At 43.1% G+C, this 288,358-nt stretch overlaps 3 protein-coding genes across 12 annotated transcripts in view; 2 read left to right on the top strand and 1 right to left on the bottom strand.

Annotated features, from left to right (window-relative positions):
• The window catches only part of Rnf7 (ring finger protein 7), a 6,738-nt gene extending 4,951 nt beyond the window's left edge, over positions 1 to 1,787 (top strand). The window contains exon 3 of one of the 2 annotated variants that reach the window (XM_057768177.1): positions 1,084 to 1,787. In XM_057768177.1, the coding sequence (XP_057624160.1) occupies positions 1,084 to 1,202 (119 nt within the window). In that variant the 3' untranslated portion in view covers positions 1,203 to 1,787. The remainder of the gene's footprint in view (positions 1 to 1,083) is intronic. The other variant, XM_057768178.1, reaches the window with a different exon arrangement.
• A 112,608-nt stretch (positions 1,788 to 114,395) lies between these two features.
• On the top strand, positions 114,396 to 146,222 carry Atp1b3 (ATPase Na+/K+ transporting subunit beta 3). Its single transcript, XM_057767369.1, has 7 exons — positions 114,396 to 114,645; positions 131,424 to 131,552; positions 134,225 to 134,332; positions 138,304 to 138,488; positions 140,015 to 140,065; positions 143,496 to 143,582; positions 145,183 to 146,222. Exons 1-7 carry the CDS (start codon positions 114,537 to 114,539, stop codon positions 145,351 to 145,353), a joined length of 840 nt encoding a protein of 279 aa, XP_057623352.1. The 5' UTR covers positions 114,396 to 114,536; the 3' UTR covers positions 145,354 to 146,222.
• Positions 146,223 to 156,285: 10,063 nt separating this feature from the next.
• Tfdp2 (transcription factor Dp-2) lies at positions 156,286 to 275,827 on the bottom strand. Of its 9 annotated transcripts, none has more exons than XM_057766721.1 (13): positions 275,551 to 275,584; positions 247,879 to 247,945; positions 237,397 to 237,431; positions 209,768 to 209,871; positions 197,362 to 197,483; positions 194,649 to 194,696; positions 190,213 to 190,375; positions 187,587 to 187,733; positions 185,543 to 185,611; positions 174,418 to 174,569; positions 170,630 to 170,796; positions 162,067 to 162,172; positions 156,286 to 161,878 (listed from the first exon to the last, which is right to left on the bottom strand). In XM_057766721.1, exons 3-13 carry the CDS (start codon positions 237,425 to 237,427, stop codon positions 161,695 to 161,697), a joined length of 1,293 nt encoding a protein of 430 aa, XP_057622704.1. In that variant the 5' UTR covers positions 237,428 to 237,431; positions 247,879 to 247,945; positions 275,551 to 275,584; the 3' UTR covers positions 156,286 to 161,694. The 9 variants fall into 9 exon arrangements, with proteins under 9 accessions (XP_057622704.1, XP_057622707.1, XP_057622712.1 ...); XM_057766724.1 differs by having other exon boundaries at positions 187,587 to 187,730; positions 275,551 to 275,582; XM_057766729.1 differs by lacking the exon at positions 237,397 to 237,431 and having other exon boundaries at positions 275,551 to 275,796.
• Positions 275,828 to 288,358: the final 12,531 nt, after the last annotated feature.

Here is a 288,358-nt window from a genome sequence, read left to right as displayed (position 1 = left end):
TTTAAGAATAAAGGAAGAAAGGAAAAAATCTCAGCAGTGTGATACAGTGGGCCGTGCAGTAAACCCTTTATCCATACATTTTACATGCAGGCGTTCATCCCAAAGAATAACTGGTCTGGTGTGAGGCCCCAGGTCTCTCTGCTGTCAGTGCTGGGCTCTCACGGGACTCTTCTTGGACATCCCGTTGCTGCCCTGGGTCCACAGGACCAGCACACAGCACACACAAATGCACACACACCCGTGCTCCAGCAGCTCATGGGTGGGATGGATGCTGGGGTGCAACACGTAATCCTGCTTCTGGCCCTGGTAGTTGGAGGATTGGTCAGACCACCAGTCTCTCCGCCACCAGGCTGAGCTCTGCATTCAGTGCATATTTCTTAAGGTAACTTATATTTGTAAATTTTTTTGTAGATAGAAAAAAACAATTTGATCATTTACCCAGCTTTTTTCAGGATTATGAGCCATTACTATTTTCTTGACCTTTTTAAAACTAATTTTGAACTTAGTAATTTAATTTTTTAATATATATTTATTTATTTATTTATTTATTTATTTATTTATTTATTGTGTATACAATATTCTGTCTGTGTGTATGTCTGCAGGCCAGAAGAGGGCACCAGACCTCATTACAGATGGTTGTGAGCCATCATGTGGTTGCTGGGAATTGAACTCAGAACCTTTGGAAGAGCAGGCAATGCTCTTAACCACTGAGCCATCTCTCCAGCCCCCAGTAATTTAATTTTTTAAGAATATTTAAAAATTATGCTTTGATTATTTCGTACAGTCATACAATGTGTGTTGATTATGTCCACCACTGGTCGTCCCTCCTGCTCCCCTGAACTCTTCCTCCATGTGGTCCCCTACTACGGTCATGTCCTCCTGGGATTAGCTATTTTAATTGAACTATGTCATGTCAGTTTTTGGGGGGTTGATTGTTTAATTGATTGGTTGTTTCTGAGGCAGGGTCTTGCTTTGTAACCATATTGGCCTAGAACTGGCGGCAGTCCTCCTGCCTCAGTACTCAGATGACAGGCATGTACTGCATACCCACCTGCTCAGCTGTTCTTTTTTTTTTTCTTCCAGTGGTCTGGGGAGAATGTAATCATTCCTTCCACAACTGCTGCATGTCCCTGTGGGTGAAACAGAACAATCGCTGCCCTCTCTGCCAGCAGGACTGGGTGGTCCAAAGAATCGGCAAGTGAGAGGTGGTAGGAGACTCTGGTGAGGTTGGCCACCCTGGATGATCTTGCTGTCAAGTTTCTGGACAAAGACTAGACACTCCAGTGGATTAGGTCTTCAGATAGAAAGAGTGGTGTGCAGCCTTGAGATTCATCCAGGGCATGGTTTAGCATGTTTAATTTTGAGAAATTCTGTACAATTAAGATAATTTATTAAAGTGGCCTTTCCTACCTCTGGTGTGTGTCATACATACTGCTTAGGAGAGCTAATAGAGAGGCTGGAGAGACAGCTCAGAGGGTAAGAGCACAGGCTGCTCTTCCAGAGGTCCTGACTTCAATTCCCAGTACCCACATAGTGGCTCACAACCATCTGTAATGAGATCTGGTGCCCTCCATGCCAGAACACTATGTATAATAAATAAATCTTTAAAAAAGAAGAAGAGCTATAAGAAAGAATGCCAAAAACAGAACAATCCTTACCATTTCTCGGTTGGTACGTGAGGCTGTGAGAACATTTCATTCACAGAAGAACATTTTTGTGTTTATGCCGGATTGTTTTTTTATTTAAAGAATGTTATAGTAACAAATAAAATTCATTTTGAAAACCCAGCTCCTACCCTCTGCTCCCAGTTTTTTTGTTATTGGGAGAGGGTAACCCACTGTATATTTGCTATAAGTGAGGATTTTGACTTTAGATCAGTGAAGAGGGTAAGTAAAATGAAACTTTCAGTCAATGGGACTTCGGCCAAGTTCTCCATCTTTGCTCATCAAGGAAGCCTGGATCTGTTCACCTCACTTTTCAATCACTTAGGGTTTTGTTTTGGTTTTTTCCCTTTGAAGCAGAGTTTCTCTTTGTTACAACTCTGACTGTCCTGGAACCCTCTCTGTAAAGCAGACTGGCATCAAGCTCAGAGAGCCATCTGCTGGGATTAAAGGCGTGCACCACCACTACCCAACTCAATCAGTTTTAAAGAGGTATTTTCTGTAAGGTTGTATTGTATATTTTAGTCAAAATATTAGCGGGAAATGCTTACCAGTATAACACTGGAGTTCATTATACAATATTTAATAAGTAAAATATTATTTTGAATTAATTTTATCTATACCTTAATTTTATTACACTAATTTGTTAAATAGAAAAAAATATACTCTTTATTTTGTAGTAAAACTTAATTACTTGGAAACACACAAACATGTAATGGAGGGTTTACTCAGTGGGTGACAGTTTGAGGTAGGGTCTCACTGTAGCCCAGGCTGGACTGGAAGCGAGTAGAGACAATTTGAGGTAGGGTCTCACTGTAGCCCAGGCTAGACTGGAAATGAGTGGAGGTTGACCTTGGGCTGTAGCCAGCCCCCCTCCTCTGCCTCCTGAGTACTGGGATTATAAGCATTCACCTCTATGCCTGGCTGAGTTATGTTTTCTTTCATACTGGCTCTGGTTTCTCTGAAATTTTTGCGTACGTCAGCAGGGCCCTAAAAGCATAGGTAAAAAATTTCTAAGATTTCTAGGTACTAAAAGCATACACATTTTTGGTCATTAGTAGCTTTTTTGATACTTTTAAAGTGAAGTGTGGAGCAGCTGTGGAGAAGGGAGTAGCCTGTCGTCGCTTTGACAGTTTGTAAGAAATCAGAAGGGCAGTGGTAACGACTTGGTGTTCACCCAGCGAAACTAACAAAGCCCTATTTATGCTGCAGTTCAGCATCTGAGGGCAGCGAGGAGGAGGGATCGGAACAAAGCTTCGCTCTGACTCTGCACCCTGCTGCCCTGTGACCACTCAGCATCCGTACATACTGTTTCATCACAAAAACATGCGGAGGCATTTTAGTTATGAGATCCAAAACCATGAAGCAGGATTTTCTCTCCAAATGATTAAATGGTATTAACTGCATATTAGTAAACATTTTAAAACCACAAAAAAAAAAAATTTATAGGTAACAGGTTCTTCAGCTCAAGTTATTTTGAACAATTTCAGACCGTAGGGTGGTGTATGAAGTCTGCGGTATTGGCCCCTATGTACCATCTCAACATCATAAGCCACCCACTGTGTTCAACCTCAAAAACGTCAGTTTCTAAAACTTCTCTTTGGAGGCAGAACTGCCTTTCTTGGAACAACATCTTGGGTGCTCGGCAGATGGGGCTGTTTGGATTTTGCTGCCACAGCCTCTCAGGCACCCTAACGGTACAGAATGAAAATTTCTTTAAAAGGTAAGGTTCACTGTGTACTGGGGATTGAATCCAAGGCCTTGCATTTTCTACCTTTTCCCAAGTGCCTGTCATCCTCTAAGAGCCAAGGGCTGCTTGCTCTCTGTGAAGTCCAGACAGCAGCTTCTGCCACTGCTCAAGCCCAATGTGGCCCCGCGCTGGTAAACCCCACAGGCTTAGGCCTGAGTAATGAAGTTGCTCTTGTTTTTTTTTTTATCTGAAAAAGGGATAGAGATGCTTTGTCAAGACAAGATTTCTCTGTGCAGCCCTGGCTGTCCGGGTACTAGTTCTGTAGACCAGGCTGACCTCAAACTTGCAGAGATCTGCCTGCCTCTGCCTCCAAGTGCTGGGATTAAAGGGGTATTTTCTTTAAAGTTATTTTCAAAAAAGAAGTAATCCTGTGCTTCTTAAATGAAATGACAAGTCTCTAGTGTTTAGTAAGACCAGGTATAAATAATGTTTAAGGAAATTGTGTGTGATGGCACATAACCTGTATCCTCCAAAACTGGGAGGCTGAAGAGAAGGATCACAAGCATGGCCTCTAGAGACTTTTTTTTTTTTTTTTTTTTTTTTTTGGTTTTTCGAGACAGGGTTTCTCTGTGCTTTGGAGCCTGTCCTAGAACTTGCTCTGTAGACCAGGCTGGCCTCGAACTCAGATCCTCCTGCCTCTGCCTCTCAAATGCTGTGATTAAAGGCGTGTGCCACCATCACCCGGTTTATAGAAAGACTCTTAAACCAAGAAAATAGGTTACAGATTTGAATACAAAAAAAATAGCACTGGACCAGGCAGTGGTAGCTCAGAACCTTTAATCCCAGCACTTGGGAGGCAGAGGATCTCTGTGAGTTAGAGGACAGTCAGTGCTACACACACACACACACACACACACACACACACGGAAAAAAAAACCATCTTAGGAGAAAAAGAAAAGAAAAAAAGTATAAATGTTTGTATTCTAAACTACTCTGTATTGAACAATTTTTTTAAACATTTATTATGTGTAGTGTTCTGCCTGTATGTATGCCTGCAGGCCAGAAGAGGGCACCAGATCCCATTATAAATGATCGTGAGCCACCATGTGGTTGCTGGGAATTGAACTCAGGACCTCTGGAAGAGCAGCTCGTGCTCTTAGTCTCTGAGCCACCTCTCCAGTCCCCTGTAGTGAACATTTTAATGGCATACCAAAATACCGAATGTTCAATGTTTGCATGAAGTTACTCTTAGCACTTTACTTGTTCTGTAGCTCAGACTAAGCCCTAAGTCTTAACACCCCCGCCCCCCCCCCACACACACACACCCGTGATACTGTAACCTTCATCTCATCCTGTTCTATTGTGGGCAGGTTTTGTTCAGCAGAGTATGTCCTCCAAAGGAAAGATTTTTTTGTATTTTGATATTCACAATTGTTGTGGATATTATTTTAACTATGTAAAGATGTGTTACATTTGTTTATGCTGCGTTTGTTTAATTATGCATTTGTTTTCGCCTTGCCTGCCTAAAGCACCTGATTGGTCTAATAAACTGAGCAACTAATAGCTAGGCAAGAGAAAAGATAGGCCGGGTTGGCAGGCAGAAAAAATAAATAGGAGAAATATAGGCACAATAGGAAGAGGAGAGAACGGGGAACTGCTCAGGGCCACAAGCCAGGCAGCCACCAGCCACCCAGACACAAGAAGCAGTTAGAGTAAGATACAGAGAAAGAAAGAAGGTAATAAGCTCCGAGGCAAAAGGTAGATAAAGAGAAACAGGTTGGTTTAAGTTGAAAGCTAGCCAAAAATGAACCTAAGCTAGGCCAAGCATTCAAAACTGGTAAGTCTCCAGCCTTGCGGGGTGGGGGCTGACTTTAGCTAGTTAGTTCTGCCAACTCCCTATACCTCAGTTCCCGTGTGTATTGTAATCACAGCCTCACTGGGTTATTCGGGGACCCAGGACTGTTCCTTTTCTCCTGGGTGTGATTAAATACTCGGCAGAGCAGGAATGAAGGAAGGGTTTGCTTTGGCTCACAGTCTGAGGAGGTAGTTCATTGTGGCAGGCAGGGGAGGCAGCCCGAAGCCAGGAGCGAAGCTGGATGCCGCTGCCCAGATTGCTTAGTGCTCCGTGTACAGTCCAGAGCCCAAGCCGGGTAATCCCAGCACTCGGGAGGCAGAGTCAGGCGGATCTCTGTGAGTTGGAGACCAGCCTGGTCTACAAGAGCTAGTTCCAGGACAGGCTCCAAAGCCACAGAGAAACCCTGTCTCGAAAAACCAAAAAAAAAAAAAAAAAAAAAAAACCAAAAACCAGAGCCCAAGCACATGAGTGGTACCTGCTACAGTTAGGGTGGGTCCTTCCTCCTCAGCTTACCCCATCTAGAAACTCCTTCTCAAGCAAGCCCCACAGCAGGGCTCTTAGGGGATTCTAGAACCTGTCAGGTGGACAGTATAAACATCACAGGGATTAAACAGGTAAATGATGGAGTGTCTGGTGCCGATAAGGGCTGCCGATCCTTGGCATCTGTGAGAGCTTTAGTAGAAGCGTGTTCCGTTATGGGGTAAAGCCCTCCTAACTCCTCAATTAAAAAGAGGCAGAAGGCAGAGGAGGAAGTAAACAGTGTGGATGCAACAAGGAGCTGGGCCTTCACTGATCTCCGAATAGTTAGCATGATTTTCAGATTTATAGAAAGAAAGGGTTCTGTAAATACTGAAATTTAGTCTTAGCTGGGTGCACGCCTTTAGTCGCAGCCCTATCTCAAAAACCAAAAGTTTAGTTTTAGATTTTCCATCTCAGTAGAGCTTTAAGTCTTTTTTGTTTGTTTTGATTGAGATGGGGTCTTGTGTACACCGGCCCGGCCTTGAACTCGCTGTCTTCCTGTCCCCACTCCCCAAGGGCTGCATTGTCATCCGGTCATCTTGGTGATAGAGCTACCTGTCTGCTGGCTGCGGTGCTCTTGCTGGATGGAAACCATGGTGGCCAAGGACTTTCAATGCTGGTCCTCGCAGCGTTTGTCACTCAGTGTTGGACAGCAGCAGCAGGGGGTGCCCTCTCCTGTCCCAGCTCAAGCGAGCCCTTCCTATTGGAACCCTTAGCTTTACAAGTGATTGCAGCTTTACTGTAGGCCTAGCAAGTCGGGATTCCTTACCCAAGGCAGCTGCCAGCACTGCCGCTTCCAGGCAGGCCTAAGTCCCGAGACAGCTCCAGCCCTGAACCCTCTGCCAGCAGCCAGCCTTACGGTTCCTAGGTGTCAGGCGACCCTTTGCCCTGTAGGCCTGAAGCTCTCAGGACCTCACCCAGCAACTGGAGCTCGCAGTTTCCTTCCTTGGCTCTTTATGGCCTCCATCCTTCAGCCTGGGGTGCCTCCTCTCTACTTCCACCTTCCCTCTCTGGCTGCACAGGCTCCAGCTGGGGCTGCCATTGTCACCTCTGTTGCTGCTGCTTTGTGTTACCAGCGTGGCCCGTATTGCAGGAGTAGGCAAGGAAAGGCCAGCTGAGAAAAACAGCCTTTTATTAATAGAACTAGTGACAGTGCCCAAGGGACAGCACAGGGACATGCCTTCCAGCCAACTCACTGAGCTGGACAAGCGGCTTCCACGGCTAGAGAAAGGGGGTTCCCACCGGTCACACACATCACAGGTGGACATGGAGGTTTGTGTTTGCACCGATCACATCTGTCTGCTAGGCCCCCCCTGTGGCGTAGTAGAAATGGTTGTAGGATCAGCTATGTTTCACTGAGATACATGACAGCAAAAACATCTGGAATTGACTTTTTTGTTGTTTTTTGTTTTAATATATTTTTATTAATTTTTATTGAGCTCTACATTTTTTTCTGCTCTCCCCCCCCCCCGCCTCTCCCCTCCCCTTCAACCCTCTCCCAAGGTCCCCATGCTCCCATTTTACTCAGGAGATCTTGTCTTTTTCTACTTCTCATGTAGATTAGATCCATGTACGTCTCTCTTAGGGTCCTCATTGTTGTCTAGGTTCTCTGGGATTGTGATTTGTAGGCTGGTTGTCTTTACTTTATGTTTAAAAACCACTTATGAGTGAGTACATATGATAATTGTCTTTCTGGAGACTGGGTTACCTCACTCAAAATGATGTTTTCTAGCTCCATCCATTTTCTTGCAGATTTCAAGATGTCATTATTTTTTTCTGCTGTGTAGTACTCCATTGTGTAAATGTACCACATTTTCCTTATCCATTCTTTGGTCAAGGGGCATTTAGGTTGTTTCCAGGTTCTGGCTATGAAAAATAATGCTACTATGAACATAGTTGAGCACATGTCCTGTGGTACTACTGAGCATCCTTTGGGTATATACCCAAAAGTGGTATTACTGAGTCTTGAGGAAGGTTGTTTCCTAATTTTCTGAGGAATTGCCACTCTGATATCCAAAGGGGTTGTACCAGCTTGCACTCCCACCAGCAATGCAGAAGTGTTCCCTTTTCCCCACAACCTCTCCAGCATAAGTTGTCATCAATGTTTTTAATCTTGGCCATTCTTACAGGTATTAGATAAAATCTCAGAGTTGTTTTGATTTGAATTTCTCTGATGACTAAGGATGTTGAACGTTTCCTAAGTGTCTTTCAGCCATTTTAGATTCCTCTGTTTAGGTCTGTGCTCCATTTCTTTTATTGGATTATTTCTTCTTTTGATGACCAATTTCTTGAGTTCTTTGAATATTTTGGAAATCAGACCTCTGTCTAATGTGGAGTTGGTGAAGATCTTTTCCCATTCTGTAGGCTGTTGTCTTGTCTTGTTGACTGTGTCCTTTGCTTTACAGAAGCTTTTCAGTTTCAGGAGGTCCCATTTATTGTTTCTCTCAGTGTCTGTGCTACTGGGGTTCTATTTAGGAAATGGTCTCCTCTGTCAATGCATTCAAGTGTACTTCCCACTTTCTCTGCTATGAGGTGTGTGACTGGCTTTATGTTGAGGTCTTTGATTCATTTAGACTTAAGTTTTGTACATGGTGATAGATATGGCTCTATTCTCATTTTCTACATGTTGATATCCAGTTATGCCACCACTATTTGTTAAATATGCTTTCATTTGATATTTTTTGCTTCTTTGTCAAAAATTAGGTGTTCAAAGATGTGTGGATTAATATCCAGGTCTTCTATTCGGTTCTATTGGTCCTCCTGTCTGTTCTTACATCAATACCAGGCTGTTTTCAGTACTGTAACTCTGTAGTAGAGTTTGAAGTCAGAGATTATGATGCCTCCAGAAATTCTTTTATTGTACAGGATTGTTTAGGCTATCCTGGGTTTTTTGCTTTTCCAAATGAAGTTGAGTACCATTCTTTCGAGGTCTGTGAAGAATTTTGCTGGGATTTTGATGGGCATTGCATTGAATCTGTAGATTGCTTTTAGTAAGATTGCCATTTTTACCGGGTGGTGGTGGCCCACGCCTATCCCAGCACTTGGGAGGCAGAGGCAGGCGGATCTCTGGGAGTTCGAGGCCAGCCTGGTCTACAAGAGCTAGTTCCAGGACAGGAACCACAGCTACAGAGAAACCCTGTCTCGAAAAACTAAAAAAAAAAAAAAAAAAAAAACCTAAAAAAAAAAAAAAAAAGATTGCCATTTTTACTATGTTAATTCTACCTAGCTAAGAGCGTGGGAGATCTTTCCATTTTCTAGTGTCTTCTATTTCTTTCTTCAAAGATTTAAAGTTTTTCTCATGCAAGTCTTCCATTTGTTTGGTTAGAGTTACTCTGAGATATTTTATGTTATTTGTGGCTATTGTGAAGGGTAATGCTTCTCTGATTTCTTTCTCAGCCCATTTATCATCTGTGTACAGGAGGGCTACCGATTTTTTTTTAGTCTTGTATCCTGCTACATTACTGAAAGTGTTTATGAATTGTAGAAGTTCCTTGGTAGAATTTTTGGGATTGCTTATGTAAACTATCATATTATCAGCAAACAGTGAGAGTTTGGCTTCTTCTTTTCCAATTTGTATCCTCTTGATCCCCTTTTGTTGTCTTATTGCTCTAGCTAGGACCTCAAGAACTATATTGAATAGATATGGAGAGAGTGAACAACCTTGTCTTGTTCCTGATTTCAGTGGGATCGCTGTGAGTTTCTCTCCATTTAGTTTGATGTTGGCTGTTGGCTTGCTGTATATTGCCTTTATTATGTTTAGGTATGTTCCTTGTACCCCTGCTCTCTCCAAGACCTTTATTATGAAGATGTTGTATTTTGTCAAAAGTTTTTTCAGCATATAATGAGATGATCATGTGGTTTTTATTTTTCAGTTTGTTTATATGGTGGATTACATTGACAGATTTTTGTATGTTGAACCATCCCTACATCTCTGGGATGAAGCCAACTTGATCATGGTGGATGATGGTTCTAATATATTCTTGGATTCAATTTGCCAGTATTTTAGTTAGTATTTTTGCATCAATGTTAATGAGTGAGATTAGTCTGTAATTCTCTTTCTTAGTAATGTCTTTATGTGGTTTGGGTATCAGGGTAATTGTAGCCTCATAAAAAGAGTTTGGCAATGTTCCCTCTGTTTCTATTGTGTGGAACAATTTGAAGAGTATTGGTATTAGTTCTTCTTTGAAAATCTTGTAGAATTCTGAGCTGAAACTATCTGGTCCTGGGATTTTTTTGGTTGGGAGACTTTTGATGACTGTTTCTATTTCTTCACCAGTTATAGGTCTGTTTAATTTGCTTATCTGGTCTTGACTTAATTTTGGTAAGTGATATTTATCCAGAAAGTTGTCTATTTCTTTTAAGTTTTCCAATTTTGTGGCATACAGGTTTTCAAAATATGACCTGATGATTCTCTGGATTTCTTCCATGTCTGTTGTTATGTCCCCCTTTTCATTTCTGATTTTGTTAATTTGAATATTCTCTCTCTGCCTTTTGGTTAGTTTGGATAAAGGTTTGTCTATTTTGTTGATTTTCTCAAAGAACCAACTCTTTGTCTCATTGATTCTTTGTATTGTTTTCTTTGTTTCTATTTTGTTGATTTCAGCTCTCAATTTGATTACTTCCTGCCGTCTAGTTCTCTTGGGTGAGTTTACTTTTTTTTGTTTTAAAGTTTTCAAATGTTTCATTAATTCACTAGTGTGGGATTTTTCCAGCTTCTTTATGTAGGCATTTAGTGCTATGAACTCTTAACACTGCTTTCATTTTGTCCCATAAATTTGGGTATGTTGTGTGGTCATTTTCATTGAATTTTAGGAAGTTTTTAATTTCTCCCTTTATTTCTTCCTTGACCCATTGATGATTCAGGTGAGCATTGTTTAATTTCCATGTGTTTGTGGGCTTTCTGGAATTAGTATTGCTGTTGAATTCTAGTTTTAAGCCATGGTAATCTGATAAGATATATGGGTTATTCCATTTTTTTTTTTTTTGTATCTGTTGAGTTTTGTTTTGAAGCCATGGTAATCTGATAAGATACATGGGTTATTCCATTTTTTTGTATCTGTTGAGTTTTGTTTTGTTACCGAGTATGTGGTCAATTTTTGAGAAGGTTCCATGAGGTGCTGAGAAAAAGGTATATTCTTTTATGTTTGGATGAAATATTCTATAGAATAGTTAAGTCCATTTGAGTCATAACATCTGATAGTTCCCTTATTTCTTTGTTAATTTTTTGTCTGACTGACCTGTTCAGTGGTGAGAGTGGAGTGTTGAAGTCTCCCACTATTAGTGTGTGGGGTTTAATGCATGATTTAAGCTTTAGAAGTGTTTCTTTTACATGTGAGGGTGCCCTTGTATTTGGGGCATAGATGTTAAGTATTGAGATTTCCTCTTGATGAATTTTCTGGAATTGACTTTTCAAAGGCCCTGGTTGAGGCTAAGCCTTGAGCTAGAACAATCAACAACAATTCTCGAGTTCCTCACGGTGTCTGCAGGGTGCAAACAGTGGATGCTGGCAGGAGGGTAGACCAGCTGGCTGTTGACTACCAATCCTTGGCTCAAGGCAGCCAGGGCAACAACAGAGTCCAGCCACTGCCAATTACAGAGTCAAACTGCTCACCATACAAGTCTGCTTACATGAAAGTGAGCATCGGGTGTTTACAATAAGACCTTAAGGAACTCACATCAATAGTGAGAGTTTGTCTAACAAACTTTAACCTGGTTTAGTGCCTGCTGGGAGCCATAAGAAGTGTGTGTTCTGCTTCTCTGTTTCATAGAGCTGTCTACAGCTGTACAAATGTATTGAGACTTAAATTCTCATGTTAATGATGTGCATTCATGTGTGTCTATGAGTGAATATGTTCACCTGAGCTCAGGTGCCTGAAAAGGCCAGAAGGTGTCAGATCCCAAGGGTATGGGTGCTAGAATCAAACTCAGGTCCTCTGGGAGAGTGGCTGGCGCCTAACCACTGAGCCACCTCAGCTCCTGAACTTATTGTGCTTCTCCTCCAGTAACTCTAACTCTGCCCTTCCTACTATTATAGACACTCATAGTGTGTATCTGTTGCATGCCTAATACATACTAGGCTCTGCCATTCTAATAGAATGTTAATAAGAAGTCTTATCTTCAGCGAGCACAGGTATGTTAGGGAGTGCTGCCTTCCCGACACGGTTATAAAGTGCGGTATGCTGAGAGTCAAACTGGAAACTGAGATAGCACATCTGCTTAAAGTGTGTACAGTATTAACAACCACTTACTTGTGTGTGAGCCTGTGTGTCTGTTATGAAAACCTGTTCCTAAATCTGGTGTGGTGGTGGATACCTGTAAGCCCATCACTTGGAAGACTGAGGCAGGAGAGTTGCTACCAGTTCAAGGCCAACCTGGACTGAAGAATAGTTCCAGACTAGCTTGAGCTCCAGAGTGAAACTCTGTGAAAAAAAAAAAAGAAGAAAAACAAAACCAGCTGGGTGGTGGTGGTGATCTCTGTGAGTTCAAAGCCAGCCTGGTCTACAGAGTGAGTTCCAGAACAGCCAGAGCTACACAGATGAATACTGTTTTGGAAATGAATGAATGAATGAATGAATGAATGAATGAATGAATGAATGAATAAATAAATAAATAAATAAATGAAGGAGACAAAGGAAGAAGGGGTGGAGTTGGAGATGGGGGGGAGGGGGAGGTCGAAGGAGGAGGAAACTCGCTAAAATACCATCAGTAATTTATCAAGTCTCTGCAGAGTCTTTTGGGTCAGGTTCTCTCCTGAGAGCTTGGCATAGTAACTCACTTGATTTTTATAAAACCGTTTTAGGACCAGGGCTTGGCCCAGTCGGTAAAGGATTTGCCTTGCAAGCATAAGTACCTCAGTTTGATCCCCAGAACCCACATAACTAACTATATGGTTGTCTGTGCTCATCTTAGAGCTGTGGAGACAGAGACAAGGTGCCCAAGCTGACCTCTGCCTACGCATGGACGCATTTGTACATACCACTCTTCCGTAAACAACTATTCTTCCAGCTTAAAAATGTAGGCACTGAAACCAAGTATGGTGGCTCACGCCTCTGATGCCAGCACTCAGGAGGCTGAAGCAAGAAGACTGACACAAGTTTAGGAACTGGCTGGGCTGGATATTGAACGAATGAATGAATGAATGAATGAATGAATGAATGAATGAAATTTATGCCCTGGCAATGCTGACACATGCATGGCAGTTCTGTTGAACTTGTCCATATTGGATTTCATGGTCTAAATTGATGAGGTCAACTGGGGTCTCTTCCTCAAGAGGGCACCAGATCTTATTATAGATGGTTGTGAGCCACCATGTGGTTGCTGGGAATTGAACTCAGGACCTTTGGAAGAGCAAGCAGTGCTCTTAATTGCTGAGCCATCTGAGAAGCAGCCTGCTGGGACCCATGAAGCAGATCCTCACCAGAGACCCACCCGCCTGCACACTCACCTTAGACTTGGTCTCCAGAATGGTGAGAGGGTAAACAGGCTGTTAAAGCACCCAGCCCATGGGCATTTGCTCTACCCGGCCAAGGCAGGCAGCCCCGGCCTGGGACTCATACAACCAGGACTAGAGGGCGAGTGTGGGTGTAGGCTGTCTGGCTTAGGACGCGTGCTCCTTTCCACTGGCCGGCACCCCCCCCCCCAAGGCTTCTCTAGCCGGGTGATGGTGGCGCACGCCTTTAATCCCAGCATTTGGGAGGCAGAGGCAGGCGGATCTCTGTGAGTTCGAGACCAGCCTGGTCTACAGAGCTAGTTCCAGGACAGGCTCCAAAGCCACAGAGAAACCCTGTCTCGAAAAACCAAAAAAAAAAAAAAAAGGCTTCTCTAAAGTCTAAAGGCCTTCCTCCGGAATAGCCTGTGTGACGTTTGTAAGTGGAGGCAGAGCTTTTTTTTTTTTTTTTTGGTTTTTCGAGACAGGGTTTCTCTGGGGTTTTGGAGCCTGTCCTGGAACTAGCTCTTGTAGACCAGGCTGGTCTCGAACTCACAGAGATCCGCCTGAGGCAGAGCTTTTTTGTTCTGACCGTCCAGTCCCAAATAATCACACAAAAGCTTATATTAATTACGGAATGTTTGGCTTATAGCTCAGTCTTATTATTAACTAGCTCTTACAACTTAAACTAACCCATACACACACACACACACACACACACACACACACACACACACACACATATATATATATAAATGTTTTTCGAGACAGGGTTTCTCTGTAGCTTTGGTGCCCGTCCCGGAACTAGCTCTTGTAGACCAGGCTGGCCTCAAACTCCCTCGAACTCCCAGAGATCCGCCTGCCTCTGCCTCCCGAGTGCTGGGATTAAAGGTGTGCGCCACCACTGCCCGGCTCTATTCATCTATATTTTGCCACGTGGCTTTGTGACTTGTCCTCTAACACAACTTGTTCCTCTGGCGGCTGACTCGCGTGTCCCTCTAACTCTGCCCTTCCCTCTGTATTTCCAGCTCGGTTTTCCTGATTGACCTCATTCTGCTTTGCTATAGGCCAAAGCGGCCTCTTTATTAGCCAATGAGAGCAACACATATTCACAGCATACAGAAGGATTATCCCACGGCAGACGTTTATTCGCTATATTTCAACATGTTGGGGACTGCGGACCACCAGACCCTGAATTTCTTGTAAAAAACTTGTTTTCCTCTGCTCTGAGCAGCCTGCAGCTGCTCTGAGCACAAGACCCTGATGGCAGGGAGTGGGTTCTGATGAGCCTGCAGCTGAAAGATCCCGAGAGCTGGGGCGTGGCCAGAGCCCTGTATAAGCTGCCTCTGAACACAATAAAGTGGGCGTTCTTGGCATTCTTGTCTCAAGGATGACCCGTGTCCCCGTGTCTCTGTCTGTCTGTGTACTCATGTTTTTAAGTCTCCAGCTTAGATCCCATCCCATAGTGCAGGCCCTACACACCTGAGTCTATAAAGCCAGCACATGGGAAGCTGAGGCAACAACAGGAACGTGGAGTCAACGCCATCCTCGGGGACACAGGATACAGAAACAGCAGATCTCTTCATTCAAAGGTCTGCTTGAGAGCTACTAGCTGAGGCTTCCTTGTGTTCTGTGCCTCCTGTACCCATTAGCTTTGTGTTACCATAAAGGTTAGGAGATAGTTAGCCTAAAAGGAGAAGAATACAGGCCAGCAGGATGGCTCGGTGGGTAAAGGCACCTGCGGGCAAGCCTGATGACCTGAGTTCAAACCCCTTATCCTGCCCACCTCCCCACTCAGTACAAAAGAGTGGAAAGAGAGTCAATGGCAGGAGGATTGTCAGAAATTCAAGGCCAGCCTGGTCTGTATATTGATATACAGCCAGGGCTACATGCAAAAGCCCTGCCTCACAATTAATTAAAATATCTAGTTCATTTTTTCATAACTGCTAAAACAGTATTAAAGCAGGCAATCTTAGGATCGATATTTTTAATTTGGTTCCTAAGATAATTCACTGAAAGGCTAACGTGTGACTGACTGTCTTAGGAGTTCCTTTAAGCCCAGCGTGTCCCTGATGAAGCAGGCTGGGTAGAGAGGATGGTGGCATGTGATAGAAGCGGCTGACTTCATGGCATCATTCAGACACGAGTCAATCAGCTGACACAAGCTTGGCAGCAAAGCTCAGAACCAACTCCGCTGCCACAGATACGGCTTTATTGTCCCACACAATGAGGAGTGGGGTGGGAAGTCCAGGGCTGGTCCGGCAGGTCAGCAGTGCCATCCGGCTCCTGCTCTGGACATGGTCAGCATCCTTACTCTTGGGTCCTCTTTCCCGGTCCCAGGTGACACCATTCCTGAACAGGCCTTGTGTTCTCCTTCTCGGGGAAACGGAGGACTGGCCCAGACTCTGACTTGAATGGGTGCCTCCTTATTGTCTTGAGTCTACCTGATTGCCCAGATCTGTCACAATGCTGCTTTGGAACATAAAGGAAAACCAGAAATGGAGATTTTGTTTCATTAAAATCAATTTTTAGCCAGGCATGGTGGCACATACCTTTAATCCCAGCACTTGGGAGGAGAAGCAGGAGGATCTCCATGAGTTCAGGGCCAGACTGGTCTATATAGAGAGTTCCAGGTCAGCCAGGACTACATAGGCCCTTGTCTCAAAATTAATAATAATAATAGTTGTTGGTGATGTTTTATTGGTTTGAGAGATTGTTCAGGGGTTAAGAGCATTTATTGCTCTTCCAGAGGACCTGAGTTCAGTTCCCAACTCCCACATCAAGCAGCTCACAACCACATGTAACCCCAGTTCCAGGGAGAACTTAATTCCTCTGGCCACTGCAGGCACATGTACTCATACATACACACACACATACACTCTCTCATCTATAGTTATTTGTTTTAGGGGAGTGAGATTGGGCATGACTGTGCCACAGCACATGGAGGTCCTAGGACATTTTTCTGGAGCTGCTTTTCACCATCCATCTTATTATTAAGGCAGGGTCTCTTTTTGCCATGCTGGCTGCTCCAGGCTAGCTTCTTGACTCTGCCTGCCATCTTGCCCTAGGAGGGCTAGGATCACAGACACATCCCAGGTTCTGGGATGGAACTCAGATCAACAGGCTTGCAACAGGCTTACCTACGGTGCCCTTAGCCCTGTGCTTTTAGGGGTTTTGGTTTTTTGTTGCTTGGTGGTTTTGTTTGTTAAGACAATGTTTCTTGAAGTCCAGGATGGCCTGGAACTTACTATGTCCTCAAGGATGACCTTGAACTCCTGATTCTCCTGCTTTTACACCCCAAGTGTTAGGAGTACAGATTGCACAACTATACCCGGCTCCAGAGATGGAAGTTTGTTTGTCTATTTTGGTTTAATAACTAGGGAAAAACACAGAGCATGGGTAAGTAGGGGATAAAGAAGGAAAGCAATCGGAAATGGATGTCTGATGAACCAACTGGCTTAACCGCTGTAATCAGCATTAACAATTAATTTATGGGCTGCACGCGTGGTTTAAGGGTAGAGCACTTCCGTAGCATATTGAAGGCCTGAGTAAGATTCCTGGTACCACAGACGACAATCTAAACACAAAACCAATTAATAACCACTAATACTTTGTCAATGTTGCCATGTGTACTTTGTTTTCACTGACAGAGAATCCAGAAGATCTATAGAGATCATTTTTTTTCTCTCACAAACAGTGTCTTTATGTTTTGAATGTACTAGTTTATAAAGGAAAAATAAATGTAGCAGACCCTCAGAACATGCCTGTTATAGAAGCTTGGATAACCCTTGAATAAAATGTCATGCCTGAAAACATAACTCCATAGTAGAGAAATTTGTGGTGTGGTGAGGTGTGGTGGTGCAGACCTTTAATCCCAGCACTTGGGAGGCAGAGGCAGGCGGATCTGTTTGAGTTCGAAGACAGCCTATTCTACAGAACAGCTAAGGCTACACAGAGAAACCATGTTTCAGAAAAAAAGAAAAAGAAACATGCCATGTAGACTGTGAAAACTGCCTTTAGATATTTTCCCAGACCTTGGTTTTATAGTTTCAAAACTACAGCTTTTTAAATTCTTGCCTTTGTTTTTATGTACTTTGCCTGTGTGTACTATCTAAGCACCTTGGGCATGCTTGGTTCCTTGAGGTCCAAAGAGGGTATCGGATCCCTGAGATTGGAGTTACAGATGGTTATGAAATGTCATATGGGTGCTGGGGATTGAACCCAGGTCCTCTGGAAGAGCATCCCATGCTCTTACCCCCTAAGACATCTCTCTAATCCTAAAAGTACAGTCATTTTTGAAACTTCAAACTGAGCTAATACATGGGTGCTCAGTTGGAACCTCCAGCTCACTCCTGCTCAATCCAGAAAACCCCATTCCCATCTCTCTCTCCAAACTCTGCCCTCTCAGAGAATCTCCAACAAAGAAAAGGCCCCAAAAACCCAGTCCACATTCTTGGCACTTGCCATCAAAACTGGCAAGCTGAGTTTGGTTCCTAAGACCTACAATGGGAGTCAACTCCCATTTTCTGTCTAACCTCATGTGTGCTGTGGCAGGAATCGCCATACATGCAATAGTGCAAGACAAAATAGGTCAGTCCAAACATACGCTATGACCCAGCAATTCTTTTCACAGGTGTGTGCCAAAAAACAAAGAAGACTTGTGACCACAAAAGACTTTTTAAAACTTTATTTCTCTTTTATATGCATTGATGTTTTACCTGCATGTATGTCTGTGTGAGGGTATTGGGTCCCTTGGAACTGGAGTTACAGACCATTGTGAGCTGCCATGTAGGTGCTGGGAATTGAACCTGGGTCCTTTGGAAGAACAGTCAGTGTTCTTATCCACTGAGCTATCTCTCCAGCCCCCACAAAAAGACTTTTAAGGGATTATTCAAAGCTGTAGTTTCATGCTTATATTAGTAATAATAACCCTGTCCTGGTTTGTAGTGGGAGCTGCGGGCTGTGTTCCTGCTGCCCCAGCTCCTGAATGCTTGGCTAGCTCAGTCAGTAGAGCATGAGACTCTTAATCTCAGGGTCGTGGGTTCGAGCCCCACGTTGGGCGCCATTTTGTAGTGGGAGCTGCGGGCTGTGTTCCTGCCGCCCCAGCTCCTGATTGCCTGGCTAGCTTATGCCCCAAAATAATTACACGGAAACTGTATTCTTTTAAACACTGCTTGGCCCATTAGCTCTAGCCCTTACTGGCTAATTCTCATATCCCGATCAACCCATCTCTAATAATCTGTGTAGCACTAGTCTTACCGGGAAAGATTCAGCATGTCTGACCTGGCGGCTGGCTGCATCATGTCTAGCTCTGAGAGGAGCTGCCCTGCATCTGCCCCAGAGAGGAGAGGAAATGGCATCTGAGCTCACTTCCTCTTCCTCCCCGCATTCTGTTCTGTTTACTCCACCCACCTATGTTCTAACCTATGAGGGCCAAGCAGTTTCTTTATTATTTAACCAATGACCTTCCTCCATCACTGGTTAGCTTCAGCTCTCAACTAGACCAAGTTCCAAATCAGAAACAGCATACATGTCAAACAATAGAATGGTATAAGATAGAGATGAGTCTGGAGAAGGGAAGAACAATCAACAGCTAAAAGCAAAAGACAGCAGCAGATGGCAGGGAAGTGTTAGGGTGCAATAGAAACATCTTCATTCGGGCAACAGTGTCATCGCCCTGCGTTTAAGGTTTTTGTATTTCTCTCTACAGGAAATAGACTTGAGCTGGGCGTGTAGCTCAGTACAGAGCAGTTGGTCTAGCAAGCACGTAGGTTCAATGCCTCGCACCAGGGGGGAAAAGAAGTAGTAAGCCAGAATGCTTTTAAACTTAGAAGTGCTTACTTAAGAGAGTCACCAGCAAGCACTCTTTTAAGTTTGCTAAGTGCAAGTGTGGGAACCTGTTAATGGTGTTCCATTTGTCTTAATACTCAACTCTTCAAGGAAGCACTTGAATCAAAATAATTGCATTGCTCTCCTTGTTCTGGTCCCCTGTGGAGGCAATCTGAGAGAGCTCCATGGAGTTCATTAGAAGCTCTGCACTTTCCGACGCTTATCAAAATGGACAAGAAATAAGAGATGGAAGAGGTACTTCTTGGGGGAAAATATTTTATTCATGCCATGTGACTTTGGGAATGTGTCTCAGGGACTTAAGTGAGACTAACATTGGTGTGGCCTGAAGTTTTCCCCTGGCCTCTCTAACAAGAGACTTTGAGTGCCTTCGACTTTTTGAGTTTTAAGTCTTTATTTTGGGGACAGAGTCTCACTTGACCACCCAGGCTGTCCTCTTTGTCAGCCTCCCAAGTGCTGGGATTACAGGTGTGAGCCAATCTCTCTCTCTCTCTCTCTCTCTCTCTCTCTCTCTCTCTCTCTCTCTCTCTCTCTCTCTCTCTCTCTCTCTCTTTCTGGTAAAGTTCTAGGGGTCTTGCCAGAGCCTCGCGGATGTTGTTAAAGCTCTGTCCCACTCAGCTATAGCCTCCACCCTTAGGTTTTCTTTGTGTCTGTTGTTTGGTTTTAAGAAAGGAAGAGTTGGTCTGGGCTCATATCTTGAAGGGACAGTCTGTCACGGCAGCAGGACACATGTATAAGGCAGCTCATCATATCCCTTCCCACTTCTGAGTGTAGGACGCAGAGCAATGTCTGCTGTTGCTGTTCAGCTCTTCTCTCTCTCTCTCTCTCTCTCTCTCTCTCTCTCTCTCTCTCTCTCTCTCTCTCTCTCTGTCTCTCTCTCTCTTCCTTTTTATTCAGTCTGGAGCCCTAATCTGTGGAACGGAGCCATTCACAGTCAGTGTAAAATTTCCCTCATTGGTTAAACCTTTTTATTTTTATTTTTTTTGTTGTTGTTGTTTTTTTGAGACAGGGTTTCTCTGTGGCTTTGGAGCCTGTCCTGGAACTAGCTCTTGTAGACTAGGCTGGTCTCGAACTCACAGAGATCCGCCTGCCTCTGCCTCCCAAGTGCTGGGATTAAAGGCGTGTGCCACCACCGCCTGGCAGTTAAACCCTTTTAAAACATACCTTCAGGGGCTGGAGAGATGGCTCAGAGGTTAAGAGCATTGCCTGCTCTTCCAAAGGTTCTGAGTTCAATTCCCAGCAACCACATGGTGGCTCACAACCATCTGTAACGGGGTCTGATGCCCTCCACTGGCATGCAGGTATACACACAGACAGAATATTGTATACATAATAAATAAATAAATAAATATTAAAAAAAACCCTAGTGTTTAAATAAATAAATAAATAAATAAATAAATAAATAAATAAATAAATAAATAGAACATACCTTCACAGACGTTTCCGAAGGTGTGTGTATCCTAGGTGATGCTAAATCTCGTCAGGCTGACAATGAAGATTGCCCATAACACTGCTTACCCACATTTCCCATATTTTCTACTTAAAATGGTTTTCCTGGCTCTCCTGAGGCTGTAGTGCTAGATTTCTGTGAATCCATATTTAAGGTCGTGTGAGTGCATACAGTCATCCCAGTGATGTCATCCCAGGACTGCTGGGGTCCTCCCAAATCCTCCGTACCCTATTATTAGGTCACACAGTGAGACACTGTCTCAAATAAATAAGTAAATAAATATATTCATGCCCCAGAACGTTCCTGCCCTGCTTTCTCTCCCCTCTCAGCACTTACTGTCTATAGTGGGGCTACAATGTTGCATAGCGACTCTTAGCACTCCAACTAAGATGGCTTTGTCCTGACCAAGGGAACGTGGCAGAAGTGATGCCCTGGCGCCCAAACCTCAGGACACTCAGTCTCTGCCTTAGTCCTTTTGGAAAGCAGCCCTGAAGCCATTATGCTTTTAGGATGCCTGGGAAGAGAGACCACAAGAGTCAGCTAGCTGAGCTACCCACCCACACCCTCGTGCTGCATGCAGCCATGACTGAGCCTTACACAGAACCAGAAACGGCTTCACTGAAAGCAAACCGTTGCCAAGCCAAAGTGAATATATATGTGCAGCCATGTACAGTTTTGTGAGATGAACGCAGATATTGAACAGATAAATGAAAAGCAAGCATGGGGTAAAGGGATGTTGTCTGGTATGGACCTGACATGACTACACCATCACTAACAATGGATCAGAGATAACGTTGGCCCAAGAGCAGTAACAAGGAAATAAGCAGAACACAGTGATAGCTGGGTCTGTGGTGAGGTGATGAATGTTCACACTCCCTAGTTGTGAGGAGAAGGGCAGGGGGACTGGGGGAACAGATCCCACTCTCTGCTCTCTCTTGCTTCCAAGCTGCAGGAGCACCTAGAGTACAGCATAGAAGACGCGGAAAGTTAGCGGAGGGACTCCGTGATGAAGGCGCCGTGAGGAATCACCCATGATGGGGTAGGACTTTCGGTGATTCATCTGTCTGGGGTATCACCCACAGTCTTGTAAGCAGCCCTTCACCCACTCACACTCTTAGAAAGCCCAGTAATCACACTGGCTTCTCAAGCTGGGCTTGGATGGCATCCTCTGTCTGTCACGGTACACTGTGTAGTTTGTTCACATGCCCCAGGAAAAGTACCGCAACACGTGGGCTCTAGTTGCCCTGCCATAGTGATACCCACACAACCCATCTCTTCTTCCGTATCACCGGCATCCCCGGAAATGCAATGTGCTGCTGAGTTGGTGTGCTGCATGCCAGGAGTCCAGTTTGCTGGACTCTACGGTTACTTTGTTTACGATGCTTGGGTTTGACATATATTTTTTTTTAAATGTAACTTCTCCCCCAGCCTTGTGGTCCAAATGCTCAAAATTTTCACCCTTTTCTTATAATATCTTCATTCTTGCAATTCTCAAGTATTTTAATTTTCCACTGGCTGGAGGAGGGAGACCTTTACAGAGCTGACCCTTCCCATCTCTCGATTCCAGAATACAAAGTGTTTTATATTCTGCTAAAAATAAACTGAACTTCGGTGCCCTTGTTCCATTCTTATAACCACAAAGCTTTTTCCTCCACAGTTCCCATGGATTTCCCCACAGAGAAATAAATGTCCTGTGGAATTGGTTTTGCTGTGCTTGCTTACATGGCGGTGTTCAGTTTCTTCTCATCTCTTCCTTCCAGAAGGTCACAGAACTCCGAAATCTCACTGTGTGAATCTTCACCATTCGTCTGAGATTTCGCAATTATCATAACTCACCCCTCAGCTGCCTCTCTGTCAGGATGATGTGTCATTTCCTTCCAGTATACGGCTTTTAGTTTTACTTCAGTTCTCTAGACAGGGCCTCCTGATGTAGCTGTAACTGACCTCAGATGCACAGAAGTCTGCCTGCCTCTGGCACCCAAGTGCTGCCCACCCCCCCAGTTTCTTTCTGCTTCTGTGGCTCTTTGTGTTAGGAAACACACTCCTAATTGGGTGTTGTAGCCTGTGCCTTTAATCCCAGCACTAGGGAGTCAAAGGCGGGTGCATCTCTATGAGTTCAAGACCAGCCTGGTCTACATAGTGAGGACAGCCAGGACTATGTAGAGAGACCTTGTCTTTAAAGAAAAAAAAAACTTTTTTTTTTTAAAGGACACTCTTTGTTATGGGTGTGTGACCATTGTTTAAATAATTAGAGTCTCATTCATAAAGAAGAATGTTTAGGTTCTGCCAGACCGTAGAACCTAAAGGTCAACGTTTATGCTATCGATGTAGCTTGTGCTAGAAATAAACTTTGAGCAGGGCTACAGCTTCATTCTTTCTCTTAGAGCTTGTGAGGCTTCTATGTGAAGCAGCTTCAAGAGCACAGTCTCTCACTCCCTGTTCTCGGTATGAATTGTGCAGCCGGTCAGTCCTCCTGTGGAAAGGGGTTTTTTCGTTAGACGCACAGAACTGGGGAAGTCAGGGACTCAGCTGTTAGCCTGATACCATACTATTACCCTGAGGCCATGAGTGAACATTCTGCCATTTTCATGGGAGCCAGCACCCATTCCATTTGTAAATACAACCCCAGCTTGCTTCTTGCCATCAGACTGTGTTTATCTCAAGCTGCTCTCTACCAGGGAGGGTGCACCATGAAATGAGCCCAGATTGGAAAGTGACACCCCGAGTTTCCAGTTCCTAGTCCAAGTCTAAGGCTAATTTTTTTTTCTGGTATCAATTTTTGTCACATGTGGTAAGACCTCAGACCAGGTCCATGCTAGAGCTACCAGCATTTGACAGACCAGTGTGTAGTCAGCAGACAATGATTTCAGTTAGGAAAACACTTGGGACTTTTTGTTTGGTTGTTTGGTTTGTTTGTTTTTTAGACAGGGTTTCTCTGAGTAGCCCTGACTGTCCTGGTACTCACTCTATAGACCAGGCTGGCCTAGATTATCTGCCTGAGATTAAAGGCACACGCCACCAGCACCAGGCTGAAAACACTTGGTTTTAAACTGACATTCCCTTCAGACTGGAGCATTAATTGCTCTCTCCCTTATTACACTTGGTGCCTGCCTGCATAATAGCTTTTAAGCACACTGTATTGTGGTTTTTACGTAATTGAGTTCCCAGTCATCAAGCCTTTACAGCCAGACTCCCTCCTCTTCTCTCCAAGTGGCTGCACAGGAGCCTCCTGGGCTTCCAAAGCTCCCTGCCAACTTCCCAGGAAACTTGAGCAATTTTCCTTATATTTCAACCTTGTTCCGCTTATCAGTTACCAGCGTTCGGCTGTAGTAGGAAGCGCCATGTGTTTTTCTCCTCTCCGCCACATCTCTCTGCCTTCCGTCTTCACCTTCAAGGGTCTGCTGCAGCTGCAGCTTGGCTCCCCTCCACCTGCAAGGGTCTGCTGCAGCTGCAGCTTGGCTCCCCTCCACGTGCCACTTCAGCTTACAGCCCTACTGAGCCACTGAAAGCATCTCATTGAAAACCAGGCATTATAGTGCACGCTTTTGATCCCAGCACTCCGGAGGCAGAAGCAGGGGGATCTCTATGAGTTTGAGGCTGGTCTGGTCTATATAGTGAGTTCTAGGACAGCCAGGGCTACACAGTGAGACCCGACCCTGTCTCAAAGAAGGGAAAAAAGGGGGCGGGGTTGTATTCCAGGATCCCACACTGTTGCTGACATTACTATATGCTTTCTGACCTCCGAGCAGTATTCCAGGAGTCGGCCTTCACGCCTTAGCTTTTGTGATAGTGTAATTTCCTGGCCATTCCTTCAACCTGATCAGTCCTTTCTCTGACTTTTAAATGTTGATGATCCCCAAGGCTCAACTCCTGTTGGTAGCTGAGGTCTCTCTCTTCCACTGTTTCTGCTCCTGCCACAGCCTCTGTGTTTCTGTAGCTGCCGGAATGGGTGAGCACAGGCCCAGTGAGGCAGAATCCCCCCAGACTGATCCCTGCATAGTTTGGCCTCAGCACTTTAGAATCCAGCTGCTGGGCTGGCTCCTTCTGAGGAACCTGAGAGAGACTTCCATGGCCCTGGCCCAGTTGCTGGTGGCTGCCAGCCACCCCGGAGTTCTCTGGTTTGTCAAAACATCACCCTCAACCCTGCCTCTCATTCAGGCTGCTTTTTTTCTGTTTCCTTCCTGTCTGTTTCTGTTCTTCCCCTTGTCTTATGAATGCACCGTCCCTTGAATTTAGGGTCCACACTACTCCAGAATGATGTCAGTTAAATTTTTATTACATCTACAGAGTCCAGAGTCCCTATTGCTAAGCAAGGTCACATTCACTGGTACCTGGCAGGAAGGTTTTTTTTTTTTTTTTTTAAATCTGGTTTGGACGGCATAGGGGTAGGGACACACACATACTCATGAAGACACATACACACATTGTTTTAATATTAAAAACAAATACTGCAGGGCAGGTGAGATGTCTAGGTGGGTAAAGACACTTGCCATGGATCCCCCGGAACTGGGAATCCACCAGGTTCTGAGCCACCAGAAGAGTGCTCTTACTAGTTGAGCCACCTCTCCAGCCCTTGTCAGGTAATTTTTAATTAATAAATGTAAGATTTTTTTTGTTGTTGTTGCTGGTGGTTTATTTTTGAGACTGTCTCATGCAGTCCAGGGTTGCTTCAAACTTGCTATGTGATTGGGGATGATCTTGAACTTCAGATCCTGCCCCCACCTGCTTAGTACTAGGGTTACAGGCATGTGCCATCATGCTTGGGTCTATGCCTGTAACTCCAGTTTCGAGGGACCCAGTGACCTCTCCTGTCCTCCTTAGGCACTGCATGTATAAGGTGCACATACAGTCATACACACACACACACACACGTAAATAAATCTTTTTTTTTTTTTAAAGTCTAGCCTGCTGAGAGGTGGTGGCACACACCTTTAATCCCAGGACTCTGGAGGCAGAAGCAGAGTTTGAATCAATCTGGTCTACAGAGTGAATTCCAGGATACCCAGAGCTATGCAAAGAGACCCTGTCCTGAAAAACTCAAAAGAAAAAGAATAGTCCATGGGTTGGAGAGATAGTTCAGTGATTAAGAGCACTGGCTACTCTTCTAGAGGTCCTGAGTTCAATTCCCAGCACCCACATGGTGGCTCACAACAATCTGTAATGAGATCTTGAGCCCTCTTCTGGCCTGCAGGCTTACATGCAGACAGAACCCTGTATACATAAAATAAATAAATAAATCTTTAAAAAAGAAAGAAAGAAAAATCCAGCCTGTGCTGTACAAGATGTAGCAATTGAGCATCACTATGTGGCTACTTTGAATTGATAAGTGTTATAAACATAAAATATAAACTGGAATATAGGCAGACTTTTCTGTCTGCCCACTCCCAAATAACCAGAGACTTATTATTAAGTATAAATGCTCAAACAATAGTGTAGGCTTGTTACTCACTAGCTGTTACAACTAAAGTTAACCCACGTTTCTTACTCTCTACCACATGGCGGTACCTTTTGCCAGCACAGAATATTCATCTCCTGCTTCCTCTGCATTTGGCTGGCGACTCTGCCCTCCTTTCTGGCTCTCCCACCTAAACTCTTTCTGTCTAGCTATTGGCCAGTCGATTCTTTATTAAACCAATGAGAGCAAAACATCTTCACAGTATACAAAACGATTATTTCACAGCATTTTCCCCTTTGTGTCTAATGAAAAAGAAAAGTTTTAACTTTAACATAGTAAAGTTATATATTAAAAAAAATTATCAAGTAAAAATTACAGTTACAATATCCAGTCCATTAGTATTTGGCAAATTTCGAGAAAATACTCTATTATCTATCTTTATGAATGTAAAGTTTTATACCAAATTTACTTTTTATCATAACTAAGGAAAACTGTAAGTCTAACTATTTAGCATTTAACTCCATCGAAGACCAAGAAGGATATAATAATATTATCTCACAACAAGGACATCTGGCTGCCTGGACCATCATCCAAAGTTCTTCTGTAACATTAGGGCATCCATCTTTGGCCGACAGGCCTAGAATATATAACAGACTTTTCTGAGAAAGAGGAAACATTGAAGGACCGTCCGACCTTGTCTTGGCAAAGTTTGGCAGTGACTTTCTTTTGTGTCCTACTGGTCCAGTTGGACAGTATAGTGTGAGCAATTGAGGCAAGGGCAGTTTTTTTTCTGCAGTGTCTATACTTTTAGGGAGGGAGGGGCCTAGTGAATCTGGTCAGACTCAGGGACTTCCTGAAGCAATTTTGAGTCACTTACTTCCTGAGCTTCCTCCCTGCAGGCTGGGAGTGTTTTACCTCTTCTTAGAACATCCTTGTAAACATCTTGCCCTAAAATACCCTGTTGTTTTACTTCCCTTTAGCATCCTAGGTCTTAAGTTTCCCTCCGAAATGGAAGGTTTTAATCAGAGGAAATAGCTGTGCAATAAGTGACAACCTCAGTATCAAAGAGCAGGGTTAGGTTAAATGACTCGCCCACTTAAAAAGGATCCCCAGAAGCCCACAGCACATACCATCCTCAGTGAGGTACTTTTCCACTGATGATCTCATCAGATGTCCATGTGGTGGTAAAGCTACGTTTTTCTCAAGTTTTTGTCTTGTGAGTTGCTATTGCATTCTTTTTTTTCCTTTTTTCCCTTTTTTTTTAATTGATATTTATTTATTTATTTTTGAAATTTTTCGAGACAGGGTTTCTCCGTAGCTTTTTGGTTCCTGACCTGGAACTAGCTCTTGTAGACCAGGCTGGCCTCGAACTTACAGAGATCCGCCTGCCTCTGCCTCCTGAGTGCTGGGATTAAAGGTGTGTATTGATATTTATTGAGCTCTACTTTTTTCTCTGCTACCCTCCCTGCCTCTCCCCTCTTTCCTTCCATGTTCCCAATTTACTCAGGAGATCTTGTCTTTTTATACTTTCTACCTCACATGTAGATTATATCTATATAAGTTTTTCTTAATATTCATATTGTTGTCTAAGTTCTCTGGGATTGTGGTTTGTAGGCTGGCTTTCTTTGCTTTATGTTTAAAAACCACCTATGAGTAAATACATGTGATAATTGTCTTTTTGTATCTGGGTTACCTCACTCAATAATGTTTTCTAGTTCTATCCATTTTTCTGCAAAATTCAAGCTGTCATTATTTTTTTCTGCTGTGTAGTACTCCATTGTGTAAATGTACCACATTTTTTTTAATCCATTCTTTAGTCAAGGGGCATTTAGATTGGGATATCAATCCACACATCTTCGAACACCTGATATTTGACAAGGAAGCAAAAAATATCAAATGGAAGAAAGAAAGACCTCAACATAAAGCCAGTCACACTGAACCTTATACAAGAGAAAGTGGGAAGTACACTTGAACACATTGGCACAGGGAACCACTTCCTAAATATAACCCCAGCAGCACAGACATTGAGAGAAACAATTAATAAATGGGACCTCCTGAAACTGAAAAGCTTCTGTAAAGCAAAGGACACAGTCAACAAGACAAAACAACAGCCTACAGAATGGGAAAAGATATTCACTAACCCCACATCAGACAGAGGTCTGATCTCCAACATATACAAAGAACTCAAGAAATTGGACACCAAAAGATCACATAATCCAATAAAAAATGGAGTACAGATCTAAACAGAGAACTCTCACCAGAGGAATCTAAAATGACCGAAAGACACTTAAGGAAATGTTCAACATCCTTAGCCATAGAGAAATGCAAATCAAAACAACACTGAGATTCCTCTTACACCTGTAAGAATGGCCAAGATCAAAAACACTGATGACAACTTATGCTGGAGAGGTTGTGGGGAAAAGGGAACACTTCTGCATTGCTAGTGGGAATGCAAGCTGGTACAACCCCTTTGGATGTCAATGTGGTGATTTCTCAGAAAATTAGGAAACAACCTTCCTCAAGATCCAATAATACCACTTTTGGGAATATATCCAAAGGATGCTCAATCGTGCCACAAGGACATGTGCTCAACTATGTTCATAGCAGCTGTGTTTGTCATAGCTAGAACCTGGAAACAACCTAAATGTCCCTCGACCCAAGAATGACTGTTGCATTCCTAAGAATCATGGGAAAGGGTCATTTCCTCATTGGAAGACATTCTCATGCTGATTTTCACTACTTAGAAATATGGATCTGGGATAATGGATGGAGAACCACAAAGGGGGAGCTGGAGGGATGCTCAGTGGTTAAGAGCACATTTGCTGTTCATCCAGAGGACCAAGTTCAGTTCCCAGCACCCTGTAAATTCAGCTCCAGGGGATTCAGTACCCTGGACTCTGTAGGTACCTGTGCACCCATGCACACACGAGTACACACACATACACTTTTTAAAGTCCCTATAATAAAAAGAAAACAAAGTTTGGTCCCTCCTGCGGTTATGGGAACCAATGGGTGATGCTGAGCAATAGCCCCTGGTGCCCAACCCCCAGCTCTGTGACACAGGTGATTGTAGCTCAGCATGCAAAGCCGAAGGGCTGCCTCAAGTTCATTACATAATTCTCTGAGCTGCCTCTGCTCTGGGAAATAGTCAGGGGCTGATGGGCAGTCACAACAATGTTTTGACAGTATGAGAGAGGTTGTTTGTTTGGGGAAAAAAATCTGTCTCTGTCTCTCTCGCTCCCTTTCTCCCTCCCTCCACTGTGCCTTCATACTGAATGACTTTGTTTTTAAGCTGCTCTATCCTTGATGTGTAAAGGCCTGGCTATTCTTCCCCTCAGGACACGGTTGTTATTTTTGGAGCAGAGTTCCACAGCCTGATTTTCTAAAGCAATTTTTTGCCCTTTGTGAGGCCTCAAGCCCTGTATGCTTGGGTCTGAGAGACTTCCCTGTCCTCCAGCTTCTGGACGCAGGGATGTGGACCAGCCCCCCAGAACGTCACCACTCCAGTGCCCCACAGACTCCTTGGCACCCACAGTCCATTTGTTAGAGTGTGTCCTTGGAACAGCCAGGCCACGTGCTGTAGGGTGCTGTTTCCTGTCTCTGGAGTCATGGAAAATTCCTGCCTCACTCAGAGCCCACACTCCAAGCTTTGTCTTTGTTTTAGGAATTTGGCTTTGTCTGCTGCTGTCACTTAACGTTTAGGGTCAGGACGACCCTTTCTGTTTGTTTTAAAGGAGGGTGTGCCAGGGTTGGGCATCCTCAAGCCCAATCCAACTTTAGACAACTTGGATGCATCCTGAATGGTAGAGTCGCCGTACTGCCCCATGTCCAAAGTAACCAAGAGTGGTGGTTTGAAAGAAAATGGCTCCCAAAGGGAGTGGCACTATTAGGAGGTGTGGCTTTGTTGAAGTAGGTGTGGCCTTGTTGGCATAGATGTGGCCTTGTTAGAGGAAGTGTGTCACTATGGAGGCAGGCTTTGAGATCTCATATATGTTCAAGATATTGCTCAGTGTCTCAGACCACTTCCTGTTACCTGAAAAATGTGGGATGCTTGGCTGCTTCTTTAGCACCATGTCTACCTGTAAACCACCATGTTGCACCATGATGATAATAGACTGAACCTCTGAACTGTAAGCAACCACAATTAAATGTTTTCCTATTTATTTATTTATTTATTTATTTATTTATTTATTTATTTATTGAGACAGGATTTCTCTGTGTAACAGCCCTAGCTGTCCTGGAACTAGGTCTTGTAGACCAGGCTAGCCTCAAACTCACAGAGATCCACCTGCCTCTGCTTCCCAAGTGCTGAGATTAAAGGCGTGTACCACCATTGCCCGGCTTAAATGTTTTCCTTTATAAGAGTTGCCACAGTCATGGTGTCTCTTCGTAGCAACAGAAACCCTGAGACACCAGGCTTCTTACTGGAAACCTCTTCTGACCTTGGTGGGTCCCAGATGCAGACCAGCTGCCCCATGATCATTCCCTGCATGTCAGTTGAACTCAGGAGCACACAGGTCAGTTGTTACACAGCCATAGTGGACATGGGAACCTGGACATGCTGCTCCCTACACCAGTGATCTGCAGGGCCTTCAGCTGCCCTGCATGGCTGTGTGATGTGGGATTCCCCTCTTTATGCTGTGAATACCATTGGTGAATAAAGAAACTGGCTTGTCCTAATAGGGTAGAACAGAGATAGGCAGGGAAAACTAAACTGTATGCTGGGAGAAAGAAGGAGGAGTTAGAGAGAAGCCATGGAGCTGCCACGGGAGACAGACACACTGAAACTTTGCTGGTAAGTCATGACCTTGTGGTGATACACAGATTAATGGAGATGGGTTAAATTAAGATGTAAGAGTTAGCCTATAAGAAGCTAGAGCTAATGGGCCAAGCAGTGATTTAAATAATACAGTTTCTGTGTGATTATTTTAGGGATGAGCTGCTGGGTGGCCAGGAAACAAACAAGTGGCCCTCTTACAACAGCTGTGGAACCTGTAGGAAGAAGGACAGGCCCTGGTGGCCTGGCCAGGGTCCACGCCATGGTTCTGGGATTTGCATCCCTTCTATGACAATGTCTGCAGTGAAAACTCTTAGAGAGGTGATCTGAGTTACACCTAACCTCACCCAGTTTTGTGTGCTGGGGAAAGGTGGCTGGAGACAGATAAATGTCCCGGATAGCAGGCAGGAGGCAGGCTCCAAAGCCTCTTATCTATATATTGGTCTCAAAGATGGCACAAGAGACAAATAAAATGTGGATTTTTTTTTTTAAAAAAAAACAAAAACTCCTGCTGGGTGGTGGTGGTGCACGCCTTTAATCCCAGCACTCGGGAGGCAGAGGCAGGCGGATCTCTGTGAGTTCGAGACCAGCCTGGTCTACAAGAGCTAGTTCCAGGACAGGCTCCAAAAACCACAGAGAAACCCTGTCTCAAAAAAAACCAAAAAAAAAAAAAAAAAAAAAAAACAACTCCCGCCACACGTCCTTGACACCTAGGGAAATGACAGCATGGGATGGAACCCCTTCTGGTTAGCTGGCACAGTGGTGGTGTGAGAAGGATGTCTCACTAGGAAAACCCACATCTTAAAGAGTGCTGTGGCCAGATCATCAGTGTAGGAAGCCGTTCTGAAAGGAAGTTCACAAGATGTAAAATTAATTCCCCCCACCTGGCAGTTCTAAGGTGCCCAGGCCGATGGAACTTAGCATTCACAAGGCTGTGAACTGTTCTTTCTAATCCCAAGACATTTTCGTCACTTCTGTACTCACTAAAAACTGTCCCCCACTCTCCCCTTTCAGCCCCTGGCCATCACTAGTCTGCTTTCTGTCACCATACACTTGCCTCTTTGGGACTGTGACAAAGAGCTTGACATAAGCACCTTCAAGGAGGACAAGCTTCTTTTGGCTTACAGTTTCAAAGGCTTCAGTTAGGCTAGGTTAGCTCAGTTGTTACTGGGCCTATAGAAGGCAAGAGCATCCTGGAGAGGATTTACTAAAACAGTACTGCTTAAGGAAGGCAGGAAGTGGGGGAGTGGGCAGGGGCGTTGGAAGGAGGAGGGGAGGAAAGGGGAGGGGAGAAGATGAAGGGGAAGATAGAAGGGGAGGAGGAAGAAGAGGAGGAGAAGGAAGAGGACAAAATGAGGAGGAAGAAGAGAAGGGAAAAGGAAGGTGGAGGAAAAGGCGGGGCAGCAGCTGGATACCAACAGCAGCCCTTAATGGCCTGCTTCTCTGGGCTGGCCTAATTCCTAGTCCTACTGCTTCCTATATAAAGCCATTAAATTATAAACCCATCAAGGGACTAATCTCTGATTAGATCAGAGCCCCTATGATCCAATTACTTCCCGAAAGTCCACCAGCTGGCAGCCACACTTTTACCGCCTGAGCCATCAGGAGACAATTCAGAGCTAAACCAGAAGGTGGGTTTTCCTCCAAGGTGTGGGTCTTAGCAACCTTTTGTCTGAATATGCCTGTGTCCATTCTCCTGCTGGAGGGCCCTGGGCTTGCTTCTACCCTTGGGCTGTTGTGTGTATTGACATGGAACATTCATGGGCAGGTGTGTCTGAAGTGTTACTGTCATTCTAAGCACATGCTTAGTGAGTGTGTGTGGGAGTTTTGAGTCATCTGGTGACTCTTGACCTATGAGGAGCCCCTGAACTCTCTTCCACGTTTCTGTTCCCACCAGCATCTCCTCATGTCTTTGCCAACACTTGACATTTTCAGTTTCGAGTTTTTTTGTGTGTGGGCTGGGATGCCAGCCCTCTAACCGATCAAGGCAAGTCTTCCTTCCCAGCTCTTTCCTTTTCTTTTCCAGTTATGGCCAAGCAAGCAGTTGTTCTCCTGGACGGGTTCCACACATCTTTTTCTCCCTCGCTGCTGGGCCGTCTGTTTTTATTTCCTCCTCTCTGTTACTTTCTCTCCTTTTAAAGTCTTTAGGGTCCAAGTGAGAATACTGTAAGATGGATGCCCATAAGAAACTGGACAAGGAGCCGGGCGGTGGTAGCACTCACCTCTACTCCCAGCGTGCAGGAGGCAGAGGCAGGTAGATCTCTGTGAGTTTGAGGCCAACCTGGTCTACAGAGCAAGTTCCAGGACAGCCAGGGCTACACAGAGGAAACCTTATCTCAAAAGACCAAAAGAAAAGAAAAGAAAAAGAAAGGGGGGGGAGGGGAGGGAAGGAGGGAAGGAGAAGAAAAGGAAAGGAGAGAAGGAAAGGAAAGGAGGGAAACTGGATAAGAAATGGATGAAAAAAGGGGAGAATATGGCTGTCTTAGAAAAGAAAATCTTAGCTGGGCAATGGTAGCACACACAAGCTTTTATTAGAGCGTCTTGAGACTGTAGTCCTATCAGTCAAACAAGGCTGTCTTCTGACAGAAAAACCAAGAATCCCATAGCTGTTCAGTTCACCACAAGGTCTGGCGTCTCGGCAATCCCAATCAGGTGCTGGAGTCCTGGTGGGTTCCTGAGAGCTGCTGGCTATCAGTCTATGTTGGAATCCCAAAGAAGAGTTCTAATACCTCAGCAACAGGATAGATGAACTTGCCGTCAATAATGAGGACAAGGCCAGGTCTAGTGGTACGTGCCTTTAATCCTAGCACTCTGGAGGCAGAGGTGAGGAGTTCAAGGCCAGTCTAAACTACATAGAGAGTTTCAGGACAGCCAGGGCTGCATAGAGAGACTCTGTCTCCACGTCTCAAAAAAAAAAAAAAAAAGGCAGAAGTTTCCTTTTATGTGGTCCACCACCAGAAGGTGTGGCCCAGATTTAGGGTAGTCCTTCCCACTTCCAGTGATCCAATCAAGGAAACCCCTCACATGTACCCAAAAGGTTGGGTTTTAGTTGATTCCAGATATAGTCAAGTTAACAGCCAAGATTAGCTATCACATATGTTAAAAATAAATCACCTGTCTCTTGAATATAAAATAAGGGAAGTGAAATTTTATTTATTTTTTATTTATTAAGACAGGATCTCAGTCAGGCTGTTGTGGTATATGTCTTTAATCCCAGCATTTGGGTGGCAGAGGCGGGTAGATCTCTGAGTTTGAGACCAGCCTGGTTTACAGAATGAGTTCTAGGACAGTTAGGGCTACACAGAGAAACCCTGCCCCATAAAACCAAACCAAAAGAAAAGGACAGGGTCTCACTATGTAGCCCTGGCTGACCTCAGACTCTCAGAAATCTATCTGCCTGCCTCTACCTTCCAAGTGCTGAGACTGAAGGTGTGTGTCCCCTTGGCTGGCTGGAAAGTGTAATTTTAAATGAAACCATATAAGCTGGAACAAAAGCAGTCAAACATGGTGTTTTTATCAGTTGAGAACATACCTCCACAGCTTGGCCTGTGGTGGATTTTCTTGATTAATGATTGATGTGGAAGAGCCCAGCTCAGTGTGGGTGGGACCACCTGTGGGGTGGTGGTCTTGGTTGCTAAAAGAAAGCAGGCTGAGCAAACCTAATGGGAGCAAGCAAGTAAGCAGTACCCCTGTACTGCTTCTGCTCCAGGTACTGCCCCAGGAAGACAAAACCTCAGATGGGGTCTGAATACAAAGAACAACCGGGTAAGGAAATGAGGGGAATCCCAGCAAGTATGGAAAGTTGTGGTGGTTTTATGTACAGTAAAGGGCACTGAAAAGATATGGAGGATTCAGTCATTTGATGGAATTATAATGCTCCTTTGGTGGCAAAAAGAAGCCAGTAAAGCATTTTTTTTCTTGAGACAGGATTTCTCTTTGTAACATTCCTGGCTGCTGTGGAATAATCCTTCTGTCCACTCTGTGAATATATGTCGCTATGACTGATTTGATAAACAAGCTGTGTAAAACTCTAGGATAACTCTAAAGCCATTTCTGGCAACTCTGAGGCCATTTCTGAGGTAGTACTCCCCCCTCCCCTGGGAACGAAGGACCTAATGACTACACATGCACGTACTGAAATGTTGGGAACTTTCCATCTCCCTGAGTCCTTGTGAGTATTCTCCAGATAGAACTCAGTTATTGAATAGGGGCAAGAAAAACCTTAGGTGTTGACTCAGTTCCTGGTGTTTTGACTCAGTCCCTGGGAAAGGGGCAAAGTAACCCTCAAATGTTCCCTCTTACCTCATCTGATCTGGCAACCTCTCCCCAGCCAATTATTGGTAATAGCCCTTTAAATAAACCAATCATAATAGTTAAAGCACAACCCCCAAACTCCCCCCCACCCCCTTGTTTCTGTGTCTTTTTACTTTAAAAGTAGCCTGTACCAGCCATTCGGGGTCTTTCTGGCTTCTCAAATGCTGAAAGACCCTGTCATGAGAGAATTAATAAAATCCTCATGCTTTTACATCCACTGTGGTGTGAGAGATGGTCTCTTGGGGTGGCTCCTCCTGGTAGTTGGACTTCAGGGTCCAACAGCTGAACAGGATAAAGTGAGAAAGCCCAACTGAGAGAGATGGGATGAGGAGGGGCAGAGTCAGAGGAGTCACCAGTCAGACGGAGAATGAATTAGACACACAAAATGGGGTAGCAGTAAAAGCCACGAGACTCAGGGTACTACATAGATTACTAGAAGTAGGTTAAGTTGTAAGAGCTAGTTAGTAAGAAGCCTGAGCTATTTGTTAAGCATTTATAATTTATATTAAGTCTCTGAGTCAGTTATTTGGGAAGCAGTTACAGTTATTTGGGAGCAGGTGATTGGGACAGGAAAATTCTACCTATGCTTGGTTGTCCTGGAACTAACCCTGTAGAGAAGGCTGGCCTTGAACTCACAGAGATTCACCTGCCCCTGCTTCCTGAGTGCTGGGATTAAAGGTGTGCGCCACCACCGCCTGGCACCAATAGGGCAATTTAAGGAAAATTACATTTTATATATTTGTAATTATTTACATATATAATTCTATATTATATTCGCCTTTAAGACGCTAGCTCAGCCAGGCAGTGGTGGCACATGCCTTTAATCCCAGCACTCAGGAGGCTGAGGCAGGCAAATCTCTGAGTTTGAGGCCTACAGAGCAAGGTCCAGCACAGCCAGGGCAGAGTTGCAGGAAAGCGGCCTGTGCAACCCGTTGTTCTGTCCCTGGGCTCTTAGGAGGTGGGTGGGGCAGCTCTCTGAGCATCTACACCTGTAGTGCTGACTGTCAAGAGGCACCAGGACAAGACAGAGATCTGGAGTCATCGTGGGAAGCTTCGAACTGTACTAAATCACTGAGGAAACAGTGAGGGAAGGAAGGGAAGCAAGACAGAAGCCAAGGAACACTGAGAGCTGGGTCAGGGCTGTGTGGCATAGGGTCAATGAACAAGATAGGATTCAGAGTCCTGTGGAGCAAGGTGAGGGACGGGACGTTGTTCCATTAGTTCATCGGTTAAAGGGTGGTAAGATTGACTTCCGTATAGTTTTGGCCTTTTTTGTGTGTTATAAGATGCTGTTGTGGCTCCAAATATCAGGATCATGTTCCCGGCAGAAGAAATAAGAAGCAAAAGGGTATATGCCAAGAGGGAAGCCATGTTCCTGTTATCCCAGTCCTTGAGAGGGTGGAGAGAGAGACCTGTGAGTTTTAGGCTACCCTGGGCTACATGACCTTGCGATAAAAAGAGGAGGAGGAAATGGGCACAGCTGCAACTACCGAGAACAGCACACTTAGGAGCTTCTTCCAAGCCCACCTATCTGCCTACAAGAGCTCTCATTGGCTGGACCTGCTTCCAGATTGATCCTGCCTGCAGGAGACCTATCACGGCATGGTTTTCAGCTTTGCTGTTTTGCTTTGGGGAGCAGAGGAAGCTCTGGTTAGTGTGGGAGAAGCAAGGCTGGCACTGAGCAGTAACTAGCGACCTGTCTTGGTCAGGTTTTCTACTGCTGCGACAAAAATCCCTGACTAAAAAGCAAACTGGAGAGGAAAGGGTTTATTCTGTTTACCCTTCCATGTTGCTGTTCATCATTTCATCATCAAAAGAAGTCAGGACAGGAACCTGGAGGCAGGAGCTGATGCAGAGGCCATAGAGGGGTGCTGCTTACTGACTTGCTTCCCATGGCTTGCTCAGCCTGCTTTTTTTATAGAATCCAGGACCACCAGGCCAGGATGGCCCCACCCACAATGGGACTAATTAAGAAAATACCCTATAGGCTTGCCTACAACCTGATCTTATGAAGGCATTTTCTTTCTTTTTGGGGGGGAGGGGAGAGCAGCGGTTCGGAACAGCTTTCTCTGTGTAGCAGCCCTAACTGTCTTGGAACTCGCTCTGTAGACCATGCTGGTCTTGAACTCAAAGATCTGAAAGAAAGCTGGCTGAGCAAGCCAGTGAGTAGCACTCTTCCATGGCCTCTGCATTAGTTCCTGCCTCCAGGTTCCTGCCCTGCTTGAGTTCCTTGCCCTCAAATGCTTTTCATAATGCACTGTGGTACGGAACCGTGAGTGAAATAAACCCTCTCCTACCCGAGTTGATGTGGTCATGGTGTTTCATCACAGCAATAGAAACCTAACCAGTACACTAACCGTGATGCCTCTTTTATTCTTTTTGACTTTTTGAGACAGGGTCCCTCTATGGAGTTCTGGTTGTCCTCGAACTCTCTACATAGACCAGGCTGACCTCGAATTTATAGAGCTCTGTCTACTCTGGCTTTCAGGTGCTAGTATTAAAGGTGTGTGCCACTAAACCCAGCTACAGTGCCTCCATCTTTAATGGCTTAAAGGGCTCAGTAAAACTCAGAAGGTTGGGCCGGTGACATGGCCCAGCTGATAAAGGCACTTGCCACCAGGTCTGACATCCCGAGTTCCAAGAACCCACACGATCAGAGGAATGGCTCCTACAAGTGTACTCTGATGGGCACGTGTACACCACCCTCAACACACACACACAGTAAAAACAAGCTCAAACGCTCCCTCTGCCCGGAAGAAAGCCAAGTGGGTGGGGGACGCAGGACCATGTGGGCTGAAGCCCAAGAGAGGAGGCAGAGGTCAGTCCCTTGCTTGTGTGCACACCACAGCACGAAAGGGCTGAAACAGGAATTCAGGAGGTGGGAACAAGAGTTAAACTGCTTGCTACTGGTCTACTGTTGGCCTCTTGCTTGACCTTAACTGAGGAGAGCACCTCCCAGAGACCCGCCATGCCCTCACCCAAACACTCCCAGCTACTCAGATGTCTCTACAGACAGATGTTCTTGGTTGGCTGAGTATGTAGTGCTCTCCTCTCCCTCTCTCCCTCCCTCCTTCCCTCCCTTCCTCTTTTTCCCCTCCTTTTCCATAAGACTTAACTATAAGATTTAACAGGATGATTTTGAATTTGGGACCCTTCTACCTTAGCTACTTCTACAGCCTTTTAAAAAAAAAAAGTCAAACTTCAAATAAGAAGGCTAGACGTGGTACAAGCTCAGCACTTAGGAAGTTGGTCAAGAATTCAAGGCCAGCCTCAGCTAAGGGAAACTCTTGTCTTTAATCCCAGGCAGAGGCAGACAGGTAAATAGAGTTCAAGGCCAGCCTGGTCTACAGCGTGAGTTCCAGGACAACCAGGGCTACACAGAGAAACCCTGTCTTGTAAAAACCAAAACAAAACTCAGGTTAAGCATGTGACAATATTAGAATATTGTGCCAGTTTGGTCTGATGTAAACACTAACCAAAAGCTTAACTGAACCTGCAAGCAGAAGAGGCCCTTAGAAAAGAATACCCTGACCACACAGGGAATGATGGTGACCCGTGTCTCAGAGCCACCTTCCCACACACAGGCATGACAAAATAAAATGTGGCCCTGGCCATTGTCTTTGTTTTGTTTGAGATGTTGTCTTAGCCCAGGCTGGAAAATGATTCTCCTATCTCAGTCTCCAAAGTGCTGTAATAACAGGCTGGAGCCGCCATGCCCAGCTGGCATTCATTCTTAATATCTCTGAGCTATCACGGCCTGGGCCTGGCTGGCACTGACATGAGCACAGTGAAACTGACACATATGAGTTTTCAGTGACTCTGGAGAAATGTAACTGGAAAATGGACGGGGCGGAGGGGAGCAACCATGGTGAGTTTTCAAACTCAGCGTTCTATTTAGGGAACAATGACCTTCAGATTTTATACAATGTGAGTCATTAAAATTTGATATTTTGTCGGGAATGGGAGTGAAGTTGGAGCGGGAATTTAGCAGCTTGTTCCTGTGAGCTCCCTCTTCCTGGCCTGAAGCAGGGAACTGACCTCATATACTGAAGGACCATGGGAGGCAGAGGAGGGCCTTTCTGTTGTTTCTGAAGCCTCCTTTACCCAGCACATTGCCAAAGATGTTAGAGAATAAGTGCTTTGTAAAGGGTTGGAATTTCCTTTGAAATGTTTACTCACGTCTCAGGCCCTGGGAGGTAAAGAGTAAAGGATTGGGAGTTCAAGGTCATCCTTAGCCAAGTGGAAAGTTGAAGGCCAGCCTGGGCTACCTGAGAATCTGGTTCAAGAAAAACCAAACAAAAGTTTACCTCTATGGCCAGGTTCAGTGTTGCTAGTTACTGAGGCTCAAACACAGGGTCTCACACGTGCTAAACAAGCATGCTACCATCAAGCTATACTCCAGTCTCAGGATTGGTCTTAATGCTCTTTCATTCAAGAGGCCTCCATTGGTTCATTCCCTCACACATTCAGGATGTGGCATCTCCTGCCAGACAAGAGCATGCTAGGTGCTAATCAGGATGCTGGAACGAAACACCCACCCTCTGATGTCCACAAGTGCTTTCAACTGATGAAAGAGACAGAGCTTACTTAATAAGGCATCTAGTAGGCTGGGCATGGTGTCCGAGGCAGAAGGATTGTAACAATTTTGAGGCAGAGGCTAGCCTTGGTTACAAATTAAGAGCCAGTCTCAAAATAAAAAGAAAACACACAACAACAAAGTGTATGGGAGAACAATAAATATCAAATGAGCATGGTTTCAGTTATAACAAATGAGAGGGAGTTGTATGTTGTGGAATAATTTTCTTGTACACTGTGAAGATGTCACTCTGATTGGTTTAGCAAAAAGCTGAACAGCCAATAGCTAGGCAGAATTTCCAGGCCCAGAGGAGACTGGGAAGAAGAAGGGAGGAGATGCCAGAGATGCAGAGCAAGCAACATGGGCATTACAGAGTAAAGGTAAGGGAACCACATAAAAGAACATAGATTAAAAGATATGGATTAATTTAAGTTATAAGAGCTAGTTAGAAACAAGCCTAAGCTATCTTTCATAATTAATAATAAGTCTCCATGTCATTATCGGGGAGCTGATGGTCCCGAGCAAAAAGTCCTTTCCTTTTCCATCTCCCTCTCAAAGAGGCAGCTTCTGTCTCTCTCTCTCCCCACTTCTCCCCTTCCCTCTCTCTCTGCCTGTCTCTGTCTCTCTCTCTCTGTTTCTCTCTGCTCTTCCCCATTCTCCCCTTACCTCTTCTCCCCTTTCCCCTCCATAACCCACTAAATAAATATCCAACCTCACTGTGCATGGCATGTCTATCCATGTCTCTGTCTCTCATCCGTGTGGCTGCCTGCCCAGAACCAGCCACCTTTGGAGACCTGTGGCGTGGTCTCATGGTGCATGCCCATCTCTGTCTCTCCTTGTGGGACTGGCTGCCCCATTAAGGTCTCCCTGCCTGGGACCGCTGCCCACTGCTGTCACTTAGGGACCTGCAATGTTTGTGTCGCTGCAGTCTCTCAGGGATCCACAGCATTTTACTTAATCCATTACAGTGGCACTATTAGGAGTATTTAATGTTATACCCCCTCAGACTCTGGAATTCCCAACCAAATGAGTGGAAGAAAGTCTCACAGGCACCCAGGTCTTGTGTACCTGGCCGTAACTCCCACTGTATATGATTTTAGGGCCAAACCTAGTAAAAATCATTGGGATAGGGAACTAGACAACCAAGAGCTCATCCCTGGAGGCCAAGGGTGTGGTCGCAGGTGTTACCGTGTGGCTGAGGCTTTTAAGTCCTGGACCTCTGTTTCACGTCTCACTGTTACAAAGCATAAATTCAGGTAGTGGTGGCATCCCAGCACTGGGGAAACAGAGGCAGGCAAATCTCTGAGTTCAAGGCCAGTTTGGTCTCCAGGACAGCCAAAGCTACACAGAAAAACCCTGTCTAAAACTAAACAAGACAAACTAAAAAAGAAACATAAATTCGAAGAAAAATTATTATAGATGCCAACAATTACTACGCAGCATGAAGCTTGAGTCTGGGGATGTGGCTAAATGCAGGGACCAAAAGCCGTTCCGGGATCAATCGCTGGGTGGAAGAGACTGCGGACCCAGAGTGACGGTGTGGGTCCAGTATCCACTACAGTGGGGATCTTGAGTGATGGGAACAGCCAGAGAAGCTGTCTCCACTCTGGGAAAATGAGGAAAAGCATGTAGCAAAAAGCATCAGGGACAAAACCTGTGAGGGGCGGAGCAGGGCGGGGTGCGGGGGGTGGGGGGGGGCGGGGGAGGAGCCATGCTGAGTCTGGCAGTGCAGGCCACGGAAAGGATTTCCGTTGTTATTGCCTGGGAGCCCTGTAAAGCCTTTAAAAAGATTTGGGCAGGGGGCTGGAGAGATGGCTCAGTGGTTAAGAGCATTGACTGTTCTTCCAGAGGACCTGAGTTCAATCCCAGCAACCACATGGTGGCTCACAACCATCTATAATGAGATCTGGCACCCTCTTCTGGTGTGCAGGCATACATGGAGGCAGAATGTTGTATACAAAATAAATAAATAAACATTTAAAAAAAAAAAAAGATTTGGGCAGGGGAGCAATCTGCTTAGCATTTTGCTTCGAAAAGGTTCTCCCCGGCTGACGTGAAACTAATTAGAGGGACTTAGGGAATGTGGTCCTTTGAAATCCACAGAGAGATGGCGCGGATCAAGAGGTAATGGTGTAGGCAGAGCACAGTGGGTAGGTGCATTTGGGGATTAACTGGATGGCTGTGGGGTTAAGGGACAGGGGGCTGCCGAGGATGGTCTATCACGTGTGTCTGGCTACCTCACAGGCTTGAGTTTAGGCCCCAGGTATACAACAGAGAACCAGGGAACAGTCTGGGTTTTCTTGAAACCTCGGGACAGGGAAGAACCCAGCTGGCAAGCCAGTGGGCAGTGACCAGTGGCTTCTGCTTACTGACAGAAATGTCTGAGTTGAGAACATAGGAAAGTCTCCTAACCGGCCACAGGGACATGGAATCACAGGAGCTGGAAGGGCTTCACAGGACGAAATGACAACTAAATAGAAATTCAAAAAGCACAAGTTAGACCGAAAGGCAAGAGTGAGCAGGGCCAAGGAGGGTACAGGTGCCACGGCAAGACCGAACCTTCAGAAGGTGTGTGGCGATGTCTGAAGACAGCTTTGGTTGTCGCTACTCGGAAAGTGCTATCAGCACCTTTGAATTGGGGGCAGAACAGCCCAGCCCAGCCCAGCCCTAATAACAAAAATGAGCCAGCCCACAGAGGCTGGGGGCAACTGAAATACCCACGTGTGAGGCCTGCTGCCCCGCCACAGGACAAAGAGCAATGCACCTGCCTAGAGCATGGAGTTATAGGCACAAGGGGGTGACAAAGATTCAGTCAGAGAGCCTAGTGGATGCTGGGCCTTAAAGGACTGAAGGCAATAGACAGGGGCATCTTCACAGTGGGCCTCAGCTGGGTCCCCCAATTTAGCTTGGTTCTTTTCAGTTTATTTATTTACATTCATTTTGAGACAGGGTCTCATATATCTTAGTCTGGTCTTTAATTCCACGCGTAACTGAGAATGACCTTGAACTCTGATTCTCCACCTCCAGAGTGTTGGTATCATAGGCATGCGTGGCCCTTATTTAACTCTGTGCCCAGAGACAGCATCAGATCCCACAGACTGAGGGCCAAGTCCCCAGGACAGCACCCCTCCCTACTCCCATGTCAGATGTCAATTACAAGCCTCAGTTTGTTTCTTTGTTTCTTTGGTGTGTTCTGAGTGTGTGTGTGTGTGCGCGCGCGCGTGCACCTAAACCTTTACGTACCCTAGATGGAGGCTAGAAAGGGATACCAGGTGTCCTACTCTATTGCTGACCTTTGCCCTTAAGACAAGTAAGCCTGGAGCTAGGCTGGCATCAAGCCCTGGGAGTCTCCCATTCCCGCCCTTCATGGCACTGATGCTACACGTGTGCATGACCACGCCTAGCTTATTACATTGCCAGGATCTGAACTCAGATCCTCCTGCTTACACGCTGAGCCATTTCCCCATCCCATCAACTTGTCTTATCTGTAGTCCTGGCCTGTCTACTGAGGGTTCAGTTTCCATCACCCCTCTTTGGTGTTGATTAGTGTGTTCAAGTAGCTCATAGAAGTGGGCAAGCACACTTGCTGGTTTGTTAGTACATATATTATAAAAGATATGGACCGAGGGCTTCCTGGGGCCAGGAATGAGGGATAAGGGCATTGGGATACTTCCATGCCCTGCCCTGTCCTGCCACCTTCCTGAGCCTTCATGTATTCGACTAGCCGAAAGCTCTGAACTCTGCCCTTGGGGCTTCACTGAAGTGTGGGTGGAAATACAGTTGGACAAAGTTTTAATCGAATGCTGACGGATGAGGTGGGGAAGCCAGTGAGGCCCGTCTATGTAAATTGTTTCCTCAGTGTTCCTTCCTCTGTGAATGGGACCCAACTCTATCACCTACTATCAGATAAGGTAGATCTGAGAGATGGGGTGGTGGTGGTGATTGTGTGTGTGTGTGTGCATGCACATGCGTGTGCATTGCTGGGGATTGACCCTAGGGCTTCACTCACCCTAAGCAAATGCTGGACCACTGACCTATACTCTGAGCATCACTGAGGTTGTGTGTGTGTGTGTGTATGTGTGTGTGTGCATGTGTGCGTCCACTTTGCCAGGGCCTCACATTAAGCAAATGCTGGACCACTGACCTATACTCTGAGCATCACTGAGGTTGTGTGTGTGTGTGTGTGTGCGCGTGCGCGCATCCACTTTGCTAGGCCTCACCCTAAGCAAATGCTGAACCACAGACCTATATTCCCAGTCTGAGCAGCACTGAGGGTGGGTGTGTGTGGGGGGGTGGATGTGGGTGTGGCTTCTTTCACTTTCTTTGCAGGAAGAGGTTTCGAACCCGGAAGTACAGAGGAAAGGGAAAACAGAGAGGTAACAAAATCATCCTCATAGGAAAATCAGAGGGAGCTGGGATGAAATTTAAAAGGAGGGAGTGAGCCAGGCGATGGTGGCGCACGCCTTTAATCCCAGCACTCGGGAGGCAGAGGGAGGCGAATCTCTGTGAGTTCGAGACCAGCCTGGTCTACAGAGCTAGTTCCAGGACAGGAACCAAAGTCACAGAGAAACCCTGTCTCGAAAAACCAAAAAAAAAAAAAAAAAGGAGGGAGTGAGGCAGAGGGTGGGAGGGAGGTCCTGGATGTGCAAGGATTTCCCTGGAAGCTGTAGGAGTCTAAATGGACAGGCTTGTAGGGAATGACGATTCAGGGCTGTCATGTGACGTAAGGGTCTAGGAGGTAGCATCTAATTTGATAAAGACACAGGTGGGAAGCCCAGAGCTTCCGCTCTACTCACACACGGAGCGCCCAGAGCATCCGCCGAAGCGAGCTGGAGGAGTAGAATCACCTTGAGTGGTAGAATCCTGCACACAGACGGGCAGGCTGACTCCTCATGAGGGGTGCCAGGCTATGGGACAGCGAAGGGGTTGGCATCCAGCCAGTGGCCCACACACTAGACCCATCAGAGTGTCTTCCTATGGCATAGATAGCCACACACTATGATCACAGCCCTGCCTGTGGCCCCAGGCCGTTCAGACATCCTCTCTAAGCCTCATCTATAGAGCCCATCGGTCTAGTCAGGCTGACAGGATAGCTAAAAAACGAGGGAGGGGCCCATGGGAGATGGTATAATCCTATAACCCCAGCATTTGGGAGGCTGAGGCAGGAGAATTACACAGTCCAGGCCAGCCAGAGCTACTTAAGTGAGGCTCCTGTTTCAAAAGGGAGGAGACGTACAAAGCTTTGGGTCTGATCTCGAGAACTTCATGATCTTGGTATGGCGAGCACCACCTGTGATCCCACCACTTAGGAAACAGAGACAGGAAATTCCTTGGGACATTTTGGATTTGCAGCAAGTCTGAGCTACCTAAAACACTTCTCTAAACACACTAAAACAAAGAAGTCAATGCCAGCCCCTTGGCCACAGTCCCCACTGATGCAGGTCTTCCTGTCAGTGGTCACTGACATGATCCTCCAGGTTCTCAATGCCTCTGCTGGGTGAATGCAGTTAGCCTAGCCCTTGTCTTTTGGCCGAACCCCTGCACCTGCAGTGGTCTCCTCTCAGCCAGAAAATGCAACCACGTGGGGTACCACTTGCAGTTTTATTCAGCCGAATTAGAGGCACTGTCGGAAATCTGCCACATCCTAGGAGAGGGAGTGTGTGTAGAGAGGAGGGAGGGGTTGGGGAGGGGATTGAGCCACTGATCATGAAAACACTAAAGAACGCCCCAGCGAAAGCCCAGCTGCTGAGCTCTGACTGTGCCACGCCCCTCCTTCAAAATGAAGGCGTCTTAAAGGGTTCTGTTTGGTTTTCTTGCGTCGCTGAAGAAACCCAAACCCAGGCATAGAGACAATTGGCTAACACCTGTTGAGCCTCCCTCCCTCCCCACAGTCAAGTCTGGGAAGACATCCAAAATCTCTGTTAGTGCTTTAGTCTTCCCTAGGTGGCTACTGAGGCTCAAGAGAGTGTGAGCAGCTGGCTGGGGGTGTGACCGGTTTAGAAACTGCTAGAGTTAGGATCTGAACTGTGGCAAACGGATGCCAGGACCAACAGATTGCAGCCCAGACAATCGCGGCCCGAAGCATTACTACGGACACCCCTCTATGGACTTCTTGTGGGACTCTTTGAAAACGTGTCCTCCCAGGGTTGTCAAAGAAAACAGGAAGCCCCCCTGGGGAGGCTCACTCCCCTTTTCCCCCACAAGCCAGGAAGTGGCTGGCAGAAAGATCGTCACCTAGCAAGGCCAGAAGCACCCGGGTTGGGGGCCTGGGGCCGTCATCGGGCGGGCGGAGCCCGGAGCCAAGTCCCCTGGGGTCCGAGGGCTGCATTCCTCCAAGGTCTGCAGAGGCCACCGCTTAAAGGCGCAGAGGAGCAGCTGGGAACGAGAACAAAGCGGCCAGGCCCCCCTCGGAGGAAGGAAGGAGCGAGCCCCAGGAAGCAGCTGATAGCGCTAAGCTCAGCTTGTTTTTTCCTCTGCTCAACAGTTCTCCTGCCACGGCAAACAAAAGATGTACGTTCTGATTCCCTCCCGTGTTTGGATTGCGCTGCGGACTGGGTCTGCTTTGCGATGAGCTGGGAGAGAGGTCCCAGGGGGCTTCTGGCTCGCCTTTCCCGATGATGGCCGAGCGGTCTGCCGTGCCTGTCCCCAGCCTAGACACCTAGCCGCACCAGGCGGGCATTGCTCTTGATGCTGAAATGTGATTACTGCAGGTTGACTCGGGGACCTTGGCTTTGAAGGAACCGCAGCTCAGAACAAGTAAAACCTTTAGATGGAAACCCAGGCTGGCCTCTCTCAGCTCCGTCGAGAGGCCCCGCCCCGCTGTCGTCTCAGCTAAAGTCACAGCCCATGGTTGTTCCAGGGCCGCGCTGGGAATACACAAGTTGCAGTCTCCCCTGCCCAGACCGTGCCATCTTTCTCCCATGGGTCAGGGCAATAGTAATAGAGGGCAGGCACACGATTCGGGTCTGAATCCGGGTCTGTCCACCTTCAAGGTCACCCGGGAGTGACAGGTGGGTCTAAGCACTTCGCTGAGTTTGCTGAACTAGAGTGAATTCCTACTGGGGACGTTGAGGGAGGGAAGAGACCTTGCCAACGTCCTAAATCCTGGTCCCAGGCAGGCTGAGGTGTGATGGCCATGCTGGGTACGCTCTGTTTTGCCTGAGCAGGTGTGGAACGTGTGCCTATGCCCAACAGCGAATGCACACAAGGCTTCCACGGAGGTCTGTGGGGGCTGCTGACTCTGGCGAGATCCCTACAGCTTGAGACAATGACAGTTCTGGTCACTTGGACCAAGGGACTGTTTTGATGTCAGAGACTAATGTGCAGGACCATCCTGTCACCACAGGAATTAAGAGATCAGCAAGAGACCAGCGTGGTTGGACCGTGCTTCCAGCTGCCTGGCGTTCTCTCTGCCTACCCCACTCTGAGGAGGTAGTTCACATGCAGAAGACAAATGGCATAAAGGGCAGGCAACTAATTTTTTCAGCTGGAGGCTGCAATGGAATGTGGGTGTCTGGCATGCGCCTTTGCCACTGCCTCCATCCTCAGGGAAACAGCTCCCGGAGGGCCCTTCAGATTCCACAGCTTCTCTTTAGCACCAATAGGCAATTTAGTCCTGAAAATCATTTGGAATGAACCTAAGGCTACCCAGGAGGTGATTTTGTGCTCTTTTGGCTACACCAGCTGCCCAAGGACTGCACAGATGACAGGTCAATTCTTTTGTTTGTGGTTTTTGTTTTCCGACACGAGGTTTCACGTAGCTCAGGCTGGCTCCAAACTTATTATGTAGACAAGGCTAACCTTGAAATTCTGGTCCTCACAGGTACTGGGAAAATGGATGAGTGTCACCATGCCTAGCTTGAGGGCCTGGGTTCCAAGTCCAGTGCTGCTGCTGCTGATGGTGGTGGTGATGATGATGATAACACGCGTCTGTTAGAAAGGGGTGTAGCTCAGTGTTAGAACACATGCACATGTACTCAGCCTTGAATTTGATTCCTAGAACCATATTAACAAAACAGACAGGTGGGGTGGCACACATAGGTATTTGGGAAGAAGAGGCAGGAGGATCAGGAATTCAAGATCAGCTTGGGCTACATGAGACCCTTTTTAACAAGAAAAAGAAAGAAAGAAAGAAAGAAAGAAAGAAAGAAAGAAAGAAAGAAAGAAAGAGAAAGATCCAGCCAAATAAACAAAATACAGGCTTATGTTGGAAATTTAGGAGGGTGACTTTAGGCAATATTTAATATATCTTTTTGTTTGTTTGTTTTGGTTTTTCAAGATAGGGTCTCTATATATAGTGTCTGTCCTGGAACTCACTCGGTAGACCAGGCTAGCCTGGAACTCACAGAAATCTGTCTGCCTGTGCCTCCTGAGTTCTGGGATTAAAGGTGAGCACCACCACAGCCCAGCTAATAGATTTTGATTCTGCTTTTTGAGCTGCAAAATGCGGAGAAATGGTTGTCTCATTGGGTCATTATGAAAGATAAATAAGAAATAAGCTTCATATAAGCACTAAAACCATTTAACATGTAATAAGCACTTAATTGTGACCGGTTTTCGCTTTCCCACTTAGCCTGCTTCAATTCTTTACACATAGTAATCCAATGCTGGGCTGCATCCCAGCAAGTGACGTCATCTTTGAGAGACTGACCGAGAAGCACCAATGGTATGAGGACCAGTGCCAGGGTAGGGAGAATAAGGCCTAGAAGGAACAGGAGCAACCGTGCTTGGTAGTCGCAAAGCCAGGTAAAGGGTATGGTCTGTTTCAGACAGGCTCCTTTGGAATGTTTGAAATTCCCCATAATAAAATGCCTTGTTTGTTTGTTTGTTTAAGTAGAAGAGTTGTATAAAAAGTAGAGGAAGGAGGGCTGGAGAGATGGCTCAGTAGTTAAGAAAACTGACTGTTCTTGCAGAGGACTCAGGTTCAATTCTCAGCACCCACCCGGCAGCTCACAACTGTCTGCAACTCCAGTTGTAGGGGATGTGACACCCTAATACAGCTATACAGGCAAAGCACCAATGCACATAAACAATTAAATAAATTATCGAAAATGAATAAGTAAAAATAAAAAAGCTCAAGATGGAGTTATGGTTCCTGAGTATGAAACTCAAGACTCACCATTATTTAAAAAATAATAACCATCAGAGGGAATTCCCCTCCCACTTTAAAGAGCAAAAGGACAGAAAGCAGAAGATTCAAGTAATAGCACGATAAAGACTTGAGTTTGGGACTCTTTTTTTTTTTTTTAAACTAGGATCTTTCTTTAGATAGGATCTGACTGTTAGTCCAGGCTGGCCTCAGACTCACAGAGACTTGTCTGCCCTGCCTCTGCATCCCGAGTGCTGTCATTAATCACTAAGTGTGGGATCATCAAAAAGATGAGACGATAAATCAAGATTCACTCTGCTAAATAAAAAAATAATAAAAGGTTTGAAAGCTTAAGAAGCAGGAAAACATGGAAGAGAGAAAATAGCCAAATTATGTAAGGAAAGTGGTTTCTGGTTTGAGGAGTTCACTCAAAACCAGCGCTGGGGATGCCAAGAGCAACGGCAGAGTCCACGACTGGAGAAACTTCATGATGTCGGGTTCTGTCCCGCTGGCCTCTGAGGCCTCCACGCAGCCCTCTCCTGTGGGCCAGCCCTGTCCCAAGGCATCCAGGCCTTCCCTTTCTCCACAGGATGGAATATCATACTGTTCAGTGGTTGAATCGTAAGTCTGAAAACACAGACAGGTTGGTTATCTTCGGGGATAAATGCTTGACTAACTGTTTGGGCAGTGGGAGGGACCTGGAGTGTCTCTCTGATCTCTCTTGTGGTCGGTCCCTCCTCGTGTCCCTTTCAGAAGAGTTCAAGCCTGATGAATCAGCAGTCAGCCTAGCATTTTTCACCTCTATATTCTATTATAAAATGTTTTCAGATACGCTAGAAAGTCGAGATATTTTCACATCCAGGATGTGGGAAATACCCACTGTTTAGAGTTTTATCATTGACTCCTTTGGTCACTTTATTGAGTTGTAATTTTAAATTAAAAAAAAAATCTGCCTTTGGAAAGTCGTTTTTGTTGTTATTGTTAATTAAAGTTACTGTATGTGAATGATGTTTTACCTCCATACATGTCTGTGCACCATATGCATGCTCGGTACCCAGGGAGGCAGGAAGAAGACATTTCCCGGGACTGGAGTTATAGAGGGTTGTGAGCAGCCTTGTGGGCCCTGAGAATTGAACCTGAGTCTTCTGGAAGAATAGCCAGTGTTCTTAGCCACTGAACCATCTCTCCAGCTCCAAGCTGACAGCTTTAAACACTCCTGGAGATATGAAAATGCTCCCAGAATCAATCTTAGGGCATTTCTTTGCCCTACCCCCAAGAAACCACCTACCTTTAGAAGTCACTCCTGTTCCTTCCCCCTCCCAAGCAACCAAGAGTCTACTTCTTGTTTCTGTGGGATTGTCTGTTTTGGACATTTAGTATGAATATGCTTGTATAAAATACAGTCATTTGTGACTGGCTTCCTTTGTTAAACATAAGGTTTTCAAGGTCCATCTGTGATATAGTAATTACTGATACTTTGTATAACCATTCAACACTCCATTTTTTGCCATTAATAGATAACTTGCTTTATTTATCCGTGTAGCCATCCTCCATCCATTTAATCCATCATATATCAGTTCTATTTCCAAGCAAGTCCCTTCCCCTTTCCCGTCTTCCACTTGCGCACCTCTCAAAGCTCACACCACACCCCTATTCAAAAGTATAAAAAATGTGGGAAACAGGTTAGACATCTGGCTTCTATGGTAGCTGGAGTCAAGGAAAAGGGAATGGATTTTGCTACATCAGCACAGAATTTCTCGATCTCATCCACATCTATAACTGTAACAGCACTCACCCCCTGACCTTAGTAGGTCCCCAGACCTTAGCACAACTGACTCCATGATGGGAGTATCATTTACACCATAAGAATCAGCATATAGACAGTACCACCTGTCAAAACTAAAACAAAGATCTAATCCATCAAAGTCCATAGTTCTGAGACAGTCTCTAAATGTTAAAGCTGCTTTTTAGCTTCTGTAGTAGCACTTCTGACTAACTGTTCTTGCTAACTGAAGTACGTCAACCCAGGATATGGTTTTGTGCTCAAAGGCTTATTCTAAGAAAGACTCGGGGCTACACTGGGATTCTGAACACTCAGCGTAGCCACCAGCTGGCTAATAAAGACTTCCTATTGGCTGAAACCCACATCGGAATAGTCTTCTCCGGTAACTACCCTTCAACATAACTCCAGACCCCACATCCATCACAGCATGACACAGACTCACAGACTTTACAGCTCAGAATTCAGATTCCTCAACAGTCCCTGGACATTTCCCAAGTTTCCCCTGATTCCATGTCTTGCAAAGTTAACCTTGAAGGTGTGACAGAGCCATTCTCCACCATGATACATCTCTGTGAAGTACCCACAACACACACACATACACACAAATGCACACATACACACATACATACACAACATATATACACACACCACACATGCACACACATATGCACACACACACATACACATACACACACAAATACACACATACATACGCATGCACACAAGTGCACACACAATACACATATCACACACATATACACATGCACACACATATACACACATACACACAAATTCACACACACACATACACACACAAATACACACACACATACACACACACACACACACACACACACCACTTTATCCTTGCTCCACATTCCATTTTACCATTTACTCTATTGAATTGACTTTTTGACCCATCTGGCTCCACCAGTCTAAATTATCAAAGGCAGAACGAACTTTCTGTGTCTTGATATCCTGGGAACACATTGCAGAGTATGGCTTAATAAATGCTTGCTGCACACTGACCTGGAAAATGTCTACTTGCTGTTGTTTACTTAACAATCATTGTGTTGGATGTGTACCAAGGAAAACTCTGTGCTAAGTGTCCGGGTTTGGACATGAAGATGAATAAGGTCATTCTGGGCTCAGAGGCGCCCACAGGATCCTCTTGTCTGGACAAATGCGAACTCAGACGAGATGCCAGGGTGGCACACACAGACTGGGACTGTCCCAGGCAAACTGTACCATATGGTCACCCAAATTACATACTAGCTGTGGACAACAGCAGCGCCATGCTGATTCATGCCTGCTTTTAGACCCAGTAATTGCCAGATTTTTTTTTTTCCAGATAAGGCAGGGTCTCACTACGTAGCCCTGGCTGGCCCGGAACTCTGTGTACGCCAGGATGGCCCCAAACTACAGAGGTCTGCAGCTTATCTCTGCCTCTTGAGTGCTCAGAGTAAAGATGTGTACCCAGTCAGAACTGTTTTTAAAGACAGGGTTTCATGCAACTCAGACCAGCCTTGAGCCCACTGTGTGGATAAGGATTTCCTTAGACTCCTGACCCTCTTACCTCTGCCTCCCAGTGCTGTGTGTACATCACTGTATCTGGTTCATGTGGGGCTAGGAACCACATGTGGACTTAATACGTGCTAGGCAAGCTACAGACCCAGCTTTCAGAGTTGTTTAGCATATTTTTATTAATTCGTTGAGACTTTCATGCAATCTATTGTGGTCATATTCACCTCTTACTGTTCTCTGATGTGGGATGCCCCTCTGTATGCTGTAAATATGTATTATTACCATTGGTTAATAAAGAAGTTTCTTTGGTCTATGGCAGGACAGAATATAGCTAGGCAGGAAAGCCAAACTGAATACAAGGAAAAAGAAGGCAGAGTCTGGGAGATGCCAGCAGCCACCGGAGGAGTTAGATGACACAGCATTAACAATAAGTCACGGGGCACGTGACAGTACACAGATTATTAGAAATGGGTTCATTTATATGAAGAGCTAGCTAGTAAGAAGCCTGAGCTAATAGGCCAAACAGTATGTAATCAATATTAAGCCTCTGAGTGGTTCTTTTAAAAATGGCTACAGAACCAGGTAGGATGAAAACCCTCCAGTTACGGTTCTCCTCAACACCTTCTGGATATACCATACCTCCTTGTCCCCTCCTTTATTGTGCTTGTTTTTATTTCTGGTAGCCTGGAACTCGATATGTAGACCAGGCTGGCCTCAAACTCATAGAGATCTGCTTGCCTCTGCCTCCTGGGTTCTGGGATTAAAGGTATGAACGGCCATACCTGGCTTTCTTTTTTTTCCATCTTCCTTCCTTCCTTCCTTCCTTCCTTCCTTCCTTCCTTCCTTCCTTCCTTCCTTCCTTCCTTTCATAACCCACTGTCTTAGTTGCTGGGGGGGTTTTGTTGTTGTTGTTGTTGTTTTGGGGTTTTTCTTGCTGTGAGGAGACACCATGACCAAGACAACTCTCAGGAAGCATTTAACTGGGGATGCGCTCACAACTTCCGAGGGTTAGTCTATCATCGTCATGGTGGGGATCATGGTGGCCGGCAGGCGCGATGCTAGAGATGTAGCTGAGAGATACATCCTGATCCACAGACGGCAAGCAGAGAGACACTGGGTCTGGCATGGGCTTTGGACACCTCAAGGCCCACCCCCAGGGACACACTTTCTCTAACAAGACCACACCTCCTACTCATTCTATCCTCCTATGGTTTCACTCCCTGGTGTCCCTGGTGATTAAGCATACAAATACACGAGCCTATGGGGCCGTTTCTCATTCAGACCACCACACCCACCAAGTTTAAAGTGTTGTCCCTACGCCCCGCTCCGCTTGTGTGTCAGGCTATTCACTGGGACGTGGTCCGCTTTCCAGGAGCCACACCTTTAAAGAAAACTGACTCTGCACCCGAGAAATCCACAGCTGTGCATAGCTCCTCAGTTAGGAGTGGAGGGTTAGAACCCCTTCTCCTTCCCTGCGAGCTTGCGGACTGGCTCCATCCTGCGCAGGCGACCTCGGCTGTCGTGAGCTCACGAGCGCAGCAGCCTTGTCAAAGTCCACAAGACACTGTTTGCTTCGGTCCTCCCTGACCTCTGATTCTTAGCTGTAAGGCTAAGATGAAAAGAAGCAGAGAGAAAGGAATGAAGGCATCTCAGAAGTCTGAGGATGCGGGAGGCGGTGGGGCGCGGCTCAGCTCTGGGTAACGCTGTCCAGGCATCTGCCTTGGCTCAGGAGGACACCACTACATACAGCAGACATCGGCTCATTCAGATGGATTTTCACAAAACACAGCGTTGGAATGAAAGTGTTGGCAGGCTTTCTCTTTCACAGAGCAGCTGTTCCCTGTAAGCTCTTCCTGCAATGTCACAGTTTTATTCAAAACAGTCACAACAACAGATGCCTTCTGAGAGGGCTTCACTGGGTGAAGCGTTGGCTGGCGATGGCCCAAGATAGCACCCCCAACCACCAGGAAGTTTGTCAATATTTCATCTTGTAGGACCAAAATGTACTGCTTTCTCTTTTCTTTCTTCCTTCCTTCTCTGATTGGGCTAAACTGGCTGTATCCTGGTATGTATCTGTAGGCTCAGAGTTGTTACTGTTATTAGCTACTATTGTTGTTTGTTTGTGTCTTTCAGACAGAGTTTCTCTGTGTAGCTCTGGATGTCCTGGAACTCACTATATAGACCCGGCTGGCCTCGAACTCACAGATCTGCTTGCTTCTGTCTCCCAAAGACTGGTATTAAAGGTGTGCGCCACCACCTGGTTGAGTTATTTTTGTATTGCTTCATTGTTTTTGAGAAAGGTCTCGCACTACCCAGTGTATTGATTACCTTTCTTTGGTTGTGATAAAATACGATGACCAAAAGCAACTGAAGTAAGAAAAAGTTGGTTTTTGAAAAGTTTCTGCACCCCGATAAACCTCTCTGCCAACACAATAATCCAAATCAGACCAAATCAAACCGAATTAGAAGAAGCCCAGGATTAATGGATACCAATGCTCCTGGGTGGCCTTCCAGCTCCCCAGAGTGGAGATGGGGAAGGAAGACGGGAAAACCATGTGTTTATTCTCTGGAGTATAATTTAAATACCCCGTGGGAGTGGTCTCGAGCATCTCTGTGCAGGGGTCATCGTTTGGCGGGCTTTCTCAGAGGTGGAGCCTGGACCGAGGCAACTCCCATGAGAGGGGGCTTAGGATGGAACTTCCACCCGAACATTCCAGACTCTTTGGATATATGGATGCAAGGGGCTGTGGTGTAGCCTGAACCCAAACAGCCCAGACTCTTTGGGTATAGGGATGGATGCCAGGGGCTGAGGTGAGGCTTCCAACCAAACAGTTTTGTCTTATGGTTCCAGGGAGACAGAGTCCATCATGGCCAAGATGACAGAGCAAGAAACCGGAAGATCAACCGGGTGGTGGTGGCGCGTGCCTTTAATCCCAGCACTCGGGAGGCAGAGGCAGGTGGATCTCTGTGAGTTTAAGGCCAGCCTGGTCTACAAGAGCTAGTTCCAGGAAAGGCTCCAAAGCTACAGAGAAACCTTGTCTTGAAAAACAAACAAACAAACAAAGAAGGAGGAGGAGGAGGAGGAGGAGGAGGAGGAGGAGGAGGAGGAAGAAGAAGAAGAAGAAGAAGAAGAAGAAGAAGAAGAAGAAGAAGAAGAAGAAGAAGAAGAAGAAGAAGAAGAAGAAGAAGAAGAAGAAGAAGAAAGATCACATTTTATCTGCAGGAAGTGGCAAAGTTATAGATCTTTAAATCGGACCTCACTAACATATTTCCTTCAACCAGGCTGTATCCCCTACAGGTTTCATAACTGCTCCCAAACAGCACCACCAACTGGAGAGAAATGGTAACTACACAAGCCTATGGGGGAGCCTTTCTCATTCAAACCGTCATACCTAGGCTGGTCTGAAACTCCATGTAGCCAAGGATGACTTTGATCCTTCTGCTCCTGCCAGTGCTGGGATTACAGTGTGCCTCAATTGTCCATTTTTAGGCTCTGGAGATTGGACACAGCCCCTCATGCATACTAGGTAAAAGTACTCACTGAGCAATCCCCAATTTCTCCAAGGAAGCCTACTTTTTTAAAAGATTAATTAGCCGGGCATAGTGGTATGCTCCTTTAATCCTAGTACTTGGGAGGCTGAGAGGGGGGGCAGTCTTGGTGAGTTTGAGGCCTAGTTTACATGATGAGTTCTAGGCCACCCGGGGCTTTATAGTGATAACTTGTCTTAACAACAACGAATTTTAAGTTATATATATGTGTGTGTATCTGTATAGGTGAGTTCAGATACATGCAGAGATCAGAAGAGGAAGCCATATCCTTGGGAGCTGAAGACACTGGTAGTTGGGGATTCACCCAATGTGGGTGCTAATAACCAAATTTAGGTGCCCTGGAAGTTTATATGTGCTCTTAAGACTCGGCCATCTCAGCCAGGCAGTGGTGGCCCATGCCTTTAATCCTGGCACTCAGGAGGCAGAGGCAGGCAGATCTCTGTGAGTTTGAGGCCAGCCTGGTCTACAGAGCAAGTTCCAGGACAGCCAGGGCTACACAGAAAAACCCTGTCTCAAAAAAAAAAAAAAAAAAAAAAAAGACTCAGCCTCAGCCATCTCTGCAGCCCTCAAAGCAATTCTTTATATCACTAAATTGTCTTTGCAACTGAAGGGGTATGTGAGAAAGGTTGCCATATACTTCATATCGTTAGGATGCTTCTTGCTAAAACTTCCCGCCGACTCTACCATCATCTCCTTCCTCACAGAGAAAAGTCTAGGGACCCAGCAAACACTTACTCAAATCTGTCCGTCTCTCTGGCCTGGAAACCTGTGATTTACGTTAGGCATAAATGATTCCAACGCCGTTGAGAGTTCCTCTTGGGTCTGAGTGAGGGGATTCCATACCAAGCTAAGTCCTTCCAAAGATTTGCTGTGGGTGCTTCCCGCATTGAGTGGCAGGGAAGAAATGGTAGGAATGGGTCTCTCTGCGGAATCGAATGATTCCAACAGACCAGCAGGATTGTGGGAAGAGGAACCACTGAGCCTGGAGCCTGTTTGCTATTGTAGATTGTCCTCTGCCACGTGGCAGCAGGCAGTGTTTGCAGGGAGTCTCCGCTGGCACAGCTCTTCGTGGTGCCCGGCTTGTTTCTGGTGGAGGGCCCCAACGACAGCCTTTCGAATGAGAACTGATCATCAGAAGGGACCTTTCTATCACAGAGCAGTTTGAAAGGCAGGTGAGCTTACAGCCTGGACACATTTTCTTTTCTTCTTTCTCCCACCGGCAATGGGTGAGGTCACGGTTTTCACAGAGGCAGGGCGAAGGAGCGCTGGTTTGTTTTGATAGCGGAAGACAGGAGTCTGTCATCACTGTCTCTGTGAGTTACGCAAAACCCCCGTGAGCAGAGAGTGGGAATTTGTGGCATGCCTGGAAGATGAGCATTTCAAATTCTTAGTCAATACTCCTTTTACCGTCCCCTTCCCCTTGTCTTCCATCAGCGTCTGTTTCTTTGGGGTGGGGGCAGGATTTGAAGCTGGAAATAGATATTCTCCCCTAAAAAGGGTTCCAGAGGTTGACAGTCTCAGTGGGGAGGTTTTTTGAAGATGAGCTCCCCTCGTGATATACTTTGGACCCCACCTCCTGTTTCCTTGGTAACGCCAGGCAAGTAAGTATCAGATTCGACATTCCCTGAATTCAAATTGCCAAATAAAAACAGAAGAGATGGCTAGGCTCTGTTGGCACCTGCCTTTGGTCCCAGCACTTGGGAGGCAGAGGTGGGAGAATCTCTGTAAATTAAAGGCCAGCCTGGTCTACAGAGGGAGTTCCAGGACAGCCAAGGATACACAGAGAATCCCTGGGGGGGGGGGAGAGATGGGGGGCTGGTGCTAAATTCTCAGGAGATAGCGTTAGGTTAGTCTTTGTGATTCTGAGGTTACATCAGGCAATCCTAACTCAATAAATAAAGCAGCATTCCTCCATGACTTCTGCTTCAGTTTTTGCCTCCAGGTTCTTGCCTTGAGTTCCTGCCTTGGCTTCTGGTGATGAGGCCCAGGGTATTAGTTAGGGTTCTATTATGGAAAGAGACACCATGACCATGACAACTGTTATAAAGGAAAGCATTTAATCGAGGTGGTGGATTACAGTTTCAGAGGTTTAGCTCATTATCATGATGATGGGACATGGAGGCTGGAGTGTGGCAGTGTGCAGGAAAACACTGTGCTGGAGAAGGAGTTGAGGGTTCTACATCCCAATCCAAAGGCAACAGAAAGTTAACTGAGACACTGGGCATAACTTGATCATATATGAGACCTCAAAGCCCACCTCCTCAGTGACACACTTCCTCTAACAACGCCATACCTACTCCAACAAAGCCACATCTCCTAAAAGTGCCACTCCCTATGAGCTTATGGGAACCAAGACATTCAAACTACCACATCCTGTAATATGTCAATCAAATAAATGTTTTCCTCCCCAAGATACTTCTGGTCATGGTGTTTATCAGAGCAAAAGGGGCAGAGTGGTGCCCACCTGTAATCCTAGTACTTAGGAGGTGGATTAGGAGGTAGAATCTACATGGTGAATTCAAGGATAGCCTGGGCTATGTGAGACCTTGTCCCAGTAAATAGTGAGGAGGCTAGGATACATCTCAGCGGCAGGAGCAAAGAAAACAAAAAAAGAAAAAAAAAAAAAAAAAAACTTAAAAGAAACACAAGATGATTTAAATATCTTGACACATTGATTCTTTAGTATAAATTCTTATTGTTTTTTATTGTCAAATCAAATGTTTCATTTCTTAGAACTCAAAAAATAGCTGACTAAGTAATACATGACTAAGTAATAAATAAGAATCACCAGGTTTGTATTGAGGCCTGCCTGATACATCGACCCTCTGTGGATGGTTGGGAAACATCAGAGAGAAATCAGAGCAACATGAGGGAGGCCTGAACGGGAGACAAGATTGTTGGGAATGAAGAGCAATGAGCAATATGAAGAAAGAAGTTCAGGTTCTGGGTGAGAGTCAGGTAAAGGCATAAATAAGATACAAGCAGTTGGGTGTGGTGGCGTTTGCTTTTTATCCCAGACTCAGGAGACAGAGACAGGTGGATCTCTGAGTTTGAGGCCATCGTGGTTTACAGAGTGAGTTCTAGGACAGCCAGGGCTACACAGAGAAACTCTGTGTCTTAGGATTTCTATTGCTATGAAGAGACACCATGACCATGGTGACTCTTAGAAAGGAAAACATTTAAATGGGTGGTTCACAGTTCAGAGTTTCAGTCCATTATCATCATACTGGGACATGGCACATAGGAGGTCATGGTGTTGGAAGGGTAGCTAAGAGTTTTACATCTTGATCTGCAGGCAACAGGAAGTGAACTGAGACACTGGGGTATCTTGAGCATAGGAGACCTAAAAGCCCGCCCCTACAACGACACAGTTCCTTCAACAAGGCCACGCCTCCTAATTAATAATGCCATTCCCTATGAGTTTATGGGGGCAATGACATTCAAATTACCACACCCTTTCTCAAAAAGAAAAAGTAGGTGGATGTCTCATCAAAGAATTTTTAGAAAGGGAGGAGGAGAGAGGAGTTTGGGAGGAGATGGAAGGAGGAGATGGAATGGAAGAAATGAAGTAATTATACTTTAAAACATAAATTAAATTTTATAAGAAAAAACATTTTAAAAACTGGGGGTTGGGAGGCAGGGGGATGAGGGTGGCTCATATCTTTAATCCCAGCACTCAGGAGGCAGAGACCACTAAAAGAGACCACTAAATCTCTGAGTTTGAGATTAGCCTGGTCTAGGAAAGCCAGGACTACACAAAGAAACCCTGTCTTGATAAGAGAGAGAGAGAAGGAGGAGGAGGAGGAGGAGGAGGAGGAGGAGGAGGAGGAGGAGGAGGAGGAGAAGAAGAAGAAGAAGAAGAAGAAGAAGAAGAAGAAGAAGAAGAAGAAGAAGAAGAAGAAGAAGAAGAAGAAGAGGAAATATATTTTCTATTGACATTAATGGAAGTTTTAGGTTATCAGCAGGATAAAGAGTCACATAATGAATATGTATTACTTTAAAAATGGTGCTTCTTTATTATAAAAATTTTTGTTTCTTTGTTTGAAACAGGGTCTCATTATATAGTTTTGACTTTTCTGAAATTAGCTCTGGCCTCAAACTCAGAGATCCACCTGCCTCTGCCTCCTGAGTGCTGAGATTAAAGGTGTGCACCACCATTGCCTGACTGACATTGTTTTTATAGAGTAAAAAACAAATCAGCAACATGATCGAGGAGGTGAAGGCACTTGCTGCCTGACTTCCTGATGTCAGTTCACGGGACTCACATGGTTAAGGAGTTGAAGGCACTTGCTGGCAAGCCTGACCTCCTGATTTCAGTTCACGGGGCTCACAGAGTAGAAAGGGAGAACCAATTCCTGCAAGTCACCCTTTGATCTTCACACATGGTAATACTCACTCACACCTGCTCACACACACATGCTCACTCACACCTGCTCACACACATATGCTCACTCACACCTGCTCACACATACATGCTCACTCACACCTGCTCACTCACACCTGCTCACACACACATGCTCACACACACACACAAAATAAAATAATTGAAATGCAATAAAAGTTAAATCATTTCCATTTTAGATTTGCATATTTTATGTGTATAAGTATTTTGCCTACACGTAAGTGCACACATGTGTGTAGTGTTCATGGAGGTCAGCAGAATACATCAGATCCTCTGAGACTGGAGTTACAGATGGTTGTGAGCCATTGTGTGGGTACTGGGAATTGAACCTGGGACCTCTGCAAGAACAAGTATTGGCAACTGCTGAGCCGCCTCTCTAGCCCTAAATCCAGGGTCTTGCACTTGCTAGGCAAGTTCTCTACCACTGAGCTAAATCCCCAATTCCAAAATAAGGTTTCTTTATTGTTTTGTTTTGGAGACAGGGTTTCTTTGTACAGCCCAAGTTGTCCTAGAACCAGCTCTGTGGACCAGGCTGACCTCGAACTTCGGGATCCTCCTACAAGAACTTTTAAATTTACTCTTTGACCATTTCATTCTTGTGTACGATGTATGACATCCACCCACATACCTTCAAACTCCTCCAACACGTCTCCCTTCAGACTTCTTATCTTCTTTTCCTCCTCCTTTTCTGTCTTCTTCTTTTAATAACCCATCAAGTCTAGTTAGTGTTGCCTGTGTGCTCGTGGACACGGGGCCATCCACCAGAGCTTGTCAGTGGTCATCCCCCTTTCCCTTTCCCGAAAAAAATAAATAAATAAATAAGTTCTCTTCTCCCAACGCCATCAACTGCCAACAGCTCCTCGTGACCCCTTCCCTCCCCAGCCTGGAATGTAGACTGACTTGATTTCCTGTAGGCAACCATAGTTGCTGTTGGGTTCATGAGTGCAAGAGCCCTTCACGGCCAGGTTAGCTTCACAGCACCCCTCCCCATCCTACAGGGTCTACATTCCTCCTACCCGCTTAGGAAATGTTCTCTGAGCCTTTTGGATGGAGATGCGGCTGTCCCATTAGGGTTGGGCAGTCAGTAGTCATTCATTGCCAACACTTTTGAATAGTTCATGGGTCTGTGCATTAACCTCTGTCCACAGGTTCTCTGCTCAAGTTTAAGAACAGCCCAGGTGCATGGGTGTAGACATATTGAGAAGACAGATAGCATGTCCATTTAGCAAAGCCACAGAGGTAAGTTCTCTCCTAGGGTCTCCAACCTCCACAGCCACAGGTTTTTGATCAAGTTTACGGTGCTAGACCTGAACCCTTCCTGCGGAGAATGGCTCAGACACAGTCAGAAGTGGTTGGTTGCCCTAATAGTCACGTCACTAGTGCCCTAGAAGACACAAGTTGCCTAGCAGGTCAGTAGTGTGCCACGCAGGGTTTGCCAGTCTCCCAACAGCCTACCTAGCACTTCCTGGCACTATGAACGCCAGCAGGGAGGACGTTTCTAGATCAACTCCAGTTTGGTTTCTCAATGTCCTGCAATTAAAGTGTGTGATGCCTTCAGCATAAGACCTCACCGTCTGGTTATGGTGGCCAATCAAAAGCCATGACAATAGCAGGGAATAGTGGTGCACGCCTTTTATCCCAGCACTCCAGAGGCAGAGACAGGCGGATCTCTGTGCACTGAGTCCAGCCTGGTCTACAGAGTGAGTTCCAGGACAACCAGAGCTATATAGTGAGACCCTGTCTCAAAAAAAAACAAAAAACAAGCAAACAAAAACAAGAGCAATGACAATAACTTGTTTTGTTTTCAGGGTCTCTGGAGCCTATCTGGCATTTAGAGTTCTCATTTAGTAATGCCTGTCTTCTGAGAGAAGCATTGTACCTCCATTTAGGATACTTCTATTCAAACTCCTTCAATTTTTTTTTAAAAATGGACACATAACGTAGTAGATTTCCGTAAGCCTTTTCATATAGTCTTAGTTTGCTTAAATCACTACCGCCCCTTCCATGTCCTATCTATTACCCCCATGATCTTCCATCTTTGCATATGTATGTGTGTATGTGTGTGTGTGTGTGTGCACTTACACCTGTTGTTAGAGACTGAACCTAAGGCCACATGCGTGCTAAGTAGACTCCCTACCTTCAAGTTACTTATCAGCAAAGAAGTAAATTTTATTCTTCCATTTTTCTCAGTATCATTTTGAGTATTTGTTTCTTAAAAAGAGAAGATAGGGGGCTGGAGAGATGGCTCAGAGGTTAAAAGCATTGGCTGGTCTTCCAGAGGTCCTGAGTTCAATTCCCAGCGCCCACATGGTGGCTCACAACCATCTAAAATGAGACCTGGTGCCCTCTTCTGTTGTGCAGGCACACATGTAGGCAGAACACTGTATATTTAATAAGTAAAATCTTTTAAAAGAGAGAGAAAGGGAAGATGGGTTTTGTTTTGATAACTCTGGGAATCAAACCCAGGGCCTTAAGCATGCTAAACAGTCTACACCACTGATTCATATGCCTGTCCACAAGAAGACAGTCTGAAGGGTCTTAGGATGTCTTTGTAGATCAGAAGACATGGGCGATATTTTCATAGAAAAGTGATGGGCCCTTCATTTTATATGTTGTAAGCCATGGAAGGTTAGATTTTGTCTCAATTAAAAAATGCAATTTATTTATTTACTCGAGGTAGGGTCTCATGTAACTTAGGCTTGTCTCAGAGTCAATATGTGATGTAGGCTGGCCCTGAACTCCTGATTTTCCTGCCTCTGCCACCCAAGCACTGAGATTGCAAAGGATGCACCATGATGCCCAGTTCCTCAGTCGCTGTGTAAGGATCACTGAACTGTATGCACCACGGGGTGAGCTGAACAGTAAGACTTCATTCCTGTTGCATTGTGGGCAGTAAAATATGATGAGAGCTGATTCGTAAAAGCAAACAGCCCTTGTTTCTGCAATAGTTGTTCTTAGCAACGCGAACCTTATAGGAGGGGTAATGCCAGGAATTTCAGGGAAATGCACGTAAAAGAAGATTTACTGCGATGGTTTCCAATATCTTAAAATACAGACACTTGGTTGAGTGATTGGATTATCTCGGGACATAATTGGAGAGATTTCTATTTAGTCATCCTTTCAATAAATCTGGGTTTCTGCCATGTGTTGGCCTCCGTTTGGTTTGGGGAGGTATGCTGGGTTATGATTCTCTGGGAGCCGTAGATTAGATAATCCTTTAATGTCCCCCTGTGGAGCCACAAGTCTTTCTAGCTCTGTCAATGGACACGGATTCTATAATTTGCACATTTCAGCAAATTTCTACATGGAACATTCATTATATATAAACATGTGACTTAAAGCAAGAAGGGGCCCATCATAACTAGAGTGGGGTGAGGTACATGCCTGGACTGACTGTGGCCGTAGCCAATCCCACTCCCAGACACCCTCCTTCCCCTAGAGGGTATGGGTCTGGGTTCTGGGCATAAGACCAAGACTTGGAATCCAAGCCGTCAGTCTCCCTGGACCCAGGCAGTAGCTGGCACCCCAAGTTGGGCCAAGCAGTGATTGCACAATCTGGACCATGACTATCTGGTCAGAGGTCAAGGTTTTTTTTTCCTACAACTCAGAGAAATAAAAGATAGGACAATGTGGGCAGCCTTCCACATGCTTTAGAATATTTTATTTTATGGATAATTAAAATGTTCCTTTTAATGAGCCAGTTGCTATTTGACACAAGTGGACATTGAAGACTGTATGGCCAGCCCTCAAAAAGTTTATTTTGAAAATGTACTAACTCCTGTAATTTCACAATGGAATCCTTAGGCTGAATGACCTTGAACTACATCACAATGGTAGGGAAACATCTGTGCTTCAACAGAAAACAATGTACAATCTTATAGGACCTTCTACACTTTTCTATAAAAGGCCAGATTGTAGGGCTGGAGAGATGGCTTATTTGGTAGCGTAAGTGTTGGTATGAGGATCTGATTTTTTTTTTTTTTTTTTGTAGTTGTTTTTTGAGATAGGGTTTCTCTGTGTAACCCTGGCTGTCCTGGAATCCTCTCTGTAAACCAGACTGGCCTCAAACTCACAGAGATCCCCTGCCTCTGCCACTGAGTGCTGGGATTAAAGGCGTGCGCCACCACTGTCTGGCAGGACCTGAGTTTTTTACTGAGCCCCCATATAAAAAGACAGCTATAACAGATGCATATAATCCCAGCCTTGGGGAAGACAGGATGATCCAAGACAGGGAAACTCATTTGCCAGTGAGCTCCATGTTCAGTCAGAGACCATGACTCAAAAAAACTAAGGTGGAGAGTGACTGAGCAAGAGAAGAGTTGTCAACCTCTGGTCTCCAACTGTGTGAGTGCACACACACACACACACAATAAATATTTGAGATTTTATAGATAAGTACTTACCTTTGTAGTGTAGTCTTTGTAGTGTGAAAATGACCACAAACAATGTGTGAAAGACTGAGGGTAGCTGTGTTCCAATAAAACTTTATTTATAAAACCAGGCAGTGTACCTGGATTTGGCCATTTACTAATTCTAGTTAGAAATTAACTTGTATTGGGCTGATGCTTTAGTTTCATGATAGATTGCCAGGCATATGTGAGGCTCTGGGTTCTGGTGTAGGAGGTCCTTCTGTCTATGTATTGCTTTCATTTGTTAATGAATAAAGAAACTGCCTTGGCCTTTTGATGGGGCAGAACTTAGGTAGGTGGAGAAGACAGAACTGAATTCTGGGAGGAAGAAAGCAGAGTCCGAGAGAGACACCATGGAGCCGCCAGAATCAGACATGCCGAATCTTTCCTGGTAAGCCCTTGCCACATAGATTAATAGAAATGCATTAAATCAAGGTGTAAGAGTTAGCCAATAAGACATTAGAGCTAATAGGCCAAGCAGTGTTTTAATTAATGCAATTTCTGTGTGGTTATTTTGGGGCTAAGCTAGCCGGGTGGCCAGAATGAACAAGTGGCTCCTTCCCCTGCAACAGGGTTCAGTTCTCAGCATGAAGAAAGAAATAAGAGGGAGAAAGGAAGACAGGGAGGGAGACAAGGAGGGAGGGAGAGACTAAGTCATTTTTTTTTTCTTTTTCAAGACAGGGTTTCTCTGTGGTTTTGGAGCCTGTCCTGGAACTAGCTCTTGTAGACCAGGCTGGTCTCAAACTCACAGAGATCCGCCTGCCTCTGCCTCCCAAGTGCTGGGATTAAAGGTGTGCGCCACCACCGCCCGGCTGAGACTAAGTCATTATTAAGCTGACTGGGGTATCTGATTCTTTGGGAGACATTCTACAGCTCTGTATGCTGCAGACAGCTCACGGACACATGGATGATTCTCATCATGAGCTCTGTACGCTGCAGACAGCTCACAGATAATGGATGATTCTCATCACCAGCTCTGCACGCTGCAGACAGCTCACGGGCACACGGATGATTCTCATCACAAGCATGCCTCTGTGTTGGTCAGCCTGGGCTTTCATCACAGACTACCCAGACTGCATTGCTTAAACAACAGAAATGAGGAGACAGGCATGGTGGTGCGTGCCTGTGTCCTAGTTCTACTCTGTTGCTGTGATTAAAAAAAAAAAAAAAAAGTCTGACAAAAAGCAGCTTAAGAGAGGAAAGGGTTTTCATCTCCCGTTGTAGGTCACAATCTGTCCCGGAGGCAAGTCGGAGCAGGAGCGCTGGACAGGAACCTGGGGTAGAACCATGGAGGGTGCTCCTGCTGACTTCCTCAGGCTCGCATTCAGCTAGCTTTCTCACACAGCCAAGAGCAGCCATCCAGGAGAGAGTACTGCTCACAATGAGCTGGGTTCTCCCACATCAGTTAACAGTCAAGACAATCCCTCACAGACAAACTGATAAAGATAGTTCCTCCATCCTGGCTTTCCTCTCAGACAACGTTAGGCTAGTTAACTCAGATCATGTTGACAGTTAAACCCCAGCTCCATATTTCTGTCTTTCCTGAAGACAGAAAGAGCAGGAGTTCCAGGCCATTCTCAACTACATAGGGAGTCTGAGGCCAGCCTGAGCTGCATGAGACCCTGTCTCAAAAATAAAACACGGCTCGATTGTTCAGCCCTTAGAAGTGCTTACTGCTCCTTCAGAGGGTCAGAGTTCAGATCCCAGCACCCAGATCAGGAGTTTTAAAAATATCTATAACTCCAGCTCCAAGGGATTTGACCCCCGCTCCTCACACTTCTGGCTGCAGTGGGCACTTGCACACACTCAAATACACACACACAAAGTGAGAGAGAGAGAGAGAGAGAGAGAGAGAGAGAGAGAGAGAGAGAGAGAGAGAAGAGGAGAGGAGAGGAGAGGAGAGGAGAGGAGAGGAGAGAAGAGAAGAGAAGAGAAGAGAAGAGAAGAGAAGAGAAGAGAAGAGAAGAGAAGAGAAGAGAAGAGAAGAGAAGAGAAGAGGGGGGAGGGAGAGAGAGAAACAGACAGACAGGCACAAATGAAATAAATCTTAAAACAAAGCAAACTCCAGAAATTCAGGAGGTTGGGTGTGGCTCAGTGGCAGAGTACAAGCCTGTGCAAGGCCCCAGGGATGAGCCCGGCTTGAGAGGCTCAGTATCTGAGACCAGGGCTGGCTTCTGAGCCTGGCTCCTTGGCCTGTAACAGCTGTCTTCTCCTGTATCTTCCCAGGATCTTCCTGTTATGTTCAGCCTAATCTCCTCCCTTATGCTGGGTTAGGCCTTACTGTACTGACCTCATTTGAACACAATTACTTCTTTAAGATTCTAGCTTCAAATACAGCCATTTCTGAAGGGATTGTAACTTCAACAATAGAATTTTGAGGAACAGAGTTTAGCCTCAAAACACCCCCTATTCAGGTCAATGTGCTCACCCATCTCAACATTGCTTTCCGTGAATTTGGGCTTCTCTCCATTTACTTTTTTGAGGTTATCATAGTACCTCACCGGGGTCTTCGTTATTGAGTTAAACCAAATCTTCAGCATATGTTCCTTTCATGTGGCAGTCATGATTCTGTCTGTGTTTGAGGGATAGCTAGTCACACAGCCTAAGATCACCATGAGAACACAGAACCCAAGCCCTCTTTTTGAAATTCTCATTCCATAAGTCTAAGTTCCTTAGCTTTTCCCCTTTCTCTCTCATGAACACACGGCAGAAAGAAGAGCGCTTCAACAGAGGAGTAGAGGGAGGGGAGGGGTTGTTGACTCCTGAAGATAGCCAGCATTTCCCAGGTGAGGCGCGTGTGGCCAGCTGACTATTTATATTTTTAAACCAGCTTGCCCCCCTGCCTTGCCAGCTGTCTGGTCCTTTCCGGCAGCTAGTCCCTGCATGTAGCTAGAAAAGCTGTCGGGGATGAGGAAAGCAGTGGGAAAAAACCAGAAGCCAAAAATACAAGGAAGATGTCTGTAGTTCATCTGCTAGGAGGGCAGAGTGTGCCGAGCTCCAGAGGCCGTGGTGTAAGCTGCATTCCAGGCACACCCAACGCAGGTGTGGTTCTTGGGTCTCCGCCGCAGCTTCCCTGAGGACTGCAAGGTAAAAACCGCAGGCTGGCCAGTTAAATCTGAGAAGAAGGGGAACAAGTAATGGGGCTTTTCTGGATGCGTGAAATGCTGCATGGGTCACACTTACCATAAAAATGACTCGTAGTCTCTATACGTACATAGATCAAGTAAGATGAGACTGTGGCCAGGTTCAAAGAAAATGCAGGGAAGTTAACCCAGCCCGTGTAATGTGCCCCGTGGGACGCCAACACGATTCTGACACCAACCTGCCAGATCTGTCTTTTGGTGCAGCTTTTGGGTGTTGTGGGATTTTGTTTTTTTAATTTTTTAAATTGTATTTATTCATTCCTTTGTGTGTGTTGGTGGGCACATGCAGAACTTGGGGGATGTTTTTTGGGAGTAGGTTCTTGGCCTCTCCCATGTGGCTTCTGGAGAATGAACTCAGGTCATCAAGTGTGACAGCAAGCACCTTTACCCGCTGAGCCACTAGGCCACCCCAGCTTCCAGCTACCTAGGGCAAGTCCACCGGTATGGTTTTCCCTAACGGAAGCTGGCCGACTGGAGCTGCTGACCACCACCAATGCTCTGGAAAGAACCCAGCCAAGGAGCTCATGCATCATGGTAGGTGCGGTACTTGGAACGTTTTGGGGTCACCACCTCCATGCTCACAACCATCCTGCAAAGCTTCTACTGCTGGCATTTCACAGAGGAAGAGTGAGATGTTCCAGTCTTTACTACCGGCCCAAAAACTCAGAAAGAGCTAAGATAAACCTAAGTCTATCTGGAAGGACTTGAGACCCTAAAGCAGGAACTAAGTCTGTACGTCTTCCTTAAAATATCTCCCACGGCTACAGAGAAACCCTGTCTCGAAAAACAAAAACAAACAAACAAAAAAACTCCCACGGAGGAAGGGGTGGAACTCAGTTTGTAGGATTCCTGTGTGGTATGCACAAGGCCTGGGTTCAATTCCCAGCACAGCCTAAACTGGTCATGGTGCGGCATGCTAACTTACGAGGTGGAGGCAAGAAGATGAGGAATTTAAGGCTCTCTCCCGAGACACAGAAAATTAGGTACCCATTTCTTGGACTGAGAGCCCATCTATAATAATGATGATAATGAAACACCTCTTCTACAGAGTTTAGATCAGACTTAGCAGGCTAAGAGCAAATAAACACTTGTTTTGAGACAGGGGCTCGTGTACTTGCTATACAGTTTGGGTAGTCTTGAACTTTGTTATTGTTGTGAGACAGAGTTCAATATACCCCAGGCAGGCCTGGAACTCACTCCGTAGCTGAGAATGACCTTGAACTTCTAATCCACCCATCTTCCCTAGTATTTGGATTACAGGTTTGCCCCACCACGTCTGGCTCCTGCAGTACTGGAAAGCACTCTACCAAAAACTAAGCTACATTCTCGACCCCTGTTCTTGAATTTCTCATCCTCCTGATTTTGGCTCCCAAGTGCTGGTTTGCCACCATGTTCCCTTTCTACAGTGGAGGGTCTGAACCCTATCAGGGTCTCATCCCTTGAAAAAGCTGATTCTTTCTCTCCCTCAGCAACCATTGGCCGCCTGTAGCTCTTTAAGTGTGGGGCCTTGTGAAAATTTCCCCATCCACCTTGGCATGTCGACTGGTGTGGTCTTCTGTGAGCAACCATGTCACTGAGAGTTCATGGGTGCAGTTTCCCCCCTGTGACCAGAAGATGCCCCATCTTGCTGTCTTGCTGTCTTACAGTCTTGCTACGCCTCCTCTTAGATGTTCTTGAGGTTTAAGCACAGGGATTGTGTTGTAGATGTCCCAGTTGGAGCTGGGTGCTCTCTGCACACTTACTCCGCCTTTTCATCAGCGTGGATCTCTGTAGTGGCCCCGTCTGCTGCAAACAAAGCTTCTTCCATGAGGAGCGAGAGAGCTACACTTACCTGAAAATTTCACTTTTCCTCTTTTTCTTACGTTTTACTTACGTTGTGTGACTGTGTACGTGTTCGAGCAGGCTCGTGTGCATACACACTCACACACTCACCAAAGAACAACTCTGGGGAGTTGGTTCTCTCTCCCCACCGTGTGCATTCCAGCCTTTCAGGCTTGGGTGCACTGGGTCGTCTCTCAGATTGCTTCCTGTCTAATGTTTTAGTGGACACCGAATCCAGTTTCCCCTTTGGAAGAATTTCTCACAGTTTCTGATATAGAATCTTTGTCAGATTCCATCTGGTAAACCCTCACAGCACCCCCACAGCAGTGGAAAGTTACAGCCAGGCTGAAAGACACATCCCGACCAGGGCTGGCAAGTGTTGTTCTAACGGATGCCAGCAGAATGAGGGGGCGAAGGCTGATGCCGTACATGTCATGACCAGTAAGGCGGCAAACAATGGTGAAATGAGCTCAGGCACAATTGCCGTGCCCTTGTCTGCACCTCACTTCTGGGGGGCGGTGTGCCCTCCGGGCCTGGCTTCTCTGCCTGCTCCTAGTCTAGTGCCAGGCCCATAAAGGCACAGCTGACTCAGCACGCGGTGTTGTCCCAGCATGCGGGTTCTCAGCACTGTCAGACCGAACATGGCTTCATCAGCAACATGCAGCACCCTTGTTCGTGTAAGTCACTGTAGTCTGATATGCGGCCTGGAGTCTACCGGCGTAGTCTGTCCTTGGTCATGTTGCTATTCACAGTGCTCATCGACTGTGTGTGCGTGTATGCGTGCATGCGAGAGAGAGAGAGAGAGAGAGAGAGAGAGAGAGAGAGAGAGAGAGAAGGGAGAGATCCATTTGATTTGCTTTTGGAGCAGGAACTTACAGAGGTCAAAGCCATTAACTGAAAATCTAGGATTCTCTGGGAAGTGAAATAACGGGTCCCATCTGCTCATCTTCTCCCCCACAGTCCTTCTCTGCATAGTCCTAATCAGCGCCAGCAATTAGCCACAGGAGCTTCACTAAGTTGACCATGGTTCCATGTATGCAATGCTGGAGACAAGCAGAAGGTACAAGTGGCCTCAGGGGGTGGGGGTACCTTCTGCGCCACTTTGTGACGAGGCTAGTGACCCCTCTGAGGGGCTAGGAGGCAGGATGAGGGTTAAGAGTGGGAACCAGAGATGCAGTCCCAAGTCCAAGGCTGGCATGGTGGCGTGAACCTGCAGTCTCAGTGTGCACCACAGCTTGCGTGTGGAACTCAGAGAAGAACCTTGCGGAGGTGACTCTTTCTACCACGTGAGCCTCAGGCTCAGGTCATGACTTGGCAGCCAGCGAGAGCCTTTCCTCACTGAGCCATCTCCAAAGCCCCGTTTGTTTGTAAGACAGGATCTCACAGACCCTAGAGCAGACCAAATTCCAACCCGGCAAGGGTGACCTTGAACTTCTTTCTCTCCTGCCTTTCCCCTCTCCGCTCCGCACCACCATACCCAGTGTATGGGACGCTAATCTAACCCAGGGCTCCACGCCTACTAGTTAGGGAACCTCTCTACCTACTGACCTACATATCCAAGAGCCAGTCTGGGAAATATACACTGGTTTGTCACTTGTGCTCCTGTTCATGGCCAGACAGATTCTGCCTCCTGTTTTGATTTTTATCTGCAGAGCCCTGGTGAGCCCTGGTGAGTCAGGTCTAGAAGAGAAAGCAGAGAAAGAGCACAAGTCACTGACCATAGTCTATTCCTCCCAGGGCAAAAAGGTAGAAATGTCCTGGGAACTGAAGAGCAAAGAGATCATTTCGTAAAAGATGAGAAAGGCCTTCAAGGGGCAAGGTCCTAAGCTAGAGTGCAGGGGAAGGAACAGACCCCAGACGCAGTAGCCTTGCTACAGAAACAGTCTAATCATGGTGGTCCCTCTCTGCAGTCCCAGAACTCAGGAGGTGGAATCTGAGAGATTACAGGTTTGAAGCCAGCCTCTGCTACATCTTGAACTGTTGGTACCAAAACCCAAAATGGAAGCAATGTCTACTTGGTCCCAGGTGTGGTAGAAAGCCCCTGTCAGTCCTCAGCACCGCACAGAATAAGGCAGGAATCTCGCTCACCACAAGCTGGAGGCCGTCCTAGGCTACACAGTGAATTCGTGGGCTACACTGCGAGGCTCTGTCTCAAAGAAATGAAGGAGCCTTATACTGAAGGAGTCAGGTCAGTGGCTAAGAACCAGAGGACCCTTTCCCAGCCCTCACATGGGGTTCACAACTGCCTGTAACTCCAGCCCCTGGGGATCTGACACTCTCTTCCGGTCCACTCGGGCATCCACTCACACAGCATGCTCTCACACAAACACATACACTGAAAACTTTTATCCCAAGAGCTTGACTAGTAGACAAGGTTCACTTCCTGAGACGAAGCTTTCCGGGTGTTTGTTGGAAACAAGTCTCACTCAGCGTGCCTGGAACTCACGGTATTCCCCTTGCCTCAGTCTCTAAGTGCTGGGACCACAGGTGTAAGCCACCACAACAGGCTGCAGTGTGTGCTTTGCTGGAAGTCGCTTCTGCTTAGGAGGAACTGCTGTCTTGTCCCTTTATTATTTATTATTCTTTACAGCTATACTTCTTGCTTTGCTTACTCTGTAAAGGAAAACTGTGGGTTTTACCTCAGAGCAACCCATTTCCCGTTTCCTGACCCTGAATTTGATCCTGATCCTGACCTAGCCCATGCACTTTCCAGGCCCGTGGGAAGGAAGGACACTAGAGGATCAGAAGGGGTCATATGACAGCTGTCGCTTCCTCCTGTGTGCAGGTGACACACTATGGGCGGTCTTGTGGCACTGCCTACAGGATGGATTTCTGTCTCCACTGTGCGATTATTTCTAACAATGAATGTTCTAAGCCCACTGTTTCCTTTGCCAGGGTTTGGTCTGGGTGGAGTCACAGCAATGGGTAGTCATCAAATGCCTTTCTCAGTGGTTTTTTGCTTTGTTTTTTCTTAATCTAGGAGAAAGATCCATGAAAACCACTTCTTCCTCCTTCTAAATGCTCTATCGTATTTGAAGAGGGCCTTGATGCCTGGCCCTGTGGACATTTTGAGACCACAAGCTATGCCCTCACAAATAAGAGCAGCATGCAAGGAAGCAGGTAGGCACAATGCGCTAGCAAGATTCCAAATGGCCTCAATGAGTCAATCCATCAAAGCCAAAAGAAGCCTGCCTTCTTCATACGGGGATTGCAGGCATACACCATGCACAGTCTCTTTGCAGTTTAAATGAATCTGGATGCTGAAATTCTGAGTCTTCGCTGTCATTTAAGGGTTGAGGTGTATAGCTCAGGGTGGGACACGCACTGACACACTGAGAACTCAACACTCAAGACTCTAGGAGAGGAGATGGTTGGACAGGGAGTGGTGACACACACTTTTAATCCCAGGACTCAAGGTCACCCAGGGCTACCTGAGATTAAATCTGCCTAAAAGAGAAATAGAACTCACACAAAGGTGATCCCAGCACTAGGGAGTCACAACCTTAAACCCAGCACTAGGGAGATAAACCGACAGACAGATGATAGATTTTTCTTTTCCTTTTTTCTTTTCTTTTTTTCATTTATTTATTTATTTTGAGACAGGGTTTCTCTGTGTAGCCTTGGCTTTCTTGGAACTCACTCTGTAGTCCAGGCTGGCCTTGAACTCAGAGATCTGCCCATCTGATTTTTTTAAAAGGGTCTTTTTACACTTCATCTTAGCCAAAAGTCCAAGAAGCAATTTTAAAGGCTCCTTTTTATTATTTGTGTGTGTGTGTGTGTGTGTGTACACATGTGTTTATGTGTGTATGTGTGGGTCAGCGTGTATGCCAGAGATTGACCTCAGGTGTCTTTCCAGACTCTAGCATCTTTGTCTTGTGAGACAGGGTCTCTTACTGTGACTTTCTAATTAAATGAGGCTGTGTGTCTAGCAAGCCCTGGGACCTTCCTGTCTCTGTCTCCCAGGGCTGGGATCATGAGCACATGCCACCAGATCTGTCATTGTTGTTGCTGTTCATTTTGTTTTTTGGAGACAGGGTTTTTCTCTGTAGCCCGGGCTATCCCTAAATTCACTCTGTAGACCAGGCTGGCCTTGAACTCAGATATTTGCCCGTCTCTGCCTCCCAAGTGTTGGGACCAAAAGTATGCACTACCACTGCCCGGTTGCACGCCTTTAATCCCAGCACTCGGGAGGCAGAGGCAGACGGATCTCTATGAGTTCGAGACCAGCCTGGTCTACAAGAGCTAGTTCCAGGACAGGCTCCAAAACCACAGAGAAACCCTGTCTCGAAAAAACAAAACAAAACAAAACAAAACAAACAAAAAAAAAAAAACAAAAAAAACAAGACCTGGTGTTTTGCCTTAGTACTGAAGAGCCAACTCAGGTCCTCATGTTTGAATGCGTGAGCTGCCTCCCCAGTCAGCTTCTTACCCTGCCTCTTTTTCTTCTTTCTGTGACACAGTCTTGTAAGCATCCATCTCACTACGCATCTGAGGAGCCCTGGAAACTTCTGGTCATCGAGCCCCCGCCTCCTGAATGCTGGAATTACAAGTGTGTGCTAACACACCTGTGTATTCCGTGCTGGCGATCTACCCCAGGATTCGTGCATACTAGGGAAGTTCTCTACCAACTGTGAAACAACCTGTCTCAGGAACTAAGGTGGAGAACCAACTGAGAAAGATACAGTGCTGACTGCCGGCTCCCACAAGCCCACACACGGGCATGCACACATGCATCCGTCACACACACACACACACACACAAACATACACATAAATGGTAAAGTTTAAAGAGCACACAGAAGACCAGTTGCTGGGAAACTTATGAAGAGTGAAATCCACCCCCAAGACTGGTTGTCACTGGTTGGCAAGTGTCAAGGTGTCAAGGATAGCTACTGCTTGTCTGCCTTCTGTTTTTGTTTCTTTGGTTGAATTTTATTTTATTTTATTTTTATTATTCCTTTAACCATTTACTAATCTTCCATATACATTCTGTCATCTGACTTTACAACAGCCCTGTGAGGTTGGCAGCACATATCTCACGATGTAGATCAAAAAGTGAATCTCAAGGTCCACACAGAAGCATTGTGCATCACGCATCTCTCCGGCTAGCTACAGTTAGACTGTCAGGTGAATTTAACATAGTAAAACTTATACCATCTGCAGGAAAGATCATATACTATTCAAGCCATTCAAATACAAAGCCGTTTTTCAGGGTCTTTTCAGCTGAGAAGAATCCTATTCAGCTTGCTTCTCCCGAGGTGGTTCAGTTGAGCAAGCTTTGTTTAGTTTGTTTGTTTCCCTTCTACGGTAACCTTTGCAATGGACCGCAGTGACCGTGGCATAGCTGGGGCTGCAGACCATGCCTGGACAGCCTAAAGACACACCGCTCATCTCTGCCAAGACCATGCGTGGCTCCAGAGACTCGGACCTGCCTGGGGTGGGGAGTGAAGAAAAGACAAACCGAAGCTGAGATCAGATGGTCTGGGCTTGAGAGCTGAGGCGGGAGAGGCCGCAGCACTCTGGAAGCTCGTGTGTTTGTTACAGAGAGTTGAACGCATGAGCAGGGTTACTGCATATGGCTGAATGAGGTGGCAAGGCTATGAGGTACAGATTGGCAAGGAGGCTGGGTTTGTGGTATAGGCTGGACCCAGGAGGCAGGTTTAGCTAATCTCAACAGGACAGTCCCTGTAGGAGAACACCTTAGGGCATAAAGCTACAGTGAATGTTTTCTGTGCACACTGCCAAGATCCATAATGGACCAGAAGGGAAGGCTTTGCCATTTTACTTTCGGTCTGAGCTCTGGGGTCGTTGACATCGCCGTGTCCATGGCAACAACACACATTCACTCAGGACTTTAGCCATTCAAGGCTTTCTTGACTTTCTACATATATCATTAATTTATTTTGGTTTGGTTTTTGTTTCTTCTTGAGACAGGGTTTCTTTGTGTAGCCCTGGCTAACCTGGAATTTGTTCTGTAGACCAGGCTGGCCTCAAACTCAGAGATCTGCCTGACTTTGCCTCCACAGTGCTGGGATTAAAGGTGTGTTCTCTCTCTCTCTCTCTCTCTCTCTCTCTCTCTCTCTCTCTCTCTCTCTCTTTAATTCGAGCAGACAACATTCACAAGTCTGTTCAGGCAATGTGCTTGAGCACCAGAGGAGCCCGAGGATAATTTCAACTGTCCCTCCCCTCCTTTGAGACATCTCATTGCCTTGGAGCTCACCAGTCAGGCTCACTGGCTGCCAGCTTACTCTGAACTTCCTGTCTCCCTGTCCCTAGCACTGGGTCCCCAAACACACACAGTGATGCCCAACTTCTATGCGAGGGCTCGGAGCCAAACTCAAGTCCGGTTCCTACGAGGCAAGTGCTCTCTTGACAGCGGCACTCCAACCCCTACTTCATTGTTTTCACTAGGAGAATGCAAACAATGTAACTCTAGACTTTAGAAGTCAGCCTGGGTCTTCGCTGACCCAGCTCTCTTGTTTTATAGGTGAGAAAATTTGGACCTAAGAGCACACAGGTCCTTAAAAGCTGCAGTTCTGACTGATCTCTGCTGTGGGGGAGTTTCTGCACTGTCAGTCTTGGCGGCCCATTGCTAGTATCTGTTGAGAGTTTCCTCCATGGTTTCTGAGGTGGCCATTTGATCTCTCCCCAGCCCCAGCCCTGTAACATTAATACAGTCCTAGCCCCACTATACATACAGGTTACAGGGCGCTAAGGTAACCAAGGACACAAATACATGGGGAATTCCAGACTAAGTTCTAGGTTTTAGGTGTCAAACCCGGTGTCTATTAACAAATCAAAGCAGATGCTAGCTGCCATGTTCTTCCTTCATCCCTCAGTCTGTACCTGTTACTGGGTGCTCCTGGCTAGCATACCCACCCTCTTCCCCAAACTCTCCATCCCTGGGGCTGGGCTGCCCTTCCTCCAGATGCCCTTCCCTATATAATCCAGCCATTTTGGTTACCCATACCCTCTTTGGGGCCTCCTCGCGGCCACACCTGGTTCCCCTCTCCCTTGCCCAGCCCCCATCTACTCACATGGCTCAGGGTCATGTCCACTCTGGAGCCTCCCAGACGCCCCTGCCTCTGGCTGTGCTCTCTGTTTATCCACAATAAACCTTCTCCTCTACCACACCTAGGAGCAGCCATGTCCTTTCCTTTTTCCTTTCTTTTCCTTCTTTTTTTCATTCACTAGGCAGTTTCCCAAACCCAGATTTATGGGTTATCATCATTTTTATTTGTTTGAGACAGGGTCTCATGTAGCGCAGGCTGGCCTCGAACTTGCGATTTTTCTGTTTCAGTCTCCTGCCTGCTGGGGATTTCCAGCGTGTGCCACCACTCCCAGACCATCCCTTAGTTTTTCATTGTTCCCCTCACGCCGCCTGAGTCCCAACAGCTCGGAGAATGCAACTCAGGGGCTCACGCGTTCTGCAAATGCGACTATCACCGGACCATGCCCTTAGCCCCTGAAAGAAAAATATTCTCTTAGGTTCCTTTCAGGCCAAGCTGGTCCCCACCCAATTTTCCAGTAACACGTGTGTGACTGGAATCTTGTGCCTGCTCTTTACACCACCCACCCCAACACCTACCTGCTAGGCCCTCACGAAAAGACTTAATGCTAACTTGGTGACTAGAAAGCTGTCATTTCAGAGCAAACTGTTTCCCAGCCTCCTTTCGAGAAGCATTCACCGTCCTTTCTACTGAACCTGGTCAGGGCTGAACCTCTAGGCTTCGGGCTCTGCAAATGACAGACAGCCACCCATTGTGTGTTGTGAACAGTACAGATTGACTGCTCTTCCTGGGGTCTTCCTGTCTGGTGAGAAGCAGGCTGGCTGCCCCTGGTCATTACCGGTTAAACAATGAAAGCGCCCGCTGTAGCTGTAAGAGATTGCTGGGCCTTGGGATATTACAGCCACAGGGTCCCCTAAATTTCTCGGAGCAAACTGAGGCAGGTTTTAAAAATCTCTTTCAGCCGGGCGGTGGTGGCGCATGCCTTTAATCCCAGCACTTGGGAGGCAGAGGCAGGTGAATCTCTGTGAGTTTGAGACCAGCCTGGTCTACAAGAGCTAGTTCCAGGACAGGCTCCAAAGCCACAGAGAAACCCTGTCTCGAAAAACCAAAAAAACAAACAAAAAAAAAAAAACAAAAAAAAATCTCTTTCATCCTGATGTCCCCAAAGGTAGCAACAGGTAACGAACCACACCCACACTGCCCGTCAAAGGGTGCTGCGGTTGAGCTGCAGAGCTGGCCAAGGGGTCATGGCCGCAGTCCTCCAGGGAAGAGCCGGCAGAGACATGGAACCTGCTTATAACAAAGACCTTTCATTTCTGCCCTTGCCTGGGTCCAGGCCTAACCTACACTTAAAATTCTGAAAGAGAATATGGTCATTAAAGAATAAGGCAGCCGCGGGCGATTGCAATCTTGGAATAATAATTGTTTGTGTGTGAGAAAGGAGAACCCCGCCTCATGAATCATCCAACCATTGTTCTTTGTGTGGTTTTTTTCTCAGCTTATTTCCTTGGTTTTTTTTTTTCAATTACCTTTTTTTTTTTTTCCCTGCTTGAAGAAAAAACTCACTTCAAATTAATCTCCCGTGATGCCAAAGCTTGCCCGGCAACATAAGCCCCATGAGCTGGGGCATGTTTTTATCAGGAACAGAAAAGAATCTCTGTAGTGTGTTCTGTGATGTCTGGGACTGTGAGCTGGGGACAGAGCTGTGACACCCTGGCCTTTCTCCCCACCACCCATCCTCTTCCAAGGGACACCAAGAAGGCAGTTTAGGAAGGATCTTAAGTAAATGGAGCAGAGAACACCCTGAATACACCAACCAAATTCATTCTCTCTCTGTTAGTCTCTGGCAGGATATCTCAGCCTCCTGCCACCCTATGTAGCCCAGGGTAGCCTTGAACTCTCTACATGGCCCAAGCTAACTCTAGATTTAAAGCTGGGATTATAGGCACGCACTGCTATGCCTGGTAAATTTTCTCTACCTAGGCATGCATTTTAATGGCTTAGTGGCAGATCCTGTGATTATCAAACATTATTATTTCTGTCTCTATGTGTAATGCTCGTCTTCAGCACCCTGATTTCTGGGAGACTAGGCCTGTTGATTACAGCTTGTCCACTCTTTTGTTCTCCAAGGCCTGTGGCGGCTGCAGTTCCTCCTCCTTTGCTTTTTCCCAGGCTTCACCACCACGCCGTCATCACAGACATGAAACAGAAACTGTCCGAAGCTGTTTGATTTGGAATAAACTCCCACACGAGGCCCAAGCAGAGCAAACTAAAAATGGAGTCACTCACGCTCCCCTTCCTCCCCCAACAAGCTGAAACTACACTGTTTATTCAGCCTTCTGAGAAATCGGGATTAGAGAGATCAGAGCCAGAATTTCCCCGACAGGCCAGTTTCCAGAGTCAGGACCAGGAAGTCCTTCTGTCTTAATCCCTTCACAAGGCTGGCAGCCTGAAGGAACCCGCTGCCTGCCCACCAGTCACTCTTCCATTGTTCCTCCTCTGTGTCCCTACTTATAACCTTCAAGTGGCCAATCCACTTTCTGTGGAAGTAATTTGTTTAAATTTATTTTATATGCATTGGCATGAAGGTATCAGAGCCCTGGAACTGGAGTTACAGACAGCTGTGAGCTGCCATGTGGGTACTGGGAATGGAACCCAGGTCCTCTGGAAGAGCAGCTAGTGCTCTTAACCGCTGAGCCATCTCTCCAGTCTCCTGATTTCTGCCTTCTTTTTTTTTTTCTTTTTTTTTTTTTTTTTTGGTTTTTCGAGACAGGGTTTCTCTGTAGCTTTTGGTGCCTGTCCCGGAACTAGCTCTTGTAGACCAGGCTGGCCTCAAACTCCCAGAGATCCGCCTGCCTCTGCTGGGATTTAAGGTGTGCGCCAACACTGCCCGGCCCTGATTTCTGCATTCTTTAGGCCTTTGCTGGTGTTACAAAAGCCACCTCTCAGCTGGGGAAATAGCACAGTTGGTAGAGGGCTCCCCTCGACACAAAAGAGGCTCTGTGGTCAAACCCCAAGCCTGCATGAACTGGTGGCATGGTCCATGCTACAATCCCAGGACTTTGGAGCTAGAGGAGGATGGGAATGTCAAGGCTATCCTTAGCTACAGAATTTGAGGCCAACCTGGAGTATTTTAAATAAAGGAAAAAGAAACCCTTTTTCTACAGTTCTCATGGGAGCACTTCATTGTATTTTACCTAATGAATGGTTGCCCAATTCCAGACTCAAACAAAGGCAAGTAAGCTTGTAAAACCAAACTGTAATTCTGTCCTTTGAAACTTGGTTTCCTCCCCGAGGACAGAGCTGATGTCCTTGACTTTCCCCAGGCAGCAGCCTCCCGGCTCCATTCTGAAGCTTCCAGACTTGCATTTGTTGAAATTTTCCTGCCATTTTCACAAGTGCAGCAGATACAATATTTGTCACCAACACCGTGGGTCACTTGTGTCTCCGAAATGTGTCCTGAATACTAATTTACTCATAATTTTGGAATTCTGGAAAATATAAATATGACTGGCCTGTGTTCTGGAACCTTGAAAAAAAATCTTTAAAACGTAAGAGAGAGAGCATGTTGAGCCAAAACAAGAGATCATACAGCAACTTTTGTGCCAGAAGCTTGAGATGTATATCAGGAGGCTATTGAGCTGGGTGGTGGCACACATTAATAATTCCAGATACTTAGTGGCTGGAGGCAAGTTCAAGACCACCCTTGCCAATTTTGTAATGATTCAGCCACACAACACGGCTGACACTTCCCGGTTCCAGGGCCACGCATGCGCGGAGAAGCCCTGAGGCAGAAGTGCCCAATGGCCCCAGGAATCTGAAAGGACCCCACGTGACCCACATGCAGAATAGTTGTATCATCTATATATGATGCAACTGCGTGAGCCATTGCGTGTATGCGTGAGCTCTGTCATCTGCGTATGACATAGTCATGTCAACCCCGTCTGCATACGCTAGGCAGCTTTTAAAAGCTAGACACGCTATTTTTCTCTCTCTCATATATACAGTTATAACTGATCTATACAGTACATTCAAAGATAAAAGTTTTGTTTGTACATTTATTTATTTGGAGGGGCTTCGTATGTGGAGGCCAGGGGACATCCTTTGAGAATTAGTTCTTTCTTTTTTTTTTTTTTTTTTTTTTTTTTTGGTTTTTTCGAGACAGGGTTTCTCTGTGGTTTTGGAGCCTGTCCTGGAACTAGCTCTTGTAGACCAGGCTGGTCTCGAACTCACAGAGATCCGCCTGCCTCTGCCTCCCGAGTGCTGGGATTAAAGGCGTGCGTCACCACCGCCCGGCCCACCTCTTTTTTGTTTGTCTTGTTTTTTCTTTTTTCAAGACAGGGTTTCTTTGTGTAGCCCTGTCTAGTTCTGTAGAACAGGCTTGCCTTGAACTCAAAGATCCACCTGCCTCTGCCTCCCCAGAGCTAGGATTAAAGACGTGCACCACCACTGCCTGACTAAATCCTACTTCTTACTATGTTCCTGGTCTCTGTGGTGGTTTGAAAGAAAATGGCCACCAAAGGAAGCGGTACTATTAAGAGGTGTGGCCTTGTTGAAGGAAGTGTGTCACTGTGGGGGCGGACTTTGAGGACTCATATATGCTCAAGCCATGTCCAGTGTTTCAGATCACTTTGTGTGGCCGACAGGTCAAGATGAAGGACACATGGCTACTTCTCCAGCACCATGTCTGCCTGCACACCACCATGTCCTACCATGATGAGAATGAACTGAACCTCTGAACTGTAGATGGGCCACCACAATTCATTGTTTTTCCTTTGTAAGTGCTCATGGTGTCTCTTCACAGCAATAGAAACCCTAACCAAGACAGTCTTGTTGCATTGTTGCTCCTCACCTGAAGCATGCAAATTGAGGAAATTACCCATGCTATAGGAGTGCAGAGACAATGATATGCTCACAACTAATAACTAATTTGTAAATTTTGGATTGGAGAGCTGTCTTAGTGAGGGAAAGCACTTATCGTGAAGGCAGGAGGACCTGAGCAGAGATTGTCAGAGCCCAGGTAACGCTGGATGTGCTAGCAAAAGTGTCCGCGACATCAGTGCTCCGACTCTGAGATGGCGGTAGAGGTGGGATTCCCAAAAGCTCAAGGGCCAGCAGTCCTGGAAAAGGCGACAGCAAACAAGCGGGCTGTCTGCAGCCAGGTGGAAGGTGAGGATGATGCTCAAGGCTGTCCTCTGATCTCCACATATGCACTGTGGCATGAGTGTGTTTGGAATCCCGTGTGTGAACACACACACATGATTTACAATTACTTATTTTTTATTATTAGTTGAATTTATATTTATATTTATAATTAATTAAATGATTATTGGGGTTTTGTATGTGTCCATGTTCATGTGTGTGAATGTGCACCCGTGAGGACATGCATGTGGAGGTCAGAGGACAGTCTGGTATGGTTCCTCTAATGCCATCCACTTTCCTGGTAGATTTTTTTTTTCTTTTTGGTTTTTCGAGACAGGGTTTCTCTGTAGCTTTTGGTTCCTGTCCTGGAACTAGCTCTTGTAGACCAGGCTGGTCTCGAACTCCCAGAGATCCGCCTGCCTCTGCCTCCCGAGTGCTGGGATTAAAGGCATGCACCACCACTGCCTGGCTTCCTGGTAGATTTTAATACAATGAATGGCACTGTTGGGAGACGGTGGCAGCTAGGCAGTGGGCGGAGCTGGAGGAAGTAGGGTAGAGCCCTGGAAGGAAGAAGGATTATTGAGCTCAGTTTTCTAACATCCTCAGGCTTGGTTGTTGTAATAAGAGCGGCGGGGCTGCGTCCCTGGCACCCGGCCGCCCGCATGGCTAGCTTATGCCCGAAATAATTACACCGGAATTGTATTTTTTTAATTACTGCCTGGCCCATTAGTTCCAGCCTCTTGTTGGCTAGCTCTACATATTGATCTACCCCATTTTTAATATTTTGTGTAGCACCATGAGCTGGCTTACCAGGGAAGATCTTAACCTGTGGCCCCACGTTGGCCGCCAAAATGTAACGACGTAAATGAATATAGACAGATTATAAAAATATATATAGCTTTAATGAGGAAATAGACTTACAGGACCACAGGTTCCCGAGGAGAGCGGAGAACAGGAAAGCAGAGAAAAGGGCTGCTGGGATCACGCCCGGCAGATTTATCAGTAAACATTAGCCTGAGGCGAACACGCCCCCAATGGGTGGGGCTTATCCCTACACTTGGTTCCATCTATTTGCTTCCAACACATGGGAATTTCTGTTTTCTCTTCAATAGAGTATCTTCTGCTCCCACCCATGACACACTTTTTTTTTTTTTTTTGACAGTTGTTGCTGGGCTTGAACTCTTAGCTTTCGGGTCAAGTGATCATTCCATCTCAACCTTCAGAGTGGCTGAGAGCAGGTTTAGGCCTCCAGAGCTGGTTATCTTCTTAAAGTTGGGACAAACACTGTGGTCTTTCTACCCTGTGGTGCTTATTTATTCTTTATTGTTTGTTTTACCTTTATCAAAGCTTGAAATCAAATCCAGGACCTCACACAAGCATTCTACCACCGACCCACATCCCTGGCCCTGAAAGTAAGCACCTGAGACAGTTGTGTACAATAGCAGTGTTGTGTGTGTTGGCCTTTTCTTTTTCTCTGACCTTCCTTCTGGGCCTTGGCACAGAACACAGTCATCTGTCACAGTGAACCAACAAGGGGAGACCCAGAAGGGCCATTGATCATGTCTAGCCTGAGAACGTGTCAGTATATGACTTGTCTGCCCCAGAAAACACTCACCCTTTCTAGACACAGATGGGCACAAGAATTCAGATTGCTAGGCACTGTGAGACCCACCTGTAGTCCTAGCTTCTGTGGAGGCTGAGGCAGGAGGATCACTGAGAGTCACTCCTGAGACTCAGCCAGGAGTTCAAGTTCAGTGTGTGCAGTGTGAAGATACTGCTGTATAAAAAAAGGGGGGATATATATCAGTATATATATTTATAATACATAATATTACATATATATATCACTGTAAGAATAGATAAACTGTGATATATAACACATACACAATACACACACATACATGTATATATATACATATTGCACAAAATGTAAAGAAAAAAGGACTGAAGAAGTATTTGAATTAAAAATCCTGTGTTAACCAGGCACTTTAATCCCAGTACTCAGGAGGCAGAGGCAGGAAGATCTCTGAGTATTCGAGGCCAATCTGCTCTACAGAATGAGTTCTAGGATAGCCAGGGCTACACAGAGAAACCCTGTCCGGAAAAGAAAAAAAAAATCCCATGTGATTTATCCCCAGGTCAAGAAATGGTTCATCATGTTATCCAAAACAAATATTCTTCTGAATGGAAAGAGAAGGGCTGTCTCAGAAAGAAGTGGGAAGGTGAGGAGTCCCCACTGCACACTTCTGCCAGCATGGAGTCACTGGGCCATCCCCTCCGCAATGGGCTGTCCTTCCTCAGAGAGTGAGCGACAGTTTAAGTTGTATCGTGTTGAGTATTTGGTCACAGAAACAAGAAAGGTAATTAACACAATATTCTTCCTATGGGGGGGGGAGAAAGAGGAAAAAGAAAGGGAAAGAGAGAAGGAAGAGACAAAGAAAGCTAGTAAACTGGTGTGGTGTTACATGTGCAACCCGACACTCTGGAAACTGAGGCAAGAAGATTGTCTGAGGCCAGCCTGGGCTGCATAGAGAGAGGAGACAGGAGAGGACTTGCAAACAGTACCTAGAGCCCCTGGAAGATTGTCTGAGGCCAGCCTGGGCTACATGGACAGAGAAGATGGGAGAGGCTTGCCAACAGTACCCAGAAGCCCTCTCATGACCCCTTCCACTCCTGGATGGAATCCATCCCCATTTTATACTTTACAATCATGTCTATGCACTGTAGCTGCTTCTCATGCATTCCTGAATCTTGTAAAACTGGTGTCATTTAAAAGACTACCTTCTCTGTCAGGATTCTTTCAGCTAAGGATGCATTTGCAACAACTTCCAAGTCTGGGGCAAGGGTAGTCTGGGGTTTTCCTTGCTATGGTAATCAATTGTGTGGACGCTCCTCAGTTCATGTCTCTGTTCTGGGGTCAGCAGATGCATGCGAGCTTCCAGTTTGAGGCTGTGATGGGAACTGGTGTTTGCCGCGCCCCCCCCCCCCATCTCCCATGCTGAATCAGAGGTCATTTTTACAAACCCACAGGTGTTTTCTATCTCTCTACTACCCAGAAACAATGTTTTCCCTACAAACACACCCTTCCCCACCCCTTACCACCTTGTCTGCAGTTCCGCTGGAAATATTAAAACCTTGCCGCACAAGCTGGGAACCTTGACTTAGTAAAGAAATAAGAGGTCAAAGACTTCCCTGAGGCCTGCCTTCCTTTCTGCTTCTGATTTGACTTATGATAACAATAACAACACACACGCACACACACACACAAAATACTTAAAAGAATTCTTATTCGCTTCCTTCAGATTTGGGGGAAATGGAGGGGAAGTGCTGAGTTCTATGATATGAATGTTCATTGGGCCTAGGATTTTAGAAACCTCAAGCTGCTGGTGTTGGGGGGGGGTTGCCTCTGCACAGGGAAGGGGCAAGGCGAGGTGGCAGGCACCATTACCTGCTGTCGGGACTGCTACCCCTATCCAAAACCTGATCTTAAGGCAATTTTAGGGGAAAACAATGGAGTCAACAACTGTAGGCCATGCAAGAAGGGCAGGGAGCTGGGTGGGCCAGCAGCTTGCTGCACAGCTGGGCTCCTAGAAGGTGGGCCTGGAGGAGCTACAGGCAGGGTGCGGAACAGTCCCAGGCACAGTGTGTGTGGCAGGCACATCTCTCTGACCTGCTGGCTGCTTGCAGAGGAGCTACCGATTAAGCCTGGGTAGAACAAGACCTCCCTGCAGGGACTGAGCCACCCCTGAGACTCCCTCTGTAGCACTAGGCTTCCAGAGGCTCACCCAAGCAAGGAAACACCCAACTTCCAGGGCTTGTTTTGTGTTCTCAGTGTTTTGGGGTGTTACAATCTGCCACTGGTAGGAATCTGACTCGTGCCATGATTGGATGATTTGGTAATAGGAATCCGAAGCTGGGAAGATGTTCTCTCCCTTGGCCCATCACCCCGACTTCTCTGGTAGTCACCCTAAGGAAGAGGTGAGACAAAAGGGTGACAATCCACACCAAAGTTCTGTTTAGAGTACCGGAAGCTGGGGACAGCCAGCCGAAAGGAACCAGTGAAATAAAGCCTCGCACATCCTTATGGAAAGACTGTCAAAGAGCTTGCAGTGGTGTGGAAATCTGTTTGATACAAGAGAAAACAACATTGCAAAATTGTATTTAACAATATGTTCGGTTTGGAGGAAGAGTCCCCATGTAGCCCAGGCTGGCCTCAAACTCACTAGGTAGATGAGGACGACCTTGAATGTCTGACCTTGGTTTCAGCCCCGAGTGTTAGGATTACAGGTGTGAGCTACCATGCCCGGTAGTGGTGGTGCTGGGGATTGAACCAGGGGCTTCCTTCTTGCAGGCTGGGCAAGAGCTCTGTCATCTGAGCTACTTCCCTGCTCTAACAATCCAATCCTAAGGGGGAAAAGACTGAACAGATATGCATCACCATAGAAACCCTCTATATCCACATTATTTTAAAAACAGCATATGTTATGTGTAACTTTTAAATTTGTGTTGTTGTTATTGCTTGTTGCTAGGTGTGAAATGAGGACTTCCCACATACAAGGAAGTGCTCTACAACTGAGCCACACTCAAACTCAAAAGCTATGTAAAACAGAGAGCTCCCAATGTTAAGTCCCAAAGAAACCCAGGAGGTATCACTCAGTGCCCGTGGCTCCTCCCTGCACCTCTTACCCCGCCCCCTACCCTAAATACCTCCCTCCCAGGAGCTGGGCTTCCACCTCCCTTCCCGATATACATTTTTTCTGGTTTTTTAAGACAGGGTTTCTCTGTAGCTTTGGTGCCTGTCCCGGAACTAGCTCTTGTAGACCAGGCTGGCCTCGAACTCACAGAGATCCGCCTGCCTCTGCCTCCCGAGTGCTGGGATTAAAGGCGTGCGCCACCACCGCCCGACTCCCTTCCCGATATAAAAGGCAACTTTTTTTTTTACTCTCTTGATTCGTTTTTTCCTTTTTCCTTTTTTTTTTTTTTTTCGAGACAGGGTTTCTCTGAAGTTTTTGGTGCCTGTCCTGGAACTAGCTCTTGTAGACCAGGCTGGCCTCGAACTCACAGAGATCCGCCTGCCTCTGCCTCCCGAGTGCTGGGATTAAAGGCGTGCACCACCATCGCCCGGCTTCTCTCTTGATTCTTTTGCCCCCTCTCTCTTCTCTTTCTTCGTCCCCCTCCCCCCCACTCCTCCTCATGACCCAGTTAAGTCTGGACTCTTCCGGATGCCTCTGTCTGTTTTCTCTAATATCTACATTGAAAACATAACTAGGAGTTATCATGTCCTCATTTTTCTTTTCTTTTTTTTAAAAATATTTATATTTATTATGTATACATTATTCTGTGTATGCCTGCAGGCCAGAAGAGGGCGCCAGACCCCATTACAGATGCTTGTGAGCCACCATGTGGTTGCTGGGAATTGAACTCAGGACCTTTGGAAGAGCAGGCAATGCTCTTAACCTCTGAGCCATCTCTCCAGCCCCATGTCCTCATTTTTCATTCACCAAACTTCCTGCCCCTGTCCCTCAACTGCCAGGGTTGCAGGTTTGTACCACTATACCTGCCTAATGTTTCTTGATATAAATATTCTAAAGCTGGGTGTGGTGGCCCAAGCTTGTAATCGCAACCTTGGGGGAGGCAGAGGCAGGCAGATAATGGAAAGTTGGAGGCCCGCCTAACCTACACAATGAGTTTCAGACAGGCAGGACCAAAATGTGAGACTGTGTCTCAAAAGCAAACAATTTAAAAAAAAAAAAATCAGCTTTCCTTACTAATTTGCTTTTAATTAGCTTTGATCACTAATCACTAGGGAAAAAGAAGGGGATGGATGGTGACCGTGGACAAGGCTCAGCAGCTCTTGCAGAGGACCCAGGTTCAGTTCCCAGCACCCACATTGACCAGCGCACAGCTGCCTATAACTCCAGCTTCAGGGGATTAACATCCTCTTCTGCTCGCACATCCACGTATACATATGCACAATTAAAAATTAATTAACTTCAACGTAGTTAAAATTAAATTGTTTTTTAAATTCCACGCTGAACTGATGAGGCAGGGGAATTGTGCTTCCATTTCACGGCACTCGTTATTTATTTCTTACAGGTTTGAGTTGTATTCGGAAGACAAAGCCTTGGGTCTCCCTCAGGGAGGGAAGAGCAATTGCTTCCCCTCAGCACTGTGGTGCTGAGAACTTGGCCTGTCAAAGTGCCTTCAACTGCATCTGTCAGCCATGGTTTTAGTGTGGTTTTAGTTGTGTCCTGGGCAGTGTCTCACTAGCCAGCAAGAAGAATTAATACCCCAAAAGAACAGCGGGAAAGAAAGAAACTTGAGGCTTAAATCACTGAATTAGAAACTGTCAAAAGCTACTGAGTACCGGTCTCACAAACTGTCTTGGCCTGGGAGTCTTCATTTTCTCCGTGGTTGCACCAGAATCCAGTTCACACTAAAGGCCGACTGGCCTCAGCTTCTGCAGGAAACAAGGGTTCTTTAATGAGATCCAGTAAATGTAGCGTAATTGCTCGAGCAGTCTCCTGGCTTAGAGAAATCAGGAGGATAGTGATGCTGAATTCCAGTTCCCACACACACATGCACACAAATGCACACACACATGCACACAGCAGGGCCTCATTTATAACATACATGCACATAGCAGGGCCTCATGTATAACACACATATGCACACAGCAGGGCCTCATCTATAACACACATGTACACACATATGAACCCAGCAGGACCTTGTCTATACTATCCAAATAAGATTTGATGCCTTATTTTGGTGATTTGGCTAAATTTGCTGAAGATTACAACTTCCTTCCTTTTACAAATAACAAAAAAAGATTGTGACTTTCTTTTTTTCCCTTTTTCTTTTCAGACAGGGTCTTTGGTTGACCTGGAACTCATTAATGTAGACCAGGCCGGACTCAAAGTCATAGAAATCTGCCTGCTTCTGCCTCCCAATTAAAGGAGTGTGCTGCCGCCACCAACACCTGACTGAGACTGATTTTTAATGTCTAGTTTCTGAATTAAAGCAACACACCCTGAAGATGGAAATTGGCCTTCTGTTGAGCTATTTGGTTTCTTGAAGATTAAAATTTCTATAAAGTATTATGTAGCCAAAGTTAAACTTTCCATTGTGATAGTCAGTTACATATACCTATATCTATAGATAGGTATATAGCTACAAATAGATACAGATAGATAGCGACAGATATGATTAGTAATATGCTATTAATGTTATAGAAGTATAACTTTCAAGTCGTTCAATCATCCACCTATTTATTCAGTCCTGAATGATGAGGACCCAGCCACGTACACATTTACACTTAGGAAGGAGTACTCTAGAGAGGAGACAGTAAGAACAGACTCCAAGTAAGGTTGGGCTAGGCTGGGACGTTCTGAGAAAGAAGGAGCCTACAAAACTGGAGCTTTCTCTTTGGCCACCAACCAGCTCCCAAATCAAGACAAGGAGGCTTCTTATTAGTATGAATGCTCGGCCTTAGCTTAGCTCTTATTTTAATCTGTTTCTATCTACATTTTGCCTTGGGGCTCTCTCTCTCTCTCTCTCTCTCTCTCTCTCTCTCTCTCTCTCTCTCTCTCCCCTCCCTTCCCTCCCTCTCCCTCTTTCTCTCTCTTTCTCTTTTTCTTTTTCTGCAGTCTTCATGGCTGACTGGTGGCTACCTGGCTTCTGACCCCGATATGTCCCTCTCTTTCTCCCTCTTCTCTCTCTTGTTTTCTTCTCCTATCTGCCAGCCCCACCTATTTAGCCCCTGCCTAGCTATTGGCTGTTTCAGTTTTTTTTTTTTGGTTCAGTCAGGTGCCTTAGGCAGGCAAGGTGAAACAAATACAATGCATCTCTAGATGATCAAACACCCATCCTTATAGCACTAAACAAATGCAGTAGAAACAACTGTAAGACACCTTTACACAGTTAAAGTAACATTCTACAGGATAAACAAATGTAACACAACTTTACATGGTTAAAGCAATTTCCACAACAAGAAGAGGTAGGGAGTGAGGTCACACAAGCTGAGGTCAAGGCAGAAGTTTGGACTGGAGATAAAAATCTGGAAGAAATCAGCAGATGGGTGGTATTTCAAGCCTTGACGTTGGGTTCGGAATTTCTAGTGCTGTGATAAAGCAGCCTGGCCAAAAGGAACTTGTTGAGGAGAGGGTTTATTTTAGCTCACAGCTTTCAGGTTGCTCTCTGTCACTGGGAAAGTCAGGGCAGAAGCTCAAAGCGTAAAAACCTGGAGGCAGGTACTGATGCAGAGATCATGAAGAAATGCACTTACTGGCTTGCTCCTTATGACTTGTTCTGCCTGCTTTCTTATAGAACCCAGGACCCCTGCCCAGGCATAGCTCCCAGTGCACTGGGCTCTCCCATATCAATCACTGATCAAGACAATGCCCCACAGACTTATCTACAGACCAATCTTACAAAGACATTTTCTCAGTTAAGATTCCTTCTTCCTAAATATGTCTAGATTTGTGTCAAGTGGACAGAAACCAACCTGCAGTGATGGTGGATAAAGAGGAAGGTATAATGAGCCTTTCTCTGTCCTTCCAGTCAGTTCCCAGATAATAACATGGAGACTTCTTATTAATTGTGAAAGCTTGGCCTTAGCTTAGGCTTGTTTCTAACTAGCTCTTGTAACTTAAATTAACCCATATCTATTCATCTATGTGCTGCCACATGGCTCGTAGCTTTAACCTCTCCTCCTACACATCCTACTTCCTTTCTTTTGGGCTGGTGACTCCCCCTCTTTTCTTCCCAGAGCCCTTTCTCTTTCCAGAAGGCCTACCTATACCTCCTGCCTAGCTATTGGCCATTTATTTAGCTTTTTACTAAGCCAATCACAGTGACACATCTTTACACATTGAAATCAAATCTCTCTCAACAGGAGACAATATCAAGGAGGTAAATTCCCAGAAGCGCGACGAAGACATTGCTGAATGAATGGGGTGGGGGTATTTGGTGCTAAATGTTGCTTACACATACCGAGTACCAGCGAGTTGGTACTGTAAAGGTCATGCTGACATTTGCAAGCGCAGTTTAAGTAGAAAGGAGAGATGAGAAGACAGCGAGAGTGCACTCAAGGGAGAAGAGACAGAAAGGAAGTGAAAATAGAACATTTAGAAAACTCTAGAAATGTTACTGTAAAGGGAAGCAAAGAATGGAACTCTACACAGGACCAAGAAATTTTTGTTTGCTTTTAAGAGATAGAAAGAACATGAAATTGGTTGGGTGGGGAAGGTAGAGGTCTGGGAGGAGTTGAGAAGGAGGGAGTTTTTGTATAAAAAATTTTAAAATTCTCTGTGTGTGTATGTGTGCGTGTGTGTGTGTGTGCATTTGTAGCCCACAAAGAACTGGAACTCATATATAGCCCAGGATGGCTTTAAACGCTCAAACCCTCTCCCTTAGCTTTCCCGGTGCTTGCACGCACGAGACACAACACCTGACTAAGTTCGGTTTTTCTCTCACAACGAGAGGCATTGCTGTGTGTCTGAAAAATGATGGAAGTAATCCAAAGAGGAAAGGTAGTAACCGAAGGGTATTTGCACAAGAGAAATGTGGACTTAGGTCTTACCAAAAGATTTCCTTGAGAGCGCTCCTAGTCACTTGTACTTACGTGCCCAAGACACAACTCAGTTATCCATCAATACTTTCTGGTTATTCTTGGCTGTGCCCTAAAATGATGCCCAAACTTACAGACCTAAAACAACGTGATGGTCTCGTGGCCCATGATCCCATGGAGCAGAAAGAGGTGAGAGAGGGCCCAGCGGAGAGACATCTTGTTCTCGCTTCTCTGGGGTTTGGGCTGGAATGAATGCGATGGCTTGGGACAGGTCTGCATCTCCCTGTCCATCCTCAGTCCCTTTCCTGGGTGACTGGGGTCTTCTCTGGTGTTGCTTTCAGGGTAATCAGACTCCCTATGCTCACGGCCCCAGGAAGAAAGTCACAAAATGTGTTTGTCCTTCTCTTCCACACAAGGCCTGGAATTGCAGAAGAGAGTTTGGGTTTTTAAAGAGAACGAAGACTTCGTGTTTGTTTGCTTTGTTTTGTTTTTTGAGACAGAGTTTCTTCTGTGTAGCCCTGGCTGTCCTGGAACTCACTCTGTAGATCAGGCTGGCCTCAAACTCGCTGAGACCTGCCTGCTTCTGCCTCCCGAGGGCTGGTGAACATAGACTTTTAAATCGCTGGAATTTTTAAAGCCCATAGGAATTTTCAAGTCATACCGCGTTTCAAAGGTGTTATTAAGATGAGATCTTGGGTTCAAGGAAAGTTAATGGCTGAATAGTGATGTGCTTGAGAATCAAGTTGACAAGGGGACAACTGGGCAGGTTAGTTTTTGTCAACTGGACACAAACAAGAGTCACTTGGGAAGAGGGACCCTTGGATGAGGAATCTCTTCAATCAGTCTATGGAGCTTTTTCTTTTTCTTTTTTTTTCTTTTTTTTTTTTTTTTTTTTTTTTGGTTTTTCGAGACCGGGTTTCTCTGTAGCTTTGGAGCCTGTCCTGGAACTCCCTTTGTAGACCAGGCTGGCCTCGAACTCACAGAGATCCGCCTGCCTCTGCCTCCTGAGTGCTGGGATTAAAGGCGTGCGCCACCACTGCCCAGCAGGGATAGAGAGATTTTAAAAAATCAAACAAAACATAAATTATCCACTGTTTTCTCTTGGCCAGCTCTGTTAGCAGATACACAGAACCCCATGCTCAGTATGAGGATGTCAAAGGATTTGCAGCCATCTTAAACCTGCCACAATTAGTAACTGTGTACTCATGCAATGGAACAACAACAACAACAAAAACTATTGCTACTTGCAGGGAGCAAATGGCAAAGACATAATGTTAAATGTTAGTCACAAGGGAATATATTCTATACTGGTGCATTTATGTGAAGTTTTGTTTGAATAATCAATGGAGGGTATCAAGTTTGAATGGGTGGGGGTCCTTCCCTATGGAGGATGCAGGAGTGCACGCAGGACAACAGGAGTCCTCTGCATCTTGATATGGTGCCAGTAACACACATGTATGAGCACACACACAAAAGTCCACCAGGGACACACTCAAGTTTGTTATTCTTAATTATCTAAAGTGTACATACATTTTATCCTCTTTACTTGATTTTTTTTTAATTTAGACAGAGTCTCACTGTGTAACCCAGACTGATGTCAAAGTTACAGTCCCCCATCTCAGTCTCATGAATGTTAGAATTACAAGCATGCACCCCCACCAATGAATATCCACACGTTTTTAAAAGATCTAAAGCAAAAGAAACACACTGCAGAGAAGAGAGGAGACTGTTGCTGGCAGGGCATGCCAGAGAGTTGCAGGTTGTCCGGTGGAAGCTGCTGGGTGGCAAGGAGAGAGCTGATTTCTCCTTGGAGACAGGCAGCTAGGACAGATGCTAAGGGGGGAGGGGAAGGAGAAATGGAAGACTAATGGGGTGAGAAGTGGAAGGAGCAGTCAGAGCAGCTGCGTGGGAGGCCTTTTGCCAGCACGCAGCAAAGCCTGGTCTCAGGTGTCATTTGGTCATTCATTTCCAGAGAGGCAAGGTCTGCAGGCAGGGACAGGGACAGGATACCCTGTCCAGACCCAGCTGAGCACAGGCAGGAAGGGGACATCCGTCCCCCTCTGACTTTGCCAGATTTGGAAAGAGGCAGAGGCAAGAGTCGAAGGTATGGGAGAGAAAACAAACAGATAATAAAGGTCTGGGCCCACAGAGCTAAGAGTGCATGTTAGAAAAAGGGAGTTGAAAATACATTGAGGGAGGGAGGGGGAGGAGCAAGGAGGGGTAAGGCAAGGAGTGAGTTGAGGAAGGGCAAAGCAGGGGTAATGAGGCAGGGACAGTGTCTGTCACTGGGATGGGCAGGTAGGTGTGTATCCGCAGAAGCTGCCTGATAGACAAGGGCCCCTCGAGTTCAGGCGCCCAGCACACACAACTTTATTTCAGGCTTTCCAATCACAGTGTGGCGTGAGTTTTCCATGGGTGCTGCTCCAGGGCTTCAGCACCCACCTTTCTTTCCATCTGGCTCACAGAAAATGAGCGCGAGGCAGGGGACTGTATATTCCTTTGTCCAGATCTCAGCCGTGAAGCCACACCTAACCTCAAAGGAAGAAGAGAGAGGAATAACAGAACTGGTGAGTGGTGAGCTGGCCTCTGACACAGATGGAAGGTCAAGGTCACTGGGGAAGAGGCGGGTCACGGACAAGACGCTGGCAGGCGGGTGCTGGCAAGCCTGTTTGCGTGGGTTGTGGAATTACCATGAACTTGCAAAAAGTGACAGAGAATGAAGCTCTAAGATGTGACCTCAGAGTCAACAAAGAGAAGTATTTCATAAATAGAATCATGAGAGAGAGAGAGAGAGAGAGAGAGAGAGAGAGAGAGAGAGAGAGAGAGAAGTGCTGGGGAGGAAACCTATGGTCTTGTGAGTGCTAAGCAAGCGCTCTATCACTGAGCTATACCCCAAGCTCCAGATGAGCCTATAGTTCTGAATCAGGAAATAAGAATGCATACCCCCTCTTCAAGTGAGGTAAGTCTAAGCTGTGCAGGGGGAGAAAACAGACTGCAGGAGCTTCCGGGGACGTGTGTTCTCTCCAAAGGAAGGAGTGCACTGGGCAACACCATTCTTTTTTTTTTTTTGGTTTTTTCGAGACAGGGTTTCTCTGTGGCTTTGGAGCCTGTCCTGGAACTAGCTCTGTAGACCAGGCTGGTCTTGAACTCACAGAGATCCGCCTGCCTCTGCCTCCCGAGTGCTGGGATTAAAGGCGTGCGCCACCATCGCCCGGCTGAGCAACACCATTCTATGTGAGGCCCACTGTCTTAGGACAAGGATGACAATAATACTTTCCTCAGATGGTTGCATGAACTATGGAAATACCTGAAAAGTATTTGGCACACATGACATAACTTCTTAGTGATGTGTTAAAGCATGCTGGAGCCGGTGAGATGACAGTGGGTGAAGGTGATTGCCACCAAGCTTGACAGGTTGAGTTTGGTCTCTAGGACCCAATGGTAGAAGAAGAGACCAGATGTCAGAATCCTACTGTGGTACATAAACACACACACACAAAGAGAGAGAGACAGACAAACAGACAGACAAAGAGACAGAGAGACAGGGAGAAGAATATACAGATTTTCCTTTTTTGTTTTTGTCTTTCGTTGTTTATGGTTTTTGCTGTTGTTGAAATAGGCTCTTGTGTAGCCCAGGCTGGCCTTAAACTTGCTAGCCAAGGATGACCTTGAACTCGTGACCCTCTTGCCTCCTCTCTCAGTGCTGGGATTGCAGGCTGAAGACTGCGACTTGCTCTCCTTTCTCTAGTTGCGCACCTCCCTGCCTGTGAACCTTCCCCAGGCCTTTCCCTTCCAAAGATCAAAGCCGTGTGAGCTCTGCCCCAGCTAGGACAGGATCCACCAGTGAACACGTCACTTCCATGTGAGCTCAGGCTGCCACTCAGAGTCAAGGCTCAGCTTCGACACCGTGTTCAGTGAGTTTTAGACTAGTTTGGGAAAAGGGATATGTAGCTTCTATAAATAGACGCAGAATCTCATTTCAAAAGGGCGGAGGAAAAGAAGCTTTTTATTAGAACAGGGAAGTCCTGGGAGGGGTGTGGTTTCTTTCCAGATTACGGTTAATGAAACTGCACCCCCATACCACCACCTAACGCAGACTTGTGAATGACCTGAGGAGGATGCCTTCCGATGCCTTCCGTGGTTTTCTCCAGTGCTGTGTTGTTTTACCTCTTCTGAGTGGTGCCCAGGACAACAAAGGTTTCCAGAACCTGTGGTCTGTGGAGGGAGCCTACCCCAGAGCACTGGGCATGGAAGTTCAATGGGCCCTCTGTAGACTGTTGATATCCACCTCTCCCTCCAGAAACCCAGGGGCCGAGGGACTGTGGTGGGCAGAAGCTGCTTGTTCGAGTCCAGCCTGGCAGAGGAGACCAAATAAAAGCAAGGGGAAGGGATGTGACATGAGGAAAAGCCATGCTTGGTAAGTGTGCAAAAGGTCCTGGATTTCACCCCCAGTACAACATTAGAAACAAAACAACAGGGCTGGGCGTGGTGGCCCGTGCCTGCAATTCCAGAACATGAGAGGTAGAAGCAGGAGGATCGTGCAAGCTCAGGGCCAGCCTGGACTCCATATTAAAACCCAACCAAAACAAAACAAAACAAAACAAACAAACAAACAAAAAACCCTTGGTTAGAAACCATCTTTACATCATTAAAAAAAAAAAAGTCTCTTGTGAGGGCCAGATGGCTCAGGGGATAAAAGCGCTTGCTACCAAGCCTGACAGCTTGAATGCCAGGACCCACGTGATACTGACTCCTGCAAGTTGTCCTCCAACCTCCACATATTCACTGGGGCACGAGAATGCTCCCGCATGTGTGCACACATACAATAAATAGGAGTGAAATAATAGGAAGACATGTGATGTGAAGGGAAGAGGGGTGAGGGTTGGAGGAGGGAGGTTTCACTGGGGAGGGAGTGGGAGGGAAGAGCAGAGAAGGGGGAAGGGGAGGGTGAACTAAGACTAAGGGTATTTGAAAAGGCCATACGGTAGCCTACTATTTTATAAGCTGTATAGTTATTTATATAGTAGAATTTAATTGGCGTTAAACCACTTAGGGTAGGCTATTCTACTCCCAGCAGCCATAAGTCACTTAAAAAAAGAAAAGCCCAGTACTAGGTTTGGGATATTTTTCCTTGAGTTGTTGGTTAGAGGTATCTTGGAGACCTCCATAACAAAACAGACTCTTGCCATTCCTCTTGGTTGCCCACAAAAACTTGATAGGAAGACTTTACTGCTGGAGACATAAGACACGTTGCTCACGGGATATGGAGAAATCCAGTTGGTATTGACCAGGAAGCTCTCTCCCTACTGGCTAGCTTTCATCGTACTGGAAGATGCTATGTAGGCTATTATGAGGGAATGTCATCAAAGTCTTAACCCAGCAGTGAATTCTATGATCTACAATAACGGCCTGTGTGGTAAGATATACCCATAAGTACAATAGTGGCACAAATATCACGGGGTAACCAATCACTTTCTGATTGACTTTAAGGACCGAACACTGGTGGGAACACGTGCTACTTTCTACTATATGAGCATAGTATCAAATTGCCCTGCAAATTTATCTCTCTCTAATTATAAATTAGTGCAGCATTCTGACCTCATCAGAGAAGTTTGCACACTACCTGATGGTTAAACAGAAGCTCACAACTGGTCAATGTGCAAAGAATAAGTGTCAGTGGAGTGGGACATCTATGTCAAATTCATCCCACCAAGGCTCAGGGGCGATGAAGAAGAGGAAGAAGATTGATGTGGGAGTTCCCTCTGTGTGCTGTGATTACCATTAATGAATAAAGAAACTGCTTTGAACCTATAGCAAGGCAGAACTTAGGTAGGGAGGGAAAGCTAGGCCAAATGCTGGGAGAAAGAAGGGCGAAGTCAGAGAGAAGCCATGGAGCCTCCACCAGAGACAGATGTGCTGAAACTTTGCTGGTAGGCCACAACCTTGTGGTGATGCATAGATTAATGGAGATGGGTTAAATTAAGATGTAAGAGTTAGCCAACAAGAAGCTAGAGCTAATGGGCAAGCAGTGATTTAATTAATGCAGTTTCTGTGCATTTATTTCAGGGCTAAGCAGCCTCGCTCCTTTCTACAGAAGATTGTCAGCAGTAGAGGTCAGGGAAGACCGGAATGTATCTTCTGAAGGTGCCAGGGTGCTACATGTGGGCTCACGACAGCTGTGTTGCCTGCACTCCATCAAGCCAGTTGACATGTTAGTATGGAAGGGGAAATGGTTCACCAGCCATACTACCCCAACTGAGGAGCTAGCCAGGACCTCCTGGGAGAGAAAAGGCCTGACCCTGTCGGGTGAGCATGCTCCAGTGGATAACCACACACCCAGGAGCATGGGCAGCACAAACTGGACTCCACGGGTTATTTAGAAAAAGATGAAAAAAAGAAAAAAGGACACAAGGTTGGGGTGGAAGTGAGGTGGATCTGGGAGGAGTTAGGGTGAGGACTGGGGGCGAATGAATAGGATCAAAATACATTGCATGAGCTTCTCAAAGAATTAGCACACTTATATTTAAAAATTAAAATCTCTTACATGAGTTACTGGGTTGTCAGTAGGGGGTTTGACCCTTCCTGATGGGTTTCATGAGGTGCCGCTATCTATCAAGCCTAACACGCCAGGAGACCTGACCAGCGGTGGGGCAGGGCAGAGCTGCTCAGCCTGCCCCAGTGAAAAAATGAGAAATAAGAGTAAAGAGTCCAAGGCACCTTCTGAGCATGAAGTGTTGTAATGTTCTGTGCTACTTCATCGGACCTTCGTGTAAATTCCTTTCAAACCCACGTCAGGTAGGTGCTCTCCTTGTTTATAGATGAGGGGGATTTTTTTTTGAGTGGGTGTGTCCTCCTCAGGTCACACAGTGATGAGAACCTGGTAACGGCTGGCTCATAGTGCTTTCCTGATGTCATGTCCTGTGGTGCTCTTGCACAATGTCTACCCTGTCCTCTTTTTAAAAACTAAACCAAAATAACATTAAACACTGCTTCCTCTTCTAGCTCATCTTATCCCGGAACTTGGGTGACCAGCGGTTTGTCCCGAAGAGTACTCAGTTTCTCAACTAGAAGAGAGCCACAGCCTGAAGTGGCTCCGGATTTTCCCCAAGTATCCTTGGACTCGTGAGTCTAACACAGATGGAAGCAAACTGTTTTTCTATGGCTTTTATATCTTAATATCTTATCAATAATCCTTGTCTACTAATCAATCACTTACAAAGTAGGAAGACAGGTTTCTGAGTCTGAACATTAATTTAATTTGAACTTAAGTTTAAGACTTGGCACAGCACTGGGCAGTGGTGGCACAAACCTTTAATCCTAGCACTCAGGAGGCAGAGGCAGGCGGATCTCTGAGTTCGAGGCCAGCCTGGTCTACAGAGTGAGTTCTAGGACAGCCAGAGCTGCACAGGGAAACTCTGTCTCAAAAAAACCAAAAAAACCAAAAACACAACAAAAAATGGGGGGAGGGGGAAAGAAATAAAAATCCAAAAGAAAAACCGGAGTAAAAAGAACCTAGCATGAATTGCCTCCTCGTCCACCCCTTGCTGAGAACCAAACAGTAGCTCCAGTTTACGAAGTCCCATTTTACTGTTTAGCCTGGAGTCAAGAATCCCTCTCATCTAGCCTTGCACCACCATCCAAAGTCCTTCTTTCTAACTCAGTCTCTACCCTCTCCTGCAGGTGCAACCCAGTGGGTTAGGCTATCCTTTCAACTTCACCTTCAAACAATAAACTTCAGCTGGGTGTGGTGGTGTACTTCTGTGATCCCAATCATCACTTAGGAGATTGAGGGAGGAGGCTTGCAAGCCCAGGACCACTGTGGACTGCACAGCAAATTTTGGGGCCAACCTGATTATGTTAGTTATGCTTCTATTAGTGCTGTGATAAAACACCATGACCAGGGCAACTTATAAAAGAAAGATTTATTTGGTCTATGGCTCCATAGGGTTGGGATCTATAATGGTAGGGCCATCGTGGCAGTAGGGAGAAGACATGGCGGATGGAACTGGAAGCTGAGTGCTCACAACCTGAACCACAGGCATAAGACAGAGAGTGAATAGGGAATGATGTGTGACATTGGCACATCTTCTAACAAGGCCACAATCCCTAAATCTCACCAAATAGCACCTTTAATCCCAACACTTTAGAGGCAGAGATGGGCAGAGCTCTGTGAGTTTGAGGCCATTCTGGTCTACAAAACTAGTTCCAGGACACTCAGGACTACACAAAGAAACCCTGTCTCAAGAAAAAAAAAAATCAACACACCTGGAACTCAGGGTAAAACTCAGCTATACAGCAAATTTGACACCAGCCTATGCTGAGACCCTGTCTCAATTTCGTATTAATTTTTCTTTTTATTAGTTAATTTATTTTTGAGAAAGCATTTTTCTATGTAGTCCTGGCTATCCTGAAACTTTCTATATAGACCAGGTTGGCCTCAAATTCAGAGAGATTTACCTGCCTCTGCCTCCCAAGTGCTTGGGATTAAAGATGCCTGCCCCTATGCCACTATGCCCAGCTTTTTTTATTGTTATTTTATTTTAAATAACTAATTAATTTTGCTTTTTCAAGCCAGGGTTTCTTTGTGCAGCCCTGGCTGTCCTGGAACTCGATCTGTAGACCAGGCTGGCCTCGAACTCACAGAGATCCACCTGTCTCTGCCTCCCGAGTGCTGGGATTAAAGACATGTGCCACTACTGCCCAGCTATGCTTGCTTATTTTTATTTTTAAGGTGGAGCCCTGCCAAGACACCTAACATCAACTTCTGGCGATGTGGGCAACCCCTTCCCCAAATGAAGATAAAAGATAACAGAGCTCCCTTGTGGACTTTATTTCTCTCATGTTTTATTGGCTAAAGGAAGTCACATGGTCAAGTCTAGCATCAGTGAAGTAAGGAAATCTAATTCTGTCACAGGGAGAGGCAGTCGAATTATCTAGAAATCAATGACAAGTGGAACAAAGCATCCCAAACTTAGACATAAAAAATTGTTTATTAGGGAGAAAATTGAATGTTAAATCCAGATGTTGGAAAGCAAAGAAGTAAATGAACTTGGCTTTTACCTCCAGAAACGAGAAAAGGAATAACAAATAAGAGAAGGGAGAAGGAAGGGATTAATAAAGTGAAATAGATAATATCAACAGAAAACCAAAAACAGTAGACCTAAGTTCTGTGTTTTGATAAGATCAGAACATGGAAAGCCTTTGGCAAATATAAGCCAGAAAGAAAAGAGGCACACCAGCGTGCCAAATAAAAACAGGATGTGGAGATGTCAAATTCCTTCAGCAACTGCTTCCCCATTCATTCCAATGAATTTAAAGATTCAGATCGCCAGGGAAAATATAAATTACCAAAAAGGATTCAGGAAGCAGAAAGGCTGAATTTACCATCAAGAAACAAAGGATTCCAAGATTTACCTTCAAAAAAGAGAAAAGCCCGTGTGACTGGGGGAGGGAGCACATGCCTGTCATCCAAGCAGGGGGAGGGAAGAGGGTCACAAGCTCAAGCTCATCGTTGTTTACACAGTGGGTTCAAGCCCAGCCTGGGCTTCGCGATACTCTAACTCACCTCTCCACACCAAATAAAGAGCAGAAGAGATAACAATGTCCATGTGAATCATAAAGTAATGTTCCCAGGGTATATAAGGAGGGCATGGACCCCTTGATGCCTAAATGCCTCATGGTGAGAAATCATCTCATTATCTAATGAGAATCAGCGAGGGACAGAGAGCTTCCTAAGGGTAGAGGGAACTGCCCTGGGACCAGGAGCTGGTCAGTGAGCTATGAGTGATCGACGGAAGCACTTTCTAGGCAGCTGCTTTTTAGAAGATTTCAGGGGCACTCTCAGAGAGTGCCCTCTCTGTCCTCCTGCACAAATTTGCATCTTCACAAGTTAGTGCCTTTCAGAGGTGGCAGCTGGCCCTCAGGTACCTTTTGTACCAAAGGAGGGAGCAAGATTTTCCGCAGCAGTTACAGATGCTTTGCCGTCATGTGCTCTCTGTCCATCCTTTAAGCTTCGCTCACACAACTTTCCTTACGGACTTCAGTTTTCTTTTCTCTTTGCTTCCTCTCCTTGTGGATGTGAAGAAGAGCGCCAAGAAGTAGCTGTGCCCCAGACTGAATGGAATGCTGTTGCAAACTTTTCCCCACCAAAGAAACTAGACCATCCCTCCTGCATTCAGCCTCACTCAAGTTCTCAGGGCACGGGCAGAATGCAGACAGATCCCACTCCCCATTTTGAGAGGGTCTATGTAGCTCTTGACTGGCCTTGAACTCACAGAGATCTGCCTGCCTCTACCTCCTTAGTGTCAATGGGAAATCATACACCCCCACACTAAGCTTGCAAGTAGAATTTCTTTTCATTTTTGCAATGGGAGTTTTCAAGACAGGGTTTCTTTATGTAGCCCTGGCTGTCCTGGGACTCACTTTGTAGACCAGGCTGGCTTTGAACTCACAGACATCCTCCTGCCTCTGCTTCCTGAGTGCTGGGATTAAAGGCATGTGCCACCACTGCCTGGTTTTTTCTCTTTCTCTTTCTCTCTTTCTTTCTCTCTCTCTCTCTCCCTCCCTCCCTCCCTCTCTCCTTCCTTCCTTCCTTCTTTCCTTCCTTTCTTTCTTAAACCACAATACAACACAAATGGCCTCTAGCCCAGTTCCCAGCATAGTCACTTTTTCCCCTGTGAAACCTTGTCAGCCCAACCTCAACTGTCAGAATTTCTCTCCACGTTCTTGTCTTCCAAGTTCCTATCAGAAGGACTCAGTAAGCTCTGCTTTTAGCTCTTTTGGGCTTTTGTTGCCCACAGCTGAAAACCTCTACCCCCCCACACACCCCAAAAGCCAGTTCCGAAGGCCTAAGAACTGTGTGATCAGGTTTATTACAGCAACAGCCCAATGTCTCAGTGTTGCCAGGACAGAATTCCTGACAAGAGGAGCCGAAGCGGGGAAAGGTTTCATTTGACTCACAGTTGGAGGGTGCAGGCCATGGAGAGAAGTCGTGGCTGCAGGAGTTTGAGGCAGCTGCTCATACTGTATCCACAGGCAGGGGCAGCCAGCTCTGGGTGCTAGCTGCTAACTCACTTTCTCCTTTTTATTCTGAACAGGTCCCCAGCTCATACAGTTAAAGTGGGACTTACTGCTTGAATCCATTTCATCTAAGGTAATCTCCCACAGGCATGCCCAGAGTCTTCTCTCTGAGGTGATTTTATCAAGTTGCCAATCGATATTAAACATTGATTTTAAACATCTCAAGGATAGACAATAAGTCAATAACGCAGATGTGACATTTTCTGCTTACTAAACATTTCAGAATTTAGGGTAAGTGAATACATGCTACATGCCCCAAATAGAAAGACTAGCATTGGGATGTCTTTGCTGAAGGAGCTGCCAAGTGACTCCAGGCCCAGGAAGTATGGCATGCAGGGTGGTGAATCAGGCAGGAGTTGAGGACAAACCTAGTTAATAAAGCAGAGAAGGAGGCCACTGTCCTGAGGACCTGGGAGGGCAATATAATTACTAGGGACTTAGAAACAAAGCCAGGATGAGTCAAAGATGGGGAAATGACGGCAGGTGCTTACTTGCTAGGAGTCTTGAAGCCAAAGTGAAGATAATAAAAGGACAAAGCAAAACCTGCCAGTTCTAGAGTTTTCTGGAGTTAGAGGTAGTGGGAATGAGCCTGAAGGTAGGCCACAGGGCTAGGGAAGGGCCAGGAAAGATCCCGAGACAAGTTCATTACCCTAGACATGCCAACTGTTTCCTTAGAATTTGAACTTCTGTGAGAAAAGACCCACAAGATCCTGTTAAGAAAAGAAGCCCGCTATGATGTGCACACCTGTAATCCCAGCCCTGCGAGGTGGAGGCAGGAAGATCTGGAGTTCAAGGTAATCCTTGGCTACCCAGTGAGTTTGAGGTCAGCCTGGGTTCCATGAGATGGGACGGGGGAAAAAGGAAGGGATCCCTGGATTCCCTGATGTAGGAGAAAATGGCCCTTGGAAAAAGACGTGAGGAAGCTAAGACTTGGGTTTGGTGTATAGACCTACTCGCCGACCTCCAGGTTAAGTCCAGAAATCAAAACCCACTTCCTTTAGAAAACTGGTTCATCAGAGAAGTGCAGAGTATCTGAGGACATCACCCAGACAGGCCCTTCTCCCAAAGACTAGGCAAGCGGATGAGCTGTTTTCAGTCCCAAAGGCAAGGGATGTCAAGCAGAGGAGGTTACTGGGTTAACAAATGCTGAAAGACCCTCCAAAAGCCAGACTAAGAGCCTCTGACTGCAGATCAGCCCTGTCTGGAAACTGAGGAACACAGACGTTAACTCTGGTTGGCACTCATTCCTGAAGGCCAGAAGTATCAGAAGCGGCCAGCTTCTTGAGAAAGCTCTGCACACAGCCCTAGGCCAAGCTTGGATCTGGTTTCCCTCTAGGCAAACTTACATTTGTCTTAGAAATAGGTCAGGGGACTAGAGAGATGGCTCAGAGGTTAAGAGCACTGGCTGTTCTTCCAGAGGACACAGGTTCAAGTCCCAGCACTCACATAGCAGCTCCCAAACATCTGTTACTCCGGTTTCAGGGGATCCCAAACTCTCTCCTGACATTGCAGACACTGCACATGTGTGGACAGGTATGCATGCAGGGAAAACACCCAGACACATAAAACAATAGGAATAGTTCAGGCCTGGGTCTGGAGTGAAAGCTCAAGCCACAGAGTGCTTGGTTTTCAAGCACAAGGACCTGAGTTTGATTCCTAAAGCCCACATTAAACAGTGAGATTGGTGTGTCGGGTGCTTGCAATCCCAGGGCTGGGTAGGTGGAGATAGGCAGACTACAGGGGCTCACAGCCCCTAGCCTAGTCCACTTGGCAAGTACCAGGCCAATGAGAGGCCCTGTCTTAAAAGCAAGATAGACAACTCATAATCAATGACACCTTAGGTTGTCTTCTGGTTTTCAAACACACTGCATACACACACACACACACACACACACGCACGCACACAAACCTGCACACATGCGGGTATAAAATAGATTAGACCTTTCTAATAGATAGCCGTTTTTTTCTCTCAACATCTTTTAAAGAATACCCATGCATTTACCATAGACCAGAGAGTCTAGCCCCGGTAGGAATCACACGGGAGCTCCTTCCCAGCGTTTTGTCAGCCTTCTACTGTTTCCCTCTATTTCCCCTTGTCTTCCAGTTCTCACTTCCTTCTATTTCCCAACTTTGCTTTAGGTGTGCATTCCCTGAAACCATGACGTTAGGACAAGTACTAAAGCCTGCTCTGTGAGACCCAGGCATCTCACTGGGCACCAAGGAAAGAAAATATAGATGGATCCCTCGGCCCTCAGACACAGGCAGCTAAGACAGACAGATGGACAGACACCAGGAATGGTACAGCCACAGGAGCTCCCTCTCTTCATGGATGTGACTCCTTGAGTCTTTCAAAATCCTGTGGACCTGGGCAGGCACAGTCAAGGCGTGTTCTCATGCCTTCACGTGTTTTCCCAGAGGGAGCCTGAGGAAAGGTCTTATTCATTCCTTATCACCTTGCAGCCTCCGACTCAGGCAGTGGAAATGTCCAAACTGTATGAGCAAGCCTTGTGCCTTATTTTATGTAATGCACATAGTAGATAGATTTAGGGTTTTTTTGTTTTTTGTGTTTTTTTTCGAGTCAGGGTCTCACTATGTAGCTCTGGCTGTCCTGGAACTCACTTTGTAGACCAGGCTGGCCTCGAACCCAAAGTTCCTTCTGGCTCCCTTCCAAGCGCTGGGATTAAAGATTCGTGCAACACTATGCTCGGCTGAGATTTAGTTTTTCTGATCTAATTGCAAGCAGGGCTCAGTGGACCATGGGGGGCTGGGAGATGGAGCCTTCCTAAATTAGGCTGCTAAATACTGGAACAATACTGTAACTACTTCATCACTCAATCCAGACGTGATTCCTCCCAAGAAGTAGAATGTTCCAGCTCTCCTTGGTGTTTCAAGTATCAATGTCAAATTACAGTATCATTATTACCTTGTGTCCAGAGGGGATTCTTATCTACCTTCATTTCAAGGGCTAGGGATTGAACCCAAGCCTGGTGTAAACTAGGTAGACGCTCTGCCCTCAAGCTACTTTCTAGTCTCAGGAAGAATCTAAAAAGATTTAAGCTGTGGACAGGGACTAGACTCACAGTGGGTTCTCAACCTGTGGGTCTCAGCCCCCTTGAAGATCAAACAACCCTTCTGTAGATGTCATGTAAGACACATTGTAAAAATTAATACAATTCATAACAGTAGCAAAATTACAGTTATGAAGTAGCCAGCCATGAAATAATTTTACGGTTGGGGGTCTCCACAGCATGAGGAACTGTATTAAAGGGTCGCACCATTAGGAAGGCCGAGGACGGCTGGTCTAGAGGAACCTAGTCAACTGCCAACTCCAAGAATGAATGATACGGTAGAAGATGTGCATGCCTGTATGGTATGTGGGTGGCTGGTTGCTTCTTTTCCTTTCCCAGAAAGCTAAAAATGTGAGGAACCAGCCTAAAAATAATGACGTTCCTAGTTTCCCAAGAGTCTTTCACAATGCTGCCCCTCTTCTAAAGTCCCGGTCTTCCTACTCACTCTTGCATGGGAATGAATGATTTCAAGGCAGAGACTGGATTACATGTTTCAGCTCAGTGAGTTCAAAGTCAGTGTGAGCTGCATATGAGACCCTGTCTTCAAACCCCAAGAGAGGGGGCTATAAATTCAGTAGTTCAGTGCTTGCTCAACATGTTTGTGGCCCTGGATTTTAACCTTAGAAATGGGGAGGGGAAGAAAATAGTTTCAAGGCCTTGGGTATTGTGTGACTTAAAGAAGTTTGCCTAGGGGCTGGAGAGATGGCTCAGCCGTTGAGAGCATTGCCTGTTTTTCCAAAGGTCCTGAATTCAATTTCCAGCAACCACATGGTGGCTCACAACCATCTGTAATGAGGTTTGCTGCCCTCTTCGCATACATGTAGACAGAATATTGTATACATAATAAATAAATATAAAAAAAGAAGTTTGCCTAATGGATCAGCAAATACATGAGTAGCTCTGGATTCAAGTACGTATGTGTGCACGCGCGCACGTGCTGGAGATTAAGCTACAATCTTGTGTATGGTATGGGTAAGAGCTCTAGAACTGAGCAACATCCAGAGTCCCTAGAGGCATTTAAATAGATTATAGAATTTCTCTCCCTTTTCTTTTTTTTTTTCTTCTTTTCTTCTCTCTGGTCTCCATGACGGCTTTAAATGACCTCAATCAGGGCCACCAAGGTCAATGACATGACGTGTGGGAGTTTTGAGAGTTTGTCTTTTCTGTGTGAAATCCTGCAGGCCTACAAACCTCTGAAAATAAACCATGAGGTAATGGAACAATCAATGGAAAGCAATATTCCAGGATTTGTTTAGAACACTTGGGCCTGGGACCAAACCTTTCTTGATGCCAGTAACCTCTGGACTTTTCAGCAGCGTCCACCTGTGAATTCCCTTACTGTTCAATTTCATTTTCTCTCTTGTTTATTTAATTTTTTACTTTTTATAATTTCACACTTATTTATCATGTAGTAATGTATTTTGATTATATTCACCCCCAATTATCCTCTCTTGCCCCAACATCTCTGTGTGTGTGTGTGTGTGTGTGTGTGTTTGTGTGTGAAGACAGTATCCTACAGCACTCCCTTCCTTCCCCTTTAGTGTTCTCAGAACCCTGGAGAAGGTGATGTTAATTTCCCACTTATGACTAAACACTCCAGTCCCTGGTTCTCAGCATTTTGACTGTTTTTGAGTCTCTGCAATAACTGTTGCCCACTATAAAAGAAACTTCTGTGACCAAAACTGAGACAGAACTGACCTACGAGTATGGACATTGTGGCGGTTGGAATAAGACATCCCTCATCTTAGGCATTTGAATACTTGGTCCCCAGTTAGTGGTGCTGTTTTGGGAAGACCTAGGAAGTGTGGTCTTTTGTTTTTTGGTTTCTCTGTGTCACGGTCCTAACTGTTCTAGAACTAGCTCCTATAGACCAGGCTGGCCTCGAACTCATGGAGATCAGCTTGCCTCTGCCTCCAAGTACTGGGATTAAATTCATGTGCCACCACTGCCTGGCTGGAAGTGCGGTCTTATTGGAGGAAGTATGTCACTGGGGATGGGCTCTGAGTGTTCAAAGATTCACACCATTCCCAGCTTGCTCTCTGTCTCATGCTTGTGCTTCAAGGTGTGAAATCTCAAATCTCAGTTTCCAGCTCCAGCCTCTGTGTGTACTGCCTGCTACCAGGCTGTCCCCCCACCTTTATGGACCACAACTCTCAGGGACCATAAGCCTAAATAGATCTTTCTTCTCTAAGTTGTTTTGGTCATGCATGGTGTTTTAGCAAAGCAATAGAAAACTAATTAATACGGATAGAAATATTTAGAAAGCAGTTTGACAGGCACAACATGTCCTTTTATCAAGCCAACGTTATGATCTTATAGCTACTTCTGGCTGTTTTTCACTAAGTGCATCAGAAAAACACATGTCAGGGAGATTGCCTATCCCCTGCCCACATTTGGCCGTAGGGTTAAACTCACTACACCATGCGTGATATTCCAGCACCAGTCAATCAATCTCTGAGAACTGCCAACACTTTTCAAAGGGCCTATGGGAAATTGTAGATCTATGCAAAGGAGGCCAAGTTTGGTGGGACCCCTTTTCATCCAGTTACCAACTTCAGTAAATCAGCACCCAGGGTTTACCTCCTCCCAGTGATGCAAAATTTTACAACTGAATCAAGTAAATAAACCTCTCACAGTGAATCAGTCATTTGGATTTATTATGTTATGTCTGATTATATCATAACCTGTTGCTTTTTTGTTTGGGCCTTTTTTTTTTTTTTTTTTTTTGGAGACAGAGTTTTTCTGTGTAGCTCTGGCTATTCTGGAATTTGCTCTGTAGACCAGGCTGGCCTCAAACTCAGTGATCTGCCTGCCTCTGCCTCCCAAGTGATGGGATCAAAGGTGAGCGCCACCACCCGGCTTGTTTTTGTTTTTTAATTATTTATGTGCATTGGTGTTTTGTCTCCAGGTATGTCTGTGCAAGGGTATCTGATTCTTTGGAACTGGAGTAAAAGAGAGTTGTGGGCTGCCATGTGGGTGCTGGGAATTGAACCCAGGTCCTCTGAAAGAGCAGCCAGTGCTCTGAACCACTGAGCCATCTCTCCAGTTCCATTGTTTGATTGTTCTAAGACAGAGTTTCATTTTATATCCTTGGTTGCAAAGATTCTTTTGCTTCTGCCTCTCAACTGCTGGGATTTTCAGTGTGTTCCACCATACCTGGACTATATCATGATCTTTTTCTTGTGAAACACCAAACACAGTTGCTATAGAATCTACTTTATGCTGCTATGAACAAAGCCCTGAAGTTACTGTGGTGGTTTGAATAGAAATGGCCCCCACGGGCTTGGGTGTTTGACTGCTTGGCCCACAGGGAGTGGCTCTATTAGTAGGTGTGACCTTGTTGGAGGAAGTGTGTCACTGAGGAGGAGGGCTTTGAGGTCTCATCTGTGCTCAAGCTCTGAGCAGTGTGCCTCCCAGTTGCTTCTGCTGCCTGTGTGAGATGTGGAACTGTCAGCTCCTTGTCCAGCACCATGTCTGCCTGCGCACCGCCATGATGATGATGGACTAACCCTCTGACTCTGCAAGCCAGCCCCAAAGAAACATCTTCCTTTATAAGAGTTGCCATGGTCATGGTGTCTCTACAGCAGTACAAACCCTAAGACAGTTGATTACTTTATAAGGAAATTGGGTTGATTTAACTCATAGGTCTGAGGCCCAAGAGCACAGCGCTGGCATTCTGTTGATTCTCGACAATTTCATACATGCATATAATAAGATCATGTTCCCCGTGTCCCCATTCTTTCCTGACTCCTCCCAAATCTATCTCAACCCCCTCCCAGCTTCATGTTCTCTTGCTTCTTGTCTTCTGATTTTTAACTAACCCCTCAAGGCCAATTTGTGCTGTCCAGATGCTCTGTGGGGACCATTCACTAGAGTGTGGTCAACCTACCAGGGGCCACACCCTTAAAGGAAGCTCCTCTCCCTCCTCCAGAAGCCACCAACTGTCCACAGCCTCTCATGCTCAGCTACGGGTGGGGTCTTGTGAGCCCCTCTATGTTGGAATGTTGACTGGACTCCACCATGGCTGCCGTGAGTTCCCGAGTCCAGTGATCCTGTTGTGTCCAGGAGACACTTTTGCTATGGCTCTCCCTGGCCTCCGGCTCTAACAGTTCTTCCTCATCTTCCTTGAAGATCCCTGAGTTCTGGGGGAAGGGAATGTGATCTAGAGGTCCCATATGTGGCTGTGTGTTCTGCACTTTGGTCAGTTGTGAGTTTCATGAGCAAAGAAACTTCTCTGATGAAGTCTCAAAGTTGTGCTAATGCATGGGTATAGGGATACCAATTTAGAGGGCAACTTGGTATATCCATCCCCCAGAGTAAGTAGTGGGGCTCACCCCAAGCCTAGGCCCCATTTCTGAAATGCTCTACGACCTCAACACCTCTAAACTGGGAGCAGGGTCCTTTGAGGGACACACGCAGATCACAGCCACACCACAGCAGCCACTGACAGCATTCAGCATTCACAATCACAGCAACAAGGCTGGGGATGGGGCTCGGTGCCTATCATGTGAGGTCCCGGGTTCCATTCTCAACAGTGTGGTGCAGCGAGTAAAGGTATCACGGCATGTGTATGTGCACACACGCAGAATAGACAAACCAATGTGATAAAACTATAAAAGTCCCAACTCTATAACTACAAATAATAACAGTCAATTTTAGGGCTTTATGGCACTTTACAAGCCAGATCTGTGCCATGTCTTATTTTTTCTAATTATTACTGCATGGCCGGGGGATCTGTGCTGTCATGTGCATGCAGAGGACAGAGGAAAACTTTATGGAGTCGGTTATCTCCTTTCATTTTTAAGAGGACTCACAGGGATGAACCTAGGTTGTCAGGTTTGTGTAGCAAGTGCCTTTATCTGCTGAGCCTTTTAGCTGGCCCTTTAAAATTGTTTATTTTTTGAGATAGGGTCTTACTATGTATGCATGGCTGTCCTGGAACTCAGTATGCATCCCATGTTGCCCTCAAATCTGGAGCAATCCTCCTGAGTAGGACTTTGTATGAGAATGGCCCCCCAAAGGCTCATGTGTTTGCATATTAGGTCCCCAGCTGGTAGAGCTGTTTGGGAAGGATTAGGAGGTGTGGCCTTATTGGAGAAGGTGTGTCTCTGCTTCTGCCTTGCGTGGGGGTCAGATGGAAACTCAGCTACTGCTCCAGTATCAGGCCTGCCAGCCTAATGCCATGTTCCCTTCCATGAACTCTCTCTGAAACTGCAAGCACCAATAAATTCCTTCTATAAATTGTGTTGGTCTTGGTGTTTTGTCACATTAGAAAAGTAACTGAGGCTCCAAAGCTACAGAGAAACCCTGTCTCGAAAAAAAAAAAAAAAAAAGTAACTGAGACTCCCAATTATTGGGACCGAGGGCACAAGCCTCCATTCCCTGCTGCTCACGCCATTTTGTTTTTTAAGGTCTTGAAGCAGGGTCTTATAGCATAGCTAGGGCTGGCTTTGGAACTCACCATGGAGCCCAGGCTGGTCTTGAACTTACAATCTTTTTACCTTCACCTCCCAAGTGCTGGGACTACATGTTGTGCTTAAGACTATCAACAACTGTGCCCTGCAATCTGCAAGAGTGTCGAGATGTCATTTGCAAAAGGATTATTTAAAAGCACCCAGTAATAAAACCAGTCAAGTAGAAAAAGGCTTTGCTCTGCAGAAAGGAGTACGTGAACGTAACTGACAAAAACAGTGAGATACCAGCACAGTGTTTGCAAGGAAATTTTTCCCTTTTTGTTGTTGTTGGGGGGTCTCATGTAACTTAGGATGACCTCAAACTTGCTTCGTAGCCAAGGTTGACCTTGAACTCCTCCTGATCCTTCTGCCTCCCTTGTGATGAGACTAGAGGCAATGCCACCAAGCTTGGCTCAGGAAATGTTAATATCCATTCTCCCAAGGATAAAGTAAATCTTCAGCAATGCAGTATCGATGTATCAGTTATAACTCCCCTTAGAAAAGACGATGTGGTTGGAAGAACCCAAGCTTTTATATATATATGCTTCTAAAACTGAGGCGTGAACCCAAGATTTTCAGTAAATTAAGGGCCAAATGGTTCTATCTGCATCCAAAGTAGGAAAGGGATCTTGCCACCCAGACAGTGGCCTGCAACTAGGTCTTTCTTTTGAGTCCCTCAGCTTGGTGACTTTTCACCAGATTTCTACCTTAGGCAGCATTTACCTTAGGCAGCAGAAGAGAGACACTCACTTGAATCTGACTGCTGCTGCTCATCAGCGTCATGACCACGGGTGAAGTAGTTTCTCTAACACTGGTTTTCTCACTTAGAAAATCAGTCAATGGCCGGGCTGTGGTGGCGCACACCTTTAATCCCAGCGCTCTCGAGAGGCAGAGGCAGGTAGATCTCTGCGTGGAGGAGGCCAGCCTGGTCTACAAGAGCTAGCTCTAGGACAGGCTCCAAAGCTACAGAGAAACCCTGTCTCGAAAAACAAAACCAAAACAAAACAAAAAATCAGGCAGACACTATCAGATTTGGGTTTTTGTGAAGATTGTGAAATAAATTGCACTAGCCACCCAGTCCAGGACAAGAATGTTAGTTATCTATACATGATCATTATTACTGTGGGATTTGTGTGTGTGTCTTCTACAGGGTAGGTAGGACTGTCAGATTCAGCAAATGAAAATATAGGATACTTAGTTAAAGTGGAATTTCACCTATATTTGAATTTCAGATAGATAAAACCCAGCATTTTTCAGGGTAACTGTTATTATTATTTTAAATGTATTACATGTATTTATTTATTGATTGTGCGTGTGCTTGCACATCCCAGAGCACATGTGTGGTGTAAGAGGACAACTCTACGGAGTCAGTTCTTGCCCCCGACCAGGTAGGCCATGGGGATCAAACCAGGTTCTCAGACTTGGCAGCAAGTGCCTCTCCTTGCCAAGCCATCTTTGCAGCTCTGTTCCAAATATTATACTAAAAATACTTACAGTGGGGCTGGAGAGATGGCTCAGAAGTTCAAAAAACTAGTTGTTCTTCCAGAGGACCCAGGTTCAATTCCCAGCACTTATAGGGCAGCTCACAATGGTCTGTAACATCCAGGGACGTGCCCTCTTCTGACCTCCGTGGTCAAGGCACACATGTGTGACACAGGCATAGTGCAAACAAAAGCCCCATACATACAAAACAAGGGGAAAGTTTTTCTAAGGGGTTTTAAAAGTTTACTTATTACTTATAATAAGAAAGTTTTGCATCAGCTCTGAAATTCAAATTGAAGTTGGCATCCTGCATTCTACCTTGGCAAAGCAACTTCTCTTATAAAAGAGAAGGTTACCTACAAGGAATATGACTGAACTTGATATTTCATCTGCTCGTATTTGGCAGGCTCATATCCCAAGACAACCAATGTTTTCTCTTCCAGGTCATGCTCGATGATTACACAGGAGAGAAACAAATAGTTCCCATATTGTGGGAGTAGGCTATGGTACTTTTGCCAAATTGCAATCTGTTGGAACTGGCTGCCATACTAACTATGCTAGCCATGAGTTTTGAAAGTGTTTACTGAATTATATTTATATTTGAACCCTTATTTAGAAAAACCACAAAACACTAAGTATAAAAGTCATATTATAACTACTAAAAACACAGAAACAAACTCTCAGACAGCCACTGACATCTTTGAAACACGATTTCCTAAGGTTCTTATTTTCTATTTTCTTTGTGTGTACCAGGTAATTAGTTCTTAAGTGTGTGTGCTATTAGCACATATAAACAGCTAGGTTTTCTATTTCATTCCAGAAACTCTGTTTCTTTCTTCCCACCTAAACTAAAAAGCTTATAGTTGATTCTAACAGTACTCTAGCTCTACCCTTGACTGGAGTTCAGTTTTTGAGGGAAGATTATTTCCATCCCTTAGTCTTCAACCTTGCCTATAATCTAAAGAAATGCAGTCTAGGCTCCTTGAGTAATATTTTGGCATTTCTAATATCAGCTCCATGCCAAAGTCTACAAAATGCTCCTGCAAACCTTCTGGTGTTATTGGCTTAAAAAAAAAATAACTGGAAGGCTGAGTAAACAGCTCAGCTGGTAATGTGCTTGCAGTGTATGTGTGAGGCCATGGGTTCCACTCTTGCCCCCAAACCCCAACACGCAAAAACCAATCAATTAACAACTGGAAACTCAAGAGGTTGAGGCAAGACTGGAGCTTGAGATACAGTGTCAAGTGAGGAAGCTACATAGGAAGACCCTTTCACAAACCAAACTAAACTAGATTTTACATACTCATCATAAATGGGGGGGGTTAATGAAGAAAATTACTGCAAAGTGTATTGCGTTTATTCATTATTATTATTAAACAGAGGCAATATTCCATTTCTTTTCCGAAAAAATACTCACCTACTCAAACTCCCATTTTGTGTCTTTTTTAAAGCTCGTCTATGATGTGAAACACTTTGCTCTTCAGCTCCATCTCCTGTAGAATGCTGCTTGCATCCTCTCCTCCTCCCCAGCGCAGCGGCCACCAGTGGCAAAGAAACACCAGCAAGCATCCATATTTCATCAAGAATTGTAGTTAACAATTGGAGTGATGGGGCGGGGAAGAGGGGGAGGGAATCAAGGTATCTTTTAGTGGACAGGAATCTCGGGAAAACATTTACATTGATTTCATTGATATGCTTAACTGACTCTGGAGAAAAAGCATGCGGCACCCCATCTTGTTAACAACAGCACATTTAGAATAAAATTGCCATGCCCGACGCCCCGGTCAGGTGGCCCACAGCAGCCAGTCCACTCCGGCCGCTACAAACGCGGCCGAGGCCCTGCAGCAGGTGTCTTTTAGCGACGTCACAGAGCCCCAGGAGAACGCGCCACGGCGGTTTGCAGGAGGCACCTGGATCGAGGACACCCTCCAGGCTTTGACGGCTACACCGCAGGCTGATGGCCGAAGGCCTGGGCTTCCAATGGAGAGCGCTGCAGACACCGGTGCCCACCGTCCTCGGGCCACCACCCAGCTGGTCACTGTGCCCTGGAGACTTCCGCCCGCAGCCCCGCGGTGCTGGGCGGGGGCCACAGGCGCATAGATCCGCGGCTGGGCGGGGCCTGTTCGGGGGCGTGGCCCTGCGTCACGGGCGGGGCCTGGCAACCTGGGCGTGGCTGTCGGGGGCGGGGCCAGCAGGGCGGCGCTTGGCCTTCGGGCCGCGCCCAGCTGGGCGGGAGGCAGCGGCCGGGGTGCGCGCCAGGGGCGCGGGGATTGGCTGCGGCGGGCGGAGACGTCAGGCTCCCGCGGCCCCAGCGGCCGCCCGGCGCGGCGCGGCTCAGTCGGCTCGAGTGGTTTGGTAACGGAGAGTTGGCCCCGGCCCTGCAGTCCTCTGCCGCAGTCGCTGGGCTGCGCCGCCGCCGCCGCCGCCGTCGCTGGGACGCGCCGCCGAGCCCTTCGTCGCCTCCAGTCCCGCGGCCTCGGTTCGCCTCGCCTGCCGCACGCCCACCATGACGAAGACTGAGAAGAAGTCCTTCCATCAGAGCCTGGCCGAGTGGAAGCTGTTCATCTACAACCCGACCAGCGGAGAGTTCCTGGGGCGCACCGCCAAAAGCTGGGGTGAGCGCGCGGCGGGGCGGGCGACTCAGCGGACGGCCCCATTCATTGCCCGCGGCCTGGGGGCCCCTGCTCCGTGGCTGGGCGGCCGCTGCCCCGGCCCGAGCGGGGCGCACGTGCTGCCGGTTCCCGCCGCGAGCGGCGCCGGAAACGGGACCCGCCGGCCCGGCCAGGCCTCCTTTGTGGGGAGCGCGCCCTGGAGGCCCGGGCCGCGCCGACTGGGGAAGCCGGACCTGCCCCTCGCCTGCTTGGGGAGAGGAAATTTCCACTGCCCGCTATCTTGTGACTCGGCGACGCTGCCACCCGGACACCCGGGAGAGTGCGGGCGAGCGTCGGGAGTGTGTGTCTATGTGTGTGTGTGTGCGTGGGTGGGTGGGTGGCTTGCAGGGACGTGTGACGGGGACTTAATCACTGGGGCACATTGTCCGCGAACATGCACTGGAATTCCGACCGAGAAAGGCCGGCTCGGAGAGGGTTTCTTCGTGCTCGGAGGTCACAGCACTTTTCTACCTTGCGGATTTTGTTTTGGGGAAAGACAGTTCTGTCTAAACACCCCCCCCCGCGCGCGTGCCCGCCCCTCGCCTTCAAAACATTTGGTGATGGTTGAATGTTAGCAGCTTTTCTCTGCGCGAACTCATTGTTTTAAAAAGATATAGTGAATTCATCTTCTGGGTGTTGTGCGGTCGTGAGGTGCTTTTTTTTTGTTCAAAAAAATGTTAGAGAAAGTGAACAAGTGTGTTCCATTATTGCCTTTATACTTCAACAATTTTATCTTTTTGAAATCCTTTTAATCCTTTTAAAGAGTATCTTGTTAATGGACCTTGACTTTTTTTTTCTCATTCCGAGCAAGAATAGGTTTCTAGAGCTGAGAACCGTTGGGGCATGATATTTTATTTGAGAAGCTTAAAGACGGTAAATGAACTGTGGCTCAGAAAAATAACTTGAAGTGAGCTCCTGCAGGGTGGAAGGCTACTTTCCTGTCACAAGCTGAAAGGGGCCCTGGAAGGGTGTTGGGGGTTTTTTTGTTGTTGTTTTTTTTTTTTAAATTTCCAGCCTCCACTTCAGAAATGAGGAAAATGAGACCCAGAGGTTGTGATTTTGCCTATGTAAAATTACATACTCTACGGGGCCAAGAAAAGAGCTCAGTCTCCTTTAATCCCAGTGCAGTGGCTGTATCATCTTACAGATGCCTTGCCTAACTGCCCAGTAATCATGTACAATTCTTATTTAAATTGCTATCTTTTCTTGGGAGCTCACTACGTGCTGAGGAAATCAGCCTTCCACCCAGTGTTAAAGAGAGAATGATGATTATTGCTTGTTTCTGGTGTGTACTTTCAACTGAAGCGATTTGGGGCGGTGGAGAGCGATTTATCTTGTAGATTACCTTTTGCCTTTCTGTCTGCCTTTCTCATTTCCAACACTGAGTATCTTCACCTCGCTAGGGTTTCTGCAGGCTCTCACTGTATCCAGACTGATCTCAGACTGACTTTTGGTAGTTCTCTTGTCTCAAGTCACTTTCATGAGTGAACATCAGGATAGCTCAGACAGTGCTGTTTTAATCTTTATTTTAGCATATAGATCTCCTTGATAATATGCACTTAAATAGATAACATACAAAGTATCTAGAATTGGGCAAAGTATAAGGGTTGTAGTGGAACATAAAATAAAGTTGGGATTAGCTTTGGAAGAATTGGGCAAGACCTCTTTACGGAATCAGCATTTATTACCCTTATGCTCCAATAGTAGATTTCGAGTTCCTTGAGGTAATTGTGAGGCAGTGCAGAGCGGCTGGGGTGGTTGAAGATCCCAGCACAAGGGCATTCTTTTAAGGCAATGTGGGTGGGAGGAGGCTCAAATCCACTCTCAGCCTTCAAGGCCATGGACCTAGACTCTTGAGTGTGCTGTGGAGAAGGGTTCCTACACCCAGACTCATGTATGTGCCTTTAGGGCTCTCTGCCAAGAGGGGTGCTTTTTACTTAAAATCATCAAAGCCTTGTATGAACCAGCTGCCTGATCCACCATTAACATTCTGGTACGTCTTTCTACAGTTTGTGTGATGTTTCATTTTTTAAAAGCCAAAAGAGATAATAACCGTACTCTTCTAAGTATTTGTAAACACCTTGCCATGTTAAAAGGATCTCTGTCACCAGTTTTATTAATTTATTTACTTGACTCATGTCCCACTGTGTAAATATTCTTTCCCCCATATGTACTGGTTCTTTCTTCATCCTCCTCCCCTTGTGTATGTACAGTTTTCCAAATTTATTTCTTTGGGATCAGTTTGTGGGATTTGTAGGCTGCTCATACAAACCTTTTAGAGTTTGGAAGCATGTTGTCATGGTGTGTTCCTGGCAGTTGTCAGAGTATATTCCTACCAAGGATGTAGTGGTGTTTTACCCTCAACACTGAGGCTATTCTTACCTTGTGCTTGCTTTTACATTTCTAAAAAAAAAAAAAAAAACCTCTTTATATATTTCTAGTTTTGTCTCCACACCTCCATAAATTTAATGCAGGTAGTAGTTAAAAAAAACATTATTTTGGGCTGGAGAGATGGCTCAGTGGTTAAGAGCATTGTCTGCTCTTCCAAAGGTCCTGAGTTCAATTCCCGGCAACCACATGGTGGCTCACAACCATCTATAATGAGGTCTGGTGCCCTCTTCTGGCCTGCATACATACACCAGACAGACTATTGTATACATAATAAATAAATAAATATTAAAAAAAAAAACATTATTTTATCCTTTGTAAAGTTGCTGTCTGTTTTGTATAAAGGCTTCCTGAGACTTTATAAAGATGTCCACAGTTTTCTGGTTTTATTTTTCTTAGGTCTGCAATATGTTCCATCTTGATCTGAGGTGTAGCCTATAAGTACATTAGATACTTTAAAAATATTTAAGAATTTTTTTTTTTTGCACTGGTTGTAGTAGTGAATGCCTTTAATCACAGCACTCAGGAGGCAGAGGCAGGAGGATCTCTGTGAGTTCGAGGCCAGTCTGGTCTACAAAGTGAGTTCCAGGACAGCCAGGGTTGTTAACACAGAGAAACCCTGCCTGTAATTCTGCTGTAAGCATTTTAGAAAATGAAAATTTTGCTTATTACATCACATTACTGTATTGAAAACAGCTATCTGAAGCTTTTGAGTAGCAGTGTGGGGATTGAGGTATACTTAGAGTTACTCTCTCAAGCTGAACAGTGAGCACACAACAGGAATAAGGAGTTGCCGCTTCTGACGGAACAGAACAAAAATGTTGGTGCCTGGTGGCTGATCTTGTGAATTAAGTACAATTAGAGCTAATGTGCTGAGACTTGGCTGTCATCTAGTATTAAGGTAGGCAGTGTGCCATGAGTTGCAGTTAAATTTATTTGGTTATTTTGAATCCTGCTGACTTCAATTCAGGCTCTCCCACCTCCACTTCCTGAGTGCTGAGATTATAGGCATTTGTTACCACATCTGATTTACAATTAACATTCAATTATTGAATATAATAACAAAAATATATCCAAGGAAGAGTTGTTTCTTATTGTTTCTGTATTTTGTATGTATGATACACTATGTAAAAAAAATTAATTTACATTAGGCATGAAATACTGTAATGTAAGAAATGTGTTTTCAGCAGGAATTCAAGACGTAGGTGAGAAAAATTACTTGGTGAGTTAGTGAGAGGGCAGAGTCCAGATTAGAGGTTCTATTTTGTAAATTATGCCTGGCATGGTATCATTATAAAGATAAACTTGGGGCATTCTTATCTAGGTTGTCTGTTGATAAATGTTGTAGATTAATATTGACTTACAACTCAAGATTCTGATTACTAAGAATAACCACATAAATTCTGGTTCATAACTAGCCGACGTCATAGTGTTCAGATGCCCTTTTTATTCATAATAGATTCGTGAAGTGCCATTTTGGCCACCGCTTGCTTCCATTCTGGGTCCCGCCGAGCACATGCTCTTCTCAGGAGACTAGTTAGTTGTCTAGCTGTAGAGAAGGCAAGTGTGGCTATCATTCAGGTGTTATGTAGCTTTATGAGGTGATGGTCTTCATCCAGTAAGTAGGACCTCCGTGAAACTATACATACAGGCACTTTTAAAAGACTTACCTTACCTTGTGTGCAGGTTATAAATGCAGGCTAGTGCGGGAGGGGCAGCACCCGATCAGGGCATGTACTGAAGTGTCACCCAACAGGAGTAAGACATCAGTCCTAAACTGTCCAGAAAGTAGACCTGTGGTGGATGAAGGAAGGAGGTACAGGAGTCATTGTGATAGTGACCGGATGTGCTTTTGTTTATTTGTTTTATTTTTGTTGTTGATGTTGTTTTCTTTTGTTTTTTTCTGAGACAGGTATTCTTGTTGTAGCTTTGGAGCCTGTCCTGTGACTCGCTCTGTAGACCAGGCTGGCCTCAAACTCACATAGATCCTCCTGCCTCTGTCTCCTGAGTGCTGGGATTAAAGGTGTGTGCCCCCACTGCCCAGTTGACCATATGTGTTTTAATGTTATTAAAGAACCTCACTCCCAAATAGTTTGCTTCCCCCCCCTCCCCAAAGTTGATTTCTGAATTTTTTATCAGAATTAAACTGTACTAATAGGTGGATTTTATTTTATTTTTAAAACTGTTTTATAGGCTAACATGGCAGCTCACATCTGTAATTCCATTATTTGGAAATTGGAGATGGAATTACAGAGGCGGGAGGATTGCTATAAGTTGCAGGCCAGCCTAGTGTACATATTGAGTTTAAGGACAGCCAGGGCACCATAGTAAGACTTTGTCTTAGAAAAACAAAACAAAGGCCTTCCTACAGTAATAATTTTGCAATGGTTTATCGTTGCATTTGATTAAGGACTAGTTATTTAAACACTGATTATGCAAAAGAAAAATGTTACTTATTTTTTAACGTTTACTGTTTTTAAATTTTTTTTAGATTTTATTTTTATGTATGAGTGTTTTGCCTGCATGCATATCTGTGCACCCTGTGTGTGCTTGGCACCCCTGCAGGTCGGGGAGGGTGTCGAATTCCTGGAACTGGAGTTATAGATGGTTGTGAGCTGCCATGAGATTTGCTGGGATTCAAACCCAGGTTCTCTGGAAGAGCAGCCAGTGCTCTTAACTTCTTAGACATCTCTCCAGCTCCCAAAACATTTACTTTTGAAAGATAAATTTATTGTTTTCTGATATTTGCATTGTGGTGATTTTTAAAATAGAAATACTGCTGGTCTCTAACCATTTCATGTAATTGCTGATGACATTCTAATAGTCTGTTTTCCTATATGTAAATAAAAGTTTAAAGCCTATAATACCTAACATATAAATAGCTGATTTTGTCATTCTGTGTTTAAGGAGAATGACTTTATCTTCTTAACACTTAGTTAATATATTAAGTAACTGTGTTTCATTTCAGTGTGTCTGTGCTTGTGCATATTTCAACAATGCACATGGAGAAGTCTCAAGACAACCTGTTAGAGCTGACTCTCCTACTGTTGTGTGGGTCCCAGGAATCAAACTCAGGTCATCAAACTTGGAAGCAGATACTTTTACTCACTAAGTCACCTTGTTCCTTTGCCCTTCTTTTTTTATTATTTTATTTTTTCGAGACAGGGTTTCTCCGTAGCTTTTTTGGTTCCGGTCCTGGAACTAGCTCCAGGCTGGCCTCGAACTCTCAGAGATCCGCCTGCCTCTGCCTCCCAAGTGCTGGGATTAAAGGCGTGCGCCACCACTGCCCGGCTTCACAGTAAAACTGTCTTTAAAAGAAGGGCGAGGGGCTGGGCGGTGGTGGCGCACGCCTTTAATCCCAGCACTCGGGAGGCAGAGGCAGGCGGATCTCTGTGAGTTCGAGACCAGCCTGGTCTACAAGAGTTAGTTCCAGGACAGGCTCCAAAAACGACAGAGAAACCCTGTCTCGAAAAACCAAAAAAAATAAAATAAATAAAGACTTGAACTTGAGGCAGTTCTGCCGCCTTATCTTCCAAAGTGCTAGATTACCGGCATAAATGACTGCCAGCTTTTTTTTTTTAAAATCACCTATGTAGTAGACTTTGTGTGCTGCCTTGTGAGGTGTATCCCAGCAGCCATGGTGTCTTTGTATTAGGATCCACGGTGTGCATGTCTGTCTAGTCATGGGCTTTTTATATTGTCATAAGCCAGCTGCCTCGCTGCAATCTTCATGTGGTCTCACACTTAACCTCTTTGTGGTCGTATGCACTGCTCTCAAAGCCTCCTTGGTCCAGAATGGCCAGCTTATTCCTTTCCCCATACTGTTCATTCTCTGCATATTAGTTCTCCCTATTTGTGTGACTTCTTTTGCATGTCAAAACTGCCTCAAGCCTTCTGATGTACTCTAAGTGAAAATAATACCTCTTGTTTCTAATACTGTGAACCTGATGTGTGTGTGTTCCATAATGCGGGATTTACAGATGCATTTATGTCCCTGTAGCATATAGTGTGTTTTTTGGGATGAGCAAAGTTCAGCTTGTGATTCATTTAGTCCTGGAAGTGATATTGAGAGAGCATTGAGTTAGTCACTTAGATCTATACTGAAAGTTTGATGTAGTTCATTGTACAAGAAGGCATAATTCAGTCAGCCAGATTACTGCGTTCCACTAAATTTCTCACTGATATTGAAGTTTCTAGCATCATAATAAGGGTGAACATACAAGACATGGTGCATGTATAATACTTGATTTCCCTCAGGAGTCCACTGAGAAGATCATACTGGAACAGAATCCAGACCTAAGTTCCAGTTTCACATCTGTATCTAAGCTTATATTTCTCTTTGAAGAGCCTCTGGACCTTGATAAAGGGGAAAAGGCACGGAATTTCAGATGTCACTGTATGAGCCTGTCTGGATGCTTTCAGCCAGGAAGCAGCAAACACTGAAGGACCAAATGAGTGTGTAGGCTTTGCTGGCTACATGGTGCCTATTGTGGCTTTACCGTTACTCCAAGTGGATGATAATTGTGTGTCTGCCTTCTCAGTATTTGATTTACAAAAATGAGTTGCGTCTGTTGACTCTAGACATAAAAGTGGTTATTGTAGACTGATTCAAGAAACATTGAAGTGGGCCAGGCTCAGGAGTGCACACCTGTAACCCTAGAGATTGGGACGCCAGCAGGAGAACCAGACGTTCAAGGCCAGCCTGAGTTGTGTGAGACTGTCTCAGTCTCAGCCCTCTATTCCCAAAAGAAGGCATGGAAGAAAAAAATAATTTGAACTGGTCTGAATGGCATGTAGACTCCTGGGTTCCTACTCTCATGTAACAACACACTTGTTTGCAGTTTTACAAATAGATATCCATACTCAGTAGGTCCCTTGCTACCATCAGTTTCTCTGGGCAATCACTGTTATCTGTGTTAGTGCTTTTAAACATGTGATTCTTGATGTATCTATTTTGGGTAGAAGAAGTCTGGCAGCTTCTTATAAAAGCAAATATACACTTACATCCCAACCCAGCAGTTCTCCTATGTGTTTACCCAAGAGAAATGAAAACATATCCACAAAAACACTTGTAACAAGAATGTGCATAGTAGTTCTGTTCATAATAGCTCTAAACTGGAAACAGCCCAGGTGTCCGTCAGTAGGAGAATAGGCAAACAAACTGGTATGCCTGCACGGTGGAGTACAACTCAACTAAGAAATGTATTAAGGCCATACAAGACATGGATGATGCTGAGTGTGGTGGCACGTGCCTTTGATTCCAGCAGTTGGCAGTTTAAGGCTAGCCTGGTACACATAGGGATTTCTAGGACAGCCAGAGCTACTCATAAGACTGTGTATTTTAAAAACAAACAAAAGCCCTCATAATTTCATTGGGAAAGCTTCACTGAAGAAAGTACATACTAGATGATTTTATTTGCATGCTGTGAAAATGTGCAGAACGGAGGCTGAGTGTAGAGCAGTGGGAATAGAGATCTACTGGGATGGTTTGAGGTTATCTCTTCAGTAGGAGTTGGGGTTGTAGGGGTGAACGAATTTTGTCAAATGTAATGATCTGTAAACTTTCCGTCAACTTTAGCTGTTAGGATGGTGAGTTGTTTGGGGGCTGAAGGGCATTGACATCTGCTGTTTGAACTGCATTCAGAAACTAGACACAGTAAGGTAAATGTTAACTGTAGACCGGGATTCTGGGTGTTCACTGTTAAATTTCATTCAGCTTGCCTGTACATTTGTAAATAATACTGATTGAAATGTCATCACCAGTCTGTTTCCTAAAGAAATTTCAGTTTTCAGGGCTGGAGAGCTGGCTCAGCAGTTAAAAGCACTGACTGCTCCTCCAGAAGATCTGTGTTTGATTCCTAGCATCCACTTGGCGGCTCATAACTGCCTATAACTCCAAAATATAACACCCTCACACAGACATGTAGGCAAAACACCAGTGTGCATAAGAAATATAAATTTTTAAAAAAAGCTTCAGTTTTTTCATCAACCCTTTTCTTTTCCACTTTTATATGAAGAGGTAGGGTTTGGGATTTTTTTCTATTTACTATGACTTGCCTGTGTTTCAGTACCACAATATGTAGATTTGTTTAATTCTTCTGAATAACTGCATAAAATTCTGTAGTGTGGAAATTTATAGATTGCTTTTTCTAAGTTTTATTTAATATTTGTGTTCTGCATGTGGAGGTTAGAAGACCCTTGTTGAGGTGGTTCTGTCTTTCCACCATGGGTTCTGAGGATTGAGCTCAGGTTGTAGGGTTTGACTCATAGCAAGCCTTTACCCTTTGAGCCATCTTGCCAACCCCCACTTAGTTTCTTGTTCATAGGCCTGAGTTGTTTTTACTGTACATCTTTGTAGCTGTTTAGCTTTTCTTTTTAAATATTTGAATTCTATTTTTTAGTTTACTGTGTGTTGTGTTTGTTATTGGAAATTGAACTTAGTTTTGCTCATGCTAGGTAATTGCTGTACTACAGAACTATATTCCACTTTTTTTTTTTTTTTTTTTTTGAGACAGGGTCTCACTATTAAGCCCTGGCTAATCTGGAACTGGGTATGCAGATCAAATTGGCCCCAGACTTAGTTTGTCTGTTTCTTCCCACCAAGTGATGGCATGAGCCAACCACAGCCACCATGCCCAGTTTATCCCATCCTGTTTGTTTATTATTATAATGTATGCGTTTTGCCTGCATTGTTCGCGGGTCAGATGAAGGCATTGGAGCTGCCATGTGGGTGCTGTGCTTTCTCCCCAGTTTCTCTTTCTGGGGGTAGCCCATGTTTTATATCTTTCTACCTAATAAGTCTTAAGGATGATGGGGGGGGGGGCTGGAGAGATGGCTCAGAGGTTAAGAGCACTGACTGCTCTTCCAGAGGTGTCCTGAGTTCAATTCCCAGCAACCATATGGTGGGTCACAACCATCAATAATGAGATCTGGTACCCTCTTCTGGCCTGAAGGCATACATGCAGGAAGAACCCTGTATACATAATTAATAAATAAGTCTTAGGGAAAAAAAAAAAGAATGATGGGGGGTCAGCCAGGCAGTGATGGCGCACACCTTTAATCCCAGCACTCGGGAGGCAGAGGCGGCAGGAAGATCTCTGTGAGTTTGAATCCAGCCTGGTCTACAAGAGCTAGTTCCAGGAAGGTTCCAAAGCTACAGAGAAACCCTGTCTCAAAAAACTAAAACAACAACAAAAATATATATTTGTTTGTTTGTTGTACATCACCCCACCCCCAGTATAAGCAAGATTTTATAGCCCAGGCTAAAAGTAGTCTGGGATAATTGAACTCCTCATCCTCCTGCTTTCATAGAGTGCTGGATTACAGCCCCTGGCACCCTGGCTGTGCAGGAATTGAACCCTGAACTTCATGGTGCTAGACCAGTACTTTAAAATCTAAGCTATGTCCTAGGCCCAGTTTACTCTTCAACTAACTAAAAACTTGACAACTTTTCGTCTTTGTCTTTTAGTCAATACATTTTTAACTCTTTATTAAATCATTTTTAATATGTATGTGTGTGGAGTTGGCACATGTTTTTTTTTTGAGACAGGATTTCTCTGTGTAGCCCTGACTGTCATAGAACTCGTTCTGTAGACCAGGCTGGCCTCGAACTCCCAGAGATTCACCTGCCTATGCTTCCTGAGTACTGGGATTAAGGCCTGAGATTACAGACATGTGCTAGTATGCCTGCTTTGTTTTTTAGTAAAAATTAAAAAAAAATAGTTTTCTGTGGGTACAAGAGATGTCAGGGATTGAACTGAGGGCCTCACACCTGTTGAATAGGAGCTTTATCCCTGAGCTACACCTCTAGCCCACTTGGTTTTCATTTAGTTCATGGCTAGTTTATGAACAGATGCTCTTAGATTTGATGAGTGTGTTTTTTGATGACCCCAAAGCTCTGTATCTTAGGCAACTTGATTGTTTTTGAAAAATACTTTCTGACCTTGTTATCTCTTTGTTTCTGGACATTTGGCAAAGATACATTAAAGTTTTTATTCATGATTGTGGGGCTATGTGTGTGTGTGTGTGTGTGCATACACAACAGGAGTACAAAATTTGAACCCACAGAAAGTCATGGAGGTTCCTACCTCTAATGCTACGTCTCTTTTAATTTGAGTCAGGGTTTCATGTAATCAAGTATGCACAAGGCCTGACATCTGTCCCCAGCACACAAATCAATAAATCAAAGTGCTAAACAGAACTGAAGGTATACCTTAGCTGTAGAGTACTTATCAGCACCGCAGACTCCTTGGTCTGACCTGCAGCAGTGAGGGCGAGGACCTCACTAAGCATAGAAGTACATGTGACCCAGCATTTAACATAGAGATAAATACACAAGAGAAATGAAACTGATATCCAGCACATCTTGTGGGGATATTCTAGTGTAGTTTGTAATGTAGCTCAAGGGTCAGTGAGATGTATATGATATTAGTACAGTGGACTAATAGCCACAGAGAGGGCTGAAATGCTCAGGCATGTTTAGATACAGGTGAGCCTTGAAAGAAGTCATTCTCTTTATGAGACATTTTTAGAAAATTGTGCTTGCTTGAACCTGGTGAGGTAGAGGACAAAGAATGAGGATGAGTATGAGGGGGGTGGTAGGAGATAGATCTTGCTGAAATAGTTTTAAATGTAAGAGAGTTGTATAAATCTGGACATACTAGAAACAGTTAAACTGTATAGTACATTTGAATGTCAGTGGCAAGCCATATTCTAGTAACATTCTACTTTTGTTTTTAGGTTTTTCTCTTTTTTCTTATTTTATTTCATTTATTTTTGTTGTTTAAATTCTCATAGCTTGCACAAGACCTTACAGACTGGTCAGCATTGCAGCATTACATTCATGAAAGAGAGGACATGGGGGAGGAGGTGGTAGGATACAAAGTGTACATGTATGAAACTGTCTGAACAAAAGATTAAAAATTCAGATATACTAAACATTTTAAACTTTGTGTCACCTAATATAATTACTTTTTTTTTTGAAAAGCATACCTGCCTCTGCCTTAAAATAACTAAGACTATAAACAAAATGGTTATTTATCAAGTAAAAGTTTCTGATCCCAGAATCTTCTGAGCTGTCTTTCATGTCAGATTCCTGTGGGTAACTAGAAAATTTGCAAAGTAGTGAACCAAATCATAAGGCTCAAAATGCTGAGGGTGTGTACTCAGGGCTGCTTTTGTTTCCGTTTGGTCTTTTTTGAGCCAGTGTCTCATTGTAGCCAAGGCTGGCCTGCATACTCTTGCCCAGCCCTCTGGGCTGGTAGTGTGTGTCCAGTTTTGATGAAGCTTGTGGTCTATGTTGAAGAACTTGTCTTTATTCCATTTCTGATGTGATCTTTAGAACCCTGGGATTTTCTGTCTTTGTTATGCTGATGAAGACATTAAGTTAGATCCCTGGCTTCAGAATGAGGGCTGACCCACATCCCAATGGTTTAGGGATGTTGAACTCAGTTGACTGTCAGGAAAGGAAGGAAGGGGGTTGTAAATTGAGTCCCTAGAGCAGTCTAGGATTCAATCTAGTGTCACTAAAAGATGAGACTCAGTACAAACTAAGCTGTATCTTAGTGGCTCCGAGGGTATGAGCAGATGTGCTCTAGGCTTCCCCTGACCACAGCACCTGAGAGAAACCGTACAACTCTCCTGAGTTCTGTTGGGTTTTTCTAAGTGAGGGATGGAAGCTGAGGATAAGGAGCAAAATATTTCCAAGACACATCTGGGACCCAGCTTTCTGGTGGAGCATCTGAGGCCTGTATTCACCTGGTAGCAGGACTACATTTTACAGTTAGAGCTGAATCAAAGAGACAGAATGGGATGGGACCTGTTTGTTGTGAGACGGGGTAAACCTTGGCCAGATTTATTGCTTCTTAATTGTATAGATAACACATGAACCAGACCTCAAGTAAGCTTTTTTTTTTTAAGAGTAGGTGCAGTTGATTAGGTTAGACTTGAACCCTTATGTTTGCTGTAAACCCCACTGCAGTTCCATTCTACACATTTCTAGTTTGTTGCTGGAGTTTTGTTTCTATCTTATCAACTCTCAGCAGCTAATGTCTCCTGAGTTGGAACCTGAGAGTTATCCTGCCTGTCGTATATGAGCCTTCACACATGCACGCAATAGGAAATGGGAATGTGAAAACAAACCTTGACTTCTGAGTTTTCCTTCTGTAAAATGAATACTCAGGTTGGTACTACTGTTAGCTTCCTTTTGGTGCTGAGAGGGGGAATGGAAGTAGGACACTAGATTAGAGTCAGGTCAAACTAGCAAGACCCATGTTTCCAGCCGTCCTGGCACACTGGCTCCAGCTGGAGCTCTGTCCTAGCTCTGTCTCCTCATCAGAAGTGAAGAAAACCATTTTGAAAATTGGTTGTCTCAAGAACAAAAATAGAAGTCTGGGCTGGTAGTGAAGTACTAGCCAAGTACCTTCAAGACCCTGAGCTTAATTCACAGTATGACAGAAAAGAAGAGAAAGCAGTCGGTGCCCACTGAAGAAGGGATTTCTAGTTGTACATACATGCTGATGTAGTGATCCCAGAGTAGAATCAGAAGGTAGCACTGGGGCTGCTGGACAGTGAGAGTGGCTTTTGCAGAGAATGCTATTCAGTAATAAATTTCAGCCCTCCCTTTTCTTTTTTTTTTCTTTGGTTTTTCGAGACGGGGTTTCTCTGTGGTTTTGGAGCCTGTCCTGGAACTAGCTCTTGTAGACCAGGCTGGTCTTGAACTCACAGAGATTCGCCTGCCTCTGCCTCCCAAGTGCTGGGATTAAAGGCGTGCGCCACCACCACCCGGCCAGCCCTCCCTTTTCTTTCTTTCTGGCAGGGTCCTGCTATGTAACCTTAGTTGTCCTAGAACTCACTTTGTAGTCCAGGCTGGCTGAAATGGAGATTCTTTGACAACTTCCTGTTCCAGCCTCCATTGTGCTGACATCACAGGTGTGACTTACCATGTCTGTCTGTGATATCGTGATATTCAGATTTTTTTTTAATGTGTGTTTTGCCTGCATGCATGCAAGTGCACCATAAACTTGCCTGATGCCCTTTAAGGGCAAAAGACGGCATTGTACTTCCTAGAACTGGAGTTTAGGATAGATGTGAACCATCAGTGTAGGTGTGGTGACTTGAACCTAGTTCCTTTACAAAAGCAACATGCTCTTAACTGCTGAGCTGTCTCTCCAGCCCCATTTCTTCAGATTTTTTTTTTCTTGAGACAGTCTCTGTGGCTTTGAAGCCTGTCCTTAGAACTAGCTCATGTAGACCAGGCTGGCCTCGAACTCACAGAGATCCGCCTGCCTCTGCCTCCCAAGTGCTGGGATTAAAGGGATGTGCCACCACCACCCGGCTTCTTCAGAATTTTTAAGTTCATATTAGTTTCTTTTCGTTGTTGTTGCTATTTTGTGGGGTTTTGTTTTGTTTGTTTTTCTTTTTTTGGTTTTATGAAACAGGATTTCTCTGTGTAACAATCCTGGCTGTCCTGGAGCTTGCTTTGTACACCAGACTGGCTTCAAACTCACAGAGATCCTCCCGCCTCTGCCTCCTGAGTGCTGGAACTAAAGGCGTATGCCACTGCCACCCAGTGATGCTTTGTGTTTTGAAGGGGTATTTTGCTGTGAGTTCTAGGCTACTGTCCACTTGCAGTCCTGCCTCAGTCTCTTGGGTGCTGGGATTACAGGTATGCACCACCATATTCAACACTGTTAGTTTCTGCCTTTGGATAAAGACTAAAGTCTCTTGAAGGATTTGAAGTCAGCAAGTGTTTATGAGTCATGTGATAGAATGGTTGTTTATTGTTTGCTGCTGTGGTACGTAGGCCAAGCAGATAGCACACTGCAAAGGCTCCACACGATGTAGAGCTTTAGATTTTCTAGGTAGAACCACCTCGTTGTTGAGTTCAGCCCATCTGCAGACTTAACTACAAGTCCTGGGGCAAGTTACAACTTTGTTTTTATTTTCTGCCATTTTTTCTTCCTCCAGAGATGAAGAGGTGGTTACACTGAGAAAGTGTTAGGGCTCTTGTTGAGTAGTCTTGGATGATGTTTATAAGAGAGGTTAGCTTTAGTTTTTAAGTGCTGGGTTTGTGTTTTGGCAAATAAGCGCTAGAAGTACCTCATTGCCTGGTATCTGGTACAGGGTACTGTGGGGGATGTTTTCAGTCAGGGTCTGGTGTATCCCGGGTCAGCTCTAACTCAAGGATGACCTTGAGTTACCAGCAGGAGCCACCACACCCAGTATGCAGTGCTGGGGAAGGAACCCAGTCTGCAGACTGAGCTACATCCCCAGCACAAATTTGTATATATATTTTATTAATTCAAGTCCTCATGTGAAGCTTTAACACTTATCTTTTATTGTATAATGATTTTTGGATTGTTCATGAGTTTCATTTATACTGTTTTCCCTGGAAATTAACACGTTTGCAGATGTGAGACCTTTTGGGATGATTTTTAAGCACTTTTCTCCCGTCTTCGCCAGCGAGCTCTTCTGGCAGCAGTGTGCTGTTTGTCAGGATGTGACACCCTGAGATTTCCTGTGAGCACCTAGGACTGGTGCTTGCTCCACTCTGCGACCTCTTCTGGAGGCAGTGACTGTTTCTTTTCTCACTGTAGCACATGACTCACCCCATGAGATTGGTGTTTTTTTGTTTTTTTTTTTTTTATTGGTTTTGTTTTTCTTCTTCCTTTTCTTTTTTCTTTTTCTGCAGCAGGACCGAAGTGGGTGGTGGGAAGCGATGCTGCCCGAAGGTGATCTCTGTCTCTCTTCTTTCTGTCCACTCACTCTGTGTCTGGTAACTGGGAGGAAGGGTAGGATGCCGTCTAAATTAAGTCCAGCCAATGTTAGACTGTTAGACAGTCAGCATTGCTTAGACTATTTCCCTTTGAAGTGGATTTCTGGCCTGCAGTAAAGAAAGTTTATCTGGCTTTGGGCATAATCTGTTTTGGGATCTTGTTCTTTGAGAATTGAAGAAAGTTGTGTATCAACTTGTGGGGTGTGGATGAATAAGTATGTTCAGATTTTCATTATTATGAAATTTATAAGCCCTTCGAATTTGTTCCTGTGGGAGTCCTCTTAGGAGTCCCTGCCACGCCTCTGCTTGGAAGGGACTTAGATATATTAAGATCGAGTAAAGCGGGTAAGATGTCATTTCGGTAGAGTTGAATATTCTTTAGTTTTTCCTTGCATCATCCATTACTTTTAAAAAACATTTAAATATTAATAAATTACTTCAACTATATTCTGATATATAATTTTGAAGATAGTCATTTCTAATATTAGAACTTTGAATGTAGCTGATAAGTGAAAAAATACTGATTATTTTTGGTGTTCCCAAAACAAATCATTGGCTTGGGATGACCTAAGTGTTTTCCAGTTATAGGGGTGGGACTGAGTTTGGGTATTGAAACATGGTGCTTTGTGCCTAGCTGCAGAGCTGTGCCCTGGGGTGCAGTGCTTGCTTCTGGTCTTGTCCTCTTCTCTGCATGTTTGCATGAGCCCTTCTACTTAACCACTGTTTTCAAACTTTATTGAATTTCATCTTTATGATTTTTTTCCTTCTCTGCACATTTCTTGGTTATTCTTTAAGTTAACTCACCCTTTAAAATGTAAACATAAAGCCGAGTGTGGTGGCACACACCTTTAATCCCAGCACTCAACAGGTGGGTCTCTGAGTTTCAGGCCAGCCTTTTCTCTCCAAAAAGCTACAACCGCCCTCCCTCCCAACAAGCCACCACCAACAGAACCGTAACAACTGTATTGTACCTAAAGTATCTGAAGTATAGAGGAGGGGTTTTTTTGTTTTTGTTTTTTAACTTGCCACTTAAACATCTGAGTATGTCGGGGGAGGGTGTTCCACCTAAAGTCATCTTAGTTTTGAGGGCATGAAATTCTTTTTGAGAAGCACTCCCCCATGTGCTGGACTTTTAAAGCTCTTGGTTTTTTGTTTGTTTGTGTTTTTTTTTTTTTTTTTTTTTTTGGGGGGGGGTGGTGTTTCTCTGGCTGTCCTAGAACTGCTCCTAGACCAGGCTGACCTTGAACTCAGAGAGATCCACCTGCTTCTGTTTCCCTAATGCTGGGATTAAAGGTGTGTGCTTCCACCACTTGGCTAAAGTTCTAACTTTGAACCAGAGAATGAGTATTGAAAACTTCTTTGCTGGAAGGACATGATGAGAGGAGGGCTCATGGGGTTAGAGGCAGCTGCTTGCCAGAGCTCTCCTTGCTTAGGCAACTTCTGTACCCTCCATATGAGGATAGTTGGCTGCGTGCATGGCAAAGCATGGGCCCCACCCCTGCATTGAACAGTTGGTTTGCTCGAGCCCGCGTGAGTCCCTGTGTATATCTCATCTCACCGGTGTTTGTCTCTCCTACAGGTCTGATCTTGCTCTTCTACCTAGTTTTCTATGGGTTCTTGGCTGCACTCTTCACGTTCACAATGTGGGCCATGCTCCAGACACTGAATGATGAGATTCCGAAATACCGAGACCAGATTACGAGTCCAGGTAATGGTGTTGACATTATCATAGCTTTTAAACATCACAGCATATGGTTAAACCTTGGTTCAGGAATGTGAACTTAGTAAATATGAACTTCGTACTTACAGTCACTTACTGGTCAGTTTTGAATCCTTTGATGGGAATAAGCAGAAATGAATGTTTTAGTGAAGTGAGTTGGAATCTTACAAAGAGTTGAGAAGTTCAGTATGGAGGAAGCACATGTTTTGGCTCTGGCTTGAGTTATACTATTAGTTTGATAAAATAGATGCCCTGTGGTTTTAATTGGTTGGTATGAGAGTGGTAAAAAAGATGACATCATTAGAGAGTGAAGGCAATGTGTTCTTTATATGCCCAATTCTCTGTCATTTAAAAATCCGTTATACTAAAGAATGTATTTTTAGCAAAAACCCTCTTACCTGAAACATTAGTTATGTAAACTGTATTTTCTTCACCTGATGTTATTCTTTTGAAACAGTTTTTGAATGCTAGTTCTGCCTCAGGAGTTGGCCTCAAGGAACTGGCAGTGTTTGTGTGACAATACTGGAAATTAAACTGTACCCCCGCCCCCGCCACAAAGGCTAAGCAAGTTCTCTAGCACCAAGTTACATCCCTAGCCTAGTCCTGGCTTTTTCAGCTGAGTAAATCAATATTTATTAGGAAAAGTGAAAAAGAACTCCATAAGAGAGGTTCTGAGGGAGTGAGGACCTGGGCTTGATGACATTTTAAGAGGAAAAGTAGTGCATGGAATTCCCCAAGTGTAACAGGTTTTCTAGAACAGGACACGCCTGTCTCTATAGAGGAGTGGAATCCAGGTAGCAAGGAGAATGAGTGGGCCCAGCAGGTGGGGAAAGTGGGAAGTTGCTCCGTAGAATATTTGATTTGTCAGCCACTCTTCCAGGGACCACTTGACAATGTCTGGAGTCACTGTTAGTTACTGGAACTGGAGTGGTAGTTGCCAGTAGAAGCCAAGGATGCTGCTGAGCAGGACAGCCCCTCCTTCCCAACAGAGTTATCCTACTCACACTCATGCTGAGGCATTCTAGTTCATATTTTTCCCACTTCGAGGAGTTCTGACCTTTATTACCAGAGAATCCACACCAACTTCCACAGCCATTTTTTTTTCTAGTTTTTTGTTTACAACTAATATACCTTTTGTCCTCTGCCTACACTAATTTAAATTTCATTTTCTTCCTAAGTTATATATGACTGTGTTATTATCAGCCATAATCTAATCTAACTTCAGAAATGCTAAACTGCTTGTCATTGTACAGACCATCTAAACAGTAAAGTGTGTTCAAAACTGAGTTCTAAGTTGGGTGGTGCCAGCAAATGCCTTTTAACCCAGCACATGGGAGGCAGAGGCAGGTGGATCTCTGTGAGTTCATGGCCAGCCTGGTTTACAGAGCAAGTTCCAGGATAGGCTCCAAAACTGTACACAGAAAACCTACCCCCCCCCAAAAAAACCCAGAATTCTGTAATATTATTCATTGTATTGTAGTTTTACAGTATAAATAAGTAAATATATAAACAAGTGTGCATTTAGTACAAAGTTTTTAGGTATATGAGAAATGTTTGCATTAAAGTTAGAAGCCGGATTATTCTTTGTAGACAAGTATGTTTGCCCTTTCTTTGCTCTATATGCATGGCTATCAACTCCTGATGAAATTATTACTGGTTGCAATCCAAATTTGGTACGTAAGAAACATACTTGAATGCTTATTGAAGGAAAAGAGTATTTACAGGGTTCCAAATGGAAACTATTTAACTGAAAAGAGTAGACTGTCTTTAATATGTTTTCATAGTTGTATTTTGAATGATAAAGTGCTTAGAACAGGTGGGCACCTGCTGGTGGCTTATACTTACGTTCTTAGTTTCTGGTGTGCTCAAGGGTTTCTGTTTTGTTGTTTAATCTGTAACAGCAAGCAGCAAAAAAACCTAAAATAGTATTTGATAAAAACCTGGGTTTAGAAAGTTCAAAGTAAAAGCAAGGGAGATTGCTCAGTGGTAAGAGAACTTGATATGTAAACATGAGTTCAGATTCCTAACATTCAGTAAAAGCCAAGCATTGCCACTTGTACCAGTAACTCCAGTGAGGAGGGTGAATGCAGGAAGGCCACAGGCTGACTGAGTAGCCAGCTTAGCAGAAAAAAATACAAATTCCAAATTCACTGAGAAACGACTGGCTCAAGAATAAGGTGGAAGCCGATGAGAGTAGGGGCACCTGATAGTGTGCTCCGGAGTGCATGTGTGCATGCTGCTTTCCATCCGTCCCTCACCCGTGCACACACAATTCAGAGTAAAACAGGATTTTTGTGTGTTTCTTTGGTGGTGCCCCCAGCTCTGTAGACCAGACTGGCTTTGAACTCACAGAGCTCCACCTGCCACTCTCTCCCAAGTGCTTGGATTAAAGGCAACACGGCACCTGGCAAAACAGTATGTTTTAAAGGAAGGAGTGATGATTATAATTAACTGAAAATAATTAAATTTAGGGACTGTTTCTAATTAATTTGTCTAACTAGTTTTAAAGATTTGAGTTCTTTTAGATATTTTTCATTATTTGATCCAAATAGAGAGTTGTTGATAATTTGTAACTTATCTGTGGACACACAGCCCTTCGGGAATAAAAGTAAGGAAAGGTAGTTTCTTACTGTTAATAACCCTCTCTGTCTCTCTTTTAGGACTCATGGTTTTTCCAAAACCAGTGACTGCCTTGGAATATACATACGACATGTCTGAGCCAAGTACTTATGGAAAGTTCATTGCAGACCTGAAGAGGTTCCTAGAGCGTAAGTGTGACCCAGAAGAGGGAGAGCTGTAGTTCCTGCAGAGCCCAGTGCCACATGGAATTGTCTGGAGAAGCAGCATTTTTAGTCTGTTTTCCAATTTTGTTCTCCCTGTTTCAAACACAGACAGCTGGGAGGATCTGCAAGTAAACTCACTGTCAGCTGTAAGAATGAAGGCAAATCTGTGTCCTGTAAACAGTGCCTCTGAGTGTCAGAATCTCCTGTGGTGCTGGCATGCTGGGCAAGCGCCCCCCACTGCTGGCACCGCAGCCTGTTATGAGCTCCTATGTGTCTGGGACAGTGCCTGTGTCAGAGTGTAATGTGCTCATCTTACGTTTGTTAGAGTCACCAGTACATGATTCTCTCTAATAAGCATTGTAGCCAACATCTTTGTTATAGCTGGCTTAACCAAATTCCTATGGATATAATGACAGTCAAATGAGGAAATAGTAAGAGCTTTGGTTTACTTGACCATCTTATCCCTTCTCAGCCACACAGTACACCACAGTTGTTCCCTAGTTGCCAAAGTCATGGAGAAGCTTTCCCAGCACCACTGTCTGTCTTGCTAGACTGTTAGTGCTAGTGCTTCTGCTCTGGCGGTGCTTTCACTGATCACAGCTTCGTTCCTTTAGCATTCTTCCCCATCTAGTTTTTGCTTGTTTTTTTGAGACAGGGTTTCTCTATGTAGCCTGACCTGGAACTAGCTCTGTAGACGAGACTGGCCTCAAACAAAGATCTTCCTGCCTCTGCCTCTGAAGTGCTGGGATTCATGGTGACCACCTCCCCCCCCCCCCCAGCTGGATTGTGGGTTTTGAAGGCTGGGCTGAGATGCCTGGTTGACACTAAACCCTTGAAGGACGAGGGAGCCAGAGAACTGTCTAAAGTCACGTTCATCGGGAGGAAGAGTGGCTGGAAGTAGTAGGAGATGGACATTGGGTCTTAAAGGAGGACCGGGTTTTGAAGGTCCTTAGAGGCCTGTTGTATTCTTTTGCCTCCTATAATTGACCAGGATGGGAGATTTAAGAAGTGAGTATACATGGATTGATCTCGTGTTTGAAGAATCACCAAGAAGACTTTTGAAACCAGACTGCAGAATGGATCTTTTTGGTTTTGGCTTTTTGTTTGTTGAAGATTTTAAGATTTATAAAGTATACAGTATTCTTTCTGCATATATGCCTACACACCAGATCTCATTACGGAGTTTTCTCATGTGGTTACTGGGAATTGAACTCAGGACCTCTGGAAGAGCAGCCAGTGCTCTTAACCTGAGCCATGTCTCCAGCCCTGTTTTCTGTATCTTTACTAGTACAATTTTTCTTCCTGAGATAGAATCTAGCCCACACTGGCCTTGAACACATATGGCCTCTTGCCTTAATACCAAGTCTGGGCTTATAATTTCTTATCTCAAATTAACATTGAGATAAAATTAAATTTTGAGATTAAAATTTGAGATAAAATTAAAGTGCTTTTTTGGATTTCATTTTCAAAACCATTTTGCTGGGAGGTGATGAGGCTTTTCAGTTGAGCCTTCAGTGACCTGAAACATTTCATACTCAGCTGTGATTAGGTTCTCCAGTGTGACAGCTCTGTGTTGTATCTTATGTTTCTCTCATTTTGTTTATACTTAAAAACTCTCCAGAGCTTACTGTGCCTTTTAATCCCCTTGGAGTTTTGTTTTTATTTTGGATTTTTATTACTTTTTTTTTAAAATTAGGAATATATTTGTTTGTTAACCAAAGGACATCTTGTAGGAGCAGCGTTCTCTCTTACGTAAATTCTGGGGACTGGATTTGGGGTCATCAGGCTATAGCAGAAGCTGCTTTATGTGCTCAGTCATTTCACCTAGTACACTGGTTTTGTTTTTAAATATTCACCTGTCGTTGGTTTTTTAGAAATTTCCTTCCCAATGTCCAAAGACAAATATATGGTTTAAAAGTAAAGGGTCTCAGCCGGGCAGTGGTGGTGCACGCCTTTAATCCCAGTACCTGGGAGGCAGAGGCAGGTGGATCTTTGTGAGTTCGAGGCCAGCCTGGTCTACAAGAGCTAGTTCCAGGACAGGCTCCAAAGCAACAGAGAAACCCTGTCTCAAAAAACCAAAAAAAAAAAAAAAGTAAAGGGTCTCTTTTTTTTCCCTTCTTCTGATAGATTCTAAATTGAAAGTTTTATTTTGTTAAAATTAACTTTTTTAAACATTCTTATTTCAAGCTTTCCTCAGGTGTACAGGACTCTGGTTACTCTGGAACTGTAATTGTCTTTGTTCCCATCATGCCCTCACACTCCCAGCTCCTTGCATTTAATTTTGTGTAGAAGTGGAAGTCTGCTTGACAGCCATTCTAAACAGCAGCCTTTGCTCCAGAGGACGGACGCCCTGGGGAGTGTGTGGAGGAGCAATGAGCAGAGCTTTCTCAGACAGTCCCGGATTCTTTGCTTTCAACTAAATGCATGTGACTGGGTTGCAGCTCAGACGTAGATGACATGTTTAGCACAATGAAGCCTGGAGTTCAGTCTCCACCACCCTTCTCAGAGACAGATGCCCTTGTGTTGTAGTTTGCTTTCTGTTGCTGTGATGACCACCATCAAAACCAAGTCAGGGAGAGCAGGGTGTGTTTCAGCTCACCAACTTCTAGTTCATCCTTGAGGGAAGTTGGTCAGGACAGGAGATGAAGCAGAGACCATGGAGCTGCCTACTGGCTTATTTATTTATTTATTTTTTTAAATACAGCCCCCGTCCACTGCTCAGGGATGGCACTGTCCACAGTGGGCTGGGCCCTTCTACATCAATTAACAGTTAAGAATATTCCTCAGCTGGGTGCTAGTGGCACATGCCTTTAAACCCAGCACTCGGGAGGCAGAGAGGCAAGCAGATCTCTGTGAGTTCAAGGCCAACCTGGTCTGCAGAGTGAGTTCCATCCAGCACATGCTCCAAAGCTACAGAGAAACCCCATCTTGAAAAACCAAAAAAAAGAAAAAAATTTGTCAGGCTCATTAAGCTAGTTTGATGGCGGCTCTTCTTCAGTTGTGTGGAGATGACAGTCTGGATTAGCCATTACTGTTGATAACCTTCTTATCCACAAAGTATCAAAAACAAAACAAAATTCCCACTACATTTCCTTCTGAAAGAGTTCCCTTTGAAATGTTTCTGTTTGTGTTGTATTGGATGGCCTTTTGTGGTTCCAGTTGTATACCCATGCCAGTAGCTGTCACTAGGGTACTTCAACAGTGTATCCTAATTCTGAATGGCTTTCGCTGGACCGTCTTTCTGGTTCCTAAACATTGTACTTCTTTGGTTTAAATGTACCTAGTTACCCCTGCCGTCCCCATACGCAGCACCTTTCTCAGCTGGCATCTTATAGTGCTGCATCGGGTCTGTTTCACGTCCCTCATGGATCTGTTCTGCCCAGCATAGATACTGACATAAATGCAGTCATGCCTGTAACCACTCTGCCTGGTATAAAATCTTTTAATAGAACATCACGGTTCTTTTGGCAACCCTTCTGCCTCAGTACTTCACAGTTTTTACAAATTTCCATGGTCCAGCTTTTCCTCCCCTGCTTTCAGGTCAGTGGCGTCCCCTTGCTGTAAACTGTTAGAGTGCCGTTTCTTTCCATCGCTCTGCCGTGCTGAATATACTGTCCCCCCCGCCCCCCCAATGACATTGTAGGCCCCGGGGGGCAGTAGCAACACCTTTGCACATCTTTGCCATTGTAGCTGTTGCTAGCGCCAGGCATAGTGGTGAAACAGCTCTGTTATTTAGCCCGGGCACTCTTGGAAGCCAGAAGCTTAAGGGCACTGGCTAACTGTTACCAGGCAACGGAACGAGCTTAGCCTCTACTGAGCGCTCGCTATTGTTACCTGGTAATTCACATTGCTGCTGTTGTCTTTGAAAAACGATGGTTTGAGGAATAGTTTGACTTGTTTGTGGCTGTGTTTGGTATCTCTTCTTGGCTGATCTGGCACACACATTTCCTTTTTAGCATATTCTGTAGAAGAACAGAAGAATCTCACAAACTGCCCCGATGGAGAAGTTTTTGAACAGAATGGTCCAGTTTATCAAGCATGTCAGTTTCCAGTTTCCTTGCTTCAAGATTGCAGTGGTGTGAATGATGCTGATTTTGGCTATTCCAAAGGCCAGCCTTGTATTCTTGTGAAAATGAACAGAGTACGTACTTCTTTTACCTCCACTGCTGCTCGTTTCTAGCAGTCATATGTACACGAGGTGCAGCTGTGAAGCTGATAGCTGCTTTTTAGGCTTCTCTGCCTGAGTTCATGCCTTATTAAGTGTCATCTTATTGGAATAATTCACTTAAAAGGCTAGCAGTACTAGTTAATGCTTTAGGGGAAATGAATATGGCCAAGGTTCATAGTTTAATTGTGGATTTTATGTATTTTTGTAAATAGTACTAAAGCTTATAGTGGTATGTAGAATTAAATAGTGGGAATATAAATAAACCATATACTAATGAGCACAATACAGTGTTGTAGTTATAGCCAGTGCTAGTGGGATGTTTTAACAAGATTTAACTAAGGCCAGAACAGTAAGCCAGAGGAATGTGGAACTTGATCTCTGCTGTAGGTAAGGAAATACATTCATTTTATGAGAATGTCTTCAGTAACACCGGCCTGCAGCATCTGTCCTTACTGTATTTGCTATATTGCTGAAAATCTACTCCTGTTCAGAGGACCACCTTCTGAGTTTATATTCTTAGAAATGGCCTTTGCATGATGGGACTCAGAGATCTTGCTCGCTTTAAAGGCTGGCTTTGCGGCTCACAGGACAGCTTCGGATCCAGCTGGCAGCATTCCGAGTGCTTCCAGAGCTATGAGTAGAAGACAGGTGCTGCTGTCCATGCCATTCTACAGGCTTCCACGGCTTGACGTTTGGAGGCCTCTTTACGTCTTGAAAACCTTTGAATTTGAATTCAGAATGCAAAACAACAACAAAACCTTAGAAGATAGAGCTGGTGATAAAGTCACTTGCCACCAGCCTGAACTGAGTTTGGCTTTCTATTACCCATGTGGAAGAAGAGAACCAAATCATGGAATTTGTCCTTGGTCTTCTACATATATCCCCTACACACACACACACACACACTCACGAATAAATGAAAAAAATAATTTTTAAGTAGATGGATGACTACAATTCTAAAAGGTGCAAAGGCTGGGATTACAACTCAGGTTAGTGTTTACCTAGTGTGGTCAAGGCCCTGGCTTTGGTCTTATCACCACTAAAACTTACTGTGGGGGAGAGGGATTCTTCTCAATATGTGCCATTAGGAGAAGGGGTAGTTTGAACATATTTCATAGTGAATATTATATTGTAAGTGAGTGTGGTAGTGCATATCTGTGATCTCAGCATTTGGGAGGTGGAGACAGGAGTATCCTTAAGGCTAGCCTAGGCTATAAACAAAATCCTTTCTCAAAACAAGTAAACAGAATAGTTTGTTATATTCTGTCCCTGTAATTTAAAGGTTTGTTGTTCTAAGTGTGGCAAGTACATGACTGCATTGCTTCGGTACAGTCATTAACTACATTGGAAGGTTGGTTTTTATGTTGTAATACACAGGTTAGTATAGCTGAGTTGAATATACAGGGTAGTGCTAATCTCGGTTGCTGTGCCCTGACCCCCAGCAACAGAAGAGGAGGTTCCATTGCATTTATGTGTGTTGACTATGTTCTTAACCTTAGATAATTGAATTAATACCACTGGGAGTCCCACGGATACTGTGCGCGCCAAAGGTTAGTATTTCAGTTACTATGCTTTCATGTTTCTTTTTCTTCTCCTTTCTTCTTTATTATTTTGTTATTATTATTATTATTCCCTTTGAGACAGGGTTTCTCTGTGTTTCCATGACTGACCTTGAACTCAGATCTGCCTGCCTCTGCTTCCTGAGTGCTTAAGGGTGTGTGCTACCACCGCTCAGCTTTCATGTTTTTCAAATACTTAAAAATAAGCATGACCAGACTTTTTAGGGTGACCCTGTATCTGCTAATACACTATTTTTGTTTGTTTTTTTGTTTTGCAAGACAGGGTTTCTCTGTAGCTTTGGAGCCTATCCTGGAACTAGCTCTTGTTGACCAGACTGGCCTCGAACTCACAGAGATCCACCTGCCTCTGCCTCCCGAGTGCTGGGATTAAAGGCATGCACCACCACCACCACCCGGCCATCTAATATACTATTTAAAAGGACAATTTCTACTTGTTTGTTCTGCCCGTATTTGTTCACATACACTGCATTTCATCAGTCTTAGGATGTGTTTTTCTAGTTTAGTAATGAAGTTGGCATTACAACCCCAGGGGTCCTGTTCTGTATCAGGATTTTTTTCAAGTCTTAAAAATTATCAGTGTCACCTGGTAATTAATGAAATCTGCTATTTTTCCTTAAGGTAGAGGTGCTCTTTTGCTTCTGTTTTGCATTTTTTTTCTCCTTAGGAAAGTGCTGTGCACTTCATCCTATAACTTGTTTTCTTTCCATGCTACAAATACAACTAAGACAAATGTATAAACGATGAGTAAAAAGTCTAAAGAAGCATGTTTAAGCTCGAAATTTGTCAGTGTGCTGATATTAGTGTCCATCTCCAGCTGTATGCAGAATAAACTAAGATGTTGCATTGAACTTGCTCTTAACGTTCAGGAGAAAACATAATTTCTTAAGTCAGAGATGAATTTCTTACTTGGGCAGAAACTTTGCCGTGCAAACATCGTCATGCCTCAGAATCACTTGGGCTTGTTGGTCCCCAGTCCTATATGGGGAGAGTCCAGAATTTGTGCTCCTGAACCCCAGGTGCTGCTGCTGCTGTCCAGGCCTCACTGAGTGGCTGCTTTGGCGCTGCCCTTTGATGGTTAGCCAGTGTTTGGAGGGATTGAACAAAGCCTGTAGCTCCTTCTAGGTGAGTGCGGAGATTACAACCAGAGACAGGTCGCTTTACCTCTGCATTGCCACACTCAGTTCCCCCAAGAATCTTAGAGAAGTAGAATCTTAACTAGGCACAGTTTTACATGCCTATAATGTCTGCACTCGAGAGGATGGGACGGAGAATTAAAAGTTTGAGACTAGCCTGAGCTACCTGTCTGTGCCTTTAATATGAGCTCTTGGGAAACCAAGGTAGGCAAACCTCAGAGTTTAAGGCCTGGTCTATATAGTGGGTTCTAGGCCTGCTAAGGCTACCTAGTAAAAACCCAGTATCCCCAAATTACACGAAACAATACAAAACCCTACACCTTTGGGGGTGGGAAGGGGATAAGCCTAGTGTGGTGATGTACGTCTTTAATCCTGGCACTTGGGAGGTTAAGGCAGGTGGATCTCAGTGAGTTTGGGCCTGCATAGTGAGTTGCTGGACAGTCAGAGCTACATGAGACCCTTTTTCAAAAAGGGGGTTGATTTCAAATAAAACTACATGCATGTCACATGTTAGCTGAATGCTTTTTGTTATTTGATGTTTGGTGTGTGTGTGTGTGTACTTGTGCAATAGCATGTATGAGATTAGAGCTTTATCCTCTGAACCATCTCATCTTCCCAGTAACTAAACTTTTCTCGATAAATTCTTCTAAAGCTCTACTTACAATACACTTCTGCGCTCTTAGCATGAAAGTCACATTAGTGCCAAGTTTAAAGTAAATTAGTTAACATAGAAACATTCTCATCAGTATGACTTCTTCGTGTAAAATGTTAAAAACAATTTCTTGGTTTTTCAAGATATGGTTTCTCTATGTAACAGCCCTGGCTGTCCTGGAACTTGTTTGTAGTCCAGACTGGCCTCGAACTCTCAGAGATCCGCCTCCCTCTGCTTCCTGAGTGCTGGGATTAAAGGCATGTGCCACATAAAATGTAAAATTTTAAGCACTAAGGATCAAACCGCTTACACCTGCGTGCTAAGCATACAGTGCTGGTGAGTGACAGCTGCCAGGAACACCCCTATTAGTAACACCCCGATGGGTGATCATTCTTAAATGTGGCCATTGTTTCTTAGTCATTATCTACTGGCTTTCCTATCATTTTATCTAGGTCATTAGAACTTGGGTTTTCTTTTCTCTTTTTGCTGTCTGTCTTGCTACATGATGATAAATGCTATAATCCAAGCTGGACTACATAGCCAGAGCCTGTCTCAAAAAAACAAAACAAAAGCCTATGGAACATCAATGGAAGGGAGGGTGTCATCTGTACGGTCCCTGCCTGTTGCTTATGAGTGTGGTGATTATGTTGTATACATGCACGCACACACATGGTCACGAAGTAAAGAAGCAGAGAGCAAGACTGCTGTCTATGTAGTCAGAGTTTGTCGTTTCTTCTCTGTGAGCTCTCAAAAGTAGACACCACAGACTGGCCTGCAGATCGACGGTAACACATGTGCTCAGCACACACAAGCTTCCAGCACCACACAGGAGTCTGAGTTAGTTCATCCAGATCAAAAGCCGAGGTGTTGAGTGATGCTTGTGAGCTTGGAGCTGACTTGTTGGAGTTGTGTTTGTCTCAGTGCCAGGGATCCACTTAGGCGCCATGAATGGGATGTGTAGACACAGATACTCAGTGACTGACTGGTTGGAACTTGGTGCTTTTCTCTCTTTATTCATAGAACTATGAATTCTTTTTCTGTTTGTTGCATGGTGGTTTATCCTGATTACAGCTATGGTTCTGAACTGTAATGTAGCCTCTACCTACTTCTAGGTCTGAGTGCTACTCTTTGGACTCTATTACTTAAAATCTGGAAGCATAATATTTCATTCATTAGGGAAACCTCAGCCCAAACTAACTGGTCCGTTTGCTGTCAGTGGTCAAAGAGCTGGCTTTGCAGTTCATAGGCGGCAGCATCCACTGTAACTGAGAAAAGACTCCTAGGGTATATTGGGAATATAAGAAGTACCAGGATAGTTTATGTTGAAGCATTTGACTATGTAATATTAATAATCAAGATGAGCAGTCATGTAGTAGTGCATGCCTGAAATCTTAGCATTTGGGGAGGCTGATATGGGCAGATTGCCGTAGCTTTAAGACAAGGCTGAGCTACACAATGAGACCTGTCTCAACAGCAAAAACAAGCAGTTCTCAGAAACACTTGTAATGAATGTGGCTGAAGCAATTTCATCATAACTAGGAATTGTCGGTAATTGTAAACATATTTGAAGTCTTTGCTGTGACCTAAAAATGATTTCTTTTGCTTTCAACTCTAGGAAAATAACATAGCAAATATATCAACTTATCCTGACCAGGGAGTTATAGACTTAAAGTATTTTCCATACTATGGGAAAAAACGGCACGTAAGTATTTAGAGTCATCTCTTAGGAAACTGCATGTACTGAGATATGAGATGGCCCATCTGTGATAGACACAGATATGTTGTCACTTGTTCGTCATACACATTTTCTGTTGGTTCCTAAGAAATGGGGAGGACTAGTGGAGACCACACTGACAGCACAACAGCGCCGTATCCAGACTCAAGGATGATGGCTCTTTTCAGAATGCTGGCTTTGTTTTTGCTCGGAAAGTTGTAGGTACTCTTCACAGGTCAGATGTAAAAACTCATTGTTTAGACACAGCAGGATTTGTGATTTTAAGATTTTGAAATATAAATCTTCAGAAAACCATAAAGTTTTGTCATGTCTTTAAACTTACCTTAAAATTCTTCCCAACTGGGCTGGAGAGATGGCTCAGTGGTTAAGAGCATTGCCTGCTCTTCTAAAGGTCCTGAGTTCAATTCCCAGCAACCACATGGTGGCTCACAACCATCTGTAAAGAGGTCTGGCGCCCTCTCCTGGCCTTCAGGCATACACACAGACAGAATATTGTATACATAATAAATAAATAAATAAATAAATAAATATTTAAAAAAAAAATTCTTCCCAACTCAAAATGCCTAGAATAGTGTGTTCTGAAAGCATGCTAGCAGATCTTAACATGTTATCTTACCCGTCTGTGCATCATCGGGCTAAATGACAAGCATGGCTGCCTTGTGAGGGGCTGTGCTGTGGCTTCTCGGCCCCTCTGTCTCCTGCTTCTGTATGCTTCAGAACTAGGTCTGGGATGGGGGAGGACTCGATTGGAGTTTGTTTGTTTGTATGTATATGGTTAAGTTTATTTGTATTTTTTTGGAAGAGAGTAGATGTATTCTATTTGAAGTCATATAGGAAAGGTCACTGTTGACTGAGTCCATTACTGTGTGTTGGCCACAATCTCTTGGGGTGCTCAGCCAGGCTTCCACACTGTAAAGTTACACTTTTTTTTGTTCTTCAGTAAGTATGGAGAACATAAACTTTGTATGTCAGCTATTTGGAAAGCTTTAGCATTTGTTATTCTTGCCTGAATCAGTTATCAGTAGGCTTGTTCCTACAAACAGCCATAGTGATCGCAAGGAGCAGTAGTGGGTTCATATCCCAGTTATGCCAGACAAAGGGTGTGTGTAAGTGAAATGATTACAGTAATGTGTAACTGAGCCCATAGTGGATATACATCATCTTTAAGATTTTTGGAACAGCTAGAATCTCATAAAAATACATTTGTAAGTGGAATGTACTAATATGTTGGGATCAGAATGGAATTGCCAGGGATCAGGACATCCAGAGGTTGAGTCAAACGATGCAGTTACCAACAAGATGCCCTCAAAGCTGTGCTAAGGGAATAGCCATAGCAAGAAGGAAGGTAAAGAAAATAAGATAATAGGCTAAGTTCATAGACTTAATATTACAAGGCAAATAAGAGATGGTAGGGTATGTCTGTAATCCTGAGACAAGTGGCTTGGAAATATGAAATCAGCCTGGGCTACAAATTGAGACTTTGCTTCAAAGAAGTTGCAACTGGGTTTCTAAGTGTAGGTGAATTTACCAAAGAATTGTGACTAATATTTGTTCCTCCATTTGCTAGGTTGGGTATCGACAGCCCCTAGTTGCCGTCCAGGTCATCTTTGGATCTAGTTCTGTCAAGAAAGAAGTAACAGTTGAGTGTCAAATTGATGGACCAAAGAACCTAAAAACCAAGGATGACCGTGACAAGTTTTTGGGACGAGTTGTGTTCAAGGTCACAGTGAGCCCCTAGGAGTAGGGTGTCTCCACAGAATAAACGTCTGTCCCCATTTTGTATCAGCTGGACCTGCCATTCTAGGATGATGAGGCCACCTTGGAGGAGGTGATGTGGTACACACTGGGATGACATCATAACGTGCTTCCAGATCATAGTGTTCAGTGTCCTCTGAAGTAACTGCCTGCTGCCTCTGCTGCCCTTTGAACCAGTGTACGGTCGCCAGATAGGGACCAGTGAGCTCCCAATTCCAAACATGCAGAGTGGGGGGGGGCTCGTCTTCTGTGTGTAATTGCCAAACGTCTAAAGCTTCATGTGCTGTGCTGTGTAAATATTTCATGGATTTAACACTGGTAACTGTCATATTTTGATGCCAACAAAGTTTAGGGATAAAATGGTACCTTGCCAACATCAAGTGACTTTAGCTGCAAGAAATGTGTGAGAAGTTCTGTATGTGAGGAGGAAAAAGAAAATAAAAGTGGATCTCAAAGTATTAGCTTCCATTCTGTGTACGTGAGTGTGTGTATCAGTGGGCTTTAAATTATTTTTTACATGCTGAATGAGACTGGATATTTATTGAGAGGACAAGCTTTCTGTTGTAAAACATTTTAAAATACTAATGGGGTGATTTTGAGTGATGGAATCAAGTCTTCCACATTCGTGTACCGTAGACCATGGACGAAACAACATTTTAAGCTAGGCAAATGTACACCAAGTTTTGTTTTGTTTCGTTTTTTGAATGAAATTAAATTCCCAAGACATAAATTGTATAGTTTCTTAAATGTCTTGTAACTGCTTTTATTTAGCAGAATATGGACCCTAATAAAAATATAAATTGTGAAATACAAAAACTTCAAATTGGTTTGAAGCTCAGGACACATGATGGAGTCTTCTTTCCCATGTGGCTGCTACCCTGGACTGTCTGCCCCTGCACTCTTAGCTGAACTTTTGCAAGGACCAGAACTGTCCTGAGAAAAGTATCTTCCATTTGACCTGTGGTTTTCATTTATTTATTTAATAAAAGGTCTAATTGCGTGTTTGAGAGCATGCGTGTATGTGCACACCTGAGTGCCTGGTGAATGCCGAGGCCCTAAGAGGGAGCTGGAGTTAGCGGATTGTTGTGAGCAGCCACGCGGGACTGGAAATTAAACCTAGACCTTGTGGAGATCAGCTGGTACTCTGAACCCCTGAGCCACCTCTCCAGCACCTCATTTATTTAAATTTATTTTTATTCTATATGTATTGATGTTTCACTATGGGTGTTGGGTTCCTTGGAACTGAGATAAAGACAGGTGTGAGCTGCCACGTGGGTGCTGGGAATTGAACCAGGGTCCTCTGGAAGAGCAGTCAGTGCTCCTAATCACTGAGCTGTCCCAACAGCCCCATCCCCGTTTCTTTTTTATTTTTAGGGGCTGTTTTATCATGGTTGGTGCAGAACCACTTTTGGAGGTTTTCTGTGGTCTGCAAGCCAGGGCTGTTAGGACAGAACCCAGATGGCTCAGGTTGGCTATTTGGAAAAGCTGAAGGGATGAGGTGGTCTTCAACTCAGGGAGAGCTTCTGTGCCCCTGGAAGGAGCTGTGCTCGGGGCTGCAGCAGAACTCGGGAATTCTTCCCAACTTAAACCTTTTCTGGACTTGGGGTTTTTTTGTTTTTGTTTTTTTTTAATGTGTGTGTTTGCGCGTGCTCTTTATGCCTTTTGATCTTGCTATGTGGCTTCAGGTGGCCTTGAACGAAGTCATTATCTTAGTCACTGATTTATTGCTGTGAAGATATACCATGACCTAGGCAACTTATAATAGAAAACATTTAATTATAGTGGTGGGGAAGATGGCAGCATGCAGGCAGGCACTGAAGCAGTAGCTGAGAACCACATCCTGATGGCAGGCAGAGAGACTCTGGGCTTGGCGTGGGCTTTTGAAACCTCAGCTCTCAGCTCAGCTACACGCGTCCTCCAACAAGGCCACACTTCCTACTCTTCACACGGTACCACTCCCTGGTGACTGAGCTCACATATATGAGCCTATGGGGCCATTCCTACTCCAGCCTCAGTCATCCTGCCTCAACTTCCCAGTTCACATTATCAATGTTAAAGTAAGGCCTTTAATCCCAGCATCCAGGAGGCAGAGGCAGATGGATCTTTGTGAGTTCAGGCCAGCCTGGTCTACAGAGTGACCAGCGGAATAGATTTGTAACCCACAGTGAGAATGATGTCCCAAGTGAGGTGGATTTTGTAGAGAAGGGACATAGATCTAAGTTCCTAAATCTTATGGTTCCTTTCCTGGTTAAGCTTTGGACTTGGTGTTGCCCTGTTGTGACGTCAACTGACCTCAGTTCTTCTGGTTGTTTCTCTTCATTTGCAAAAGTTAGGAGTGCCTGTTTGATTTGACGCATGCTGACTGAGAGGACACAGCCTACTGGACTCTAAGATAGAAGGGGACGTGACAGCCTAGGAATTAGTGTGGTCACACTGGGAGCCCTGCCGTGCAAGGGGCACAGACCTGGTGCTCAGGAGAGATCATTCCAAATGAGAGGAACTTTTGTGGTAATGGTGTTTTATTGTGAGGCAAATCAAGTAGGAGCTGGCTCTGTTCTCTGGGTGATGAGTTGGATTTAAGAATGAAGAAAGGCAGGAGGTGGTGGCGCACGCCTTTAATCCCAGCACTCGTGGGAGGCAGAGGCAGGCAGATCTCTGTGAGTTTGAGGCCAGCCTCGTCTACAACAGCTAGTCCAAGACTGCCTTCCAAGCAACACAGAGAAACCCTGTCTCGAAAAACAAAACCAAAAAGAATGGAAGATGGGTGGGTCTGTGTGTGGTGGATAATGAATTGGACTAGGAATGGACTAGGTTTTCTGAGATTTTAGGCTATGCACACAGTTGCTTGCTGTGATTCTGTTTATTTTAACAGCCCCTTCTACAGTCTGTTCACTCAGAGCAGTGTGAGTAGCTGGACCAGGGGGATGAAGCAGTCAGCTTTGTACATTAGCGACTGACTCAAGCACTTAACTGATGGCGCTTTGATGATCACTTATCTGGTTGAATTGCGGTGTTTGGAACTAGTGTGCAGTATTTTTTAAAGATTTTATTATGTATAGTGTTCTGTCTGCATTATGCCTGCAGGTCAATAGAGGGCGTCATATCTCATTACAGATTACTGTGAGCCACCATGTGGTTGCTGGGAATTGAACTCAACCTCTAGAGGAGCAGCTAGTCTCTCAATAGCTGAGCCATCTCTCCGGTCCTGAGAATACTTTTAAAAAGAGTTCCAAACTGTTTCTGTTTGGGACTGGGAGTTGATGGGTTTATTTTGGTTACAAATTAATGTTGTTCTGTCCCCTTTGAATACATGGGCTTTTAGGTTTGTCTTGGAATAGTTTTCTACAAACTGGCATGTGTGTGCTTCGTCCTATCCAAAGGCTGTACTAGAATTCATCATGGTTTCCTTCAGGTGTTTGGAAATGAGATGGAATTGACTGGTTTGCTTCCTACAGGGTCCAAGTGTAGCAAGCAGGACTGCCTGGCCCTGAAGGTGAAGCCTCCAAGGAGGCCGACTCAGATTCCGAGGGGAATACAAACGGTGTTTGTCATCTTCCATTTTCAAAAGAATAAGGGAATAGGTTTTGAATTCTATTTACATTTGGTTGCTTAGAAATCCTGGGTAAGTTGCTTAACTGACCTACAGTTTTCTGTAAAATGAAAGTAATCCCACCCTTGAGTGTCTAAAGCACACTGTGAGAACAGACGTAACTACTGTATTACTGATTGGTGTGCCTGCTTCTGAGGCTGCAGGTTTCTCGAGAGCATCGCTGCAAACAGAAGACTACCTGGTGACTTACTGCTGGGTTGGAGCATGCATTTGTGATCCAGAGAGAGGCGTGAGGGCAAAGGCAGAGGCTAGAAGTGTTTTCCTGCTTAGAAGCTCACAGGAATGTTTGGATGCCAGGAGGAGCCATGCATAGTGTCTGAAACAACAATCCACGCGTGGTCCAGATGTGGGCTGTTGTTAGAAGTGACATTCCACGCGTGGTCCAGGTGTTGGCTGTTGTTAGTGACATTCCACACGTGGTCTAGATGTGAGCTGTGGTTAGAAGTGACAATCCACGCGTGGTCTAGATGTGGGCTTGTTAGAAGGTACGAGATGGACTTGCATTTTAGAAACAGCTTCCAGACCTTGAAGAAGGCTGAGGATCCTGGTCCTGAAGCTTGGAGTTTGAATACTTGGGTTCTCTGCTGTTGCTCCCAGCAGCTGCTTGGAGCCAAGGCGTTTCTGGGCTGCTGAGGGCCAGGCTGCCAGCATCAGCACACAGCTATAAGATTTATGCCACCTGGAGCCATAAATCTGTCAGCTAACCCCAGAACTTTAAGTATTTCGCTGTCAAGACTTGGAAGTAGAGACTTCTGAGATGCTGGCACTGAAGCGCTGAGCACGAGAACTGCTCACACCCTCACATTCTCTACCTGGCTAGAGAGAAGTCCCAGCCACCTCACAGGTCACATCTGGAGACTTGGACCTCTGCGAGACCTTGGCAGTCTCTGGCCCTCCCACTCGTCTTCCAAGGGAAGGCACTGGAGAAGGCAGCATCAGGAAACGCGCATAGTGATCTTGTCTTTACCTCTTTAGGGCAGAATCATCTAGATTTCTGTAAACAGGTTATGTTAAAGGGCTTTTCTTACCAAGTATTGTTAACTGCTGCCCACACTCAGGTACTCAGGTATGCTAGAGGACAATGGCTTCTGGATGGTCTGGAGTGGACGTAGGGTAGGAAAAGTACTTGTTTGGTATTTGAGAGACATAGTGGACAGGTGCTCTTGTTTTTTAGGGTCTTTATGGCTGTAAGTGTAACCATTCTAGTGGGAGAGGGGGAAGGGTACAGTGCAGAAGAACTCAGGAAGCTAGAAAAGCAGAGTGCTGGGCGCGCGCCTCACAGGAAGGAGACTGGCCCCTCCCCTGCCCATGATCTCACTCCTCTCCTTGGATCAGCGAGCTCCTTTTATTGCTACTCAAAGCCATCCACTTCCCTCACCACTCAAATCCGCACTCTTACAGCTTCATACTCTTCTTCATCATGGACATTTATTGCCCAAGAAATGAAGATTCCCACCTCCTTCTCTCACCCTGTAAGCCAGAAAATGACAGAGAACACTGGAGCACAGGCGAGCCTGTGGTTGGCCAGCAGCCATGATCCTCCGACTTCCAGGGGCTCCAGCCACAGTGAGCAAAGCTCTTCAGAAATCCCCACCCCCACAAGGTAACTGACACAGCACAGGACTCCAGCAAGGGTGCGCAGGAGCCATGTCCACTCCTCCTCTACTAGGAGTATTCTTTCCTTACAATTTTGAGGCTGGGGAGATGGCTCGTTGGGTAAAGTGCTTGTTGCAAAAATGACCTGAGGGCTGGAGAGATGGCTCAGTGGTTAAGACACTTGTTCTTGCAGAGGGCCCAAATTTGATTGCCAACACCTACATGGTGGCTCCCAACCATACATAACTACAGTTCCAGGGGATCCCACACTCTCTTTCCGACTTGCATGCATGCCAGGCAATGCACATGCATACAAGTAAGCAAAACACATTAAAAATATACACATTATATAATACTATATATGTTAAAATTATATTTTTTTAAAGAATAAAAAAGCCAGACTGGTGTAGCCTGTGACTGTTAACCCCAGTAGTAGGGCAAGAGGAGATGGAGTCAGGGGGATCCCAAGTGCTTACTAACCACCTAGTCTCAAATATGAAGTCTGAACCAGGCGGTGGTGGCACATGCCTTTAATCCCAGCACTCAGGAGACAGAGGCAGGCGGATCTCTGTGAGTTCAAGGCCAGCCTGGTCTACAGAGCTAGTTCCAGGACAGGCTCCAAAACTACAGAGAAACCCTGTCTCGAAAAACCAAAGGAAGCTTGAGAGCTGGCGAGCCGGCTCCACTGGTAGAGGCACCAACCACTTGACCCGGACACCTGAGTTCAAACCTAGCTCCATGTGAAGGCACAAAGAAAACTGACTCCAGGAAGTTGCCCTCTGGACTCCACACATCTGCTGGTGCTCAAGTGCACACAACGTTACACACACGTGGGCTAGAGATAAAGCTCAGCTGTTAAAAGCATTTGCTGCTCTTAGAGAGGCCCAGAGTTAGGTATAGCACCCACGTCAGAGGCACCACGCACAAGCACCTGCTGACCACAGCCTCAAGCAGTTTACACGCCCTCTTCTGGTCTCCATCCGCACCTGCACATACACATATACCCACACGCAAATAAAACAGAATCAAAGAAGGTGAAGAGCAATAGGAAATGACATTGACATCCACCTTTGGCCGCTACATGTCTGGGCATACCTGCACACATATGTAGACACCATACACACGCGTGGGTACACACACAAACACAACCAGGATTGTAGATCAGTGGTAGGTTACTTGCCACACAAACACAACCAGGATTGTAGATCAGTGGTAGGTTACTTGCCTAGGACCTGGTTCCATCCTCCGCATTCTTAACCTGCACTCACAGAGACAGACACAGATTGCCAAAAATGTTAACCAACATCTTACTGTTGTAAGAAGAGCCGCTTGTTGGCTCCTGGCTGCTCAGCCCTGAAATAATCACACAAACTATTAATAAGACACTGCATGGCCCATTAGCTCAAGCTTCTTATTGGCTAACTCTTACATATTAATTTAACCCATTTCTAGTAATCTGTGTGTTGCCATGTAACTGGCTTACCGGGTCTAGTTCCTAGCATCTGTCTCTGGAGGGGCTACATGGCTTCTCTCTGACTCCACCTTATTCCCCCCAGCATTGTTTAGTTTTCCCTGCCTACCTAAGTTCTGCCTTGCTATAGGTCCAAAGCAGTTTCTTTTTTAAAAAAATATTTATTATGTACACAATATTCTGTCTGTCTGCGTGTCTGCCTGCAGGCCAGAAGAGGGCACCAGACCTCATTACAGATGGCTGTGAGCCACCATGTGGTTGCTGGGAATTGAACTCAGGACCTTTGGAAGAGCAGGCAATGCTCTTAACGCTGAGCCATCTCTCCTGCCCCCCAAAGCAGTTTATGAGGAAAAAATGGTAATCACAATGTACAGAGGGAAATCCCACATCACCTTACTCTGTCATAGAATGTGACAAACTAGAAAAAAAATGAACCGGACGGGGTGGAGCAGGGACTCATCTTGCCCTCTGTGGCCTGGAACTGCTTTGAGGGTGACCTTAAATTTGAAGTCTTGTTCCATCCTCCCTCAACCTCCACACCCCACTGCGAGAACTGCAGGTGTGCGGGCCCCACCATGTCTAGCTGAAAAATAGGGTTATGGGTGGGGCCCTGGGAGACACACAAACAGCAGATTTAGAGATGTCAAATGGTAGCTAACCTCAGGTCTACTAGACTTATGAGCTGTTTTGCTGATGCGCCGGCGTAGGCAACAGTGCTCTAACAGCTAAAGCCTGCATGGCCGATAGTCGGTCACATCACTGTGCCCGTTCTTTCCTGCATTCGTTCTGTCCCTGAGGCTTTCCCCATCTGCTCCTTGTTTCTTTTGCCTCGATGACCAGGAGTGGCCACAGCCTGGCCCAGCAGCCAGCTGTCCCCTTGGCCAAAGCCCAGCTCTGATTCCTTTCTGCGTTTGCCCTCCAGCCTCTGAGAACCCAATCAGAGGATTGGGGGTAAGAAGGAAACGGGGGACCCTCTGTCTAGGCACGCTTATTTTTCCAGCCAGGCTTTTCTGCTGCCTGCACAATCGACGCATGGCATAGACAAGACCTTTAGCAGCAGCCGAGCAGGGAGGCAATGGCTGCTCTCATGCCAGTGACCCTCCAAGTTAGGATTTAGAGAAGTGCCTCCCAAGAAACCGCCCGGAGGCTTCTGAGCGCTTGCCGTCCCCTGAGCACCCGGGGAACATGGTCTCACGATGTGTGCATCTTTGTATATGCCTTTACTCTTTCAACAGGCTTTCGCTCGTCCTCAGTTCCTCCCTCCCTCCATCCCTTTTTGAAGTCTCTCTCAAGTCCCAAGATTATAGGACTGCACCACAATGCCCAACTTGGTTTTTTGTTTTTATTTTTTTTTTATTTTTTTTATTTATTTTTTTTTTTGGTTTTTCGAGACAGGGTTTCTCTGTGGCTTTGGAGCCTGTCCTGGAACTAGCTCTTGTAGATCAGGCTGGTCTCGAACTCACAGAGATCCACCTGCCTCTGCCTCCCAAGTGCTGGGATTAAAGGCGTGCGCCACCACCGCCCGGCTGGTTTTTTGTTTTTAAAAATAATTTCCAGGGCTGAAGAGACGGCTCAGAGGTTAAGAACACCAGCTACTCTTCCGGAAGTCCTGAGTTCAATTCAACCACATGGTGGCGCACAACCATCTATAATGAGATCTGGTGCCCTCTTCTGGCCTGCAGGCATACATACAGGCAGAACATTATACACATAATAAATAAATCTTAAAAAAAAACAATTTCAAAATGCATGTATCAAGTAAAATTCTGTAATTCCTGTTCCCATGGTGGATACCTTTGTGTAGAATAGGCCTTCACTGCTCCACAAGTAAAAGGAAACTATGTTTTTGTTTGTTTTTGAATTGTCATCTTGATGTAATGCTTGGGTGAGCTAAAAGGGAACCTTGGTTGAGAAACACATCCACTAGACTGGCCCATAGACAAGCCTCGGCATTTCTGTTTTGTTTTTCAAGACAGGGTTTCTCTCTGTAGCCCTGCCTGTCCTGAAACTCTCTGTAGACCAGGCTGGCCTCGAGCTCACAGGGATCCGCCTTCCTTTGCCTTCTGAGTGCTGGGATTAAAGATCCCAGCTACATTTTTCTGATTAAGGACTGGTGTTAGAGGGCACGGCCGCTATGGAGAGGACTGCCATGGCCAACGGGTCTGGGTTGTATTAAAAATAATAATCAAGCCGAGCAAGCCACTGGGACTTGTGTGTCATGGTGGCAAACATGTCCTCAAAAGGCTGAGGATGTGGTTCAGGGAAAGTGTCTATCCATCAGATAGAAAGCCCAGGTCTGATCTCAGCACGACACACACCAGGCATGGTGGCACACACCTGTAATTCCAGCACCTGAGAGGCGGGGGCAACAGCCTCAAAAACTCAAGGTGAGTTTAAAGCCAGTTTGGGCTATATGACACTCTGCCTTAAAATAAAACAAAATAAAACCATACAACAAAAGCAAAAACAAAACAAAAACACAAACAAAACCAAACAAAAGTAAAACAAAAAACTCCATCAAACAAACAAACATAAAAACCCCAAGACCAAGACAGTAACTGATTATGACAAATTGAATGGGCATGGTGCCCCACCCCAACTACAGGGCACTTTATATGCCAATGACTGGTTCTCAACCTGTGGCTTACAACCCTTTACAGGCTTTAAGACCATCTGCAAATCCTATATTTACAGTACAACTCGTAACAGTAGCACATTTATAGTTATGAAGGGGCAACAAAAATGTTATGGCCGGGGGGGGGGGTCGCCACAACATGAGGAATTAACTGTATTAAGGGGTCATAGCATTAGGAAGGCTGAGAACCACTACTCCAATGTTACCTGGAAGCAGGCTTGAGCGAGAGGCTGGGAAGGACGTTCAGAGCAGGGGCTAAGCAGGGGACAGTACTTGGAGCCCCCAAGCACCAGGCCATCTTCCATAGCTGGGCGAAGGCCAGGGGATTTCCTGCAGGCACCTGAGCGGAAAGGAGGAGAGACAAGGCAGCCGCCAGCTTTCTAGTAGGCGTGGAGACAAAACGTCCCTGGGAGCAGCAGCAGAAAAAACTGAGCTCCAGCAGCTGGATAAAAAGCAAGGCACTGCAGTCAGCTCCTCGGGCTTTGCAGACAGACATCTTGCCTGTCAACATCATATCCAATGGCTACTGATGGCCACCAGTTACCCTGCCGGTGTGAATCAGTGGTCATGGCTACAAGCCCGTGGATACGTTAACCAAATGGCACTAAATAGCTGCTGGCAGATGGCTATGCAGGAAGGCCATGGCAAGAGGCTGGCAGGACTGTCCCTCTCCCTCACTTGGTTTAATCACGCATAGAAGCTGGGCACAAATCTGCCCTCACTCCTGGGATTGTTCCATACTGTCCTTTAAAAAAAAATTATTTTAAATTGTACACGAGTATTTTGCCTGCATGGACATCTGTACCACACGAATGCCTTCTACTCCCAGAGGCCAGAAGAGTGTCAGATCCCCTGGGGCTGGAGTTAAGACAGTAGTGAGCTGCCATGTGGGGGCTGGGAATCAGACCTGGGTCCTCTGCAAGAGCAGCCAGTGCTTTTTTTGTTTCGTTTCTGTGTAGCCTTGGCTGTCCTGGAACTTACTCTCTAGATCAGGCTGGTCTTGAACTCACAGAGATCCACCTGTCTCTTCCCCCCCCCACCCCCCCCCCGAGGCTGAGATTACAGGTGTGCACCACTGTCACCTGACCCAGCCTGTGTTTACTTTAAGAACTGCTGGCAGGCCATGATCCTTAAGTCGCACCACCTCCTGTCCCTGAGTGCAGTTTGTGGGGATACAAGTCACCTGGGCACCTCCCCTGAAAGACAGGTACTCAGAAGAGATGCCAAGGGGGAGCCTGAGGCGAAATGACAGTGTGCTTGTGGCTCAGGGACACGACTATTTGCTGCTGTGAGATTATATATATATATACTTTCCCAGGTGGTATAAATTCTACACCCTGTGGGTACTCTGGGGAGGCCCTGGGGGCGTCTTTGAAGCTGGAGAGTGGACACTGTGTGGCCTACTAATGCTGTTGCCGGAGGCCTCAGCCAGTCCCACAGAGAGCTTTGATGCTGGGGTAGCCCTTCAGAGACCCAGACCTGGCAGAGCAGAGTGCGCCTTGTACTTCCTCACTGTGCGAGGCTGGGACATTCATCCCCCGGGGAGCCATTAATGAATTAATGATGACGCCAACATTATTTTAAATTATTTATTTTTCTGTAGCTCAAATCACAGAATAGTATGATACATTTTTTCTCAAGCTCAACATACTCATTTCAAATGTTTTCTTCTTTTACAGTACGGACAAAGATGTGTGAATTGATGAAAAAATAACTCAGAGCTTATTAAAACTGAGAGCTTATTAAAACTAATGCTTCCTAGGCACGCCCTGAGCTTCTGTCTGGAGTGGGTGCAGGGAGTGAAAAACTTTAAATTCCCTGTCTATTCTGGGTAGGTGGTCCCTGAGACACCCATCATGGAACACTGCTTAAGACTTGTTGGTTACCTACTGGAAGGCATTTCAAAAAGCACAGAAATAAGTATACAGAAATAGCTCTTCTATAAAAAATCCCATACAAAAATAATAGTATTTATGCAAAGTTTGAGATACTACAAAATAATGTATTAGCCTGTGTACTCAACCTAGGAAGGAAAGTCTCTAAGAGGCAGACAAGATGTGTTTTCCTCTTACCTCGTTCCCAGCTCCTCAGGGCAGACACCAGCCTATGCTTCACGCAGAAAAAGAACAAAGTTATACTTTTCTGGAGACATGAGCAGAGCCAAGTGTCTCTAAGTGGAAAGTGGGCCACCTGGTGATCTCAGCCATCCCCTCCCTTCTGTCCAGGCACAGCGTGGCAGGGCAAATGGGCACCCAGGCGCTTCACAGCGCTGGTGGGGGTTCCCAGAACTCAGAATGTTGTCCTACACTAGTGGAAAACACAGCCTGTGCCACATTCACAGGAGTGGCCGCGTCACTGGGACACTTATGTATGAAGAAACAAAACCAAATCTGAGGAGTCTGACCATGCAGAACCAGGCCACCTTTGTATTCAGATGATGTCCGAGGGGGAGAACTGAGTTCGGAGTGAAGCATGGCAAAGTGACGGCCTCTGAAGCCCAAATAATTTGGTTGGAAACAAGCCACTATGGCCCAGATGGCAACTCCACCTCTAGTCCCTACCAATGTCCAGAATCTCTTGTGACTGTGACCATCTGCACCTGCAGTCCTGAGAGGTCCCAGGCTGACACTGCATGGCAGGGCTTGGAGAGATCCCCTGGCTTCCTCAGATTGTTTTGGCACTCGGCAAGACTGTCGCTGTCTGGATGGCCCATGGTGAAAGTGTACTTTACAGTAGGCAATGGTGCCTTGAGGAAGAGACAAATTGGAGCGGACTGCTACAGAGGCTAAGGGGTGCTGGGTCATGAAGCTCTGCATATTTCTCTGAGGGGGTCCCCAAGAAACGTTCTCCCTTTCTGAGACCCTAGCAGAGAATACATAAACCCCAACTCGCCAATGTGGCCAGAATGCTTTTAAGTAGCTTTCTAAGCAGGACTGCTCCACTCTGCTAGGATGACAAGGGGCCACGGCACTGGTTCTACAGGCGAATATATTCCAAGATCTCACCTTATCCGAAAGAACTATACAGGACGGACAGCATAAACGAGGAGCTTTCCTGCCTCGACTCCGTGAGGGGTGGCCATCTACCAGGCCAGTGTTTGTACTGTCGGACTCCCAGGAAACACGACATGTCAAAGTTTTCTGTACTAATCACCCCCTTAGCATATTGTGAACATAGATGTGGGAAAACTGGATCTTACAAACTAACTAACTTCAGATATTTTGCTCATATTTAAGAGGCAAGTTCCTGAGGCTTGTCATAATTTATAAAGGCTCTTTAGCAATAAAAAAAATTAAAGGAAGAATGTTGCATTGTGCTCCCCCTACTGAATGATGTAGTGTTTGGCTCAAGTATAGGATAAAAGGATATTGGTGAACTGAACTAGTGAGCAGGAAGGCACATTCTGAGGATCATTTAGGTGACGTGACATGCACAGTAGTCTTCAAAGACTGTACATTAAGGAGCATTAGTGCTTGGAGGCAATTATTCATTTAATGTGTAGAAAAATAGGAAGCCCCAAGGGAAGCTGGTTTGAAGGAATCTAGTCTGTATTTCACCAAAGTCAGTCAGTCCCAGTGCACCATGAGGACCATCTTCCATGTGTTCAATTCACAAACTACAACCTAGAGAACACAGGTCAATTCTCCAGCTCAGATCACTGGCCTGCGGTGTAGGGTCAGTTCAAGGGAATGAGGCTGATTGAGAACTTCGTGGGCTTGCTACCATCCTCACCTGGCTTGTGCACACAAAAGCCAGCAAGGTTTGGTATTTTAACACCCTCCCAACAAACAATCCCTGCTCAATGCTTACCACTAGGAAAGACAATGTCAAAGCCCTATGTGGCCGACTGAGTGAATAAGGACAGCCCATTGTGTTGAGAGTGAGCTTATAAAACAGCAGGCTTCTTGCTCTGGGTGTGGTTACAGCACAAACAGCTGAAGCCATTCTGTCACCTGCTTTGTCTGTCTGTCTGTCTCTGTCTCTCTATCTCTGTCTCTCTGTGTCTCTCACACACACACACACTGTTCAGACTGTCTCAGAGCATAAATCACATTGTACTTGGAACAGTTTCGATGCTTCTGACAGAAACTTGGTTTAGATGTAGAATGCAGAATTAGGGTGCTATGCGGGGATACAGTGGACCATTTCCATCTGGATTATCTGATGGGGTATTCTTTTTGAGGACAGACTGGGAATTATCTTCCAAAAATGACAGTGTACTGTTACTGCTTTGATTATACATTTTGCTAACAAGAGTTCTCCTCACTTTCTGGCAAAATGGCAGATTTTTCTCCTTACCACTTCTCTAAAAGAATCAAATAAGCTGCAGAACACATGGCCACCAGCCTGTTTTCTGGGGGGTTGTTTAGAGAGCGGAGGATTCTGTTGAGTCCCTTTCTTCCTACGTAAGGCACAATAAATGCAAACCCGAGCAGATTTCAGTAGAGGACAGGCAAGGGGAGTCCTCTAAGCACTGAGGGCCTGAGCAGCTTGCAGCCTGTGAAATGTTACTCACATGGCGTGTGCAGGCCAGAGCCAGCTGCCCATGTGATCATGAGGGTAGAGTGGACTGACAATAGTGCTACACACTTGAGAAACTGAACCTCAAGAGGGGAAAGCTTCTTGAACACACTAAGCATGTGCCCAGCACTTTTAGAGTAGGTTACAACTTTGCGCAAAGGAACCTATGTGCCCTCCTACAAAGAAACGTGGATGCTATGACCCTAACTTAACTCTTCCCCTTCCATTTTGATCCTGTTGGACCCAGAGGGATGTGTTTAGGGAGACAGAGACCACGGTTCCTCTTTTCCAACATCTCAGTTTAGGCTCTTCGGTTTTCCTCACTCTGTAGCCCTGGTAGCCCTGGCTGCTTCAGACTGACCCTCCTGCCTGTCTAGGATAACAAGGAAATGTTACCCTCTTGGCTCAATCTAGGTGTTTTTCCAGGTAAAGTGCTGCACCAGCAGCACCTGATGACCACAGTGGTCACAGACGTTGACAGCAGGACATACTGGCAGCTAGCATGGCCAGGGGTGGGGGCACACAAAGACTGAGTCCTTGGTCGCCACACCCCATACAAGGATCTCAGGCAGCCCAGGTTGGTCTTGAATTCGGTCTGCAGCCAAGGCTGACTTTTAAATCCTAACTTTCCTGCCTCCATTTCCCAAATCCTGGGGTTAGAGGTACATAACACGCCCAGCATGATCGCTCTTTTAAAGCCCATGCTTTGTCGCATACGGCGGCAGGAGTGAGAACCCTACAGGGGTCTGCTGCCTGGTAAAAGGAAGGGGTGTAAGGCATGCATTTGCTTTCTGCTCTGCAACATCTTAGTACTCTGAAGACTAAACAAGCATATTGTTGCCCTTGGCCTCTCCAGGTCTCTGCTAGGCCTGTCTCTAAGTATAAAGACAGAAGTGGTAGTGCCAACAGGAGGTTGCACTCTGGATCCTTTGTTCAGACAAAGCAATGTGTGTTCTAGAACTCATGCCAACACGAAATTCTGTAAAACCTGCCAGGACCTTTGTGTCCTTTGAACACTCGGGCTTGCACTATAGCTTCCTTCTGATACAGTTAGTTTCCTCTCAAAGGAACTTAAGTTGTATGTGCACATTCATATTTATCAGTGTTAATGCCTCGTAACATTTAAGTTAACCAAAGCTTTTGCTTCCAGCTCAAACTTCCCCAACAGGACTAAAAAGAGAAGCATTTTTGACTAAGTTTGGTGCAGGACCCACAAGAACCATATACACAGGATCAGGACAAACACATGAGACTTGAGCTGGTTTCAGAACTGATTCTCCTACTATTCTCTGCCTCCCTTCAAGGCCTTAATGTGTTAGCAAGCTGGGTTTGGCTTGGCAGTGGATGTCCCACGCTCCCGTACTAAGAGGAGCAGAAATCACAGACATACTGGAGTGGTCTCACGGCATCTTTGGCTTTGAAACCATCATGGATGCAGTCAATTGGAGTGTTCAAGGTTTTAACAAAAACACTGAATATTGAGTTAATTTGAAATGCAATTTACCCAGGAATAAATCTAATAAGGTCATTTTGATAATTAAAATATGAAAAAGATAACATGTACAAGAGAACAATGATGTTCATATTCTTGAAATAAAGACAAAAGTAGTGACATTTGGTTCATTTTCACAAATTGCACATGGGTAAAATCATACAGTACTGCAGACAGCTATAGACAAGCAATTTAGTCAAAGAATTTGCTTCTTCGTTTCACTGAAAATTAAAAAGCTGTATGAAATGCATAGCTTTGATTAAGACTATAAATACAGTTTCCTTCTCAATAAAATTCCAAATTTAGAATGCTGGCAAAAGGCAGTGCTGGCAAAGTTTTTAATGCACATGGAAATGCTATTCTATTTTGGCTTCCAGAAGTAGCCCTAGGAACTCCTATGCACCAATGCATTGACAAATGGTCACTTCAGTTTTCTGTGAATTATTTTAAATGTCACCTAGGTACTTAAAGTTAGCACTTGCTCCCTTCTAGAAGCTAAGGCAGCAGATGCATGAAGCACCTCAGCTAGGCTTCCAACTAGCTCAGCAGTTCACCTGTGCTCCTCAGGCCACAAGGACTGCAATCTACATGGCTCCCCGGACACCCACTGGGACTTCCAGGCTCACTCTGCCCAACGGGGCGAAAGCCATCATCACTGCACACTGTTCCTGCAGCAATCTCAAGTCTAAAGTCTCACACATTGCAGGGTCTTGAAACTCCACTTCCCTGAAGACAAACTTCACTTGCTGTCATTCTTCATGGACTGCCCCTCCATCTCTTCAGAAGGCATGCTTTGTTGGCTCTGCTGATCAGTTCCCATTCATGCTTAGTTAACTTTCAACCATCTCAGCCTTCATGTAATTTGCTTATTGTGTTTCTCTAGTTTTCACTAAACACAAATGCAAAGGCAAAGACTGAAGCAATCATTTCAAAACACAAGAGCTCACACTAAAGACACACATGAGCATCAAATATTAAAACATGAGTTTTCTCCTGTCTTTATTCTGGGGAGGAGGAATCTTCCTCCTCATCTTCCTCGTCTTCCTCGTTGAATGAACAGGGGGTCTCGCCGCGGGACTCAGAGCAGTGAGAGGCCGCACTACTGGACTGGTGACTGTCTGGGGCAGGGAACTGCCCAGTTGCTAAGGCCACTTCGGCATCCAAGCAGAACCCTTGGTTCACACTAGCAAGTAAGTTAAAAACACAGATTCATTAGTGCAGTGCAGACAGGAATAAACAGAGGAAGGAGGTACCGCTGAGCAGATCTGCTACAAACCTGACCCACCTGTTGCAGCAGTGACACAGCCCTGGCTCCCCACAGAAGAGCCCGGGCTCTGGGGCTGGCCTTTCTCACCTTGAAAAAATACATACCTTGATTGGGGTACGGTGGCACTAGTGGTCAGGTCTAAATTTGAAACTGATTGGGTAGAGTTCAAAAGCAGTCCCTGGTCTAACCAAGAAGGTCCTGTAGAGATATCTGCAAGATAAACACCAAAAAAGAAAGACAATGTAGGCTCTGCACTCTGGTTGTTCTGCTGTGCCCTGAAGCAAGCATGGGCTGCACGTCTTGGTGACGGCTGGACAATTCTCCTGCCCCGTGAAGAACCTGTTTTTTGGGGGGTGGGGTGGGGTGGGGCGGGGCACCAATAAATTCCTGAAAGAGAATGGAAAAATATAAAGGAAGACAGACTTCAGGGAAAAAGAATTCAAAGTAAAACCATCACTGGCTCCTTTTAGTTCAGTGTTCTTGTTTTTCCCAAGACTTATTATTTTTGAATCATGTGTATCTGTAAAAGCCCGAGAGGGAATGTATGTATACGAGGTGCCAATGGAGGAAAGGGGTGTGAGTCCGAGCTGTGCGCTCTCTTCCACAACAGCAGTATGAACTCTAACTACTCTATCCTCCCTTCCTGACAAGGTTGCTTATTGGGTATAGTAAGAATGTGGCCAGAATGTGGACTATTTTACACATCTGGCATCCTCACCATGAAAGACTACGACATTAACAGCGAAAGCCAGAATTGGACAGAGACAAAACAAATCACAACTGTTTTAGGAGAGACTACACAGCTTATGGACCAGGCAGATACACTCCTGTCACCCTTCCCCCACCTCCTGCTGTGTGTGCACACGTGAGACTTAGGACTTGCTAATCAGGCTAGGTCAGCAGGCCAGCAAGCCCCAGGGATCTTCCCACCTGTCTCCCTAGAGCCAGATATAAGCAAGCATACATCATCACTTCTAGCTTTTTCCACAGGAGCTGGGGATTGAACTACATACAGATGGTCTCAGGCTTGCATAGCAAGCACACTACCAACTGAACCGGCTCCCCACCCTGTGTATGCAGATGAAGCCAATCCTGTTGCTCATCAATGATCTCTGCTTCTTCCTACCTAGAGGCCCCTCCACTCCCACCCCTGGTGTCATTTGCTTTATAATCCAAAGTAGTCTTAAGATTGTGCTTTCACATAATGCAGTTTTAAAATTTATTTTTATTTTATGTGTATGGATATTTTGTCTATATGTGTATCTGTGTACCATGGCCTGGTTCCCATGAAGACCAAAAGAAGGCATTAACCTCAAGCTACAGGTGGTTGTAAGCCATGGTGGATGCTGGGAAGTACACCTGGGTCCTCTGGAAGAGCACCCATGCTCTTAGCTGCCGAGCCCTCTCTCCAGGTCTGTGGTGATGGTTTTAATAAAGGTGAGACAGGTAAGAGGTGTTTCAGCTCACAGGAAACCATAAGGGCATGTCCTGGCATCTTCTTTTCCCTGAATATGCCATGCTTCTCCCACCTCAGCAGACCAGTTCTTACTACACTGTTACTTGCAGGATGCCTCCCTGTTTAGAATATTAGCTCAGAGCCTTTAATCCCAGTACGCCTTTAATTAAATTAGCGCACGCCTTTAATCCCAGCACTAGGGGAGGCAGAAGCAGGCAGATCTCTGGGAGTTCAAGGTCAGCCTGGTCCTACAAGAGCTAGTTCCAGGACAGGCACCAAAGCTACAGAGAAACCCTGTCTCGAAAAACCAAAAAAAAAAAAAAAAAAAAAAAAAAAGAATGTTAGCTCAGAGAGAGCTGTAACCTGAATGTCTAGGGACCTCAGAATTAATGAATGAATGTATATAGTCTCTTACAACAATTGGTTTTTTTCTGTTTAGTTTTTCAAGACAGGGCATTTCTATATAACAGTCCCCCACTTATTCTAGAACTTGTTCCCAGCACTTGGGAGGCAGAGGCAGATGAACCTCTGCGAGTTTGAGGCCAGCATCGTCTACAGAATGATTTCCAGGGCAGTCACAGAGAAATTTTTCACAGAGAAAAACGTGTCTCAAGCCCCCCTCCCCACCAAAAAAAGAGAAAAAGATCTCACATCACTCGGCATGGGTAGTATCCGCCTTTAATCTCGGCACTTGGGAGGCAGAGGAAGGTGGATCTGTGAGTTTGAGGCCATCCTGGTCTACAAAGCAAGTTCCAGGACAGCCAGGGCTACACAGAGAAAACAGTGTGTGTGTGTGTGTGTGTGTGTGTGTGTGTGGAGGGGGGGGTCTGAGACCACAGACCCCCTCACATGATAAGGCAAAACCCAATGCCTACTCAGAAAATATAGTTTGTTCAAATACACTTTTATTGTATTTTATTTTTATTTCTGTGGGTGTGTGTGGATGTGCCATGACATGAATGTAGAAGTCAGAGGACAGCCGGGCGGTGGTGGTGCACGCCTTTAATCCCAGCACTTGGGAGGCAGAGGCAGGCGGATCTCTGTGAGTTCGAGACCAGCCTGGTCTACAAGAGCTAGTTCCAGGACAGACTCCAAAACCACAGAGAAACCCTGTCTCGGAAAAAAAGAAAAAAAAAAAAAAGAAGTCAGAGGACAACTTTTAAAGCAGTTGGCTCTCTCCTTCCAACATGTAGGTTCTGGAGATGAAACTCAGGCTTGGCAGCAAACATTTCACCCACCAAACCATCTTGGCAGTCCTCAAGCCCCCCACCCCCCTGCCCCATGTGTGTGTGTGGGCGTGTGTGTGTGTGGGGGGGCATCTGCGTGCCATGGCATGCTTGTGGAAGTCAGTGGGCTGAGGAGGGGGCTCCTGTCTCTGGTGTGAGGTAGGATCTCTGGGGTTGCTGCACTGTACTCACAGCTGATCTGTGAGCATCAGGCCAATTCTGTCTCTACTTCCTCATCTCCCTGCAGGAATCCCACGATAAAGATGCACACTACCAGAATGGCTTTGTGTGGGTTTGCAGGATGAAACGCAGGTGGCCAAGCTTGTGCAGCCAGTGCTCTTACCACTCAGGTACTTTCCCATCCCCTTTATTGTACAATTTCTGTAATCACTATGCAAAAAACAGAGTCATGAATGCTAAGATAGGAATTCTGTCTAGCCACTGAGAATGAGCCCGTGCACAACGAGGAAACTAAATAAATGACTACATCAACTTTAGATTGGCCTTCTAAGCCTTTTCTTCACAGGCTAAGGCAGCTGTGAGAGGGGAAAAAAAGACTCCGATTCTAAGAAGAAAAGCAGATTGTGAATACACTCAATAAGAACAAGTCTGAACAAGATGAAATTAAAGCTGAATCCTGTGCTGAATACGAATTAGTTACAGAACTGTGGAAACCTTCTGCTGGGTCACAGCTATTCAGCTGTGAGCATCACAGATTATATTTCCTTCTACAATGGATCTGAAAAGCCCACATTTCTTCCACATTATTACAGGCTCTGCACGGTGGTTCTCACACTCCCGTCCAAGGGCCATTCCTTCCCTTTCATACTAAAGGGACATGTCCCTTTGAACTGACAGGAAAATCTGTAGCCCACTCTGCAAATGAGGTCATGAAGAGATCAAACTACAGGGCCTGCTAATCACCCCGAACCTTTCCACTGGGAATAAGAGAAAGAAACTTGTGGTGATTTATTGAGCTGGTCCTTTATTCAGACACTGCTGGACTTTCAGTCCGATGAGGCTAATGAAAACATGGAGCAAAGGGAGCAGGGAACAGTGCATATATGGTTAGAATCGGCTGAGGTGCAGGAGGGTTCGGGGGCCACACTTGCAGAAAGCAGATGGTACTGACTTAATACATGCAGCACAACAGAAATCAAATCTCAGTTAAAAAGACCTCTGAGTAAAAAGATAAAGCAAACTACCTTTCTGCTTATATTTGAATTTATATACCTTACAACTAATATTAAAACTCTGTTTCAGAGATGTGAAGTCGGGTACAGTGGTGTGCACCTATGGTCTCAGCTACTTGGAGGCTCAGGCACCAGGTCACAGAAGCCCAGGAGTTAGAGTCTAGCTTAGACAACATTGAGAGTCCATCTTGAAAAAAATAGCAACAACCAAAAATGTGAAATTCTAGATGAAAAGTCACAAACAGTTTTAAATGTTCAAGGTACCTTTGTGAATATATAATATTGTTGAAATTAGCAAAACCACAAACATTTCCAAATTAGTGGAAAATATATGAATGTAAAAGCTTCTTTTTATTAACTATACCTAGTATACCCTTTCAATTTATTTATTGGATTTTTCAAGACAAGAGTTCTCAGTCCTGGCTGTCCTGGAACTCTCTTTGCAGATCAGGCTGGCAAACTCAAGGAGACCCAACTGCCTCTGCCTCCCAAGTGCTGGTATTAAAAGGCGTGTACCACTGCCACCTGGCTACTCTTTCAATTTATAATAAAAAGAAAATTATGTCTCCAAGAAAAATGTATAAGCAGCCAATAAATACATGAAAAGATGCAACATCCTAAATCATTAGGGAAATTAAATAAAAATCACTGTGAGCTACCACTTCACATCCACTATGTAAAATTATAAAGATGGACAGGGATAGGAGTAGCTTGGTAGTAGAGTGTATAATTATCATGCAAAAAACTATGTATTCAATCACTAGTGCCAAAAAATTGAGGTGTGGAGGGTAGTGAGAAGGGTATTTATAATAAAAAAAAAAAATCAGAAGCCTCACACATTACTTTGTAGAACTGTAAAATGGTATAGGCACTTTAAAAGTCATTTAGCATCTCATAAAAAAATCTAACAGTTCTGCTCCAACAAAGCTGTAAACATGTTTATAAAAGCAAAACACTAGGGCCGGGAGGTGGTGGCACATGTCTTTACAGGGAGGCAGAGGCAGGCAGGTCTCTGTGAGTTCAAGGCCAGCCTGGTCTACAAGAGCTATTTTCAGGACAGCTAGCACTGTTACACAGAGAAATTCTGTCCCAAAAAACCAAAACTAAATAAATAAATAATAAAAAACCCAAAACACTAACAATCCAAACATGTACCAACTGATGAATGAAAATGCGGTACATTCATAAAATGGAATATTATTTACCAATTAAAAAGGAATAGGAACCAATTAAGCTTCCCTAATCCAAAAATCACAAGTCTGAAATGTTTCAAAATCTGAAACTTTCTAAGTACTGACATAATGCCAAAAGTGTAAAATTCCATACCTGACTTCATATGATAGGTCACAGTCAAAAAACAAGCATATTAAAATACCCTATAAAGTAACTGGGTAGAGTTGTATATGAAACACAAAGAATTATTATATTTAGATTTGGGTGCCATCTCTCAAATAACTTTATTATACAAATTCAAAGACTCTAAGAAACAAAAAACAACAACTACAAACAAACAAAACACAGCCAAATCTAAAGCACTTCTCATCCTAAGCATTTTTGGGCAACCAGAAATACCTAATACAAAGGCATGGAATAGCTTGGATGAGTATATTAAATATACTTTGCAAAGTAGAAGAAGCCATTACAAAGGCTACATAATATTCAATCCTGTTTATATGTGATGGCAAACCACAGTCATAAAAACAAACAAAGAAACAAAGAAAAAAAAAAAACATTAAAACCAGACTAAACTACTAGTTGCCAGAGGCTGGGGTTATAGTATGTAGGGAGTGCTAATGACATGTGGTTTTTATTTATGGTTATAAAAATGCCCAGGAGCTGGGTGTAGTGGCACACGCCTTTAATCTCAGCAGTGGCAAGGCAGGTGGGTCTATGACTTTGAGACCAGCCTGGTGTGTTGTGGGATTCCCCTCTGTATGCTGTGAATACCATTGGTGAATAAAGAAACTGCCTTGGCAGTTTCTTGTTGATAGGGTAGAGCACAGATAGGCATGGAAAACTAAACTGAATGCTGGGAAAAAAGAGGCAAAGTAAGGGAGAAGCAACGGAGCCGCTGCCAGAGATAGACATGCCTAAACTTTACCAGGGAAGCCACAGCCACATGGCGATACACAGATTATTAGAAATGGATTAAAGTAAGATATAAGAGTTAGCCAATAAGAAGCTAGAGCTAATGGGTCAAGCAGTGATTTAATTAATACAGTTTCTGTGTGATTATTTCGGGGCTGAGCAGCCAGGAACGAAACAAGGGGCCCTCCTCCAACACCAGTATCTATAGTCAGCTCTAGGCTAGCCAGAGTCGTGTAGTGAGTCTTTAAAAAGAAAAAAAGTACCCAGGAATTAAGCAATGGTTGCAAACTTGTGAATATACTAAAACACCACTGAATTACAAATAGGTGTTTACAGGGCTGCAGTGATGACTCAGGAGTTATAAACACTGGCTATTCTTCCAGAAGACTGGGTTTAATCCCCAGAACCCACACTGTAGTTCACAACTTCTGTGCTCCAGTCCAAAAGATTCTGAAACCCTGCTCTGGTTTCCTTGGGCATGAGACACACATGTCCATACATGTAGGCAAAATACCCATCCACATAAAAACTTTTTAAAATGGACGTTTCATTTTATGAGAATTAAATCTTAATTCAAAAGCCGACTGGGAAAGTAGAATATTTCTACTTTTTTTTTTTTTTTTTTTTTTTTTTTTTTTTTGGTGGCTGGAGAGACAGCCGTGGGTGCTGGGAACCGAACTCTTTATATTTTTGGTTGTGAGCCTAGCCTTTAACGGCTGAGCCATCTCTCCAGCCCAATATTTCTACTTTTTAAGGGAAAGTAAAATCTAGTAAAATCAAATTGAAAAATTTTTGCATCATCTAAGAAAGCTCAGGACTCATCCAATGAAGACCTACTAATTTCAATCTGTAAGCTGCACATAGCATTAGACACATGGATAGAATGTTCAAAGCAGCACTGTATTTTAACATCAACTATGTGTGTGGGGGGCAACTGAAGTTTATCGGCACTGAAATGAACAAACTATGATTTTTTTCATGCAACAAAATTTAATGTGGAAATAAAAATGTATGTATTATAGCAACATTAAATCTGACAGATATAATGTTAAGTCAAAGAAAACAAGCCACTAAAGAAAATATCACTCTATGAAGTTGGCACAGTCCAGTATGTATTCGGGAGACTAAAACAGGATACTATGAGTTCAAGTTCAGCCTGGGCTACAAAGTGAGTTCCAGGATGGCCTAGGCTAGAGACAACCAGAAAGATGTGAATTTACTGATTTTTTGAAGACAAAACAATGTTTCTTTTTCCTGCTTATCATAATTGTTTTTGCCTCCAAAGCAGTGGCTCTCAACCTGTGGGTGGCATTCTACCAACTGAGAACATCCTGGTTCTCGCCGCCTAAATCAGTGGTTCTTAGCAATGACGTTTTCATAGAGGTTACATACTAGATATTATGCATATCGCATATTTACATTATGCTTCGTAACAGTTGTAAAATTATAGTTATGAAGTAGCAGCGAAATAATTTTATGGTTGGGGCTTACCAAACCATGAGGAATTATATTAAAGGGTTGTAGCACTAGGAAGGTTGAGAATCATTCTTTAAAGAAAAGCAAATGAATAAATAAGAAATTTAAAGCCAGAGTGTGATATACACCTGTCAGACCAGCACTTGGGAGGCTGAGGTAAGAAAGCCAAGATTAGAGGCAAGGCTGGGCTAACAGCAAATTCTTGTTTAAAGAAGACATTCGAGGAACTGGCTACATCTACAGGTGTGGAGAAAGTCACAGATAGGAGGGTGCACAAGTAACTTTAACAGAATCATTTTTCTCCTAAGTGACGAGTCACTGAACCAGGACTGTTTAGTCTCTAACTGTAGAAACACTCAGTATCTACTCACTATTTCATACAAACAATTTAAAACCTGGAGAGGAATATGGAACAGGAAATACAGACCATTTAGAGGTTTTACTGTAAAGAGAATAATGAACATAAGCACAAATCCATGTTTTCTGTTTTTTTTTTTCCCTGATACTTAAAATTTTTACTATATTCCTTGTGGTAGTTTGACTAAGATGTCCCCAGAAGTCTTGGGCATTTCAAAATGTAGTCTCCAGTATTAGAGGCATGGCCTTGCTTGGGGTAGGCTCTCAGGTTTCAAAGGAGTCAAGCCATTTCCAGTTAGCACTGTTTCCTCTTCCAGCCTAAACACCTCCTGCTTGCTGCCATGATCCACTCTTCTCCCCTGTAACTCTAAGCCCAAAGTAAACCCTTCCTTCCACAAACTCCTTGGTCACAGTGTACTGTCACAGAAAACTAAGACACCTTCTGCTCTCTGAATTCAGATCTACTGAACAGATAAACACAGCATCCCACTAGAGTGAGGTAAATCTATTGTTTTTTTGTAAAATACTCTTAAGTTCCCCTAGAAGAACTATAAACAAAAACAAAAGGCCAAACTTCCATCAAGCTTTTCACTAAAAGCTTTACAAGACGCTACTTAAACTCTCAGAATTAGAGAAAATATCACTGTGGCCCTAAACTTAGTGATGAGTCAGCCAATTTTTTGTACAATATATACAGTATAGATGTAAGCTTGTACTCTTAAAAAAAAAAAATCACTGATTTTTTTTAATTATATAAAGTATTTAAGAACGCCACCCAGTGAAGCTAGTGCATGCTCTCTGAACTGCATTTGTGAGAATGCTTAACAAGTCAGCTTGACATTCGACCGGGTACATAGCGTCTCCAGCATACCTGTGACATAGCCTTCTAAAGCTTTCGGGACCAGGGACTTTGCAATTTGCAGGTCTTCCAGAGAGCATTTGCCTGACTCCAGACCAAAGGACATTCCCATTCGCTTCAGTACTTCTATGTCATCATGGATCTCAAAAGTGTTATCAAAATTAAAAAGGTATTCAAACCTGCAAAATAAAGCAAGGATGGGGAGGGTTGAGTGAGATGGCTCAATAGGTAGAGGTGTCAGGTACCAATCCTGACACCTTGAGTTCAGTTCTCTCCCCCCACCACACCCCTAAATACATACCTTTAACACATACACACCTAAATACATACATTTAATAATAATTTTTCTTTAAAGAAATAAAGGAGGCCAGGTGGTGGTAGCACATCCTTTTAATCCCAGTGCTTGGGAGGCAGAAGCATGCAGATTTCTGAGTTTGAGGTCAGTCAGCCTGTCATACAGAGTGAGTTCCAGGACAGCCAAGACTACACAGAGAAACCTTGTCTCAACAAAACAAAATAACCCAAAAACAAACAAAAATAAAAATAATAAAGAAAGGAAGTATGGGGTCTTGGTGCCATAGAGGAGCTCTGCAAGGTCTTATACCCTGTGCTCTGTCTGCTTAATTTGCTTCCTGGGGTTTCTAGTAGACTGGCTTATTAGTCTTAGAGAAATAAAGTGAATGCTCAGTTTTCCAGCTAGCCACAGAATACTCAGTCAATCAGGAAAACTTTTCCCTTTGATTTGAGATGAGGATGTACCACACTGCACAGTTTGGTGTGAACTCCTAGATTCAGGGATCCTCTTAGGTAACTGGGACTTCAGTCACTTGAACTGAACATATATGAACTAAATGGAAGACAATTGTAACAAAGCAAACCCAGCCAAATCCTGTTGTGAGGAACTAAGAATAAAATATCTTAAGCAAGTGTCACAGAGCTCAGAACGGTAGCTCATGCCTTTAATACCATTACTTGGAAGGCACAGCAGTATGATTCCTCTTGAGTTTAAGGCCATCTTAGGTTTCAAGACTTCTAGTCCAGTCTAGTCTACAAAGTGAGAATCTGTCACAAACCAACAAAAGTACCACATATAAACTACATAGCAGCTATCAGAATGTTCTTGGAAAGTAATCAGTTTAGATGCCTGAATACACAGCACAATCGAGAAGCAAAGAAAGGGCCAACAAGATGTGGCCTAAACTTATCCCCAGGAAATACTTTGGGGAAGGACAGAACTGACTCCTAGCCAGGCCTGAGACCTCCATCTACAGGTTCTGTGCTGTCTGTTCTAGTGCAAGTTCTGAATAATTATGGGTTTGACCTTGTTATGGGATTCTCTATTAAAAGCATGTGAGGTTGAGACTTATTCTAACTTAAAGCAGGAGGCTGAAGTGAGTCTGAAATATATTAACAAGCTCACAATGAACTGGAAGTGAGCACCTGCCACAGGGATGATTTCAGGCATCTTTACATGCAGATGGCTTTGTAAACTTAATTGCATTGTGGGAAAGCCTCCAGGCTAATTAAGGGTAAGATTGCTTCACCAAAGTAACTGACAGACAAGATTACGGACCTACCTCAAATAACAAGTGTGTGCAAGCTGCTCCATGAGGGGATGCAAGGCAAGGCATGAGTCAGTGACCACCCAAGGCATAAAACCAAAATAGATTCCAGCCTAGGTGAACAGTGACTTGACCACAAACTGTTAAGGTCAATAGTTCCCAAGGGTTCCCAATTTTCCTGAAATTTTTAATTCTCCTAAACTTAATGTATTTATTTATTTATTGAGACAGGTCTTTCTTCTGCAGTTCTCCTGGCTGGCCAATGCTGATCAGCTCATAGCAACCCTTCTGCTCAACCTCCTGAGTACTGGGTTCACAGGCTATGTACTACATGCTCAGCTGTGGAAGCCCTATAATCTAAGAAGAGAATTATATAGTCCTTCATAAAGGAAGAGACTAACTTTAGAGAGTAATTACAGTATGGCATTTGTAGGTCACTTCCAAAGATGTTAACCACTTTGAAGGCTTCTCAGTGTTATATGTTTTTTTTTGTTTTGTTTTTTTTTTTTAAAGATTTATTTATTTATTACGTATACAACAGTCTGCCTCGATGTATGCCCGCACGCCAGAGGCGGGCGCCAGATCTCAGTACAGATGGTTGTGAGCCACCAAGTGGTTGCTGGGAATTGAACTCAGGACCTCTGGAAGCTCAGCCTGTGCTCTTAACCTCTGAGCCATCTCTCCAGCCCTTGGTGTTATATGTTGATAGTCCTCTTAAACACAGGTTTCTGTAGAGTCTGGGGATGTGAATAATAACTATGACATCCAACATTTTACTGGGTTAGATATGTGAATTTATTTATAGTTTTTATAAATTGGCTGATTTTAATTTTTTGGTTCTTGAATTCTTATACATTATTTTAATGTGTGTGCACAATGGAACATGTGTGGAGGTCAGAGAACAAGTTTTTAGAGTTGGCTGTCTCCTACATTGTGGGTTTTGAGGATTAGAATCAGGTCACCAGATTTGGCAGCAAGCACCTTTGATCCACTCAGCCATTTTGCTGGCCCTAATTTTTATTTCTATGGAGAAAGGAATGAGATCTTAGAAAGGCTAAGAAATTTAAAAAATGAAAACTGTTTGTCCCTAAGAACAGCAACTAGCATTTATAAAACGTTACAGTGACCCAGATCTTTTAGAAGCATTATCTCATTCAACTCCACAAGGCTGTAAACAGGAGCTCCGTGGAGCAGGCAAGCTGGATCCACAACTGGGACCTGTCTTGTCCTCTATGCACATAACTTCCTTCTGAAGGACAGGTAAGATACAATGAATGCTCTACTTTGAAAAGTGCTACTTCATATTTGCTAAAGTCAATGGTGTCAATTTTACTTAAACTGTTTGAGATATTTTAAAAAGATTTATTGATTTATGTGTTCACATGGGTAGAGGCCAGACAAGGCATTGGGTGTCCTCCTTTATTACTTCCCAACTTATTTTTTTCAGACAGGTTCTCTCACAGAGCCTGAAGCTCACTGTTTGAGCTAGGCTGCCTGAGCAAGCCCTAGCAAACTTCCCGCTCTGCTACCATCACCCCATCTCCCAGTAGGGTTATAGGTAAGCACGCACACCAGCCTTTATATGGGGGTGGGGATCCGATCTCAGGACTCTGTTTTTACAGCAAACACTTTAGTCACTGTGCCATCTCCCAGTCTTGTACCCAGGATTTTAATGCTCACGTGTTCATTCATAAACAAGCAAAAACAGCACATGTTATGGCACACGTCTTTTAATCTCAGCATGTGGGAGGTTGTGGAAGGAAGATGAACTGAATGCCATTTGTGGCTACATAGTTAAGTTAGAGGACAGACTGGGCCTTAGACCAAATAAATAACAAATATCAGCATACTTAAGTATGATACAATAAATGAGACAATTGCTTTAATGCCACACACTGGTCTGATATATTTTCCTAATAAACCAGAACAGTGACTCCTCCTGGGCCCTCATTGATGGTCTAACTTACTGCAGTTACTTGCTCAGTTACCACAAAAGTGACACACATGACAGCTAGGGCTCAGTACCACCATATGTGTGACAGGCAAGCCCAACATGGGATAGGGACTGTAAGGTAAATGACAGCGCTCACTCTTGCTGAAAACAGCACCATGCCCGAGAACACATTGCACACACCCCACTGAAGCCAGGTGAAGGGCTGTAGACAGTGGGGTGCACCATCTTTACGTGGGAGAACATCAGAAGGCAGGCCCTGTACCCCTCCCTTAGTTCCTACTCACTTGTCACTGGAGATGCTGCAATCTATGACTGTTTTTCTGCTCGTATTAATGATTATAAATGGCAGCTGAATGGTGGAATTCAGAGCTGGAGGGCCCTGGTTTTGCTGTTCATTTTGTCGATTTCTCTGTACCAGGTTTTTAAAAGCAATTTGCTGTAATGTTCAATAAACAAAAGGTGGTCATTTAATATGAAAAAGTGACATTGAATTTAAATGAATTAACATACTACATTTTAAATATCTATTTCAAACTTCAAGTATTTAAACATCTATACTAGCAAATAAAAAGTTAAACATGATAAAAGATTACAATGATTAAGTTCAATAAACACATTTCAAAAGTAGAACACATATCTTTTATTTTTATTTATTTATTTTTTGAGCCAGGGTTTCTCTGTGTAGTCCTGATTGTCCTGGAACTCACTATGTAGACCAGTCTGTCCTCAAACAAAGAAATTCACCTGCCTCTGCCTCCCAAGTGCTGGGATTAAAGGCATGCGCTACCATACCCGGCAAAATACACATTTATTTTGATGATGTCTAACTAAGATAAATATTGTGGTCTCTGTTTTCCATTTCCCAGAGAAACAGGCTCTCAAGAGATATGGGAGGACTAAGCAGCACAGGCAATAATTCTCTTTAGAGTGACCCCAAGTAAATTTTGTATCAACTCACCTCATTCGGCATCCTTAGAGTTTAGGGTAAAATACACCTTTTTTTTTTTAAATCTAGTTCAGAGTTACACAATTCCTTTAAACCAGAGAATACTCTCAAGATGACATCTGGCATACTCAAAACAGAAAACAGATGGAAGCAGCAATTCCTGATGGCAGGAAGGTGGGTTCCCCCACAAGACGACTAATTTTAAAAAAGAATTTAGGCTGTCTCTCTTTCATATTCTCATGAAACAATGGTTTTCAAAAACACCAAATTCATCTTATGTTAAAAAAAAGAAAAATCTTATTTATGTTCAGAACTGTTTCATTTCAGGTTTGGGGCCTTAACTAAAGTTTGATTTACAAAAGTATCTTAAAATGGCTGGGTCCCATTTCCCTAAAAAATAAACACTGTCTCTTAAAATTCACTGTTCAGAAGGAATACTAATTTATTCTAGTATTAACTGTCCAATTGTCAATGTCAAAGACTATGAAAATTACCACTATCACTACGACTATCAAACTTAAAAGTTATATTTGTTATTTTCCATTCCCACAAAACAAAAGTAGGCGGCTGGAAAGACGGCTCAGAGCAGTGGTTAAGAGCATTGGCTGCTCTTGCAGAGGATCCAGGTTCAATTCCCAGCGCCCAAATGGCAGCTCACAACTGTCTGTAACTCCAGTCCCAGAGTATCCAACACCCTCACACAGACATACATGCAGGCAGAACACCTAGACACATGAAATAAATTAAAACAAACAACAGCAACAACCACCAACCCAAAACTTGCTTATATTCACTCCTCAACACCTCTTACATCCAGAGAAAAAATGTGCTTCAACTAGAAGTGAGAAAAAGAATGCAGGGGTCAAACACATCTCTGTAACTTCTCTTCCCTTCTAGAACATAGCTTGGCTGACTTATAGACGAGGTGTCCAGGTGGGTCTCTAACTTGCTGTGGACCTAAGTAAGATCTTCAATTCCTGGTCCTTTTGCCTCTACTTCCCAAGTGCTGTGAGCACAGACCGAGCATCATGTCTGTGAGAACACAGCTTAGACGCGGTTGAGATCCCATATGGAGGGAGCTATGTAAATAAATGTTTGAATTAAAAAATAATTAGCAACAGTAAAAGGTTTCTGACAAAAAGTTAATTGAGACTCTACTACGCCATAAACCTATGTTGTTTCAGCGAGTGCTCGCTTGTGTTGTCCTGTGTCATCACTGGAGCTTGGACTCACAAAATACAACGTGACCACTCTGCACTGTTAATGCCCTCACACCTCAGTTAAAACAATCACATAATATGAACTGCAGTGTTTTTACTCTACAAAGTTTTCTATTCTTGTAGAAAATATCAAAATTATGAAAAAGACTTGTAATATTTCCCTACCACCATTCCTCAGCATATAAATATAAAATTAGTTTATCTTTTAATTAAATTGTATTGGAATGCTTGATTTTAAGAATATTGTTGCTTGAGCTGGACATGATGGCACACACCTTAAATCCCAGCACTTGGGGACAGAAGCAGAGAGATCTCTGAGTTTGAGGCCAGACTTGTCTACAAAAGTTCCATGCCGTATCCTGTAGTGCACAGAATATGCATGAATTTCTTGAAGGGAATTCATATTTTTCTAAGAATTTTCATGTACCTATTGCAATTGTGGTCAAAAAAGGAACATTTTCTGCTTGAAACTGTGTTAATTTAAATGACGTGTGATCTATCACCATTTTTAGGCACTGTATGATCTCCAGGAAACTGGCAGGCCTCTCTGTAACTGTTAATAGTGCATGCTTGGCCATGTATACTGTAAATAGCCTTTACTAAATGTGTTTGACAAGGGCCGTAATTAACATCACTTATGAATTGTGATAAGGAAAAAAGCCTTTGTTTATTGATGATGTGAGTGGCTTGTTTCCATGTGGCGCCGGGAAAGAACCTGATTAAAAGCTATAACCAATGGTATTGATCTATCCATCAAAACTGTCTTTATATTTGACTGTAATTTAATGGTATTTTCAGCTGGGAAAGTTACCAGAGGTAAAATGGCTTAGTTCTACTGAAGACAGGTCTTATTAATGAACAACTTTCCTCACAAGCCATTAACAACTTTTTTTTCAGGTGTTAGCATCTGTTTCAGGAACATGGCAGTGTGTTTACATTTCGTCAGAAGTTTTGTTTGAATGAGATTTCTAAATTAATTGACTTAAGTAAACTCAGAAATGGGGGAAAAAGTGAGTTCTAGTACAGTCAGAGGCTACGTAGACAAACTCTGTCTCAAAACAAGAATAATATTTTTTTGAGATTAGTACATCATTAAATTAATTTTATCTTGAGATTAGGACAGAATTTGAATAATTTTCGTTATGTCCTAAACGTACATCATGAATGAAGTAATTACACAATGTGACAATGACAAAATCAAAGTAACAACTCTGGGAGATGTTGAAGATACTTCCTGACCTGCAGTACGTATCAAATATTCACATTTATTACTATTATTGTATGTGTGTGAATGAGGGCAACTTTGGGAGGGGTTTCTTTCCTTCCACCTTCTGTGGTATTCTAGGGACTGAACTCAGTTCAGCAGATTTACATTCCAAGTGTCTCTACCTACAAGCCATCATGCTAACCTCAATTTTTATGTAAAAATGAAGTCATATTCATTACCAGTTTGAAAATTTGCTTGTCATTAATAAATGGCAAATTAATATTTCTTTATGGTTATTATCATCAAGTGCTTGATCTGTATACCTATATACTCATGCCATTTCAGATTCCTCGGACTAAAGGGAGACATTAAGTAATAGCATGCAGCCCAGCAAAGTCATAAACATTCCCAAGAAACTGTGCCAGCCCTAGTCAGAGACCCACCAGGGGGTTCAAACCAAATCTGCTTGCTTCAAATGTCCTTGTGGGAATCTGATTAACCACTGTTTTGAAATTCCTATCTGCTGACATTGTTTTAAAATTCCCCTATATCCCAATCCTGAAATCAAAGGGTTGTGTCACTCTGCTTGCAGTTTTTCCCTTTAAAACCCCTTACCCTGAAGCCTTGGGATCATTTTCCCCCACCTGCTGCGTAAGTGATGGATTATGGAGTGACTGATTACAGTCCTAGTTAGCTAACTTGTAATCAATAAACTCCAGTGTGTTTGCATGGAATACTGGCTCTGTGGTGGTCTTGCTTGGGGGTCCCATGATGCGAGCACAACAGAGGAATACAAACAGTGATAAGGAAGAGCTCCTATATACTTATGACTCACTGTTTAATAGCACCCAAATTGTGCAGATGATGAAAGCAGTTGGAACACACTTGCTGTGGGACAATGGTTTTACCCTATAAAGATTTGTTTCTTGTACTTGTTTAATAAAATGTTGATTGGCCAGTAGCCGGGCAGGAGGTATAGGCAGGGCAACCAGGCAGGAAGTAGAGGTGGGGCAATGAGAACAGGAGAATTTTGGGAAGAGAATCAGTATACAGTCCTCAGACACAGAGCAATCAAGATGTGACTACCTTGCCAAAAAAGGTACCAAGCCACATGGCTAACATAAATAAGAATTATGGGCCAATATAAGTTATAAGAATTAATAAGGGCAGTGGTGGCACATGCCTTTAACCCCAGCACTCAGGAGGCAGAGGCAGGAGGATCTCTGTGAGTTTGAGGCCAGCCTGGTCTACAAGAGCTAGTTCCAGGACAGGCTTCAAAGCCACAGAGAAACCCTGTCTCAAAAAACAAACAAACAAACAAACAAACAAACAAAGAGTTAATAAGAAGCCTGAGCAAATAGGCCAACCAGTCTGTAATTAATGTAGACCTCTGTGTGTTTATTTGGAACTAAACAGATGTGGGACCTGATGGGACAGAAACCCCAGTCAACACATACTGTTATTTTAATCTTCTTTTGCAGTGCTGGGTATCGAACCAAAGGCCTTGTTCTTACCAGGCAAGTACTTTACCACTGAGTTATATGCCTAACTTAGTATTTCTATTTTAATAATAAAAATAAAATTACCTCCTATGTACTGTGGACTGATTTCCTTATCTGTTTTACTCCCTTTGGCTTTTTGTTCTTTTCAGACTCAATATCATCTGTTGCAGAGGCTGAACAGCTTTAAGTGTGTTCCTTATGGAAAAGGTTTAAAGGCAGGAAAGGACAATTAAGTAAGGCATGAGTTATCTATAAGTATAAGTCACACTACTTATCTCAATTGTCAGCTTGATGAGAATCACCTGGGAGACAGACTTCTGGCCATGCCTGTGTGGGGCTGTCTTGATAATACTAAATGAGGTGATGTTCTAGTTACTTTCTGTTGTGTGATAAAATACTCTTGACCAAAAGCAACTCAGGGAAGGAAAGAGTTTTTTTCAAGTTACCATCTATCACTCAACAAGAACTGGAAGCAGAAATTATAGAGGAATACTTGTTGTTTGCAGATCCTTCCTCTCTCTCTCTGTCTCCCTCCCTCCCTCCCTCCCTCCTTCCTTCCCTTCTTCTCTTTCCTCACACAGCCCCAGACCACCTGTCCAGGGAATGGTGCCATCGTAGTGGGCTGGACTCTCCTATATCAATCAGCAATCAAGATAATCCCTAACCAACATGCCCAGACACCATCTGATCTGGGAAATCCTTCAACTGAGACTCCTTTCTTAGAAGACTCTAGGCTGTGCCAAGTTGATAGTTAAACCTAACTAGGGCATGTGAGAAAAGTAATTAATAAACAAAGATAAGAGGAAGTGGTGGCATGTAGAAGTAATTGTTAATCTGTGTCATATGAGCAGTGAGTTGAGACATACTAAAAAAAGCAAAATCAGTTTAGCCACAACAAAAAAATTAATGTACATGGACAACTTGCATAATTTATTTTCTATGACTACTTTGTAAATCTCATTTGATAAAAGGAATAAAAATGAAGCATTAAGAGGAACTAAGTTGTATGTTTATAGAAAACCTGAAGATACTGTTTTCAGTAATAATTTGAGTTTCATTTACAGTTCGCAGCCACCTGAGTCTATGAATGCTGCGAAGCTGCCCTTAAGTTTTAAAATCTTCTATAAATGTTTGGATTGAGAGAAAGAAGAGAAGAGAAAAAAAATTAGGACTTATAAATTATAGGCATGTTTCTGGTATAAAGATAAGCAAAGGAAAATAAATATTCACTTTCATTCTTTTTGCTGGGCACTTAAACATTCCAAAGCTCTATTATTAGTATTCAGGCATCTATACTGGCCTCCCTTGGGGTCCTGAAAGAATACTTTCTCAGCTGCAGCCACTAAAAGCACCTCCTGTGCACATTTGCATCTTTTTGTTTTAAAAGGTGGGCCTTGCCCACCTCTCATCTCTTTCTCTTTCCCATCACTCTAGTCCTCAGGGATTGGTCTCTGCCCCTTCTTTCTTTTTCCAAAAACCTACTATGTAAGCCCTGTTGTATGGAGTGATTTCTTCTAACTGTTTTTTAAAATTATATCATTGGTTCCATGACCTCAGCAGGTTCTCCTGGTGCTTCCTCCTACCTGCCGGCAGTCGAGGCACACTAGGACCCTGGGACCTGGTTCACATATAAAGCCTAACTTCTCAAACAAAAGGATCACTGGGCCTCTCCATCCAACACTGGCATGATTGATGAGCTTCTCCACCTCTGGCCATTCCCCATGAGTGAGGACTTGTCTCTTGAGTATGGGTTCTCACCTTCTGATCTCATCAAGTCTTGGTACCAGGCAACCATGGCTCTCTCAGGCTTGGAGTTCTTGACCCCGTTCTTGCATGATGATACATAGGACAGGCTGTGCCTACTTAATCTGTTCCTCTCTGTATTCCTGGGACGCTAAGGATTGCAGACCCTTGGGTCTGTCTTTTCTGCTTCACTCATGGGAACTGTATCATCATCTATACCTCCAAACTCCCTGCTGGGATGTCTTTTGGAAAACCTCTGACTTCTGTGTCCAGTGCCTGATTTCAAAGCTTCTGAACTGCGTCAACCTTCGGAGTCAGATCTGACCCAAACACCTCTTAGATATAAATCCAAATGGGCACTCCCTGGCACCTTATAACTCAGTATTTTATGGGGCCTTTGGAACATTCTGCCAATGATTTGATAGAAGGAAGGAGATACCCTATTTCCAAACTTTTTCTTATCTCTGCTCCATGCCGTCTGTTCTTTTCTCTTGCCTCTTACACCTTTGTCTTTGATTTCCTCTTTTGCCTTTCTTGCTTGCTTCTCTTCCTCTTGTCTGCCTAGCTCTTTCAGGTACCCACTCCACAAGGCCTTTCACTCTTTCGTGTTTCCCTTCCCCCAATAAACCTCTTACACTAATGCTGTTGGGTGCAACATGTCTGCTTAGTGGTAGGTCCCTCTGAAAGGTACCCACTTCACACTGGGGCCCGACCCACCTGCTCCACCCCCGACAGATCAGCTCGCTTCACCTGCAACAAATTTGCTTTCTTGTTCTCTGATGGCTTTGCCTTCCATTCAGTACCAACACTTGGGTCTCTGGGGGTTATCGACCTCTGACCATTCCCCTGGATGTGAGACTTCACTGCTATAATGGTGTATTACTCGTGTTCTAGTAAAGCTTGGCTGAAGATCAGTGCAAAGCAGCCACACTAATCAGACATATAGGCAGGCAGTGGTGGCACACTCCTTTAATCCCAGCAGCCACACTGGTTAGCCATAGAGGATGGGCAGTGCTGGGACAGGTCTTACTCTCAGTCTCAAATCGAGGATTTGTGGAGGCAGTATCACCCATTTTCGGTCTGAGGTTGTGTGGGAGCCCATAGAAGTGGGCTCTTCCAGTCCCTGGAGGTCAGAGTTCAGAACTAGTCTTACTCCTTCAATGTTATTGACAAGAGATTAAATTTAAAGGGTGGCTATTAACAGGTTATTGTGACCTATGGTGTGGTTACCTGGTATTTGGGTATTAAGATGGTAATAGTTTTGTTTGTCCCCTGTATTGTGATTTTAAAAAAGCTGTGCAGTAGTGGTGCAGGCCTTTAAACCAGCACTTGGGAGACAGAGGCAGGTAGATCTCTGTGAGTTAGAGGCCAGCCTGGTCTACAAAGCGAGTTCCACGGCAGGCTCCAAAGTTACACAGAGAAACCTTGTCTCAAAAAACAAAAAGGCCAAAAACAAATAAAAAATAAAGTTTTTTGCTTTCTTTCCCTTTTTTGGATTGGGGTACTTAAAAGTCTTAAGAAACAAGCATGAGGGCTGGAGAGATGGCTCAGTGGTTAAGAGCTTTGCCTGCTCTTCCAAAGGTCCTGAGTTCAATTCCCAGCAACCACATGTGCTTACAACCATCTGTAATGAGATTTGGTGCCCTCTTCTGGCCTGCAGGTATACATGCAGGCAGAACACTGAATACATAAAGAAATAAATCCTAAAAAAAAAAAAAAGAAAAAGAAAAAGAAAAAAAGAAACAAACACAAGCGCATTCAGTATACAATGGATTGCCCTCCGGATACTATCCTATGTCTGTATTTCTTTTGTATCTGTTTTTTCTACCTAACATTTCTAATCCACATGCCCCTACAAGGAATGTACAAACTTGAACCTATCAAGGCTGGACCCCCGACAGATGTTGCCCCAATATGTGGTTATGATAAGGTAGAGGTAAGAGCCAGTGGCTGATTGCTTTGCTTCTCTGATCTTCAGGTTGAGCAACAATACCTGTCTCTGGGTCTTTATCATTTGTGCTACACCTCTCCCTCTCTCCCTCCCTCCCTCCCTCTCTCTCTCTCCTACCTCCCAGCTCTCTTCTCTCCCTCCCTCCCTCCCTCCCTCCCTCCCTCCCTCCCTCCCTCCCACCACTCTTGACCTCTGGGACCAGTCTCTGTTCCCTTCTTTCTCTTCTTACAATAAACCTCCCATGTGAGCCCTGTTGTATGGTATGGCTCCTTTCCCATCGATTTTTAAATAAACACCACCACCTGTTTTGTTTTATTTTATTTATTATTGATTCAGACAGGGGTCTCGTGGCTTTCATGGCCTTGAACCTGCTACACGTAGGAATACGACTTTGAACTTCTGACTTTTCTGTCCCTACTTCCCAAGTGCAGGGATTATTGGGATGTACCATTATGCCGGGTTTATGTAATGCTGGGGATTGAACTCTACTATCTACAGCTCCAGTCTGATAGTCCCATTTTACAACAACATTCCTGTCCAACATTCTAACACATATAAGTGTAGTCTCTTGCATATGTCCACTGGCTGCACTCTGGGTGGGCCTTTCTACCCTGATGATTCTTGAATTATGGTCATTTTCCTCCCAATCAGATAACTCCTGTCCTACTGTGAACAGCTTTAGGCTACTCCTCATTGAGGAATAACCCTCTCTGAGACTGATACTCTTTCTGTGAGGGATGATGGCACCAAAAACATGGGACCTGGGACAAGAGGATGATATGATCCTACACAACAGGACTAAAGGAGAAACTGGGAAATGTCAGGGGACTGAGCCAGGGGTAGGTACAGAAATTCCACAACTTGATCTAGCCCCTTCCTGAGATAAGACTGTACTAACTATTACTCTCTTAACAGACTGGAGATAACAGGAATTCTGGTAGGGAAAGGAAAACCACAACCCAAGACTTCTTTATCTTTTCCCCTCTAAAACTCTCAGGAAATCATTATTTGATTGCCTTCACAATGGGCAGAATTAGACCCTCAGACAAAAAAAAAAAAAAAAAAGATTTTGTTAGGAAGCATGGTCTCAGTAACTTCTGGGCGCTGTGAAAAACAGATGCCTTAGCTGGTGCACGCCTTTAATCCCAGCACTCAGGAGGCAGAGGCAGGTGGATCTCTGAGTTGAGGACAGCCTCATTTACACAATGAGTTCCTGGACAGCCAGGGCTATAAAGAGAGACTCTTGCACAAACACACAAAGATGCCTCAGGAGGCCGGGCGGTGGTGGCGCACGCCTTTAATCCCAGCACTTGGGAGGCAGAGGCAGGCGGATCTCTGTGAGTTCGAGACCAGCCTGGTCTACAGAGCTAGTTCCAGGACAGGCTCCAAAACCACAGAGAAACCCTGTCTCGAAAAACCAAAAAAAAAAAAAAACCAAAAAAAAAAAAAAAACAAAGATGCCTCAGGAGAATCTCAATTACAATGCCATCCTTCAAATGGCCCAATTCTTTAAGATGGAAATGATCTAATGTTCTTTATGATCAACTTTCTTTTATTTTTAAGGCTAGCTTAACACAAATGTTAGCTAGATCCTGCTCCTTTGAAGCCTCTATATTTTGGCTCTGTATCTTTGAAATCAGGAGACTCCTTACCTAGCTCTATAACCCCATCACCTGAGTTCTCTTTCCTTCAAAGCCTGCATATCCCTGGCTGACTATGATGGCACACACCTTTAACCCCAACATTTAGTAGATAGAGGCAGGTGGATCTCTGTGAGTCCGAGGTCAGTCTGGTCTACAAAGAGAGTTCTAGGATAGCCAAGGCTGTTAAACAAAGAAACCTTGTCTTGAAAAAACAAAACAAAACAAACCCCCCATATATCCCAATGAGTCTGTCCTGTTTTCCCCCAGAACCCAGCCCATCATATCCCAGAGAAACTCAAGAAGTTCAACCTCACCATACTTCAAGGACAGAACTGAGGATTCTTGTTTCTCTCACACTCTTATGAACACTTTCCCAATAGCCAAAGCAATAATTGGAGGGCAGGATGGCTTCTGTGCAACAAGAACTTGAAACCAGCTCCCCAATTTAAACACTGATGAGTCCTGGGACTACCCTCTCCAGGATCCAGAATACCAGTCCAACTTGAGGAGCCCCAGGTACCTTTATAAGATGGTACACCCTGAACTTCCTAGTGGATATAGAAACCTGGCATTTCATGTTACCCCTTTCTCCAGGTCTCTAGTCACAGAAAGCAGCCATTTGTTTTTTCATAGACAAATTGGGCTAGCTCCTGAGATGTACTCTGTGTACCGATGAGGAGACCTTCTTTTCCAATACTCATTTCTCATTTTGCCTTCCCATGAGGGCTTAAAAGTCTCTCAGCATGAAGTGGGACTTATCCTGTTTCTGACAGGAAATCTCTATCTGCTGGTGGAAGACAATGTAGACCTTTTAGTACAGACTGGATGGGGAAACTATAGGTCAGGCCACAACTGCTTCACCAGTCCTGATAGACCTAAAAAGATCCCCTTTAGGGACAAAACAAGTAGCAAAACTCCTTGACGGTCTAACCTCTAGGTAAGGATGAACACCAAAGAAGCTGCTGTATTCAAGGTGGGCACCTGGGAGTTAGGGATGGGGGTAGATGTGAGAGCCGGGCCACCTGAAAGGCTAAGCATTCAAGATTAATGCCCTACGATGGGTGTGGCTGTATTGGTATTCTTCCAGATACTACCTGATAGCACTACAGCTATAAAACACACTGGCTTTGGAAGTAAATGAAAAGAGAAACACCATATAGGCAACGAAGGTAGTGAAAAAATATGCCAGAGCTTTACCTGAAGGAGAAGTTCTTGTAGCTGAGCCCGCTTCTGCTTTATCCGTTCTATCCGCCTCTGCTTCTCTATCTTTAAAACATATTAAAAGCAACAAAGATTTACTTTTATTTTATGAGTGTTTTACCTCCATGTATGTCATGTTAACCTGATGTCTGGTATTTTTGGAGGCCAGAAGGTGGCAATGGATCCCCTGGAGTTACAGATGGTTCTGAGCCACCATGTGGGTGTCAGGAACTGAACCCTGATCCTCTACAAGAGCAGCAAGTGCTCTTAGCTTCCAAGCCATCACTCCAGCCCCCAAACAAATCTTTAAAATGAAGTTATACTTTCATCCACTGTTGTATTTTGAGATAGGGTCTCCCTATGTAGCCCAAGCTAGGCTCAAGACCCAAGTTCCCCTTGAGTCTACCTCTCAAGTGCTACATATATTGCTGTAAGACATCACATCCAGTTTGCTTTCTTCTTTGACACATCATGTAAAACACCTTTGTTGTCTGCTCCAAAAAATTATTCCCCGTTTGTTCCTGATCTACTCTGGTTTACACTATGAGTTCCTTTCCATAGTTATAACAACCATCACACTATTTTTAATACTTAAGACTCACATGGACATCTGTGTGATACTGCTCTAAGAATAAAAGCTAAGCCCCCATCTGTCAGTTATGCCCACATCCAACCAGGCTAAGCTACACCTGACTCTTTCGCTAACATGCCTCTCTGATCTCACTGTCACTACTTAACTCAGATTATACCTAATCCTTCCTTTCTGTACCATATCCCTACCCTTATACCAGGTATTTTTTATTTAAAAAAATATTTTGGAGACATACTGTTGCTATATATCCCAGACATTACAGGATCTTGTGGTCATCCTGTCTCTATCTTCCAAGTGCTGGGATTAGAGGTGCACACTGCTGGACCCAGGATTTTATAGATAGATAGATAGATAGATAGATAGATAGATAGATAGATAGATAGATAGATAGATAGATAGATAGATAGATAGATAGATAGATAGATATTGAGCTCTACATTTTTCTCTGCTCCCCTCCCCCTATTCAGGAAGAAGAAAAAGGAAGAAATTTCAACTGAAGCATAAAAAAACACTATTGAAGAATGTGGCTTTTTTGTCATTCTCAAGATAATAGTATTTATTTCTAGGTGGGGACTGAGTGCAAAAGTACTGAGTAAAATCTGAAATCAACTATAATTATCTCCAAGAGCCACTGTTCACCTCAATTCATATTATTCATGGTCTTAACAGTAAAATTATTAACAAACCAATTAGAAATAGTGTCAGAAACATACGCATTTAGGGAAATTTTTGTATAGTGCCTAAAGTTAACCAAATTAAAAATATTTTTTTAACATTATTCCAAAATTAGTGGAGGCCACATTAAAATGCTGTCACTTACTGACGGTAGAGTCAAAGGTAAACTTAACTTCCATAGTTATACTTAGGATATTGGATAAGAAACACACCACCAGCTTGAGCTATTGTTTGGAAGCACAGATTTATGTTGCATCAAAATAACTAACCAGGTAAAATTAGATCTATCAGATGACCTACCAAAAATTTATTGGCAGGGACTTTAAATTAGAATAAAATAAAGATCTTATCTAAGAAACAACACATATGAAATCCATTCATTTAATTTTACAGTTGTTGTTGTTTTGTGTTGAATTTTTGTTGCAGGTCTGCTTTGAGACAGGGAATGTATTCAGGCTAGCCTTGAATTCTATGGTGGAGATGACTCTGATCCTTGCTTGATCTTCTCCCTAATTCCAAGAGCTAGGGCTACAGGGATGCACCATCATCACCTTCATGCCCAGAACACTCATTGACATTTTGTTGCTCAGTTTCATGATTTCTAACTGCACATTACATTTCCAAAACTGTTCCAATTCAACATTCTCCACAGAATATTAAAGTAATGATGCAAACATAAACAACTAGGAATATTTTAGTATTGCATGACTATATTTCTATACATGTAGAATAAACAAACAAAAACTCTACTATCCGACAGTACTTCCTACTCACCTCCAGGTTCTGGCACTCCTGAGCAGAATTGGTAGGCAAGCCAATCCACTTGATTTCTTTTTTTTCCTTTGAAATTATGTTCATTGCCATTAGCACATTTAAAGCATCATAAACTCTTCGTCTAATGTTCTTCTGATCATAAGCCTGCTAAAAATATCTTTATTAAGTGATAATTTTAAGGGTTATCTTTCACATGCTGCTGCTGTTGATGACACTATTTCCCAATTGCTGAAAAAATTGTGTCTAACGAAAATGTCTTCAAAATTCAATATGTAACAAAGACACTTTAAACATTTTTATTCATTTATTTATTTTTACATTTTTACGTGTGTGTGTGTTGGAAGACACAAATTCTGGCCATCGTGTCCAGGTGGAGTTCAGAGAACCACTTGTGGAAGTCCAGTCTTTTCTTCCACCAGAGAATTCTGTCTGACTCGTTCTTCAGGCTTGGCAGCAAAGTGCCTTTGTTGTTGAGCTCTCTTCCCAGCTCTGAGGACACTCTTTGTTTCCTTACTTTCTAGTAGTTCTGAGGATTGATCCCAAGACCTCATCTGCGCTAAGCAAGTGCTCTCACGGGGTTCCTCTATCTCTAACTCTGAAAACACTTTAACACAGAATCACCCGAAACAAACATACTACCACCAAACTGACACTAAAAAATACTAAGGTGGGAGAAAGATTGTTTTTTTGTTGTTTTTTCGAGACAGGGTTTCTCTGTGGTTTTGGTTCCTGTCCTGGAACTAGCTCTTGTAGACCAGGCTGGTCTCGAACTCAAAGAGATTCGCCTGCCTCTGCCCCAAGTGCTGGGATTAAAGGCGTGCGCCACCACCGCCCAGCTGGAGAAAGATTTTTTTAAAATGGAAGCTTGGAAATGTAGAAAATATAAATATATGGCCAAATCTCAGCTATATAAAAACAATTATGGAATCCAGAATATATAAAAATTAAAATCCATGACAAATGTATATTTAGAGGGGTAAAGTATTAAAAGTGCCTGCATTATTAGGAAGAATTTCATACTCTTGGATCCTCATCACCCACGTAAGAGTCAAGTGCAGTAGACATGCATCTGTAACTACAGTACAAGGATGGTGAAGACATGTGGATCCTGGGTGCTTACTGGCCTCCCAGTTAGTCAATCACTAAGCTTCAGGTTCAGTGAGAAACCCAGGCTCCAGGTGAGTATGCCAGGAATGTACCATACATCTTCAATACCAACACTTGGGAGTCAGAAGCAAATGGTTCTCTGTGAGTTCCAAGTCAGTCAGAGATGTAAACTGAGACCCTGTCTATAAATACATACAATACATACATAAATAAATAAGGTGATGAGTGACAGATACTCAATGTTAACAGGCATCTGCACATTCATGCATATTAGCCTCTACACACACACACAACACAGACAACATACACATATGCACATGCATATCAAAGATAATGTCTATGTAAAATTGTGCTACTCACAGTGTGGTTCATGGAATAGTGCTGACTAGCTGTTTTCAGTCTATAATAAGAACAGGAACTTGTCCAAAAATATATCTATACTCTAGCACACTAATTGGTTCAAGTAACCTTCTCCTTTCTTTTGGTAATAAGAATTTTATTGAATAAATACATTTATATTGATTGTATAATGAGTTTTGTTTTTTTTTTTTAGTTTTTCGAGACAGGGTTTCTCTGTAGCTTTGGAGCCTATAATGACGTTTTTAATCTTATTGTAGATAGGAACTTATGCTTTTGGAGTTTTTTATTTGTTGGTTTTTGAAGACAAGATTTCTCTGTGTAACCCTGGCTTTCCTGGAACTCACTCTGTAGACCAGGCTGGCCTCTACTCAGATCTGCCTGCCTCTGCCTGATGACAGGAAGTTTTTTTTTTTTTTTTGGTTTTTCGAGACAGGGTTTCTCTGTAGCTTTTGGTGCCTGTCTTGGAACTAGCTCTTGTAGACCAGGCTGGCCTCGAACTCCCAGAGATCCGCCTGCCTCTGCCTCCCGAGTGCTGAATCAATTAAATTTCATGATAATAAAGGAGAGTGGGGAACACTGAATCCATCTAAATATAAAATGAATTCTAAATCAATATAAAATTTAAATTATGCAACTGAATTTTATTTTGTTTTTTGGACATGGGGGGGCTCACTATGTAGCCCAGGTTAGCCTTTTACTTACTATATACTGCAAGTTGGTTTCAAAGTTGTTGATTTTTTTCCTGCTTCAATCTCCCAAGTGCAAGGCTCCAAAATTATTGGGGGGCTAACAACATGGACCAGCGGGGTAAAGCATTTCCCAGATAAGCGTGATGACCTGAGTTCAGTGTAGAGCCCAGGTGAAGGTAAGGAGGGAACTGACTCAACAGTGTTCTCTGACTTGGCATAAATGTTATGGCATGCATGTGCCCACACACATCATACATGCAAACATCAAATATTAAAAATATTCAAAATACATCTGTTCAAATAAAAGAGTATTTCTAAAACAAACCAAAAACTTACAATAGAAATTCCCTTAACATGAAATAGGAAGCACTAAATTGAACGATTCCCTAGCTTCCTCAGAGCTCTCACTCAGACTCATAGGTAAACTGAATCATGTACTAGAGTCCATATGAAATTCATGATTCACCTACCGAATCGGCTGCCAGATGGTTATTTGAATTGGTAAACTCAGATACCAGTTCATCAGCGACTTCATTGTATGATGTCGTGCCTTTCCGCTGAACTTTCTCACACACTTTCATTGAGAAATGTCTCAAGCCTTTCCCATTTTTATCACCTTTTTTGCTTCGTTTACTAGAAAAGAAAAAAAAAATCACAAAAAATTCATATTCCATTATAATTAGACTTCCTCTACAAAACTATGCAAAAAATAAAACCAGAAAGACAATCATCTAGTTTCCATGTTTTAGTTAGTTTCAAATGAAGAAAATTTAAATTGAATCGAGGGAATGTTTTCAAATTTAATTTTTATCTTAAAAGCTCAACAATATACAGAGTGCTTTTCTATGTCACCCATTTAGTAAGCAAGTACTGAAAAATTACTGTCATATGTCAGTCACTTTGAGACACTAGAAATAAATCTGTGGAAAGTTACAACAACTCTACCTTCTAGAGATAATATCTTAATTAATATTTATCTTTTCTTTGACATTAAAACAATCACTGTGAGTTCTTAGCCATTAAGATTTGAGGGGTCAGTTTAGTTCAAATAATATGTGGGCATCAAATATATGTAAGAACTGTTTTAGGGACCATAAGTATAGAAATTTAGGTGGAATTCTTTTCCTCAATAAGTCTTAGAACATGAGGATGAAACACATTCACAACGTGGACAATTCCAAAGGTGAGTGTCAGGCCACAGTTACTCAGCAATGTCCTGTGGAAAGATGGACAGTTATTTTAACGTATAGGAAGATGGCTTGCAGGGACAGTCATAAGCAGTGAGTAAAGGTAAAAGGAAGGAAATGAGGCGCTTTAGTCAGGAGAAGCAGCAACGAATACGGGATGGCAAAAACAGCAGGGGGTCCCCATATAGACCTCAAAGTGAGCAATGACAAACACGGGAAAACCAGGCTTAAACACAAAGCAAACAAATTTTGACTTCATCTCATCATGTTTATCAGCAAAATCTGACTCATTAATAAATTATTTACATGTTCCATGTTATACACCAAAAAAAAAAAAAAAAAAGACTAGACACGCTCTTTTCAAAAGAATGAGACAAGAAAATGATATCTACTTTCTTCCACCATATTACTGTGATGGTGGTCAACTTGACTATATTCTTGAATATATCTAGAATCAACTAAAACCTAAGATGCTAGGTTTCTTTCTTTAATTTTTATTTCTTGAAACAGGGTCTCACTGTGTATCTCTGGCTAGCCTGAAACTCACTACATACACAAGGCTAGCTTCAAATCTCCTTAATCAGACTGAAGCAAGATCTACCTTAAATCTTGGCTACACCTTCTGGAGACAGCCCAGATTTAAAAAAAAAAAAAAAAAAAAAAAAAAGGATGGAAGAAGGAAACTGCTTTTTGCCTGCTTGCCCTTGTTCTGACCGGTAAGCTCACTTATCTCCTCATTGCTGAGGTATCCCTTTAACAGTACTAGAATTCAACTCCTTCAGGATTTCAACACCAAAGGCCAATAGCAGCTCTTCAGGAATCCTCCAGCATTCCAGCACCAGATGCTGGTGACATCAAGGGAATGCTGAGACATTAAGCCTAATGCACTACTGAATAGCTATCAACTTCTTGGCTTTTTCCATTGTGACACAGCCATTGTTGGAATACACAGACTACACCTTGTAAGCCAGTCTAAATTGCCTTTTAGTGCTGTTAGTGTGTGTGTGTTCCATTCTATTAGTTCTGTTCCTTTAGAGAACCTGACTAATACAATTAGGGAAGAATCATAAATGCATCCTCAGAGTACAGGCACTGAAGTACTGAAATGTAATGAAATTTCTAACTGATTTGAGTTGCACAGTGAGATACGGATGTAGGAAAAAATTACTGTGTTAAAGTTGAAGGTGAATTTTATGGGGAAAAGGAAGGTAAAGAAAAAGCAGCTAAGAAGCTATTGCAATAGCTGAGCTGATGACCTGAAGCTGGTCAATGGTAGAAAACATGAACAGACAGAACTGCAAACACTGAAAGGCTAGAATCAGTAGAACTAAGCATCTGATTGATATGGAACGAAAGGAACAGAATAACAGAAAATCTGAATTGAGCGTTTAAATAGTAGGTACACTCTGAGGGGCTACTGAGATGTCTCAACAGGTAAAGGTGTTTGCTTCCAAGTCTGACGACCCAAGTTGGACCTGGAATTCATACAATGGAGGGAAAGAACTGATTCCATTACGTTGTTCTCTGACCTTCACATGCGTTCAGTGGCAGACACATGTACACCAACACTGATAAATACACAATAAATACATGTGATTTTTAAAATGTTAGGTGGCGTGGGAAGTCCTCCTATCTATGCATTGCTTTTATCTGTTTCGGCTAGTGTCTTAGCAGAATAGGGCAAGGCAGGAATTCTAAGCAGATAGAGGAAGAGAGAGTAGGTGGAGTCAGGGAGAAGCCCTGTAGCAGTCCCGCTGGAGCCTGCCAAAACTTTGTTGGTAGGCCTTGACCTTGTGGTGATGCACAGATTAACGGAGATGGGTTAGTTTAGTATATAAAAGCAAGCTAAAAATATGCTTAAGCTATTGGTCAAACAGTATTGCAAACAATATAGTTTCTGAGTGATTATTTTGGAGCCGAGCAGCCATGAATGAACTAACAACATTCCGCCAACACTTAGGGGCCAGAGAGATACCTCAGCAGTTAAAAACACATACTGCTCTTATAGAGGACCAGAGTTTGGTTTCCAGCATCCACATCAGGCAGTTTACAACCACCTTTAACTCTAGCTCCAGGAGATTCAATGCTTTCTCTGCCCTCCAAGGGTACCTGTATGTATGTATGTATGTATGTATGTATGTCTCTCTCACTCACACACACAACACACACATACAATCAAGTAATCTTAAGACAAAAACCTCTTTAACTGCCAAGCATGGTGATGCAAGCCTATAATACTAGAACTTGGAAGGCTCAAAAACAAAAAACACAAACAAAAATCAACAACAAAATGTAACTTCAACCAAAATTAATTTCATTAAGTAGGAAATGTGTGTGTGGCTAAAGAGTTGGCTCAGTAGTTAAGATCCCTTGCTGCTCTCTTGCAGAGGACCTGGTTTAGTTTCCAACATCTACATGGTGGCTCACAAGCATTTGTAGCTCCAACACTAGGAGATCTGATGTCTTCTTGCCTCCTTGGACATTGAATGCATGTGGTACATACATATATATGTAGGCAAAATACTCATATGTATAAAAATAAATCTAAGATTTTAATAAGTTTTTGTGGATACACACACACATATTCCTATTCAACACATACTTAGAACACTAGTAAGTCAGGGTTTATCTATGTTGGTTTTACAGAAATGACTGTGATAATTTATATTGCCATCGGTAGCCCAGGAACATTCTGGGTGCTTCATATCCTTGTAAAAGTCAATAGTGTCTTTTTTTTCTAATGGCTATTGAGTAGATATAAAGCAGTTACTGTTCACTTGTTTTGTTCATTAACTATATTTGTTGATGGAATAAGAGATTCTATTACTTTGCTTTTTTCAGTTGAAAACAGGGTCTCACATTAGCCCATGTAGGCTTATAATGTCCTATGTAGCGGAGGATGTTGTAAAAACCATTACCAAGACTTTATTTATTAACAGAACAATTATCATATTATAGAAGTTAATGGACAACTATATTTTAATATAGTGTAATATTAATATGAAACCTAGTATAGTGGCTTGCATGACCTTTTGAACTTAGGCTAATAAAATGGCTCTAAACCAATAGATCCTTTCTTTCTTCCCCTAGTGCTGGTCATAGAATGTAGGACTAATGAATGTTACATAAGCGCTCTTCCACTGACAGTCTTTAATGCCAGAGGTAACTGACTAAGAGATATTTATACTTGTTGAGAGAGACCACAGTAATTGTTATACAAAAGGAGAACCACTATACTAATATTCTAAAAAAAGACAATCTCATACCCTAAAAAGTGTTTAAAAAAAGTACCCAACAATTGTTGAAAAGTTTGGGCTTATTAGGAAACTATGGAGTATTTACTTTGGAAGAACATTTTCGTTCAGAAAAGGAGGGAGGGGCCTAATGACTGATGTCATGGGATATCTACTGAACCTTTGCAAAGAAGTGAATGGGAGGCTGGGCGGTGGTGGTGACGTCTTTAATCCCAGCACTTAGGAGGCAGAGACAGGCGGATCTCTGTGAGTTGAGGCCAGCCTAATCTACAGAGCAAGTTCCAGAACAGGTTCCAAAGCTATAGAGAAACAATGTCTCAAAACTCCCTCCCCCTGCCCCCCAAAAAAGTGAATTAGAAAGCTCAGTACAGAATGAAATAGTGGCAGAAACTGAATGAAGTTAAGTTATACAAAGGAGCCCCCCTTTTCGTTGAAGAATATGAAACAAAAGACACTTATACTCACCTTTCTGAAAAATCAGAGTCTATAAATTCTCTAGCCCGTTTTCTATCACTAAAAAGACAAAAAGATAGCTTAAGGATAGCACATAACACAACTCTGTTTCTTAAATTAACTCATTATAGTCTGACTCATTCTACTCTGAATGTACACATGAGAAAACTTAATTTTTACCATGGGATAAAGACAGGAAAATATAATAGTTCTTAAGTTGGAATAAGCTCAATAAATACTTGGGTAGGAAAACAGTACAAATCAGCTTTTACAAAACTCTTGTTTATATGGGTATGTCTGACAGGACTCTTACTTCATTAACTTACTTATCCTTGAAGCAAAGGTCATTCTTAATAAAGAATTACTGTTGGTTTGCATAAACACACATAGGGTAGAACGCCAGTAGTATGTTACTAGATATGTAACACCTCAAGTACTAAAACTTCAAAAGTGATAAAATAAAGTTTAGGGTATTATTTTAATATTTTTCTTTCTTCCTTTTAACTTTTATTTATGTGTATGTGCCATGTGTATGTGGGTGCCCACAGAGGCCGGATGGTATCAGATGTCTGGGAGCTGGAATTCTGAGCCACCTGATGTGAGTGCTGGGAACCAAATTCTGTTCCTTTGTAAGAACAAGTATTCTTACCCACTGAGTCGTGTCTCTAGTCACTCCTTTTCTTTCTTGCATGCTTATGTACCCATTCCCCACCCCATGAGACAAGGTTTTACTATGTCACCCAGACTGGCCTTGAACTCTCTCAATGGTCTGGGATTACATTAATGCACCACCACTCCTGGCTTCATTACCTCTTCCAGAAGACAGGGTGCTGAAGTAACAGAGGAAAAAACATTTTATAAACAAAGGTAAACATATCACTGCCTAATATTATTAAAAAAATCAAGGGAAGTTTTAATGAAAATGTTAATATATTTGTCCTCTTTTCCTAGTTTCTTTTCTGATTTTTAAGAAAGTTAAAGGGAACATCATGAGTAAAGTCAATACAACGTAATTCTTTTAAGTGTGAAAAATTATAAAGTTAATTTTTATATCTCCAAAGTAGCTAAGTATTATAATTGTAAAAAGTAGTCCTATTTCAAAGTTTTAAAAAGTCAGACGATCTAGTGATAATTTGTTAAATCATTTTTCTCAGCTTAAATAATGGTTGTACTCAGGGCTGGAGAGATGACTCAGCAGTTAAGAGCACTGGCTGCTCTTCCAGAGAACCTGGGTTAAATTCCCAGCACCCACATGGCAGGTCACAACTGCTTGTAACTCCAGTTTCAGGGGATCCAACACCTTTACACAGACATTCATGCAGGCAAAACATGAATGCAAATGAAGTTAAAGTGAAAAAACTATAAAAAAAATATGGTTGTACTCACTGACATGGTGGTACTGCATATGGAGGCAAGTCTGGACTACACACGGAGCTCAATCATAAGTGGTGACTTTAAAGCAATATATTAGTTTTAAAGATCTAAACTAACTGGGTATGGTGGCAAATAACTATAACTTCAGTATTTAAGATGCTGAGGCAGAAGGATCACTGAGAGTTCAAGACTAGTCAGGGTTATATAAAATATTAGGCTAGCCAAGGTTATATCCCAAGACTCAGTCTCAAACAACAGTAAAACCCAAACTCACAGCAGCCTGTAACCAGTACTCAGAAGGTGGACATAATCAGATCAGGAGTCAGGATGATCACTTAGCTGACTTGGTGAGCTGGAGACCATCCTAAACTACATGAGACTCAATCTCAAAACCCCCCAAACCAAAATAAATAATGTCGATTAACAAAACAAGAAGAGAACTCAAAGGCTGATGAGATGACTTAGTGTATAAAACACTTGCCATGCAAGTCCAACAACCAGACCCCCAGCACACATATATAAATTAGGACTATGGGGTAACCTGCCTGTAATCCTGGCAGGCACGCAGAGATGACTGAGGTAAACTGGCTAGACAGACTAGCCAAATCAGCAAGATCCGGCTTCAAGAAGAGACCTCCCTCAGCAAATAAAATGTAGAGTGATGAAGGTAGACACCTGTTGTTAACCTCTTGCCTCTATATGTATTCATTCATATACATGTATGCTCACAAATACATATGCCCACAAAAATGTAAACCTCTCTCTCTCTCTCTCTCTCTCTCTCTCTCTCTCTCTCTCTCTCTCTCTCTCTCTCTCTCTCTCCCTCTCTCCCTCTCTCCCTCTCTCCCTCTCACACACACACACACACTGAAACACAGAAGTTCTGGAGAGACAGTGTTGTGGTTAAGAGCATATACTGCTCTATCAGAGAACCAGGCTTTCTTATTTCACTGCGTTGACCTTGGGTGGATTACAACCACCTAAAACTCCAGCTCCAGGGAACCAATGCCCTTTTCGGAATTAAACAGGCACCTGCATGCACTCATGGTCACATATCCCACCCCTTTATATATACATAATTAACAATAACATTTGGGTTGGCGAGATGACTTAGTGTGTTAGAGGCACCCTGCTGGTAAGCCTGACAAACTGAGTTCGATCTCTAGGACTCTCCCAGTGGGAAAAGAACTGACTCCCAAAGCTTTCCTTTAATTTCCACACAGGACACATGACAAGCATGTGTGCACACATCTGTAAAATAATAAATGTAAAAAGGGGAGGTAGGAAGGCAAGGACAAGACAGCAGGACAGTAAGGGGAGACTTAGAAACAGTCATTTCTGGCCTTCTTACCTGGGAACCCAGCCAGCAGCCTCAGCTATGTGTGTCTGAGTGACCATTGCTGGTGCAGGCGGATATGGACTCCCAATCAGAACACTTCCTGAATTGGTAATTCTCTGTGGTGTGCTTATAATCTGTAGAATTGGTAACAAGAGAGTAAAATTAAGTATTCATACCTTTAAACCCAGCATTAGGGAGGCAGAGGCAGGCGGACCTTTGTGTGCTTGAGGCTAGCGTGGTCTACATAGTGAGCTCCAAGACAGCCGAAACAACACCACAACCTTATCTTGAACAAGTAAGTATTTTTAAACAAAAATGTTTGAATTATTACTTTAAAAAATGAAAGGGGTTACTGGAGATGGTCCAGTTAAGAGCACTGGCTGCTCTTACAAAGGACCTGGGTTTCATTTCCAGCACCCACATGGCAGCTTATAATTGTTCATTATTCCAGTTCCAGGGGACCCAATGCCTTCTGCTGGCCTCTACAAACATCAGGCACACACACGGTGCATAGACACATTTCAGATAAAAGCTGCATAGATAGATAGATAGATAGATAGATAGATAGATGGATGGATGGATGGATGGATGGATGGATGGATGGATGGATGGACGGACGGACGGATAGATAGGGTGTTGCTGGCTAATAGACAGTGCTGTCTAAACAATCATCTAAACTATTAGTAGTATCTTTGATTTATTTAGACCCTAGCATTCTTAAAACATCAGTATCCTGATTCCTGGCATGATGTCACAATGTGGATTCAAGTAGGCGAACAACAATTCGGAAGGATCAAACTAGCAACTAACAATGTCTTACCATCAGAAAAATAAAAAGCTTTTGGGGCTGGAGAGATGGCTCAGTGGTTAAGAGCATTGCCTGCTCTTCCAAAGGTCCTGGCTCACAACCATCTATAATGAGGTCTGGTGCCCTCTTCTGGTCTGAAGGCATACACACAGACAGAATATTGTATACATAATAAATAAATGAATATTTTTTAAAAAAAGAAAAATAAAAAGCTTTTGTCATAAGTGGTAAGCCTATAATCCTAGTACTTTGGGAGCTGAAGAGATGGCTCCTTGGTTAAGAGTGCCTTCTGCAAAGGATAACCAGGCTACAATCCACAGCCCCAGAGTAACAAGGAGGACCCTAAGATGGACACATGGGTCACCCTGGGAAAGGGAAATAGATGAGATCTCCTGGGCAAACTGGGGGTGGAGATGAGTAGAGGGGAGAGGGTGGGGAGTGGAGAACATGAGGGATTGGAATGGTTGAGTTGGGGGAGGGACAGAGAAGATGAGTAATGAAAAATGTACCTTGATAGAGGGGCCCATCTTGGGGTAAAGGAGCAGGCAAACTCCCAGAAATTTAAAAAAATGACCCTGCTAAGACTTGTAGCAATAGTAGAGAGGGTGCCTAAACTGGCCTTCTCCTGTAATCAGATTGGTAACTAGCTTAATAGTTATCATGGAATCTTCATTAAGTAACTGGCAGAAGCAGATACAGAGATCCACAGCCAAGCACTGGGTCGAGCTCAGGGAGCTCAGCTGAAGAGAGTGAGGGATCATATGAGCAAGGAGTGGTGGCGGACAGGGGACGAGGGGGAGACACACAAGATCACAATGGGGAAACCAGAGACAGCTGACCCCGACATCGTGGGAGCTCATAGACTCTGGGCAACAGCTACGGAACCTGCCTGAGACTGACCTAGGCCCTCTGTATCTGGATGACAGTTGTGTAGCTTGGTCTGTTTGTAGGGCCCCTGATAGTGGGACAAGGACCTGTATGTCACTGATTCATGATCTGGCTTTTTGGAACCTATTCTTCTATGGTGGGATGCCTTGTTCTGCCTTTAAGCAAGGGGGAGGAGCTTGGCCCTGCCTCAATTTGATATGCCAGGCTTTGTTGACTCCCAAGGGAGGCCCTACCCTTTCTGAATGGAGACAGAGGAAGAAAAGCGGACAGGGACGGCAGTGTAGAAGGAAGATCAGGGGAGGGAACAGAAAGAGAAGAGGGAGGGGAAACTCTGGTTGGAATGTAAAATAAATTAAACATTTAATAATAATAAAAAAAGAGTGCTTGCTGTGCGACTCTAAGGACTGGAGTTTGAATCCCACCAAAACAACCACAACCTGGAGCCCAGCTCTGCGGGAGTCAGGGAATAGAAAGATTGTCAGGATTTACTAGCTTCCAGTCCAGCCAAAAACATGCAAACCCTAAGTTCAGGGAGAGACCTCCGTCTCCTATGAATACACAAAAGAATGAAGGAAGACAACTAATGCATGTTTCTGGCCTTCAAGCGCACGTGTGTAACACATACACAAATCTTTAATCCTAGCACTTGGGAGGCAGAGGTAGGATGGTCTTAGAAAGTTTGAGGCCAACAAGGGCTTCCAAATGAGACACTGTCTTAAAAGCAAAAAAAAAAAACAAAACACCCAACCACTACCCCAGAGAAAAGGGGAAACAAAAACTTTATTTGAAATTAAATAAAGAAACTGTAATAAAATCTGATTTATGTGACCCAGGACAGCAGTGAGTCTGAACCCAATATACATCCCAAACCACTAAACAATCTGATTGTTCCAGGATGTATGAATTAAGTTCCCTAAAAAAGCCACACCTACATTCTGTAGGTGGATTTGGACTTCAGAATCTCAGGATAGTGGAGAGTAGAATTTGCAGACAGAGAGCCAATGATATTGGACTCTTTAGTCTAACGGTCACTTATCATCAACCTCTGTATCTGGCTAAACATCCCTTTTGAAATCTATCAGCTTAACAGTCCACTAGCTTTCATTAAGCCAAAAGCTAAGCATATCATCAAATAGCATCTGAGACCTTCAGCAGTTTTTCTAGTTCTGCTGTAATCTGCGTACCTGATGGCCCCAGGAATGAATGGATTGACTGATGACTATCTTCATTCTGTGACTACAAAACTCTATGTAATCACATCCACAGGGAACATGTCACTTGGAACAACTTAAATCTGTGCTCTCAGACCATGGGTCACTCTTATTTGTCTCAAAATAAAATCTATTTCCTTTAGAGTGAGAGTTATGATTTGCATGGATGAATGTAATTCTATTTTCATTTTTCCCTCTCTCAACTTTACCCGAAATTATTAAATAAAGTATTCTGGTCAAGCATGGTAGCACATGCCAATCACTCCAGCACTTGGGAGGTAGATACAAGCGGATTACTATAAATTCAAGATCAGCCTGCTCTATATACACAGCAAGCCAAATCTACTCTAGGTGTCTCAGTGAAACCCTTAACAAAAACACATACATACATACATACATAAAATGGGGTTGGAATGTAGCTCAATTTAGGTAGAGTGCTTGCCTAGTAAGCATAAAGTTCTGGGTTTGATCCCTACGCATCCCTAGGACCATATAAGCTGGATGTGATGGTCCATGCTTGTAATCTTCGCATTTTGAAGGAGGTAAGCTTGAAAACATACTAGACCACAAGAGACCATCTTAAAATACATAAAATTTGTACCATATGGATTTTAATTATTCAGTTATAGATAATTATTCAATTATAAATAATGTTAGCCATTTCTGCACAATGATCTTGGCCTTAATTTCTTTTCCCTAAGAGTCTCATATAGCCCCAGCTGGTCTTGCACTCACTACATAGCTGGAGATAACCTTCAACTCCTGACCTTCCTGCTACCTACCAAGTGCTGGTGAGCTACTTACTGTTCACCTCTGTCTGCCCTAAATTCCTTCAACTATTAAGTAAAATGTTGGAATGTATTAATTTAGTGTCTCAACAGCAGGCACTAACCCCAAAACTAAGAATGTCAGCAGACAGTATCTGAAACCTACAGTAGAATTCTCCCCATCAATGTATCTGGTGACTATAAAAGTTCATGGAATTTTGATGAACTACATGTTATTCAGGTAGTAATATAATTCATGTTCTTGCGCCATTGTCACTCATTGTTATCTATCCTCAAAATAAATTTTCATTTCCTTTCAGGTGACAGCTGTGTTATCTGTCAAAATGTGTAACTAAAACTGCTTTTTAGGGCTTATTGTTTTCACTGGTAAAAGAACTTTTCCCCCCTAGAGACAGGGTTCCTCTATAGCTTTCTGTAGAGAGTGAGAGTGTGAACTCTCGTATCGAAAACCAAGTGAACACTACCACCACCTGCCTTTTTCTTTTTAAATCTCTGTGTTGGTTTTAATGAGTTGTCTACCACAACCTTGGGCATTTGAATACTTGGTGTTCCTGAGAAGGAGGTTTAGGAAACATGGCCGCGCTGGAAGAAGTAAGCTAGTAGGCGTGGGTTTTGAGAGTTCAGAGATTCGAGCCACTCCAGTTCATTCTTGGATTCATGCTTGTGGTTCAAGATGTGAGCTCTCAGCTTGCTACTCCAGCTGCTAGTACTTCTCCACCATGATGGACTCTTGTCCCCGTAGAACCATAATTCCAAATAAACTTTCTCTATAAACTGCCTTGCTCATGTTTTTTTTTTTTAAATCACAACAATAGAAACATAACTAATACAACTCAAAAAAAATTAGGGGCCAGCCTAGTCTACAAAATGAGTTCTAGGATAGTCAGGGATACACAGAAAAACCCTTTCTCAAAAACCAAAAAAATTAATGTATGGTGCATATGTGTAGGTCAGAAGACAACTTGTTGAAATCACTTCTTTCCTTCTACTATGTGGGTCCCAGGCATTAAATTCAGGCCATCAGGTTTGGGAACAGATGCTAAGCCATTTCATGAGACTGTGAAAGCATTGCTTTAATATTTATTTATTTATTTATTTATTTATTTATTTATTTTTAAGGAAAAGGTTTGGAAGCCGGGTGTGGTGGTGCACACCTATAGACTCCGCACTAAGGAGACAGCGTCAGAAGTCCTCCACTTATTTAAAGCCAACATTTGTGTATGTAGCAATTTTCTAACCAACCACAGCTACAGTGAGACCCTGTCTCAAAAAGAATGCTCCAATGGGTAGGAGTTAATGGAAGAAGACTGGTGCCTCTTTGGATAATGGATGCAACAGCTACTGAGCATGTAAGAATTCTACTTTAGTAACAACGTGAAAACTTCCATATTAGTAACACTTTGGTGAAGACTCAAGAGAAAAAAATCTGTATAAACTGACTATATAGAAACGATTCTATTTATACTGTCTTCTGAAAGCTGGACTGCTAATCTGCATTTGTCTTCATGTTCATACTCCACATCGTTCTGCAGGGTCTATACAATGCCAAGGGACACTCACAGAAAAGCTGCAAGTGATTGCACAAGTTTGTAATTCCAGCCCTTGAAAGACAGAGACACAGATCTCTGAAGTTGAGGCCAGCTGGTCTACAGACTGAGTTCTAGGTCAGTCAGGGCAATACAATACAATGAGACCCCATCTCACAAAACAAAAACACTAACACAAAGGACACAGTTCTCAATTATATCATACACCAAAATGTTTCTAGGAAGGGTATTATAAGGTACCATAAAAAAACAAAAAAACCAACCATTCAGGCTGTACAAAAACACAAAACAACTAGCAAACATTTAGAAGTACCAACGGCCTTTAAAATGGTTAACTTAGAAACCAATATGGATTAAACAATGGCCTTCAATAGAAGAAAAACTGCAGGCTTTACAACATCTGGTACAGGAGCAACTAGATGCTCACTGTATTTAAGAATCAACCAGCCCTTAATTTCTCTTGTATTTGTTGTTAAAAAGAAATCTTGTTCTTTATATAATCAAACACCACAACCTGCAGAAAGTCACCCAAAAGGTACTCAAAGGAATGAAATCTGGCAGATGGATGTGTTCTACTTTGCAGAATTTGGAAAATTAAAATATGTACACCACATCATTGAAACCTATTCAGATTTTCAATGGGCAACTGCTTTGAGCTTGTAAAAGAATGATTTGGTAATCACACACTTACTAGAAGTTATGGCCATCATAGGTATAGCTGCACAAATAAAGACAGACAGTGGTCCAGCATATGTCTCAAAGAAAATAAAAGGTTTTTGCTTATTATAATATAAAGCATGTTACAGTTATACCAAACAATCCTACAGGTCAGGCAGTTATAATGAAAATCAGGAGATGTGCTGTTAGGGAAGAGGTTTTGTTCTTGTTCCCACAGGAAAAGAAAAGCTTTAAAAAACATAATAATAAAGATTCAGCTTTAAAAAGAAAATCCTCTTGAGAAAGAGAAAGGACAGCTCAGCCATAGAGGTGACAATCCTACTGGTGGTAAGGAAATAGTGTAAAGGTTGAGGCTAGTGTGGAACTCTTTTGTATGGCAATACAAGGTGAAATAGTACTAGCTGTCCTGTCCTGGAACTAACTTTGTAGACCAGGCGAGCCTTGAACTCACAGAGATGTAGCTGACTCTGCCTCCCAAATACTGGGGTTAAAGGCGTGTGCCACCATGGTTCAGCTGAGTCAAAGCATATTTTATATCCCTGAACAATAAAATTTTAAAATTCCAAATTTAAGTGACTTGAAAAACAAACCTCTAGGTCGACAAGGAGGCCATGTTGGGTAAATGTTGCTTGCCACCAAGCCTAATAACCTAAGAACCCACATGATAGAAGGAGAGAAGTGACTTCGTGAATTCTCTGATCTCCAAATATACACACTGACTCACGTGGACAGATTTGTATACATATGCAAATAAGTGCAAATATACTTTTAACATTCAGCTAAGAGAAGAAAAAGGCATTTTAAATCTTAGAATCAATTGTTTCTCAGACCTTAACCTCAAATATCTTTAATTTAATCCTGTCTGTTATTTCTAGAACAACTAATTAGTTAGACTAGGAAAATCAATAGTAACTAAACACAAAGAAGACTGGTTGCCTTAAAAAACATATCTAAAGTACTACTGCCATCTACAGTTAAAAGAGGAGAGCATATTTATTCTGAAAAAGAACGTTCACAATTAAGTATTATATTCTATTAAAATGACATTTTTGCTTTCACTAAGCATGTGGTTTCTTTTCCTTTCTTGTTTGTTTTTAGAGACAGGGTTTCTCTGCGTAGGTTGGAGTTTGTTCTGGAACTCACTTTGTAGACCAGGCTGACCTCAAATTCAGAGATCCACCTGCCACCGCCTCCCAAGTGCTGGGATTAAAGGAGTGTGTCACCAACAAGTTTGTAGCTTCTATTCCTCTCAAGTAAGACAGCCATGAGGTCATCATAATATACACATAAATGTTCTTAAGATATATAGCATTTATATATATTTAAACTGTGAGGAAAGGTCAAGTCTCCTAATTAAGGCAAGTTAGTTAAAACTGCTAAGTTAGTTTCCCAGGTTTGAGGGATGGTTAGCAGTTACTTGATGCTCTTTTAGAAGACCAGAATTAGGTTCTCAACACCTATGTAAGCATCTGTAACTTCAGCTCCAGGGGTCCAACGACCTCTTCTAGCCTCCACTGGTACCCCCCACATGTGGGGCACACATTCACACAGACACATATATACACAAAGACAAACAAAAATATACATTAGTTTTCACAACCAATGAAAATTCTTTTCACCAGTCCTATGTGTGTGTGTGTGTGTGTGTGTGTGAGAGAGAGAGAGAGAGAGAGAGAGAGAGAGAGAGAGAGAGAGAGAGAGAGAGAGAGAGAGACAGAGAGAGAGAGAGAGAGAGAGAGAGAGAGAGAGAGAGAGAGAGAGAGAGAGAGGTTTACATTTTTTTTTTTGTGGGCATATGTATTTGTCAGCATACATGTATATGAATGAATAGAGATAGGTAGAGAGATAATAGACAGACAGACAGACAGACAGACAGACAGACAGACAGACAGACAGACAGAGCCCCTGCATGCCATAGCACATATAAGGAGAGCAGAAGACAGTTTTCAGAAATTGGGTCTCTCCTTCCACCATGTAAGTAAGCTCCAGGGATGGATCTTAGATCACAAGTTGACGGCATGTGCCTCTACCTTCTAGGCACGCCTGATAGTCCCATCTGAAATCTCTACCTTCAGTTAAGCTTCAGCTTCCAAGAGATCAAAAGGGAAGGGCAGAAACTATCCCCCCACCCCTTCCTGGCTTTTCAAGACAGGGTTTCTCTGAAGCTTTGGAGCTTCTAAACTGCCCAGTTTAGAAACTAGCTTTTAAGAAGCTGATGAATCTGCCAGGTGGTGATGGTACATACACACCTTTAATTCCAGCACTTGGGAGACAGAGGCAGGAGAATCTCTATGAGTTCGAGGCCAGCCTGGTTTATAGAACGAGTTCCAGGACTGGCTCCATAACAACTGAGAAACTCTGTCTTGAAAAATCAAAGACAAAAAACAAAAAACAAAAAAAAAGAAGAAGCTGATGAACCTGGGAAGCATAGAGGGAAGAGAAACTATAATCAAGATTTATCATGTAAAAGAAAAAAACTATTTTCAATAAAAGGAAAAAATGAAAAGGTAAAAAAGAAAATGATAAGTAATAATCTAGTCCAAAAAAAAAAAAAAAAAACATAGCCGGGCGGTGGTGGCGCACGCCTTTAATCCCAGCACTCGGGAGGCAGAGGCAGGCGGATCTCTGTGAGTTCGAGACCAGCCTGGTCTACAGAGCTAGTTCCAGGACAGGCTCCAAAGCCACAGAGAAACCCTGTCTCGAAAAACCAAAAAAAAAAAAAAAAAAAAAAGTAATAATCTAGTCAAAAATTCTCTAACCAAAAAAACTTTTAAAAAATACTGAATGAGGAACAGAGGTGAAGAACGGTAGTTTTTAATTTTAGGTTTCTTTCCCCACCCCAGCTCTGGGGACTAAACCAGGACTAGTACATGTGAAGTAAGTGACAAGAAGAGCTGGCGAACGGCTGTGGTTCAGCAGGCTAAGGCACTTGCTGCCAAGCCTGATGACCAGAATTCAATCCCTGGAACCCACATGGTAGAAGGCTAAAACTGACTCCTGCGAAGTACTCTCACCTCTACCAAAAAAAAAAAAAAAAAAGACAATAACTAACCAGGTATTTGGAACATGTCATTAATCCCAAGTGAATCTGTTAAGTTTGAGGGAAGTCTGGTCTAGAGATGAAGACTACATAATAAGACTGTGTCTCAAAAAATAAAATTTGTGTACTTATTTCATTTCCTTATTTAATGTATATGGGTGTTTTGCTTGCATATATGGCTGTGTACCACTTGTATTCCAAGTGCCCATGGAAGCTGGCTTGAGCCTACAGCAAGGCAGAATTTAGCTAGGCGGGGAAAACTAAACTGAATGAGGGAGAGAGGCAGAGTCAGGGAGACCTCATGGTGCTGCTGCTGGAGATAGATGCACTGAAACTTTGCTGGTAGGCAACAACCACGAGGCGATACACAGATTACTAGAAATGGGTTAAATTAAGATATAAGGGAGGCCAGTCTGGTCTACAAGAGCTAGTTCTGGAACAGGCACCAAAGCTACAAAGAAACCCTGTCTCGAAAAACCAAAAAAAAAAAAAAAAAAAAAAAAAAAATTAAGATATAAGGGTTAGATAAGATAAAAATTAAGATACAAGGCTAGAGCTAATGGGCCAAGCAGTGTTTTAAATAATATAGTTTCTGTGTGATTATTTCAGGGCTGAGCAGCCAGGAACTAACAAGTGGGCTACTTGCAACACCCCACTGTTAATACCTGGCATCCATCTTTGAAAGCCCCTCCCCTGGGAGTTGTCTTGGTCCAGACTCCACCTACGGGAAGCCTGCCAAGTGCTGATCCCTCCCAGGGAGGGTCAGGACCACTCCCACAGGCTATTTAGGCTGAGACCCAAAAGAGGAGCACCCTTGTCTCAGGTTTTGCTCCCATCCTCCAGGGAGCACTGCATTAAACATGGGCATCTTAATTCGATCTAATTTGGTCTGGTTGGAATTACTTGCGTCAGCGGAGAGGCTCCTCTTAAGAAATATACCTAACACCCACCTAACGTTTCCCTGGTAACGCTACCAAGGAAATCTCTCATACAAAAAAGTAGAGATATCAAGGCCCATTATAGGAAAACTCTGACTTTTTGGTCAAAACAAAACAACAACAAAAAACTAGAATCTGATTTCTATTTCACTCTAGATGAAAAAAAAAATTCTGCCCAAATCACGCCATACTGTTGTCCTCAATCTTAAGCGTTAACTATGGTCTAGAGAGACGGATCCACTGCCCTTCAGAGGACCCAGGTTTAAATCCAACACCCACATGGCAGCTCACAACTGTCTGTAACTCTAGTTCTAGTGGATCTGATTACTGCTTCTTGCCTCTATGGGTACTGTACACACAAGTAGTACACAGACATATATGCAGGCAAAACACCTATACACATAAAATAGATAACATAATTTTAAAAACAGCATTAATCCAACTGGACTTGCCAGTCATCTGGCTAGAAGACCATTCCTTAGAAAAGCTGATTAACCTGAAGATATATGCTAAGAACACAAAAGAATAATTATTTTCTTTCCATTTTTCTTCTCCTTTTTCTGGTTTTTTTTTTTTTTTTTTTCAAGACACTAGCTGTCCTGGAACCCACTTTATAAACCAGGTTGGCAGGGGCTGGAGAGATGGCTCAGAGGTTAAGAACACTGGCTGCTCTTCCAAAGGCCCTGAGTTCAGTTCCCACCAACCATGTGGTAGCTCACAACTATTTATAATGAGATCTGGTGCCCTCTTCTGGTGTGCATGCAAACATGCAGGCAAAACACTGTACACATAATAAATAAATCTTTAGAAAAATATATAAAAAGTAAATCAGACTGGCATCAAATTCACAGAGATCCGTTTGCATCTACTTCCTGAGTGCTGGAATTAAAGGCATGTGCCACTATTATATTCTTTTTTTTTTTTTGGTCTTGAGACAAAGTTTCTCTGTGTAGCTTTGGAGCCTGTCCTAGCACTTGCTCTGTAGACCAGGCTGGCCTTGAACTCACAGAGATCTGTCTGCTTCTACCTCCTAAGTGATGGGATATTAAAGGTGGCACCACTGCCCGGCTGATTTTTTGTGTATTTTCTATAAATGGGTATCCTGCCTGCATGTATGCTTGTGTGCCACTTACATGCCTGCTGCCGCAGAAGACAGAAGAGAGTATTGTAGCTCCCAAGAGCAGCCATTCTCTTAACTGTTCTCCACTCCCTTACAGTAGGCTTTTCAGATGGTTTCCATGGCTTCAAATGCACTAAAATCCTCCTGCCTCAACTTCCTGAGTGCGGGGTTTATATGTACAAACCACCAAACCAGGCAAGAGTAACTTAATATAACTGTGATTATAAACAAGGTTTTCTGAGAGTGATAGCAGAATGAATGAATGCCTTTAGAAAAACACACACATAATTATTTTTCCTCCAATATTTTTAGAGTTAAGAATTAAAATGGCATATTATTGTTTCCCCAGCTACTTATCCCCCCAGCCTCTCTATCTGTTCTCTCTCCTTCTTTGCTCCCTCCAGACAGAGTTGCAGTTCCCAGGATTACTTGTTGTTTTGTTTTTGTTTGTTTGGTTGGTTGGGGTTTTGTTGTTGTTGTTGTTGTTTTTTTTTGGCTTTTTGAGACAGGGTTTCTCTGTAGCCTTTGGAGCGAGTCCTAGAACTAACTCTTGTAGGCCAGGCTGGCCTCGAAATCACAGAGATCCTCCTGTCTCTGCCTTACAAGTACTGGAATTAAAAGCATGTGCCACCACTGCCTGGTTTCCCTGGATTACTTGGAACTCACTATGTGGACAGGTTATCCTGGAAATTGTGATGATCTTCCTACGTATCCTCCCAATGCAAATTCAAGCATGAGCTGATCTACAATAACCTTTAAATAGAAAAAATCTATTTGAAATCTATAGCTCTAGCTATAAATTCAACTTAATTTTAGTGGTGCACACCTATAAATTCAGTTAAGCATTCAATTTATATGCGAACACATGGTTTTCACAAAGGTTATTTTATAAGAAAAAGAAAACAGAAGACAGATAGAATACAATAGATTTCAAGTTAATTCAACAATAAAAGAGAAGCCTTATAAAGAGAGAAAATCTTTAATATAACACATTCAGAACCCACAGAGTAAAATATGTTAAACTTAAAAATTAAGAGCACAAAAACTTTTATTAATATTTAATCAATTAGCCGGGTGGTGGTGGCGCACGCCTTTAATCCCAGCACTCGGGAGGCAGAGGCAGGCGGATCTCTGTGAGTTCGAGACCAGCCTGGTCTACAAGAGCTAGTTCCAGGACAGGCTCCAAAACCACAGAGAAACCCTGTCTCGAAAAACTAAAAAAAAAAAAAATAAAAATAAAAAAAAAAAAATTAATCAATTACACTCAGATAAAAATAAAGCTTTTATTTAAAGTAAATGAGATAACTAAAGTATTTTGTCAAATATCTTCAGCATAATAATACTATAAATTAGTCTTGCCTAAGTGAAGTGTCAAATACAAGATTCGATAGTTTTCTTACCATTTGGGGTCCAACATTCACATTTATTGGCCCTAAGGTTTTCGGTAAAATTTTTGTTGGTGAGTGAGTGCTGGAAACTGGAAATGCAACAAGTGAAATGTTACCTGAAAAGAGAGCAAAATAGGAAGTCAGTGTTCTGCAATATCAAGTTGACACCAATGGTCCTATCCCATGCTGCTAATTTACATTTAGAGACATATTGTACCTGTGGGGTAGTGGTGCACACTCTTAATCCCAGCACCTGGTGGGGGAAGGCAGGTGGATTTGAGTTCTAGGACAGCCAGGGATGCACAGAGAAACCCTGCTTTGAAAAAGCAAAGAAACAAAACAAACTACAACAAAACTAAGAAGTCTTAACTGAAAATACATATTGACCTGTTTGTTGAAGTGAGTATAATCAGTTCTGTTAAACACTCTTATTTGTATTTTACAGGAAGTTTATAAAACAGTTTGTGTACTTAATAACTACAAAGGTTGCATCACTATGAAGTGGGTGTCTTATCCAGGTACATATGATGTGTCTTGTGATGCTGCTATTGTACCAGAAACATTTTCTTTTGTTACTTGCTTTTTAAACTTAGCCACATAAAAAAAAATCTGATTGGGCAGTAGTAGTGCACACCTTTAAACCCAGCACTTGGGAGGCAGAGGCAGGTAGATCTTCAGGTTTGAGGCCAATCTGGTCTACATAGTGAGTACCAGACAGTCAGGGTTACATAGAAAACCTTGCCCTCCCCCCCCCAAAAAAAATCAAGAGAATCTGTTTACAGCCAGTTTGCCTCAAATCTAAGGCAAGATTATAAGTTTTGTATTTGTTTTCCAATGAAAAATTACAATACACAAAACCAAACTGACCTTTATTATATATAGAATATAAAAATGTATGATTATAATGTGAACATAAACTATTCAAATTTATAGTACATTCATAATAAAACCTATGATTTTATTAGCATACATTAATTATACACAATGATTTCTACTATGACATTTTCTCATATGCATATAATATATTTGAGCATATTCCCTTGACCTTCATTACCCTTTCGTCTTTCTCCAACTCTAATTACTTATTATATTTCATGTATTTTTTTTGTGATCCATTAAATTTAATTATAGGCGAGAGGTTATTTATAGGAACACGAGCACCTTACCAGATTTATGCCATTTAAGAAACATCTCTCTCCTCCAATAACCATTAAGACCTATAGACCCTTGGGTGGAAGCTCATGAGTCCCTCTCCCATACTATGATGAGATGCTGATGGGCTCAATCAAGTGTAGGTTTTATACGGGTAATCATAGCCTTGTCACAACATTCTTTAATACTCTGCCCCAGTCTTTGACTCTTAAGATTCTTTCTGCCGGGCGGTGGTGGCGCACGCCTTTAATCCCAGCACTGGAGAGGCAGAAGCAGGCGAATCTCTGGGAGTTCAAGGCCAGCCTGGTCTACAAGAGCTAGTTCCAGGTCAGGCTCCAAAGCTACAGAGAAACCCTGTCTCGAAAAACAAAACAAAACAAAAAAAAAAAAAAAAAATTCTTTCTATCCCTTTTTCAACAATATTTCCCGAGTCTTGGAGGATGTGAGCCTGGTGCTCCATTTATCCATGAACATCAAACAATTACTTGTTCTCAGCATTCTGAGAAACTGGGAGTGTCTATAGTTACTGCCGCCTGCTTCAAAGAGCAGCTTCTGTGACCAAAGATGAAGCAGCTGAGGCTGTTTTCAGAATGCCAAGTCGATAGATTTGGGGCCTTTTTGGTTAATGTTGAGATCCTAGCCTTTAACAGCTGAGCCATCTCTCTAGCCTTATTTGTGGCCTTTTTAATATTAAAGAAAAAATATCTAGGGGCTGGAGAGATGGCTCAGAGGTTAAGAGCACGGACTGCTCTTCCTGAGGTCCTGAGTTCAATTCCCAGCAACCACATGGTGGCTCACAACCATTTGTAATGAGATCTGGCGCCCTCTTCTGGCCTGCAGGCATACATGGAGGCTGAACACTGTGTACATAATAAATAAATCTTTAAAAAAAAAAAAGAAAAAGAAAAATATCTACTAGTGAGTTTGTTTGCTGTTGTTTTGAGATGCTTCGGTCAAAACAAAAGCATCACACATTCTAAGCCCGTGTTCAACTCCCTCCCCACGCAGCTACACAGTGATAGAGAGTAGAAGCAGGAAGGTCAGCGCAGTGATTTCAAAAGCAAACAAAACAAAACACACTTCTCCCCAAGGCCATCCTGGTCTAAAGACTGAATTCCATTCTCAGGACAGCCAAGACTATACTGTGAGACTTTGTCTCAAAAAACTGAAACCAACAAAGCGCCTGATCACACTCCTTAATCTCTGTCTCTCACACATACACTTCTCAGTCCTCAGCAGACACTCATCACACACTCCAGTAAGAAAATCTACACAAAATTATACATCTTCCTGTCTGTATACTTATTTGTGCTTTCCTTCATTCTTAGTTACTTCTCTCTGAATTGTAATATTCCCCACTCCTTCTTATAAATTTAATATTTATTTTATATGTATGGTTGTTTTTTGCCAGTCTGGGTACCATGTACATGTTTGGTGCTTGCAAACGCCAGCAGAGAGTGCCAGATCCCATGGAACTGGAGTTACTGACAGTTGTGAGCGATCACACGCGGGTGCTGGGAATCAAACCTGGGTGCTGAAAAGCAGCCACCTCTCCACTCCCCCAATTCTATGAATGATTTCTTTCATGAGGATCTCATTAATGCTTAAGGTAATGGTGCTTTTATATATGAAGAAACTGAAGTTCAATTAAGCTGCTGATTCCAAGGTCAAGTCTCGACTTTCAACTCCAGTTAACTTCTCAGTAGTATCTTACGACTTGGCTATATTCCTGTGAAACTATTTTTCATTGGGCATGTGAGTCACTCTGCTGCTTCCTCCCGAAGGAACATCCTTCTGTCAGTCTTGCTTTTCCACCAGTAGGCTCATAGAGGACAGTGAAGCAGTCAACACACAAGACTACTGTTTGAGCACGGCTAGAGACCATGGTGATTTTATATCATCCTGGGCATTTCATATAATTGGGGCTCTGCAATAGGTTGATATGGGAGTGATTTCTTTCTAATCTGTTGCTTTCATTGGTTAATTAATAAAAAAAAAAAAAACTGCCTAGGCCCATTTGATAGGTCAAACCTTAGGTGGGTGGAGTAAACAGAACAGAATGCTGGGAGAAAGAAGCCGAGTCAGTGAGTCGCCATGATTCTCGTACTCCAGACAGACGCAGGTTAAGATCTTTCCTGGTAAGCCAGCTCGTGGTGCTACACAGAATATTAGAAATGGGTTAGATCAATATGTAAGAGCTAGCCAATAAGAGGCTGGAACTAATGGGCCAGGCAGTGTTTAAAAGAATACAGTTTCCGTGAAATTATTTCGGGTAAAGCCATGCGGGCGGCTGGGTGCCGGGGACGCAGCCCCACCGCCGCTCCTATTTACAACAATAGGAGCTTTTTCTTGTGTTTCCTCTTTTCCTCTTCTCTTCTATTTTTTTTTTCCTACCCAGCTGGCTGTTCCAGTTCTTGATGACTGGCTCTCCTCTCTGAACTTCAGTCTTCCAACCTCATTTGACAGGTGGATAAACTGATCTCAGCCTCATGCCTATAAATGCACGGAAGAGTCTGATGTTCCTCTGGATTAAACTGCTGAACTCAGATTCATGTCTTGCTTAATTTGTCAAAATGACACAATTTTGAGTCATCTGAGAAGAGGAATGTCAACTGAGAAGATGCCTCCCCTTAAGATTGGCCTGAAAATTCCAGCACTTGGGAGACTTAGGCAGCAGCTGTCTGTGAGTTTGAAGCCAGCCTGATCTACAAAGTGAGTTCCAGGACAGTTAGGACTGTTTCACAGAGAAACCCTGTATTAAAAAAACAAAACACAAAACAAAACAAAAACCCTAAAAACCAAAAAAAGAAAGAAAGATTGGCCTATAAACATGCCTCTAGAGCATGTTCAACAAATGTTGAAGAATCTAGCCCACTGGAGGACTGGGTTGTATAAGAAAGCAGGCTAAGAAAGCCAAAGAGAACAAGCTAGTACGCAGCATTCCATGGACTCTGCTTTAGTTCCTGTCTCCAAGTTCCTGCCTTCAGCTCCTCCTACTTTATATTCCTTTCTCTGTCAAGCCATATACACTTCCTGTCTCCACCTCCCTAGTATTAAGATTAAAGGCATGGGACTCCCAAGTAAGAGGATAAAAGGTGAGATCTACCACTCCTTGGCCTCAAGGGATTTAGCTCTGTATTCTGGTCTTCAGGCAAGCTTCTTCAGGCAATCTTTATTAAAATACAAACAAAATATCACCACATAGAATGAAGTCACTTATAAAAGTAGGGCTATCCGAATAACAGCTGATTATGTGACAGAAACACTGAAGGCAGGAAGACCCGAAAAGACCACAACTGACAGTAAAACTGGTCAGCAAAACAATTTATTATAATTAAAGAAGAAATAAAGACTTTCCATGATAAAAAATAAACTAAAGGAATTTTCAACCACAAAATCAGGTCTAAAGAGGATACTGGAAGTACTTCAGGCTGAAGAGAAGGATAAACACAACTAAGAGGTCAAGAAAATTAATAACACCAGAGCCATTCGTCAACATAAATCTAAAACTCAACAAAATGACAGGAATTAATATACATTTTAATAACTTTGAGTATCAATGGTCTCAGTTCCACAATAACAAGACAGACTAGCAGACTAGAATAGAAAACAAGATTCATCTTTATATTACCTCTAATAAACACATCTTATCACCAAAGGTAGATAGATACCTTAGGGTAAGCAGATTGAAAAAGGTATTTGAAGGAAAATATATTCTAAGCAAATGGAATTAAGAAACAATCAGGTATAGCTTGTTCTGGTATCTGACAAAATAAACACTGAACCAAAATTAGTCGGAAGAGAAATAGCTTACTTTGTGTTCAAGAGAATAATCCATCAAGAGGCTAAAGCGATGGCTTGGCAGTTAAGCACGCTGGCAGCTTTTCCAGAGGACCCAGGTTTGCTTCCTAGCATCCTCATAGTGGCTTATAACCATCTGCATATAATCCCAGTTCCAAAGGATCTGACACCACCTTCTGGCTTCTATGGGTACCAGGCACACAAGACATACATGTAGGCAAAATACCCATACACACAAAAATTAAAATAAAATGTTACAGGGCCAGAAAGATGGTCCAGTGGATAAAAGCACTTCATCCAAGCCTGAAGACAGGGCTCACATGGTAGAAGAGAATCAATTCCTGAAAATTATAATCTAATCTCCACACATGCACCACGACACACACACATCTACACACTGACCACACACAAAGTAAGTCTATTTTTTAAAAAGATATTAAAATTCTAAACATATATGAACCAAAATACAGGTGCAACCAATTTCATAAAAGAAATACTTCTAGACATAAAGCCACAGATTAATCCCAACACTGTAACAGTGGGTGATTTTAATATCCAACTCTCTAGAGTTAACTGACATCATAAATCAAACATACCTAACAGACATCTGCAAAATATTCTACTAATAAACTACAGAAACATGTTTTTCTCAACATCACATGGAATTTTATCCACAATTAATTACATATCAGGAGACAAAGCAAGCCTCAACAAATGTAAGAAAAATGGCATAACACCCTGTATTCTATGTGACTGCATGATGAGTGGACCAATGACCAATCAAGGAATACATAGCAGCACAAGATCAAAGCAGTCAAAGTCCTAGCATAGATGGGGAGAAAGCACTGGCAGCTGATACCAGCTGGGGGAGGAGGTATGGCTACCAGTAGGGCAGCCCATGCTTTCATGGGTGGCTCCATACTTGTGTAATACAGGTAATACTAACTGGACAGAGCTGTATATTAAAATACAAGGATGTGATGTTTCTGAGGGTGATGTGTCAAGGAGACACACTTAGGGGAGGCTGGAAGAGGGAAATAAAGGTGGATATGATCATAATACACTTATACATGGGTGAAATTCTTGAAGAATGAATTCTTCATTTCCTTTTTGTTGTTGTTGGTTTTTTTTTTTTTTTTTTTTTTTGAGACAGGGTTTCTCTGTTTAACAATCCTGGCTGTTCTGGAACTCGCTCTGCAGATCAGGCTGGCCTCAAACTCACAGAGATCCACCTGCCTCTGCTTCCCGAGTGGTTGGATTAAAGACGTGGGCTACCACTGCCTGGCATGAATTTTTAAATTATAATTTTACTTTTTTTCTTTTCAAACGTGGCTACTAGTCATTTCAGCAAAATGACTCAGAGAGTAAAGTACTTGCGGTAAAAGCCTGACAACCTGAGTGTGATCCCTGGTCCCCAAGGTAGAAGGAGGGAAACAACTGCAAGTTGTCCTTTGACCTCTACACATATGCTATGGCATGTAAATAAATGATAAACAAACAAATGCAATTTTAAAGTTAAAAATAAAGCCCTATATCATATCTAAAGTTCTCCTTCCTAAACTTGTTACCTATAAATTTTCCCTTTGACCTTGAAATTTCTACTCCCAAACATCTTCCATGCCTTATTCCCACTGCTTCAAGTGTCTGTTCAGAGGCCAAGGCAGCAGATATATCAATACCCTCTAGCGGCACTTTCTAATCGACCAGGCTTCATTATTCACAGCATATACAACGAGAGTTATAGTGATAGAAACTTCTGCCTAAAATATATAACACACTTATACGTACTTGCTCACATAACTAGCATCTGTTTATAATCTAATCATTCTCCAGGGGACTGGATATCTTCTTGCCTTTTGGAGTACATATATTCACATACACATATATAGACATGTATGCATGCACATTGTCTTAGATAAAAATAACTCATTATGTATAACAACAAAGGAAAACTACAAAGGAGGCTGGGCATAGAAGTTTAGGCACTAGACAGCTAAGGTGGGAGAATTGATACAATTTTAATACCAGCATTTGCTACATAGTGAATTTCAGGTAAAAATGGCTACAAATTAAGATTTTTTTTGTTAAATAAATAAAAACTTTAACATAATACAAAGGATGAACCCGCAAGATGATTTAGCAAGTAACAGTGCCTACAGCCAAGCCTGACCAGCCAAGTTCTATCCCATGAAGAAAACAGATTCTTGCAAATTATCCTAACTTCATGTATACCGTGTGTGTGTGTCTCCATACACATATAAGATAAAATTAAAAAATTTAAAGCTATGTCATTAAAAGGCTGACCCTGATAGTGCATGACTGTAATCTTGGCACTCAACAAGTGAAGGAAGGAAAATTAGGGGAGTTCATGGCCATCATCAGCTATAGAGTGAACTCAAACTAACCAACAAAATAAAAGCTACATAATTGTTCTTCCTAAGAATTATTCCTGTTGCCAGGTGGTGGTGGCACACAATTTAATCCCAGCACTCAGGAGGCAGAGGCAGGAGGATCTCTGTGAGTTCAAGACCAGCCTGGTCTACAAGAGGTAGTTCCAGGACAGGCTCCGAAGCTACAGAGAAACCCTGTCTCGAAAAACCAAAAAAAAAAAAAGGAAAAAAAAAAAAAGAATTATTCCTGTCTCTCTATTAGTTGTTAGTCACTTATTGGTAGGACCTCTTTATTCTGTTATGCTTGCAAGTGAATATTTTTCCAACGGCAGTTTTTGCTATTTGTATTGTATTTCTTTGAGACAGGAGATCTCATTTTGTAGTTTAGTCTTTTCTGGAACAATTTTGTAGTTTATTTTTTCCTGGTACAATGTACCTCAACCTCCCAGAAACTCTCCTGTATCCAATTCTTTACAACCATCCTTCCCAGTCAGGAGGTGGCGCACGCCTTTAATCCCAGCACTCAGGAGGCAGAGGCAGGCGGATCTCTGTAAATTAGATGCCAGCTTAGTCTACAAGAACTAGTTTCAGGACAGGCACCAAAAATACAGAGAAACCCTGTCTTGAAAACCAAACAAATAACCATCCTTCCCAGTGTGTCTGGTTACACTATGAAGAGGAGAGGCATGGTAAAGCTGTCATTCAAAATTCATTTCAGAAAAACAAAAACAAACAGCCAGGCAGTGGTGGTGATGCACACCTTTAATCCCTGGCACTCAGAGGCAGGCACATCTCTGTGAGTTAGTTCAAGGCCAGCCTGGTCTACAGAGTGAATTTCGAATTTCAGAACAGCTAGGGCTACAGAAAAACCCTGTCTTGAAAAACCAAACAACAACAAATACATTTCAGGGGTCCACTGGACATATAATGAATCAAAATCCAAATAGAAATTCATGTTTTTAAAATTGCTTCGACTGATTCTTATAATCAGGCACGATTGGGAAGAACTTCTTTATGCCTGTACTCTCTTCTCTGTGCCATTTCTAATTAAGAAAATAGTTCTTTTAGGTTAAGTATCTCTACACACTGAATTTACCTTTATAAAAGAGAAAGTGCTTGGTAACTCATTTCTGTAATCTTGTTGTATGTGTTCTAATTTCTTAATATTTATTCCATTTTTAACCACTAATTTTAGTTCTGTCACCACCACTGGCACACCCAACAGATGGTTAAGTAAGCTTTATTCATAAGCCTCATAAGAGAATGTGCAGAAAGCAGCATATTTTATCTCAGACGAGCAGCCACTGAGTGGCTGCAGTAGATGGAGGTAGCTGGGTGTGACCACAAAGGTCAGAATCCATGACTGTAAAAATAAATAGTACTTAATTGGAAATAGTTCTCATGAAGCTTATAAATTCCTCTCAGATGGCATTCATACTGCAGTAACAAATCATTCTAATTTATACTCAAGTGAGATATTTTTCTGTTATTTATAAAAAGTTAACAATGATTACAAATAGATCTTAAATTAAAAAGTTGGGCTCTGAAGATTATACAACTTTAAGACATGAGTTCAGGGGCTCAGAGGTTAAGAGCACTGACTGCTCTTCCAGAGGTCCTGAGTTCAATTCCCAGCAACCACATGGTGGCTCACAGCCATCTATAATGAGATCTGGTGCCCTCTTATGGCATGCAAGCATACATGGAAGGAATGTTGTATACATAATAAATAAATAAATCTTTAAAAAAAAAAGACATGAGTTCAAAGAGAACACATGGCAGTTCTTTTCCTTAGAAAATATAAAGGGGATCACTATGAGCCATAACATCATACTAAGTACATCACTCAAACTTTGCTTCAAGTTATTCATGTTCTCATTTGACAAGAACATCCACTTTAGGAATTATCACTGAAGCTTCCTACATAACACTTCCTTTTTTGTTTGTTTGTTTTTTGGTTTTTAAAGAGAGGGTTTCTTTGTGTAACAGATCTGGTTGTCCAGGAATTTGCTTTGTTGATCAGGCTGGCGTTGAACTCACAGAGTTCCGCCTGTCTCTACCTCCCAAGTGCTGGGATTAAAGAAATGCGCCAACACAGCCAGGCATCACTTTACATTTATTTGTTTATTTAACTATTTATTAGTGGCATAAACATGGAGATCAGAGGACCACTTGCAGTTGTTTCCTTCCACCACATGGGTTCTGGAGTACAAATCTTAGGTCATCAGACTTATGGCCGACATCTTTACACTCTGAGCCTTTCTGAAAGTCCTGTATTTTTTGAAGACTATACAAAAAGCAAGAAATCTTATGGTTATATGTCAATATCAACAAAAGCTTATTGTGTACTAAAAACTTTATTCACACCTATTTCTGACAAGAAAGGCCTGAAATCTCGGCTACTAGAAAAGCTGAGTGTACAGGATTGAAAATTCCAGACCTGCCTGAGCGCTTAATGAGACCCTTCCTCAAAAAGTAAGAGAGGTCAGCAAGATAGTTCAGAGAATTGAAATGCCTGTTGCAAGCCTGCCAACCTGATTTTGATCCCTGGAAATCATATTTTTCTCTAACCTCCACATATATGCAATAGTATGCTTATGTACATACAGAAACATACAAGACAAACAAATGCTTAAAAACACACTTTTGTGTGTTTTGTTTGAGACAGGGTTTCTCTATATGTAGTCCTGGAACCAGGCTAGTCATGAACTCCACACGTTTCTGCCTACCAAGTGCTGAGATTAAAGGCACGTACCACCAAATTCAGCTCAAAAACATCTTTTTATTTTTCCCTTAAGTGAAAAAGAAGGCTGGGGGTGCATCTCAATGTTTGGAGTACTTGACAAGATACACAAGGCCCTAAATTCAATTTAAAATTCTAAGAGGGAAAAAAAACCCATCTATCTATTAAAAAACATTCTGGGGTATCACATTCACATAGTGCAACTCTAACTATAGCATGTAGAAGGCTGAGGCAGAATCGTGTGTTTGAGAGCAGCAGCAAGTTCCAGGCCAAACTAAGCTGAGTACTTTCATTAAAAATTTCTATCTCCGTGGCTGGAGTGCAGACAAAGCACCTGTTTACAAAAAATCTTTTTTTGTTGTTTTTGTTTTTTGAGACAGGGGTTCTCTGTGGCTTTGGAGCCTGTCCTGGAACTAGCTCTTGTAGAACAGGCTGGCCTTGAACTCACAGAGATCCTCCTGCCTCTACCCCCCCCCCCCAGTGCTGGGATTAAAGGTGTGCACCTTTAAAATTTTTTCTGTAGTTCTAACTCCCTCATCCTTCCCTGAGTATTTATACACAGTTAATGGCTGGTAATACAGTAATACAGTCACTTTGTAAGGTGCACGTGTGCCTGTAAATATGCTTCTGTGAAACCCTAATGAAACCTATTGGGTCACACACACAAATAGAGAGGGAAGGAGTAGAAGGCAGGCCAGCGGAAGAGGAAGGAAATTAGAAGTAGCAGTAGGAAACAAGGGCAAGTAAGGGGGGTGACTACGATCAAGATACATTATGTACATGTATAAAAATGTTATAATGAAACCCACTATGTACAATTAATATATACTAATAAAACTCTAAGAAAAAAAGTTCTTGTCTTCTATAAGTATTTCAAGTCAGTGGGTTTTGTATCACCTCAAATCTGCCAGATATTCATTACAAATAAGTAATTTACTAAAACCAAAGTTATGTGCTGTTAGTTTACATGTTTACTTGATAATCTGTAGCCTGGAACATGATAGGAAACACTGTTACTACACAATAAGGTCCTAGATCCTTACCAGCATGGCAGCACATACCTGTAATCCCAGTAATTGTGAAACTGAGGCAGGAGGATTATAGGGAGTTTAAGGCCAGCATGGGGGAAGGGAACAATTTGACAAGATTGTGCACACACAGTTCCATGGATGCATTAAAAAGAGTTCTCGAAGTATAGTATTCACAATGTAAAAGGCTTCTTTCCATAAAAAATATAAGCAGCAGGTAAATTTTCCCTCTTAACCCTACCCCAGAGATAAGAAGTTCATAGGTAGTCATCAATTACTCCAAGTTGTACATACATATGTAAGGCAGTGAGAATAACTACATCAATTACTCTCTGGGCATACTGACGTAAGTCTTTTATAACTACATTTCTTAGTTTGAGGAAAAATAATAGGTAAGATGACTTCCCTAAGACCTTAGTTTTTTTTGTTTGTTTGTTTGTTTGTTTTTTCGAGACAGGGTTTCTCCATAGCTCTGGAGCCTGTCCTGGAACTAGTTCTTGTAGATCAGGCTGGCTTCGAACTCACAGAGATCCGCCTGCCTCTGCCTCCCGAGTGCTGGGATTAAAGGCGTGCGCCACCACCGCTCAGTTAAGACCTTGGTTTAAGATGAACAGTTCACAATGAGGACAAATCTATAAGTACACCATGTTCCTAAAGCCTTCTATCATTCCATGCTTTGAACAGTATAGTAACTGTGGTAGAGCTTATTAGAAATGAAGGTGTGATAGCTTATGTCTATAATCCCAGTACTCTGGAGGTCGATAACAGGAGGACTGTAACAAATCAAAGCCAGCCTGGATTACATATATATTAGGCCAGACAAGGGTATTTATTAAGACCTTGTCTCAAAAAAGGAAAACCTATTTATAAACTGAATGTAGTGAATTTTAATTGTAACCCCAGCACCTGGAAGAGACAGAAAATCAGTAGTTCAAGGTCATCTTCAAATATATAGTAAGTCTAAGATCAATCTAGGCTACTAGATTTAGAGAGCATGTGTATGTATATATATATAATAAAATTATCTCTGGGCTATATAGTGAGCCCAGAGTCAGCCTAGGCTACAGAGGAAAACCATGTCTCAATAAACAAAATGCTGTACAGTGCTTGTTTAGTATGCATGAAATCCAGGGTTCCTATCCAGAACCACATAAAACAGAGTGGTGGCACATGCCTGTCATCTCAACACACACACAAAAAAAGCAGTAGTATTAGATGTTCAAGGTTATATTTAGCGATATAATGAGGACAGCCTCAACAACAAAACAGCCTGTTTTACAAGTAAATGAAAGAGTATAATTCTGTAGTATAATAAAAATTGGTTTTTATACAGGATATATAGATATTCCCTGTATATTTAGATATAGGATATAGATATAGATAGGACATACACACATAGGAGAGAGAGAGAGAGAGACAGAGAGAGAGACAGAGAGAGAGACAGAGAGACAGAGAGACAGAGAGACAGAGAGAGGCAGGCCAGTTCAACGGCATGTAAAAACATTTGGCACAGAAGCATAACAAGTTGAGTTCAATCTCAGGAATCCACATAAAGGTAGAAGGAAAGAAATGACTCCATAAGGTTCTCTGAATATCATATATATGGTGGCGTATACGTCCACTTACCACACATATGTTGAACATAAAATGATTGCATAATTTACTTTTATGGCCCATCAAAATCCCAGAAAAATTCTTCAAAGATCTTGAAAGAACGGTACTCAATTTCATTTGGAAAAGCAAAAATCCCAGGATAGCCAAAACAATCCTGGGCAATAAAAGAACTTTTGGAGGCATCACAATCCCTGACTTCAAACTCTACTACAGAGCTACAGTACTGAAAACAGCCTGGTATTGGCATAAGAACAGACAGGAGGACCAATGGAACCAAATAGAAGACCCGGATATCAATCCACACATCTTCGAACACCTAATATTTGATAAAGAAGCAAAATATATCAAACGGAAAAAAGAAAGCATATTTAACAAGTGGTGCTGGCATAATTGGATATCAAGATGTAGAAAAATGAAAATAAACCCATATCTATCACCATGCACAAAACTCAAGCACAAATAGATCAAAGACCTCAACATAAAGTCACACTGAACCATACAGAAGAGAAAGTGGGAACACTTGAACGCATGGCACAGGGAACCACTTCCTAAATAGAACTCCAGCAGCACAGACACTGAGAGAAACAATTAGTAAATGGGACCTCCTGAAACTGAAAAGCTTCTGTAAAGCAAAGGACACGGTCAACAAGACAAAATGACAGCCTACAGAATGGGAAAAGATCTTCACTAACCCCACATCAGACAGAGGTCTGATCTCCAAAATATACAAAGAACTTAGGAAATTGGACACCAAAAGATCACATAATCCAATAAAAAAAAAAAAAAATGGAGTACAGACCTAAACAGAGAACTCTCAACAAAGGAATCTAAAACGGCTGAAAGACACTTAAGAAAATATTCAACATCCTTAGTCATCAGAGAAATGCAAATCAAAACAACTCTGAGATTCCATCTTACACCTGTAAGAATGGCCAAGATCAAAAACACTGATGACAACTTATGCTGGAGGTTGTGGGGAAAAGGGAACACTTCTGCGTTGCTGGTGGGAATGCAAGCTAATACAAATCCTTTGGATGTCAGTGTGGCAATTTCTCAGAAAATTAGGAAACAATCTTCCTCAAGACCCAATAATACCACTTTTAGGTATATATCCAAAGGATGCTCAATCGTGCCACAAGGACATGTGCTCAACTATGTTCATAGCAGCTTTGTTTGTTGTAGCCAGAACCTGGAAACAACCTAAATGACCCTCGATCAAAGAATGGATTAGAAAAAAAATGTGGTACATTTCCACAATGAAGTACTACACAGCAGAAAAAAATAATGACAGCTTGAATTTTGCAGGAAAATGGATAGAACTAGAAAACATTATTGAGTGAGGTAACCCAGACACAGAAAGACAATTATCACATGTACTCACTCATAGGTGGTTTTTAAACATAAAGCAAAGAAAGCCAGCCTACAAACACAATCCCAGAGAACTTAGACAACAATGAGGACACTAAGACAGACTTACACAGATCTAATCTACATGGGAAGTAGAAAGTATAAAAAGACAAGATCTCCTGAGTAAATTGGGAGCATGGGGACATTGGGGGAGGGTTGATGCGGGGAGAGGAGAGGCAGGGAGGGGAGCAGAGAAAAATGTAGAGCTCAATAAATATCAATTAAAAAAAGAAAAAAATTTACTTTTATGGTATTTATCTTTAGAAACTTCACTTCTTAGTTTATAAGTCTTAATTTGAAGTGTCACAATCTCAGTGATTTCTGTATTGCTATTTTCTTCATTATAATATACATTATATAATATGGTGTCCTGTGTACATTTCTGATACCTGCAATCTACAATGCTATTACGGTTATACTTTTTTAAAGGTTGTCTATTCCATTGAAATTTGGTCAAGACTATTTGTTGTTATTCCTTTAAAGTGTATGCGGATCAATTTAAGAATTTTTTTTTTGTTTTGTTTTGTTTTTCAAGACAGGGTTTCTCTGCAGCTTTTTGGAGTCTGTCTTGGAACTAGCTCTTGTAGACCAGGCTGGTCTCAAACTCGCAGAGAGCAACCTGCCTCTGCCTCCCGAGTGCTGGGATTAGAGGCGTGCACCACCACCGCCCGGCAATTTTAGAATCTTAATCTTAATAAGGGAAAAATCTGATAAACTTCAAAAGTCTCTAAACTCTTTCATCCTTATCTGAAGAAACCTTCAAGGAAGCCTACAGTTCCTAGCCAAACACGAAAACAATGGAATCATTCCCATTCTTCCAAGATCAATTAAATATTTAGAAACTACAATGTATACCTGTCTAATGCACAAAATTTAAAATGTAGCCGAAGAATTTTTTGGCTATTAAATATTACTACTAACTTTACAGAGTAAGATATGGAAACTAATAAATGCCTAACGGAAGATCTGGTGCTGGGCAGAGAGGGCCCTCAGAGACTAAGAGTATTAGTCGCTCTTTCAGAGGTCCAGGGAATCTGGTGCCCTCTTCCGGTCTGCACAGGCACCAGCAACGCAAGTGGTGAACAGAAATGTGTGCAGGTAAAACATCTACACATATAAAATTTTTAAAAAGATCTGGAGCTTAGCTCAAGTTTTCAAAGGCTCAGTTACTCTGGTGTAGGTGGCGCACACCTTTAATACCAGCAATCTGGAGGCAGAGGCAGACCACCCTGGTCTACAAAATGAGTTCCATGAAAAGCTATATAGAGACTATGCCTCAAAAAGCAAACAACCAAACAAACAAAAAAATAAAAAACCCAACCAAATCAAACAAGCAAAAGGTTTGCTTTAAGAAAAGCATACGGGGCCCAAGATATACAGGGCTCAGTGGGTACAGTGTTTGTTCCTCAAGACTGATGACCTGAGTTCAACCTCAGGATCCAGGATCCCGTGTAAAGGTGGGGGAAGAAAACTGACTCCCTGTGGGCTACAGCCCTCATGGTCTGTCACACCAATCATAATAATTTCTTTTTATTTTTCTTTTTTTTTTTTTACAAAAAGCAAAGGATGTAGCTAAATGGTAGCATGCTTGCCTAGGTTCAATCACCATACTAACAAAACCAAAAGACCTCAGAGTTAGACAGGAGTGGTGTGACGGGGAACAGAAGCAGAAGGATCCAAAGTTCTAGGCCAGTCCCAGCATGATGGCTTACAACTTTAAAGCTAGTATATGGAGGGTGGGGGTGGGGGAACAGGTAAAAGGGAGGTGGATTTCTCTGAGTTTCAAGCCAGTCAGAGCTACGCAGTGAGTCCTTTTACCCTGATCCCCCGAAAAAAGGTTCTAACAAAGTGAGCTACATAAGACCCTACAGTTCCTTCCACCCCGAAATGACAGCTGTAACGTGTGAGAATCACACAAGAGCACAGAACTCCCTGCATTACTTATAAAAGGAAAGGGAAGATTTCTACTTTACTTATAATGAATTTGATGGATAAAAAACTTGTAAAATGGACATGACTGCTTTCATTACGTGCATATTATTTTCCTTCTTGCTCTTTCCAGCAAATAAACATCACCCTTTTTTCACGAGCAACCAACCTCAGCTTATAATTTTTCTTCCCATAAACAAACTGCAACTCTCACTTCAATTACACTCAAAACATTTCTCCCACATTTTTCATTCAGAAAGTCTTTGGAGAGTCTCATGCTTCTTATATAAATGACCTATCAACACGGACAACTGATGTTTCCTGTTTCATTTTAAGCCTTTGTACCTATTATGCAATTACAATCTTCTGCAACTAAGCATTTCCTATATATTCTATTTGACTTTGGGTTTTAAGAGTTATATCTAATCTAATGATCTATTTCCTGTGTAACTTAAATGCACTAAATTAACTTTCTCTATTTTCATTATACAAATTTTGAGGTTTCTTTAAAACAGCCTCTTTAACAAAAACTTATACTCATTTTTGTTATGCTGATTCTCAAATCCTGAATATAAAGGGTGAATTTTAAATAAATTATAGATGATAAACGGCTGTCTTATTTATTCACCATTTAGGTCAGATTTATGACCCCTCTCCTCATTCCAGCTTCTGTTGAATTTTGAATGAAACAACTTCAATTGTAACAGAAGAAACATCTGTTGCTTTTTTTTTTTTCACCAGGGCTTTCCTAACTGAAAGAAAGGCTCTCTGCCCCTCTCCAACTCCCCCTCCCTACCCATGCTAAGTTCCTTAAACTTTTTTCCTTAAACTTTTTTGAAGTACATTATATAAAACATTGCTATATCCATTAAAATATTATAGCTTACAAAAACATTTATCTTCTTATTAAAGTAAAAAGAATGATATTAAAAGACAACAAGATATGTGTTTCATTGACTATAAATTGTAACCACAATGCAGACTTCAAGGGTATACTTGAAATGATCAACTCAATCAAGCTGTTACACATTCCTGGCTCACTAAGAATTGTTTAGGGATAAGATTTTCTTCACAGGACCCAGATTCTGTATAGCATCTTGCATGCTATATTTTCTTTGCCAGTCCAAAGCTAACATAATGGCAGTCACCACCCCAAGAGGCAGACACCAAATGGTGCCACCCACTCTCATACTGTGCCTCATAATAAACCATCAAGCAGTGGAATGCACCGGCTCCTTTATGAGCAAACAATGCTGGAGCTTCATTAGAATACAGCTGACATTTTCAAAGCACAAATACTTTAAAGAAAATTGTACTAGGGGAAAAAAGGGAAAATAGCAACAATGGCTGAATTTTTTTTCATGTGCAGGTTGATTTCTAGAGATTCTGAGGAAGCATACTTTGTTGCTGAAAATTTTAAAGTTTTCATAAACAGAAAAATATTTAATAGGGGCAAATCTTATTTACTGGGAAAAAATGAAAGTAAAAACTACCACTAGAACTGCTTTCACGAGGAATAACCATGAAGTACCTTTTAAATGACTATTATCTTCAACTGCTTCTTTAACTTTTGAATGAAAAAAGATTCCAGAATTATTTCTGCATTTTAATTAATTTATATAAATAGCTGAGGCTAAACTAGGCTAACTCTACCCCTCCCCCATCCCCTACCCCCATGCTCTGTAGTTTTTCTATCTGTAACTAACAAGGACGTCTTGAAATCAGCATGTTCCTGGCTACTTTTCTATTTAGCATGGCAGCTGCTTAACAAATACAAACACCGTAAAAACTCACCAGGCTGTGAGAAACAAACTGGTCTCTCTTACCTGGTCTGAGGAAGCATGCCTCTCACTGCAGTACCAACAACACTCTACAGTCTTTGTTACCATTCAGTGGAAACTTGAGACTGTGTCAGACGTAAGCAATCGAGCTCAGACAAGCTCAATTTAAAATACTTCTCAATAAAACTAAAAAGATGCTCAAGAAAACCGGCCAAGTGGCTTGAACAGATGTGCTGCAACTGCCCAAATAACAAAGACACAACCAAAGAAACTCAAAACGCAGGTGCTGAGAAAGCGGTTTTTCTGCATGGAGCTTGGTTTTCTTGCTAAATTACAAATGCTTTTTAAAATTTTTTTAAAAAATGCTTAAAGGTAAAAGGTGATAAAATGCCTAAGTCCAAGCTATTGTTTTTCTAAATATCATTTAAATTTTAAGTAGTTTAAAAAATAAAATTAACTTACTCACAAGACCTGCATAATGCGAATTATACATGTCCGACTATCTGTTGGCTCCAAGGCAGTCAGTCACAAAGCAGAAGACCTTAACGCATTTTGAAAGCAGAGCAAATGCACCATGAATTTCAGAGAGAAAAAGGAGGAGAAACTTGAAAAACTGCTCGGAGCTTTCTGAGCCTGTAGAAACTGTCCAACTCTTGTGGGAGGGGAAAAAGTCCTCGTCCTGCCCCCCGAGATAGGCCATGCTTCAACGCCAAAGTGAATGACAGGCCCGTTTCTGATATCAACAAAGAGCAGCTTAGTTGTGCTCTATTTTCCCTCCCACTTTCCCACACAGATAGAAGTCTTAAACTTTTGGGGTTAGCCCTTTTATATTTAGGGTTAAATACCTTTCTCCATTTTCTCAAGAGGGCACCCAATTATGTTGTCCTAGTTTTTAAATTATTAATTAAAATTACATACCTAATATATTTCTCCATTTTCCTACACAGGAGATTTAACAAAAGATGACCTTTTAAGTTCATGTCCAAGTCTACTCTTTGCAATATTAGATAACTGTAAGATTAGCTATCAATATTCATATGCTTTTGCTGCAATAACATTACAAATAAAGCAATGGAAATAAAATTTCCAACTGGCTAGATGTAAAGCATATATCTTTAAGTAAGTTTAAAACAATAAGCACTTCCATCAACCTGTATTTACTGAATATTGATCATAGTCAAGTACTATTTTGGAGCCTGGGGATACAGTAGTACTGAAAACAACAGACAAAAGCCAAACAAAAATCCCTGCCTCCAGCAGCCTTATTAGTTTCTCTTCTCCCAGTTCTCTGTGAGCACCATTATCCACAATGACTGAGGTGACTTTTTCCCTCTAATCACAAACCACCTACACTGGAAAAAATCTCCCCTGTGAAACAAGGTTTCTTGCTAGTTTGCTTGCTTCTTGTCCCTACCTAGAGACAGATAATGATTAAAGTTCAAATATAATTTACCTTGTATATATTGTTTGGGACAGGCTCCTATTTTGTAGCCCAGGCTGGCCTAGAACATGTGGAAATACTGCCACAGCCTCTTAAGTGTTGGGATGATAGGAATGAGTCACCAAACCGTTTTTAATGTATTTTCTGACAATAGCTCCAGGAATGCAAGAATTTTGTGCTTTGTTTTTTTAAGTATTATATCAGCATCTTAAAGAGTACCTGCCCGACATCCCAATCAATAGTGACTGAAAGAGACCAGATGATTTTTCTTAGTCAAACTTTTCTTTGCTATCATATATTACAAAAATATGCAGACAAATATGCATTAACAATGCTCTAGTATGGGGTATGAATTAAGTTGGTTTGTGCACATGTTAAAATTGAAAATATAACTTACAAGACCCCAAATCTTTTCTTAGTCTAACGTATTAAAGTATCAACGTGGGTGAATCTACTGTATTTGAGCACTCTATTAAAATTCAATGAACTGACGCCAGGCAGTGGTGGAGGAAGAGGTAGGAGGATCTCTGTGAGTTGGAGGGTAGCAAGTTCCAGAACAAGTTTCAAAGCTACAGAGAAACCCTGTCTTGAAAAACAAAAAAATAAAAAAGGAAGAAAAACCAAAACTCAATGAATGGGGACTGGAAGGATGGCTCAGTGACAGGAGCACTTGCTACACTTCCAAAGGATCTGTTTGGTTTCCAAGTTCAGTTTCCAGCATCCATGATGGGTTGCTCACAATTTCATTAACTACAGCTCCAGGGGATCTGACATCCTCCTTCTGGCTTCCATGGTGTGGTGTGTGAGTTAGTCAGTCAGTCAGTCAGTCAGTCAGTCAGTCAGTCAGTCAGTCAGTCTGTCTGTCTGTCTGTCTGTCTCTCTCTCTCTCTCTCTCTCTCTCTCTCACACACACACACACACACACACACACACACACACTTACTGGAAACAGTTTCCAACTCCCCATCTTTTGCATTGGCCTTGATCATCATAGTAGAAGATCTTATAAAGTAGGTACAAACAGCTATAACCTGTTAGATCAGCTAAGGGCTTATTGTGTCACTAGAGACTGGGACATCTGGGAAGTAGATGAGGTCATATCCACCTTACAGTTTCAAAGTAAAAGAAAATGAGATTCAAATCTACTCACCATACCTCTCAACTACGGATCATTCCTCTCCTTACCCAAAACTGAACACCGTTTACAAGTTCAAATATAATTTACCTTAAATATATTTTAACAATAACTGTAAGAGTAGCCCAAATACTCAATGTACTGCACTCTCTTATCTCTCTTAGCAGGCAAAATAATCATTACCTTCTATACTCCTTTACAGGAGTATGACAGACAGTGTAGGAAATACATAGGATCTTCCAATGTCATAATAAAAAGCGTCTTTGGAGGGCCAGCAACTGCCATCAAAGCCTAATGACCTGTGTTGAATCCCCAGGATCCAAACAATAGAAGGAGAAAACTGACTCCCATAATGAAATTACCTGGCGCAGAACCCAGAAGTGCAGCCTTATCTGTGGCTGAATAATTACACATAAGTTGTCTTCCAACCTCCATACACACACACATAGGCACGCACTATGTATTTTTTAAAATTTTAAAAGTATCCTCCTAAACAATTTCTTCTACTTAGGGGTTACAGAGGCAGCCAGGTGGTTAAGATCACGAACGGCTCTTCTAGAGGAATCAGGTTTGATTTCTAGCACCCACATGGCAGCTTACGACTATCTCTTAACTCTAGTTCCATGGAATCTAATGCCTTCTTCTGGCCTCTGTGGGCACTGCACACGTGGTACACAGACACATGCAGCTAAAACACCCACACACAAAAAAATTAAAAATGTAGTTAAGCATTATTAATTACAATTATTGGTTAGAAAACACTAAACATCTCTCTTCCAGGTTTGTATACTGATTTCTCTGAATTGGAAATTGCTAGCCGGGCGGTGGTGGCGCACGCCTTTAATCCCAGCACTTGGGAGGCAGAGGCAGGCGGATCTCTGTAAGTTCGAGACCAGCCTGATGTGGGAGTGTCATATATCAATCTGTTGATTTCATTGGTTAAGTAATAAAGAAACTGCTTGGCCCTCATAGGTTAAAACATAGGTAGGTGGAGTAAACAGAATAGAATGCTGGGAGGAAGAGGAAGTGAGCTCAGATGCAGGGCAGCTCCTCTGAGAGACAGACCCCATGCTCCCCTCTCCCTGGCAGACACAATAAAGCTCCGACCCAGGATGGACGTAGGCTAGAATCTTCCCAGTAAGCACACCTTGGGGTGCTACACAAATGAATAGAAATGGGCCAAGCAGTGTTTAAAAGAATACAATGCGTGTGTTGTTATTTCGGGTATAAAGCTAACCATGCGGGAGCCGGGCTGTGGGAAGAGGCCCGCAGCTCCCTACTACACCAGCCTGGTCTACAAGAGCTAGTTCTAGGACAGGCTCCAAAACCACAGAGAAACCCTGTCTCGAAAAACCAAAAAAAAAAAAAAAAAAAATGGAAATTGCTATGTTAACTAGCAACTTGACCAACTACATTTAATAGTGACAGATATGAATATATCTAGAAAGAAATGATACTGACAGCACAAGGATAGCTAGTTGACCTAGCTATCATGAACAAGTGGCAATTAGTAAGTTTGAACTTTGATTTCTTACATATTAAATAAAATTTAATCCCTGAAACCACTTGAATGAATAAATATTGTTTTCTTAAAACATCACACAGTAAACAAGTTTACTTTTGTTGCTCTAAGTCCTATTTTCAGCATAGATGTTCTCCAAGGGATTGATGTTTGCTAAAGTCTACACTGTAGCGAGCTGCGTGAAGTCACACCTGATTGGCAATGTAGAGAGCTGCATGGAGCCGCACCTAATGGTGCTGGCTCCCGCCCTCCGCAATCCCGAAAGCGAGTGCTCTCTGTGATAACCAACTCCTAATATCAACTAGGCCTGACTTATGCTATTATCACGCAATGATTGTCAGCTGCTTGCATATGCGGGGACCTATGGGCAGTGCCCACCTGGCAATCCAGGGTTGGTTGTCCATGCCTACTTAAGGGTTGGGAAAGGTAGAGAGAGAGGGGAGGGGAGGGGAGGGGGGAGGGGAGGGGAGGGGAGAGGGGAGGGGAGGGGAGGGGAGGGGAGGGGAGGGGAGGGGAGAGGAGAGGAGGGGAGGGGAGAGGAGAGGAGAGGAGAGGAGAGAGCAATTTTACAATTGTCAAAAGGTCCTGAAATAAAACTGCAGTGAGAAGAGCTCCGGTGGTCGCATCATCCTTGCTGGACGAGGGGGGCCGCGACACTACAGTATCCCTTAAAGGTTTTAAAAGATGTTAAAAGCTTTGATCTTAGCTGGGCATAGTGGTACATGCCTTTAATCCCCACACTTGGAAGGAAGAAGTAGGTAAATCTCTTTTGAGGTCAGCCATATCTAAACAGTGAGTTCCAGGACAGCCAAGGTTACATAAACAGACCCTGAATAACAACAATAATAATAATCATAATCATCATCATAATAATAAAAGTTTTGATCCTCAGCCAATAATCCTGTTGGGAGGTAGCAGAAACTTTTAGACATAGGATCTAACAAGATGTGCCTTTAAATGGATTTTGGAAATGCCAAACCATGAAGGCTAGATTCCCAACTATACAGTAAATGGGCTTTCTCTGCTAAGTGCTTCTGTCATGATATACGGCACCACTACAGGTCCAAAACAATGGGGCCTATCAATTATAAAGTAAAACTTCCAAAATGATGAGCCAAAATTTTTCTTCTAAGTTGATTTGCCTCAGATATTTATTGCAGTAACAGTGATAACACAATGCTATTTTCTTAAGAATGCAAACTCCCAGCCGGGCGGTGGTGAAACATGCCTTTAATCCCAGCACTCGGTAGGCAGAGGCAGGTGGATCTCTGTGAGTTCAAGGCCAGCATGTTGTACAAGAGCTAGTTCCAGGACAGGCTCCAAAACTACAGCTAAGCCCTGTTTGGGGGGGGGTGTGTGTGTGTGTGGAAGAATGTAAACTCCCCTTTTGCAGGTCATTTACCACTACTACATAGATGACTACTAAAATTCTCAATAGCTATCCTGAGCTTTTCCATTCTTTTCTAAACCCTAGTTTAGAACTGTTTATTGGTCAGCATTGTATATCTCCAAATCTCCACTCAACTTCCTCAGTATTTCCTTCTCATACTGATCTCAATGTTTCCCAACCTTGCTAAAAGCACCACATTGAGCAAAGAGAGTGATGCATGGTAGTGTGCATCTGTAACCCCAGCACTGCAGACATGGCAGTGCAAAAAATTTTTTGAGTTTTAATATATAGGACTTTACTATAGTTTAGATGTGCTATTCTGTTCCCAAAATGCTCATGTGCTGAAAGATGGTTCCTAGTACAGCACTGTGAAGAAGCAGCAGAATGTTTAAGGGATGGAAACTTTCAGGGATAATTTATAGGCTCAAATCTTATGAATACATCACTGCTCATCTTTTTTTTTTTTTTTTTTTGGTTTTTCGAGACAGGGTTTCTCTGTGGTTTTGGAGCCTGTCCTGGAACTAGCTCTTGTAGACCAGGCTGGTCTCGAACTCACAGAGATTCACCTGCCTCTGCCTCCCGAGTGCTGGGATTAAAGGCGTGCGCCACCACCGCCCGGCTCTTCACTGCTCATCTTGAAAAATAATTAGGTCTTGATTCCTATGTGAGTGAACTGTTATAAAAAGATGATCGTTGGTCCTCCCCAAATCCTTTCCTTCCTATCTTGCTCTGTGTTCAGATCTTCACTCTCTCCCTCTTTCCTTTTCCCTGACCTGATGTTACCATTTTACTACAGTACGAATGCAGATGGAAGGCCCTCATCAAAAGGTCAACTCTATTTTGTACTTGTAGCTCCAAAACTGTGACCTAAATACATCTCTTAAACTTTTTTGTTTTGTTTTTCCAAGACAGGTTCCTCTGTGTAACCCTGGCTGTCCTGGAACTCAGTCTGTAGACCAAGCTGGTCTCAAACTCAGAGATCCACCTGCCTCTGCCTCTGGAGTGCTGGGATTAAAGGCGTGTGTCACCACTGCCCAGCATACATCTCTTAATTTTATTAAGTATTTAGGTATGTTACCGCAACATGAAATGAACTAAGATAGACCTGAAAAAAAATGCATACTCTTCCTACTAATTTTCTTTCCTACTCCTTCCTACTAGTAGTCTCTTTACATATGGAAATACACTATTGCCTATAGAGAACTGTGTTACCAAGGGAAGTACAGGTAATTAGAGAGACAGAGAAGAAAAGGAGCTCTGGATGCTATAGAGATGTTGCAATACAGGAAGCAGTTACAAGAGTCCTACTTCCTTAAATTTGTAAGTATGATATTGCAAATTTGTCCTTGTCCCTGATATTCTGTCTCCCAGTCTTTGTTTGGATGAAATGAAAATTTCTCCTGAGGCCTGATCTTTTTGTTTTATTTGCTTCCTTGAGACATGGTCTTTGTAAACCAGGTTTGCCTCAAACTCACAGAGATCCGCCTCTTCTGCCTCCTTACTGCCGGGATTAAAAGTGTGCACGACCATTGCCCTGCCCTGGTGTCTGTTTAGGACAGGGTCTCACTCTATAGCCAGTCTGGCCTTGAAGTGATCCTCTTGCCTTATCCTCCTAAGCTCTAGAATTTTAGGCAGTAGTCACTACACTGTGTCAGCTTGCTCTTGTCTTTTCCTTTCTCCACCTCTTCCCACCCCCACCAGTGTTACACATAGTCCAGGGTAGCCTCAAATTCACTATATAGCCAAGGATGACCTAGAGCCCCAGACCTTCCTGAATCAACTACCCAAGCACCAGGATTATAGGTGTACCACACCACGCTTGTTTCTTAAATGTGCTCACTTGATAAAGTGCTTTATCTACCATGCAGTGAACTGTGGGTTCAACTTCCAACACCACTCAGACCAGGTGTGATGGAGTACAACTGCGGTCCCAACATTCAGTTGGGAAGTGGAGGCAGGAGGCCAGGAGTCAGGGTCATTCTCAGCTACACAGTGAATTGAAGAGAAGCCTGGGCTATATGAGACCCTATCTCAAAAACTAAATTAAAATAAAAAATCCAAAAGAGCAGCTGGGGTGGTGGTGGTGCATGCCTTCAATCCCCAGCACTTGAGGGGAGAGGCAGGAGGATTTCTGTGAGTTCGAGGACAGCCTGGTCTATAGAGCAAGTTCCAAGACAGTCAAGGCTACACAGAGAAACCCTGTCTCAAGGGAAACAAACAAACACAAAAATTCAAAAGAGCTAGAATAAATAAGACAATTTTGAAAAAGACTAAAATTGAAGGACTTACAACTTCTTGATTTTAAAGCTTAATTAAAAGTTTAGCAATTTTTCAAGATTGGCACTATTAACATTTTGGACTGCTAATTCTTTGAGGGGCTTTCTTGTGAATTGGAGATGTAGCATCTCTAGCCTCTTTCCAGGCAACTTTTCTACCTCCAGTTGTGAAAATAAGAAATGTCTTTAGACATTGCCAAGTGTCGCCAAGGAATGAAGTAGCTCTTAAATGAGAACCAATGAGCTCAACTGGGTGTAGCAGTGGTGGAAGTCAGACACAGAACAACAGAGCAGAATGTGAATTCAATCCTCAATAATAGCCACCTGACATGACAAAATTTCAAAGGAATTCTATGAGAAAGTGTAGTTTTTTTCAATAAAACCTGAAATCATTAGATATTCCCATAAAACAGAAACTTTATCCCTCATTTCATATACAAAATTAGTTTAAAAATTTACCAGATATAAGTTTAATAACAATAATTATGCACTTGGAAGACAGAGGCAGGCAAGCAAGGTAAACTTTCTCAACAGAGTGAGTTCCAGGACAGCCAGGGCTGTTACACAGAGGAACCTTGTCTTGAAAACAAACAACAGAGTTTTAATTATGAAACATCTAGATTAAAAAAAAAAAATAGGGAAAATTTTTAGTAAGATAAGCCCATATTTTCTTGTGTTTAGAGACTATGTATCCCAGAATGGCCTAGAATTCACTATGTAGTGATGTATGCTATGAAAAACATTGATTAATAAAGAAACTGCTTTGGACCTATAGCAAGGCAGAACTTAGCTAAGCAGGAAAAACTAAATTGAATGCTCAGAGAAAGGGCAGTAGAGTCAAGAGAAGAAGCCATGAAGCCGCTGCCAGAGACAGACATGCCAAAACTTTGCTGGTAGGCCACAACCTTGTAGTGATGCACAAATTAATGGAGATGGGTTAAATTAAGATGTTAAGAGTTATCCAATAAGTAGCTAGAACTGCTGGGCGGTGGTGGCTCATGCCTTTAATCCCAGCACTCAGGAGGCAGAGGCAGGCAAATCTCTGTGAGTTTGAGGCCAGCCTGGTCTACAGAGCGAGTTCCAGGACAGGCTCCAAAGCTACAGAGAAACCCTGCCTGGAAAAACCACAAAAAAAGAAGCTAAAGCTAATGGACCAAGCTGTGGCTCCATGGCATCTCTCCTTGACTCCGCCTCTTTTATCTCAGCATTCCATTTAGTTCTTCTCCCCACCTAGCTCAGTTCCCCTACAGGTCTGCTATAGGCCCAAAGCAGTTCCTTTATTAACCAATAAAAGCAAAACATAGACAGAAGGACCTCCCACACCAGGTAGGGATGGGGTATTGTAAGACTCAAAAATATTTAAATAGCTATCTAGCGAAAAAAAGCACACAAAAACATTCAGTAACATGATTAGTCAATGGAGAAGCACAAATTAAAATCCTGACACAGGGCGAGCAAGTAAAGGTACTTGTTGCCAAGCCTGATGACCTGAGTTAAAATTCCTGGAACCCACATGGTAGAAGGAGAAAACTCACTCCTGAAAGTTGTCCTGTTTTCTACATACCTTAGGTATATATACCCTATATTCAGACCCTCTTAAATAGTTTTGAAATTTGTTTCTGTGTAGGAGTATTTTACCTGCATATGTGTTTGTGCACCATGTGTGTGCCTAGTGCCTGTGGAGAAGAAGGTATCAGATCCCCTGCAACTAGAGTTACAGAAGGTTGTAAGCTGCCATGTAGGTGCTGGAATTCAACTCATGTCCTCTGCAAGAGTAGTCCGTGCTCTGAGCTGTTAAACCATCTTTCTAGCACTGCTCCCCAAACCAAAAAAAGTAAATAAATAGCTAAGTAAATCTTAAAACAGCATACAAATTCACTTTAACAGAAAATAGAAAGCAAACAAAATCATGCCCTGACCATTCAAAGTACTGAAAAAGAACTAAAAACCATTGCTAGTTGGGATACAAACTTATGTGGATACTTTGGAGAACATGTTTCGTGATTTCTTAAAAAAGTAAACATATACTCACCATATGATCGAGCAATTCCACTTCTAGACATTTACCTTAGGAAAATGAAAAAGTATGTCAACACAAACTTTTATTTGAGTGCTCACAGCAGTTTTATCATTATAGCCTAAACTGTTGAAAACAAGAGCAATTTTCAACAACTCCTGAGCAGATAAACAAATTGGATACACAGGAATGCTACTAGCATAAAAAATTCTAAAGCCCAGCACGGTAGCACCTGCCTGTAATCCCAGCACCGGAAAATTTCTTTTATAACTGACTGGGTATTCAAGACCACTTTTATCTACAAGGTGAGTTAGAGTACCAACTAGGCAACAGGAGGCTCTGTCTTGAAAAAAAAAAAAAAGAAAAAGGTAAAGACAAAAGATATGGTCAAGTAATTTTAAATTTCAGTTCTTAAGAGACAGACACAGGCTTATCTCTTTAAATTCGTGGGGAGGGGCAGCCAGCCAGTCATTTTACCATGAATCAGGCATAACAAGCTACATTATCAAAACTACTTAAAGGGCTGTAGAAATGGCTCTGCAGTTAAGAGCACTCAGGTTCAATTCCCACACTGACATGGTGGCTCATAGTCATCTGTAATTCCAGTTCCAGGAGATCAGACACCTTCTGACCTCTGTGGACACCAAGCAAACACATGGTGCACATATGTACAAGCAGGCAAAATAGCCAACATAGAACAAAAAGACTCCACTATTTATGTCTCTAGAATATGAAGCTGAAAACTAGAACAATATTCTATAATTCTACCTATCCAGAATATACACTGGGAAAGCAGTTAACACCAAAGATTAAGATGTGGTGACCAGCCCCTTTTTACTTTGGTCTTTTTCTTTTATCTTCTGTTTTAAATTGGAAACTACTTGGACTTTCTTTTACTTTTTGCTTTTGTTTTAAAAAATGAGATGGAGGTCTAACTCTGTAGCCCAGGTTGTTCTTGGACATCTGTTCCTCCTTCCTCAGACTTTGTAGAAATCACTAGCAACTGCTATAATATCTGATTCTAGATTTTCATTTTTAAAAGTTAACTCTCATTTATTCTATTATTTAGCTATTTAACATGACAAACCTATCACTGTTATTTCAATATACTTTAACAAGCAAAAGGAAATTATTTGGTATTAAATATTCTTCAGGGAAAAGCCTAGAGTGAATAGATCAATAAACAAAACTACTTGCAGAATACTTAGCAAATAGCTATGCTCAGATCAGTGAGATATTTAAAAATATCCTGAAACCAAATACAGACTCAAGGATTAAGACTACATTCACAAAAACACAACAGCCATCAAGCCTAGCCCAGTAAGAAAAGCCAAGTTCACCCTAACATGACCTTATCTTCCAAAGTCTGCCAAGAAACTTTAATAGAAACAGCAACCATATGCCATTTTCCTATTCCTCAAAGCAGTATAAAATAAAACAGAAACTTTAGTACTAAATATCTCAGGGCTTGGGTTGTCAAATAAATGGAAGAAAATATGGTGCTGGGTATATATAGTACATGCTTGTAATGCCAGAATTTGGGAAGTGGGGACAGGAGGATCAGGAATTCAAGGACAGTGTTGATTACTCAGAAAATTCAAGTACAGTCTAGGCTACAAGAGACTTTTCTCAAAAAACCAACAAATAAACAACAACAAAAAAGGGTATAAACCATCAATCTGTGAACTGACCACGGAACTTTATGTAACCACCAAATGTGTTAAGACTCTGCTGAGCACAAAAGTACAAGCGTGCTCCAGAGGCTGAGGCACCCAAATTCTGTGAGTCTGAGGACAGCCTGATCTACATAGTAAGTCTCAGGATAGCCAGAGCTATGTAAATAGACCCTGTCTCATGAAAACAACAAAATACTTTGAACACCGAAGCAATCTTTAACAATGACTTCCTACATTAACTGCCCAAATTCCTCTAATCTTCATCTCATTCTCAACAAGTAGTCACATTTTTAACCAGAGAGAAATTCATTATTATGGTCCCTCTGAGAATTATAAAATAACACTCTAAGTAGCCTTCAGTGGTTTTGCAACAAACATCTATAAAGGATTAAAAACAACAGTAATAAAAGATTTCCAAAACAATGCCCCAAATGCAGAGTTACACATTTCTTTTAGGAATTGTTATGTTGAGGTAGTTTCAGTGTGCAACCCAGACTGATACTGAATTTATGGCAGTATCTTGCCTCAGCTCCTCAAGTGCTAGGATCACAGGCCAGAGCTACCACCCAGCTAACTAAATGAGCTTATCAAAATAATTCAAATTTGGTTTGAAATATAAAAATCAACCAAATTAATTTAGCATATTAATGAGCTAAAAATATCCTATCACATAATCATTGCCAGCCTAGCCAAAACAATGAGCTTCAGATTCAGTAAGAGATACATTTTCAAAACCTAAGGAAAAGAGCAAGTGAGAAAGATACCCAACACTAAACTCTGGCTTCCACATGTACACAAAGGATAATTCTGTACAGTAACTTCTCTCCTTCCACCTTTACAAGGGTTCTGGGGACTGAACTCAGGCCCTCAAGCTTGCGCAGCATACTCCTGAGCCACCCTGCCATCCCTCACACTATCTTGGTAATCTGAAAACCTAAAACTACTCTAAAATAAGAGTTTATTTTAAAGCCAGGCAGTGATAGCACATGCCTTAAATTCCAACACTCAGAAGACAGGTGGATCTCTGAGTTCAAGGCCGGCCTGGTCTACAGAATGAGCTCCAAGACAGCTAGAGCTGCACAGCGAAACCCTGTTTTGAAAAACCAAAACTACGGCGTGGAGAGATGACTTAGCTATTAAGAGCACTGGTTGTTCTTCTAGGTCCTAAATTCAATTCGCACGTACCACAGAGTGGCTCACAACCATCTGTAATGAGATCTGGTGCCCTCTTCTGGCCTGTAGGCATACACTGTAGAAGAACACGGTATGCATAATAAATATTTTTTAAAAATGAAAAAAAAAAGGTTATTTTAAAAAAGAAAACTGCTACCTAGCCCTCCTCTTTTTTTTTTTTTTTCTTTTTTCTGATGTGGGATTCCCCTCTAATATGCTGTGAATATGTTTTATTACCATTAGTTAAAAAAGAAGCTGCTTCAGCCTATGGCAAGGCAGAATATAGCAAGGTTGGAAATCCAAGCAGAGATAAAGGAGAAAGAAGGTAGAGTCAGCCTGGTCTACAAAGTGAGTTCCAGGACAGTCAGAGTTATTACTCAGAGAAATCCTGCCTCCCCACTCCCCATTCCTCCCTCCCCCCCCAAAAAACATAAAAAGATAAAATTCCTATACATAAAAGTAAAACAACTATCTTTTCAAATATCTTTCGCTAGTCTTTTTTGTTTGTTTTTGTTTTTTGAGAGAGGGTTTCTCAGTACCTTTGGAGACTGTCCAGGAACTAGCTCTTGTAGACAAGGCTGGCCTCAAACTCACAGAGATCCACCTGCCTTTGCCTTCCGAGTGCTGGGATTAAAGGCGCGCGCCACCACTGCCCAGTCATGGAGTCATTTTTATATGGTTATCGTATTACATTTGTTCCTAGTATTTTCAAGTATAAGAAACGTAGTGTGAAAACTGAGAAACTGCAGAATAACACGGTAAGTCAATAATTACTGATTAAGAAAATTTGGTTATTTTAGTCAGAGGAACAGAACCGTGTGTGTGTGTGTGTGTGTGTGTGAGAGAGAGAGAGAGAGAGAGAGAGAGAGAGAGAGAGAGAGAGAGACAGAGAGAGACAGAGACAGAGAGAGACAGAGACAGAGAGACAGAGAGAAACAGAGAGAGTCAGAGAGAGAGAATGTATAAACTTGTCTGGTGCACATGTTTATACACCCACACAAGATTTATTAAGTCAGCTTTAATCACATCTCAAAGCTGAGAAATCTGTAGGTAGTCAGTCTTTGAGTGTAGATGGTACAACGTTCTTGTGCTCACAGATAAGCACTAGGGAAACTAGGAATGTTAGACATATAGTGTTGAATGAAGATATACAACCTATTTTCCACCCAGAAGGCTGGGAATGGATATGGTTAATAGCCTGGTAACCTCTGCACCATCTGTACAACTGAGGCCATATTTGGCTTCCTCATACTCTTTTTATTATTATTATTATTACTTTATTAATACTAGGAATTAAAATTTCCACTTCCTCCCCTCCTCCCACTTCCCTCCCGCTCCCCCACTCAACCTCGCCCCCTCCAGTCCTAAGAGAAGGCAGGGTACCCTGCCCTGTGGGAAGTCCAAGGCACTCCCCCCCTCTAACAGGCTTAGGAAGGTATGCATCCAAATAGACTAGGATCCCAAAAAGCTAGAACATGCCATAGAGACAAATCCCAGTACCATTATCATTGGCTTCTCAGTCTGCCCCAATTGTCAGCCACATTCAGAGGGTCCAGTTTGATCGCATGCTCATTCAGTCCCATTCCAGCTGGATTTGGTGAGCTCCCATTAGTTCAGCAACACTGTCTCAGTGGGTAGATCAATCCCTCAGGGTCCTGACTTCCTTGGTCATATTCTCCCTCCTTTTGCTCTTCAACTGGATCTTGGGAGCTCAGTCCAGTACTACCATGTGGGTATCTGTCTCTATCTCCACCTGTCGCTGAACGAAGTTTCTATGGTGATATTCAAGATAGTCATCAGTCTTACAAGGCCAGTTCAGGACCAGAGGTGGTTAATAGCCTAGGTGACCTCTGCTTGTCTATAAAACTGAGTGAGACCATACTAGACCCTCTCTCAGGACCTAAAGATAACACATGTAGTCTATCAATAGAACCCATCTTGGGGAAGAGGTGACGTACTTTCACAGGAGTCTCAATTGCAGTTATGCATGTGCTTTATTATGCACCTTGAATTATGTTTCACCAGGAAATCTTTTCCAAATTATACTGTACTTAAGTATGCCTACAACAAACTGTCCAATGTCAGACTCTAGAAGTTTGAACCAACACTAGCTACTGAGCTGTGCTGAATGAACTGCACTTCCTTCTTGCCTTACTCAGATTGTTACTCTGCCGGCCATGTGTGCAGAGACACTGCCCCCAAGCTAATGCCTCAACAACATGAATAATCCTATTGCAAATAACTAGAAATTCTCCATTAAAAAAAATTTTTTTTAAGTTTTTTGAGACACGTTTCTGGGTGTAGACTTGGCCATTCTGAAACTCACTTTGTAGACCAGGCTGGCCTTAAACTCAGAGTTCTGCCTGTCTCTGCCTTCTGAGAGCTGGGGATTAAAGGTGTGGGCCTTTTTTTTTTTTTTTTTTTTTTTTTGGTTTTTCGAGACAGGGTTTCTCTGTGGCTTTGGAGCCTGTCCTGGAACTAGCTCTGTAGACCAGGCTGGTCTCGAACTCACAGAGATCCGCCTACCTCTGCCTCCCGAGTGCTGGGATTAAAGGCGTGCGCCACCATCGCCCGGCCTGTGTGGGCCTTTTTTTAAAGGTGGCTATTTTTTGATTTTTCTAAAAGCTATAGAGGGATCAACAGGGTCATGCTTGATCAACCAGGCAAATTCAACAGATTATATGGCTTTTAGCTAAAAGAAAAGCACCAACCTATAGACTTTGCAATGTGCTAAACTTTAATACAAAATACAGTGTCCCTGACTCAAAGAACTAGAAAACAGAAGTGCAGACAAATATATTTGGTTAAAAATGAGGGTTGAGGGGCTGGAGAGATGGCTCAGTGGTAAAGAGCATTGCCTGCTCTTCCAAAGGTCCTGAGTTCAATTCCCAGCAACCACATGGTGGCTCACAACCATCTGTAATGAGGTCTGGTGCCCTCTTCTGGCCTGCAGACATACACACAGACAGAATATTGTATACATAATAAATAAATATATTTAAAAAAAAGATTTATTTAAAAAAAAATGAGGGTTGAGAGTCAGGTGGTGGTGGTGCACGCCTTTAATCCCAGCACTCTGGAGGCAAAGGCAGGCGGATCTCTGTGAGTTCGAGTCCAGCCTGGTCTACAAGAGCTAGCTCCAGGACAGGCTCCAACACTACAGAAAAACCCTGTCTCAAAAAACCAAAGAGGAGCCGGGCGGTGGTGGCGCAAGCCTTTAATCCCAGCACTCGGGAGGCAGGGGCAGGCGGATCTCTGTGAGTTCGAGACCAGCCTGGTCTACAAGAGCTAGTTCCAGGACAGGCTCCAAAACCACAGAGAAACCCTGTCTCGAAAAGCCAAAAAAAAAAAAAAAAAAAACAAAAAAAAAACCAAAGAGGGTTGAGAATGGGAAGAGAAACCCAATCAGAAGGCATTTTCAACTTCTATATATAAATTGCCCATTCTTTGACTCCCAAACCATACATACGTGAACAGACTCCATATAGCACAAATAAAACTTTAAATATATCATAAAGTAAATGAAGCCAGACATGTAAGCACATGCCTGTAATCTCATCACTCAGGGAGCAGAGGCAGGAAAAGCATCAGTTTAAAGACAGTCTGGGTGATTGCTATGGCGATTAGAAGACCCACTTCCAATCTGGATCTCTGAGGTAGGAAGACATACCTTCAGAATCCAGATCTTATGAGGTGCCAAGACTCACCTCTAATCTGGGCCACACTTTTTGCTGGAAGCCTATATAAAAGACATGAAGAAAGGAAGGTTTTGATCTTTGCCTGCATGTTCCTGCCCTTGCTAGCAAGTCCATTCCTCACTGGCATTAGAGCCTAGTTCTTTGGGGTTCCAGTATATACTATGGACTGAACAACTACTGGATTCCTGGACCTTCTGTTCACAGGCAGCCATTGTTGGATTAACTGGACCACAGTCTGGAAATCATTCTAATAAATCCCCTTTCTAAAAGGATTCATTCTATTAAGTTCTGTTACTCTAGAGAATATAGATATTGGTACCAGAAGTGGTCTAAAGCAACAAAAGTATAAGGATGAATATTTTAAGTATCTGGAATAGGTTTTCCAATTTGCCAGTACCTACAGTTACCAAAGCCTCTCTAGTTATTGAAACCTCTCCTGGGAGCGTGGAGAGTACTGAAAGCCCACGGCATTAACTATTTTACAGACTTAAGGAAAAAATACATTTGGTTATCCTGATTCACAACTAACTTTTAATAATCTGTAGGAAAATGATGATGCTAGTAAGTTGCTTCTAGAATCTCAGGATAAATTGACAAAGGAAAAGAATAAGCTAAAGGTTTCTAAGTGTTCCCTGGAAGAGAATTTTCTCTCCAGTAGCTGAGGTAGCAGAGGTCAGATGCTAGCACTAAATCACCAAAGACAGGTGATATTAGTGATCCTAATGGGCAGGATAGAAAAAGCAAGGTCCATAACAGCCTAACCTACAATGATCAGCACAGCAAAGTGCATTTCATGGTAACCTGACTCATATGGACCTTTGGTACTGGCTAATCAGTCATGTGTTTCCAGGCTTGAAATAGGTAAGAAGCCTACTGAATTCTTGTTTGATCTTTATAAGCAGAAAAATTCTCAAACAAATGAAACAAAGGCTACTTTGGATCATGGCAAAAGGGAAACTTGATCTGTGAACTAACTTCCAGACTTGAGCCAGCTTGTAGACGCAGAATTCCTTGAATGAAAAGAGACAGTGTTCCCTTCAGGAAAGACCTTGATAAAATACTTAAAAGTCACACTGCACAGTACTGGTAGATGTCTTTAATCCCAGCACCTGGGAGGCAGAGGCAGACAGATCTAAGAGAGTTTAAGGCCAGCCTGTCTACAGAGTAAGTTTCAGGACAGCCAGGACTGATACCCAGAGAAATCCTGTCTCAAAAAAAAAAAAAAAAAAAAAAAAAAAGGAAGCCACAAAATACTTAAAAGTTTTACTGTTAGCCTTTCTTCATCCTTCTGCTCTTTTAAAGGGTTAACTGTACCACTGGAAAAGAGAAACAATCAGACTTTCAGATACTGGTTCTGAATTGATGCTGATTCTCCCAAGAAACAAACAAAAAACCAAAATAATCACATCACTAAAAATGGAATTAAGATTTGAGTTGTTGGGGCTTGAGAGATGGCTCAGAGGTTAAGAGCATTGCCTGCTCTTCCAAAGGTCCTGAGTTCAATTCCCAGCAACCACATGGTGGCTCACAACCATCTGTAGAGGGGTCTGGTGCCCTCTTCTGGCCTTCAGGCATACATACAGACAGAATATTGTATACATAATAAATAAATAAATAAATAAATAAATAAATAAATAAATAAATAAATATTTAAAAAAATAGATTTGAGTTGTTGGTGGCTAGTAAAATGGCTAAAGCAGGTAAAAGTGCTTGTCTTCAAGCCTGACCTGGGGTTAATGAGACCATGGAACTACAACCACCACTTTACCAGTATAATTCCTAACTGTACTCTATTTATCCTTATCCCCACAGGTGAGAGGAGCTCTCAGCTCTCATCAAAGAAGCTTCCCTTCGTAACACTGACCATTAAGTGAAACTGTGACTGGTCAAAGTGCAGAAAACAACTGATCGTGAGGGGTCTGTTATGACCCTCTACTGATCTGTCCTAAGAGACAAGCCCCGCCCACTCCTCCTTTTAGCCTGAAGCCTACACTGCTTTCTCTCTCCCTCTGTTCCTCTTCTGAAGAGGTGGCTGCTGTAGCCTCTTCTCCACTCCCCCACCTACCCCCTCTGTCCATCTCCCCCTTCCCTTCCACAACCCAGTGAATAAACTATACCCAAACACTCTCTTTGCATGGCGTGCCTATCCGTCTCTCACCCGCTGCAGCTCCTCTTGGGACTGGCTGCCCCGACCCACCGAGGTCTCTCACCTGCCTGAGACCCACAGAGGACTGGGGTGGTGGGACTGGTCACCCCTCATGGCCCACTGCCGCCCCTTGGGGAACTGCGCTGTTTTATCTAAACTATTACAGTGTCTAGTATCAATGGATAGATAATTCAACACAACAGCATTCAAGGCTCAAAACATCACAGAAGAGGGAATAGGAACATCATAAGAGCTAGGGAAGTCTGCTCCAAGAGTGTGTCTCATAGAAACAACATGGAAGTTACACCAGTGATACCTCAACAATATAGTTGCCTAAACAAGACAAAAACCACACACCATGGCAGCACAGGCCATTAATCCAAGCACTCAGAGCTACAGCTCTTTGGTATAACGCCTATGATCTTTAACAATCCTTTTTTTAGCTCTAGTGCATTCAATAAATGTTACATTACCATTCCTATGTATGACAGCATGTGGGGGAAAAAAGTGAAAACCACCAAGACAAAGTATTTCTCAAATACTTTTACAGCACATAAACTCAACAGTAATTCCTATAGACTATTAATATTATTTATTAAGACAGGTATTTTTATACCAAGTACAGACTTCAGTAATCTCCATGACACATCTCATAGACAAAATCTTTTAAGAAAGTTGGTTTTTCTTAAAACTGTAATACAATGCCAAATATTTTGTTCCTACCCTGTACAGTGGAAAATGTCAAGTATTTACAAAGCAGGAAAAAAAAAGATATCCCACATCACTCAACTTAAATACTTAATCATCTTACAAAGAATATTGCTTTATCTGTAATGTCCATATATTCTACCCTCCTAACAGTAGATTATTCTGAATCTAGTGGCAAATATCCATAAATATTTCATGTATGCCTACATGCTAAAAGATACCATAGAGAGATGTATATAAAGAAGTTGCAGTTGTCAAGGAAGTTCTTATGTTGGTGAATCAGATTTCTGATATTAAGTATGCCCTAGTAAATCATGGATTAGTCAGAGAAATTTATCTATTAGAAAACACATTTATTGCATTTTTCTCCACTGCACTTTCTTACAAGTTAAACAACTTGAAAGTAAAAAACTGGGAGACAGTTTTTAATTTTTAAATGTTTTATTAGCATATTAATTATATAAAACAGATTTTATTGTGACAGTTTGTACATATATACAATATATTCCAAACACATTTGTCTCTCTGTTACCTTCATCTGTCTCCCTTCTATCTCTATTAATCCCCTCCCCTTCCCGACTAGTTCTCTTTTGGCAGCTTACCAGTAGTTACACCACGGAAGAAAGGATCTTTCCTTCCTCTATCAGTCAATAACCACATATAATCAGAAGAGACCCATTAAATTCCTTAGTTCCCACCTTGTTTTGTTTTGTTATTGAGACAAAGACTCAATATAAAGCCTGGAACTCAATATAAAGCCCACACTGGTTTCAAACTCAGTAATCATCCTGGCTCAGCCGCTTAAGCATTAAAACTTTAGCCACATACAGAAAAAATAGATTTAACAGTGTCAATTGGAATAAGATCACTGGTAAAGGAGTTTTGAAAATCCTAAAGAAAGAGATAGGGAAACATTGTACACAAAGACCTTCCACCTCCTAGAGACAACTGATATTATTCATATGACTCATTTGGTATGTGATGACACACCTAACACTATATAACTATTGTATACAAAGAATTCTTATAATTGTATATTTTCTACAAGAACTACAACAAAATTAAATTCAGAAATTTTTTATTCACTAATCCTTACCTTTTGTTGGACTGGAATTCTGATCTATAAAGTCCCTCAGTTCTGCATTTGTAGATGTCAAACAAACCTGGATTAAAAAAATAATAATAATAATACTACGATCTGAAGTATTATAGTATTACTTAATAAACTATTTTTATATTTTTCACCAGAGGTAGTATCAAGTATTATATAAAGTACTATGAAATAAATCAATTATATCATCCATAGGAGTATATTACTAAAAAGAAAATCTTACCATATTGTTTTAAGTGGGAAAACTAAGAATTTTAGATTAAAAGTTAATGGAATGTTACTTATGAAAATCCACAGATTTTCTAAATATTTTGAAGGCAAGTAATATAGCAGCTGCCAACAGATAAATCACAATTCCATCCTGAGAGCTGGAGGCTTGGCTCAGTAGCAGAACACTTGCCTTGCATGTACAATGCCCTGGTTTGATCTCTAGCACTATAAATATGAGAGTAATTATATCCTCATTGCTGCCCTTAATTTTTAATATTCTTAATCACTTCTACAATGTTTTTAAGAATGACCACAGAAGTACAATGAATGCCCTAAGTACAATGACAGCAGCATCAAGCCCATTTGTCTGGGTCCACACTGGCTCATAAAGCCCACTGTTAATGTGCTCTCGTCAAGCCATTCAAATTACACATTTGCAAATTAGGATGTGCTGCCAGGACTTATCAGTTCTGGTTGTTATGCAGACCCAAGGAGATGAGTAATGCTAAGTATGCAGCATAGTACATGGCTCACACTCTTCAGTCCAAGTCAACACTCATTACTAGTTAGTGCTGTTTATCAGCAAACAACCTGCCTTCAGATGGTTTATTTCACTTAATAGCTACAAGGCTATCTGATATTATGAAAATGTAGTATCATAAGAAATATTTGAGTTTTGCTGTGGATATAAGGCTTCATAGACCCCAGGCTGGCCTCAGACTATACAGCTGAGGATTAATCTTCTGATCCTCCTGTCTCTACATTAAGAGCACTGAAATTATAGGAATGCTTGACCACACCCGATTTTCATCAAAACTCAAAAAAATCTGTTTCAGAGCCTAAGGAAATCTCCATTTTGAAAACAGGGGCCATCAAGATGGCTCAGTCCGTAAAGTGCTTGCTGAGTAAGGCTGAAGATTTGAGTTCAAACTCACATAAAAATAGAGAGAATCACTTCCAAAGTTGTCCTCTGACCTCCACAAGACAATAACCCATAGCCCCTCCGCCCATGCCTACTGCATCATATACACACATAATGATATTTTTTAAGATTAAAAAAAAACTTTTAGCTCAATCTCTAAATTTAAAGCTAGCCTGGTCTACAGAGCAAGTTCCAGTACATTTAAGGCTACATAAAGAAGCCCTGTCTCGAAGAAAACAAAACAGAACAAAAACCCCAACAACTTAGCTTAAAGCATATTATAGTAAATAGACCCATTATTACTATATATATATATTATACATTAAGGTATTATAATCTTAAAATAATACAAACTGATAATGTTCTGCAAACTTTCAACATTACAAATTTGTAGTTTGATAACTTAAACCCGCTTTTCAAAGATACCTTTGAAACAGTTTTATTTGACTGGAACACATTATATGGTCTCAAATTATTGGTCCTTATCTTGATGTTTTGATACATGTCTAAATTATTAAATGATCACTACAATCAAGCTAAATAAGAAATCCTTACCTTTATGGTAGGTTGTATGTATGCCTAAGTATGTGTACTGAATAGATTTAATTTAATATTGATCTGTGCTGGTATAGTTCAGCAGGCTTTGCCTTGCATACCCAAGTCTCTGGGTTCAATTCTCAGTACTGACTCTACTTCCCCCAAAAAACTATCCTCATAACAAATTACAAGTATATAAAATGATACTAAAATGAGCATCACCATGCTGCAAATCAGTAACTTAAAAGATTTTAAAGAACAAGAAGTTTTGAAACTTTTTGCACTTGACTTTAAAAAAAAATTATTATTTTATGTATATGGGTAGTTTGTCTGCACATGTGTGTGTATGTATGTATGTATGTATGTATGTATTGTGTGTGTGTGTGCATGTATCTGTGCACCCTATGTTTAATACAGGACCACATAATATATACAGTAACTTCAGGAGAGTTGTTTTACATTTCTCTTATTTTATAAAACTAACATTAAAAAAAAAACTCTACAAAAACCACATACTCAGTACAGATGTCAGTTACTGGGTTACTGTTAGGTTTAAACACCTGTTCTTCACACCAGTTTTGCATGCAGAGTAAAGCAGCACACAAACCCACAAACTTTTTAAGCAGCTGTACACCCATACCTTAATTGTACAGTTAAAAATGAGATAAAGGTCAATTAAGTCTCAACATGACAGCCTACTTTTAATCTTGGAAGGTATTTTAATCTAAAGTTCATAAAAAAATACTACCAAAAGTCATTTAATAAAGTACATATTCAATTCTACTTTTATACTTCACAGTTTAAAACCTCAAAGTACATTACTTAAAAGTAATAAAAACGTGGCTAGGAAAAACGTTTTAAAATATTCTTTCTCAGCCGGGCGATGGTGGCGCACGCCTTTAATCCCAGCACTCGGGAGGCAGAGGCAGGTGGATCTCTGTGAGTTCGAGACCAGCCTGGTCTACAGAGCTAGTTCCAGGACAGGCTCCAAAGCCACAGAGAAACCCTGTCTCGAAAAACCAAAAAAAAAAAAAAAAAAAAAATTCTTTCTCACTGGGCAGTGGTGACACACGCCTTTAATCCCAGTACTCAAGAGGCAGAGTCAGGAGGATCTCTGTGACTTTGAGGTCTACAAATGAGAGCTGTTACACAAAGAAACCCTCTCTAGAAAAGCAAAAACAAAAACAAGCAAACAAACATAATAAAAATTCTTCCCCAGGCTGGAGAAATGGCTCAAAGGTTAAGAGTGTATACTATGCAATACTTATGTCAGGCAACTCATCACCAAATGTAACTCAAGCTCCAAGAAGTTCAATATTTCTGTCTCGGAAGGCATGTATGCTCTGCAGGGCCTGGTGGCACAAGCCTCTAATCCCACTACTGGGGAGGCAGAGGCAGATAGATAGCTGTGAGTTTGAGGTCAGTCTGGTATCATAGTGAGTTCTGGACAGTCAGAACTCTGTAGTCCCTGTTTCAAAACAAAACAGGCAGACGGTAGTGGCACACACCTTTAATCCCAGCACTCAGGAAGCAAAAGTAAATGGATCTCTGAATTCGAGGCCAGCCTTGTCTACAGAGCAAGTTCCAAGACAACCAGGGTTACACAGAGAAATCCAGTCTCAAAGACAAATAAAACAAAACAAACAAACAGAATGTTCTTTCTTTATTCTACCTATTTGAGTAGAATTAAGGACAGAGGATGTTAGTACTAGACTTTACTCCCAGTACTTGGGGAAGCAGATCTCTGTGAGTTCAAGGCCATTCTGGTCTACGCAGTGAGTTCCAGGACAGCCAGGGATCGTAAGATCCTGTTTCAAATAAACAAACAAATAAACAAATAAGGAATTATGGGGTTGGAGAAAGTGATTAAAAGTGATCAATGCTCTTATAGACAATAAGATTTGGTTCCAAAATTTCAAGGTGATGGAGCTCACAATCTCCTATAATTGCAACTAAAGAGGGACCAGTGCCCATCTTATAGTCTCTACAGACATCTGTATGCACATGTATATACACACTCAAAACCAATAAAAATAAATTTTAAAACGAATTATTAATTATTAATTTTTAAATTAATTATTAAAATTAAAAAATAACTAAAGTGATACGAGCCTATGATCCCAGCATTTGAGGGGCTTGAACTGGGAGGAACCTAAGATCAAGGCTAACCTTAATACATAGTGAATTCCAGGACAGCATAAGCTATTCAGTGAGATACTATCTCAAAAAAAAAAAAAATTTGATTGAACAAGATAAAAAGAACTCACAAATTTATGTTATACTGTTTGCCTAATTCGATACTAAGAAATGTCTTCTATCTGGGTATTTCACTATAGACATAATGCAAAATAAATAAATATGGAATAATAACTGAGTATGCTAATGATGTACTAAAAACTTGAGCAGTCACTAAAAGTACGCTAAACAAAAATACCTAAACCTATTTTTGTTCTAATTTGTGTATGTTTGTTTGGTTTTTTGTAAAACGTGTAGCCCAGTTTGGTCTCAAACTTGTGATCCTCCTGTCTCCACCTCCTTCACAAATCCCACCAGTGTATGCCACCACAACTGGCTTGTTTTCGTTTTTGTTTTTTTAAACTGACTTTCAAAGTGTAGCTCTGGCTGTCCTGGAACTCATTCTGTACACCAGGCTGGCCTCAAACTCACAGAGATCCACCTGCCTCTGCCTCTTGAGTGCTGGGATTAAAAGCATGTGTGCCTAGCTCTAAGCCCATTTTAACAATCCAATTGTATTCCTCAATAAGGATATTATATACTGCACTGATATTTAGTATTTCTGACATAGAAAGCAATTCAAATGAGATGATCTATACTTAAAGGTAAGATCTACCTTTCACAGGCAAGATGATTTTGGAATCGTCACTATAAAATGTACATATTGAGGCTGGGAAATGGTGGTGCATGCCTTTAATCTCAGCACTCGGGAAGCCAAGGCAGGTGGATCTCAGTGAGTTAGAGGCTAGCCTTGTCTACAAAGTGAGTTCCAGGATAGTCAGGACTGTTACACAGAGAAACTCCATCTCGAAAAATCAAAAAAAAAAAAAAACAAAACATACGGAAACAACAGATATGAATACCTTATATCAAATAATTGTGTATATTTTTATGGTAAAGTAGTATTTATAAGTTTTAATTATTTAGATGCCAATAACTTCCAACATATCAATATACACAATTTCCAAACAGAAATGTAGATAACCAATAAACACATAGAATTTAACCTAACTAGTAATGAGAAAGAAATCACATACAACTTTTTGCTGGTTAAAGTGGCTAAGATTAAAAATACAAACCTATAGGCTGTACTTTTGCTACAGTTGAGTTCATTGCCCCTTGCAATGTACTCAAAACTTTCTATTCTGTTTAAAAAGGGAAAGAAGATTGTGTGTAAAAGCATACACATAAGAGAAATGTATATTGACCATACCATGAGGAACAAAAAAGCCTCTTAAAATGGTGCAGAAGTATCAAGGTAAGTAAGAAAGAGTATTTATTTTTTTCTGTAAAACAAAATTACAGTGTATGTAAAAAAGTTTCATTAAGAAGGCAAAAAACCGGGCTGGAGAGATGGCTCAGAGGTTAAGAGCATTGCCTGCTCTTCCAAAGGTCCTGAGTTCAATTCCCAGCAACCACATGGTGGCTGACAACCATCTGTAATGAGGTCTGGTGCCCTCTCCTGGCCAGCAGGCATACACACAGAATATTGTATACATATTAAATAAATAAATATTTAAAAAAAAAAAAAAGAAGGAGGAACCGCTATGGCGGTATTAACGGTTAAAAAAAAAAAAAAAGAAGAAGAAGAAGAAGGCAAAAAACCTTGGATTGTTTGTCAAATTTTCTTTTGTAAGATGGGCATGGTGCTGCATGCCTGCAATCCCAGCACTTAGACTTAGGACACTGCTGGCAGAATGACAGTTTGAGAGGCTGGCCTGGCTAGAGAGCAAGACACTGCCGCAAAAACAGAAAACCTATTCTGTATACTAGGTGAGCTTATAATATACCTGAATTTAGGTTCTAGAAGAGTCATTGGATAGAAAGCATTATATGATAAGATTCAGAGGATAAGCCGGGCGGTGGTGGCGCACGCCTTTAATCCCAGCACTTGGGAGGCAGAGGCAGGTGAATCTCTGTGAGTTCGAGACCAGCCTGGTCTACAAGAGCTAGTTCCAGGACAGGCTCCAAAGCCACAGAGAAACCCTGTCTCGAAAAACCAAAAAAAAAAAAAACAAAAACAAAAAAAAAAAAAAAAGATTCAGAGGATATATGTCAGTACCTCATCTCAACTCCTCTGCAAAAGATCCATGCCATATCCTGTGTAGTTCTGGCAAGAAACATTACTGAGAGGCCCCTGGTCCAGGCCTTACACTTCTGACATCCTATTTCCTTTCATCCAGTCTAGGTCTGTGGGCTAAGCATGGTAACCATGCGGAATTTGAAACTGATTAGCAAAACCAGAATGTTTCTTATTTTCTTATAAACTAATACTACAAAACCCAAATAAGCCACAAAATGGGGCAGGAGACACAGTATATGATGTCATCCTTCAATCCTCTAAATCTAGAGGTATTTAAAGTCAGAGAACTCTTAGACTTTTCAGTTAAATGAATCAATAGATTTAATCTTTCCCTTAAACTGAATTTTATTGTAATGACTAATTGGATTTGTTGCTGTTGTTTTGTTTTTGAGACAGGGTCTTGCTATATTGACTAGTCTAGCCTCAAACTCACCATCCTGTCTCGGGCTCCTGAATAGCTGGGACTACAGACATACACTTCCATAAATGGATCTTTAACATTTTTTTAACAGGATTTTCATTTTCCATGACCATAAGTATGATCTAAAAGGCAAAGGTAACCCCCCCCACACATGTTCTCTGTCCCCATAAGAAATGACCCCTAAGAGCCTGCAATTAGAAGTGACAACAATGACAGGTCAGAGAGCTTCTTTCCCTCCTGCACATCTCTCTCAGAATGTGCACAGGAGAAGGGAGGTGATCTTCAGGGGAGAGGCGGGAGACATGAAGCAGACAGACAGCATGAGAAAAGGACGAGCGATGAAAACAATATACTGCTCCAATTCCCGACAGACTCCAGGTTTGGTCCAGATCTTTCTGTGGGGCTACCAAATTCCTACTTTTGAACTCCTAGGACAGTCCTGAATTTTTATAATAAAGTTATAAAGAAATGATAATTTAAACGGAGGGAGGAACTTACATAACTTTTTCAACATATCTAAAGCTTTGATGGTCTTTAGGGAATACCTCAGAGACTGAAGCAATCTGCTTCCAAATAACAGAGCATACACATTTCCCTGAACTAACACACTAACACACACACACACACACACACACAATAAGCCAAAGAAAGCAGAGATGTGCTCAATTAGGCCAAGTAACTCTCTAGCAACCAAACCCAATTGTAACAGTCCCCAGAAAAGAAGCCAAATTGGAAGCTTTATAGAGATAGCAATTTGCAGCTGTTGAAAAAGAAAAGCTTGGCACCAATCTACAGAAATTCTATAATGGCTATGAAAGTACTATATTCACTAGTATTAAGTTTATCTCACATACTACACAATCAAAAATAATTATGAATTCAAGCAATTAATTTTATTAACCAGAATAGTAAAAAAAATATGTATAGCAAAACAGCATAAGATCACTTTAAAAAGTTATCTCTAAAAAATAAAAATACTTATACTTTTACCATCATATCAAAACTGTATTCTATTTAATATTCTGCATAACCATTAAAAACATACAAAAATAAAAACCTTCGTCTTCAATAATTCTTTAAAATATCCTGTTAAAGGGAAAAGAGGGAACAGTAATGTAATAACAGGCGGTATTTATGTCACATTTACTGAGACATAGACTTCTAAGTGATTTGTCTAAGCTAATCCTAGGACAGCACTAGAAAAATATGGATCACTTTTACCTCCATTCCAGGTAACAACTGGATTTAAAGCAGTTAAGTCATACGACAAGTTAGCTCTACTCTCAAGGGACACAGCAGAGTTATACTACATTGCTTTAAATAATGCATTGAAAGAAACAACAGGACTGGGCTGGAGAGATGGCTCAGCGGTTAAGAGCATTGCCTGCTCTTCCAAAGGTCCTGAGTTCAATTCCCGGCAACCACATGGTGGCTCACAACCATCTGGAATGAGGTCTGGTGCCCTCTTCTGGCCTGCAGACATACAGACAGAATATTGTATACATAATAAATAAATAAATATTAAAAAAAAAAAAGAAACAACAGGGCTTCATGGAGAAAGGGCTGATTCCAAGGCAAGGCAGAAAAGGTACAAGATGAACCTCGAATATTTTATTGTTCCAAAGGACAAAATGCTCAAACACTGACAGATGTGTCAAAAATACACAAGGGCCACTTAAAGAGCCTACAACTACACACTGAAGCACACCAAACTATCCCAATGATAGCAAAATTGTAAACCCAATCAAAACAATTAGAGATGATACAAGGAAATGTAAAGTATTAAAAGAATGTCAACTGACAAATATAAGGAATTCTACAGTTGTTGAAACCATCACAATGAAACAGTAAGGGAAGAACCATAACAAAGGGAAACACTAGCTACAAGTGTGCAACAAGATATGGACATGATATTGAAATACCTCCTTATAAAATGTCTTTTTTTTTTTTTAAATATTTATTTATTTATTATGTATACAATATTCTGTCTGTGTGTATGCCTGCTGGCCAGAAGAGGACACCAGACCTCATTACAAATGGTTGTGAGCCACCATGTGGTTGCTGGGAATTGAACTCAGGACCTTTGGAAGAGCAGGCAATACTCTTAACCGCTGAGCCATCTCTCCAGCCCCTTATAAAATGTCTTAATTCAAAATTTCCAGTAAAGAAAACTTACACAAACTACTTTAATGACCAAAGTTACCAAATGGCCACCAATAATAAGTCATCATATGTCCTAAGTGCACTGAGATGAGTATTTCTGATATATTACTGTCTAATATGCAAACTTAACCATGAAAACAAAAAAAAACAAACAAAAAAAAAAAAACAGGAATACAAAGTGAAAGATATTCTTCAAAATAGTGGCCTAAACTCCTTAACTCCTCAAAATTGCTAAAGCCAAAAAAAAAGAAAAAAAAAATAAAAAACAGAAAAACTTGGGCTGGAGAGGTGGCTCAGAGGTTAAGAGCACTGACTGCTCAAGATAGAGGTCCTGAGTTCAATTCCCAGCAACCACATGGTGGCTCACAACCATCTGTAATGGAGTCTGGTGCCCTCTTCTGGCTTGCAGGCATACACACAGACAGAATATTGTATACATTATAAATAAATAAATATTAAAAAAAAAAGAATATAGACATAGGAAGCTACATGAGACTCTTTCTCAAAACCCAACTGGGCCAGAGAGATGGCTGAGAGGGTGTTGAACAATCCTAGAGACTTAAGTTTGATCCCAGGAACCAAAGTAAGTTAGAAGATAAGTGACTCTACAAGGTTGTACTCTGACCTGCACGTGTGTGCTGTGGCATGGGCACCCATACACATCATACACACTACTAACAATAGAAATATTTTTACGATTTTCACATACCCATGCACATACACAGTCAGCATGAACTGGACTCAGTGGGATATAAGAAAAATTTATAAAATAGAAAAGGGCACCTGAGAGATGTATGAAATACTCAAAAACATAAAATATTTAAAACATAAATAACATCATAAACATACACAATAATAACATGAATAGGAGGCTGGAGAGATGGCTCTACAGTAAAGAGTACTAATTGCTCTTTCAGAGGACCCAGGTTCAATTCCCAGCACCCACATGGCAGCTCACAACTGTCTGTAACTCCAAGATCTAACACCTTCACACAGACATACATGAAGGAAAAATACTAATGCATATCAAAAAATAAAATAAAGTGTGTTACTCATTAAAAAGAGAAAATCAAATATCAAAAAATTAGATTATGACCTACTAAAATACAATTCTGACAGAAAATATGATTTGAATTCATTAAGATTTTTGAGCTTCCTATATATATATTCAAGGCAGATATTATTCCCTATTATTGTTTTCTTCCTTAAGAAGTTGAAGGTGGCAATGTGTGCACCAAAATGTTTCCCTTTCATTCCTCACAGATGGTCTGACCATATAACATATGACTTAGTTCTGGCCAACAAGACATAAGCAAAGAAGTGAGCCAGCAGATTTGGCTACAAGGAATCCCTTTTCTCTCCCTTCCTAGCCCAGAGCATGGCTGTGATGGCTACAGCTGCTTTTCCCTATGCATCTACTTATTTCTGTACTCAATATTCAATACTGTATCTTAGTTCCTAAAAATCAGGCTACTGAATGGCACTGTGCTATTTAAGCAAATAAAGAGAAACTAACAAAAGGTTGGAGATGTTGTTCAATAACTAGAGTATTTACCAAGAGTCTGGGTTAGATCCAGTACCACGTGGGGGAGAGGAACAGTTAAAGATTTGGGAAATTAACAGAATCTATTTCAGAACACTACAGTAAGAGACTACTAATAAAAATACTGTTTAGCCACATCAATGAAACTGACAGAGCCAAAGATAATTACGTTTCGTATTCTCTTGGAATCTTCTTACCAGAACTCGGCACAGACTGAAATCTCTAAATGTGGTCTAAATGATAAATGTTTAAAATAGAGTCAAAGGTGCCTAAATGTTTATTAAACAAATATACCATTATATTTCTGTGCCTCAATTTCTGTTTTCTGCCAAGCATTAAAGGCATATATACTTCATTAAATAAAACAATATATATATAATCACTAAGATACTGCCTAACACAAGATAAACAATGCTGGGGGTGAAGTAATGGACAGTTTTGATTTCCCACAAAAAGTTATGGTTTCTTCTTCCAAAATAAGCAATGGATAATCTGCATAAAGGAGAAATAAAAATTACAACAGAAACCTCAATTTTCAAACCGAAAAAAAAAGTTTTTAATTACAATTAAAAAGGTTGAATATCCTAAATGTTTTTAAAAGATATTTTTAATTTTTAAAGATTCTTTTGTATTGACTAACATAAAAATTACCTGCAATTCTTCAATATGTAACTTTAAAATTTCCAAAATGTCAAGAAGAAAAAGGGACACCAAATATTTTCAGAAGTTGCTATCTTTGGCAATGCTGGTGAGTCTCAGATATAAACCAGCCATGTGTGCTGATGCATGATGTTTATCCAAATTCAACAACTGCACACTCCTTTCTGTTTCCAAGATCTTCTGTTAGTTAAAAACATAAGTCAGATTTCTTCTTCCAGCTTCATGAACACAATATGTCAAGCTCAAAAAGTCAATCTTTCGACCTCACCATCTGTCATGATCTCTTCTCAACTTTCAGACAATGTAACTCCCACAGATGGTCTCAATATGCAAGTCCTTTTACATTCCAATCACAATTTAGAGGTTCCAGCATAAAACCCAAGATGATATACTAACCAAAATACAAAAAAGAGCAAGTAATTTCTTGCTTAAAGCAGGATTTGTAAACTTTCTAATAGTACTAGTAAAAGAAGCTACAAAATTAAAGTTCATCAAAGTAACCAGACATTACTAATTTTAAAAACATTCTCATGATTCAAAGTTTAAATATCCAAAATAAGCACTTGGCATGAAACTCAGTGGTAGAGCACTGGCCTAGCATGTGGGAGACTCTGGGTTGAATACCCAGCACCACAAAGATACAAATATAAACAGATGAATTAATGAATAAATAATGAAGTACCAGCCTTACTGGAAGTGTAAATCAGATAAAGAATATGTGCTTAGTTCGTACTGAACCACTGCCCATATATCTTCCTGATCCAATTTCACTACCTTTAAACAGGTTTTCCTGATGTCTGAATGTGTTAAGTGTATGTACATGAGTGTGTATAAGTACACAAATGTGTTGAAGGAACTGGCTCTCTCCTTCCACCATGTGGGTCATAGTGGATCAAATTCAAGTTACCAAGCTCGAACTCAGGTCATCAACTTGGCAGTAAATTCCTTCACGCATCGAGCCACCTCTTTATCACTTTGCTAGTCTTTTACAGTTCTTCATAAATATATCCTCCTATCTCAGGGACTGTGTACACGCTGTTTCTCCTGCCTGAGGGGTTTATCTGGTTAAATTCCTCCAGATCGCTTCTCAGATGTCCCTCCTCAAGGAAAACAATCCCCTTTTCTCTGCCAAGATAAGGTCAGAGGCTTCTACTTACTGCTCAGCTACTTTCTCTTTTCATAGATACCTTGAGCTGCCATAATAAATTATTTATGTGATCTAACTCTGCCAACTAAAGTGTAAATTCCATGAGGCAGGAGCCCTGCTCATTTATTCATTCTATATCCAAAGCCTGTACATGAAAAGAGCTCAGGGAATGTCTGTTAAGTTAAATATATACCAGTATTTTTAAATACATGAAAAGCCTATTCAATATGACTTAGCAGTGGAAAAGGAAGACATACATATTTAGCATATACACACATCTGAAATTCTGAATTTCACACATCACAATTATGAGTTTCACAGTCTCATCACAATGAACAAAAGGATTTTAGAACTAGCATATCTTTGTTTGATAATTTTTTTTTTTTTTTTTGGTTTTTCGAGACAGGGTTTCTCTGTGGCTTTGGAGCCTGATCTGGAACTAGCTCTTGTAGACCAGGCTGGTCTCGAACTCACAGAGATTCACCTGCCTCTGCCTCCCAAGTGCTGGGATTAAAGGCGTGCGCCACCACCGCCCGGCTGTTTGATAATTTTTTAAAGGTATAATGGAAGATATATTTGTAGTAGAGAACATTGAGCTTCACTGTTTGAGACAGATCCTCAATTTCTTACTTCTAGGCTATCAGGAATTCATTTGGTAGTTCTGGCTGGTCTCAAACTTGTATTAAACCCGTTTCTCCATCTAAGAACTGGGATTTTTACATACATAAATCATCACAACATTCAGCTTAATTTTATTATTGATATAAAAGGACAGCCAGGATTACATACAAATCCTGTTTCAAAAAACAAAACAAACAAAAAAAGCAAATAAAAGCACCTAATGTCAACTTCTAGCCTACACAATGTATATAAGGGTAGTTTTAAAAACTCAGACAGAAACTGGGGTTAAACCTGAAGGTCAGAATAACAAAACAGCCAGACACTGGCTCTTACCTCTACCTCAGTTCAAAATGGCAGTCCTGTCTCCAGGAATCTCAGAATGGGACTGAGGCTGAAAGCTGACTCTTCCCGTTTTATATTCCTCTCTAAACTCTGGGATTAAGTGCGTGCAACACTATTGCCTGGTTTCTATGGCAAACTAGTACGGCTACTGGGATTAAAAATGTGTGTCATTGGCCAGCCTGGTCTATAGGGCTGGCCAGTGTGGTTGTTTAACTTTTCTGATCCTCAGGCAAACTTTATTTATTAAAATACAAATGAAATGCCACTATAGGTAGGCAGACATTAACACATACATATATACATTGAGCATGCATGTATGCATACAAACATTCACACATACATATACACACACCTAAAAATAGTATGAAGTTAAAGGACATTTGCAAATCATGTATCTGACAAAGAATTAATTTGCAGATAAACAAAAAAATTCTTAAAACTATATCACGAGAGCCGGGCGGTGGTGGCGCACGCCTTTAATCCCAGCACTCGGGAGGCAGAGGCAGATGGATCTCTGTGAGTTCGAGGCCAGCCTGGTCTACAAGAGCTAGTTCCAGGACAGGAACCAAAAAAAAAACTACAGAGAAACCCTGTCTTGAAAAAAATCAAAAAAAAAAAAAAAAAAAAAAAAACTATATCACGATACAAAAACTCTGTTAATTTTAAAATGGACAAAGGATATGTGTGCCCAGTTACCAATGGGAGGCCAAGATGAAGGGATCACTTTAACCTACAAATTAGTGACTAGTCTAGGCAATACAGCCAGATCCTCCACCTATGGGGAGGAGAAGAGAATACAAAGGACTTCCAAAGAAAAATATAGTGCTGGGGAGATGGTTCAAAGGTTAAGAGCACTGGCTGCTCTACCAGAGGTCCTAAATTCAATTCCCAGCAACCACATGTTGGCTCACAACCATCTATAATGAGATCTGGTGCCCTCTTCTGGTGAGTAGGCATACATGCATACAGAATATTTTATATGTATGTGTGTGCGTGTGTGCGTGTGTGTGTGTGTGTGTGATATATAAAGGGCCAATAAGAACTTGAAAATGGTGGGGGGGAAAGGATGTGGAACTATGGTTGATACATAAAATGAATAGAAAATTTAAAATAAAAAATAACCAAAGTGCCGGGCGGTGGTGGCGCACGCCTTTAATCCCAGCACTTGGGAGGCAGAGGCAGGTGGATCTCTGTGAGTTCGAGACCAGCCTGGTCTACAAGAGCTAGTTCCAGGACAGGCTCCAAAACCACAGAGAAACCCTGTCTCGAAAAACCAAAAAAAAAAAAAAATAAATAACCAAAGTGAACACATATACACACTAAGAAAAAAAGAAAAAAAAAAACATGAAAAATGCTCACTATCACTAAAGAAATACAAACCAAATCCACAATGAGATAGCAGTTCATACCCAACAGAAACAAAGCTTGGCACGCCCCTATGTGCATGTGCACACACAGGAAATGTCAAGTATTTGCAAGGGGCTGTGTGCACTGCTAGTGGGAATATATATAGTTATGGTGAAAAACAGTATGGTGGTTGCTCAAAAATTAAAAACTACTAAAGTTAGCAGTGTTGCTCCGTGGTACAGTGTTTACCTAATATGCATGAAGCCCCAGAGACAACACCCAACACTCCAAAAGCAAAATACACACCAACCTAATCATGTGATGCAGTAATAATTCCACATCTGGTACATACCTAAAAGAACTAAAAGTGAAGTCACAAACAAGTCTTTGTTCTGGGGACAGGGTCTCACAGTGCAGTCCTCGGTAGGTAGCCTGGAACTTGATCTGTAGACTAGACTGACCCTGATCTTTTGATGATCTACCTGCCTCTGACCTCCAAGTACTGCAATTACATGTGTTACCATGTCCTGATCTAAAAATATATTTGCACGTTCACATCCAGAGTAGCACTAGTCACAATAGTTAAGATGTAGGAAAAAAGCTAAGACTCTATTGAAGGATGAATTTATAATCAAGTGGAGCATATAAATGTCATAGTGCATTAAAAAAGGAGAGCTTCAAAAAGAAATGAAATTCTCATATATGTTGTAACACTGATGAAGCCTAAAGACATTATCACTAGTGAGATAAACCTGACACTAAGAGATAAGTGCTTTATGACATGCATGAGGTAACTAGAGAAACTGACTTTATAAAATAAAATGGTGGCTGGAGGCATTAGGGCAAATGAAATAGGGAACTACTATTTAGCAGATATAGAATTTCAACGTTGCAAGATAAAAGAAGTTCTGGAGATGGCTGTACAATGGCATGAATATACTTGAAAGCACTACACTATGTTTTTTGGGGGGTTGGGACAAGGTTTCTACACAGCCTTCACTGTCCTGGAACTCACTCTGTACATCAGGCTGTCCTCAAACTCAGGGATCAGTCTACCTCTGCCTCCCGAGTGCTAGAATCAAAAGCCATCACTGCCTGGCTAAGCCATGCTCTTAAAAATAGTTGAGATATACTGGGTAGTGGTGATACATGTCTTTGATCCCTGTAAAGTGATGGCCTAGCATGGGAAAAGCCCTAGGTTTGGTCCCTGGTATGGGGGCAGTTGAGTGAACCTTGGACCAAAAAGGCAGATAGAGAGAAAAACAAATTATCTACAAAGGAGTGACAATTACACTGCACAAGACCTCTCAACAACACTAGAAACAAAGTGATACCCTCAAGGTACTCAGGAAGGATAATATCAAAACAGACTATCAATTAGTTTTCTTTTTCTTTTTTCTTTTGGTTTTTCCAGACATGGTTTCTCTGTAGCCTTTGGTGCCTGTCCTGGAACTAGGTCTTGTAAACCAGACTGACTTCAAACTCACAGAGATCTGCCTGCCTCTGTTCCCAAGTGCTGGGATTAAAGGAGGGCATCACCACCTGGCTCAAATTAGTTTTCAAAATGCAGGTAGGGAGACGGAGAGATGGCTCAATGATTTAAGAGTATTTGCTGCTCTTGCAAGAGGACCTTGGTTTGATTCGCAGCACCCAAGTTTGATTGCTAGCACCCACATCGGATAGTTTACAACTGCCTCTATCTCCAGTTCCAGATCTGGTGCCCTCTTCAGGCGCCTGCACACATGGGTCACACAAACACAATATACATATTTTTTAATGCAGGGGATATAAAGATATTTTCAAATAGTTGACTTTCAAAGCCAAGTGTGGTGGTGCACAACTGTAATCCCAGCATGTGGGAAATTGACAGGAAAATCAAACATTCAAGGCTATTCTCAGCCATAAAGTGAGCTTAAGGCTAGCCTGAATAGCATGAGACTGGGTCTTTAAAAAAAAAGTTGACTTTCAATAGACATTCAATACAGATCTACTAGCAGCCAGGTATAGTGACACACAAAGGCAACTCCAGGAGTCAGACAACAGAAGCAGGAGAATCAGGAACTCAAGACCAACCTCAACTATTTATCAAGCTCAAGGCCAGCCTAGACTACAAGAGAACTTCCACAATATGTGCTTCTGAAAAATACAAACTACTCAAATTTCACAACAAAACCAAGATCAGGGAACCAATAATAAAATAAAAAAGGTATCAGTATAATATAAGTATATGTAAGCATTCATCAGTTCTATGGGTGGTGTACTAATTTCAGAAGATAATGCAAGAGGAAAAAGGAAGAAACCAGAAGGAAACATAGCCTGGGCAACTATAACTTCTTGTTATAGAAGGGAGACTTTGAACAGCACTTAAAATTTCTAAGTCATACATGTTTCAGGAAGTACTGAAGGCTTTAATTTATAAACTTTCTTTTTAACATATGGAGAAGTCAGAGGACAGTTTTCAAGGAGTCAGTTCTCTCCCTCCACCACATGGGTCCTAAAGATCAGACACAGGTCATCAGGCTTGGTGGTAAGCACTTTTACCTGCTGAGCCATCTCACTGGCACAAGAAGTACTGTTTCAAATTACAGAGCTCACTAAAAAGTTAGGCCACTACAAATATATGTGTGTTATATATGTTATATATATAATATATATAATCATAAAAAAGTAGATGGGGGCTGGAGAGATGGCTCAGTGGTAAAGTGGTTAACCTCTGCTCTTTCAGAGGACCCAAGTTCAAACAATCATCTGTAACTCCAGTTCCAGAAGACTCAACACTCGCTTCTGATATTCTTGGAAGCCAGGTATGAATACGGTATACATACATACATCCAGGCAAAAGACTCACATAAAGTAAACAAAACTGGGCAGTGGTGGTGCATACCTTTAATCCCAATACTTGGGAGGCAGAGGTAGGCAGATCTCTGCGTTTGAGACCAGCCTGATTTACATAGAGAGTTTCAGGACAGTCGGTGTAGGAGGTGCAGCTCAGAGCAAGAATTGGAGAAGCCAGAATTGTTAAGCACAAAGGCCTATTTTCTACCAGGGAAGGCTGGAGTGGCTGTCATCTAACAACCTGGTGATCCTTTGCTATTCTATTAGGAGCCAGTCTACACCTGAATCCCAAATCCTGAGCATTGTTTAAGCCCTAATCCTGAGCTTTGTCTCAGTGAATAAAACCCATCTTTATGAAAGAGGTCCTGTGTACTTCACATCCTCCATCAACAGAACCCATTCTTATGCTTATGACAGATCCTTCCTCCCTGGGCTCTTACACTCAATAGAACTCATTCTTATTGTAAAGACCACTGGAGCTTTGCTACTTTACAAGGAAGTTTTGATGTAGCCATCCCTGAAGCTTAGCTGTGACAAGTCACATGGAGACTGTTTTCCAAATTTTTACTGAGTTTAAATGTATAAGGAAAATGAGAGGTCAGACTCCGGAAGTTTTGATCCAGCACTTGCTAAAGTGATGCTGACCGTGTTTCATTCTTCACCAGCTCCGATCATTTCCCTGTTGGCCATGACACTTTCAGGGACACCAACCAGCCAGGACTACATAGAGACTCTATTTTAAAAAAACCAAATATAAATCAGGCAGTGGTAGCGCACGCCTTTAATCCCAGCACTCAGGAAGCAGAGACAGGCAGATCTCTGTGAGTTCAAGGCCAGCCTGGTCTACAGAGCGAGTTCCAGGACAGGCTCCAAAGCCACAGAGAAACCCTGTCTCGAAAAACCAAAAAAAAAAAAATAATAATAATAAATAATAAAAATAATAATTAAAAAAATAATTTTAAAAAAACGGTAACTAAATCTTTTTTAAAAATCCAAAACTATAAATAATATTCTACTGGTGCTAACATTATATTATCATTTGCACTAAGTTTTCTGGTTGCAATGACCAAAGAAACCTGACAGAAACAGGGAGGTAGGATATAATTAATTGGCTCATAGTCTCATAAGTTTCAATCTATGGTAGGCTGGTTCTGTATTTCTGGGTTGGTAGCAGTGCAAAGAGCCCTTCAACTAACTGTAGCAAGGAAGCAGAGCAAGAGAATGCCTGAAGAAGCTGGCTTTCATTTTCCGCTTTTATTCCATCTAGGGTCACAGACTATGAAGCCCTAGAGTCTCACTGTGTAGCCCAAGCTGGCCTGGACCTTCCTATATAGAACAGGCTGGCCTCAAACTCAAGAGATCTGCCTGCCTCTGCCCCGAGTGGTTGCACAACCACCACCCAGCACATTAAGTTTTCTTATGACTAGTAGCACAATGGGCTTTGTTTATATGAACATCTTCACCAATATATTACTAAGATGCAAGACTACAATGGACTAATCACTAAATATTATGAATTTTTATTGCCATTATATCCTTATGAGAGCACTGTCATGTATGCTGCTACTAGCTGAAACACTATGCTACTCTAATGTAAAACTTAATATTGGAGCTAGTGAGATGCAAGCATGAAGATTTGACTTAGGATCTAGCACCTACATAAAAAAGCCAGGTGCAGAAGCACTCATCTGTAACCCCAGCCTGGCAGGGGAAGGAGTGCAATAGATGGATGCCTGGGGCTTGCTGCATACATACATATGAACACACATATGCACAACATACACAAAACTGTTAATATCATTGGAAATAGAATAATGACTATAACAAAACACTTCATATTATTTTCGTAAGTTTCCTATGACCTAAAATAGTTCCAAGCCAAACATTTGGGCTGGGAGATATGCCTGAAGAAGCTGGCTTTCATTTTCCACTTTTATTCCATCTAGGGTCACAGACTATAAAGCCCTAGGGTCTCACTGTGTAGCCCAAGCTGGCCTGGACCTTCCTATATAGAACAGGCTGGCCTCAAACTCAGTTGGAGTGCTTGCTTAAAAGTTCTCATGTGAATCCCTAGCACAACACACAAACCAAACAGGTGTAGTGGTGCATGCCTGTAATCCCAGCACTCAGGAGGGGTTGGTTGGTAGGATCAGAAGTTCAAAGTCCTCCTCAGCTATTCAGTGAGTTCAAGGCCAACTTTAAATCTTGTCTCAAAAAAAAAAAAAGGAAGGAAGGAAGGAAGGAAGGAAGGAAGGAAGGAAGGAAGGAAGGAAAGAAGGAAGGAAGGAAAAAGAAAAGAATGAATTATTGAGGCTGGAGAGATGGCTCCGTGGTTAGGGGTTTCCTGTTCTTTCAAAGAACCCGAATTTGACTCCCAGAACCCATACCAAGTGTCTCTGAACTGGCTGGGTAGTGTGGGACATACCTTTATTCCCAGCACTCCGGGAGGCAGAGACAGGCAAATCGCTGAGTTTGAGGCCAGCCTGGACTATAAAAGCGAGTTCCAGGACAGCCGGTGCTGTTACATAAAGAAACCTTATCTTGAAAACCAAAAAAATAGTGTCTTGGAACTGCCTGTAACTTCAACTCCAAAAGATTCTATACCTTTTTTTGGCCTCTTGAGGGTACCCACACACATATGGCACACACTCACATATATATAAATAAAAATATTTTCATATATATATAGAGAGAGAGAGATAAATAATGGAGAGAGAGAGAGAGAGAAGAAAGAGGTCAGAACAAAAATTTTATCAGTTCATTAAGTCAGTAGTCCCCCTGGGGAAGAAAAGGCTCGAGACTAGAAAGGCACTACTACTACCAGGGCACCACTACCTGTTTCTCGTCTGAGACTGGCAGATATATTTAGTGAATGATATGATTATTATATGTGCAATTTTTAAATCTATCACATTTCCCCAAAAGTATTTTTTTAACTATTTGCTTTTATTTTGTGTACTGATATTTTGCCTGCATGTGTGTAGTGTCAGCAGAGGCAAGAAGAGAGCACCAATTCCTAACTAGAGCTGTTAGCCACTGTATTGGTGCTAGGACTCAAACCCTGATCCTCTGAAAGAGCACAAGTGCTTTGTTACCACTAACAATCTTTTCAGCTCATTAATTTTTATTTATTTTATTTTTTGATTTTTTTCAAGACAGGGTTTCTATGTAGCTTTGGAGCCTGTCCTGGAATTAGCTCTTGTAGACCAGGCTGGTCTCAAACTCAGAGATCCACTGCCTCTGCCTCTCGAGTGCTGAAATTAAAGGCGTGCATCACTACAGCCCAGTTCCCATTAATTTTTTTTTCTTTTTCTTTCTTTTTTCTTTTCTTTTCTTTTTTTCTTTCTTTGGTTTTTCAAGACAGGGTTTCTCTGTAGCTTTAGTGTCTGTCCCAGAACTAGCTCTTGTAGACCAGGCTGGCCTCAAACTCAGAGATCCGCCTGCCTCTGCCGGGATTAAAGGCGTGTAGCACCACCACCACTACCCGGCGGCCCATTAATTTTTTTAAAGAGTTATCTACTTTATTTTATGCATATGAGTGTTTGCCTACATGTATATATGTGCACCATGAGCTTGCCTGGTTCCCTTGGAGACCAGATGAGGGTGTCAAATCCCTGGAACCGGAGTTGCAGGCAGTTGTAAGCTGTCATGTTGGTGCTAGGAACTGAACCTGGATCTTTTGCAAGAGCAGCAAGTGCTCTTAGACACTGAACTGTTTCTCCAGCCCTCCACCTCAAGTATTTTTTAAGATAGTTTTACCTCTAGTAATAAGGACAGAAAGACTTAAAAATTCTTTCAATTTAAAGCAGTAACTACTATAACAAGTAAAGAAGGCAAACTTCGGACACTAGGCCCAGGGGAACCCTGAAAATAAACCTAGCCTACCACTCTTCTCACTTTGGACACCAGATCTACTACCTTTTTTGTTGTTGTTTATTTTTTTGTTTTTTGGGGTTTTTTTTGTTTTTTTTTTTTTGTTTTTTTTTTTTGGCGACGGGGTTTCTCTGTCTGTTCTGGAACTCACTGTAGACCAGGCTGAGCTCAAACTCCTCCTGCCTCTGCTTCCAAGTGCTGAGATCAGAGGTGTGCGCCACCACACCTGACTTCGATTTCCTATTTTTTTAAAGATTAATTAGAGAGCTACCCAACTCAAATAAGATTCACAATTTGTAAAACTGACGGCTGATACTGTCTAATTGACAGGATATAGAATCCTAAAGAGACAAGGTTCTGAATATATCTATGAAGAATTGTCTAGACAGATAAGGCTAATTGGGGTACCCACCATAACTACGAGCAGCACTCCTGTGTTGGGGTCCCAGGTGCATTAAAAGAAAGCTATGAACTGCTAGCTGTTATCCCTCTCTACTTCATGACTGCAGCTACAATGTGACCAGTTGCTTCAAGCTCTTGCTGCCATGACTTCTCCATCACAATGGATTCTACTTCAAATACAAGCTAAAGTAAACCCTTTTGGAGGTGGAAGATGGCTTGCTGCTCTTTCAGAAGAAAATAAGCACCTACCACCCACATGAGGTGGCTCACAACTGCCTATAACTCCAGTTCCAGGACGTCTGACACTCTCTTCTGGTCTCTACACATGGCAGAAACACAGGCACATACATGCACATAAATAAAAATAAAATTTTTTAAAGATTTATTTACTTATTATATATACAATATCCTGCCTGCATATATGTCTGCACACCAGAGGAGGGCACCAGGTTTCATTACAGATGGTTGTGAGTCACCATGTGGTTGCTGGGACTTGAACTCTGGACATCTGGAAGAGCAGCCAGTGAGCCAGGCGGTGGTGGCGCACGCCTTTAATCCCAGCACTTGGGAGGCAGAGGCAGGCGGATCTCTGTGAGTTTGAGACCAGCCTGGTCTACAAGAGCTAGTTCCAGGACAGGCTCCAGAACCACAGAGAAACCCTGTCTTGAAAAAACCAAAAAAAAAAAAAGAATAATCCAAGTTAAAACAAGCTTCAAACTCTTCCCCTGTACAGTGAATTTATGCTTATATGTGTGTATTTACAGAAGTATAGACACAGAAACACATACACATCTGGGCAGTCTACTAAGGCTCTCTGTTCATCAGTTTGTCAGAGTGCATACTTCAATACAAACCTAAAGTGAAGAGAGAAAAAACAATCTTTTGTGCAATTTTTCTATTTTTATAGTAGATATATATATTACCTACTTCTCATTTTTTTGACTTTTTTTTTTTTTCTTTTTTCTTTTTCGAGACAGGGTTTCTCTGTGGTTTTGGAGCCTGTCCTGGAACTAGCTCTTGTAGACCAGGCTGGTCTCGAACTCACAGAGATCCGCCTGCCTCTGCCTCCCAAGTGCTGGGATTAATGGCGTGCGCCACCACCGCCCGGCCCTACTTCTCATTTTTAAATACACTATTTTCACGGTTACATATTTAATTAACCAGGTATACCCACACCCCCTATTCACAACATTAGCCATAGCATCTTTAGTGAGTACTGAGACTAATAACAGATGGCTACTATAATTGCTATTGTATGTTTATATTCCCTCTGAAACATATTTAGGTTTTTTCTTTTTTGATAGCTTTCAAATTTATAAAATTTATCTTATTTGTTTGGGAAATGGGCGCACAAGCCACAGCACCTGTGTGGAGGTTAGAGGACAATTTTATGGGATCCATTCTCCTTTTCCCTTCACACCTGGGATCTGATCTGGGGATTGAAGGTCTTGCACAGGAAAGGCTTTCCCTGAACCATCTTGCCAGAATTCTTTCAATACTTTTTAGTTTTCATAAATCTTTTCTTAATATTCCTCTTTACTTTTGGCTTACACTGATTTAATTTCTAATAAGTCAAATCTGTAATTTAGCAAGAGAAAAATAAGCCTTAAATATTTCGTTACAAAGAAATCTGTTTGGGACTGAGAGACAACTCAGCAGTTAGAAGCATTTACTACTCCTGCAGAGGACCCAAGCTCAAATCCCAACGCTCATGTAGAGCAGTTCACAACCACCTAGAACTCCAGCTCCAGGAACCTGACACCTCTGGTTTTCTTGGACAGCTGCACTCAAGTGGACACACCCACACACAGACACACTCACAATTTAAAAAAAATAATACAAGTAGCCAGGCGGTGGTGGCACACCCCTTTAATCCCAGCACTCGGGAGGCAGAGGCAGGTGGATCTCTGTGAGTTCGAGGCCAGCCTGGTTTGGAGAGTGAATTTCCGAGATAGACAGGGCTGATACATAGAGAAACCCTATCTTGGGGGAGGGGCAGTAACAACACAATTGAGTCTGGTCGGGTGGCTCCATCTCTGGGGATCTGATGTCCTCTTCTGATCACTGCAGGTACAAGCATGCCCATAACCACGCACAAAAAGTCATCAAATTTAAAAAAAACCGGTAGAACGTGCCTGTGATTTCAGACAAAAAACAGCTTGAGAAGAAGAGCAAAACCCTATCTCAAAACCACCATCAAGACTTAGGAGAGCACAAAGAAAACAATTTTGTGGTTCTCTACTGAGAAGTGCTGTCTTTTAAAAGCCCCTCTCCCTTTCTTGTGGTTTTGGAGCCTGTCCTGGAACTAGCTCTGTAGACCAGGCTGGTCTTGAACTCACAGAGATCCGCCTGCCTCTGCCTCCCAAGTGCTAGGGTTAAAGGCATGCGCCACCACCGCCCGGCCCCTCTCCCTTTCTTAATATAGACTGTAAATCCTACAAGATCAATACTAGCATTATAGTATGAATTTTATAGATGAAGAAACTGAGGCCCATTGTACAGTCAGGATTTAAAACAAGGAATGCCAGCTCCAGAACTTATCTCCTTAATTAATATAAGAAATCAAAATTTTAATTTCTGCCCCAGCCACAATGACTTAGGCCTGTAATGCTAGCACTCATAAGACTAAGGCAGGGGTGCCGGGCGATGGTGGCGCACACCTTTAATCCCAGCACTCGGGAGGCAGAGACAGGCGGATCTCTGTGAGTTCGAGACCAGCCTGGTCTACAGAGCTAGTTCCAGGACAGGCTCCAAAGCCACAGAGAAACCCTGTCTCGAAAAACCAAAAAAAAAAAAAAAAAAAAAAAAAAAAAAAAAAAAAAAAAAGACTAAGGCAGGGGGCTGGAGAGATGGCTCAGTGGTTAAGAGCATTGCCTGCTCTTCCAGAGGTTCTGAATTCAATTTCCAGCAACCACATGGTGGCTCACAACCATCTGTAATGAGGTCTGGCGCCCTCTTCTGGCCTGCAGGCATACAAGCAGACAAAATAAATAAATAAATAAATAAATAAATAAATAAATAAATATTTAAAAATTAAATAAATTAGCAGGATGCGATTGCCAATGAAACAAATCTACTGTTTAAAAGCCAGTGAAAAGCCAGGAATAATGGCTCCCATCTGTAACCCTACTAGCACTGGGGGAGAAGGGGAGGAGAAAGAGGTGGATACCCGCTAGCAAGCCAGCCAGACTAGCCAATCAGCGAGCTCATATTTCTGTAAGAGCCGTCTCAGACAGACAGGGTAGAGAGCCCTAGAAAAGTGACTTGAGCTCTCACCTCCAAATGTGCGCTTTTTCAATGGCATTCACATGTGCACATACACATTAAAACAGAGACGGTATAATCCATAAAGTCACTAGTCCTGTGAAAAGCTTCAAAAGGACAGTGAAAGAAAAAACTCTTTAGTGAGTTCCAGGACATCCAGAACTATAGTGAGACCCTGTGTTAGGGAAAAAGAAGGGAGGGAGGGAAGAGGAGGACAGAGGGAGGGAGGGCGGGAGGGAGGGCGGGAGGGAGGTTGGTTTGCCTAAAGAAGAACTGCCAGGTGTGCTGACACGCTCATGTAATCAAAGCATTCAGCAGGCTGAAGCAAGAAGATTCCTGTAAATTTAAGGCCAGCCTGAGCTACCTAGTAGATAAATGACCAGCCTGAGCCACACAACAAAACTAGCAGACTAGAAGAGAGAAAAAGTAAGAGGACAATTAATTGTATGTAACTTGAAATATCTGAAATGAGAACATATTGTGAAAATACAATTACCAGTTCAATAAAAGAAATAACCAATAAAAATTAGGTTAGGTGTGGTTGAACAAGCCAAGCCTGTAATCCTAGCAACCTAGGGTGGGGGAGAGGTAGGGAGGCTAATGCATGAGGATTACTGCAAACGTGGGCTAAAGTCAGTTTAAGACCAGCCTGGAATGCATAGCAAGAACCTATCTCAAAAACACACAAAAAAAGTTAGTTATTCAAGTAACTTTGTCTCTGAAACTATGAAACTGTGAATGACCTCTCAAAAATGTATAAATACAAATTATTTTGCAAACCACTTCGAAGGGTTCATTAGCCTTTATTTAAATAATTTATGGATCTTTAGAGTCCTGTATCACAGGTTAAAATGAAAAAGGAGTAAATTTTCTACCTCTCTCTCTTTTTGAGGAAAGCACAGGTGTGGAAAAGTTAGAGGATAACTTTCAGGAGTTATCCTGAAACTCCGTGCACCCTGTGGGTCCCAGAGAAGGAGCTACGGTCAGCAATCTTGGTGTCAAGCACCTTTACCCACTGAACTATCTTGCCAGCCCCAATTTACATTTAATCGGCTTTAAAATCCTTACAAACTCCCAGCCTGATTTCTTCTGAGATCCATTATGACACACACTGCAATGAGTCTAAAAGATCGTGAAAAGAATGTACATCCTGGCGGGGCAGTGGTGGCACACATCTTTAATCCCAGCACTCAGGAGGCAGAGGCAGGTGGATGTGAGTTTATAAGGGCTAGTTCCAGGACAGCTAGGACTGTTACACTGGGAAACCCTGTCTCAAAACACAAAACAAAACAAAAACAAAAGACAAAAAGAATGCACATCCTATTTAAAGGTGGGGTTTGGTTATTACTCTTATTTTCCTAGTGCTGGGCATCCAAATAGGGTTTGGGTAATTACCGTACCACCGAGCTATGGCCCAGCCCTCAAACTGTACTGAAAGCTCACAGCTCAGTTAAGAATTTTGGCTGCATGGGTAAAACTTGCATATGCCAAGGACTGCACATTCACAAGGGTGGAAAGGAGGGAATTATAGCCACAAAATATTAATAGGAATAATTAAAACTCAGCTTCCTTTCTTAAGTAAACGGCATGTAATTAAGGTAACTGGGGCGTTTAATAATCTCGGGCCTTTCTTAACCAATGAAAGTGCAGCATTCCTGAAACTGCAACCGCATGCCAGGACCGTGCTACAGACACCATGTCTGCCATAACACTAAACTAGTTCCAGGCACAAGATGTTCTAAAAGTAAGCCCGTCCAGAGCCAGTACACAAGCGTGACAGAACCTGGGGTCTGGCCGCTGAAGTTATCTCCTGCTGTGATGTGAGAATGAACACACCAATTCTAGCAATGTGGGACAGTGGTGTAAAGCTTTACCTACATCGGGGACGTTAACCGGTGAAACGGAAAGAGCAAAATGCAAAACAGATTATGTCGACACTTTATATTCAACTTTGAATCCTGCCACACTGAAAAAAAGACAAGTAAGTTAAACCGTATTTCCTGGTTAAGATGATTTCAAACCATTAAGGGAACAAAACACAAGTGACCCAGAAAAAAAAATTATAAGTCAAATGAAAGGCGGCAGCCAAGACTGTAGAGGAAGGCAGGTACGTGGGCTAGGGAGTCGGAGCCCCTTGAGATGGAATGAGGAAAGACAGAAGCATTCAAAGACTCGAAGGCACGTTCAGCAACTACCAGAGAAAAAAGCACGAACCTGCTGTTTCTGGCTGTGGCATTTTTGTGGCTGCAGCGTTGGAAATCGAACCCAGGGCTTTAGGAATGTTCGGCAAACACTGTCCCACCGAGCTACAAGCAGGCTATACAAGGCCGGTGACTATTTCAAATGGAAAGGGGAAACAACAGGGGATCCAGAGTCCCGCCCGGCACCGAGGTGGTTACGCGTTTCTTAGAGGGGAGCTTTGTTCCAAGTGCATCCCCGAGATCAGACCCTTTCCCGATCGCGCCACCCTCCCCCTCCTCGCAGAGGCAGATCTGGTCCACAGATGAATACACCGAGCCCACACAAAGCACGGGAACACGGGCGAGTGTCCACGCACGTCACCGGGCCATCTCTCGGCGGGAGCCCACGGACACTTTCCCACTTCCCTGTGCACAGCAACCATGAGTCCTGCCGAATTCCTCCGAGACATCGGATCGAGAATGGAACCTCCATTTGAAAGTAAAAGTTACTTAGGGGAACCTGGGGGTCTCCCGGTACGTGGAGCTTTGGAACTCTGTGAAGCGCCCGGCAGAAACCAGAGGCTTGTGAATCACGAAGCCGGGAGGAAAAGTCAGAAGACCTGAGTGAAAATCCAGGCAGCCCTTGCCCTTCCTGATCCTGGAGGAGGGCGAGCCTGCAGGCTTCCGAGCCTCATCAGGCACTGGGGGGAGGAGGAGAGGGTTGCTTAGCCGGGCTGCCCAGAAACCCTGGGGACAAGCAGCAAGCCCCGCGACAAGAAGTCCCGCGACGAGACAGGGAGGGCCGACAGACAGGGACCGCGCCCGGTCCAAAGGCCCCGGCGTGCAGGCCCGCGCCCTTTCCCGGACCTTACCGGCCGCTCGGTGCGGAGGGGCGGGCGGCGCGCACAATCCTCGGCCCACGTCCGGGATCCGTCTTCGGGAGCTGCCGCTCCCCAGGCAGAGCCAGGTCGGGTCAGAGCGAGCGAGCTTCCACCAGCGCAGCCGCGGCCTTCGCGACGCTCCCGCGCGCGTCTGCAGCCTGCGGTGGCAGGAAGGGTCAAGGCGCGCCCCGCGTGCCAGGCAGCGACGGCCGCACAGCCCAGCGCGCCCGACGCCGTCCGCCCTCAGCGACACGGCCGCGGCGCCGCTTCCCCCGCGCTCGCTTTGGCGGCGGAGCAGCACGGTGCGCTCCTATTGGTCGTCCGGGGTCCTGACGCGCGGCGACGCTCTCCGCGGATTGGCCGGGCCGCGGTGCGTGTAGGGAGTAAACAAAACCCGCCCCCGGGCTCGCCGCCGAGGGGAGGGGCCGAGGTGGGTGGCGGGCTCCCCGGAGCTCGCACCGGCCCTTTGACCTCCGCGGCCGCGCTCCCCACTAGGGGCCGCCCTGCAGCCCTGCCTGCCGCTGGTCCCCTGCCACCTCCGGGGGCGGCCGCGCGGCCAGAGGCCTGAATGGCTAAACTCGCCCTTCCCCCGTCAGCCCCGCACCTCACCTCCGCCCACCACCTGGCTTCTCCCTGCTCTAGAGCATGGTTCTCTTTTCCATCCCACCTCTCTTGGGAAGACCGGAACCAAGGTCCTTACATCTCATCACGGACCTTCGACGTTCCACTACTCCAGAAGTAGCTGAGAGGCTGAGGGACAATAGTGACCCTAAGGCCACGCGTGGACCCCAGAGGAGGGGGTCCTACTTCAATTCCTGGAGAAGTGCGGATACAAATTAGCCCTGATCAGAACAACCACGTCGAAGTCGAACAGAAAGTGGAGGCACACACTCCCAAGTACCTGGTCATTTATTAAATACTCAGTTTGATGTGGTGGCTCATGTCTTTAATCCCCGGACTCAGACAAAGGCAGACACAGACAAAGCTATGCGAGTTTGAGACCAGCCTAGACAACCTATTAAATTCAGACTCAGTCAGTGCTTCACAGTGAGACATTGTCTCAAAAAAGAAAAAAAAAAAAAAAAAAAAAGGCGCGCGGGGGGGGGGGGGGGTGCCATTTCAGGTGCATATGTAAAATCCTGTGTGAGCCATTGTTAGTGCGGAAGGTTGGAGGTAAAATAGGAGATTCTGACTTTTAAATAATAATCCCAGCATGCAGGAGGCAGAGGCAGGCAGTTCCCTGTGAGTTTGAGGCCTACAGAGCAAATTCTAGGACAGCCAGGACTTCACGGAGAAACCCTGTCTCGAAAAAAACAAAATAAAATAAATTAAAAATTTAGATACTTTGATCTTTCTCATTTTAATTTCTTTCTTTTTTGGAGCCTGTCCTGGAACTAGCTCTTATAGACCAGGCTGGTCTCGAACTCACAGAGATCCGCCTGCCTCTGCCTCCCGAGTGCTGGCATTAAAGGCGTGCGCCATCACCGGCCCGGCCTCATTTTAATTTCTTTATAACTCAATGAGCCAAACACAATTTGTGATGCTGGGGATATGTATACAAAAGAGTCAAAAATTCTTAGCTTCATTGATTTTATGTTCCAATGAGGTGGGAAGATGATCGTCAAAATACTAAAAGAAATCTAAGCCAGGCAGTGGTTGTACAAGCCTCGGCAAGCCCAAGGGCAGGTTTTGTTTACTCCCAGTGTCAGGCAGATCTCCATGAGTTCGAGGCCAGCCTGGTCTACAAAGTGAGTTCCAGGACCTCCAAAGCAACAGTGAAATACTGTGGGGGAGGGAGGGAACACCCTCAAATGATAGTAATCCCGGTATTCCTAGGTAGAAGTAAAAAGTCAGAAGTTCAAAGTCATCCTCAGCTACAAAGCCATTTGATGCCATCCTGGCCTGCACTACCCTGCACTTCACAAAAACAGGTCCAACAACAACAAAGCTACTATACTCCATGATGGTACTGATATAAAAATAAACTAAGCACAGAACTTAAGTAGTATGATAAGGGAAATCAACTCTGAGAGGGTACTGCTAAGTAAATATCAGTCCAGAGTGGTGGCGTATGCTTCTGGGAGGCAGAGCCAGGGGTTTAAAACCAACCTGGTCTACAGGAGATCCTTTCTCAAAAATATAGAGATACAATGGGGCGGTGGTGGCGCACGCATTTAATCCCAGCACTCGGGAGGCAGAGGCAGGCGGATCTCTGTGAGTTTGAAGCCAGCCTGGTCTACAGAGTGAGTTCCAGGACAGGCTCCAAAGCTACACAGAGAAGTCCTGTCTCAAAAAACAATAGATAGATAGATAGATAGATAGATAGATAGATAGATAAGAATAAATGTATAAAGAGGTGAGGGGGACAAGAGAACAAGCACCTTTGGCTCTTTCTTTGCTAGAATTCGATATAATTTTTGCACAATGTTCATGGGTAAAATCCTCAGAATTCCAAAATTTCCACACACAGTAGTCCTATGATTCTAAAATCCAAAAACTTCAATTGAATGATTGCCTTTTCCACTGACAAGTGAATTCGGATTTATTTAATTTCCACAAGAAATTTTGTTAGGGTTTTGTGTTCGGCTTATTTAGTAAATATCATGCCGGGTGGGAGTGGTCTAACCTTTAAGCCTAACATTAGGGAGGCAGAAGCAGGCAGATCTCTGAGTTTGAGGCCAGAGTCATCTGCAGAGTGAGTTCCTGAATAGCCAGGGCTACACAGAGAAACCATGTCTCAAGCAAACAAACAAACAAAACAAAAGCAACAAAATTACCAATCTTGGCATTAAAGATACAAAAGTCAGCATGCTAGAAATAAAAATCTTTACCTCAATCCAGTAGAGAACTATGAAGTGCCTCAACATGTATAGCCACAGGGAAGCAGAGACACGAACTGTGGAGGCTAATGTGGTGAAAGGGGTACCCAGGACCTCACTCCAGGTCAAGGAACTGCGCTACATGTCCAAGGGAATGCGTAAGTGTGGAGATCAGCGTACTTGCAGAAATGGATTCTTTTCTTCTGTGAGTCTCGGGGATTAAAATCAGGTTGTCAGGTTTGGCAGCAAATGCCTATTAACCCCTGATCCATCTTGCCATATTCCCTTAAACTCTTTCTACGGTGAAAGTTTGAAAGACAAAACATAAGTTGAGCCAGTCACGTGGTGCATGGCTTCAGTCTCAGCACTCGGGAGGAAGAGGCATGTCGATCTCTTTGAGTTCCAGTCCAGCCTGGTCTACATATTGAGTTCTAGCAAGCCTGGGCTGCATAGAACGATCATGTCTCAAAAAGCCAAAAGAAAAACAAAAGTAAGTGGAACTATATGAAGCTACTGTGTGGTTTGGTGTCCTCCTGTGAGCATTCGCACGAGACACGCAATACGACACGCAATACGAACAGTAAATGTTCACTAAGTATGCCATCTGTTCCTCAGCATTGCTTCTGAAACAGATAATTTAAAAGTCCACATTCCACAGTACTTTCCAAAGCCACAAACGCTAAATCCGCAGGAGAAGGCTTCAAATTTTCCATACACTAGTTTGATGTAGCTGTGAATTTCCATGACCTAATGGGGGTATGCTGTAAAAGACGGTAAACGCTAGTTTCACAGCAGGCCAAGAACTCAGAACGAGGAAGAACAGCTTGGTTTTGAAGCCAAATACTGAAAGTTCTCCGGTACTGAATAAATTGAGTTGCTACAGGGATGAAAATTCATGTAAATCAATTTTTCATTCCCACTCACAGTTTCAATTTAGCAATGTGCACAGCTTTCTGTCTACCTTCTCATCTCTCCATTAAGAGATCCTATTTCCTTTGAAAAAGAAATGAAGTCTTCATCATCTCCAATGCCAGAGAATAGATGTCTGAGCTGGGACGGCATATCTATTGATTCAGCTCTTACTAGGTACTTACTGTGTGCCAAACACTGAGCACAGATCAGAAGCACAAACATAAAAGTCTCAGGCGCTGTTAAGTGGTATCTCGTGATCTTAGAAAACCCCTAGGCTCACCCAGTTCACTTTATGCCTTATCAGCTAAACTTACCTTACTCCAAAGAGGAGTCTCTTGGCCGCCCATTTCCAGCTCTCTCCCCATATAATTGTGTCTGCCTTGCTGACATTGAATAAAGATGTAACGATCCACTTGGATCTGTAGCCTGCTGAGCTGAGTGCCTGCGGAGTCAGAGCGACTCATTTTCAGTGCCATTATTGACAAACATACAGCAGCTAGCCAGTAAGTACATTTGGAAGGGGAAGCAAAGTATAAGGAACACGGCATGATTTGCACACCTGTCATCCCAGGTATTCAGAAGATTGAGACTGCAGAGTTGCGAGCTCAAGACCAACCTAGGGTACATAGTGAGTTCAAAAGCAACCCGGGAAACTCTGTCCTAAACTAAATTTTAAAAGGACAAAAACTGGCCGGGCGGTGGTGGCGCACGCCTTTAATCCCAGCACTCGGGAGGCAGAGGCAGGCGGATCTCTGTGAGTTCGAGACCAGCCTGGTCTACAAGAGCTAGTTCCAGGACAGGCTCCAAAACCACAGAGAAACCCTGTCTCGAAAGAAAACCCAAAAAAAAAAAAAAAAAAAAAAAAAAAAGGACAAAAACTGGGCACACTGGGAGAGCATTTGCCTGTTGTCTATCGCCTACAAGGCCCTGAGTTCAGTTACCATTGCCGACAAAGAGATACCAGATAAAGTCAGCCTTAGTCAGGCACGGTGGTTCTAGCCTAGACAGGCAGCACTTTGGGGAGGCGGAAACAGGAAGTTCAGGGAATTCAGATCCAGACTCTACCCCATATTGAGTCCAAGGCCAGCAGGAATGAAGAAACCCTACAAGAAACAGGTCTCAAAAACACACAAACACAGAGCTGGTGATTTGGCTCCGTGAATATCTCAGTTAGGATTTCTATTGTTGTGCTGAAACACCATGAAGAAAAAGCAAGTGGGAGGGGAGCTTATTTGGCTTACATTTCCACCTGACAGCCCATCATCAAGGAAGTCAGGACAGGAACTCAAACAGGGCAGGAACCGGAGGCAGGAGCTGAAGTAGAAGCCACAGCGGAGTGCAGTTTACTGGCGGCTCCTCAGGGCTTGCTCAGCCTGCTTTCTTTCTTTCTTTTTTTATTTTACATGCATTGGTGTTTTGCCTGCATGTATGTCTGTGTGAGGGGTCCCCTAGAACTGCAGTTACAGACAGTTCTAAGTTGCCATGTGCATGCTGGGAATTGAACCCAGGTCCTCTGGAAGAGCAGTCAATGCTCTTAACTACTGAGCCATCTCTCCAGCCCCTCAGGCTGCTTTCTTATAGAATCCGGAACCACCATAATGGCATCACCCACAACGAGCTGCCCCCTCCCACATCGATCGCTAATTTAAAAAATGCCCTACAGCTGGCTCTTACAGAGGCATTTTCTCAGCTCAGGTTCCCTCCTTTCAGATGACTACCTGTGTCAAGTTGACATAAAACTAGCCAGGAAAATGGGTAAAGGCTCTTGCTACATAATCCCGATGAGCTGATAAGGAGTTAAATCCCCAGAGCTCACGATGGAAGGAAAGAACCAACAACTCCTGTCCTCTGACCTCCACAGGCACGCGAGGGCACACACAGGTCCGCACTCACTCACGCACACAGTAATAATAAATAAGGAAACTCAGCAGCCAGCCTTCCTTGTAAATATGTGTGCCACAGAACCACTATGAAAACTGCAGGCTTGTGAAAGTCTGGGCCTCTCCAGCTTTAATGTCCTAGGAATCACCCGGGGAATTCTCATTAAACTTTATATTACAAGGGATGGCCTAGATTCCACATTTCCTACAAACTCCCAAAGGGATGCTGCTACTGCTTCACCAGCCAAACACAATGTGAGCCCGGACACCCCTTTCAACCCCTTTTTAATCACACATAAAAATCTGCTGTCAGAACAGTTACAAATATCTTTTTTTTTTAAATGCATCCTCTTCTATATCCAATCCATTCATTGACTGAAAAAAGGAAAAGCACTTAAGGGAAACCTCAAGTCACCCTGGGTGCTGCCTGGGAGCTATACTCCTTGTACGTACAGATGAACCACCCACCGGAGCTGTACAGGGTGGAACGGGGGCCTTGAATTTGAAATACAGCCTCTCCCTTGTTGAGTAGGAGAAGAATTTCAGTTACTCCACATGAAAACAACTTCCTAATCTCACCTCTCCTCTTATTCACCTGCTTAGAAAAGATCTCACTCTTGTAGCCCAGGCCGGCCTGGAACTCTGCATCCTCCTGCTTCTTCTTGGCTACATAGAGAATTCAAGTCTAGCCTAGGCTTAGAGGTGCCTCTATCTCAAATAGCAAATAAATTTTGTAAAAAATGTATAAATTTGGGCTGGAGAGATGGCTCAGTGGTTAAGAGCATTGGCTGCTCTTCCAAATGTCCTGAGTTCAATTCCCAGCAACCATATGGTGGCTCACAACCATCTGTAATGAGGTCTGGTGCCCTCTTCTGACCTGCAGACATACACACAGACAGAATATTGTATACATAATAAATAAAAAAATAAATATTTTTAAAAAATGTATAAATTCTTACTTATAAACAACTTTTTGGATTTTTGCCTCTCCCCTCCCCCCCGTATTTTGATGCTCTAAATTTCCTTGTAGATGTCTCTTGCATCTGTAGAAATGTCTTTGGAGTTTTAGATTATTATACAAGAGTGGGAGTCAAAATACTTAACAACTGGGACTGGAGAGATGGCTCAGCGGTTAAGAGCACTGACTCCTCTTCCAGAGGACTCAGGTTCAATTCCCAGCACTCACATGGCAGCTTGCACCTGTCTGCAACTACAGTTTCAGGGTTTCTGACACCCTCACACAGACGCACATGCAGGCAAAACACCGATGGAAATTGAATAAATAAATAACAACTAACAGTACAGAGACCTGTTTGTCTGCCACAAACATTTTGACAAAATATATTTTTAAAAATTTTATTTATTTAAAGCCGGGCGGTGGTGGCGCACACCTTTAATCCCAGCACTTGGGAGGCAGAGGCAGGCGGATCTCTGTGAGTTCGAGACCAGCCTGGTCTACAAGAGCTAGCTCCAGGACAGGCTCCAAAACCACAGAGAAACCCTGTCTCGAAAAAACCAAAAAAAAAAAAAAATTATTTATTTAGTATGTAGTATATGCATGTGTGTGCACACATGAGCACACGTTCATTTTCATGTATCTGTCGAGGCTGGAGGTTAATACTGGGTGTATTTATCTTATTTTTGAAGACAAGGTCTCTCACTGAACCTGGGGCTCGCCACTTGGCTGTGCTGCCTGGTTGCTGAGCCAGCACAATACTGGGAAACCCCTGTCTGGGCCCACTTCCTCACACACAGTTGTATGCAGCCCCACCCCCTTCTAAAGCATGGATCCCGGAGATAGAACTCAGGGTGGTCTCCTGCTGACATAGCAAGCACCTTACCATACTGAGTCATCTCCTCAGTCCCCCATAAAAGCAACTTTTTTTTTTCCTTTTGAGACAAGCCCCTATGTAGCCATGACTGCCCTGAACTCCCTAACCAAAGCCAGGGTTCTTCTCCTCCCAGATGTGCCAGCTTCTGCATCCCAAGTGCTGGGATTAGAGGTGTGTGTCAATGGAGCCCACCTAGACATGGATTATCACATGCTGGTGCTTTATTCGGGAGATTGCTACAAAGAACAGGAGTGCGTACAGGTAGGGAATTTCAGTCCAAGGATGGACCCGAGGTAGTCACTGCTGAAGGCTGCTCCACCACCATGCCCAGACTGTACGTATGCATTTAAGCATGAAATAGTCGATAATGAATGTCTTGACTGGAGGTGGTTCTACATAAGGCATGTCTTACAATTCCAAGTATCCACATGGCAGCTCACAACTACCTGTAACTCCAGTTCCAGAGGATCTTACACCTTCACACCAATGCACAAAATATAAACTTAAATAAACTAAGAAGGAAAAAAAAAACACTTGATGAAACTACCGTAGGGAGAAAGGGTTTATTTGGTTCACAGTTCCAGGTTACAGAGCAACATCTTGGGAGAAGCAAGGTGGCAGGCCCACAGAGCAGCTAAGGAAACTACATCCAGAGTGGGCAGTAGAGTGGCTGCAGAGATGGCTCAGGGAGGAAGAATGCTTTCTGTTCTCGCAGATGACCTGAGTTATTGCTAGCACGTATACCGTACTGCTCATGACTGTCTCTAACTCCAGTTCCAGGGGATCTGATCCCCTCTTCTGGCCTCTAAGAGCACCTTGTACATGTATGACATACCATAAGTAAAAAATAAATCTTTAAAAGGATACAATAGAGAGAAATGAACTCATTCATTCGTGTTATCATTCAGTGTACTCTTCCCTTTAATTCAGCCCAGGGCCCAGTCCATGAAATGATGCCAGCCACACTGAGGATGAGTCTTCCCACCTCCACTAATCCAGCAAGGAAGATTCCTCTCAGGCCAACTTAACCTAGAGAATGCTTGGGGGAAAAAACCCAGCTCCACATAAAGTCTCCTTTTACCTCCATAGCGCCCTTGGTTCTTCCTCATCATTAGACTATTACTTTAAAAACACAGTAACAAAACCTCTTCCTTTCCTCAAAGACCTGAGTGTTTATCATCATCCGAATGTCCCACCACAGTGGTGGTTCTTAACCCCTTGGGGGTCGATGACCCTTTCACGGGGGTCACCTGAGACCAGAAGCAAAATTACAGTTATGAAGCAGCAACGAAAGTAATTTTATGGTTGGGGGGGTCAGCACAACATGAGGACCTGTGTTGAGGATGGCTGAGAACAATTGCACTACCATGGGCTCAGAGAAGGTAGAGATGCTACTCTGGCTAGGGAACCTGACTAGATAATGAAGAGGCCTAACTTAACAGGAGTGCAGTCATGGCAGGCTACAGACTAAGAGGGTGGGACTAGGCTTCACTCTCACAATAACCAGGAAGAAACACAGACTGTACCCTGCAGGGGACCAATCAGAATTGAGATAAACAAGTACAGATGCTGCAGAACATTAAGGATAGCTTACCTGCCCGGCGGTGGTGGCGCACGCCTTTAATCCCAGCACTCGGGAGGCAGAGGCAGGCGGATCTCTGGGAGTTCGAGGCCAGCCCGGTCTACAAGAGCTAGTTCCGGGACAGGCACCAAAGCTAGAGAAACCCTGTCTCAAAAAAAAAAAAAAAAAAAAAAAAAGGATAGCTTACCTAACCTTAGGTTGGCAATTTCCTTGTGGCACCACCAGTACCAACCCCTGTTTTTTTTGTTTTGTTTTGTTTTGGTTTTTGGTTTTTTGAGACAGGGTTTCTCTGTGGTTTTGGAGCCTGTCCTGGAACTAGCTCTTGTAGACCAGGCTGGCCTCGAACTCACAAAGATCCACCTGTCTCTGCCTCCCGAGTGCTGGGATTAAAGGCGTGCGCCACCACCGCCCGGCACCAATCCCTGTTTGACAAGACTTCTGTTACCCCACTCCTGCCCAATCAGGAGTTCAGCCCCCATCTGAATCTGCAATTCCCTTCCCCTCCATACTTTATTCCTAAAAATCCCTGAATAGCTGAGCTCAGTGCTCTCGCTGATTTAACCACTGTGAAAGGAAATTCCAAAGTCAAGCTTGCAATAAAGGCTCTTTGCTTTTGCATACAAATTCAGACTCCTGGTGGTCTCTGGGGGGCTGGGAGGGGCATGGCTCATGATAAGGGCATAACAGATAATCTGGCTGAATCTCCCACCACCGGTTGTCTCTAATTATGTGTGTAAACTAAAGCAACAAATGAAATACACCCAACTAAAGTGACTGTAAATTATAGTTTTCAGAAAGGATTATAAAATCTGCAGGGAGCTGGGCGGTGGTGGCACACACCTTTAATCTCAGCACTCGGAGGGGAGAGGCAGGTGGATCTCTGTGAGTTAGAGGCCAGCCTGGTCTACAAGAGCTAGTTCCAGGACAGGCACCAAAGCTACAGAGAAACCTTGTCTCGAAAAAACAAAACAAAACAAAAAATATCTCCAGAGCTAAATCTACTATATTAATATATCAAATCACCTTTCTTTCAGTTATTTATATAATCTTTCTAAATATTTTAAAAGATGATATAGCTTTACAATAAATTATTCCCCAGTTACAAAGAAGAAATCACCTTGTTAGGTAATTTCCTCTGTGTAAGAATTTAACTAGATAATAAGAGTCTAAAAGAGAACCTAGAGAGACCCAGTGGGTGGAGCACGGTTACAATACCAGCCCTTGGGAGATTAGGGAATACGGACTGCCGTGAGTTTGGGCCAGTCTGAGCTACGCAGTAAGATCTTAAAAACAATTAAAATTAAATAAAGAATATAAAGTCATACATGGTGGCTCATGCCTGTAAGCCTAGCACTTGAGAAGATGAGACAGAAATGCCTCATCAATGCTAAGCTGGGCTGCATAATGAATCTGAGGCTAGTCTGGACTACAGAGTGAGTTTCAGTCTCAAAAAAAAGCAAACAAAATGATTCCAGAGAGGCAAGTTTCCTCAAACCCTTTTTTCCTCTAACCATACATGTGAATTTTAACTTGAGTGACACCTGTCATTAACAGACTTATTTCTCTGGCTTCTCTCCTTCCCTTTCATTCTTTTATGCAGTGGTGGGGATCGAACCCAGGTCTCATCCCTGTAAGGCAAGTGCTCTACCGTGAGCTGCACCCAAGTTACTCTGTGACTTGCTAGGTAGCAGAAGCTGGTTTTGAGCTCCTGACCTTTTGGATCCCACCTCACAGATGTTGGGATTCTCCATATGTGAGAGCACACCTAGTTTAAGGAGTACTGGAGAGAGCGCCCCGAGCTTCACGAACCCCAGGAAAGCTGACTCCTAACAGGCACAACCTGAGCCCCTTCTGGAATTTTTCTCAGTGTGCAGAAACCAGAGTAGGAAGCAATATTCAATAAAAGTTCAAGTAACATAAAAATAAACCTATCAATTAAAACGGATAAAAAATATTATGGAGAGACTGTTCAGTTGGTGAAGAGTTCGAGCCCAGCCTGATCTACAGATTGAGTTCCAGGACAGTCTTCACCATTCCTACACAGAGAAACCTTGTCTCAGAAAACAGCAACAATGAAACCAAATCCACCAAACAAAAAAGTATGTCTTAAACAGAAGCCCAGATGCAAATGAAGAGTATTTCTATGGCTGTGTTCATCTTCAATTTTATTAAAGATCTTTAAGATGGTTTATGACAGTCTCAATAACTATTTAATAAAACTGACATCCATAACAATAACAGAGAAATAAAATCATAATACTGAGCCGGGCGGTGGTGGCGCACGCCTTTAATCCCAGCACTCGGGAGGCAGAGGCAGGCGGATCTCTGTGAGTTCGAGACCAGCCTGGTCTACAAGAGCTAGTTCCAGGACAGGCTCCAAAACCACAGAGAAACCTTGTCTCGAAAAACCAAAAAAAAAAAAAAAAAAAAAAAAAAAAAAAATCATAATACTGATATATGAGAATTCAAATCTATACTTATTCATCTTTTTAAATTAATTTTCCACAAAATCATCCTGAACTTTTACATAAATCATACAGTTTTGCACAGAGTTAGAATCATGATGAATGCAATATACAAATATATATATATATATACACACACATACATACATACATACACGATATATATAGTGTCCAGACACACTATGGGACATCTTAAGTTGCCTCTGAAACCTTGGTTTCTTTCACAGTGTGAGCCTTGAACTACAGGCACAGAGGTAACAGCCCTTTTGCTAGGCACATCATAAGGCGATGTTCAAGATGCTATAACATTTTGCCTTAAATGACTTGAAAAATCCTACTCAATGACTTCTGAAGTCTGATTTCATTGTAAAAAATTACGGCTCAGCCGGGCGGTGGTGGCGCACGCCTTTAATCCCAGCACTTGGGAGGCAGAGGCAGGCGGATCTCTGTGAGTTCAAGACCAGCCTGGTCTACAAGAGCTAGTTCCAGGACAGGCTCCAAAACCACAGAGAAACCCTGTCTCGAAACCCCCCCCCCAAAAAAAAAAAAATTACGGCTCATTTAGCAAACAATCCAATTGGCAATCGGACAAAGATATGAACAAAGATTTAAAAGATGATGGCGAGCAGATGGTAAAAGGCACATGAAATCATATTCAACATCACCAAATGCTGCTGAGAGAACACGGAGAAACCGAATCGCTCACACACTGATCACAGGTAAGGATCAAACCCAGGGCCCTGCGCACAAGCGCTCTACCACACTAAACTACCTCCAACCTAAGAACCATTTAAGCTGGAGTTCCTATATCATTTTTTCCTACTCAATCTCAGTGGCTATCTAGATGTGGAAAAGGAATGCAGAGGGCAGGAAGGCTTTGAGAACTGAATAACAGAAGTTCGGAATTATCCGATTCTGAAGACTCCTTCGGGCTTTTGGTTCCCTACCAGGAGAATCATACAGGTTCACCGTGTGTCTGAGACTTCCTACTTTTACTTAAAAAGCACAATCTAAACTTCCTAAAGGAATTAAGAATTGTTCAAGTGGCCAGGCAATGGTGGCACAGAGGCAGGCGGATCTCTGTGAGTTTGAGGCCAGCTTGGTCTACAGAGGGAGTTCCAGGACAGCCAGAGCTGTTACAGTAACAGAGAAACTCTGTCTCAAAAAACAAACAAACAAAAAACAAAAAAAAAATTTTGTTCAAGTGGATTCAAGTCTTCTTTAGACTATTTCTTGGTGACTCTAGACTCAAAGTTGAAGGACTAAGGCACAGCAATTACATCTCCTCAAAGAATTGTAAAAGTCACTG

This window comes from Chionomys nivalis, chromosome 4 (genome assembly GCF_950005125.1).
Source record: "Chionomys nivalis chromosome 4, mChiNiv1.1, whole genome shotgun sequence".
NCBI classification, from domain to species: domain Eukaryota; kingdom Metazoa; phylum Chordata; class Mammalia; order Rodentia; family Cricetidae; genus Chionomys; species Chionomys nivalis.
The sequence above is the reverse complement of the archived record's forward strand: the minus strand, read 5'-3'. Positions and strand labels throughout refer to the sequence as shown.

Bases quoted from the DNA above. Each gene is read 5' to 3' on its own strand.
- Atp1b3 (XM_057767369.1), top strand. From the start codon at position 114,537: ATGACGAAGACTGAGAAGAAGTCCTTCCATCAGAGCCTGGCCGAGTGG. The intron at 134,333-138,303 runs GTAAGTGTGACC...TTTCCTTTTTAG, and splicing joins CCTGAAGAGGTTCCTAGAGC to CATATTCTGTAGAAGAACAG. The intron at 140,066-143,495 runs GTTAGTATTTCA...TTTCAACTCTAG, and splicing joins GGATACTGTGCGCGCCAAAG to GAAAATAACATAGCAAATAT.
- Tfdp2 (XM_057766722.1), bottom strand. From the start codon at position 237,427: ATGTCTAGAAGTGGAATTGCTCGATCATATG. The intron at 190,376-194,648 runs GTGAGTATAAGT...TTTCTTTTCTAG, and splicing joins GACTCTGATTTTTCAGAAAG to TAAACGAAGCAAAAAAGGTG. The intron at 161,879-162,066 runs GTATGTATTTTT...CTTACTTGCTAG, and splicing joins GCCACCGTACCCCAATCAAG to TGTGAACCAAGGGTTCTGCT.